The 243,793-nt window shown below is 38.1% G+C and overlaps 2 protein-coding genes across 10 annotated transcripts; both read left to right on the forward strand.

Annotated features, from left to right (window-relative positions):
* Nucleotides 1-17,788: 17,788 nt before the first annotated feature.
* CWC22 (CWC22 spliceosome associated protein homolog) lies at nucleotides 17,789-46,882 on the forward strand. 4 transcript variants are annotated; one of them, XM_053947878.1, is made up of 20 exons: nucleotides 17,789-17,824; nucleotides 18,232-18,343; nucleotides 20,979-21,046; nucleotides 21,701-21,820; nucleotides 21,930-22,187; nucleotides 22,663-22,791; nucleotides 24,513-24,681; nucleotides 25,046-25,099; nucleotides 25,986-26,121; nucleotides 26,203-26,409; nucleotides 26,530-26,592; nucleotides 26,913-27,008; nucleotides 28,150-28,231; nucleotides 29,365-29,425; nucleotides 37,368-37,445; nucleotides 38,573-38,725; nucleotides 39,530-39,657; nucleotides 40,629-40,730; nucleotides 40,844-41,040; nucleotides 43,663-46,882. In XM_053947878.1, exons 2-20 carry the CDS (start codon nucleotides 18,317-18,319, stop codon nucleotides 44,262-44,264), a joined length of 2,730 nt encoding a protein of 909 aa, XP_053803853.1. In that variant the 5' UTR covers nucleotides 17,789-17,824; nucleotides 18,232-18,316; the 3' UTR covers nucleotides 44,265-46,882. The 4 variants fall into 4 exon arrangements, with proteins under 4 accessions (XP_053803853.1, XP_053803852.1, XP_053803855.1 ...); XM_053947877.1 differs by lacking the exon at nucleotides 17,789-17,824 and adding an exon at nucleotides 18,005-18,142; XM_053947880.1 differs by lacking the exon at nucleotides 17,789-17,824 and adding an exon at nucleotides 18,005-18,142 and having other exon boundaries at nucleotides 21,933-22,187.
* A 17,340-nt stretch (nucleotides 46,883-64,222) lies between these two features.
* Nucleotides 64,223-222,838, forward strand: ZNF385B (zinc finger protein 385B). Of its 6 annotated transcripts, none has more exons than XM_053948366.1 (9): nucleotides 64,223-64,401; nucleotides 97,152-97,454; nucleotides 169,125-169,255; nucleotides 186,492-186,602; nucleotides 199,534-199,696; nucleotides 217,070-217,303; nucleotides 218,349-218,527; nucleotides 219,630-219,731; nucleotides 221,395-222,838. In XM_053948366.1, the coding sequence occupies exons 2-9, from the start codon at nucleotides 97,154-97,156 to the stop codon at nucleotides 221,611-221,613; spliced, it is 1,440 nt and encodes a 479-aa protein (XP_053804341.1). In that variant the 5' UTR covers nucleotides 64,223-64,401; nucleotides 97,152-97,153; the 3' UTR covers nucleotides 221,614-222,838. The 6 variants fall into 6 exon arrangements, with proteins under 6 accessions (XP_053804341.1, XP_053804346.1, XP_053804343.1 ...); XM_053948367.1 differs by lacking the exons at nucleotides 64,223-64,401; nucleotides 97,152-97,454 and adding exons at nucleotides 147,643-147,729; nucleotides 149,217-149,275; XM_053948368.1 differs by lacking the exons at nucleotides 64,223-64,401; nucleotides 97,152-97,454 and adding an exon at nucleotides 100,892-100,918.
* The last annotated feature ends 20,955 nt before the right edge of the window (nucleotides 222,839-243,793 follow it).

The following is a 243,793-nucleotide window of genomic DNA, read 5'->3' on the forward strand; positions in this document are numbered from 1 at the left end:
CAGCAGGGTGGCCAAGTCTGCTCCCATTAAAGCTGTCATTGCCATGGTACCTAAAATACCAACAGTCACAGACTGAGGGAAATGTACACATGAAGGTCTTTAACATTACATATGAATGTAAAAGTAACAATTAATAATCTTGCACATCAATGTTCTGCTGCAAACGCCCACCTTCTAATTTTGTGCACATTCCAAACTTACTATTCCAGGATTTGGAGGAATTTTTATCAGTCAGGCTTGCCACTGATGCAAATACAAGGCACCTTCAAACAAATTGTCACTGTAATTATGCTGTGTGCCCACTTCTCTTGAGTCCCAAGCTTTTCCACACAGCTTGAACAGCACACTCTTGCTGATAAGGCACTCAGAGGTGACTATATGTTAGAATAAATGAAACATTTTTAATGCCAGCATTGTTTTCTTAGAATAGCAACCTTTCTGGTTGAAATTTTGCTAGGTTGTTTTTCTTTTTTTTTCTTTTGCATATTGTGTTTTGATGATAAGCATTTCAATAATTTTAAATAATTTAAATTTTAAATGTCTTTTTTTTTTATAATAGATGATACAAAACATGAACAATTACAGCACTGAAGTGTAATTACGCATAATTGTCACTCCAGCAGTTCAAGTTCTCCAATATTGTTTCATAACTTTGTCTTACATCTTTTATAAAGAAACTGTGCAGATGGAAGACACTTTAAAAGGAAGACATTGACATGACACTGATTCCTTTATGGTACTTAATTTTATGTAAAGATGCCTGTGAGGGAGGTGTCAGGTGAATACAGAGTTATTTAATAGCTTTTATCTGTTTATTCTAGTAGGTAAATATGTGTGAGTCTGCATGCTTCTACATAATGTATCTATGTAATACATGGTGTATTTTAATACCTAGGTACCAAATTACTACATCTCACAGGAGTAAAGTATAATAAATTTTGGCATTTAACCACATTAGAGTAAACTTCAAGCAAGTGAGAAAAAAATGCTGTTGGTAAGTGTGTTGTAGCTCAAGTGACCAAAACAATTAATACTGAAGTTAAATTATGTACTATGGCCATAGACATGCCAGGGGAAATATCTATAGCCATACTTTTGAACAGAAGAACCACTGTTTTTCCAATTTTTCACAGGCCACTGTGCCTCCCTATCATCAATCTTTATAAGCACAAAAGAGCTGTAAATTAATGAAGACGTAATGTGTTTAAGCAGCTCACACATAAATTTATGAAAATGCTAAAGTTTGTGTTCTTGTACTTAGAGCGCCATCTAGTGGGAAGTTGGGATTATGGAACATCTCTTCCCTGTTTAGTCAACTCCAAGTAGACTGCTTTGTAAAAAGGAAAATATACAGCAGATGAAGCTATGCAGTGACAAAGCTTTCTTCATAATTAAATTTTACATTGTATAAAAAATAAAAGGCAAACTAGAGTATTGGAGTAGAATTAAATGCTTGTAGACTTCTGAAAAATTATTATCGGATATTAATATATCAGATACAGGCGAGCTTGCATATCTCATAACAAACCTTTACACATACAGTTTTAAAGTATTTTATTCATATTATAATAGCCATAAAGTGGAAATACTTTATTGTTGAAATAATAACTCAAAAGTTAGGATGTAACAAATCTATTTTTAATATGTATGGGAAGAACATAGTTTTGCAGGAGGAAACCTTCAGAAAAATAATTTGGTAAGCATCTCCTACAAAATGATGCCTGGACACTATTTCTTCTCTGACACAGGGTCTCAGGCAGGTCAGCTTCTCCAAAGCCGGCTTTGCTTTAAACCTTAAAAGTAAATAGCTTCCTGAAAGGAATAACATTCAGTTTAAACAGTTACAATCCAGCAGAATTACAGAAATTCAGCAGCCAGTCCAGATTTCTGCTGTTTTCAGCTGTGAGGCTACTTCAGACGTCTTGAAGCAGAGTTCATTATATCATTAATTCATAAGGCATACAATACTGAATTGCTGAGTCTAAATAAAAATTTCTATGGCGTGCTACTTTGTTATTTTTTTTCATGCTGAAAAGAAAATTGGAAGCCACCTGGACCACTGACTAAACTTTGAAAGGATTAAAATACCTGCTGGAAAATTTGGAATAGATCCAAGTCTTGATGGAAGGTTTTTTTGTGTTTTTACAAACTTAACTGTTTCTTTGAGACATAATTATCACAGTGCTATTAAAAAAGGCAAACTTAGAGGAAGTTTTGACCAGATAGACATGGATTGGAGTTTGTGTGTGTGAGATACCTGACCTGAAAATATGTTTTTTCAAGTTCACATGTTGTTTGCAGATCCAAGTTCTGTGCAAACATCTTTCTTCTTTACCAAAGACCTCAAGACTTTTTAAGACTGGGGATTGACTTTTTAGTAGCAGGACCTGTAGCAATAGACAAGGGGTGATGATTTTTAGACTGAAAGAAATTAGATTTAGACAGGACATAAGGAAGAAATTTTTTTATGATGAGGGTGACAGAACACTGGAACAGGCTGTCCGGAGAGGTGGCAGATACCCCATCCCTGGAAACATTCAGGGCCAGGTTGAACAGGGCTCTAAACAACCTGATCTACTGTAAAGGTCCCTTCCAAACCAAACCATTCTACGACTCTGATTCTGTGATTTGTCACCATTTTCTTAATGGGGATAGGAGAAGGTGCAGTTAAATTTGAGGCTGGACTGAAAGATCCAGGACTGCCTGTACAGCTTGGGACTAGAAACTGATGGTTCCTCTCTCTGAAAGACCATCTTAAAGGAAAGCTGTCTTACTGTATCAGAGGTATAGAAAACCATCGGCAAGGGAAGAGGTAGCAAGAGAAACAGAAACACAAAGGAAAAGTCTGATAAATAGGAAATGTCATGAAAATTAATAGACAGTAGGAGAGGAAAAGGAGACTCTACAATGGGAGAAAACAGGGACTGAGAAAAGTTCAAAGAAAATACTAGCTTAACCTCAGTAACCCACTCATACTGTAAGGTCAGAGAATCTAATTTAACATTTCTTAGGTTTCAGAATTCATTGTACACTGAAAGAATACTTGATAAATTATTTAGACAGTTTCAACTGAGATTGGAAAAATCCCAGCCTGTCAGAAGCTAGGTTAAAAAAGGTTGATGCTGTATAAATAATTTACTTCTTTGGGGAGGAAAAAAACATACAAATGCTGTGTCTAGAGTAGAGAAGTGCTAAACCTGCTGAAGCTCAGTAGCCATACAGTGGGTTTAAGCCAGCACTACAAACGGAGTGCTCTCATTTAAAAGCAGAGGCTACGCCAAAGCTAAGTTATCAAAAGAAGGTCAACATTAAAGATTCTACAGTTCAGTTCTTTCATACATGCATACTTTTAACACCATGAGAATAGCCCAATTTAACAAAAATTATAAAAGCCTATTTTTTCAGTGATTTCTTGTGGCAACTAATTTAAGTAAAGTGAACTTATCATATCAGTGTTGGGTTTTTCTTAATTCATTAGTTTAATTTATGTAAAACAGACACCCTCCAGCTTCACCATAACAATCCACTGTTCTTAGCAGATAGCTCCTGTTCTAGTCAGACTTGCTTAACCTTTCAAGACAACCAGGTCATGGGGTTTGTTTGTTTTTAAATAAAGTAATTATTACTTAATTTTTTATTATAGTATTTTTTAAGAGAAATCACCATGGTAACAGAGGAAAGGAATTTTTACATATATATTCTATTATGGTTTTCATTTCAGTAAGCAGAGGTACAGAATTTGACAGCAACAACCTTCTATTGCAACATACCACCACAGTGTAATACTCTGAGTAAAGTCATTTCAGTAATACCAGATGTACAGTGAGCACAGAAGCTGTCCCCACTGCCAACTTAGCTTTGCTGGCTGTCACAAGTCAACAATTCCCAAAGACACCGTTCCATAAGGAACTTCTGTCCCCTGTTCCTCACTGAAGTCTACAGAATCTGAGGAGACTCAGCAGCCCAGGAGAGATAATGTCCTAAATTCTGTCCTTCTGAGCACTACAATCCCCCTCAGACAAATAAAAATCGGCCTATCACTTAATTCAGTGTATGGTCAATGCACTCCATGTATTGAATGATATCAATAAATGGAAATATTGTTCTGGCTGACATGTATCAGGGCATCTCAGATTTATGGCTAGCAAATAAAATAAATACTATAGATCTGGAAGGTGATTGATGGATTAGAGCTCTGCAGACAGGAGTTAGCTAGAACACATTACCTCAAAACTCCTTTGTGTGTGCCCATATATAAAACTGGAATTCCACTTGTCTGCCTCCTACATGGCCCTGCCAGCTCACCAGGCTCAGCCAGAATATCTGCACGTCAAAGCTGCTGTGCAGAGTCTGCCTTGATACTTGTCAGTAGAATTATTATGTGTTCCCTGTGTGAAGGAGATTAATTTAGATGTTCAAAGTATTGCCTGTGAGAGCACACCAGAGCAGCACACCCCATAATTTGGCTGACCTGTGGGGGAGGCTGGGGGAAGCAGAGTCTTTATGACTTTATTAATTCCTGAGAAACTTAAAAGCATATGGCCCCCAGCATGACAACATCTACTGCAGGCATGGCCATGACCCAGCTATGTGCACCCCATAACCAGAAATATAACACTTTCTGTCTCTCTTCAGTGGCCTCAGAATGCTTCTTTAATTAATTCATGTAATTTCCTTCTGTAATACTGATGTGAAGAAGATTTCTTTGTTTTGACCTACAAACCTCAGTCACCTTTCAGCTCTGAGAGGCTCTAACATCTTCTTATATCTGGGGCTTTAGCCAAGGAGAGTGGCAAATCCCTGCCCTCCTCAGCCTTTGCCCAGGGACCTCTTGGATGTTTCATAGACTTTGGGATGGATCAGAGGCAACCATTACTACCCTGATTCTTGTCAGCTCTGAGGTCTGTGTTCAGTAAAGATACTTAACTCTCATCACAATAGGATTTGCCTGAAATACTGGCTTTAATTTGTTATCTTTTTTCCATATTAAATCTTTTTCCTACAAGAGCTTAATGAAGAGACAATAAAAGAGTTGGAAGCCTTCTCTTCTGCATTTACAATGGATATTTTTGCATAGGTAGTGCTCAAAGCAGAGATACATGTTCCAGGTTTTCTAAAAGCACTGTGGATGAAGAAAATGACCACCCTCAGATTTAGTAGCGGAGTATTTATATATAGGTACAACAACAGCTTTTAAAGTCATATGGACTTTGCAGTAGGGAGTAAAGTGGGGAGCAAGAGTTTCCATTTTAGAGCTGTCTTTCAAAATAAAGTGCCAAAACAGCTGTCTACGATGGAATTCTCCCATTTTCAAAGACTAAGCTCAGCTAGTTCAAACTTACTGCTAAATTGAGTTAATATTTTGTATTCCTGAATATTTTTTAAAAAGCAAACTTCAGAAAAATCAAGCAATTCCTTACTATTTACGCCTTTCAAATAAGGCTTTATTCTCTGCTTGTCATAGATCAAGGGGTTTATCAAGGTTTTTATGTATTTATTTACTGTTTTCCCCAGACTTGTCAAATTGAGCATAACAAATGGGAAAAGGTAAACAGCACTAAATAATTATAATAAAACTGAACAAAAAGAAATGGAGAATTAATGTCCTTGTTAAAATTGATGTCATCCTTTGCTTCCAGAATTAGCTGCCTATTCTGTATTTATTTTCTTCACATTTATTTACATGTGCTACCAGAGAGAAAAAAAAAATCACAAGTGGGTAAATATGGCACAGGATTAAAAAAGTCTGTTGCAGTGGTTTTTTTTTTTTTTTTTTTCTTATATAGACCTCTAGTCACTATATGGGAAAATACTGACGTGGCAAAAGAAACAAAACTCTTAATCCCCTCTGCTTTTTATTAATGCTAATGAAGCTGGAGAACAGACTGCCTGGGGAAGGGGTTTCAAGAGTGCAGACCCCTACCCCCAAAACACCCCACTGTACTACTGGGGTTCCTCTGTGAGAACTGAGACTCAGCCACTGATATATGTGCCACTTCGGGTTACATTCTCTGTGAGAAAAAAAAAAATGTAATGGCACACATCAGGTGGGAAGTGTAATTTTTAAGTTGATACAATATATTAGTACACGTTCTTAATTGCTTGGTTGTTGGTGTAGGAGGTAAGACGCAAGAGGGAGATGGAAAGGGACTTCGTGTTGTGTGTTTGCAGCCTGTTCCTATAGGGTGAGTCTCACAGGGAGGGTGTCAGGAAGCATCATTTTGTCTAAAGTGATGTAGCCCATCACTAACCTGGCACAGCGCTGCCCTCCAGGCATCCCACAGGGCTCTGCTTCAGTGCCAGGGCCCGCAGATGCCAGGGACCGAAATGGAAACACGGACACCACAGCTACCACTGCGGTCATTGGGAGCATAATCGCGGGGGCCGGCCTGGGGGAGGAGTATTTAAACTGCATTTTGTTTCTGTTCTTGCATGGCCGCGTAACAATTGCCCACTTGCACGGAGCCTGTCCCCGGCTGCCCCCGGCCGTGTCGCTCCGCGGGCCGCCCCGGCCGGGCACGCCCCGCCTTTGTTCCGCGCCTGTCCCGCACGAGCGGTGCCAGCTTCCCCGCGGCCCCGCTGCCGCTGCCATGCCGGGCACCGTTCCCTCTTCCCCGCCGCTCCCATTTGCATCTCAATGCCAGAACTGGGCCGAGGAGCGGGGTTCCATCTCACTCACAGCAGAGCAATAATTGATTTCAGGCCTGAGTAAGTTTATTGAGCTCAGCCGAATTTCTCCAGGTTTACACCGAGTAACCGAGATCAGTTTGTGACCTCTCTGTAAGATGGAACATTATTACAAAGTATTTGTCCCTTTGCATTCATGAAGAGCCAAGGACACAGTGCTTTTCTCATTTCTGTTTCCATCCTACCATTACTTCTGTGACAACCTCTTCTAGAGATGCTGGCAAATGACGAAAATGGCAAGGAAATACAACGGGAAACATTTACACATTATATATACATAGCTGCATAATCACTAAGAAGAAAACAAATTTCTTGGAAGAGTGGAATTAAAGAAAGACCCACAAAGTTAAAGCCAGTTCTATGAAGTTCTGTCTTTCTGCTGCTTTCACTCACTTTCTTCCTGTATTCATTTTTAATTATTATTTTATTTTCTCATAGAGCAGTAAGGCCAAGATAGTGAGCCCAGCTGCTGGCTACTAGCTGAGATTGAGCCTTTGAGGTGGAGAGTGGGATCTGACATTACTGTATATTTTACTGAAGACTTTTTAAGGTACCAAGTTTTTTTAGCTAGTAAATAGAGATGATTAATGTTTTTCAAGAATGGATGTTTTCTACATTCCCAGAGGTTCTTTCAAGCTGACTGAAATATAATTCAGGTGGCACTTGAGAAGAATTGACTTCCTAAAATCCTCACCATCCCTGCAGAGGTGCTTAGGTCCAATTAAACAGGTATTTAGTTCCCTGTTTTTGTTCAGCTTTTAGATGCTACTCATTTTAGTGCATCTTCCTTTGCAAATCCCAGAATAAAAAGAAATGTTGCAACTGCACAAATCTGTTTGAAGAGAATGTATTGTAAAATTATCTCTGTGTTCTTTTTATACTATGAAAGTGCTGACAGCACTTTGATGTGGGAAGGATGAGATACAGTAATCTGAGGGGCTGCTATGAAAGGAACGACATGCTTTAAGCTGGGACTGTACAGAGAAACACACAGTAATGACAGCTTCACACAACACCTAATTTGATTCTTTCTTTGCACCACAGTGAATCTTTAAACCACATCCACCTGCTAATGAGCAGGGAGGCTTCTGAGCAGAGGTCACCTTTCTCCCACTTTTGTAAAATTCACTCCACCCCCCTTATAAAACCATCCATTATCACCTTCTCTTCCACAGCATTTTGTCTTTGGTGAGTTTGCTGCCACATAGAAATCAAATTAAGAAAGGGAAAAATTAGTGTCTGTTTTTGCAATTGAAATTACTTCTAATTTTTAAGTAGGAATTACTTCTATAGATAGGGAAATTAGTTACAAATATTCCTAAAAAAAGGAGACCTCTTCCCCTCTGCCCTCTGCCCCAAACTTAAGTAATTAACAAATGCGAAGCTGGAATCGTGGAGTTTCAAGCAGGAGTAACATCACATACATGCTGCAGATCATTGCTGAACCAACAGTGACTTGCTGTGTGGGATCACCTTTTGGTATTGCCAACTCAGGCTGGGAAATGTTGACTAAAACTAGTGAAAGCAAAAAGAGCAGAATTATTTTCTGTACACAGAAATGTCATACTCACTCATACACCTATTGAAGGCTCATATTTGTCTGGCTCAAAATTAAAAAGAGCAAACTTCCAGATTTAAGGCAAACATTGAATTTTGAATGCTAGAAAATAAATGCCTCAAGTTATTTTTATATTTATGAATGTTAGACAGGGAAATATTTCCTAAAGCTCAGATATTTGTCAGATTATTAACCAGAACAAAATAAATCCACTGCATTGCAAATAATGTCCTGAATGCCTAGTGAAAGGCCATGCTGATTAGACGTACTTCAACTTCCCTGTGTTTATATTAAGCACAAAACACAGGGGACTCACCCCAAAGTGTCTGCAACCATCCCAAGGCACCTAAAACCAATTTATTTAATTTTCCCAGAGGACAGTTTATCCTCCCACCCCTAAAGTACATGCTGTGGTGCTTACAGACTGGAAAAACTAGACACATTTTGTCAAAGATATGAAGATCCATAAAATGGTTATTAAGAGAGTAGATCTTTATCTACATTTATTTGAGAGGACAGTATAGCCTTTAAAATATTAGTACATGGATGCATTTGACAGATAAATTACAGCACATTTATTTTATTATTAATAATTAGTTCCTAATTAGATGTAATTCCAATATAAGGAGGAATAATTACGTTTCTAAACTCAGTGAGCTAAAGAATGGGACACACTCTGTGACCCAAAAGGAGTTTATAATTTCCATGTAAAAATATTTAATGAATATGTAATGAAGCTGTGGAAGCTGCAGGATCTGGACAGGATCTATGGAGAGAACAAAGCCTCATGTCACAGAATTAAGCTTCATTCTGCTGCTCTCCCACAACCGAGAGCACACTTTTATTCTTTGGAACTTGGGAGTACCTAGGAATGCTATGATTTATTTCTTCTGTGTGTGTTTTATAGTACTTCCCTTTTTCTCATAGTGATCTTCATTCAGGCAAATCCGTGCAACTCAGAAATAAACACATCTGACCTGACCAGCTGCCCACTTGATCTGAACATTATCTTGTTACTGCATTCCTGCTCTGGCACAGATCTTATCACAACACAAGGCTCTCTCACACATATTTACCAGTCTGAAAAGCTTTGCATATTGTAGAGTTCAAAGTGCTGACTTCCACTTCTAAATCTCTCAGGGGCCTAGGACCTGGCTGAAAAGGGTCTGTAGAAATACACCAGAGAAAATGAGATCACTCTGCTAAAGAGAGATATTAGCAGGCTTTTTTGGGGAGACCAAGCCTACTATTTAAACTTATGTTGTAGATTGAAGTCCCGAGGTGTTCCTGTGACAGATTACTGAAAGTGATTTAAAGCAAATATTTGCTCATATGTGGGGTTTTTATTTCATTTATGAGTTTCAACTCCTGGCAAACCCATGCCAAGAGATGGAGAGAAAGACTACAAACTACCCAAAATTCTGTTTATAGCAGGTGTTTTTCAGGGTCAGAAAAAGTAGTGATGGCTCTTGACACTTAAAAATGTTTAAAAAAAATTATCACTTCAGGTTATCACAAAAACATGCCTCTCTGAGTTGTAGAGGCTATTCATTATTATTTTTGCATGTATTTCATACATTTTAGCAAAATACCTAATAGGCTTGTTGTTTGTATTTTTATGACTGCTGTAACTTAAGCTGTTCCTTGTTTATTCTCTCTTTGTTCTTCTTCACTTCATGCTTTCTTCTCTGTTTATCCACACACAAACAAACAAACAGTGCTTCCTGCTGCCTCCCAGATCACTGCCAGCTGTCCTGATGTCAACTGGCAAAGGACAAAAGCAGCCCTGCCATAAAGACCTGTGCTGAGAAGTGATCTCTGCAGTCCCCTCTCTTTCTTCAGAGTGCTAGCAAAGCTCTCCAAACTGGAACCATTAGAGGAATTCAGTCATTTGGTTAACTTTCTATTATTAGAAAAAGAAGAAAACCAAAACAAACACTCTTTCGACCGTTCTTCAAACCAACACCTCTGGTCGCAATGCTGGGCAGAATTTTTATGTTCAGAGATTAATATACTGATGAATGGATGACTTAATTTTCTTAAACTGTCCCTTCCTGAAAAAAAAAAAGCTCTTGGGGGCACTGTTTCGTTACAAAAAGAAGGGAAAAAAGCTGAGAAGGTGCTTCTGTTCTCAAAATTGAATTTCTCACAATGATACACAGTGATACTATTGAGAATAGCATATAAGTGACAGAACTACTGTTGATAAATTCTGGTACTACGAAAACTCCTCAGTGTAAAAATGAATCATGGTATCAAAATAAATCATGGTAATTCATAACTGCAGCTGAGAAGCACTGTAACAATATATTAGGAAACTTACAAAAGGATTTCCAGAAGTAACAGTTCATTAAAGCTATAGATAGGATGTAGGGAAAAAGTCCATATTGTTGATAAGATCTCACAAGGTGGAAAACAACAAAAACGATCGGATTAGGTAGAGAAAAATAAGAAAACATTTTAATTCCTAGAGAATCTGTGTCTAAAGGAAGGAATTCTAAAAACAGTTAACAAAACACTATCTTTTGTAATAATTCTCATACAAGCAACTTACCTATGGTCCAATGCTTGAGAAAAACCACAACAAAATCTCAAACCCTCTAATGCTTACTAAAATATACTGGCAGGAACACACACACACACACAAAAAGAAAGCATTCATATCCAAAAAAACAGATTGCTTTCAAAGATTAACATTATATGAAATGTGATTTCTTAATTTGCTTCTATAGGGTAAAGCCAGTTTAAAGCTAAATCACCCAAGTAACAGTTAGGGAACATTTTTTTAAGTTTGCGTCACTTGGTGCTTCTTGACCTGTGCTCTTCTTTAGGACTACTGAGTCTTAACTATACTGGATCAGGTGGGTATTTATGCTTCTTTTAGCTCAGTGATTGAGGAGGCTGCCTGTCCTTGCTTTAACCTACTTTCCCTCCTAAAGTCATTTTGCCTCATAAGCCCCATGGAGATTTAAGAGGCAAAGCCAGTTTACTCCTACAGTGGTCCCACTTTGTTCAGAAATATTGCCAAAGGCTCATTTGGAAACCCTTCTCACAGGAAATAGGAACATTTGGTACTTTGCAGAAACTGTAATGACTCAACTCAAAATAGAAAGGTACAGTTAGCAACCGTAAGAGGACTGTACTGCTTCTCTTCAAATATAACATCTGAGGAGAAAGCCCATTCAAAACAATGAAAAATAATTAATATTCATCACATATTCACACATGGGGTGATTCTAAGCATTAACTATTGGCTAACTTACAGTTATTATTTATAATATAATGTATTCTATTTCTGATGTGGAGTTTACCACACATTCTGAAGCAGAGTTAAAGACAAATACTAATTTTGTGTGCATTTTTCATGTTGCATTTTATGTCTTAAAATGTAGAAGTCTTTTCACCATGATGAAAAATTATGGAACAGTCACAATTACATATTAAAAAAAAAAAACAAACCTCTATTTTTTTTAATTTGTAAAAAATCCAAGTATATGTTGCTATGCTGGGATAACTCCTGTGCAGCAACACACAGAGGTGGCAGATGGAAGGTGCCACATGTATCCAGACAGGGTTTTTATGAGCACCCTTCAAGATCACTTTGTACCTTCACAAGGGAACACTGTGATTGTTTTATGTGATCCCCCTCCCCAGTGAAGATAAAACCTTTCTGTCCAGAAGGACTCCTGAGAAGAAGACCATTTTTTGACAGTGCTCAGCTGCACTCATGGTGTCCCCAGGAGTTTTGTGAATACTTCACCACAATTAGGACAACAAAGACATATAATCATCCCAGTAAAGGGATGGCTGAATTTCCTGTGCTGGGTAGCTGAGAGGAACCGTGCCTGGCCATGGTGGTGCAGGGAGGAAACCGTGCTTGGGATTAGAATTTACCCTTAAAATAAAAAAAAAAAAAATATTTTCCTTGAGTGCAGTGAGTCTTCAGATCACCCATCATACAGTTTCTATTTAGACCATAGAGCAAATATGTTCTAGTATTTTTATGAATAGTTTGTTTCTTTCTTTATATATTACTTATTGGAGTTCATCAAAATAACAGCGCAATCAATTTGGCTTTACTCCATTAGCTGTGCCTTGGTGTTTGCAGATCTTCTGATCTGCAGACCATAATGATAACTAAATCATCAAATAACAATAATCCTGGCTCCTCAAGTTGCAGTGTCCCAGCCCTTTGGAGAAATACAGCCATATGCCATAGGAAAAACAGTGCCCATTTTTAGCACAAGCACCAGCAAGATACAAATCACATCACAGGCAGAGTTAATTAAGTCAGACACCTACTGTTTGCCTATAGTTTGAAATAGCTATTAATTTGAAGGTCTGCTGTAGTGCTGATATGAGATAATTAACAAATGCATTGTGTGACATGATGAACACATTCCTAAAGGGGCTTGTTACAGTGACATTTTGGGGATAACACAGTAAAATTTTAGATAATATACCACAGCAGTTTAAAGGGGTAAAAAATGCTTACAGATCTTTCTTAGACAAAGTGAGAAAAAGGTCAGGAGCTCTTACCACTGATTATACAGTGTGCACACAGCCGTTAAAAATACCAAATGAGCATCAACACTTTGGCACCTATTTTTGTTAGTTAGAACAAGTAATTTTAGCAATTGCTGTGAATTTTTTTTAAATAATTTGTAGGATATACATACACAGGAAGTCTGTATTTTGTTTAAAATCATATTAAATTACATACATGGTGTCACTATCACTCCAAAGGAATTTCTCTTATCTGCTTAGTGCACCTATCTTATTGACTGAAGTACCTTCTTTTCTCGACTGACCTGCTAACTCTTCCATTTCACACCACTAGAAGACTCTTCGATCCAGGAAAAAAAAAGACATTCTGAGTAGGCTAAAGAACAATTCCTGAAATTTTAGGCAGGAATTCTAACTTCAGGGTGCTGGCTATAGAATGATACCTTGGTTTGATGAAGTCTTGGAACTGTGGAAAAGAACCAACATTCTTTTGCAGTGTGTAAGGACAAAGTGAAACTAAGGACATGAAAACACCAGTTCACAGCCCAGAGTGACCTGTACCTGCAGCACTACGTCTGGCTCCACTCTATACCACTTAGTAGGAAAGGCTTCAAACAAACATTAAAATATTAACAAGCAAAAACTCATAGTAAAAAAATGTACCTTTTTTTTTTTTTTTGCCAATCTGCATTCACTGTGCTTTCCTTTTCTGAATAATTTCTTACTCTGTATATTAATTTAAGGTTAGAAGATACCTGAATGGACAAGAATTGTTTTCAGAAGCTGGTTGGAGAAGAGCATTGCCCCAAAACTGAAAGAAGGCAGATTTTAGGATACAGACTAGGAAGTGCTTTAAACAGTAGCTGGGTAGATTTTTTTTATTACACTGAGAAGCAGCTGAAAGACTGTCATTAAAAATAATAGCAAACATATGTGATGTGTTCGCACACAGACAAAATTGTGTGGAAGTTCCACATATGATCATCCCTGCCACTGAGCTCAGAGGGATAGCTTCACTTTGATGAGGTTTCAAAACACACTGCAGGAGTCTGCTGGTGTTTCCTTGGGAAAAACAAATTTTGTGATGGAATGTCATGAGTGTCACACATTCAAGGTATCAAAAAGAGATATTTCTTAGTATTGTAAACCCATGATCTTCCAGCAGTTATTAAACTGTAATGGTGAGGGGACTGTAGAGCATGGATATTAGATCCCTCTGAAACAATGGTGTTTATGTGATGTAAGAGCTTTCTTCTTTCTCTCTCTCTCCCATATGTTGCTTCTTAACACTCTGCATTGGAGATAACTCCTGCCACACAAAAGGTAGCAGTAGAGTAGGGATTGCATGTCCCTGACCCACTCCGCTACTGAACAAGTTCCGCTGTGTTGTCTCCAGCCTCTGCTGGCTCACCTCACTTATGTGACCTTAAACTGAAACCACAGAGGATGAGATTTCTCATCTCAGCTGATGTGTGCCGGCACATTGCACATTGCAACAGCTAACTGGAAACAAATTTTGAGCCTTGCACAAGATTATAATTCTACAGCATGCTAAAGGTCACACTGATTAACTTGGATGGGAATTAGCTGTGTATAAATTCCTTACTCCTAATAAAGCAGGCAGGAAACCAGTGTCCAATCCATCATTCTGAGATAAATTAATAAAGCAATACTAACTGCAAAGACACAGTTACCAGCATAAGCTATTGGAGCAGCTATCACTGTTTTTCCAGAAGCATTAGGTACTTTCAGTGAGCTTCTATGTGCAAGTCTTTATTGCTCACTTGTGGAAGCCTGGGAGTTGATGGAGCACCAGCCCAGGGAGTGCCATGTGGACGATTTTTAACTCCTATCATTTCAAGCACAATGACAAAAACTGCCATGGGAAAACAACACGACTAAAACTATGTTTCCTGTGGCTTACTAATGGACTATTCATGCAAAACATTAAGCTGATGAACATGAATTTGTTGGATGCATTATCCTTTCTCCCTTTGAACAGGTTTCAAAGATTATAATTATGTTTTGTTTAATTACTATTAGTCTCAATTGGATTGTCAGTTCTTTCAGCATTTTCAGTGTGTAAAAGTTTATATTTAAAATTTGTTTTATCAGAAGGCAAACTTCTCATGTTAGTTCAGTTTTGTATGAATTGGGTATTATTGTATTTCAAGGCCTGATCATCATGCTTACTTAATGAGAAGAATTCTTTGTTTATTATTGCTGTTCTAAATACACATAAAGCCACTCAACATGAGTTAATTCTTGTGTGGTTTTGTTTTTGGATTTTTTTTCCAGCCTCCATAATCATGCTCCATTCGAACTGTAATTTACTTCAGACTGAGACAGAGATGAGAGATCCTCACCATCTCTTATACCCACAGAGTAGCTGCATGGCTCCTGCAGGGTGATCAGGATTGCTTCAGTTGAATTACTTCACCTGAGTGCCTTCCAGGCAATTAAGAGTCCCACATGCTGAGCAAGAAGTTGCAGAAGACACACCAAGCTAGAGAATGTGCCTGCATCCCTCTTACTCTCAAGAAGTTGGAACCCACGCTCACATCTCTACTTCAGACTCTGTACATTTAGGATCTTGAGTGTAGCAGATTTCAAAAGGCTGATCAGGGGTGCTCACCCTGCACTGCATTCTACCCCCTTAAAGCACTTGGGAAGTGCAAGCTTTGTCTTTTCTCTCTCACAGAACTAAAACTTGCATCTCTTAAAGCATTTTGCCAAACCACAAGACTAGACCCACAGTAAAATTGAAGCACTCGCCCTTTAACTTGCTGAGGAATAAAATCTAAGTGTGACCCATGGCAGAAAAGGGACTGTAAGGTGAGCAGAGCAGGGAAGAAATGAGCAGAAAGGAGCTTCACTGCATAATCCAATAGTAAAAGCATTAGGAGAAAAGGGAAACTTCACCTCACTGCTGCTATTCAGCATTAAATGCCCTTCCCTTGTTCAGTGAATCCCATTGCCCCAGCCCCTTCTCTGCTTTCCACATCCAAGAAGAGAACTGAAGAACTGAAGTCACCACACATTATTCAGCCACTCTTAAATCACAGACATGTTTCTCAGAGGTTATCAGTAGTCTCCTGGTGGAGGCACTTCAAAAAAGACCTGTCCTCAGGCTCCCTCTGAGGCAAAGCTCAGCTGTCCATGCTTTCTCCCTCCCAGGGCATTTGGAGGGGCAGGCTGAGGGATGGTACGTGCGCCATCAGCCACAGGATGTCCCTCTCAGGAGATGCTGCTGCCACACTGACGCCATATGCCTTTTTATTTCATGACACCTGTTTACACAGCGTGGGGCAGGAAAAAGATTACTTTCACAGCAGAATGGGAAATCATGGAGTGTTCACAGGCAGGAAGTGCGTTCAGGGAATATCGTGTGAAAGCATTTAACAATTCACATTGTCAGAACGTGTACGACCATCCAAATGCATGCTGTTTCCAGTCTCCTGTGTGAGAGCCACATTTGCAAATCATTAAGCCAAATAAATCAAATCCTGTAGCTAAAAGTTATAAGCAGAAAAAAAAATCATTTACTTTCTCTGATTATTGTTTCTTAACATTTCCACGTAGGTTTTGAGCAAGGTGTGTTTTGCTTCCTTGACTATTCTGCTTAGTATTGCAACATAAATGAGAAAGTTGACTTTTATGAATGTGTAAATTAAAGTAACTATTCTCTCCTGAGCACAGAGTATTTGTATCTGTGATAATATACAACGTTACAATGGCATTGCTGGCCTTTGGAAAAGTTTGAGAACAGGTTTGTTCCCATTTTGTGAATGCTTCAAGTGCTGGGGAGCATGATCTGGTACATTAGTTTAAACCAAAGTGGTTCTGAGTTAAAGTGCTGCATAACAAGATCTCAGTCATGGCCTGATGCTTCTTTTCTCTTACTCTTCTGAGATCATAGTGACAGAAGAGCAAGATAGTCAGTTTAAATCATGGGGATTAAGTCTTCAACTGCTGCACCACACTGACCACATCTGTCCAATCATGAATATCGTCTCCTCACTATGCTGTGATTTTTTTTTTTTTTTTGGACAGTGAGCATTTGAGCCTGTACTAATTGTTGCAATGAAAATAGTGCTACAGGTGTATTATATGGTGTGACAAAAGGTAAGTACTCTAATGCTCAGTACAAAATAAATAAGTTGATTTAACAACCTCCAAAAAGAAATGTAGAATTTCCAGCTCTGAGAAAGTTTAATGGCCACGTTCATCCCCTCAAGGAACAGCACGTCACAGTAGGTGTGCTGGCACAGGACCTGCGCAGGGACACGGGTGGGCACAGCACCGCCACACAGCTCCATTACACATGGAGCTGAGATAATGCCTCCCTGACCCTGATCTGCTGTGTCCTGGAAGAGTTCATTTTCATTTATCTCACAAGAACATGAAAATGAACCATAAGCATATTTTATGTATCACTTTCCTTTTTTTCATCCCCTTCCTATGCATTTAATTACTTTCCAAAATCTAAACACATTTGTGCCTATAATAAGCCAGGGGCTCTCTGTTAGCCTGGATCCATGGTGCTGAATTACTTCAAACTTTCCGAGGTCAAAAAGACCCCTCTAGCACACAGGCGTTCCAACAGCATGGCAGCCTCGGCACAGTGCAGTGTCTGCTGTCTCTCCTGCACAAACCTCCAGCTCCGTTTAGCCCACGGTGTAAGACAGAAGTGCGCGCTCAGCTGCTGTTCCAGGGGCAGCAGTATTTAATCACTCAATTTTCCAGCGGCGCTTCGGGCAGATCGCCACCCCTCAGGGAGGCCGGCTGACTGCTCACTGCTGCTACACGTGCTTCTGACTGGAAACGTGTGCGCTGGTAGCAGCGGGGTATTTTTCCCCTAGGATGCTCCGCCCGAGGAGCAGACGAACATAGCCCAAGCTGTTTTTATCTTTAACACCCACGGCGAGCGCGCTCCTTTTAAACTGAGGCGGGGACGACGCAGCGCGCGGCCCCGCCCCAACATGGCGGCCGAAGGGTGGGGCCGGCCGCGCGCTCACCCCGCGCCGCCGGAAGTGACGCGTTCCGGGCCGTGCGCGGCGGCAGCGGCGGGAGGTGCGGGCTCGGGCCCGGGGCCGCGGGCCGGGGCGGGCGGGGCTCGGCGGGGCGTCCGTTCCCTTGCCGCCATCCCCGTGGGGTCCGGGGGAGCCCCCGGGTCGGGGGTTCGCGGCTTCCCCCGCCGCGAGCGGGAGGCCGCGGGCCGGGAGCCGTGCGGCGGGGTCGGTTGGCAGGGCCTCGGCAGCCCCGGCCGCGGCCTGGCCGCTCGCTCGGGGCCGGCTGTGGCGGTGAGCTCCCGGCTGCTGCTGTGCAGCCGCTGTGTGACCGCAGGAAAGCGGAATAGACCCGGGGGAGCCTTTTGGTTTCAGGACTTGTGTAAGCATAGCCTTAAAGGACAGAATAAAGGTGCGTGTTCCGGCACCTTGTGCAGTCGAAAGCTTTTGATTTTCTTCTGTGTGTTACAGGTGAAATGATTTTCATATGCTGAACTCCAGCTTGGATTGCCTCATTGCTGCACGTTGAGAACTTTGTAAAAAGCAGGAAGTCAAGATGAAGAGCAGGGTGACACAAGTAAATGTAAGTGTTCTTAAACCTAAATTGTAGGATTTGATCACTCCCATGTCACTGGTAATTAGGTTTGTAGTTGATGTTAAGTAAAACTTCCTCAGTGCAAAGCAAGTAATATCTATAACAGACAGCAGCTGTTTAAAAGATAAATGCTACTAGGAGTCAGTAAATTAAAGCTATTTCTAGTTGCTGTTGTCCTTGCAATCAAAGTTCTGAATATTATTAGTGTAAAATGTTGCAGTAATTGGTCAAAACTGACTGAATGCTGATGGCTCAACAGTAAGTGTAAGCATGTAGAGGAGCGGAGAAAGATTTTGAAAAAGTTAACAACAATTTTAAAAGATATAGAGACAATAAGTAGCATTTAATTTGGCAACTGTGTGTCATACTACAAATGTTAAAACTTTTCCTTTTAATAGCTATATGTCCCACTTCTGAGTGGATGGGGTTGATTTTTTTGGGAATGCAAGAAGTTTAGAAATGCTGTTTGCAAAGCAGGCTGGGTTTGGGACATGTTAGCAGAGCAATATTGTTATGATGCCCTACCTCAAATCTGTGGTATTACTCTGCCTGTTTGTCCAGAGTTGGAACCTGCATAGGCTTCTTCACTCTTTTAGACCAACTCTTCCAACTTGAGTGGCTTCTAGTAGGGATACTTCAGGGGTAGTTTAATACCTTCTCCTGTCTTCCCAGTCTGGTAGTGCTCCCTCATCTGTCAGAATAAGCCAGTTAGCAAAAGCACACTGTTTGGACAGTTTCACTTAATCACTTTGATGAAAATGGATAAGGAAGAGGACTAACTTGTGGCAGAAAACCTGGTCACAAAGAGCTGGGGTTGACAATTTCTTCAGCAAGCATAGCTTCTTTTGCAAGGAGATGTGATAAATGGCAAATACAGAAACAGCCATAACATTATTTTATTTCTGTGAACATTTGTCTCTTTGGTTCTGCTTGGGCAGACACAGATGATAAAGAATCCATTAGAATGGATCATTCTAAAAAGACCCAGTGCCTTCTTTCCATCTGCTAGATAGGATTTAAATACCGTAATTATTTTGTGTTATTCAAAGATTTTATTACCACTTTCTTGGAAGCTTATGATACATACTGGTGTTATATTTCTGTGCTGGGAAAAAAAAAAACAACTTAAGGACTCTTCTTACCCTTGAATGAATTAAGTGATCTGCTCTGTGATATAATGAGCATTGAAAGGGGTATAGAAAACCTTGATGAAAACCTTGTACTGTCTCTGCTGTCAGAGATAATGTGGCTCTAAAATTACACAGGTGGGCATAACTTCTATAGGGATGCATGCTGCCAGTGGACACTGCAATGCCCTTGTTTCATGTCATCATCGTGATGCAGGCAGCGGAACGCTGGGCGTAATTTTAACAATTTGAAGTGCCCCCTAGGAAGGGCAATATTCTAGGATATGTTATAGTGGCCTCAGAAAAACAGTTATTGGTTTGAATATATACACACCCTCCCAGTTAAGTGTTTGGACATAACAGTTGCTCTGCTTTTTATGGAAGAGGTGTCATTATATTCTGGTCACCCAGAGTTTTAATTGGTTCTTTGATGGGGCTAGAATTGGTGTGCCAGTTGGTGGAGAGGGTGTTGCTTCAACGAACGAGCTGAGTGTTGCTGCAGGGAGTTCCATCAAAGTGCATAAGGAAATGCTTTTGTTGAGTTTCTGCATCAAGTGAGGTGTTCCCTATTTCACAGATAATCACTCTGTGACATTGTGAGGTTGTGGTTCTGAAAAATCATAAATAATATTTTAAAGGAAGAGATGACCCTTGCAATGAAAGTACTCAGGTTACAAATGCTGCTGTTTAGAAATATGTTAATGAATATCTTTCTGTTTACTGTAGATGCTGTCACATTCTGATTTTTGTATGACTCCATACTTCTACTCCATGCTTCATGTCATGGTTCAGCCCATGGAATTTGGTTTGATCTGTTTAAGTGTGTATCAATTACACAATCCTCCTGCAAATCTGCCAAGTAGATCAGTACAACTCAGATGCTTGTAATGTATCAAACTTGGAATGACTCATGAGGAAATAAATTGTGATTAGTAAAAAGGGGGAATGTAAGGAAAAAATAATAAAGGGAATTTTTAGGAGAGAGGAAAGACACTCTTTAAACAAGAAATGATGGAATTCTGTTCATGGTATTGCGTGTAATACAACAAATGAAAATGGCATCTGAAAAGAGGAAGCAAGAAAGGCAGACCAGTGGTCCATCTTCTCTAGTCTCCAGCAGTAATTAACAGCAGATGCCTTTAAGAGTTTAGGAATGGGGCAACTATAATAGTACTTGCCCATGTACTCTCACACCACCTGTTTGCAGCTTCCTGAGCCAGATAAATTTTTATGGTAACCCTTGTGGATTTTTCTTCTTGAACCTGTGGAAGCATTTGGCATGTGCAGCATCCTGTATCAGGGTGTCCAGCTGCTTAACTGCTTGTTCCTAGAGAACCAGGAACCTCTCCTTGTCATACCAGACTGCCATCAGCTTTATTTGATGGCCCTCCTTGTAAATGAGTGGTAACTGAGACATGGTATGCTTTGATCTAAAGAGAGGCGCTCACAGTCATGTTGGGGCTTGATTTTTTTTTTTTCTTTCTCTTTTCTTAAAGCATGGTTCCAGTCATGACAGGAAGGAAAACTACAGTTCCCGACATGAAAGTTTGTCTCCGGAGGACAGGTAGAATGACTGATTTTTGTGTCCTTCAATTCTGTATATACACCTCACATAGTGAGTTAGGGAAGTTAAAAAAATCATCAGGTTATGTTTCTTTTTACATATTACCATAACTAAGTGGTAAAAAGCAGGTGTAGCAAGTATATTTAATAACTTATTTGAGTGTCACTATAACAGTAATTAAGTGGATTTGTTACTAAAACTTAGTGTTTAGTTAAATTATCATGAAACTTGAAAACGGAAATTATATGCTAGCTTTTTGCTTGAAGTCACATATTGCTGATACCACAATTATCATTTTTGGGCAACATTGCTTCATGCTGTACAGGCAAAAAAGTAAGTAGAAACAAATGAATATGTGTGTTCTGAGGAATGCAAGCTGCTGAATTTACCATTGATATTTGATGTTATTATTGTTAAACATTTAATTTCAAATTGTAAGAGCTTTCTTTTACAGTGCTTCTTTGATTTTTGATAATATTTTCTTGATGACAAATTATTGTTAAAGTAGACCCTTTTATTGGAGTGACACATATTTTGAAACTCACATTGCAGAACTGGAACACTTCTGCATAGTTACATTATACTGCAGGTAAATATTACTACCACTGATTTTCTCAGCCTTTTACTAGAAGTTTTTGTGTCTTGTGTTGCAAGTAGGGAGCGTGATAGGTCTCGGTCTCCATCTCCCAGGAAGAGGAGATACTCTGATGACAGCAGATATGATGAGGAATATTCAAGACGGGAATACTATGATGACAGAACTTCAGATGGAAGGTCTGGAGCCCTTTCTTAATCAGTAATGAAATACTTATTTTTAAAGAATAAAATGTGAAAGCTGTTCACAAACACTTGGGTGTTTAGTGGGTGTTTATTTTCCCTTTAGAAGGATGGAAAGGGGGAGAGATAGACACTATGAGAGATGGGAAGACAGAGAATATGATCGAAGGAAGCAGAGAAGGTACTCATCGCCTGACCGTAGGAGTCCAGAGAGGTCAACAGGCCAGAACTCACTTGCTCATGATGAGACTGCCTCAAAGAAGAAGAAAGAAGAAGTGGATCCAATTCTCACTCGCACAGGTGGTGCATATATTCCACCTGCCAAGCTCAGGATGATGCAAGAGCAAATCACTGATAAAAATAGGTGAGTTCAAAGTTACATAGTAGGTTTTTTTGCTGCAAGCAAAACAGTTAAGGTGTTTAGAGAACGTTGAGAAAAAATGGATCCATTAAGGGTTGTGATCATTGTTTTGGTGGTATGTTTTTATTAGAAGAGATGTAAGAGAATCAGATTAAACTACCTGCTTCTGCTGCAAAGTGGAAATGATAAAGGAAAGCAGGATACTGAATGTAGCTAGGATTTTTTTGGAACATCTTACAAAACAACATACTGGGTTATACCGTATCTACAGAGAATTACACTTTGATTTATCATGTTGGTTTAATGATTTTCTAGTGGTTGAATATATAATTGTGAACAAGTCTTCATATTTATTCAGTGAATATTTTTAATTTATTTTACTGATTAAATGAAAATGTGAATGTATGCTATATATGTATAAATTCGCTCAATGCAACTTCAAATTTATACATTATTAATTTGTGATACTCTGTAATAGCTTGGCATACCAGAGGATGAGCTGGGAAGCCTTGAAGAAGTCAATCAATGGTCTTGTCAATAAAGTGAACGTTTCTAATATAGAAAACATCATTCATGAGCTCCTTCAGGAGAATATTGTTCGCGGAAGGTAAGCCTTAGTATTTTAAAATAATTCTTTTACTCTTCTGGAACATGTACACTTCCTGTGTACACTTCTGTGTGTGCTATTAGTAGTGTATGGATGTTAGTCAGGTTTTAGTATTAACCTTAGGCCATATTGTCCTATCCAGAATAATCCCTTTCCTGGGAAGGATGTTGTATGCTTGGTGGAATAAAAGAGTGCAACAGCTGCTGTATATTTCCTTTTGTTAAGGTTTTCCCAATACATTTTACTTGAATGACTTTTAATTTACAGTTGTCACCATCTATTTATTTTTGTAGTGCTTTTTTTGTTTTTTTTTTTTTTTTTTTCTGGGACAAATAATATTTTTAGCTACTATTTAGCAAAACAAGTTTTACTGCAGTTATGTGTTGGTGTTGTTTAATGATGTAATGTAAAGACCATTATGCTGTTATAGCTTGGTAGATCCAAAAATAATTCTGTTACATTTCAAACAGATAGCAAAACTTTCTCTGTCATGGGTTTATTTGAGGAGGAATGCATTACTTTTATTGTGTATTACATAGATCTGATGGGAAGGTCAGAGTCAGGCAACTAGCATAAAAATAAGAGAATTAAGTCATTAAGTAACATCTGGACAGTGAGCAAATAGTTCCTGAATGTGATTTCTGTTAAAAGTAATAATGAAGTTTCATACTTTTGCAGGGCTGCTTTTTACTTGCCTGTATTTCATGTCCCCAAAATTTAATTTTTATACTAGCAATGTTATTTTAGTTTAAAAATTACTTTATTGACGCTATTTTTAGAATGCACTTGTCTGTGGAAGTTTCTGTGTGGTTTATAAATGTCAAAATAACATATATGGAAAATGGCACCATTTCCCTCCTTAGTTAGTTCTGTACTCTTGAATTTGCACAAAGGTGCATTTAAAAGTAATGACATGAACTTTTACCTGGCTGTCAAATCCTTTCCTGAGGTTTTAAGTAGATGATAAATAAGAACTGAAACAGACCACTTTCAGTGCAAGCAAGAAGTAACTAATTTCAAAATGTATAGGGAATAAGGTCCCTATGCACTTTGTATTTATTACTCTGTAGGAGTGGGTTTTTTTTAGGATTTCAATTTTTCAGACCACAGGGAAGGTAGATTTGGAGATTAGTGTGTCCTTTGAAGATTCACATTTAGAGGTTTGTTTTGTTTTTATCCTCACCCACATGTAGTTGAGTAATACAGCAAAAGTCAAATTCTGTCTGCTCCTAAGAATTACAAAAAGCAAAATTGAGAGGAGGGGAAGCAAGTCACAGATTCTTCTCAGACTTTCTTGATAATAAATGTAAAAGAGATAATTTGAATAATAAAAGAACTATTATGTCATGAGTCCTTTGTTTATATTCATTTAGGCTCTAAATAATATTTTATAATCAGACTTAGTTCAGATTATAAAAGGGATAATTGCAGGATACAAGGTGTTTTTTTGCATGGCTTAGCTTTTTTAAGTGTATCTCTAATATAAACAATATTTAGTGAAAGATTAGGTAACAGTTTAAGAACTTTTCAGTTCAGACAGATTTGTGCAACACACTTTGCAAAATTCCATTTGTGGCATGATAAACCATGGTTTGAAAAAGATCATCTGATTTCTTCCAGCTATTCCAACTGCACAACACTATTTCATGTGGTAAGTACTAAATAAAAACATGACATACTTTATTACCAGAAAGATCTTTAAAACTTATTTATTTTTCCAGGGGATTGCTGTCCAGATCCATTTTGCAAGCTCAGAGTGCCTCTCCGATTTTTACTCATGTTTATGCAGCTCTTGTGGCAATTATCAATTCGAAGTTTCCAAATATTGGTGAATTGATCCTCAAGAGGCTGATACTGAATTTTCGTAAAGGGTATCGCAGAAATGACAAGGTATGTAAAATGTAAATGTGCTGAAATGTGGAATTCTGCAGTGTAACTGTGTCAAGTATGTACAAAGGAGCACAGCCAAGACACGGGTCAAGACCAGTTTATGGGACGTTAAGTAGTATTAGAGTATTGTGAAAGTTTGGCAAACTGTTCTGGATTGATACTGTGATAGTTTTTGATTTAGGCAAGGGTGTTTAATTCTAATTTCTTATTTTTGAGTGTACAGTCCTAATTGAGAACAACTACCAGTGTCCTTAAATATTTTCATGACTCTAATTTGTTTGTGAGATGCATTAGTCTGTAGTATGTCTGGGTTAGGAATTTCTTCTTCCATATGTTAAAATTTCCTGGCTTATTTCTTTTGCAGCAACTCTGTCTAACATCTTCAAAATTTGTTGCACATTTGATGAATCAGAATGTGGTATGTTTCTTTGTTTCTACTCAATCCAAACCCTATATGGCTAATTTTTAGTTTAAGAAAGCAATACCCTAAGTGGAGGTTCTCTGTCTGTTCTGAAAGTTGCTGGAAGCCTGAGTGTGGTGCCTGCTTTAAGTTGTTAAGATCTCTTTTTAAAAGATACTGGTAATTGCTTATGCAGTTATCACCACTTATGATTGCACTTAAACTCCAGAGCTTCCCCAAGATTTCATGTGTGTGTTTGGGCTTGTTTTCAGGCTTGTCTCAATGCAAAGTAAGGATCATTTGAGACTCTGTCCCACAGATCTTGTTGATGTTTTCTTGCAACATGTGTCTTAGCAGAAGTGGACTCAGTTGCATCTAAATCAAATTTATATCCAGCTCTGTTCCACTTGTTTATGTGTCAGAACTCAGGATGCTCTAATTTAAATGATGTCAGGAAGCAGGAATGTGTTGGGAATGTTCAGCATTTTGGTAAAGAGGAAATTAATCTGAGATGGGCGATTTGCTTATATGTCTGATCCTGGAAGATCTTATTTAATTATAGATACAATGCACTTAAAACTGGGTTCTGTAATGCAAGTGCTGGTTTGCTTCTTGGAAATGCGTTCTGTTAATTTTTTAATGGCAAAATATTTTTCATTGCTAGCTTGTTCACTTCAATAGAATAGTCACATTCACTAGAAAATTGGTGTAAATACTGATGGTAAAACTGGATTTGAAATTTTTACTTCCTCTTAATCAGCTTTGCCCCACTACTGCTGCCTTGTGTGTGTGATTAAACTGCTGTGTTGTGGCATCCTCAAAGGCTGGACAGGTCTGTCCAGTAAATGACTGTGGTGATAGTGTAACACTGCATGCTAATTCTTTGCTGACACTCTTTCTACAGGCTCACGAGGTTTTATGTTTAGAAATGCTCACTTTGTTACTTGAAAGGCCTACAGATGACAGTATTGAAGTAGCAATTGGATTTATTAAAGAGAGTGGGCTCAAATTAACAGAAGTTTCTCCTAGAGGTATTAATGGTAAGTACAGTTAGCCAAAACCTATCTTGGCATTGGTATTAATAAATACCTTTAGTGTTTACATTTCTCTCTTTTCCAAAGCAATCTTTGATCGCCTTCGACACATTCTGCATGAATCTAAAATCGATATGCGTGTTCAGTACATGATAGAAGTCATGTTTGCTGTACGGAAGGATGGCTTCAAGGATCATCCAATCATTCCAGAGGGATTAGATCTAGTGGAAGAGGAGGATCAGTTTACTCATATGTTGCCATTGGAAGATGACTACAACCCAGAGGATGTTCTTAGTAAGTTAGAAATGAAAGATAATTCCTTAACTGCATTCCCCAAGAAAATAAATTCAAGAAGAAATATTAATAGCTTTCTTCAATTTGTGTTTTAAATAAAGATTCTCTTTTATTCTAAAGATGTTTTCAAGATGGATCCAAACTTTATGGAAAATGAAGAGAAATACAAAATGCTGAAGAAAGGTAGGGATATTTGTGTGTATACACAACCATTACCTCTGGCATTTGCTTATTCAGCTGTTCCTGGCAGCATTTATTTAACAGTGGGTGATATTTCTGTTCTATAAAACTCATTCAGTTCACAGACCTTTCCTTTGTGTTCGTGCTACTCAGTGTTGTTTCTCCATCTGTATTTCCATTCAGTTATGATATATCTGCTTTTGGCCTCTTCCACATTCTGTACCTGAGACATCCTTTCACTCTTCAGGGGTGGGATAAATGGGTTTTTTGTAACGGAAGTATTGTGGTCTATGTTCCATTAATCTGAGATACTGCTCTTTCAGAAATTCTTGATGAAGGTGACACTGAATCTGAAGGAAATCAAGAAGCTGGAAGTAGTGAAGAAGATGAAGACGACGATGAAGAGGAGGATGAAGATGGTAAGTATATGACTGGCACCTTACAAGCAGTTGATTGAATGTAGATAAACAGGAAAGAAAAGCTTAACTTTTTAGATGTTTTGCAAAACTGCGATGCTCAATTGTTAAGCAATGTTTTCCTCTTCAGTTATTCTCAGATCTAAGTGTTTACTAGCAAACAATATAAAATCTGAAAGGAAGCATTCAGCACATGCAGAAAAGGAAAAGCAACTTTGCCACATTATTCATGATAGTATCAGTTTCCTTTGAGAAAAGCCTTGCAAACCTAAGACTTGTAAAAGAGCAAAATGAAAACTCTTGCTTAAACTTTCCCATGCTCTATCATATTTTAAGTCACAAATTAGGATGGATTTTCTTACAACTGTATCTACATCCTCCATATACCTCACTTCAGCGGAGACAATACTTAATCAATTTCCAAGAATGTATTCAATTCCCAGGAAAAAACATTGATGGATAAGCATAATTGAAGATTTTGTGCAGACTGCATGAGTAATGGAAAGCCAGTCAAGTATTGTTCCTGTAGAATACCAGGAATGGATTTCCTTACTAGTCTGGTGGAGTATTTCACAGAAGAGCAGAGCTCCCAGGCTCATGAAAAGTATGAACATTCACATAATTTCTCATTTTCTATGCTTTTACCAAACTTTAAAAGACTGAAGGAATAGTGAGTATTTTACAAATCAAAGTGATTTGGTCCAGAATGGATTTTTCTATGCTTGCTCTGGGACTTTGCAGAATGCTGTAATGTAGATCCTACAATTAACAGTAGCTAAGAATTATCTGCATAAAGAGATGCTGCATAAAGCATTGTATAGCTAAATTGTGCAGAAAATGGATTGCTAATAATGTTAACAAGAAATGTTAAACCTGGAGGTTGCAGTGACTAAGAAACATAAAATGTCTTTAAAAGAATTACACTTTTAAAACTGTTTCAAAATATTTACCTTTGTTACAGATGAAGCAAATACTGATTATTTTCTTATCTATAAAAATACATAAACCTGCAACAGTTCTAAGTACTTCCAGAAAAATAGTGTGCTACAGACTCAGTAAATGGTAAATAGAGCTTTCCTAAGAAATTACTACATGTGTCTCCTTAATGTTTTGCTCTTTACAAACGCATGATTTTCTTTTCCAGGTCAGAAAGTTACTGTCCATGACAAAACAGAAATTAACCTGGTCTCCTTCCGTCGTACAATTTATCTGGCTATACAGTCAAGGTAAATATAAATTATGCACCTAGCAGTGTAGTTCTTTTGAAGTCAGTGAACTGACTCTTTCTTTTGAAATTATGTCTTAATGTGCAATTTAAAAGAAAAAAAAAAAAGTAGGGACGTGGTCTTTATGGAGCCTGACCTGACTGTAAAACAGACTGTTTTCCAAATTCTCATTCTAAGATGAATCTTGTTTGTTTAAAAATGTTTGGGTAGTGGACTGGGACTATTGCTGTAATGAGAACTTTGAGTGAACAAAAGTCAGTGATCTTCAAATTTTACAGCATCTTGACAATTTATGAAAAAAAATTGAGACACTTAGAAATTCTGTAGTTTGACTCCACTTCTGAGATGGAGTTCTTTTACCATCTGCATTGTTTGGAAAATAAAGTATGCATTTACCAACCCTGAAGTGTAGACTGCTTGTAGTCATGAACTCCACTTGCAGTTTGTGGCACAGATACTCCAAACCTGCTGGGTGTAGATTCTCTGTCACCAGGCTGAGAGGAAGGTTTGATCCCTTGCAGCCCATAATATTCTGCAGGTCTGATGCTGCATGACAAGTGCAACGATGTAGTTGTGGCGTTGATCATTAGACATATGAATTAATACTGAGGGCATCAAAGGCTCTTACATTTCTCAAAGTTACTGTTAAATACTTTCTTGCTGTACTCGAACTTGTTCATCTGATATGTGGAGGGGAGAGGATGTACCCAGTGGTAGCTAAAGGCTTTCAGAACAGGAGTGCACAGAGGAGACTGTGGTATAATATTGCTTTTGGAGCTGGTCTGAAATGCTTGCATTTCAGTGTGTTTCAAAATGTGCAAAACAAGCTTCCAATTTCCTGTTTTACTAAGTTTTGTAAGATGATGTGATAGTAATAATGACTTGGATCATCTTGTTTTCAGATTGCCTGCAAATGTAATCACTTTGGATTAATTTTCAGATAAAAACTCATGAAATACAAAATGTTTATTAAAGAGCCACAACAGCTATAAAATCTCAGCAAATCAAACAGCTGACATACTTTAACTTCAAAACTGTTGAGGTTTTAGCACCAATGACTATTCTTAATATGGTTTTGGAATATTTTTAACATAGCATATATTGCACAGATAATAAGTGTTTTTTCTATTCAGCTTAGACTTTGAAGAATGTGCTCACAAACTGCTGAAGATGGACTTCCCTGAAAGTCAGACCGTAAGCCTTAGTTCTTACTCTTCTTGTTACTCACATTATAAAGATACAGTACTATGGTAGTATCTAAAAACCTTGCTCATGTTCCACAACCTAGTTTGTATAGCAGGCAGATGAATAAGTCATTCCTTACAGCTGTTGTTCCTCAAAATTTATTTCACAACCTTTAGAGCAAATGGACTGACACACATTTCAGAAGCAATTTGTCTTATGCATGTGCTCCTTTCTGTCAAGCAACACAAATGTTTGCTCATAGCCTTTTAAAAAGATCTGTTGTTTGGACTGGCTAAGTTCTGTCCTATGACAAGAATACAGCAGCATGGCAGAGTTCTGTCTCTGAAAGGACTCTGGGTTGAAGATAATATTTGCAGGCAGCTGTAGACTTTATCAGTGGGACTTGAAATTTAGCACAGTGCTATGAGTGTGTTGTTTTGGTGCTTTCACAGTAAGTCTTTGAATAAACAGGATATTGAATTAAAGTAGTTTTGAGTGATTGCTTTGCTATAATTTTGGAGATCATGAGACTAAAGCTGTTTTGTCCTCAGACTCTGTAAGATCAATGCAATTGCTGTGTTTTCAAGTAATGGAACCTGTTGTTCATCCAGTACTTTTATTCAATACTAGTAGAATGTAAATACACATCTAATTTTCCGAGCAGCTTTTCAGACAGCTGTAAGCTGTCATCATAGGAGTTGTACTTGGGTGGGCTTTTTAAGGTCTTGTGGCTTTAATTATCAGTTTTATTTGAAACAGTGTGTGTAATAAGTAACATTAGTATAATACTAACTAGTAAGGGGAGATTTGGCTTACACTTAGGTGGTCTTTGAGAACTTGTTTACCTATAATTTTTTCAATTCTTGTACTGTTGCTTGTTTCTAAGCAATTTACATGGACGTAAACTAAGAACTGAGATTGTGATTTTTTAAAATCTGGTTCTCTAATTCTGTGCATGAAATGCAATATTAAGCATGCATAAGATTATAATTCTCAGTGAAGTCTGCATAACCTGAAGAACTCTAAAGAGAAAAAAAATCCTGTTGCCCAGCGAATCAATTCAGCTATAAAGAATAGAGCAAACAATCTAGAATATATGTACTAGACCATACAACAGAGTTATAATGCATGACATTACTTGCTTGTAGAGAACTACTTAACTCTTATGATAGAAAAATCACTTTTTATTCATTCAAGCTACTGTCTTCAGACTGAAGTCTTTATTGAATTAGTTGCCTCTGCCTTCATTAAAAACAAGCTATTATTGAGTTTGCAGATGACACCAAGTTGGGCAGGAGTGGTGATCTGCAGGAGAGCAGGAAGGCAGAGGGAATCAGGCTGGGTCAGTGGGCTGAGGCCATTGGTGTGATGTTCAGTGAGACAAAGTGCTGAGTCCTGCTCTTGAGTCACAGCAGCTACAGGCTGGAGCAGAGTGGCTGGAAAACTGCCCAGCAGCAGGAAGGGACCTGGAGGTGCTGGTTGGCAGCAGATGAATATGATCCAGCAGTGCCCAGGTGACCAAGAAGGCCAGTGGCATCCTGGCCTGGATCAGGAATAGCGTGGCCAGCAGGACAGGGGCAGTGACCATCCCTCTGTACTGGGGACTGAGGTCACGCCTGGAGTGCTGTGTGTGGCTGAGGGAGCTGGGCTTCTTCAGTCTGGAGAAGAGGTGGCTCAAAGGGGACCTTAGCACTCTGCAAGTACCCAAAAGGAGGGTGTAGCCAGTGGGGGCTGGTCTTTTTTCACAGATAACAAGTGACAGAGGGAATGGCCTCAAGTTGCACCAGGTGAGGTTTAAATTAAATACTAGGAACACTTTATTGACTGAAAGGGTGGTCAGTCGCTGAAACAGGTTTCCCAGGGAAGTGGTCGAATCAGCATCCCTGGAAGTGTTCAAAAGATCTGTGGATATGGTTTAGTGGTGAGCACAGTGGCATTGGGGTTTATGGTTGTACTTGATCTTAGAGGTGTTTTCAAACTTTATAATTCTCTACTACTGTTATTTTAGCCATAAAGCACTTCTTTTTTTTTCGGTCTGTTTTACTGAAAGCTCCAGCAATCTGTATTGCAGGATGTTGCATCTTACTTCTTCGCACTTTCTGATTCAAAGCTTTAAACAGTCTTGAGAGATTCCTGAAATGTTTGCTGAACTCTTGGGTGAACCTGCAAACTTTGTTTATGCTCATTCTCTGTTCCAACTCCTACTATGAATGGCAGTCATCATGAGAAGCAGGAACTAGACCATTTAGCTGAAATATTCCTTAAAAATCAGGTGTAACTTAAGATTTTCATTGCAAAATTTTTATTCAAATCAAGTCTGGGTTTACAGTAATGTTCTGCTTTTCTTCTGAACTGTTTTACGTAATAAAGCAATACGTATTTAATTTTGTCATAAAGATTGTTTTCCACAAGCTTTGAGTAGTAAATTGTCAATTAAATACAATCAAAAAATTAATCAGAATATCTGAAACCTAAAGACAGATGCAAACAACAAGTTTAAGACTAATACAGTCTTAATGACCGTCTTTCTGGGTAACACTTCCAGAAATCTTGATGTGTAGAAACTTTTGGTGTGATTTATCAGGGTTAAGTTCAGAAATACATTAGCAGTTTTTACCAGTTGTTGAATTATCAGATCATCATGTCACATTAACTGCTGTTGTTTGTCTGTTTAATACCAGTAATGGATCTGTCACATAGCTCTGACTCACAGAAAGAGGATTAAGGTTCAGATAGATAATCTGTGGACTGGAACAATATAATACTGCTTTTTGGCATTGCAGTTTAGGACCAGCTGCTGAGGAGGGATGTCAGCAGTCTTGTGGTTTTTTTTTTTTTTTAACATTTAAAGTGTTCTTTCATATTTAAGTAAATTTACTAGGAGTGGGGTTGCTTTTATTCATGTTATTTAGACCCAGCTGTAGCCTGCAGATCAAAAGTGAAATAGCTTTGCTGTCTGTACTTCAGTCTGTGCAAAGCTGTTTTAAACAAGACTTGCAATTGCTTCTTTGGGCATATGTTCAGTCTTGGCAGAGCTCACTGTTTCACTTTTTTTAAAAAGTGCTGTTATTATGTCTGTTATAGCTGTGTTAATCCCATGTATTACCAAAGAAGAAAATTTAAATAAGCTAAAACTGTTGTTGTGTGGTATTACCAGTTGTTCTGGCTTCTGAACTGTGGAGGAAAGCAAGCAAACAAGCCCGGCTGAAATGCAGACAACTGAAAAAAATTAAACCGACTATATATTGTTCTTGCTCTTTGAAAATGTGCCTAAAATGGATTGGCTTTTAGGCTTTTCTTCTTTATTGGTTTGTGATAAGAACTAAACTTGTATACAGAAATGTTGCTAAATTAAATTAGAGCCTCTTCTAACACTGTATATTCCAGATAAAGGTAATGCGTCACCAGATTTTTTTTTTTTTTAATGCTTGAAATGAGAAATATTCTTGCAGGCACCGCCTTCTTGAAAGAATTATGCATGCATCTGACACATCTTCATTTTTACAGGGTGGTGTCACTTGCTCAAAGCAGTCCTAGTTGGTGGTGTGGGAGTGTCAGTGTCTGGTGTTATTTATGCCTTTAGTCTTGAAGATAACACAAGTACTGCTGCTGGCTTGACTGTTTTCACTTTCAGTGAAAATAGAGTTCAGGAAATTGATGTAGAGCAGGATGGTCTAAGGCTGATAATTCCACTTTGGTCAAATTGATGATTTCTTAGACACGTTAATTTCTTCTCTAATTGGAGGGCATTGCAGCTGCCCCATGATTAGTTCACAGCCTTGCTACTGGCTGTAAAAGATAATCATCCTCAAGTAGCTTTCCTGTCTTTTGAAGCAGGAGGTTTTTGTGGGCCTGAGGTGCAGGGTCATTCTAAATTTCCATGATTTATCATTTTTTTAAAAAGTACACTGCATGCACATTCTGTGTTGTGGTATTTGTTGATGTCTACAGAGTGAAGGTACAGAATCCATACAGAATTAGGCTGCTGTGTTACTGATAGCAGGCATTAGCTAGAATTCAGCCTAGATTTTGGTCTTCCACAGATGTGTATATGCATTTAACCTAAGGAGGTGGAATTGCTCAGTGAAATTACTTAAAGTGAAGTTTTGCATGTGCAGCCTTCAGGTAGAAGGAAAGAGATACTGTGGGACTTCGGTATATTATTTCATTTTTGTGTGTGTTTGTGTGTTGCAGACTAGTAGTAGCATGATTCAAAGTCTATCTATCCTTACATCCAGTTAACGATTCCAGTGTAAAATATTGTCTGATTTACACAAGATTTTTGATAACCATATTCAGCTTTAAGCATATGTTGCTCTAAATAGAAAAGAGACTGAGCAAAAAAAGGGACAAAAGTTGAGGAAGACCATTAGCAGAGCACAGGACAGACCTGGAGACTTTGTAGTAGGTGCTAAAAGCACTGCACATAGCTTGACAAGAGGCTGCCTGCTGCTGAAACACCTTCCATGGCTTTGTCAGCTTTGGCTCTAAGTGGTAACTTGACAAATTAAGAAGAGAAAGCAGAGATGCTGGGAAGAGTAGGCTGTGTGATGGTTACACCCATTAAAATATGTAGCAGTGAGGAAAGCTTTAAGGTAGTCAGTGGGAGTAAAGTATGTATCAGTGAATTAAAAGAGAAAAAAGGAGAACTGTGGCATCTGTAAAAGCAGTGAAAATACATAAAATTCAAGGCACTCGTTTCACATAATTCCAATTTCACATTGATTTAAACAAACCTGAGGCCTGCACTAGGTTTGCTCCTGGCAAACCAATTCCTTTAGTTCCGTGAAGAAACTTCTAGAAATGAAGTGTTGACATTGAAAATGTTATATTTTAAGATTAGCTTACAGGGTTGGGATGTCTCATCATGGCTTCAGCTTGTGTATGCAATGGATGGAACAGAGCTGTGGGGCTGGCAAGGAAGGGAGGTGGAAATGGCATCACTTCCAGCCAAGCAGGGCAGAAGTGACTTCTGCATGGGGGCAGCTCTGAAACCACAGTCTTGGCTGAATGCAAATCTTACAGAAATTGCAAAAAATGGTGAGAAGGGGCAAGGGGGAAGTACTAGCTGTGAAAAAGATCCTGTGATCAGAGGGGGATAAGTTACTATAGCTCTTCTGCCTGCCATGAACACAACCTTTGTGTGAAGCTGAGAGAAGATAGATTGGGCAGGGTGTGCTTGTGTTTTAAAACTGTAAAACCGGGAGAAAAAAAAACAAAATAAGTCTGATTTTTCTGTCTTTTCCTTTAGCATCTTTAAATGTATGATGATTCTTGCCATGTTAGGTTGAGTCATGGTTCATCTAACCTGTTATTCTGTTTGGGTAAGAGCAGATAGAGACTATTTAGGGAGAACTGTGAGAGATGCAGTGAATTTAGAGGGAGCTTTCTCCTTATCTTCTGTTCTAGCAGTTTTGGGAAGTGCTGTTGTTCTCTATGATACAATAATAAATTCAAGATCTTCACAAAAGATGATACACCATCTGTATGAGATGTCAGATATTTTGAAGTGTTTTACTTCATGATTGGATAGCTATGTATACTTTCTTAACTAAGCTGAGTAGTTACTTGTTGAGCATTGTAAGAAAACAGTTAACACAATATAAAAATTGCCTGTAAAATTGGGAAACAAATTCTTTGTGGTCTTCAAAAAAAGTGATGGGCTAAATAACAGGCTTTTCATGCCATAAACATCACTGGGAGTACAGAAATTAGTTCACTAACTTTTGAAGATGCAAATTAAGCTAGAATTGCCATCTGACCTTGTTGCATCTCTCAAAAAGTAATTAAATAATCATAAAGTTTGTTAATTTTCTATCTGGAAGACAGTTACTCTAGACCTAACCTCAAATTGTTTAGATAACACCAGCAAGAATGTCTTTATGGGCAAACCTATTCTCATGCATGTGGTTATTCAAAATACCCTCCTAGAAATCATTGTAATATTTAATTAAAATGTTAAAATATTTAATTACTGTAAATCACAGGGGATACCAAGGCTATAATTGCATTTAAGATGAGGAAGAAAAGTAATTTGTTTTTTGAGTCTTCCTGACATTATTAACAGTGGCATCAGCACTTTACCCTTTTTATTGTTAAAAACTGATTAACTGCAGCATTACTGTAAAATGGGATAATATAAAAAGATGTTAATATGCATTTTAATACATCACAACACTGTGTGGCAGTGTTAAAAGAAATGCCTTTAAACACATCTGTAAGTTTATTTGATACATTACTGCCTTTTTATTTGGAGGAGTGGTTTCTTTTCTTGTTCAACATGGTTGGCTTTTTATTTGTTTTGAGCTTTTATGATGGGCAAAAATGTTTCTTCTGAATACTTGCTTGGAAGAGTGATACAAGTGGGAGAATATGAAATCCAGTATGAAATCATCCAGTAGTTTTTATAGGAATGTTACTATTAGTTTAAAGAGGAATTAAACTAATAATGAAAGATACATGACTGACAGCCAGAAACCTATTTGGGAGTGTCATAAATTGGATTACACTATGGAATTGGTCTTAGGAGAAAACAGTAATAAAAAAAGTGAATGGGCAAAAAATAGTAGGGCTATTTTAAGCATTGTGTAACTTCATGGGTCTATATGTTTTATATAAAAACATTTGCTCACTTGCCTTAATTAATGTTGCCAAGTGTACCCTAAACCAATTCACAGCTGCATTACAAGTTGTGTCTCAGGCAGAAGGTCAGGGGAATAAGTTTGGAATTAAACCTGCATGGTCTTGCCAGGACCTCTGCTCTCAGCCGATGAAGGGCTCTGGCCTGAGAGGTGAGGTACAAAGTGTTTCCTTCTGGTTCCTGGTTTGCTGGGTATGAAAGGAGAGGAAGAGGTAGCTACCAGAAGTTGATCTGATAATAATCCTGGGGTGATGGTTTTGGAAGACAAGGAGGAAGGGTGCCAGAGAGCCTGTATTCCAGAAAGACTGGACTACCTGTCCTACATAGCTGGCATTATGGAATGGGAGATCATCTTCCCTTCTTCCATCTGTGTTCACCAAGGAGACAGGAGAATGCATGGCAGGCTGTCAGTGATGGGGGTGCACAAATGTTTTGGGAGACTAATCTAGCTAGGCTTCCTCTCTTCATTCCTAGCCAAGGAGGGATGCTCTTCTATAAAGGGCGATTCAGAATTCAGCCTAAACCAGCTGCTTTAGAAAAGTTTCTCTTGCTCTCTCAGTTAGAGAGGAAGTCCAGGCATATTGGCCTCCCAAAGGTGAGTTTAGTCTTTCTAAACATATCCCTCAGGGCTGAAGCCTTTGCAGTGAAATTTAGCTTTCTGCTTGCTTATGCTAAGCAGGGCTTGTCAGGCAAATTATGGCTAAATAGTTCAAGGTATTAGTATATACCAACATGGACAGATATTTCTGAATTTGAAAATAACTGTTAAGAAATGCACATTGTGTTTCTGAATAGTTTGTCTGTAGGCCGTTTTGACACTTGGAAGTTGTAAAGAATTTTTATTTTCTGTAAATGCAAGGATTGGTACTATTTCAAACAAACAAAAAGAAGCCCTAAAAATAGTATCACAAAAAGAAGCAACTTATAAATAAAAACAAAACTACAAAAAAAAAAAAAAAAAAAAAAAAAAGCCTTCAAGACTTTCACTTTTTATCTTGTAGCTCCTTTTTTTCATTGTGGTAAAGTCAGTTCGTAAATGAGTTCTGACTTTTTTTTTGTTAGACATACATTGTGTTAACACACAAATCTTAGTTTAGGCAGAAGAGGAAATTTGAAGGGCAAAAGTTCATTATTCATGTCCCAGAGAAATCCAGAAAACTACTGGTGTTGCCAATGAAGTTTGATGTAAATACTCATTTCAAAGCTCAGATCCATGTAAGGCTTCCTTCAGTTACTTGGTATGTACTGATGGGTTTTTTTTGCTGCTACAGTGAATTTACCTAGAGAAATATTCTTTTTCTCATAACTCAGAAAGAACTCTGCAATATGATACTTGACTGCTGTGCTCAGCAAAGAACATACGAGAAATTCTTTGGGCTACTGGCAGGGGTGAGTTGTGTTTCAGATTTTATACTTTATGATAGAAAATTTCATTGTTTTGTGTGTCAAACTTAAGTTTTAATGGATAAATAAAACTAATAGTCTTTTTATCATTCTGAAAATGCTTATGTTAGTTAATTGTTTTAGTAGACTGAATTAGCACTTTGATTGTAAAAAGCATAGTAAATGCAAAATGAGAGAACTCACTTTCGCTTTATATTGTTGCTTATTTTGCCTCCCTTTTTTCTCATTATGGTAGAATAATAAATCAGTGGCAAAGAAATGGTACTAAAAAGACATAATAGCATTATGAGTTACCGGAAAATAGCCTTTTTACAGTGCTGAAGATTAATCCTGGAAACTCTTGTCATTTACCACCTTGTTCAAAGCTACTTAGTAGGTTTAATTTAGAGCACAAGGTTTGAATACTTACTGTCCTGGTCTTGGGGGTGTTTTGTTGGCTCTTTAATAAACAGCTAACTCTCTGGTTTTGTGTATCTAACTGCTAATTTATCTGCAGTTATTTGTTACTTAAGGTTTCCCTATCGATAATATTGACGTCTGAAGAGTTAAGATTAAACACTTGTCTTCTCAAGGGAGCAAGCTGTGCTGAAAGGGAACGTTTCTTCTCATTTGTATTTTTCATCCATTATTTCAGGAAATCCTTTTGCTGACAGTCAGTTACAAAGCACTAACCATATGAATCTGCATGTTCAGATGAATGGAAACGTTGATTTCTGTATTCTCTGAAATGTTTAAGTCCAAAATGTCTTACTTCTGTTTCCTGCTGCCTCTCTAAATTGAAATAGTCATTTAGTGATGTCCTGAAAAAACATGGGGTTGTATCAGGTGAAAATACTTAATGTATAGGAGTCAAGCAAAATGCTGGATAATTTGCTGTATGTAGTTCAGAATTGTTAATTACTGCTTTACAATGCAAATGAGTTTCTTGTCCTGACAAACTGCTCAAAGCTATAAAATATATCCATTTTAAGTGTTTGCTCTTCCTCCAAGGGTTATTTAAAAAAGAAGTCTTGCAGTAAATATTGACACCATTAGGTCACTTAGTTGTAGGTTATTTGCATGTTTAGTGTTTTGTTTAAAGTGGTGGTTTAAATTGTACCATGTTGTCTCAGCGTTTCTGCATGCTAAAGAAAGAATATATGGAGTCCTTTGAAGCCATTTTCAAGGAACAGTACGATACCATTCATCGCCTGGAAACGAACAAACTGAGGAATGTGGCCAAGATGTTTGCTCATCTCCTGTACACTGACTCAATTCCCTGGAGTGTAAGTTAAAACAAAAGGCCATTGTCCTTGGTCTCCAGTACTCCACAGTAACATATAGTACATTAATTCTAGTATTATTCTACAGTTTGTAATGACTTGGGGCAAACTGGATTAAGTAACTTCTCAGACACTGTTGAAGAATTCTGGTTTGTTCCATCTCCTTTTTCTCCCTCTTGTATATCATCATCCTCTCTCCCCATTTTTCAGTAGTTGATTTAAGCTATTATTTTAGGGAGTTCAGCTGGAATTGGTTAATTAAAAAGTACTTCTTTTGGAAAAGAGTTTTGAGCTTCTAAATTTTGATAAATTAGAAGTTGTATTGAATTATAAGACAATTAAAAATACTGTCATTTTATGATCTAAATACCTAATAAATAAAAGCAGTCTCATATTCTGAGATATATTATTATATAGAAAAGTAACTTCTCATATTGTTTTGTTATTGTTTCATAGCCTAGTCTGTCATTCTTCAAGCACACATAAGTTAGTCCAAATATTTTACCTCTCCTGTATTTAAGTCCCAAATCTCTTAACTTGCCAGAAGTTCATGCATCTGATTTTGTCTTGTGGAGCTTTCCTAAATAAAAAAAAAATCTTTAAAGAATTACTAACATAAATATGATCAGCAGCTTTTCTACCATGTGGTAGAAAAGAATTTTTGAGAAAGACAGTCTTGAATAGAATTTATGAACCTTGGGGAACAAAAAATATCAGTTTTTATTAGTTATTTCAGAAGGACAAACGTTTCTAAGAAAAGAATGTATGTTTAAACTTAAAGGTTAATGCTTTTCTGAATATTTTCAGGTCCTTGAATGTATAATACTGAGTGAAGAAACTACCACATCCTCCAGTAGAATTTTTGTCAAAATATTCTTTCAGGAACTCAGTGAATATATGGGACTTCCAAATTTAAATGCAAGATTAAAAGATGTGTAAGTTGAAATTTTATTTTCAAAACTGTATATTTAATTAGTTTCTTTATCTGAAAATATACGGATACAAACTGTGTGTTCAGGTTCAAGTGAGACTGCCCTTCTGTAGCTGCTGTACTACAGGAATAAGTTCATGTATAGATTTAGTCATTGCAAGGAGTCACTTTTGAAGCTGAGTGCATTGCTGTCATTTTGGGTTCAAGTACGTGCATGACTCTTTGCAAGATGTTTCTGTTCCCCCTCCACCCCCAGTGACACTCGGCTACCGTAACAATTTCCAAGTGCAAGTTTATTTTTATATATTGTCAGCTGTATAGCTGCATAATAAATGTTACCGGGGCTTCTGTTTCTGACAAAACTTAGAAAAAAACACACAACTATTAGTAACAGTTTCTCTAGGATTACTTGCTAATCCTTAAATGTAGTATACATAACATTATTTTAAATTTCTATGGGATTTCATGTGTTACATTCTGACGATGTTACTTGCAATTGCTTGAGCTATTTCCTCTAAGTTGGGATTTCTTCTGTGTATGATGAAGAATTTGGTAGATGCTTTAGTTCATGTAAACTTAAATTTGTAACTATCCTTAAGGCCCTGTATGAGGGGATTTCAGCATGGATCCCTAATCTTTGAGCTTCTTGGTCAGCACCTGTTATCCTTTGCTATCCCAGGCTCCTGCAGTTCCACAAGTCCCTTCAGGGCTTCACAAAGTTGAGGTTTCTGTCATCATTATCTGTCAGTATGTATGCAGCTCTCCTGTGTGTGAAGTTTATGTTGTCATAAGAGAACAAGTTTTTAAATAGCATTTGATTGAATGCATCATAGGTACAAACAATGAAAGTGTTGAAGAATGCATGAAGAGAAAACTTTTGCTTTCTTGTGGAGATTCATGCAGTTTCTTTTCCAGTTTCTTTATGTCAGTGGGAGTGCTGAGCTGGCATTTAATATAGATGTTTGCTTTCATCAGGACACTGCAGCCTTTCTTTGAGGGATTACTGCCTCGGGATAACCCAAGAAACACTCGCTTTGCCATCAATTTCTTCACTTCCATTGGCCTTGGAGGACTAACGTGAGGAACACTTTTCTCATTTGATATTTACTTCATCTTCCCTCTCCCCATGAACAAAAAAATAAAATTGAAGAACAAATTTTTTTTTTTTTTTTTTTTTTTTTGCTAATTAGGGATGAATTACGGGAACATCTTAAAAATGCACCAAAGTTGATCATGACACAGAAGCAAAATGTTGAGTCATCAGATTCCTCCTCATCTTCAGACACAGACTCTTCCTCAGATTCTGATTCTGACAGCAGCAGTAGTAGCTCAGAGTCATCGAGCAGCAGTGACTCCTCATCTAGCAGTGACAGCAGCAGTGACTCAGGTATTTAAAGACAGCAGTACAACTGTTTGCTTTTCTTCTATTTCTTTCTCCAGATATGTTTATTATTCTTTCTGTGTATACTTCTTTTGAGAAAAATCTGGCTATAGACAGTGGTCATTTCTCTGTTTTAAAAACTAATCAATTTTTTTAAACTTTAAGTTTTGAAATATTAAATATTTCTCAAGGAAATTTGTATTTTAGTGTGTACTCAGAAGAACTGAGTTCCATTTTTAGAGACTTAGATATCTGAGAAACATTGGTTTGTAGATTACTTTTTTTACACAATTGATATCTGTTGCACTCTACTGTGACTTCAGTCTAATGGAGGATTGAGGGATTAGAGTCAATCCCAATTATTTTCTCTGTGTTTACTGGTGAACCGTAGAGACTCATGTCTACAACTCTTTTTTTCTTGGCTTAATTGTGTGAGCTTGATACTCCTTGTATCTTTCCCTGGAAATAGTGCTTCTTCCTTCTTCTTTCCAGAAATCAGTTCTTCAATTCTAAAAATGTGTTTAAATATTGTTCTTCATCTGAGTCCCTATTTCTAATTCCTCTGCTTCAGGAAAAGATTGTGTGGCAATACATTGAAAATTTTTGTCTGTAGAGGAATTTCTAAGGAAGAATTAGCTTTTTCTTATAATTTATTTTGTATTTTTATGCATTATAATTAGCATTTAGTGTCTCATACTGTTGTGCTGATGTAGAAACTTCTATTAGACTTGAACTGTCATAAACATTGCTTAATCTTTAAAGTAGTTGCTATTATGAGTTAGTGTGTGCAGTCTCCCCCAGTAGATATAGCAGGAGCAGATGATAGCACAGCATGACTTCCTGTAGCACAGAAGTTTGCTGATTCAAAGGTATTTTGATTTATTACATGTCTTTGAAATGAAAATGATGAATAAAATAAAAGCAGCGTGAGCTGCTCCTGCTTTGGAAATGCAGTTCTGTTCTCCACTGCAATCTCCTGTCCAAGGTGGAGCTGTGTGTCATGGCTAACAGCATTAGTGACAACAGCACGAGAGGAGGGCACAGCCAAACAGGGTCAAAGGAGGCACTGGTTCAGCACAGAGCCAGATGGTCCTGCAGGGATAGCTGCAGCTCTGCTGAGCTGCTTGATAGGAACCAGAGGGGTCAATCCTTAGTGACAAACCAAGTCTGCAGTCTGGGAGTAGAAACAGGGTTTTTTTGAAGTTTAGGACCTTCTCTTTTACTACTTGCCTTTTCTCCATTGATTAACACATTCGTTAAAATTCTCATCTTGATACTTTTGCAGCCTGCTTTCACTTTTCATTTTCTTGTGTACTTTAATACAGTGGCCAAAACACTAATTGGAGATAACAGTAAGCTTTAATGGTTAACTGCATTGAGGTTCTATTACTGGTTGTAATTCTAAAGTCTTCCTGTGTTTGCAGCTTTTTAAATCTATAAAATTACTTGGAAGAATTAAGAGGCATTTTCCAGAAGAATGTGCTGCAGTATTTCAGTGTTGGTGCAGTGTATGAAAGAAAAATAGAAAACCTGCTGATCAGAAATTGAGCTAAGTTAGAGATTACTGTCATACTGCCTGTTAATGCTTGGAACTTCATGAACTTGCTCAGCTCAGCACTGCCCTGGGGAGGTAGTTCTAAAAAAAGGTCCAGCAGAGGATAAAATACATCTGCCATCAATGCAGCTAGTTCTTTTCTTTTTGCTTTCTCAGGTCTTTTCCCACATACTGGTGGATGTAAAATAGTATAGGAAAAAACTGCTTTAAAACTGTAATGGATTAAAATGTATCTGAATTGATCCATCGTTGCATTTTAACAGAATGTCAGCAAGCCTTAGTTCATACACGAGAGTAGACAATTCAGAAAATGCATGTACTAACAAATCAGTTCAGGGCCATGATCTTTTCAAAAGGTGATGAGAAGCAGCTGATGTGATTCTATAGTTCATGCACTAAGGTGAATGAATGGTTATTGTAGATGGCTGTTAGTGCCAGATACTGTCGAGTGGGATCTAAAGGTCCCTGATAAAGAGCAAACAGGAAGGGTAAGGCTTGTTCCACTGAGATGAGACTAATGTGTATTTAAAAATACAGAAGTTAGTTTTAATCTTGTTGATAAAGCTGTCACTGTTTCTCCTGAAAAATGAGCCTGAAGACCATTGTTACAGTGCTGCAATACCATTATTTCAAGCCATTTCATCCTACCTCTTTTTCCTCATGGGATAGTGTTGGGAGATTTTACCTCATCTACTGTTTTTCATCTCCATTTCCTTTTTTCCAGGAAAAGTAAATGATTTTGAAACTGGATAGTCTGGGAAAGGTCATCTTCCTAGAAAAACAGTTTATTTGTGAGAGTGCTTTGGTGTATGACTTTTACAGCCTATACCTGGTCCTTGGGTACAAGTCAGCAAGAGGGTGATGACAGGTAGGGGTTTTAAAAAGACAAGCATCATGTGCAGATAGCAAAGGGATAAAAATCAGGAGTTCATTATTTTGGACCCTTTTTCCTGATACACATGCAAAAATGTTTTCTGGCAAAAAACACTCTCTAGAACTCTTTCTGTAGTTTAATAAATTTAATATACTACATTAAAATACAACTTTAGTTCCATGATTTGTTATAATTTCAGATGTTTCTAAAGCCAAAAGGAAGAGAATGCAAAAGAAAAATAGAGAATCTGATAAAGTTTCCAGGAAAAAACAAGAAAGGAGAAAGAAATCCCTTGAAAAGAAAATTGGAAGGAGGCAGCAAGAGGAAAGAAGTGATACTGAGAGCAAATCAGAAAGAAATCACCGACATTTAAGAGAATCACACAGGAGAGATGATGTTTCAAAGTACCACCACAGAGATGAATCCAATGGCAGAGATGGTTACCACAGCGGAAAGGATAGGAACCACGAAAGAAGTAAGGATACAGAAAATAAACACAGTAATTCCAAACTGAAGAAAGCAGAAAGAAGAGCTTCTGTGTCTGATGATGAAAATTACAGACACCGGAGCAAAGACGATGGACATCGTAGTAGGAAAAGAGAGAGATCAAAATCCCGCGAGAGGGAGCGTGGCCGCTGCAGCCCGCGGGAGGAGGAGCAGGAGGAGCGCTCCAGGAACGGCTCGGAGAGGCAGCGGGACAAGCACAGCCGTTACCCCGAGCAGCACAGGGAGCCGCAGCACAGGGAGTCCCGCAGGAGCGACGACAGGCGCAGGGAGAGCTCCCCGCACCGGCGGAAATGAAGCCCGGCCGCCGTGGCGATCAAGGTGCATTTCCGAGCTGGTAGAACTGTATTTTAAAATCTAGTACTGAAGTTTCTTTGAAAAGAAGATTTTGTACAAAGTGATAGTTTGCATTTGTAAATTTTACCAAACTTTTTCAAATTTTCAGTAACACTTTTTTATAACTGTATCATTGAATCTTTCTGTTATGTTCTTTGTTTGGAAAGACAAAGCTCTTTATTTTGTGAATAAAACAGTAAGATACCAGCAAATTGGGTATTTTGTCACTTGGTTTCAAGTATTTGTAATTGGGACTTTGCAATCTAAAAAACCATTGGTTTTTAACTTCACTTGTTAATTGAAAGCCGGATGCTGAGGCTGGGGTGATAATATACGAATTTCAGACTACAGTGTGAATGTTACATGAGAAAACGATAAAATTTTCTAACAGGCATTCTCTATCTGCATGTTCTTTCAAGCTCGCAAGCATGAAAGCCTTTTGAGCAAAATCTTCAGGAAATACTCAGCTGATTTTTTTCAAGACTTAAAAATTGAAAACACAATGTTGCTGTTTTAAATGTCACATGTGAAAGTGTGTCAGCTTGTTCTGTGACTTTTCACAGTGTTTTTTAATATTGTGACATCCTGAGCTAGTTACAGCTGTGATCTTTCTGGAAAAAGGGTTGGTTTGGTTTTTATTTTTTTAGTTGTGACTTTGATTTCCAAGTCTTAGTCTTCAATTCTATCCCTAGAGCTGGAACATTTAAGGAACCTCTTTTCCAGTATATAAAAAACATGAAAGCAAAACAGGAGATGTTTCAAATCTTTTTAGACGTTTTGAAGTGCTCAAGTTTTTTGGAAGCAGAGTTCAAAACAAAACAACCCTCAGTTACTGCACCACTTTGTGATATAAAATTGTTCTATCTGGGATCATGGGGTACAACTCACTCAGTCTTGATTTCATGAGAAATGAATCATCTGGTTAAGACTAATTCTCAATAGTAAGTTACAGAAAAATTTGCAAAGTCTTCAGGTTTGAAATTGGAAACAGTGTAGGGGCATGATCAGTAGGAAAGAGGTGGTAGTTGCAGATTATGCAGTTATTGTTGCTGTATGACATTTTTTTTTTATTTGTGACACGAACACAATTGCTGGACGAAAGAGAACTTTCGCATTTCATATGTAAATCATATTTCTTGTATAAAGCATAAGAAATACATTTGAGGTGTTTTATAACAGAAAGCAGAACCATTCCTAAGGAAATAGAACAGTTTTGCGTAAATCTTGTCACAGCATTTTTCTAAGAAAAATGTCTATTTTATTTTTTTTTCTGTATTTGACAGAATTTATTTCTGCAACCTTACATGTAAAAATATGTTTTCAGTCAAAAACATTTTCTTAGAAAATAAATTTATATTGCAGGAAAAAAGATTTCTATCTTGTTAAGGCACACAGCTAAAAATACTTAGGTGGCATCATGTGTTACATGTTTAAACTGTTGGGTTTTTGCCCAACGCACATCTCATTTTCAAAATGATGTGTGCATTTTGGCACTGTGTTAAATCCACAAAAACTTAATTTAAAAGAATGTTTTCTAAAGAGAATTCTGCTAGTTCTTATGCTTCTTTGATAGCTCTGTATGCACAGTATTGAAAAGAATCTATATTCCGTAATGATTTAATTACACAAGCTTACTTAATATATCTACAGTAGTACTTCCCTTAATATGGTATGGGTTTAGTAGCCTATATTTTATTAACCCATAACGTTTGAGATATTCTGATCTAGTTTAAAAGTTTGTTAATGACACCTTTAATAAATGGAAATTAATTAAAACAATACATGTGAAAACATGTAACATTTATTCTGCGGTATCCTGTGCCAGAAGTCCAGTGTTTTACTATAGAGTATCTGTAAAAGCATGATTCTTTTATAGCCTCTGCCTGATCACTTGAATTTGCTACTTTGTGATGTGATTTCCTTGCCATCTTGTGTGTAATTTTATAGACCTAAACCTGTATATTCGCCATTTTTCTTTTCTAGAAGTTAAAATTCACCTGCAGGCTCACCTCATGCCAGTCTGCTCTATAGGCTTATCCTCCCACCCTTTATTTATTTTGCTGTATTTTTTACAAGGGAAAGAAGTCAAAATACTCTGTAGTATTCAAAATGAGGGTATTCCAGGAGATGCACAGTGCCATAGGAATTTTTGGGGTGGTCAGTTCTCAGTTGCTATAGAGCTGAGTGACACTGGATGGTCTGGGCTTGCTTTCCTCAGCAGTAGCAGCTGATTGTAGACCCTGCACACTAAAGGAGTGACTTGTGCCTCTTGTCTGTATTTAATACTGGAGCTCTAGGTTGTGATTGGAACAGCAGTTTTGACTAAAAAACTTCAAGAAGTCGAGGTCCTGTGGATTTTCTTCGCTGTTTTGTTCAATTCTTAATTCTTGATACTTAAAACCAAGGCTAAAAAGCCTTGGCTTGGGGGATGAGTGGTAGAGGAATCTTGCAGACTTGACTGTGCATCAGAGATTTGTGGGAAGGAATTTTTGATGACCTGCTCTGATATTGCATGCTTAAAATTTAGCTTTCAAATGTGGTTGTAACATCCACATCCATAGATCCAGCAAGAGAGGCTGCATCCCTTTTCTAGGAGTGCCTGGCCAAGTTTCTGAATTTCCTCACAGTGGTGGTGTGGGGTGTTAAAGAGATGAGCTGCTGATGCACCCAGCAAATTCCTGTTGGTGTAGGAATAAATCTTGACTGAAGCATTTGTGGTATTGGTAAGAACTGTAATTCTGCTCTCTAACTATACTTGGTGCAAGGTCTCCAAGTGTGGCAGTTCATATGCTCAAATCTAAAGCTTGTTTTTGGAGGGGGGGTGGGGAAGGACTACCACTGTTCAGGTCACATTGATACATAAATCATCAAAATACAACCTCACAGTATGAAAGCAGATAAATTTTGGGAAGAAAACTTTGTTTAAAATACATCTAAATTAACTTCAACAGATGATGCTTTCTAAAGCACTTTTAGTTGCTGTTTAAGCAACATTGTACTCTTCAGATAATAGATAGTTCATCTTCAGTTCTGCATAGGAATGGAGGCATGACTACAATAATGTTTTTCTGGTTGTGTTATGTTAAATGAATCTTACAATACAGTATTTTAACCTAGGAGCATGGTGTTCTCTAATTTACTTGAGGCTCTAGTAACATAACTCTTGTTAAATGGCAGGGTATACTCTAAAATAGCTTAGTACATGTCAGACTCCCAAAAAACACACGAGCTGGGGTGGGTGCTTTAATCTCCAGTAACAATTTAAATGCCTGCCTGCTGTTACATACAGTATTATGAATATAAAAGAAAACAGTAGCTTATCCTCATTCATCATTCTTAAACTACTTTGAATTGTCTTTCACTGCTGAGGAAAGCATAAGGCTAATTGTCTCAGGCAATCTAAAAGAGCAGGAATCTAGTACTATGTGAGCAGAGAATTTACTCCAGTTGCTCTAATAACATATAGAGAGTAGGGAGACCTGTCCTTCCATTTATTTTCAGTAAGATTAAGTATATTTTTTAAGATTTTTTAAATTTGTCAAAATATTTTTTTAAGAAACTGTGAAATCGAAATGCAGACTATAAAGGGGGTACTTTTATTAATACTAGGCAAAAAATGAATTATAGGTTAAAAAAGGCAGGGGCAAAATACAGCTTTATAAACTGGAAAAACTTTAGGTCAGTTCAGAAATGTTCTGCTCTTTTTAGGTTTTCCTCAAGTCTATAATTTGGCTGAGACTAGTTAGGGATTTTCTTTTCTTGTCTACTCATGAATGTCATCAATCATTTTCCTTTAACTTCAAAAAAATGGGGGAGAGGATGCAGCTTCAAACCTTGGTATTGTTGGCTCATAAATGATTTGTTAGGCCATCAAACAGACAAGTCCATAAGAAAATTAACTGCCACCTTTTGACTGTTCAAGCTGTGTCCATTTTGAGTATTTTTTCCCATTATTTTATGAAATAAAGGGGGCACCAAAATCTTTCCTGAGGGAGAAAACAAGGTGCCAGATTGCTTAAGATGGTGAAGGAAAGAGCAAGGATGTGTAAGAGGATGTAAAGCTTTGTGAGAGAATTTATTTCCAGTGTCATGGTGCCCATGACAGGTAAGAAGTGAAGTCAGAGTTGTTCTTGCCATGGCTGCTGGCACAGGTGTCTGGGTGCAATGCTAATTGGTTTTCACTTGGTGACTGGTATTGCTCCTTAATTACTTAACCAAAATCTTAACCAAATTGTTCTTAACCAAATCACTCTCTCTTGAAAACTGGCAATCCTTTTGCTTTTTTTCAATGGCTTACCTATTGCTTTTGATGCAATTTATGCTCTTTTCACAAATCTCTTGTGAAATTTCACATTCTGGGTTTTTTGTATCATAAAAAGCTGCTTAAAAATTCCTTTGTTACTACCTTACCTAGATTTTGATATAACTTGAAGATTCCTTGTATTTTCAAGACCCTATGAATAAGCTCACGGCATCCTATAAAGACTGAAACTTTTCAGCACCTTTTTTTTTCCCTGGAGTAATACTTAAGGTAATTGGAGAAATAGTCATTGATTTTTAAAGGGAGAGGAGTAAGATGTTTGATGTAATCACTTACAGATGCTGCTATTGTATTGCCTGTATTTGTTTTGCTCAGTACTCTCAGTAGGCTTTTCTTAATTTTCTCCTGCTTTACTTAGAGCTTTTTTTTACTTTTTCCCTGCTCCTTTTGAACTTTATTATCACATGCAGTGTTAGCCATTTAGAAAAGTATAATGCCATAAATACATCAAAAATATCACTTGCATAATGCATCAAAAATAATCTTTAAAGGACAGTTTGGCTGAAGAAGCAGTGTGTGTCACACCTACAGTAAAGAACAAGTGTGCAGCATGCTGCTTGCCTTCTCCTTACCTCAGAATAATGAGTTACAGGACAATTGGAAATGTTATGAGGTTAATCAGTCTTCCATTTGTTAACATTCCTTTCTGATTGCCTTCTTTTTGCACTGCCTTTGTTAGGAAGAAGCATTTGTAGAGTTTTACAGGTTTTTGAATTTAGATAAAGAGGTTTTGTGTCTGCCAATATGCCCTCAGAGGAGCCACAGTGGTATAAAGTAGCAGTAGAAAAAGTAAAGAGGGATCAACATCCAGCAGAGACTTGAATCCCATAGTCCACTGTGTGCCTGTAGGGAATGCCAAGAGTTGGTATTTTCTTTCTACGTAATCAGCCTGAGTCTTTTGACCATAAACTCTCCTGCCGCAGTTCATGGAGAGAGCTGTGCACCGCTCAGCCTGTTTATCCATCACTTCCACCTGGGCAGGGCTCTTACAAGAGAGGTGCATCCTACTGTGCCCTACCTTTCCCCAGCACTGCAAAGTGCTAAGCCGGGTGTGCTATGCTGCTGCACATTTTGCTGATTGTTGCTCTACTAATGTTTCAAGTAAGATAAGCAGTCTGGTCAGCTGCTCCTGCACACTGAGGATCTACAATGGCTGCTTGAACCCTGTGTCTCGTCTGCCATGGCTGCTTTAGGGGTCGTAAACAGAGAACCCCTCAGCGTACAGTGAACTGAAAGAGCCTTTCTTGGCTACAGAGAAATTCCAGAGGGAATAACTTCATCACACCACAGTTCACTTTTGCCAATACTTTCCTCTTTTTCTCCTTTCCTCCTTCATCCTCTTCCTGGTTTTCGGTTATAAGTGAATGTCTTTATGGGAAATTGTGAAATGTCCCAGTTTTTCACCTGATAAATTAGAAGAAACTGGAGAAAATAGTGTAGTCCAGCAGTGTTGCAGGAAGAAAGATTCCACTGACAGGTAGCTGACAGCAATCTTGTGTTTTGCTGTTTCAGTCCTAGTGAGAATGCCCTCCTCCCTTTCACACTACCACTCCTGACTGCTAGGAGCTTTAAACACACTTCTTCACAGAAATGCATGCCAACACATCTCTTTTAAACTGTCCTCCCCTTCCCATCTCCCAAGTGTCCCTCCTAAAAGAAAAGATGGTCACATCTTTCTATTCCCTTTTAAAAATGGCGTTTCATGACCCAATTCTGGTGTCTGTATATACACCTTGAGAAGGAGGCTTAAGTAACTGATAGGGTTCAAGTGGTCTTCTCATGGTCCTGTCTGTTTGTTAATCTGTGTTCACAGGTCTCAGGGGAGATTTATGGTGGAAGAAAGTTCTCTTAATTTTTGGGTTGAAATAGGCAATTGAAAAGTTGGTGTATTAGATCATATTAATCTAATACCCCCAGACTGCTGGGGGTGCAGACAGCCTCTGTGGCTTCTCATGAAGAAGGAAGACTTAAGTGATGACTACCTGGAATGGAATGCACCCTTTTAATGAATATGCTTCCTTTGTTCAGGCCCTGAGGTTGGATTTCTGTTCCATAGGCTCTGGTTCTTTGATTAGATTCACAAGGTCTGTTCTGCCATACACTTCATTATGAGTCACCAGAAATGGGACATGAAAGTGCTTAAGAAAAAATTGAAGCCAAGTGACTTACTCTATCAGTGATTGAAATGAGAAACTGAAAACACACATTTGGGAAAAATAAAGTCCCTTTGCAGCTCTGTTCCTTCCTGTCCTCTCTTGTCTGCACAGAAAAAAACCTTGTTAGCCCTCTTTGTAAAAGAGAGACAGTGCATCAGGCTGTTTTGATCACTGTACTTGTTTGAACTGGGAATTCTTTGAGATGTCATCCACAAGTGCTCTGCAGCCCATCATTTTCTGCAGATTGTGTGCATTTTGTGATTATGGCTGTGAGGAGAAACTGTGAGGATGGGCTCCTTGCTACAGCCATGGCAGGGAAGGACATGTCCTTTGAGGAAGGAACCTCAGACTAAGTTCATCATCCCCATGCATGCAGAGTTGGTTTGTTTGTTTTATTTTGCAAAGAAATTCTTTCCTCCCACTTCATTTTTAGCTCTCTATTTACAGGGTGCAGATGTGCTGGAGAAGTGTATTTCAGTTCTCCTCATATGTATAAGCACACACACTTGCAAGCAGTCTTCTATTTTCATTCTCTTATTATGCAAGGGTTTAAAATTAGTTGTATTTGTGAATTAATATAGTTCATTGGAATAAATTTCAGCTATTTTTACTCTGTAATGAGCTTTATCACCATACTATCTGAATAGCTCACAAACACTATTTTTCCTCTATAGCCTGTTAACAGTGTAAAATATTCATAATCTTGATGATGTGAAATCTGAAAAAATGGTGTGTGGTAAATTTAACTGAGGTTCTCTGCTGATACATGGTGTAATATAGTGCCACCAAAGAGGAAAAATATCTAAATTTTGATTGTACCTTGAGACAAGCACTTCAAAAGGTGGGATTAAAAAAGCCAGCATTGCTAGTGTTGTATTTTGGTGTCACATTCTGAGTTTTTATACACCTGCAATTCTACTTCCTAGGAGTAAGTGAAACTGAAGCTTCACTAGAACACTGTGCATGTTGAGATGAGGCTCTGCCTGGGGATGCCAAGAAGATGGGTGGAGTATCCTGTGGTCTGTGTGCCTCTGATTACCACTGTGCTAAAGAGCAAGGCTGGATTTAGTGCACAGGATTTCTACCCAAAACTCAAGGTCTGCCTCATTTTGGTTGCATATAGAATCAAAAACTTCCTTTGTTTCACAGTATTTATAGGAAGGCTTCATGTCCTTAATTGCAGTTTCACTGTAGTTTATAAAGAAAATACAGCATGAAGAGTCATTGTTCTTGTGATCTGTATATCATGCATTAGTCGAGGGAGAGTGAGCTTCAAGGTTAGTTGCGTGGCAGTTGTCATCAGTCTGTGAAACTCTCATTTTGAGTGACAGCTTTAATTTGCACTTTAACCCTACTGTTCACTTTCACTTAATTTTATTCCTTGTTCCTAATCAGTCCAGTCTTTTTTATGGAAGACCATTATAATCTCTTTTCATAATCATAATTTAAAGGGGGAATAGGGAAACTCATATCTCTGGAGGACCCCTCTTATTTTCTTAATAAGCTTTCTGCTCCCCCTGATTGTTCTGAATTACATGTGAAATACTTAGTTTCTTATCAATCAGTGTTTCAGAAGATGATTCTGAAAATCTTGTAGACTATTCTTGTGGAATTGTCAGAAAGAAAAAAGGCTTCAATATGTTTTAAATGTATTGTTTTCATTTTCATTGAATGTTTCTCCTCTTAAAAGAAAGAAGTGCTCATTTTCTCTTCCTTATAATATTCATTATTGCCTGTGTTCAGGGCTAAGTGCTTTTCTATTCATCTCTTCTGTAAACACTTCTTTAGCATTTCACTTCAGAAGAAAAGCCTTCACAGCCTATAATCAAATTTATTGCCTCTCCTTTCTCTCTCATGCTTTTCCCTGTGATTCTAAACTGTTCTCTGGGGCCATCAAACACAGCATTCCTGTTGATGGGACCATACCACTAATTTTCAAAATGTCATTGTATTTCCTGTTTTGTTTTGTGTTAGCTGGATTGTTTTTTGCTTTTCCTTATGCTTTGGACAGTCTGTTCCAAATAATGCTTGCTTATTGACAGCCACTGAGCTGTCCACAGTGATGCTCTGGTCTTTCTTCTATGACTTGTACCCCAAACTTGTACGAATAATTCACAAGATTTCTTCTAGTGTCTGTTACTCTGTTCTTTTCAACAAAGACTTTCAACAGTCAATGTTTTGAATCAGGTTCTTTAGTTTTCTGTTCCCTTTGTTTCAAGTAAGCTGAGTGACAGCTTGCTGCACTATACAGTGCTAGAACATGGGTTTGGGACTGTTTCAGTGTTAACCTTTTGCCACACAGAATATTGACCATGTCTGTGTAAACTGTCTAGCACCACGTCCCAAATCACTGATCTCTTACCTCATGACTGGCTGCTTTTTTAATAGCTTCTTATGCGGGGCTTATTACAGGCTTTTTGAAAGTCCAGACAAATCAAGTTATTCCAAATAGATTCCTATAATTTTAATTGCACTTAAGTTAATACTTTTACTTTTGACTGAATATCACATATCTAAAAATAAGGTCAATCATTTCCCTAAAGACCTTTGATATACAACTGACTACTCGAATTAAAGGATTAAATTGCCAAAGAAAAGATGAAAATCTTTCCAAGAGGATAATTCAAGCACTTTAGTTCAAATACATTTAAAAATGTATTTAAAGAGAGAGGAAATGAGTAAGATAAAGAGACCGGTTGTGAAAAATGTTGTGAGTCCAGGTGGTTGAGCAGCTTCATTTGAAATTACTCGAGGAACAGCTTGAGTTTAATTTGTTTCATGCCAAGGACCAAAAAAACCCCAGTGAAATAAAGTATTTTACTTATTGAAAATGATCTTAATCTCTTGAACTGCTTAGTTCAATCACGAGTAGACGTTACAGAGCTGCCGTGTCCCCGACTTGCTGCAGCAGGTGACAAAAGCAGGAGGAGGTGTGAAGACAGCATCACTCCCTGTGGATTTATCCATGCATGTGTTACCCGGGCGCCCGGCACAGGCGCAGGGAGAATGTCACACGCACAAAGGCTGGAGGGCAAGGCAGGGGACAGCCCGCCGCGGCTCCGTGGCCTGCCCCTGCCTCCCGTGGTGAGAGCTTGAGCAGCCCCTCCCTGCCCTCCGGCCCCATGGAAGCGATGCCAGGGCCGGGGACCCACCTGCCGCCGAGGGAAGCTGCTGCCGGGAAGGGCCGTGTCCCTTAAACAGCCGGAGCTGGAGCTGAGCGTCCTCCTCAGGTCCTCCTCCTCCGTATTATTGTACTTGGTGCAGTCCTGGGGAGAGCACGCAGGGACCCCCGCGGAGGCTGGCACAAGCTCAGTGCAGGCACAGGGAACAATCTCCTCCTTGGCTTCCTTACTGGAGACAGGGCTGCGTAGAACGTGCTCTCTTTGGGTTACACGCACGCTTTTCGAGCACACAGTCTGTGCCAGAGGAGCTTAGAGCTGGACAGCCAGAGTTGGCTTCGTCTCCCCGATCTGTTCTGCAGAGCCTTCGCTCCCTTCTCTGCTCAGAATTGAAAGCAGTGAGTGACAAAGCTGCAGAGTTCTCGTGAAAATTCTTTTCTTGCCCGTTTGGAGTCCCTACTAAGAAAGAATGAATGCAGGTTCTTAGGGAGAGCCCATCTCTGCTACAGTTGCTGTCTTGAAGGTTTAAACTCCAAAGGGAATTGATGGAGCATGTACGGTTTTGTAGGATGATGGCTGGCGGAGGAGACAATCTTGTCATACATCATTTCCTTTGCGGAGACACAGCAACCTGTCTCTACCATGCACATATTTTCAAAACAGGTGATTTCCTGTGTGTTTACTGGGAAAAAAAAAAAAAAAGAAAATTTTCCCCTAATTAGCTAAAAATTGTGAGAGATAGGGACTTTGTGTAGGTGGAGATCTGAGCAGCGCATCACTTAGTCTTCCTTTCCTTCTAACCCAGAATTAATTAATTTGTTTCTGTGGTTCTTTCCAGCAGGGATTTCTTGTTATAAAAAAAGTAAGACTACCCATTGTCTTGATTCTTTCCTATTTGCCCATGCTGTACATGGGCATGTATATTGTGCAAATGTAAAAAAAAAAAAAAAAAAAAAATTAAAAATCCTACTGCTTGAATATACCTGCATAGTTTAGTGTAAGGAACATTGTTTTTAATTTCTGCTGAATGCTGCTATAGCTGTGACTGCTGATGTCCTGATCAACTTAGTCTTTCATTTCACCTTTACAATGGAGTTGGAGGAAGAGGGAAAGATTGAGTGCACATGAATCATTTGGTAAAAGATCCTCTAGGTTAATAGCTCATTACCTTAACTCATTCAAATTCCACCCAATTCATTTCTCAACATAATTACAGAGCAGACCAACTTTGATAAAACCTCCCTAATATATAAAGTGCATTTGTTGTTGTGTAGATAAATGTGCATCTGCACGCTGAAGCATTCTCTTATCTGTGTGGAGTGCAGAGTATTCATTAGTGTTCCCCTTGGAGCTTCCATCAAACGGACATGGTAGGAGCTCAAGGGGAATTTCCTTCCCCCTTTTGGCACAGGCAGCAAATCTGCTACCAAAATGTGCACATCCTCCAAAACCTATACTAGACCTTGAACAGCCCCCAGAGATCCCTCTGCCTTACTGTAATCTGTGGGACTGCTGCTGTATTTCCTTTCAGCCTGCCATTGGTACTCTCAACACCCAGGAGACAAACTCGTTCTGCAGCCAACAGAGGCTTCATGAAGAAGAGACCTCCTGATGTATTTTTCACTGGTTCTGAGGAAGCACAGAGCCTGGCACTGTTATAAAGCAGTGCCTCAGGCCTGCCTGTCCTGCAGAGATTCTGCCCTCAAGGGTGGTTCAGCCCCATTTCCCACAGCCTTGGGAAAGGTTTCACAGAGCCACCTTCTCTCTGCTCCCAAGAAGCTTTTGCTCTCTGAGGAGCTTGGTATGGTAACAAACCCACTGGTGTAAGGCTAGGCGCAGATGAGGTGCAGATGTTTTTTTGCAGTTCTCTTCTGAGATCTGAGAGCTTCCTGTTCTGCTCTTTCTTTTGCCAGTGCTGAAGCTACTCTTTTTCTGTATGTGCTAAACCTCCTCAGAGAGAAAAGCAGATCTCGTGGTAGTGCACTTTTTACATTGCACATGAGGTTTGATTTGCTTCTCTGTGGTTACACCAGATGCAATTTTGTTTGCAGGATACTATTTTAGTGACTGTTCTTTTTCTGGGACTGTGTAATCATATGGAGGCAGCTTTTGATCTGTTTAGTATATAATTAAGCTCTATGTATTGCTGTGTTTTTTTGAGAGAATGGAGAGTAAACTAATGAATGAAAATGTGCTAGGGAAAAAAAACCAACTTTTTTCAGTTGAGTTACAAACCCTAAGAAAATCAGATGTAGAAATTAAGTTTTGATATGATTTCTATTATTCTTCTCCTAAAATCTTAATGTAGAGTAGACGTCTAAAAAAATCTAAGGAACGAATAAATATTTTAAAATTGTTGTGTGTCTCAGTGGCAAATATGGTTATTCTAGGGCTGTAATTTTTTAAGGCTGTGCAGTTGTATATTTAATAAGCAGCTGTTTAATTATACATTGTGCTGGGTCTTTAAAACATATAAAATATATAAACTACAGTGCTGCATATTAAAATTAATCTTTAAAATGAGTAAACAGTCAAGTTGGGGAACTTAAGTTTCCCAAAGTTACTTTACTATGATACCTGCCAACTACAATTTAGTAATCACAGTATTACTCTTTTACCAATAGAACAACTCAATCTCAACACTATGCATGAAATCCCTGTGTATTTAAAAAATGGTATAATATATCCATCCATCCTACTAGTTAAGCAGAAGTAACTTCCTGCAGCTCAAATGAATATGTGTATGCAGGCATAAAACTCCACTGAAAGTAAGAAATCAGAATGCTCTAAATCTTGGGTACTGTTTGTTTCTCTTCCTGTGCTGTTCCAGTGGCACAAGCCTGCTCTAGAAGGTGTCCAATTACTGTGCCTGTAGACTGATTCCTGTGACTCAGCCAGTGTGTCAAGAGGCATCCACCCTATTGATGCAATTTCTCACATTCTGCTGAAATTAAGCACAGCTGCAACTTGTCCTTTAAATATTCTTACAACTGGTCTCCATTCAGGTTTTGTAACTATTTCAGTTGGTTTTGCATTTTGTCCTGTATTTTTCTGAGATATCTTTTGACAGAAAAGGGGGAAAAAAGTTTCAGTATGGAAAAGGAAATGTTTCCATGTGAGAGGGAAGTTTTGATATGCTGTCTCTCTGCTGGTGGAGGGAAAAGAATCAAACTAATAAACCTGTAGTCAAACACTTATAAATTTCTATAGCTGATACTCTGGCCCACACTGTCCAATAACCCAGGTATTGCTAGTACAAGTTTTAGTGTAGAGCTGACCTGTATATATTTATCCTTTTCAATAAATGCTCTTGTGCTGCCCTCCTACACTGAAATATGCTGCAATACCAGCATAAAGCATCTAAGAGAAGTGTCTGCTTTCAGGCTGGTCTCATGGCATGCTGTACCACCTCAGTGAAACAGCTAGCTCATGTCACCTGGCTTGCCAAACTCGCTCTGGTCTTGTTTAAGACAGAGCTGCAGTTGGAGCCAAATCCTTGCTGTCACTAGGGTAATTCCCCTTGGGGATTAAGTACAAGGGCTATTATTTATTTTATAATTCTGGATGATGCATTAGAGATTTCATACTGAATAACATTAATTCAAGTACTTGCAATCAAGGACACAATGCATTTTTGTAATGCTTTGTTTGATTCTCATTGTTCAGAGAAGGTCTTGAAGCTGTCGTAAAGTGCCTTCCACCACCACCCTTTCTGACTCCACGCTAACTTTTATAAGGTAAGCTTTGGCTATGAAAAGAATAAAAGATTATAGTTATCCTTGGTACCTTTTTCCATCCACAGCCCAAGATAGAAGATGACTAGTTTCCCATGTGATCTAAACCACTAGCACTTATATTGGATTTTGTATTTCATAGTTTTCCATGAGGGGAAAAGTGCCAAAATTATGCTGCATATGCTTGGCTTCTTGTCTGTCCTTGAAGTGGCAAATCTGTGGGAGAAGAGGCTGCCCTTAGCCAAAAATAATGATCTTTTCAAATCTGACTTTCTTGGAATTGTAGTTTGTTACACCATTTTTATATAAATATAAAATTTTTCAATATGTAAGCATTCTTGCTTTTTATTTAGTGACACCAAAATAACAAATGCATTAGCTCAAATGTCTTACACTACCCTTCTCACAATTCCTCATCTCCTATGTTGTACAGGATATTTTATATATATAACACTGCTATGTAGTATTATTTTATGAAACAGATGGGAACTCAGGCGGTGTCTCTGATCTTTCACCTGTACTTTAAAGAGATACTGCATAGTTCTTATCTGGAAGCACCTGGTGATTTTTAATGGACTTAGGTTTAGGAACACTGAGGAAAGGAAATATTCTAATTGGTTTTGTTTTTCAACTGAAGAACAGTTTGTTTCTATGTTAAATGAAGTAGTGAAAACAAATAGCATGCCATCTGGCTAGCCTACATGGGTACTTTACCAGGAGGTTTTCAGATGTTCTCTCTGCCAGTTTTCAACTTCTTAAGTCCTGTGTTACTGACGTACTTTCTTTACACAGTTTTTATTCCTGTTTAGGAATTATCTTGTTCCTTGAACTGAATTAGAATTTTAAAAATTGTACACTGTTTTGCAAAGAATTCCCCTGTCTGTTGTTTGAATTATTTATCCTCTAAATTAAAAAATCTCCAGTGTTTCAAGCATTCACAGTAAATTGGTTATACAGAGAAATAGTCCTCCATGTTATCTGTGAAGCTGATATTCTCAGAGGGCAGGATAGCATTGATGTACCAGTAAGCTCTCAGTCTTGGAACAGATTGTGACTGAAAGGAAGGGTTTAGCAGCTTTTCTAGTGCTTGGAAAGATGTCATATGTTTTTCTTTAGAACAGTTTTTTTCTGTTTCGGTTTCTCAAAGCAAGAATATCCTGCAAAAAATAAAAACATTTAACATAGCTGAGAAAGAAATTAAGCACAGACAAACATAATTTCATAAAACCTAAATATTTCTTGCTGACTGCAACTTTCAATATTGTTTTTTCTTAGTATGAAACAAACATATGTTCACAAATATCTTCAAAAATAGCTGTGAGCATATAAATGACAAGAAATTTGTGGAAAAGCATTCATATGTGTTTCTCGTTCATCTATTTGTTGGTTATGATCATGGTGCACATACAACTCTAATCACAACTTAGAGATGTGATTCTCTGAGCATGACGTAGATAATAAAGAGAATTCCTTGTGCCAAACAGCTTACAATCTAAATCCAAGTAATTTTTCTCAACATGCAATCAGGAAATAGAAATACTATCATGGGAATTAACTGATCTGTCACACAGTACAAATAGCATAGTTATGTAAGATTGAATGGTTGGCAGATATTTATGTGTGTATCCTTTATGAACTAACTTATCAAATAATTTGGAATGATGCAGATAATTTGTAGGCAGCCTTCCCATCTGATACTGAGCATTCTAAATATAGCTAGTAGATGCAAGTGTAAAAAAAGGGATAAATTTGAGCCATTAAGTCAAGTGCGATGCTTAAATACACTTTAAAAACCCCAGAAAATTGGAAATATATGGACAAAAATAAAGAGCAATAGAAGTTAATAGCAAATTACAAAAGCATCTCAAGTAACTCCATCAAATATAGATGCAAGGTAAAAAAAGAATAAAAATTCAAATCATTGTCCTCCTTAAAACATAGAGTGGTTAGCAAGTAGCAGGTTGGCTCAGTAGTTGCTTTGTCTGTTTATGCAGGGAAGGCAGATGGAGATCTGCTAAATCTAGGATTGTTTCCCCAGAGGCAGAAGTGGGGAAGCTGGAAAATGTACAGGCATATAAGTTATCTGGTTATAAAATGTCAGATTTCCTTAGAGGAACCAAAACTCAAGACATGCATACAGATGTGAATTTTAAATTGAGTAGGGGAATCTACAAAGTTTCTAAAGGTGTTAAAAAAATACTTGATCCAGAAACGACTCTTTATTGTAAAAAACAAACCAAAATCCCCCAATGAACAGGTAACAAACAAGGAATTGCATACCAGTGGGAAAAACTCTAACAAAGTCTTTTGAAGAAAAGTTATGAGCAAATGCCAAAATATTAGTTTGGTAAGGGTCTGGGACTGTGGATTCAGGCACAGAAGATCTTAATTCAGTCATCATTTCTTCACAGTACTTTTTCTATGCATAAAAGTAAGATTTTTAGCTGTGTTTTATCAAAATTACACTTATTGGGCCTTAATTTCAAAGACTATGGAAATGACCAGATCTCTTCAGGAAGAAAAGAAAAAACAACACAAAACCAAACACCTCTCAAGTTCATTCTTCTCGTGTACATGGTGACAAGGCTATTACTGTCTTAGAATGGGTAGAGTGCAAAGCAAACACAGAAGGCTGCCCATATTCGCTTAAAGCCAATATGGCTTTAGAGAATCTGGGGCAACTACTCGGGGAAAGAAGATGTGTCGAGGTAATCACTTAGAAACACCTCTCATTATAAAAAGCATTGGTACTTAATGGAGGGGAAATACTGAAATTACTGTACCTGTAGTTTCTGTGTCTACATCTGGTCTCCCAATTCCTGAAGTGTCTTTTACTGAAACACTTCTCAGCAAAGCTAACATTTAATAGGTTACCACTGGAGAAGCCAGTTGAAAAGAAGTCCTGGAAACACTTGGTTTATTTCCACAGAGGGATACTTGTGTAACATGCCTTGAAAGTATTTTTTTGGTTGTTATTCCTTGCATTATTTGCCATATGGGATCATCAAAAAGGCAAATCAACATTTGGAGCATTAGGGTACTATTTTCATATTTTGCATAGACAACAAACAAACAAACAAGAAGACTGTAGTCATACCTCAAGCACCTGTGGTGCTTAGAAGCAGCTTATTTTTAAAATTTATGATAGTAAAACATTACTGAGCCTTAATTCTCAAAAAAGGTATAATAGTCAAACAAAAAGGAAGACTTCCTCAAAATAAGTAGCAGGCCTTTCAGATACATATAAAAACAGCTTAGTGTGTTGAACACAGCAGTTTCCTTGTTTGCTGGGGACAGAGAATATTTCTGGCACTCTGTCTCTTACAGGGTGATTCATGAATGTGAGGGTTGCTTGAGGCCTCCCAGTGGTGACCTCTCCTCATAAAATGGTATCAAATGTCACCCAGATGTAATATTACTGTTGCCTTTTGTAGAAAATATTTCCCAGCTCTTGGGGCATCCTGAATTGATGTTGGGTTGCAGGAATCCCTAAGAGATTGGTTTGCATGCACCATTCTGCATGCATCTACAAACAAATTTGTGTTGCATTAAACTTATGTTCAGAGACAGATGATTTAGAAAAGTCACCCAAGTTTGTTTTGGTAGAGCCAAATTTAAAGTTCTGAAAAAGCCAAAATAATAAAATGCAATTCTAATTCATACTCAGCATGTCTTCATAATCTGCATATTCTTATTTAGGGTAAGGTCCCACCCCTGTCTGTTTTTTTATGTTTTTATGCAGATTTCCAGTAGAAATGCATCCAATAGCAGCCTCTCCCTTCCAATAGATTCCTCTGAATTTACAGATCTGTTATCTCCTTATAAGATCTCCCAGGCTAAATGGTCTTCCTGTTGCTCACATCACTTTTGAAGTTGTTTTGATATTCTACAACTATTCTGTAATTTCATAACTTCTAGTGTACTTTCAGCATTTATAGAGATGAAATGTGACATGTTGATAATACAGATCACAGGGCATTTACAATTTTCCACCCTTCGCACTTACACAATCTTATAGACCGCAGGATTTGATAGGGAGCTGGAGTCAAGAATGGTGAGTTGCACAGTGGAAGACAGCTGTGAAATGCATCATGAAGACGTGTACAATTGTAGGTTAAATTTTGCTGTTTCTGATGAGAACAGGCCTTTCAAAGACAGACCTAAGACATACTTTTGCATCAAGTGTTTGAAACCATATACAATTATCACCCCTCATTACATCTCTCTATGGGAAGCTGATGGTTAGAATTCACTGAAATATCTTTTTTTTTTTTTTTTTAATCATGAGCCACTGAACAGAAATGCACTTGTTCTGAAGAATCATATAGTATTCACAGGGGTTCTTATGCATTTTCATATTTACAGCAAATACAGTGAATGGTCATTTGCAGACCACCTTTCTATTTAAGATTGAATACCATCTCTGTGGCAACTACAACAGCTGCTTACATAAATAAAATAATACTGCCTGGATGTAATATTCTTAGTTCTTTAGAATAGAACTTGAAAGTTGTATATGAAGCAAAAGTTGCTGAGTTTTTGTCCAGTCAGAATTATTTTGAGATTTTTCAATGTGTTTTGGAGACTGTTGTGCTAATTTACTGCAAGTTTGTCTTGAAAAGGGCTAAAAGATAGACAAAAGGTAATAAAATATGAAAATTTTGGATATTGCTAATGGGCAATCATACATGTATGTGCCTTTTCAAGATACTCAATTTGATCCATTTATCGGACTGATTCCAAACCCTCCCTGGGTATTTTTGTTGTTGTTGTTCTTTTTTGTTTGCTGCTGAAGCAGATGTGTACATTCAAAATTCCTCTCAGTTTCAGTAGTGGGTTTTTCCTACTGTGCCATCTATTCTGCTGCTACAAATTCAGACAAACTCAGGACTTTGGGGTTGGAAAAAAAAGTGTCCTATTTTTAGCTGCTCTTTCTCTCTGCAGGAGACCAGTAAATCTTCCAAAAACACTTAGGTATGCTTTAAAGTTCAGATTTCTTCTGAGCAAGAAGTTTGTGGTAGGTAAAGCACCAGAAGAAGGGTTATATTCATGTTTTTATGGGATGATTAATTCAAACTCTCAGAATTTCCTGTCCTGAGTGCTAAAAGAACTTATTGAACATAGAACTGTAAACAAGGCATGATGCAATTCTTAATAGTATTAAGTATCACTGCTCTTCTCCAAAAGCTGAAATTGAAGTTCAGGAAGAAGGTTTTCTCCAGTGTTAAGTTCTTGTTTTCCTTCCTGAAGAAGAATAACAAATTAAATACTGTAGGATTCTCTCTGTTTGCATCACGTTCTCCAGGAGCAGTGTTCGAACTATAAAAGCTAAGTCAAATTATAAAAATGCTGTAAATTTTCTTATACTAAAGTCTGCATTGATTTTGATATTTCTACCATTAGCATTATTTTTCTCTTAAGTACTTACAAAACCTGATGTTTTCTAGTGTAATGTTTATATTTAGGACGCACTTTTACATTTTACAGCACAGAGCTGAGGAGTAGTGGCTATTGATTTAAAGCCCTCACAGAGGACTGGGAGGCTATCAACAGGTTTGTGTGAATTTAGGGAACGAAGAGCATCCCCCTGCTACCAGAAGCTGAAGGGGTAAGGAAACCGGGAGCTGTTCCGGCTGGGTGTTCGGGGATTGTTTCTCACGGCTGTCGCCCCCGGTTCGAGGCTGTGCTGCCTGTGGCACGCCAGTCCCAGCGGCTGCGGGCACAGAGGCGACCGCGCCCGGCCGGCGCTGGGCTGGCCCGGGGCTCGCAGCCCCGCTGGGCCGGCGGAGAGCCCCTCCAGCCCCTCCAGCCCCGCTGGGCCGGCGGAGAGCCCCTCCAGCCCCGCTGGGCCGGCGGAGAGCCCCTCCAGCCCCTCCAGCCCCGCTGGCGGCCCCGGCTCCGCTCGCCGCCCGGGCCCGGCCGCCGCCACAGGTGCGGGCCCGCCCCGCCCCCGGCGCGAGCGCGCAGGCTCCGCCCGCGTGCCGACCCCGGCCCCGCCGCACCTGAGCCCGCGGGCGGGACCGGGCACGGACGGACAGACAGACAGACAGATAGACAGACAGACAAACAAACAAACAGGAGAACGAGTGCGTCGGGCGAGCCGCGGGGCTCCGGCGGAGTTGCGCCGCGCTCGCCGCGGTCCGGCAGGAGCGGGGCTGCAGCGCCCGCCCGCCCGCCGGCGCCGCGCTGCCTCCCTCCGTCCCTCCCTCCCTCCCTGCGGGCGGCTGCTGAGGTGAGCGGCGGGCGGCGCGGGGGTACCGGCGGGGACCTTGCTCAATGTCACGGCGCGGGGCGAGCAGGGGATGCGCGGCCAGAGCAGGAGCCCCGGACCAGCCCGCGCGCTCCGCGGCCGCCGCCGGGCGAAGTTTGCCGGCCGGAGCCGCAGGTAGCGGGGTCCCCGGGGTGGCCTCCTGCCCGGAGAGGGTGCGAGCTGCCGGGGGCTTATCGGCATCTCCGCTGCACCGCTTGTTTGCGGAAAGGATAAAGCGCGTCTCTAAATAGGTCAGGGGCTTCGGCAGCGCCTGGGATTTGCGTAACGATTTTTGTTACGTGGGAAAGGTGCGGGGCTCCTGCTCCCGGGCTCCGAGGCTGGACCGAGCGCTGCTTTCCTGGCACACGGAGTGACTTTTTAAATAGAAGTAGTTGCACGAGCACAGCTCGGCTTTCTTGTTTTTTATATCCCGACGACTTCGGGAAAGTTAAATTTCTTCAGCAAAGGAGGAATTAACCCGCATGAAGGAGTCATCCTTGATGAGCTAATTACGCGTGGTGAGTGCAAGTGCTTTGCATCGCAAGCCCGTGGACGATGATGGTATGCTTAAAATGTTAATGTCCTGGTGACACTGTTTCCAAATATGCAGAGGAGAGTTGGGTACAAGATTGTATTTTCTGCAGCTACAGGCAAGAAATGCCCTTGTTTCAGAGGAATTGTCAGAATATTCATGCCTGTTTGAAGGCTTAGGTTTGTTTTCTCTTGTTTTTGAGTCCTGATCAAACTTGGGAACTATTTTCATGGGTTTCAAAGGTTGTGAGCTTGGCATTATGTCTGTACTGTTAAACTTCAGTGGGAAATCGATAAATTGAAAAGTTAGAGAAGTGTGGCGATGGGAGCCACACTTGAATAAGTTTCAATAAATCTTCAAAAGACAATTTAACTGTAACTAACTACTAGTTATGGGAGGAGGGAGATGATAATTTTATTTCTGTACTCTCTGCTGCTGCTTTAGTGCTGCCTTGTACAAAGTATAAAAATGAGCTGCAAAAGAAATACTCTTGCTGTCAAGAACCTGTGTGTTCTCTTATCTGAACGGAATGTAACATGAAACAGTAGTGCAAAACCCTGAAGTCACTGGGGATGCAGCTGTGTGATTGCAGCAGGTGTGGCTGAAGCACTGCTGCTGCAGGTCCAGAACGAGACGCAATGGCAGGATACTGGTGGGATGCCCAGACTCCTGGATTCAGGGAGAACGTTCTCTTCGAAGCTTCTGCCTCTCGTGGCAGCATTGTGCTCCCCAGTGGATGCAGCCACCCTCTGCCCGGTTACTGCAGTTCTGAAAACAAGGAAAAGGTGTCTCTTTGTGTAGTCCAGAGCTGACACTAGACTGCTGTGAATGGACTATGCTGCTTCTCCTTTTCCAAAGAAGTCATCTTGCTACTCCTTTCAGGAGTAGCTAGAATCTTGCTACTCCTTTCACCAGGTTAGTAGACTGCTTAAGCAGGGAGGGACAGTGCTTTTCTTCTGCTTTGTTTCTAGGGTATTCTTCTATAGTTGCAAACTTTTTTTTTTTTCTGGTGTTTGGTTATGCCAAATGCATTTTTTGTACCTCAGACCTTTTCCAGTGGATGGGAATTTATATGCTTGTGTGAAATCTGAAGGCAGAAGATAAACCAGTAGTTATGACACTGGTCACATTAATAACTTCCTTTTTTTTTTTTTTTTTTTTTTTTTTTTTTTTTTTTTTTCCTTTCGATTGTTTAGTTTGACAATCTGCAAGGTAGTAAGAAATCAGAAAGAAAACTATCCTCTTTACAGGGTGTTTTCACTGAGTTATCAAGGTCTTACATTTTTTCCCCCCAGTGAATTATATAGCAGATGCTTGGTTAAATCTCAAAATATTAACAAAAACCAGCAGGTGTCAAGATACTGTGCTGACTTGCCTCTTCCTGTACTAATGGGAGCTGTCCATCCCTCCTGTGCTCCCTCTGCACTGCACACTCTCTCACAAGGAATCAATATACTCACACCAGCACCCATTTCTCTTAACTGACTGTTCTTCACTGCATTTTTTTTTAAATTTTTTAATCTTTTGGCTTTCCTCAGCTATCTTCCTCCTCAAGTACAGTTGCTCAGGGATAAGTATGTGTAAAAGCAGCAAAAGGCCTTGTGGAGATAATCTTTTGGGGGAGTGGAGGCTTGTTAGTTAATTAGCTCTGGAAGTCCTAAGATTTTGAACAGCAATGAGGATTACTACATAAAACATAACAGATGTTTTACAGCTCTTGCAATTTTTTTCTCTTCAGGTTATCACAAGGGATTGTGGTTTGAGAATATTTGCTCTCTGAGTTTGAGAATTTATGAAACGGGGCATTCCTGCTAGTTTCAAAATGAGCATATGGTGCAGTTGTGGTAGTCTTAAATCTCAAAGCATTCATCAGGCTGTGTTGGGATGTGTCAGAGTATGGAACTGGAGTGCAAGGTGCTCTCTAGTGTACTGAAATACCCTGCAAAGGTCAGGTCATCTGTAGTTAATGGGAAGAAAAGATGACTTTGCATCTTAGCTTGCTTTCTGAAATTCTGCTCTTACTTTGTAATATGCCTTAAGCCCTTTGGAATTCCTTGAATTACAACTTGCAGCAGATAAATATTTTGGTTCTGTAACTTTTGCATTGCATTCAGAAAATTGTAGTACTTAATATATGTTGCCCATCAAGATACAATTGGGAATATTGTATCTTATGTCTTATCTTACCTCAGTTACCTCTGATGCAGTGAAAGTAGAGGCAGATGTTAAATGCCAAAATACTCCAGTTAACAAAGGAGGAATTTCCCCAGATCCATAGAATGCACTTGAATATTTTATCCTCAGGCTGATGAATGTACAGAGTTGAAAGAATTACAGGAACTTCACTCCTATGTGACTGTAACGTCCCTCTGGCTGCATAGGTTACTAGATTTTCACCACATACTCTGCTTGCCTAACTACAGATGCAGCTCAAACGTTGATTGAAGGGCTATTTTCTATTGTTATTTTGCCTACATGTGAAAAAGGTACAGGTTCTTTTCAAATGTAAAATGTGTCTTTTTATTGCAGTTTCACAGAGCATGCATGATCTTACAATAGGAAGTTTATGGTTTTCATTATTTAACAAAAGCCAATGCTTTAAAAACAAAACATCTAAAACTTTTTAAAACTTGTGTCCTAAGGATTTTAAAAAATGGTTTTTTTTCGCAAAATTAACATGTTTTCTGGCTTTATGTACTTTACAAAGTAAGCAGGGTAATTATGGCAAAAATTGTCTCTGCACTGTGCAGTCATTTGACGTCATTCTATATTGTTGGAGAAAGTGCTGCCAAAGAGTACCTACTATTCTAACACAGTTGCATTCAGTGAGGACACTGAATATTATTAAGTAAGCATTGCTTAATTTATGTTATCAGTAGTGTGTTGGTAAAAATAATAAAATACTTGGTAATTTCTTCTGGTATAAGGTATCTTTTGGTGCTAGGATGTGAGGTCTTACTCTGTTTGTCACAAATAAAACCTTTTTTTCTGATGCCCTGCAATACATCATGTTCCATGAAATTACGCTAATATTTCCCAGAGTGATTAATCATGCCCATTAACTTACACATTTTTTATTTTTCCTTTCTAAGTGATTGCTGTCCTCAGATCATGTGCAATAATTCTTTTCAATTTCTCAAATGTGAAGCTTAGAATGTACATGCAACTGTGATTCCTCTTGTATATTAGCTAAAGCTGGCATTGCTTTCTATAAACATATTAATTGACATGTTAAAAATTCATTAGACAACCTGAGCTTCTGAGGCTTGTAAAAATAGAAGCCTTGTAAACCAATCTAACTATATCAGTGCAGCCCCAGTCTGTTGCTTATCAATACTGGTACTTTAACAATTTGCTGCTGCTGAACTACCAGACAGCTCTTGTAATGACAGGAGGTGCCAATACACAGTGAGGCATGTCCCAACCGTGCTATTTACATTATTGATGATTGTTTGGATATGAGCAAATTAACCTGGAAAACACTGTTAATGCTTCACTCCTCAGAAATTGTTGAATAAAACTCTGTTTATTGCCAACAACTTTTTTTGGTTATTAAACATTTACAATAAGGAATTTAAGAGGGAACAGTAGCTAGACATGAGTACAAGCAGCAACTTGAGACAATTGAAGTCCTTTTTACCTCACTTTATATACCTACATGTTTTTCAACTACACAGCCATATGTAACAAAAAATAAACAAAACCATAAATATTTCACAGGTTTTAAAATGTTGTGAGATTGCGTTGAACACAGAAATGGCATTAAATACGTTTCAGTTTACAAACAAGTAAAATGCACTTTCTTGGTGGCAGAATGCAGGCCCTGCATAGTTATGCACCCTGGTTCACAGTTTTCTATACCTGGTAACTTTCTGTGTGAGGGGATGATGCGTTGTGGTATTGGTGAGATGCTGTGATTCTGAAAGATACACAGTTTTTCATTACTCTCTGCTTTCTCCTGGCAAACTGTTTGGTGCAGATGTGCTGGTGCTGAAAGTATGGGGCACACCTGCAGCTCAGTCAGTCATTTTGCACGTGAGGTAGGTTAATCTTGTCTCCTAGAGCACACTGATTCACACTGAGAGATGTCTCACAGAGTCCTCCTGCAAGCAAGGCTCAAAGCCAGTCTGCTCTGTTATAGTATCCATTACTTGCACCTGTGTGGCAGGGAAAGTGATCCTTAAGACTAAGGTAAGGTTTGTGTGTAAAGGAAGACTGTGTAACTATGTACTACGGGCACTGAAGAACAGCGACTGACATGGCAGCATTCAGGTCAGGAGAGCAAAGTGAAATGAATTTAAAGTGAAGCTTGAATCACATTATGACTTCAAAAAGAAAGTTTTCTTCATTTTGTTGTTTATTTTTCTGAGCCATTGTATATTTATAGTTTATGAGGCTGTTGTAACATGGCAGTCAATCTGCTGCCATTCTACGACCAGTGTGGTCTCATACTGAGTAGTTCCTTACTGAGTTATTTACTGGGGACTGGTGTAGTGCTGCTTCCTAGCAGAGGCTGTGCTCCAATGAATCTTTAACACTTCTCAGCATTATTGAACTTGTAAGATCTAATGAGTTTATAACACAACTGATTATGATTGCTGCTCTTTCTATATGTACTTGTGCAGGTAAAGCACAGAAAGCTAGACCTATGGAAGCAGTTTGTTTAACAACACATGCTGTTGTATTTTAATTTGATACTTCTCAATACATACCATTTAGATATAGTAGACTATCAGGTGTCATTAGTCCTAATATAATTTATTACAATTTCAAAGATTAATTAGGTTAAGAGTCAGTGGTGTGGCAGGCAACATTAGTATGCTCTGCTTCAAAATGAAAATGAGGGAAAAAGTTTAATGTGATTTTTATGTCATCTAGTTTACATTTTACAGTGTCCAATTGTATCTGTCATAATTTTGACTAAAAAGAAGCTTGTTTTCCTAAGTCAGGAAAAAAAGTTTGAGTATTAAGACTCATTACTAAGGTGTATTCCAGAGAAGATTATTTTGGGTAAGATAATAAGTAAATACCCTCAAAATTCTTACTCTGCCTTGTGCAGCAAGACTTTCAAAGATGATGCAGGAACCTCCTAATGGGATTTTATAATGTAAATCCTAATAAAAGCTAGCAGAGGAGTATCTAGTCTGTTTCTTTGCATGACTGCATGTGACCAAAAAAAGTAATTGCATAATCTTTCTTCCTTTGGCCACCTGCTAATAACTGGCTGCTGAATCTTTGACTTGAAATTGCAAATGCCTGTGTGTGCCTAGGTGCACTTCATCTTTTTGCTAAAATGAGATTATTTAGTATGTTACAATTAAGAAAACCCCTTATGAATCTGCATCAAAAATTATGGAAAAGATTCAGCCTTTTCAGACTGTTTCTGCAGTCTGTTGTCTGCAATGCAGGTGCAGTGTATGCCAGACAGTTGCTTATTTGGTAGATTGTGGGGTCTCTGCATAGTCAGTACCATGTTTGATGCTTATCCTGGTCCCTTGTTAATCAGAGAATAAGAATACGAATATTTTAAACCTCAAGCAAAGAGTTGAAAACTTGCAAAGTTAAGGATGTGAAAACTAGGAAATGCAATACAACCGTAGCTGGGTCTGTTAGTGGGCATAATCAAGAGTAACTCTTGGTTTTTTCTTACCACACTTTGTGCGCAGCATGCGTAATATGTGCTTCAACAATAGTAAAAGAAATTTAAGAAATCTTTGCAACACTTCCATGACAGAAATAAAAGAGCATTCTCCTAACATAAGGGGAAACTTCAGCACAAAGAAGGGTCTTCAGCTATGTTAATACCTGGGCTGAGTCTTGGGGTCTGGTGCATCAGCCCTCAGAACGATGTAAGGTGCGCTCACAGCAGAACTGTCATCTTGAGCAGCAACTCTATCAACTCCAGCCTGCAGCTGTCCACTCAAGCTCCCAGGAAAGTTGTGTGCTAGTAGTGAGTGATTTAAGCAACTTGCCAAGCATTTCCAGCAGCTCTGTGGTGAAGCCCAGGCTGCAGATAGATTCTGCAGTGCAGCATGTAAGTGCCTCAACAGTGAGAGAATCTTTTTCTCTTGCAGTCTCCAGCTTTTTTTACAGTTTCTGCAGCAAATGACTTTTTTTTTTTTTTTTAATGAGGTAGCTGTTCTCATTACTTTGATTGTCTTGACTAATCTTCAGTCTGTGAGGGGAGGGAAAATATGATCTTGTAATTTAAAGAGTCTATTAGTTGGGTTTCTTTTAAAAAGAAAGCTATTCTGCCCTAAGGAATCATGGTAAATCTTGAATTTTTTCATCAGTGAGTGCTTTTCAAATAGTTATAACTAGAGCCTGGCTTCTGGAGCTTCTGAAATGATTGAAGAAATAAATTTTGTGCTATGTGGAGTAGCATCAGAGGCTTGACATGCTTTGTGTTTCACTGGTACTTGCTCAGGCATTGTCAGATTCCACTCTGGAGAACTTCACATTCTTTAGACAAGTGACATCACCTTATTGTCAGATTTGACAGTTAAAATGGACTAATGATGCTCCTAGTCCCATAAGTAATGTAAAAACATTAAGCACATATGGGTAGTGATACTTAGTGCTATAGTCTTATTCTATATAGTATTAAATGCTGGCAATTAATATCTATTGTCTGTAAAAATATAAAATTGATTTTAAAGATGGAAGTCATTCTTCTTTCAAAAGAGTCTGAAACTGTTGAAGCTTTAGAGAATAAATCCTCCAGGGAGTGGCTGAGTGGCTGGGGTGGAGAAAAGGAGGCTCAAGGGAAACTCCATCACTCTCTACATGGTGGGAGGTTGTAGCCAGGTGGGAGTTGGTCTCTTCTCCCAGGTAACAGGAGACACTGGATGGGAGGAAATGGCCTCAAACTGCACCTGGAGAGGTTCAGGTTGGACATCAGGAAGAATTTCTTCACTGAAAGGGTACTTAAGCACTGGAATGGGCTGCCCAGGGAGGTGGTGGAGTCACCATCCTTGGAAGTGTTCAAGAAATGAGTGGCCATGGTGTTTAGTGCTATGGTTTAATGGACACAGGGATGTTTGGTCAAAGGTTGGACTTAATGACCCTGAAGGTCTTTTCCAACCTTAATGATTCTCTGTTTCCATGACTTCTACTGATTGAGGTTTGAATAAGGCTAAGTCCACTGTACTCAGGGACCCCTTCTCCACTGCAGGCTGAAGACAGATACTCTTGAGCAAGTGATATTCCTGGAAGGCTAGACAAGAGCTGCCTATTGTCAGAAACTGACAATTCTTTCAAACAGATTTGAGAAAACATTCCAAGCAACCTCTAGTGTCTTTCCTTGGCATGTGGGGTTAGTCTCACGATGTCATGAATGTTACAAAAACAGGCTAAGAAACCAGACAATGGAACTTTACAAACTTCAACATCAGGGAAATTTGTGTTGATCATCAGTAATAACAAATTTTGATAGAAGTAATGTCAACATCTGATTATGTTGTCAGCTTCATAATTTGGTTATATTGCCAGCTATGTTAACTTGGTAGATTTGTTGAATCTCAATTGTCCCCATCATAATTACAATCTATTATGTAACTTAAATAGGTTGGGGCAGTGAGATGTTGACAGCTGTGGTGTAATTCTTGTTTTTACCACTTCCAGTGAATTTGCATTAGCCTATATTTCTGCGTGTAACTTGGTGGAGGCATGTTGTTGCAGAGTAAAAGATCTGGAAAAACTGTGCTATTGAAGGAACCCCATGGACCTCTCTTATATGTTATTTAGTTCTCAGAAGCTTTTCACCTTTTTTTTTCTAATAGTAAATTAGAATCTTGATCAAGTTTCTGTATCACAGTTTTTCAAGAAACTATCTGACTTTTTTTTTTTTCTTTTTTTTAAGTTGAACATCTAGACCTTGAGCAAGGATAGGAGAACTTCCTTCTTGTTCAGAGGGGAAGATTTACACTAACCTGATTTGGCGAATGTTTAAAAATAAAGGAAGCGCACGCTGGCGTTAAACCCCAGTCAGCACAAGGCAGCCGGGCCGCAGGGAGCTGTGGCTGCCAGGGGCCCGTGGGGTTTGTAATCTCCATGAGCAGCACCACGGCTGCTTCCTTCCTCACACAGTCATCAGAGCTCTTTTGCCAAGTGGTTCTGATAACTGTGGGAATTGTCACGGGCAGTTAGGAGCCAACATCATGTTTTGTGCTGAGCATGGGGGCTTGGCAAATTTGCCTTTGTATGCTTCTACCATATAAATGCCTTTGTAATATCAACATGATGGAGTGGCTTATGTTTTTACATTTTGTGTGACACAATCAAAGTTTTGAATGTTTCTGATTATGTATCTTTTTACTATACATATATGTTCTTGAATCTGTTCCTGTCATATATTGTTGCTACTATTGTAGGGCTTCTTCCATCTTGTGAGAACTCTCAAATTCCTTTCATGTCAATGACTTGTCGAAAAAAGCTGATTTATTTTTAAATTTCTTATGAGGTTGAAGTAGCTGGTTTTGGGCCACAGAAGTACTTTATGTTGTTTAAAAGGATAATTTCAGCTTGAATTTCCGAATGGACTAGTTTATAAAACCCAGCACTGCTGCTTTTTAAGAATTGTCAGAATCTCTCTTAAATGCTTGTTGCTAGGATTTGTATTTAATATTTTTCCATAAAGCCATAGGCAGAACTTAATTCACTTATCAAAGTACTGCCAAATGCTTTTCAGACTTAGTAGTGAATATTAAAAACTTACTTGAGATTGCTTTGGATCTTTCAGGTTGCAGGAGTGTGAGCTGTGGTTTTTATGGGCTGACTGCAAGCAGCCCTGCCTGGTCCCTGTCACTTCTGAGCATCCTCTATACCTGCCTCTTTGCTGTCCCCTCAGGCAGCTGGAATGCCTTAGTCTTTGGTCTTTCCTTCAGCAGCTATATTTCTTGGCTCTTCTAATTTCTTGACTCCTGTGCTGGCTTGTTGAACTTAGTATTTGTCCTAATTGTGTATTTGACCCATGGCCCTCCTCCTGATTGCAGCCTAATGCAGCAGATCTCAAGAGTGGCCAGCAACTCAGAGTTTCTTGGAATATCCCAGTAAAATATGAATCACCTTATGGATGGTGTCCCATTTTTAATAAAAATTATTTTTGGCTCTTTTTCCAGTCAGTGAAGTCTGAAATAAAAGTTTAGTTTAATGAATTCACACACTCTTTTTTTTTTTTTTTTTATTTAATAGAAAAAAAGAACAATGCTCTTTAAAAATAAAGCTCACTTGTCAAACTTGGATATAATTTAGAGTGCAAAAACATTTGTTCTTCCTTTTCTTAAGGTATTTTGTGGGAAACCACAGTTGGGAAAATGGAGTGTAAGACTACTATATAAGCACTTGGCTATTCCTTGCAGTTACACATTGAGACTGATATGAATATGTATATTTTTTAAAGAAATGTATATTGGCAATGATTACTCTGAGATACATTCTCTTGCATTTGATGAACTGCTTTAGTAGCTACAATTATTAGATCTCTGAAAAGAAGGTGAAGAAGGAATAGGAGTTGAACATATATCTGCATATATCTGTTCAATTACAAATCTTTTAGAGAAAAAGCTCTTGGAATTACAGGATCATCCTTGTGCTCTGTTTTCATATGGCCTCAGTGTAACAAGTTTCTCACCTACTAAAGGGTGCTCTAGGTGTCAGGGTAATACTATGCATATTTAAAAGCCCTCTTGGCTTGTGAGGTGTATATATTTCAGTTAATGTCTCTGCATCAGATTTACCTCTATCCCTTCAAAGAAGAACTTTTCTGACATAATTGCATTGACTTATAAATCTGTCATCAGGAAATTGATTTTTATTTTTTTTCCCCAAATAAGTATTTCCTTACTGGTAAAGGAATTCTGTAAATAGCCTGAAGTGTTTGCACTGAAGTTTAAGGACTAGATTTAGATATATGTGTACCTAGTGTATGTAGAGAATTCTGAGGTTGTGAATTTCTGTATTCAGAAGCATAGAAGTTGATACTAATTAGAAAAGGAGTTAAGTTTAAAGATTGTATACAAGACTGCACTATAAGGCAGAATGATCTGTTATTAAAAAGGAAAAAAAAAAAAAGGTGAGTCAGGGTTTCATGGGGCTTCCCTGCTAGGAAATTAAATATTGATGTTTTTCAGGTAGCAGTGCTCAGCTCTTAGAGAAAACAACTATCTGCTGGAAACATCTTTAATATTTTACAATATATTATACAAAGTATAGCAAATTTTGGAGCTGTCTGATATGCAACAATGCAGAATTTTATTCTTAGCTGACTCTTTAATTAGCTCTCATTCTGTCTCACATGATTTATAGCTTCATGACTCCAATGTAAAAAGGATATATGACTTAATGAAGCAGAAAGCTGCAATGGGTTCACACCTCTAGCTGTTTAATGGTTTCCTGGAGGTAGGGGAATGGTAGTGCTGCAGAAGAAGCTGTTAGCATATCCTCATTTATTATGGCAAGGACGTAACAGTCCACGTTGTTGTGACCTACAATTGTTTGCCTCCCTGTCACATCAACAGTTCATTAGAGTGAAGAGGGAATGTGACTATTCCATAAAGCATAAAAATAGCAGGTAAAGTAAGGAATGCAGATGTAATCTTTCTTGCTCAAAGTGAGTTTAGTGCAGCTGTTTGACATATTTGGAATCTTTTTCTTGATCCTAGAGAAATAGCGTTTCAGTGTGATATAATTTCAATAATGGGCTGTAAAACCCTTCGTGGCCAACTGTTTTCCTTAGCTAAGGAATCTGGGGAGGTGTTTTCCAAATGAACCATACAAATAAGTTTTTAGAAGAAAGAGGTAATTTTTGCTGTATTACTCTTACACTGTAAGTTTCTCTAGTTGTGCTTCTGTTAGTTTCACATGTTTGTCTTTACAGCATCTTTGATATAGGGGCTCTGATTTTCTTAATTCCAATACTGTAAATGCAGATCTGTTAATTCTGGATTCTTAATAGTTTAAGTGGTCTAAGCATGGCTTCTGCAATGGAAAGGGGAAAAGAAGCTGCCTTCAGCCTTCTTTGGATCTCCAGAAACAATTTGGTTTCTACTTGGGGCAGCCGCTTTCAGTAATTACTGTTGGGAACCCTCTGAAATCAGAATGAAGCCCTTTTATTTTATGGTTTTTTACTGTGCAGCTGTATGGTGTTAAAGAATTACCACCTTCTGCCAAGAGTACAGTAACATTACAGGTATGTTTCTGGTACCTGTGTCTGATGCAAACACACATTTATTTCTGAATTTGTTATCATCTGTATCCATTTCCTGCTTATTTCAGGAAGTGACCATTCCTTATTTAGCTTGTGGTCCTATAGAGATAGGACCCACAAAAGCTAGAACCATAGATAGCTATGGACTCACAAAAGCTAGAACCTTTCCTGGCTTGCATCTGAGGGCTGAGGTTTGCTCTTAGAGTTTTGTAGATACCTCTCCCTTTCCTCATTCTCTTCCTCTTTCTCTCTTTCTTTTTTTTTTCTTTTTTTTTTTTTCTCTCTTGCGAAGTTTGGACTTGCTGCTATTAGTCTGCTAGAACTGTGTGGTACCTTTTCAGTTTATAAATGAGCTACTGAGTTTGTAAGTGAAGACTATTACCTCCTCCCATGATGGGAGATATGGTTTCTGACATAAATTCTGGGGTTCTCAAAGTTTTGCTATGTTGCCAGATGTTTTTTGATTAAATAAGGATTTGTAGAATTTACAAGTACTTCCTTCAAATATCTGGTTACTTTCTTACATTCATAAAATTTCTTTCAGTGTTTCTGGACTTCACAGTCTCTTCTGGAGCCAGCACTCTTTGGGACAGCTGGTCCAGGAGTTTTTAGGTATCTGGGGAAAAAAATAACAACGCTCCCCCTCTTTCCAGTCTCCTCTAAGCACTCGCAATGGCTGTAATTGTGGAAGTGGGCTGTGCATGTCATTGTTGCATCTGGCTTTTGGACTGTCACATAGTCCTTTTAAATGTCAGTAAAAGAGAATGTGTGCTTTGCTGTTTAACAATTGCAGTTTGTGCTTACTTCATCTTTGCAGTTAAACACAAATACAGTATTCAAGGAAATATGAAACTTTGTGAGGTTCTGTGAGAGTTTGAGAAATTAGTGAAAAATAAAGATTACTGCTCTTGGAAAGCTAGATCAATCCTCTGTATTTGGTAGTTTGTTAGGTTATAATTTCAGAAGTGAATTATAGAAGCTTTCCCAGCACTTTTGAAATTGTCTCAACTTCTGGGAAATCTCAAACAAGCCGTGGTTTCTGCTGGACCTTTCAAGGAGGCCGTTTTGTAATGTATAATGGGGATCTTGCTCAAAGTACAAGGAACATTACAAGGGCCATTTTCAGAGTAGAGTATGGAGTATACACGGAATAATCCTGGAGGCTTTTTAAAGGTTTTTGTGTCAGCGTGTGACTCTGTTTTAAACCAGAATTTTGGCGGTGGTGGTGGTTCCTGATTCTCTGTGTGTGTGAGCTCACTCATCACTGCAAGGTAGGCTGAGGTCACCTACTGAGGGCAGCACTACCTGTGAATGAGGGCACCATAAGTGAAATTTTGCTTAGTTAATGACCTAAAGTAGCAAGAGTTTTAATATGAAATACAAGCACCTGTGTTGAGGTATTGAAACAGAGATTTTTAGAGTTAGGTTAACAAAATGAATTAAGCATTTATAATTTAGCTTGTAGAGTTATGTGTTGAATTTTAACCTTTTTCTTAAGAAACCTCTGCCTGCTACAAAGGGCATAGGAAAATGCAAATTTCTAGAGCTTCTTGCATAAAGAACAATACCAGAAGAGGCAAAGAACCCAGATAAAGAAGCTCCTCTGTCTCCAAGCCTATCAAGACTGACAGACCTACTCAGATAAGCACCAAAGGACCAAAAGTGCACGCACAGAGAGGAAAAGTTCAAAAGTTCAGCCATGAAGAAGACCACAACCTTCAGCCTCAGGACCACCGAGAGACCCCCGTGCGACCACCACAGCAAACCACGCGTGCCCAGAAGGGCGTGGACCTATTTAGCATGAGAGGCGAGGACAGGCGGGGCCAGGGGTTGAATATTCATGAAAAAGTTGTGCAATGTATTGCATATGGAACATCTTTGGGAATAAAGGTGTGGGTCAGACTGAGGCTCAGGGCACAAGTTTTGGAGAGCTATCTCACTTGTGCCGGGTGCTGACATACATACCCACTTCATAACTACCCCAGGTTATGGAGTCTATTTATTTATTCTGCGTATCGCTTCAGTATTTTAAGTAAACACACTCATATTTGTGTAAGTTAATGGCTACAGATGCTATTAAGATGATCTAGCATCTTAATTTTTCTTTGGCAATGTTTTAGCCAATTCTGAGTTGTCCTGGCTTAACTTTGAATATGATCGGTTCCATTTTACATAGATGTTTTGTAGGGAGTTGGCATTTTGTCAGTATGAAATACATATGTTGGTAAGTATGTGACTATAAAATGGTGACACTGATAATACCTTTATTTACAAAGCTGTTTTCATACTTGCTGTCACCATGAGGTTATTACTGAACTATTCAACTGGTTTTATTCCCAACTCTGGCATTTTTTGAGGTACAAATAGATTGATGTACTTGGCTCCAGTCATGCATCTATAGTTGCTTGTGTGGGTCCCTCCTTTTCTCGGGACACGGTCGCATGGTCACTGATACACCTGTGCAGAAGCATTTGTGAGATCAGAGCCTAAGCATATTACTGCTAAATGTAATTAGATGCTAGACTCGCCCTGGAGCACAACTGCTTCCAAGTGTCACTCAAGATTAACTGAAGAACAGGAATGATTAAGGACACTTTACCTACTGAATACTTGGAAAACCATTCTGAGGAGGCAAACTTTTAAAATTGATACCCAGGGACTGTGAGCCACTACTGAACATGTAACTCCCTACTGAAAAATGAGTTTTAAAGTGTTCTTCTTTGCTTAGTCTTCTTTTAAAAAATATTATTTTTTTCTGTGAAATAATTTGATCAAAAAGTAGTATCTATATATTGGTATATTGATTGTTTTGCTGTTGATTTTGCTGAATGGTGGTGTTTGCTAATAAATCTTTGTTCTTTGTATAAGAAATTTAAAATGAGCATCTAAAAGGCAGGGTCAGTATGATCAAGTCAAATGTTTCCCAACTTGAATGAAATATTGCATTAAAATGACAAATAATGGATGCCATACTGGCCCTGTTTACGCTCACTATGTTTTAGGAACCTTGGGATTAGTGTTTATCTGTCCCATAAAGGACACAAATCATTTAGATTAGAAGTAATCTGATTGTATTGAAGTACAAATTATAGCACAAAGGCCATTCAAGTGGGTTAAGTGACCAGGGTTGGTAAACACCATATGACTGCTGATTGGTCGATGAAAGAGTATTAACTGAAAGATAATGATGGATTTTAATCCAAATCTCTAAAGCGCAACAGCTGTAGTTCCCAAATGAGTTCACTCACTGGCAGAGTTTTAGGACACTGATTTATTTGTTCCTATTTCTTTTGTATAACAATTACTTTGAAAAATTACTTATTTTTCCTGTATAGAATATAGCTATTCCACACAGCTTTCTTAGAATAGATTTCTCTTCTACTTTCAGTGAGTTCATTATGATTTTTTTTTGCATTTTACATTGGAGAAATTACAAGTTTTTTTTTATTTCAGTGTTCTGCAATATGCTAGGGTAAATTGTTAGGGTGACTTGGTTTAGGAAATTCAGCCGATGTCCTTTTTTTCATGTCTTTTATGAACATAGTATGAAATCTAGTTAAGCATTAAAAAAAAAAAAGGCGAACTGGTATTCCATATGGACTTATTTTCAGAACGCTTACTGATGTTAATGCCTAATGCTTATCACTGATAATAAATTACATGAATTTGTGTAGTTTTATTTATTTCAGAGTGCCTATATGTAACATAAAAATGGAAAGTGCATAAAAATGACATTATGATATCCTAAGAGTGAGAAATGGCAGCTGTTTAGGACCACAATGTAACATTGTTTAGTATGTGAAATGAAAAATGTAGGTCGACTGTATTTATTAATGACTTCAGTGTTGGGACAATACTACCTTTTTTGGGTTGTTGTTGCAATAAGAACTTTGGTGGGAAAGTTTCATATTCTCTCAAGTCTTCTCCTCAAATTTGTGCTTGCCCTGAAATAAGAGTGTTCATTAAAGGAATCAGAAGAACATCTTCAAAAAGAAATTAATTTAACTTTGTGGTTTTCCTGGTCCATCTGTCTATTTGCTTTTACAAGGTCAAGAAGAGACCAGATGAAGTGGTACTTAATTATTGTTTACAGTCTAAATAGTCAAACACATGTAAAATTGTTAAAGTTCTTCAGAATGCTACTGTTTCATCTTGTCTGTCTTCGTTTCTAAAAAATGTGTGTGATAAAACCATTCCTCTATTGTTATTCAGGATTTATTTAGATAATCTAGATATGAGAGGAGCAGCCATTAGATCAGCCTGTGTACTGTCCCTACAGATTGTTTAGAGAGCAAGAATGGAGTCATTAGTACCTAAGTCATGTTTTGTCCTTTTGATGTGGACACGCCTCATGCTATAAATAGTGTAAATAGGTATGGAACTTTTCCTTTGGATTCACCGTATAAATCAAAATGCAGCTAGGAAAATGGCCTGGTAAACAAACTAAGTCCTTTATATCCATTCCTTTGTAAGGATATTTGGGTATATCTCTGAACTCTAGTTGCTTTCCTAGAGGAAATCTACTGCTATGGCAGATGAGTGTTTCTGCTGACAGTTGAACTGGGCTTTCTTCACTCATTTGTTAGCTAAGAACTGATAAATACTAAAAATAATAATGTGGCATTTAACTGACCATTTGGCCTGATGATTGCATTGGCCATTTTGCATAAGCAGAATTAATTACAATAGCTGTGGATTCTCATTTAATTGCCATACCTAATGAAGCCTAATTAAATAAAAATTTGATTTGTATATTGTTTAGAAATATTTTGTAAAATGAAATAGTGATTCCTAACCTTTCTGCTTTTCAGGAATAAGGGAGCATTAATGCTGCAGTTGCAAAACTGATGAGTGTCCATGTGGAGTTCAGGAAACTGATTTAATTAACAATCGTGATGATTTCAGACTGACATGGGTGCAGAGAAGAGTTCTGGCCAGGGAAAAGGAGATCCTGTTTTGTTATGGGGAGACTTCCTTAGTCTTGGAAAATAAAGGAATTATATTATCATAGAGTGTTTTGGATTGGAAGGGACCTTAAAGGTCATCTAGTTCCAACCCCCTGCTGTGCACAGGGACACCTTCCCCCAGATCAAGATGCTCAGAGCCCCAACCAATGTGGCCTTGAACACTTCCAGGGACAGGGTATCCACTCTGGGCAACCTGTGGCAGGGCCTCATCACTCTCACAGTGAAGTAGTTTAGGTTATAACTAATCCCTCTTATATTATAACTACCCTCTTTCAGTTTAAAGTCATTACCCCATATCCTGTCACTACATGCCCTTGTAAAAACAGGGAGGTTGTGGGAACACAGCGGAAGACAAAACACTTGTCATCTGATGGATTTATGGACTGAACAAATAGGGAAAAAGAAATTAAACCATCAGCCAGGGTTGACCCAAAATCAGTGCCTGGACTGTATGACTGAATACATGCCTGATTGTTCAGGGTTTGTCCTGGAGGAAGTACACGAGGACTAGAATTTAGGTTTGGTTTTGTTTGGGCTTTGTTTTTTTAAATCTTATGTTTCTTACAGTGATACAGCATAGCAGCAGTCCAGACCCTGATCAAGTGCATGGCTGAGAGAAGATAAATGCTCCTGCCTAAACATTGTCAGCTCTGAACATTCAAAAATCATCTCAGATCTAGAAGAAAATTGAAATTGGTTTCTCTTTAATTCCCTTCCAGTTTTTGAGCCTTTAGGGTTCATGTTTTCAGTCAGCTCTGCCAGGATTAGAAGGATATTTAAAAAGCTGAAGTTCCTGGGGATTTTTATGACTGCATGACCCAGGCTTAAGAAAAATGCCTAATACTGCAAGATATAATTCTGAGAGCTAGCTGCCCTGAATTTGTGAGTGGAGTGTCATAAGCAGAGGTGACATCAGATTGATAACTTGGGTTTTTAAGTGAACCCTTCCAAATGTTTCATATTCAAAACCTCATGCTTGAATATGAGGTTTTGATGTCAACACAGGAGGGATAGTCAACCTGCTGGGTCTTTTAAGGCAGTAAGTGTATTTAAAACTGTCTTTAACAAAAATGTATTCAGTTATCAGCTATTCAGAAGGGGACAACTTTACCACAGATCAACTTGGTAAGCCAATGTGAGAGAGAAAGATCTTCATTAACTGGAGAATTTAATAAAATAATTTTTTATTACAAGGATGTTTTGTGTTACAAAATCAACTGTCTGCACATCAAAAAAAGAATGGGTTTTTAAAAAATTCTTTATTAATAAAATGTTGAGGAAATTTAAGTCTACCAAATGTCTCCAGGGAATGTGACACCTTGGACAAGGGAGAGAGCTACTCAAATAAGGCATAAAAGTCAGCTTTACTGAAATCTTAAAGTTGCAAAGGGCTTTGAAAAATGAATGACTGGAGAGAAATTTCTCCTGAGAATAAAATGGGCTTCTGAAAGATAACTTGAGCTGAAAATGCTTAAGTAAAACTTCTTGTTGTGCACCTCAGCATTTTCTAGTGTAAAAATATATATATTCTGCTCATACTTTCATCTTCCTGGGGGTCATATTTATTCAGGGGAGATTAATGGCCAATTTTCCATGTGACTGCCATCATCAGAAGTTTATCCCTCTGTAAAATAATTTTTTTTACTTTTTAGGGGAGCAGTATGCATGAATTTCTGTGAAGACTTCAAATAGATAGTTGTAAAATGACAAGTGGAATGATGTTTATATCCCTGAGCAGGTGCCAGCCTTGTATTCTATGCAGGATGGCAGCACAAGACTAACTGTGACTTGTAAAATTTGATGACATATCTTTTTGTCTTAAATATCTGGTATTTAGTTTTAAATGCATTTATGGTTACCTGGCCATTTAATAAAGTGTTCTACAGAGAGCTGCACTGGGATCGTGGATTAGTGAACTCTGCAGTAGAGGAAGCAGTCTGGGATGATTTAAAACAGCTGACAGTTCTACAAACACTCATTTGAAAAGGGGTAAGCAAACATGCTTAAGGAGCTTGGAAAAAACTACTTTGTTGCCCCTCATTGCCTCTGGCTGCATGTCCTGTAGATTTCCAGATGGTTTGGGCTTTTTTTCCTTAGATTGTTCCTGCTTTTTCTCAGGAGCTAAGCTGTCATTTTCAGTTGATTGATGTACTCTGTTCCTCTGCCCTTCATGGGGTGAATGCTGGAGGAGGTGATGCAGTTGTGCTGGCCTGGAGGAAACTTCCTTGAGCATTTGCTCCTGGAGGATCTCTGCAGGTGCAGCCACAGGGGCCATAGTGCTGGGGACAGTGTAGGGCCCCTGCAGAGACCTTTGCAACCCCTCTCCCTCATTACTGTGCAGTACAGACCTTGGTGATCTCTCTCCTTTGTGTCCTGCCCTTCTGATGTTAATGATTTAATGACAATTTGTCCATATTTTGAAATTTTACTTCTTAAGGGTTCAGCTTAAACAATGCTTTTTTCATCCCAGTAGACAGTGATGTAAACTTTATATTTGTGCAAGGATTAATTGCCTGCCTGAGAAAGGTTTTAATGTACCTGGTGATTTAAAAAGATTAGAAAAATGCTTCTGTGGATGTATTTTTCTATTTTCTCTGCTTGCTTTAGATATTTATCGATGTATAAAAATAAATTAAATTAGATAATTTAAAAAGAATGCATAGAATTATTTTGTATATTTTGAGTTCCTAATAGTTATTGGGGAAATGGTTGTATTTTCTATTAACCGTGTATAAATGGATATGACACATGAAGTGAGTTTATGCTGGTTGTGAAGAAGGATGAAGATATCATACTAGTTCTGCTTTTTAATTGTCTTTTCTTTCTTCTATGTATATATAATATGTCAGTGCATGAGCAGGAAGATAAGAAGACTCTACAGAGAGGTTAGGAAAAAAATTGGAACTGGGCAAGAATTGATGGAGGAACCAGCAATCAAAATGATAACAGTATCATTTTGTAAATGATCACAAGAAAAGGAGGCAGAAAACATCCTGTTGGCAAGAAATAAAATTCCTAAATTTTTTTTCAGGCCAAGGAAAACTGTAAGTTCTGCAGAATTATTTCTTGGTCTAAGGTTCCCTCTGAACTTGCGGCCATATGTGCCTTTTGCCACTGATCACAGTGAGAATCCTTAGCTGCTCCCAGGTCAGTAGGTGGAAGCAGCAGAACATTGTAACTTGTTCTTAATTTACTGTGTCTTCTACAGTGCAACTTACTCTTATTTTATTAGGCAGTTAGAGAGCTATAACCTCCTGATTTGCCTGATCTAAAATAAACTTAAACTAATCTAGTACATCTCAACAAATCTTCTAAACTTGACAGCAGATGGCACATGCTTTTTATTTAGCACTGCATATACTATCTTGGTGGGTGGTAACTGCCTTAGGACAAAATCAGCATCCCACCAGTCACCATCTGGGACGGCAGATGATATGTGGGACTGTCATGAATAAGCATTCTGATGTTTGTAAATGTCTGAGGGAAGACACTGCTTGTTAACGTGGCAGTTGGTATGCAGTCACCTCCATGAGAAGCACACTTTATGCAGTAATCAGCAAAAGACCAATTGTGTGCCTTGGGTTCATCTCTGGAATATGGGTGGGTGTAAGTTGAATATTCCATCATTTGTTCATTTTGATGGCAAACATGAATGGTTCTTATCTTGCCAGACCTTTAGTCTTTGTCACTGCTTTTGTGCTAAAAATTTTACTCTTTGGTACTGTGTCAGCAATAATATTTAGATGCCTTGTACTGCATCATCATAACTGATGCTGATAATGAGCACAAATGCATGGTATGAAATGTGCCCTTGCCAAAACAGTGTATTCTGAGTTGATGGGGAAATGGAGGGGATGGTTTGGAGAAAAAGGTGTGAAATTGCTTGTAAAAACACCCCATAGTTTTGTTCCAAATGTCTCAGGGTCTGCGATGCTGGAATGACCCCAGGATTGTAAAAGTCCTTGTTTCCTAGCCTGTGCAGCCTAAGAAGGAGTTGGAATGCGTTGGATCAGCTTCTCAAGGTTGTTTATTTTTCCTTATCTATAACATTCTTTCTCTGTCTAGCAAGGAGGCCATGGCATTCTGCGTGCCCTCTTGGGCAGTGTTTACATTTTATATCAAAAGTTACGCAGAGTGTTTACAATATTGTGCCAATGCCTATCACTTATGTTAGACAGCGTGTCTCTACCTTAAACCAATAGAAAAGCCATCACACCAAGACATGGAGGACAAGAAGAAGGAGAAGAAGGCTAGGACACGCCCAAATTCCTCTATCTTGTACCCCTGAATCACATTCTAAAAACCCCAAAATTCTATTTTTTCACCCTGTGTCAATTCACGTATCACACTACTCAAACCCTTGTGGCTTGTAATTCCTCATACAGAGTTGGCAACCTTTCCCACGGGCTAAAATTGAAGCCACAGGTGTTTTTGACTTTGTGCCAAGGTCTCCGAGCCAGGGTCTTGAGACAGCCAGGGCACCCCTCCTCCTCCCAAATCCAAAAACACCCACCATGAAACATCACCCGGGATTCCTGATCAAATTACCACCCTTCAGATAATCAATACTCAAACTATCAAGGGAGAGAGAAGTCTCTCTTGTGCCACAGACTCGCCAGGAAACACAGTTGCCACCCTGTGTTTCCCTGTCACACATGGCAACCGCTCGGAAAAAAAATCTGCCAGTGTGACACTCTCCTTTCCATGTCACAGTGCTCTCACCACCGTGCATGGACAGACTGCTCATAGGGCTCATTTAAGGATGCTTTGCCATGGACCCAAAGATACAACAGTTCAGCTTCTCATCCTGGGACTACAGTCCCCCCCATTTTCCCCTGGGGCCGAGGGTCCAAAAACAGGAATCATCTTCTTCCTGAAGACAGAGGGTATCACCATTCCCTCCTCAGCTTTCTTTGGTTCTTGCCATTCCTGTGCTGTTTGAAGCTGAAACAGGTCTCCTTGGGTCACCACTGCATCCCCCTAAAATGCAGTCTCTATTGCAGGAGATTTTGGTTCAGTCCATGGCTAACAAGAAAAGTCCAGCCAAAAGCTACTTCATCATCTCCTCCCACCTAAATATTTCTTCTTCTAACATCTCAGGTCCTGGACTATCTCTCTTCCACTACAAATCAAGGAGGAGTAATATTTTACAAAGCCCTCATTTCCTGGAAAGGGTTAAAAGTTCAGACTCCCTGGACGGCTGATATCTCGGTCCGGTGTTCTGTCTCCCATGCTGGGCACTATTCCCCCCCTTCTCCTTCTCCTCTGCCAGCAAATTTCCAGGTGCCGCCAGGCTCTCTGTCGCTTTCCCTCTGTGGGGTGGGGGGGGGAACAAAGGCATCTCCGCTTCTCTCCACCCTTCCGTCCAGGAGCTGGCTGGGTTCCAGACCTTCAGCCCCTCGGCCTACCTGGACAAGGCCACGTGGCTTCCCCTCCCACACCCAGCCCATGGCTGGGCAGGGGAGAGTCTGCACTCTCTGACGACCGGAACCAAAAGAGACAGTTCTCCTGGGAGTTCTTGCTTTTAACCCCCTGTGTTCTCAGAGGCGTGTCCATACTTTCAGTGGTCACTCCAGGTGCCAATATCCAAACCTGACCACTAATTGGTTTGACCCAACTTCCTGGAAAAAATTCACTTCCATGTCAAACCACGACACTTGGGTTCTGACACAGATGTAGGAATGGGCCCTCTACTATGGGCGATAGGGAGATGGGGACGACTGAGCTGGTTCAGAAGACAATTTTATTGAGAATATGAAGAGTTTATATAGGGTATATAGGATTCTATTTTTGGTAACAGTTTCTCATTGGTTACACCTTCTTCATTACATCAGTTACCTGATAATCATTACAAAATTTCACAACATGTCTCTTGGTCACTTCTACACCAGGGAGCAGTTATCTGTGTCTCTCTCCCATGGTTTCTGCTTGATTAGGCCTGAGATATCAGGCTCCTTTATCAGTTCCATTGTACTCTCTGTCTCACTCCCCATGCTCTACTCTAATTTTACATTGTCCCCTGAGCAAGATGCACACACAGCTGTCTGAAACATGAGGATATCCACAGGCCACTTCCCTCATCTCTGTTCCTGTCTCTATGCACTAAGCCTCTTTCCTGAACAGAAGTGCTTTGAGAAATGTTATTTAGATCTGGTATTCTGGAAGGGCTGTTGTCATTTATGTGGCATGTTCTTTATGTAGAGTATTTTACACAGTAAAGCTGGCCTTGTAGGAAACTCCGAGTTGTATCAAGTACAAACATCTTTGAAAGAATCTGTGCATCTATCATGCAACTTGATTCCTACTGGAGTTAGAACATCCATTTTGGTTTGTGTTATTGTTGGTTTACTCACACTTAGCTGGTCTGTATACCAGCTGAAGTAGGTATCATAGAAGCACAGAATGGTTTGGGTTGGAAGGGACCTTAAAGATCATCCAGCTCCAACCCCCTGCCATGGTCAGGGGCACTTTCCATGAGGCGAAGTTGCTCAAGGCCCTCATCCAACCTGATCTTCAACACTGCCAGGGATGGGGCATCCACAGCTTCTCTGGGAAATCTGTTCCGGTGTCTCACCACCCTCATAGCAAAGAAATTTTCTATTATGTAATCTAGACCTACCCTCTTTTATTTTGAAGTCATTACCTTTTGTCCTGTCACTCCATATCCTTGTGAAAAGTCCCTCTCCAGCTCTGTCATAGCCTTTTCAGCTGCTGGAAGGTGCTCTAAGGTCTTCCTGGAGCCTTCTCTTCTCCAGGCCAAACAAACTCAACTCTCTCAGCCTTTCATCATAGGAGAGGTGCTTCAGTCTTCTGATCATCTTTGTGACCCTCCTGTGGACTTTCTCCAGCAGGTCCATGCCCTTCTTTTGTTGGGGTCTGCAGAGTTCTTTGAAACAACAGTTTCAGGAAGTGACATCTACTTTAGCAATTCAAATAGTTGACTCAACTATTATTTTTTTCAGTGCCTCCTGAATACTTGGTGTAGAATATATACAAGAGTGCAGGGCTTAAAATTTTTATGTAGGTACACAGTTTGTAGTAATTGGGAGTGGGGCTGTGCCTGAGCCTCATCCCTAACAGGCTAGAGCTGTGTAGGTCAGGTGAACAGTATTGAAGATAATGAGACACAGAGTGCCCAGGTGCACTGACCAACCACCAAAGGGAACAGAGGGCACACAGGTGCAATGCATGAACATGAGGGGTATAAAAGGGTGGGCTAAAGAGCAAGAAGGGCAGATGCTTGCAACTTTCTGAAGTGGAATGATGTTACTCTGTATGGGCAGATGCTTGAAGCCTTCTGGTATGTATGGTGTTACTCTGTTTGGGGGAATGCTTAAAGCCTTCTGAAACTGTGTGGTGGTACTGTGCGTGTTGTGGCCATCTCAACTACCACATGTGCCATGATAAGTTTATGCAGTTTAGTGGAATTGCCAATGGACCTTAGGTGTGAAGGTTTTATGGTAGAGCAATATATTATCTGAGTATCTTCATGTATTTTTGACTATTAAGTATGATATGTAAGCAGTATACTGATTTTATACAAATGAATAGTTAAAGGAAGAAACCCAAACAATCTGCCATGTGAATTCTTAATTCAGGTACTATGTTGAGCTTAAAATGTAAAAGTTAGGGTCCAAAAGTTTATAAAACCAGATTAAATTAAAGCAATAATATAGTTGCACTGGATGGAAAGCACAGAAATGAGGAATGTTTGCCAAATTTGTGTGAGCAAATGCCCCCCTTCTCATGGCTCTTAGTTGAGGGGAGAGCAGATTGGATTATTTACAGCATGGAAGCACGTGCATGTCCTGTTTCTGGATCAGGGTAAATGTCAGCAAAACTCACAAAAGGCTGGCTCTTCTTTTTTTATGAATGGAAGTGTGTTTTTTGGTGTGGAATACGGTATTCAGAATGGATTTTGCAAGCAACAGTCACTTAAAGCCTGAGGTGACTGGCAGCTCGAGTTTAGGAGAGATCTGTACATGGAAAGGAGGAATAAGGGAGTGGCTGTATCTTCACCAGACATCTCTCCAAGTTCAGTACTGGCACGAAATACACTTAGTTGTAGTTCCTTTAAATGGGGACAAGGGCAAGCAAAGGGTTAGGTTCAGGTCAGCGCTAACTTTAACCTAGCCTGCCTACAGGTGGCTTCAGACTAGGTGATCCAATATTCTTATGGTCTGTCACTACCAGCTGGGTATATTCTTATAACTTGATCATAAAACTTAAGTAATTAATAAGCTAAAACAGGTGTGATGTCCCTTTATACTATAAGGCAACATTAGTTTTGATATTTTTTCAGTTCCAGAAGAGAATCAGTGCTTACATAGACAATGACAAGATCTTATGAATGATGACTAATCTGGGACCATCTTTTTAGGAGCATTTGAGGATTGACATTCACTGCCACTGATCATGCTTGCAGTTTTCTGTTCTTTGTGTTCTTAGTGCTTCCAATCAAGCTGATAGATATCAATCTCACATTTTTTTTTTCTCAATGTGGTGTGTTCTTTGTTCATGCCCAGCCATTATTTTCACACAATCATCAAAGTTCTTGTGTCGAAGAGTGCTTTCACAGCATTACCAGGCTTTATCCTGAATTAATGATTTCCAGTACAACTTCTATTCAGCTCCTAGCATTGTCAGACTTAAGAACAGGACAACCATCTATTAGGCCTGACTTTCTTGTTGCTTCCTTTTATGCTGAGATGAATTCTTGATATTTTTAAGAAGGTAGGAAATTATTTTTACTTCCTGAGACCAAAGATTGATTTACTCTTCAAATGTAATTATGCTCAAGCAAGATAAAGTAACAGCCAGATACAAATACCCTGTAGGAACCTCAGATTATGTCAGCAGGTTTTGATCTTTATTTTTGCAAGTTTATGCCATGAACAGCTTTTTTTTTATAAATAAAATAGTTGCTTCACTAGAAGTACATTACATCTTGAATCAGTTGTCCAAATAGTTAAAATCCATTTGTTTTGCAGTTGGCTTTATGTTATCTTAAGCTTCTTAAATGTATAAAAATAAAGTATTCTTTAAAAAAACACTATTTTCTGTGGTTCTTTTATTGTTGAACGCAGGTTCAAACTATATCCTCTACAGGATTTTCTCTTTATAGGTTTGTACTCAGCTCTTCCAAGTTGTAAAATCTGATGGAGATACATTTAATTAATGTTGTGTTATTCATTGTTTTTCTAGGGAGAAATACAAAGAGTCCTTTGATTTAAATAGTACTTGGATCCAATACTTTGAAAGTTACAAGTAAAAATCCTAACCTAGCAACTTTGTAGAAAATTCCTAGAGGCAATATCATTAAATTTATTTGTTAAATTTGTAATTGATAAGACAGTTCCCTGGTCTCAAGAAAGCAGATTATGAAAATGGACAAAATTGAAAATATACACAAGAAAACTAATTTTGCTAATCTCTACTTGGGAAAATTTAGCTTTTTAAAATTGAAGATTTGCTGTTAAAATAACTTGTAATTTTCATGTTCAACTTATTAAAGTATCCTATTTTTTAACTTTTTTCTTTTCTTTGTTCTTTTTTCTTTTTCCCTGTCCATTTGGCATTTGGGCATGTTTTGTGTTTTAATGCTGCCCGTATCCAAGAAAGAGCTAATATGAGTCTCTCTATTTTTGTGGTTTGTTTTTTTCTTCTTCCTGGGTGTTGCTTTACGAATACTGTATATTTGGGATTTAAGTCTTTAATAGGAAACTAGAGTTCCTGGATGAAATAGGATGAAAATAGGATCAGATACAGACAATCAGTTATGGCTGGTATGAAATGGACCTTTTTTTAATTTTTTTTTTTTTTAATGAGGACACTAAAACACAGACTGGACCATGGGGTACCTGATGGGATTTGTTACAGACATCATACCAGGGATAGCACTATGGATATTGGGATTTGTTCAAAACATTTGTTATAGAGAAAGCTAAGGGAGCTGAGTAGCCATTTTCCTGGAAGGTCTACTCTCTGAAAGGTTTCTGCATGTGGCAGGGGAGGGCAAATGTCTAAAATTATATCTAAACCATGTGTTGGACACTTAGGGTATCTAAATATTCTTCTTTAATTAGCTAAGATTGCTTAGAATGCAAGTTAACTGAAGGTAAGCAGTAGTCTAATGACAGACTGCTGAGTAGAAGGCACCAACTTGTCAAATGGTTCATCAAGCAAAATCGTATTATGATAATTCTGTAGAGCTATCTGTTTGTCTTGAAGCATAATCCAGGCTAGCTGTCTGGACTCCAAACTTGGTTAGCCTGTTTGGCAGCAGTCTGAAGTGTTATGTCAGGTGAGGATGTATCTCTTTGGCAAATAAACCGATGTGTAAATAAATTCTTGTTAATGCTAAGAGTGCCAGAAATCTGTAAATATAGGTGCTGCAGAGGAAAGGATCAACCTTATAATTAGAGCTAACTGCAGATATTGGCACATGCAACAGCAGTCAGTGATAACCTAAGCTGAGAGTCATTTCATTTACTCCAGTTTAGCTGAGCTCACAGTCTAGTGCAGCAGGTCTAATTTTAGATTTCCTTAACATGGAAAATTTCAAGGCTAGTAAAGCAAAGCAAAACACTAGCTACTTGAATGCTTCCAGTTTTGTGAATTACCTTGTGCTGAACAGCTAATGTTTGTGTTGTGAAACAACCATCTGTTTCTATAGTTTGAAGAGAATCTCCTTCAAATGTTAAATGCTCTAAAATGTGTTAGTGAAGAGGCTGTCAGCCACTTGTCACCATTCAAGACTTTTCATGCTCAATGCAAGCAAGCTGAGTTTCTATTCCTCTTTGTATTGATGAACTAGTGTCAAAATTAAAGCTAAAAAATTACTTATCCCCGTTTGATCTGTGTACTGTGACCAACTGATTATTCTTTATTTGTCTTAAGAAATAAAAAATATGTTTACTTTTCTGAACCATCCAATTTTTATTGTAACTTTGAATAAAAACATACCATGTATTTTGTAAGCAGAGATGAAAGACATAACCAAGAGTTCATCAGATATGGATGGATGGGTAATAAATAGTTTGACAGGTGGAGTTGTTGCAGAATATGATGCCTCCTTGAGGAATTTCAGAACAAGATGAGGATTAAACATGGCAGTTGTGTGTTTGGGTTTGTACTGAAAGAAAGAGAAACACATCTCCTGAAACCAAACAGGTCCCTTAAACATATGGGGGATTTTTCAAGGCTGGCTTCAAGAGTCTCTAGTGCTTTTTTAAACTCTGTAGGATACTGCACACAAGGCACTATGCATATGCTGTTCACCACAGTATCCCAAAAGAACTTGTTGCCCAGATGGTGCAAACCATATGCCTCTTGATAGTTTATCTGTGTTTGGGAAATACTCTCTAAAAATATAAGAAAGGTCATAAGACTTGTGAAGAACAGCTCTATTGAATTTCTTTTAAATAATGCTCTGGAGGTATTCAAAGTTAGTTTGTGTATTTTTTGGGGTTGGGCTTTTTCTTTTGGGAGATCTGTGTAAATGTTTTATGGAGAGATGGGGAAGTAGGGAATCATAGTTGCTCAGTGCGAGACCACAGCCCTTCAAGCATGTATGCAGACTTCACTAGTTCAGTGTACAGAGTTTTTCTCCATTGGAGATGCTTAAGAAGACTACAACACAAGGCTGGGTCCTGAGTCTCTCTCTCTCCCCTCCCCTTCTTCCAGCTGTCTGAATGAACCTTTTTGAAAATGTAACAATATAGAAAGCCAGTTAATTTTGGTTTTTGTTCCCATGTCTTCAGCAACTCATTTGATTATTTCCAAAGGCTAAAGGAGAAAATTCTCTTTGCCCATATGTAAGTTTCTAAAATACATTTTCTTTTTTGCTTACCTGGCACAGATCCATGGAGGAAAGGCAGTCTAATTACATTTCCAGCACAGTGGTTCTTTGAAGTATGAACTAATTAGGAATGGGCATTGCAAAAGTTTAGACCAGCACTCAGGAAAAGAATGCATCATGTAGCCATCACTAATTCATTAGGATAACCAAAGCATATTTCCTTTGAGTAAAGATTTGCACATTCTCACCTACAGCACTATACTATATATAATACTTCTTTGTAGCTCCTCTGAAAGCACAACTCTGTTTAAAAGTAAATTAGCCGGCCAAATTGAAAGGCTAATTGCCTTAAGCTTCAAGTACAAAGGATATCCACACTTAGATTTCTTTGCCAGCTGCAAGAGGCTGAGAAGATGTGTTTTCAGAAATCCTAACAGGGTATCTCATGACACTTCAGAATTTTAATGTGGTGTCATAAATCACTAACTTATTCTTGCTCCGGTATTGTTTGCAGACTCTATTGAGATAGATCAGTTCTGTGTACTGGAGAGGAAATGTGATGGAGGGACAACCCTGTTTAGTCTGGTAACAGTTTATGTCAAATACCTGAAAAGGTCTTATACTTTACATTGCTTCCTCTTATGATCCAGAAGAAAAATGAGCATATCTGGTTTGATTCAGAACTTGTTTTGCAAGAGAAAAACTGATGGGGCATACAATCCCTTTACAGACTTAACATTTTTCTGGATCATTTCAGCTGGATTTATGGATGCTCTTCTGTATTTCCTGCTTTGTTTTTCTTGTTTTCCCATTCCCACCTTTCAATTTTTAATTGAGTCTAACCCTCACTGAGTAAATACAGTGATAACCTTTGCAATGTGTGTGTCCAGTGTGATTCACAGAATCATGTCCTTTTTGTATGGATCATTTTAATTTGTGGATATTGTTATGTGTCAGCTGCTGCTAAGACTTGGCTTACACTGTGCTGTATTACGGTTGTGATTGATCAAATGTATTTTGTCCATATGATAATTCCCAACCCTTCTGCCTTTTAATGAACTCATATTCTTGTTCTTACTCTTAATCCAACTTCTAAATACTTCACAATCCTACCTATAACAATTACTCTAAATAATTTTTTGGCTTCACAGAATGTAATGATTATGTAGCTTCTCTTTATTCTCAGCTCACTGACTGTAGTCTCAAGTAGCTGCTTCTGTTACATGATAATGGCATTGAGCTATGTGTAAGCCTGAGGAATGAAATGGCCCTGTTTCATATCTGACTCCTGGTGGGTGAGAACAAGTACCACTCAGAACTCTTCACAATCTATCTGCGGGAGTAAGCTCTTTTTGAGAGAAAAAAAGCACTTGTCAGATGTGTGCTCGCATAAATTTGAGTGACTACAAAGTTTAAAGAATAAGAACAAAGTGATTGGTTTAGGGTTTTTTTCATTTTATTTTCTAGTACAATTTAATGTGTATGTACGTGTTTCTTTCATAAAAGTTTAAAGCATTCAGATAGCTTTCTAAAGAAAGGTTAGCTTGTACAAGATAAACCTCATTCATGGTGAGATTCTGCACTGACTCAATGCAGAATTGTACCTGTGCTGAATGTTTGAGAACCAGGATATTTCAAAGGTATGTTTTTCCAACCTGAACTTTAAAGAAGAAAGGAAGGAGATGAAATGTTTAAAACAATGGAAACTTTCTTTGCGTGTAATAACCTTTTTAGTTTTTGAACAAATACATGCACCACAAGATGTACTCATTTATGGTAAAATCTGTATTACTGTGTGAAAAATGGCCATACTTTAAAATCTCAGTGCATGTTTGCCACCAACATTTTCTTTTTAAAAACTGTAGAAGAGACTAAACAAAGCTCTTCAAACACAAGTGATTTGCTTTACCAAATGTTCAGATCTCCAAATCCCAGGGGGATAAGGGCTGGGATTTCTGTAAGGAACAGGCAGACTTCTGGCATGGTCCTGTCTCTGGCTGCATGTACAGAGGACATGGTTCTCTCTCCAGGGCTGGTAGTATGATGCTACAAGCCCTCCTATGCTCAATGTAGGCATTTTCTCAGAAGTGATTTGCATCTGCTGTTTCCATCAGTTGTTGGGAGGTCAATGCTGCTTATAATCAGGCCACCTTTTAATTTAGATGCAGAGCTTAAGGCAACAAAGGTTGTTTTAAAATTTCAGCTTGTGTTTTTTAATTCTTAAATTAGTAGCAAGACATTGCTTCAATGACTTGTTTGTCCTGTGTATGCAACTTTGTAGTAGAACTGAATTTATATATATATATATTTTTTTTTTTTTTTTTGTTAAAACAAGAGTGTACCTTGGCAGTGATTTCTTTTTATTTGTTTGAAGGTTAATTTTCTTTCTATATTGGCAGCTGGGATGCCTAAGGGTGCAGGTGCAGCATGTGACACCTTGCTGTGCTCAATTGTACTTTCTGGGTGTGTCCGTATTTATAAACACTTTTGGTGATGTCAGGACTGCATTTTTGAGGCAAATGTTCTGATTTTCCCCATGTACCCTGCTTTGGCCCGTAATTGAGCAGTCTCAGACTTTAGCAAGGTTTTGTTCCTTTGGAGGAAAGGAAGCAGAAACATGCAGTCCAGGAGTGTGCGTGCCTTGTGCTGCAGTGCTATTGTGCTAATGCAGTACCAGCCTGGTGCTTTCCAAAATAACCCTCCTTGGGAAGCTTTGGTGCTCCATCAGTCTTCCTTCTGCTCCATGCAGCTTCCTAATGCAGATGTTTGCCTCTGCCAATTTTGAAGGTATCCAAACCAACTGAGCTTCATTGGGATCTTGCAGATGATTGAAATAATTGCTGAATGATATTTTGGATTATTTTCTGTCTGCAACCAAACATATGAGATTTTTGATAGGACAGGATTTTTAAACTGTAACGTATTTTATTATTCTATAATGGTTTGTATGTACAACTTGTAAAAGAATTTTTGTTTCAAAACATTTTACTTCAGAGAACAAAAGCTACAACAGTGATGTTGAAATAAAAAATAAGGAAAACAAAGGGACTAGGGGAGGTTATTTATGGTTTAAAATACATTGAAAAATACAAATACTGAAGCTCTAAGGAGATTAAATTTTCAGATGAAAATGTTATCTTAGCTCAGCTGAGTCAAGGATATTGGTTGCTGGCCTTGAAATATGATACTTACATTTAAATGATTTATTGTGACAGTCTCTAGCCTAGGTTTTCAGGATCACCAGTATTTTGTTTTTAAATTAATTAGGTATCTGTATGCTACGATTATTTTTAATAATTAGTTTTGGTTTTATTTGATGTGATTTATACCTTAATGTATCATTAATATTCTTTGTTTGATGACAGAACTGTCATCTATAAGAAACAAACACATGAAGTCTATTTAGAATACTTGATCAGTGAATTGTACTTGAGAAGGAATCTGTACCAATACTAAAATGTTAAGCATGGGTTAGAGTTAGGAATATGATGAAATACTCTATCCTACCATATAAATGACTGTTTCTGAAGCATTTTCTGTGTACACCCCTGTGCCAGAGAACAGAACAGACTTTCTCTTGGTAATAAACTTAACTGGATTATGAGAGGGGTACTCTAGTGTTACTTGTGAATGCTGCACTCTTCTGGGGAGGATTACTGCCACTTTTGGTTTTAATGTTTGCGTCTTTCAGTGTGCCTGCCTAACAGAGTGGTAAGTGTACACAAAGTTCTGTGCTGCTTTGGTTCCCAGGCTGGAAAAGGGACCTTGTGTTTGAAGTCTTTTACTTTTGAAACCTGAGCACTGGTGCACTCTTGCCTGGAAAGAGCTGCTTTTGTACACTGATCTCTCTGAGCCAGGCTTTGGCCATCCAGAGTATATGGGTGGTGGAGGATAAGAATAAGTATCAACTTGTGTAGCTAAGAAAACAGAATTATTTTCTATATGAGTTACCCTAGAACCTCCTCTCTCCTCCCACCCCACCCCTCTCCATTTCTTCTCTGCTGGTTTAGCACCATACCTTGAATAAAATACAGACGTTCCCCTTATATATGTAAAACTGTATTTTGTGCAGCTTGATGATGAGGTTTTTATTCCCTAGGGCAAGTTAATATTTCAGGCTCTTGGCTTGTTGTTCAGGGACTGTCATTTACCATGATTTTGTGTAGTTTGCAGAAGACTAATGTTTAGCTGACTTTCCTTTTGAGTTGTGAAGCTAATATAGGTAACATACAATCTTTGTATGAAGCTGAAGATTTGGATGTATGTGAAAGTGGAAAGGCTTCATTAGTCTCATTTGAACAGTCTGCTGTCTTCCAGTGTTTCCATGACATTTCTTGTTGGCATCCTTTTTGTGAAATAATTGTATTTGAAGCAGTGGGCACTGCTATAGTCATTGGAAAGTGAAAAGCTCTGGAACCAGTGTTTAGTAAGGCAGAGGAAACATATTTGAAAATAATCTTAACCTCTGCTACAGATGCAATAATAAATCTGCTTTGAAATAGAGAGCTTGGTTAACAAAATAATGAGTTGTTGCAAGTTGCTGTGCATAGACTGTGATATATTGCCATCTTACTATTTCTGAGCTCTGTGGTGTATCACAAATGCATTTATTTCTATATTAAGCAATGCCTCTGCGGTTTGGAACCTTATTTGTTAGAACTGGTTGCTGGGTCATGCATTACAGCATTTTAAAACAGAAAACACAGTTTTAATAGTAAGGATTCATTGCTCTCTAGTAACAATTTTGTCTCTTTTCTTTGTAGGCATGAAGCGTCCATTAAGTCCTGAGCACACAGTTGAAGATGGGACTATGAATCAACCAGCTGTTCTACGGGCCTTTGAAGAAAAGGGACTGAGGAATGACAGACAGGATTACCAATTAAGCAAAGAAAAAAAGAAGATACTTTTTTCCTTTTGTGAAGTGTGCAATATACAGCTGAACTCTGCAGCCCAAGCTCAAGTTCATTACAATGGGAAATCTCACTTGAAAAGAGTGAAGCAGCTAAATAATGGAAAGCTCCCTACAAGTACAGCTCCTGGCACTTTGTTTGCAAGTGCAAGCACAGGTATGTAATTAGTTTGAAGTGCTGCATCTTGGTCAAGAATCCTGAGGAAGCTTTTAAGCTCTACCTTCTCCACCTAACATAACCATTAAACTTAATATAGATTAATACTAACAGTTAATAATATTTTGCCATGTTCAGAATTATTGGTGTATTTCTTTTCCTCTGAAGCCAAGTGGTATTGAGGCAATATTCCATTATTCCAGGCAATATTCCATTATGTGTTGGACCTTGAGATATGGTCTATTTAAAAGTAACTCTTGTGGATCCAAATACTTACACATTTTGTCATCTTCTTTTGTTCTCAAAAGAAAGTTCTGGAGGGATGCTACATGTACAGGAGAAGCTTTTAAATGAAATCTAGTAGTGGAATGATGGAGGAGGAGAGCTGGAATCTACAAGCCTGGCCCTTTGCTTCTTTCTCCTTTCAGCCCTCTGCATTTTAACCACTCTTATCCATAGAATCGGTTTAGGTTGGAAAAGACCTCTAAGTAAGAAGTATTTCAAAATAAGACTTTACTTACCGGGAAAAACAAAAGTCTTGAGCAAAATGCATTTAGCATGCATAATGTAAAGATACAAAGCACATAATAGGCTTTTCTGTTTTTTGGGGTAGTTTGTTTCTTTTTACTTTAGACTCAGTTCATAAGTACTTGAGAAAAATCTAAAAGATCTCAGATCTTCATACAAGAAGTCTTCTTAATTGTAATATTTGGTTTTTTTGCTACATTAAGACACTGGCTTTGATTTCTCTTATTTCATTTTATGTAGAAGCAGTCAAGCTGCATTGAAAGGTTTTGCTTTTTCTTCTGATTTTGTTTCTTGTTAACTGAATATTACTTGTTTTGAAGTCTGTGGTACTGTTTTGTTTGATTTAGAACTAAACAGTGTGAGAGTATCACTAGAGAGAATCACACTAGGCCTGCGATTCAAAAGATGAAATTCCTACTGAAAAACATCTAGATTACTTACTTGTGAGCATTCTTAAAATAACTATCTGCGAGGCATTATGATTAAGATTCCTCTGTGTGTGGACCTACAATGCAAATATATAAAAACATTTTCTATTTTTGTTGCTTTTTGTTATCTGAACCCCTTCATCTGATACCTTTGCTGTCATTCCTGGGGATCACAGCTGATGCTCTGGCACCATTTCTCAAAGAATGCTCTGATGCTCAGAATACAATTATGTTTGCTGAAGCACATGTTTTGGGGTCACTGCATAGCTTGGGAGTTAAAATTCATGTTTCTTTGTACCTTGTTCACCGATCTCTATATTAGACTATTAGTTGTGTAGTAGTTATGCTGGTCTATCTAGTGCTGGTCTAGTTTATATTGAAATAACCACTCTTTTTTCATAGCTTGTGTTCATAGCATTTAAAAGAAAGAAATGCCTTACAATAGACAATTTATTATTACTGTGATTACAGAAACAATTTAATATACTGTTTAAGAGCCAGTGGGAGAACAAGACTTACTGGATGTAGTTCTCAAAGAACGTTTTCCAAAACTAATTAGAAATTAATTTTCTTATAAATTGACATTATCCAGGCTCAGTTTTAATCCATGTCCTCTGGAGCGTTACTACCTCTTGTAATGGAAGTCTTCCTTTCCCATTTCTTCAGCTAACATTGTAAATAGAACTAATTGTGCAGATGGTACGAGAGCAATTATATTAATCTCACCTCACCAGTGAATAGACTTTATTCCACATGCAAAGGAAGCAAATAGCCCCTCTCATACTTCACTGTTATAGCTGTACCCTTCTAACAAAGCACCTAGTGAACAGTCCAGCACACCTTAGGAAACCTCCTGCAAAAGTTCCATCCAGTGTCAGGTTGGAGGTTTTCCTCTGTATTCAATAGATAAATGTGAAATCAAAAATATTCCCACTGGGAAAGGAGGTGACTGTAAAATATATGTGACTGTAACTTTTCCTTGACAATTCAGAAACCAGGATTACAGACCTGCCAAAACTGTCTTGATTCTGTGTGATGTAATTGAAGGATCACTGACTCTAGTTCTCCCTGACACTTGGTGGACTTTGTTATAAATAGAGATGAGACATATTTTCATATTCATTCTGTTTTGTGGTCCTCTGTGACAGGTGGCCCTCAGTTGTTAGCAAATGTCCATTAACTTTTGACTTCTACTGCGCTTTACAACTGTAAGATCAAATTTGTTGCTCTTAACTTTTGCTGGTAATGATCCTTGTTGTACTACTATTGGAGTGTTTATTAAGATTTGATACCTGGGATTCCAGGTCCAGGCAAGAATACCTTTAATTTTGTAGATGAAGGGCTTTTATATATTTAAAGTCTAAATATCATTTTAGAGATGAGTTTAAAGTTACTTCTTTGTATTTAGAGTAAGGGTGCAATTGTCATATAATTTAATTTATTAAATATTTTTTCTAAGAAATTTCCTCTATTTCTAGTTTATCTTGCCTCGCCAGTTATTGATATATACAAACTCTTTTGCTATTGTACATCTACCTGCCATTTAAATTGCTTCCTAGCAAGTAAGATTTAATAGAAAATAAGATTTAAGACCCGCTTTTCTTTATATTGCCACAATCAAGAAATTAATGGGTTGCATTAGGCAACTTTGGTCATTTGATCCACTCATTGAACTCCTCCTTTTATTTACATTGGTGTTGAAAACTGGAAAAAAGAAGCATTCTACTTGGAAAATACATTGCATACGGTGCAATATGCACACACATATTGCTTACGTTAGTGCTTGTTTATTACCAGCCATGCCCACCACGTCTCTGGCTGCAGTTTCAGTGCTGCCACTCCCAGGGCCATCCCGACCCTTGTGCATACAGACAGGCTGCTGTCAGCAGCACATAAATGAACTCGCACAAAATCAGAAAGTGTGTGTTTGTCTTGCAGCTTAAGTTGGAAAATATTTCATGTATTTCCTATGAAAAGGAAAAGAAAGGGTGGTTTCCTGCAGCCTTGAGGAGATGTATTTTGGAGTGAGCCTGTTTTAAAGCTTTTCAGTGAGCGGGCCTTGCTGGAGCATGCGGCAGATCCCAGCTGTTCTGGGTACCTGAAATCCACCTGCCCCCGCTGAGAGCACGGGCTGAGCACCCGCTGCTCTCGGGGGCCGCGACCAGTCGTGAGCGCACGGCACAAGCTTGGCTCAGTGCTAATTGGAGTCTGCTCGCCGCACGTGTGCTGCCAGCGAGTGAATGGCTGTGGAGCTGCGGCCGGGCCGGGCGATGCCAGCGGCGGGAGCAGCCGGGCTGGGCTGCTCGGCTCCCACGCGATGGCGCTGCCGCCCGGCCGTGCTGAGCCGCGCGTTCGGCATCCCGGCGCTGGGGGGAAAACTGCGGGCTGCTCCTGACGCCGGCTGGGGATCCCGGCATGGCCTCCTACTCCTCCCGCTTCTTTCTCGGAGGTGACACCGGTTTTGCTCCGCGAATTCTCATTGCTTCCTCCATGGGGTGGTATCTCCTGGTGAGTCTCCTGGTTCTCTCTCCTTTCCCCATGGTGACATGGGAACAGTCGGTGTAGTTTTGAGGGAGTGTGCTAGAAATGCCTGTCGAGGTGCAGATTTTACAGATCTCTGGAAACGTGTAGGGAAGTTTCATTTTTGTTACAGAAGACGTCCAGATTTAAAAGTGGGCAAAGGAGAATCCCCTTTCCCTGAGTCCTAGGCTGTTTTAAAGAGCACATGTACTTTAGGGCACTCATTAATGCCCATGTGATCTTTCTGCAGGTCTGGGTGGAGGTGTGATTGGGATGTCAGGATGCAGTGTATCCTGCTAGCAGCTCTGCCTTCTTGTTCTTGAAACCTCTGACTTTGCGTGACAGTTTTGGAAATGCTATAGGACCCTATACCATGACTCTTTGTAAGGAATAATGCTACAAGTTGTTGTGTGAACACTGCAATACTGAGGAAATAATCACAGGTTGATTTCCTGAGGTGTCATAAACACACAGTTTTGTGATCTGGTTCACAGCAATGACAGCCAGGGATTTGTTAATACAGCAAAATAAATACGTAAATTACTAGACTTCTGTTGTGTGTGTGACTTAAACAGGTCACAAAAAGGGCCTAGTAGTGGTAGTGGAAGGGAGAAGGTAAAACAGCACTTTTGGGCATTGGCGAAGGACATGGGAGTACAGACAAGGCAGGCCTTCTTCCGCTTTTGGCAACAGAGATTAGAGCTTCTTTGTCTCTTTGTGCAGTGCCATATAAATTTGTAAGTCTAGGCAACCTACCAACTTCATGGAGGCAGGGAGGCTTACAATTAAAGAGCTCAGATTATTCTTGATAGGATCCATGGACTGTATCGCTAACTTGCATATTAGTTTCCAAAAAAATAGAGATAGAAAGTATGAACAGTGTCTTCAGCCAAAAAAATCAAAGAGACTACTGATAGACATTGAGAAATTATACTGCAAATATTCCAGATAGCCTTAGATCAGACCAGTGATGATTGGTTACAACAGAATGAATCTGCAGTGTACTGCTCTCAATTCAGTGGAGTTTTTCTTTGTTTTTTGTCAGATGACTCTAAACCTAAATGCAGGTTTTTGTATGTAGATTTTAATCTTTATATGGGCCAAGACTGGCTTTCTGACAGGTACCTTAGTTGCCGTCTGAGACTGCTTTGTGCCAACATAATGGAGTACAGAACTTTTGCTTACTTTAAGCCTATTGATCTAGGTCCTCAATTCCTTCTTAATGTTTCTTTCATTAATCTAAAAAAAGACATGGATAATCTAACTTTTATTGCAGAAGATCTTTATGAATTATTCTAGCAAGTACTCAGAGGAATGCAAAGCAGCAACTAAAAGTATCTTAAAGTTTGTGACCTGAGTCCTATTAAATGTATGCATGCATAGCTACAGAATTAGTACACAAGTCTGTAGAGAGCACTGTGAGCTTAATCTTTGTGTTGGGCCAAAACCATTTTTAGACTAGTAGAAGGTGAGCACTTCTTCTGCCTTCCACTTCTGCTGCCTACAGCCTGACTTTTTAGAGAGCAGTTTCAGGAAAGTTGCTTCTGTGGGGCCACAAAGTGGAGCAACTCCTCAGGGCTTCCCCTCTCTGTACCCTTGTGAACAGGGAGGTTGCTCCATGCTTTGCTGTCCTACTCTAGGTAAAATCCATTTTTCTATTTGAAAAAATTACGCTCTCACTAAAAAGCAAAACTGTATCCAATATAATAGAAATAATAACAGAAAGAGTTACATGTGGCTTAGTGAACTGCTGAGAAGCTCTTAGTATTTCACTTCTTGCTACAAGGTATGTTGACTTTTTTCTTATTCAGTGGTCTCTTGGACAAGATTCCATTTGGTAGATGCTACCACATTCTTTGAATCACTTGAGTCTCTGCCACCATTTACTTAAGAGACAGATAATGGTATGTAACATTTTTCTTACAGTATGAAATGTCTTTAGTATAAGCAATTGCTGTTTTTTCTTTCACAGAAGTCAGCGCAGAAACATAGAATATGCTGAATTTGAAGGGACCCATCAGGATTGTGATTAGCTGCTTTGAAATAAGCCAGATTTATTTATTGTATTCTTTTTTGGCACTTGGTACTGCTCACAAAATGCTGATGGTGAGAGTTAATATCAAGGCCCAGAACTGACATTAAAGTGACTTTAAAAAAAAAAAAAAAAAAAAAAAATTGCCAATGACTGCACACAATATCCATAATATAGTTCTTTGAAAAGTTGCACTGTGAACGTACCGGTAAAATTAATAAAAAATATTAAGTAGATTATATGTGCGCTCACTGGTAGTCTTCAGGAAAAACATGGGGAAATCATTATTTTATTGAGGTTGGTTTTTAAAAAGTAATTGATAAGTTACATCAGAAAAAAACATTCAAAAATTTCCTAATTCCCTAATGGCAAATTGAAAAACATAACACCTACTTCAAAAGAGTTGTCAGACCAATTATTAGTTTCTAGACTCCATTCTCTTGGAGGAACATGTGAATGACATTAAGCTAACAAATAACGTATGTACCTATTATGGAAAAAAATGGTTTACAGGCAGGTCCTTTGGGTGAAATGTGGAAGGATTCCAAAATAAAATTGGACAGTACATTTGGGACCCTTTGCCACTACTTTGCATAGATATATTCTTGTAGCAAAATGCCTTCCTGGACAGTTCAAACCTCTCTTCAAGGGCAGTTATGCTGTGGTAAAAAAAGCAGCATCACAAAATTGGATGTTTTAGAGTCTAGGACCAAAAATACAGCTGCTCATCAGCCATGGTTTCAAGCTGAGAATGACTGCAGGAGTGGTGGTGACCCAACTTCTGCTTCAGTTGGGAGCATATCCCTTGTCCTTTAACCACTTCAGGCATGGCCTGGAGAGTGTCTTAAATCAGCTGAGTTGATGCTGCTGCAAGAATTTCTTCACTGTCTCACTGAAGGATGTGATCCACAGTTTAGAGGTGTAGACAGCTGAGATGAAAAGGGATCTAGAAATTCAGACATTTTTATTCATGTGCATTTCTAGCCATGATTTCTGTATTAAAACTACTGGAAGAAACAAAATAATGAAGTCCGGTTTGTTTATTATTTTTACCTCGTAAAAGGAAAACTGACATTTTCTCTGTATAGTAATTTTTCTCACCTGGGATCAGATCCTGTCAAAATTTCTCTGATAGTTGTCTCATGACCCAGCAGTATATTTGGATGACTGTACAGGTAATAAAATAAAAAACTCCTGTGTTTCCATTTCTTCAAAGCCTAATTATGGTTACATATGTCTTATGCTGTGTATCTCTGGCTGTGAGTATGCAGAGCAACACATGCTCTCTTACCTTTCTGGGGAAAGAAAACCTATGAAGTACCTGAAAGGATAAAAAATATGTACGCTGCAAGAAGTCCATGTGGGAGTAGAGATAGCATGAATTTAATAAGCCATGGAGATTTTTCATAGTAAGTAATTTAAAATTACTGCGCTTTTGAAAGAATGAAGGCATTAGTCATGCAATGTCATGCTTTTAATGATATTTTTATTTTGGTAAAAATATTTAATCTGCTAGATTGTGCAGGTCTTTGTTGGGTCAACATTCGAAATGTTTTCACCCAAATATTTATTATGCTTTTTAATGGATATCCTGGTTTTTAATATGTAATAGACTTCATCTGTTATATGGTTAAAAATACTTATTTCATTTGCATAATTTTGAATTAATCTTACTTAGAAAATCTGTAAGGAATCATTAATTTTTATTGCTGGATTTTTTTCCCCCAATAATGAATCTCTTCACAATACAGGCTGCTCATTCTCCTCTGTCTCGTGTTCGTTGTAGAAAAGACAGGGCTATTTTTAACATTTACACAGTCTAGATAGATGATTCCTCATTCTGTGTGGTTTGAAGCTGAAGCTGTAGAGCCTTTCATAATCATATCCTTTTATTTTTTTATGATTTGCTTGAATTTGATCTCTGTAGCTGATTCCATGCATTGATAATGAAGGCTTGGGTTGCCTGATTCTCAGCATAAATTCAGGCAGACTTCTAGTTTGACAGTGCTCTGTGTTTCGGTACGCATGAAGATACAGAACTGAAATTGCTTTGCTTTCTTTACAAATGACTCAGAGTGTGCTTGTCCTTCCCTAAAATGTTGCCAGCGTGTGAAGGATTTTCAATGAGCAGTGCAATAAGCCGGCATCTGGGAAGGTTTGAGGCTGCTCTGGTATAGCAGTGAACTGTCACACAGATGATCAGGGCTGGAGCCAGCACTCTGTAGCACCGTAGATCATATTGGTCACATACTGGAAGTTTTGTTTATGTAACTTGGTTGCTGTTTAACCTGCTTAAATAGTATTGCCATAATGTGGAGTGGGCTTCCCAGTAGAGGTGAGTCTGTTTTTTATTACTAAACTTCACTGAATTGCTTTGTGCTACGACATTAAGAGTGGATGCTTACATGTTTGGCATTATTTCTATGTGCAGTGCATTTCTATTTTAGTTATTCCAGTGGAAAGGATAATAAAAAAGGCAAGGCATATAATGCATCTTTTTCTTCTCATTTCAGTATTAAAAGTAACTAAATATGTGGCAAGCTCCCTTTCCTTGCTTGCAGAGGGCATCTGTCCAGTAGGTGACTTCCTATGCATTTTAAATGTTTTTTGAATGTCAGTGATGCTGTGTTATTGTTATAGAAAGAAGCTTATTAGCAGTGTGAATAAATACCTCTTACCAGAGCTTGCTTTCTGGCTTGTTAAATCTCTAAGTATAGTTACGATGATGTGTGAAACACAAGAGCTGTCGGATTCTCCAGATAAACTAAAAAAAGTAAAGAATGAAATAAATTGTATACTGGATTTGACATATTACATATGTCTGTCATTGTTAATATAAAAAGTTATGATCTGTCATGCCCAGAACAGCTTCCAGTAATTCATTTACACTGACAGCTTTCTTTGAGAAGGGTATAAAATTACTGTCGCTTCTCCCTAACCAGTTAAATTTGAGATTTAGTGCACCAAGTTTTATTTAAGGGAACAGATAGTGTGCTAAAGGTAGCCTGTGAAGTTCTAGTAGCAAATCTTTAAGCTTGAAAGTATTATCGTAAACTAAACAGACTTTGTATTTGTGTGTTTAAAAAAAGGGGGTTTTATTGAGAATATCACCTCTAGCAGAACAAAAAAAATTAGTTCAGCTGAGTTACTTATTAAGCACTGCTGTTATGCAAATATTGAGTATGATTATATTTGTGTGTGCTGATAGTATTTTTTAATAAAACAAGGAAAGATATTGAAAAAATATTTGTTTTTCTTGCTTGCTATAGAAATGTCTGTGCTTACTGTGTAAAGACTGCTGTGGTTTTGTTTTTTTTTTTTCTTCTGAGGAACTAGGACAGCTCATGCTTTTTCCTGCTAAATATATTTATGAGGCAGCTGTTTTATAGCTTTCAGCTCCAAAGTTATAGATAAGTGTGTATTTGTTTGACAGAAGATTCGAGAATTTCCATTTACTGCCAGTACATGTAAAGCTTGGCTAAGCAGACTGCATCAGGAGCACACACCATTTGTATTAGCCAATCTGTCTTTGCAAGTCCCAGGGCCACTATCTTGCTAGAAGCCACTGTGTGCTTTTAAAAGCATGAAATTAGTTTTATACTGAGCACATAGTTTCTCATTTAGCAGTTCTTTTTATGGTAATGGTCAATTTATGGTTCAGTGCCAGAATTTTGGTGTTCTGTCAAAGCTGATAGCTTCTGCTAAGGTGTTCTTTGGAGATAAAGACAAACAAACAAAATCCAAAACAACACCCCCCAACAAAAATGCAGTTTGTGGTGGGTATCCTAGGGAGATGCAAATAAAAGAAAGTTCTCCCGAATGACCTAACTCTTGACATTGCTGATAGCATTTTGGAATGATTTTGTTGTAGTATTTCAGAAAACATTTGTCATTCATGACATGAAATTATTAAATTAATTGTCACCTTTTTATACTTCATAAGTTTTTTTGTTTGCTCTTTTTTTTCCTGTGATATGTAAAATTGCTATCTCTCAATGCTAATTTTCTCTATGTGCTTATTTAATGATTAAGGTCAAAATGCACTTGAAAAATGTATATGAAGCACCCTAAACATTCAGGATGATTTTTAGATAGCAGCTTTAGAATACCTTACAAGCTTTTCCCTTTCTTTAGGAGTCTATAGAAGTGAAAATAAGTTGTTATTAAAGCCTTTGTAAAACCTTCTTCACAATTCTGATTTGATCCTGAATTAAGCATTTTTAATGATACAATATTTGCTTCTTTACTCAGCTCTGTCTGCAAGGAGCAAAATTTGATGATGCTCTTTTTTTTTTTGTGCAAGATGTTGTTGGCTCTAGAGCTGGTAGTATTTCTTCTAAGTGCTGAGGAGAGATCCTGTTCCACCTACTGTTATGCCTTCCTGGGATAAGAAAAAGCTGGAGGTCATAGTTCCCAGAAGTTAAGAAGTAAATGTAAGCTGGTGTACCTGTTTGTTCTTACTCAGTCATCATGGAGGAGAAGTAGTAGAAGCTATGGAGAAGACTGCCCTTTGTCACAGGCACTTGGAAAGCACAGCAGTCTCCCACTGCAACAAAGCTCCCTTTTCAAAACCATGTTTGGATGCTTCTGTAGTCATGCAAGAGATGCATACTGGCAGCTTAAATATATATTGTTGTCATTTTAGGACCTTTGAGTAAATTTGCTTGCTACTCTTCAGTGTGTGTTTAAAGGTTACCAGGCAGAAAATATTATGAACACTTGGAAAACAATGTGGGTGACATGTTGCTAGCATGGCATATAAAATTTGTTTTATTTCTCTAAGTGCTTGAGCTAGAATGCCTTTCTTTGTTTTTTTATTTTTTTGGTAATTGTTTGTATCATTATGGATATAAGCTTGCCAAATTTCAGTCTGGTTGTTTCTTTGTTCGAAGATGGTTTTTGCAAGGTCCTTTTACCCTTAAAGATCTTGCATTTTCTCCAAGTGCCTTTATTTTATGTTTCCCCTCCTGCCATTTCATATTGGTAGTTCAAGTGAGAGGCAAGATTTGGTGTGTTGTGCTGGACAAAACTACTTCACTTCTGTTGTGGAGCTCTATTGCTTCTGTATCCATTCTCTAGCTGTTTCTGTATCAGATTGTCAGTTATCACATGGCACTGTGATTTTAATTTCTTCTCCTTTGGAAGACATCAGTGTTAAAGTATGGTGATCTGCATTTTGGGAGTTTTCAGGAGGTAGCAGCTTCTCTACTGCCAAGATTACTTTACAAGGAGATTCTGAAGAAAAGGAGACTAAGCTAAAAGGAAAAGAAATTACTGGGGAAGTGGTATGTTGTGAGCAAATCCACGTTAGTCACTTGACTCTGGGGTCCAAGTATAGCTAAGCTCTTGGTGGAAATTTTGAAATTTGCTCTTTTTTTTTTTTTGTGGAGGTCACTGATAAATCCTGCCAGAGGAGCGGAGTGCACTGAGAACTGTAGTTCACTGTAGCAGCCCTGTTGAAGCTTTACTACTGAAGCTCAAGTTTATATGTTTTTTCCTGTCTGTAGGTTAAAGAGCCAGAGATGTTCTGGAGGTCTCACCCAGAATGTTCAGCCAAGAAATTTTTTTTTTTTAATACACTTTCTGTTCTGTTGGATTTTGAGCAGTGCTCATAACATGACTCTGAAGGGAAAATGAGTAACTTCCCTCTTTCACATATGCTTTTTTGTTCCTGTGAGGATGTTTTTTTAAATTATTTTTCAGTTGGAAGTGAGGAAAGCTGAGTGTGTTTTGATCTCCAGTGGTGTAAGGAGAGAGTACTTTTGTATTGACACCAGCAGTCAGGGCAGATGAAAGGCTGAATTCCTTAGCCTTGGGTAGGTTCAAAACCTACACTGAAGTGTTTGTGACTCTGACTGAGCAGTGCCGATTTTGGGAGGAGATTACTACTCTGTGAATAGAGGAATACAGCTTCCTTAAGGCTTGAGGCTTTAAAATTCATATAGTGTGCTACAGGAGCTACTTGGGGAAAGGGAGATGACTCTGAAAGATCAGTGAACAAAATCTTCCCTTTAAGCAGCTTGTGAAACTGGCAGACTTTGGGCAAGATTTTGTGTTATGATGCATTTGGTAATACCACTTGTTAGTGTATGGGTTACTCTGGATGGTGTAGGAGATCTGTGTTCAGATCACCTGTGTTCAGGTGATGAAAGGGACTTCGGAGGTTACTGTGGTATATTCAGTTTTGAATTTTTTTCTTGGTTTTGCTAGCTGTTCACATTGCTGCTGTTTATATTTTTTCTGAAGTAGAAAAGACAGGGCAGGTCTCTGGTGTGCATTTCCCTTTTGCTCATTTCAAGCATTCTGTGATGGCAGAAGTTGAAACACAGTGCCTGGATTTGTAACTTCCACCTGGGGGTCTCCATTTACTTCAGGATATTTCATAGTAGGGGTGTAAAGATGAAGGGGAGGTAAGAAATCCATGTAGGGAGTTCTTAAAATTGTCTGTTTTTCTGCTCAAGCTGGATTCAAAATTTTCACACATGTGCGTCTCCTCTGGCTCAGCCTTGAGTGTTTCCAATGATGACATCCTGAGATATTTTTGTGACTGGGCATTTAAATATGAGCAGAAATCGAGGTGCTGTTTTATCAGGTGATCAAACTTAGGTGGAACATGGGAAAAATAAAGAGGTGAGGAAGATTCAGGGGCTTTAGAGTGGCACATCTGGATAAAGAGTCACAGAAATCACTTCATCAAGAAAAAACAGACTAGTTGTAAAGGACAGAAGACTATTGTTAGGAATTGCAGTTCATGTATTGTGGCCATGTTTGTTAGTGGTACCATTTGAGCCTGATGCATCTCTAGTAAGGTTCTGAATAGTAAAAATTGATCTATTAAGTAATCATTGTAGTGGCTTCTTTTTAAGGAAACACAAACAGCACGTAGCTCCTGTGTACTCAGTTTACTTCTGAAAATAAGATTTAAGCTTCTCAGTCACTTTGGCTGCTGAGTTAAGGATGAGACTTAGAGAAAAGCCAAAGCTGAAACATCAGGAGTGTATTGATTGGGGACTAAATCTTTATGAAAACAGCCTCAGGTTTTGGGTATTTTAAATATGGTTATAAAGAATGGAAAGTGGTATAGTTCCAGATTTGTTCTTGGTAGCTATTGGCAGAAACAAGGACAAATCTGGCAGAAACAAATAAAAATATTGTTGTCCTTTTATTTTGTCAGTTACAAACATTTACTCGTTTTAATAATTCACCCTATCTAATAAGTATTTCCCCTTCAAGGGAAAATTGTCTTTTCTTTCAATCTTCCTCCAAACAAACTACGCAACTTTGTTTCAGAAACTTTCAGACTACCTTTGCAGAAAAAAGATTTGAGTTGATATTGTTTGGCTAAGGGTATATTAGACTTCTACTCTGGTTATTAGTTATTGCATGGTATCTATGCTTAATGTGTTTATTTTTTGCTTAAATCCTTGGTAGGTGATGGAATGCCAGGCACATACTTTGCCTTAGACTAAATTCAGTTGTTTTATGGATTTTTACAGTTTTGCTTCAAAAATACTTGTTATGATTATCCAGACATGAAATCAGTAGATGAATTGGATATATAAAGCTATCTGTATTTTTAAAGTATTTCTAATTTATACTGCTTTCCTCATTTGGAACCTTGGTGTTGCTTTGATAGATGGCACACTACCCTGACTGCTTCAAGTCATCCCCTTTGCAAGGTTGATGCAATGCATCAAAGCTGTTTTAACTGCTTTAAATAACCAAGATAAGAATCCTAATCTCAGGAATTGTCATTCATTAATTGAATATCTGCAGAGCAGAGAGCAGGGCTGTGTTGTTCCTGCTGGGTGCAGATGAGCAGTCTGTGAGTCTCCTCCATCCCGTGCCCAGGGTGATCGTTCCCAGAACCGACAGCCGTGCGCTGTGCACGGGGAGCTGCTCCAGCCCCTTTCATGGAGCACCTGCCGAGCCCATTCAACACTGACCCCTCTGTGGCAAAAGCAAACTGCTGGAAGAACACTGGGAGTTTAGAAATACATGGGAGTCTGGGCAAAAAAATGGCAATTTTTATTCTGTCTTGAGTGGTCAAGTACATGTAGCTGGAAATTACATATCCTAAAAAGTGTCAAAATAGCAGCTTTTAGTAGGCAGCTGAGTGATGATAAACAGCAAGGAACTGCTGTGTTATTGTGCTACCTGGCCTGAAATTGAAATCCCTTTATTCAGTATATTATTTTCTAGGCCATCTATTCCATGAACATGCCTACTTTTAATAGAGTTCTTGGATCAGGAGAAATTGTTATGCAAAATCAAGGTTTCAGGAGTTGCATAGCTGGTAGAACAGCCAGTAACAGTGCAGACACACAGAGGAAGGAGCCTTTGAGGAACCATAATCACTTAGAATTTTTTTTCCCCCTTTCTGCTTTTCCCTTTGATGTTGTTGCTGAATGCTAGTGGAACATGATGGTACTGCTGTGGTGTGGACCAATCAGCTGCCAGTGCAAAGCAAACTCTGAAGGGACATCTACCAATTAACTGAAAATAATTATTGTTACACTAATCAAAGCTAACTTGTTACCAAGAAATTTGGAAGTCAGCACATTTGTAAGCCATATATGGTCTAGTGTGACAGTTCTGGTATAAGCAAAGTCAGAATCAGGGCATCAACTGGGGCTCACAGACTGAGGACTGAAGGAATCACCAAGCCTTATCTATTCTACAATACTGGACAAAATAATCTCTAGCATTAATTCCTTTAGGAGACGAAATTGCTTTCCCAAATATGCAAGTATTTGCTGTTAAGTCCAGTAAATCTGCAATTGAACTAGAACACATTATTTAGAGACACATTCAAGTTCGATTTAAGGACTTCAGGATGCAATGGATTTACCTGTTAGGCTGTTGAATTGTTTAAATAAACCTTTACCCTTGCAGTTAATAACTGCATCTTTCTGCCAATTGGAATTTTCTAATTATGTGTTAGGAGGTCCCTTTTCCTCTCTACTATTAAAGAACCTCCATGGTTAGATACATTCTCATAATAAAATGGCAGGGAATCTTGATTTCAAGTCCAACACTGTTTGTGTTAAGGACGCAATTACAAGCAGAGATTGTGTAACATTTGAAAAGGTTATGTGTTACTTTTTTAATAACATGATTATACATCAGTGACTTGCTGATGACTCAGAAGGACAACTTTGCCCCTGCAGTCGTGGACTGTTGGGTCCTGGTGTTTAAAGTCTGCATGACACACTTGTAACTGGAACAAATACTCTTTCAACCAGGAGTGAGTTCATAAAGCTCTCTTTCTTTGCATCAAGTTAGAAGCATGATAGGGATACTGCTCAAGATTTTCTGGGCCTCTGTTGTCTTTTCCTCTCGTTTTTTTCAGCTGGCAGGATCAAGCTTTTCTCTGTGAAAAGAGAATGAAAGGAGAGTAATTTTCCAGTTCCTTGCAAAGCAAAATTCCTTGCTTATGGTATGGGCTGCTTGTTTTGCTCCTTTTTACAGGGTTGGACTCCGTTCCCAAAACTGTATTTTAAATACTGAAAGGCAGCTATGTATCAACTCTGTGTCCACTGCTTGGTACCATCTGGGATGTGAGGGGAACTTTGTCACTCAAAGTTATTCTACCAATTCAAAAAGAAAAAATGCATACTATTTTAGCTTAATATTGATGTAGGGTTTGTACTGGCATAGCTTTATCTGATTTCCTGTACATAATGTTGCCTAATTTTCTTGGTAGTAGTTTCAAAAGCTTTCATTGATCTAAAGCATACCTTCAGTGAAGACAGAAAGTAAAGACTAGAGAATCTAATCAGCTTGTAAAGATACTGTGTATATGATTTACCTGACCGATGTTTCCTTACAGTTTTACCTAGGTTTTAGGGAAAGAATATCTGTAATCTAATAATGTAAATAATTTTGTTGAGTTTTTATCTTTTTTGCATACACTCATGCTCATTAGCCATTGTCTTTTTCTCACTTCATTGTATTGTTTAGAGACAATATCATCCAGAGTTATGTTCAGGCTATTATCCTTGGAATGTCTTTACCTCCTTTGGAGCATGTCCCCAGCAGCTACATCCATCTATCCACAAAGACTTCTTTCTGTACTTTGTGGGAAGAGTGGGAAGCATAGCATAAGCATACTGATTTATTTGGACAACCAGTTCCTTCCCATTTTACCCTTTTACTTGAGGTTAAATGCTTACAGTTGGGTTGCACAGAACTGTCTTGACAAGATGTACTGTTACCAGGCTTGCTCCTAAGCCTGTGACTATAGTACTAGTACTGATCCTTCTAATACTTTACAAGCTGGTATTGAGTATTTCTGATTCCAGGAAGTATGCTGCCAGAATATGGCTTTTTTTTTTTTTTTTTCTTGATACTAAACTTTCTCCCACAGAAGTGGGAATGAAAAGGCTCCACGAATTTGAGTATTGCTTGGAATTTATCTCTGCAGTTTGCTTGAAACTTTCATCTAAGCTCGTCTCTCTTCTGGGTCAGGGTACGTGTACCTGTATTTAAGATTTTGAGTGTGTTGTCCATGAATAAATCCAAAAATAACATGGCTTTAATTAAAGAAGAACATTATTTTGTAGCATTTTCTAAATAAATAAACTAAAACAGAAGTAGAATTCTTTTTTGCACATCACTGAATGTCTGGCAAAGTTGGTCACTACTGGACTGCCTGCTTTTTCTCCTGCTGTGTAAGCTTCCCTCTACTTTCCCCTTCTGAAGCTGAGTTACCTCAGGTTAGTTACTTTTTTTTTCTGAAACATTGTCTTGCACTAACTCTTTTAGTTAAAATTTTATGTAGTCATGTGGTAGTATTTTCTCCCCTTCTCTTAGACTTCTCTTTTAGTCTCAGGGTTTGTAATTTATTTTTCTCTACTGTGAAGTAAAAATTTGGTGTACTTTCCTGTGGCTTATATTCCTATAGCTGCAAAATTAACTGAAGTCTAACTTCGAAGGTTTGATTTTTATTTTTTTTTTCCCTCTGGTAAACAACTATTATTTTTTAATGGGCCTTTTTAATTGAGGTTGCTAGTAACTGCTGAGAAAAAAAAAGCCTTTTTTTTTTTTTTTGTAAATAAGGCATTTATAGAAAGATGAAAATATTTTCCTTGCAAGTTTTCACAAACTTAGTGAGCTTGGATTGGTTCCTCTAAAATGACAACATGTGGAAGTGTTTTTCCTCTTTCATCATCTCTCAGTGACACGTACATCTGAGGCTTCTGATCTTTGGCTTAAACTACTGTTAAATTTTCATTATAAATGTGCCACCTACTGTAGCAAAAGGCCCATCAGCAAATATTTATTAATGTTATCTTGTCCCAGACACATTTGCATAGTAATTTCTTGCTAGATTCCTGTGCTTATGGTTGTCAAATCTACACTGCTTTTTTTCAGCCTCACCATAGGGTATGAAAATGGTAATAAGAATTGGAGGGGATGTGGAGCATAAAGGTTTAATAACATGCCTTGAGAAAAAAAAAAAAAAGAATTGATATGCTGAATTATAATGAAAAATACCTGCCTGAAATGAATGTCCAGTAAGGGAATCTTAAATTCATAGGTACTCTAAGTCTTGATTTCATGATGTAAAAAAAAAAAAAATCAATTGTTCAATATTCACTTAATTATTCAATATAGCCTTGTAGCAAAAATAAAATTTAAACAAAATTTTAGATTATGCAGTAGTTTTTTGTTGTCTTTTTTATAAAAACCATCTTTGGCCTTGTCTTGGCATAGGATTAGTCATGTTCATCTTTACAAACGAGAGGCATTTTGCTTGGAGCTTGTCTTTTGTGTTACCATAATGGAATGAATGATTATTTGTATTGCATATATGTCTTAAGAGCTACAGTTCTATTGTGCTAGACTTGTACAGAATTTTGGAGAAGGCTTATTCCCAAAATTTTTAAATCTACGTTTGAAACATAAGGCATTAGGTCAATAGCACAAACTAGAAGAATAGAGAGGTCCAGGAAAAATTGATTTCCTAAATTTAAATTAGTTTCTTGATGTTTCTCATGAAAGTGGATGCTTGTTTGGCAACACTTGATTGTATCACAGTAGAAAAAATATCTAATATATTAACAAAACAAAAAGAGGAGCTTCCTTAACATTCATCTGTTTTTCTATATTAAATATTAATATTAAATTTATTTGTCCTGTAGGACAGTCTTTGACTTAAGCAGGGTTGTCTTTTTTTTAATTGGGCTAACCATGATGTAGCTGATATGTTAACGAGACAGCTATAAAATTTGGTGGTTTTCCTTACACAAGTAGCTGTTTTCTTTCCATGCCTTGTGAATACAGCTCAGCCATGAGGGCATTTGCTTTTGAAAAGGAAGAATGAGTCAAGGAACCACGCTCAGAAAATGAGTCTGCAGTCTAACAGGCTGTGAAGGAGGAGACAGGGAGCCAGGGGCTCTCTGATCTCTTCCTATCTCAAGTTGTGGTGCATGTTGCAAACACAAAGGTTTCCAGGTCCTCAGTGTTAAATGCAGAGAGTCCAAACTATACTTACTAATTCTTACGCTTCCATTATAGTTCAACAAAAAAATAACTTACTTAAATTTGGAGTTTTTAGCACAGATTTGTAGTGATCATAGTCAGTGTCCTTGCACACTGCCTGCTCCTTTTCATCTCTCTAATGCTGTTAGACATGTTTTGCTCTGGACATTCTGGGATGGTGTTACATGTTCATTTGGTCAATATGCCATTAGATAAATGAAATGCAAGTATCTGAGATAGGCTGTCAAGGATGTTGGAGTGGCTGCTGACAGGGCTCTGTGGCACACTGGATGGCACAGTAATTGGCAGGAGATAGTAGCACAATACTTTTCTTCAGGTCTTTCACCTATTTTTCTGCATTCAAGGGGAAATTGAATTTCCTGGTCATAGATATTACGTTGCCTAAATTCCCTTTTCTTTATTTGATAATTGAATGACCAATTAAATTTTTCTAGGTGAGGGAATAGGTTTTATGTGGAGTAGTCCTGCTTATGAAAAATATAAATGTCATTTTTTTCTTTGGTAAGTGATGATCAGAATGTGTTGTCTGCAGTTCTGTGCAACAGGCCAGGGTATAGGTCTGGCTTCATTCCAGGCAGTGAAGTTGGAGTGTGCTGGGGCAGTGCTTCAGGAAGCATGCTGCTTGCAGGAACAGTGCTCACATTTCCATTGGCTGGACAAGTAGGAACATCAGCTGGAGTCATTAATATTGTTGTCTTTAGGAGTGCCTGTGGCTGATCTGCCTGCTTTCCCAGAATAGGACACTGAAGCCAGTAAATAAGGCAATAAAATATTTCACACCTAATAAATTTCGTAAACCAAAAGCAAATATAATCTAAGCAGTTCTAGGAAGAACACAGTTGTTTCAAATGTTAAGAGATTGAGGTAGTAAAGAAAAGACAAGGATAAGAAAAAGCACTGCTATTTTTATAGGAAGAGGTAAAGATTGTATCTCAGGAAACTTCTGAAATGCTTTAAAATACTTCAGTAATGAAAAAACAGAAAAGAGAAGTAAATCCTAAGCAACATCTGAGAGTAAAAACATTTAAAGTACATGAATGTTACTCAACAAAATAAGTGGCTACAAGAACATATCCCAAGGAGCTATTCAAAATAAGTAGAATAAATCATTACAGAAGAGAAATGTAAAAAAAAAAAAAAAAAAAACCTCAAGTATTGCATGCATCGTATGGAACTGATTCAAAGCCTGTTTCTTCATAACTGGGCTTTTAAGAATCAAGAAGTTCCTTATCTGTTATTTACTACATTAAAAATGTTCAAAGCATGATTTGATTTTTTGTCAGAAATTAATTAATAACCGATTAATTAATTGGTTATTAGTCATTTGTCTAATATATTATATATATGTCTTTATTTTTATCATCATATATCAGGGATATATATGCTTTGACATAGTATGTGGACATGTATCATTAAAAAAGCAACTATAAATAATCCCAGAGTACAAAACTGAGGTGAACAGAGAAGTGATACGCTAGACATCTCAGGAGTGATAAATTATTTTGAGGAATTACAATTTGAGTTGTGTATATTCATAAAAACCAGCACAAATTATTTGGTTCTTATTTCAGTTTATGTCCTATTATGTCCAAGCAGAGGGAGTTTGTAATATGCAAAATTCAGGATAACTAGAGTCTGGCAGGAGTGGAAGAGACAGGCTAGTTGAAGTCACTGAGAGAGATATGCAATACCTGGTCGTCTTTCATAAAGTAGCATTTTACTTTCAGCTATTTAAAATATGACAATTTTTGTAACATTAGCATAAACTACTTAAAAAAAAAATCACTTTTTGGAGGACCATCTGGAAGTGTTTTGAAAGTCAAAGGCCCAAACTTCTGATTCCTGTAAATAATGATGCTTTTCTAGGGTAACCTCAAAATAAAGAGGTTTGCTTGCCAGTTATATGTTGTAGCCATAAATAAAACATAATTTTATTTCTCTTCCAACCAAGAAAAATTACTTGATAATTACTTTTCAGTCTTTCATATGTAAGCTAAATAAGTGCACATAAAATATTCTATCTGTGACATTATATGCTCCTTATCACTGTCATAGCAATTGCTCAGAAATATTTTGAGAATTTTTGTACTTGCAGTTCTTCTCTCCTGTATACAGGAGGGAATTGCAAGGAAGGTTTGAAGAAGGCAAGACATCAAAGTATAGGATGTATTTTAGTGTGGTAGGGGGCTTTAGGTGTAAGAAATTTCAGTGTGTCTCATGCTTGTGGCATTGTGGTGGGGCTTTGGATGTTTGGTTTTTTTCAGCCTCATTAATGGTGACCTTAATGGCCCTTGGCATGCCTTAAAATTATTTCCACTTTTGTCAGCTCATAGTGACTTGGGTATTGCCAGTATTTTGGAGGAGTTTCAGTCCCACATGCTATCAGAAAAACTCCCTCCAGACAGTACTCCTTGTGAACAAAGATGGCTTCAGCTGGGGTACTGGATATTGCTGGCCATTTTTGTGGTGCCTTTTTATGCTGCAGGATGACTAGGATGGTCCTTAGCTGCATTTGTGAAGTTGTGACAGCCTTCCTTGTTTAGTATGTTAGATAAAGGCTGTTCTGCCTTTATTCAAGTGGAACAGATTGCAAAGCTTCTCTGCACAGGTGGAATGTCCTGTGCCTAGATGAAAACCCTGGTTTTGCCATGCTGCCAAAGGAAACCTGTATATCCACTCCTGTGAGCTGAATTTTTTGTCTGGATCATTTGTTTTGAATAGGTGTTTTAATGTTGTGCATGGTTCGCAATCACAAACAGGTTTTTTTTTTTCTTCTGTCTTTTCCAAATATAGCAGTTAAGCAACACCAAATTGCTGAAAATAGAAGCTAGGTAGGCCAATTTGCAGCCATGGCAGGTGTTGCTGTCTATTTCTCAAATGTTTTCTCTGGTGGGTCATTAAGCTTAGCTCAGCAGTGGCTGTTTCAGGGTGTGCACATGATGAGCAGGCACACTGTGCTGTCATTGCTGGTACTTAGTCCCTTTATAGGCAGTACCACGGCTCTGACTTTATTAAAGGGAAGCTGCTCCTGTTTGAAGAGCTCGTGTGTATTTTCAACATTAAAAGATTTGTGATAGGGTGGCCATCAGACAGAAATTTCCTGTGTCAGGGGTGGCAGAAAGTGTGATCTGCTTGTGATAAATCAGTTGATGCTCGCTTTTAGTGGCAGAAGGATTGACAAGGGGGAGGAGGGACTGCTTTGCAAAGAGCCTTAGAAGTTCAATATCTAAACATGAGCTATGCCAAGGCTTGTCATTGTCTGGTGATGAGAGCTCTTCTGCCACTCATCCATGCAGATAGCAAGTTTTGGTGTGTTCAGAGTGCAGGCCTTCCTTCAGGCTGTGCAGTAGAGTGGTCATCATTGGCTTCAGGCCAAGAGAGTTAATTTCTGCACTTCTGTTTAATGAGTTAACATCAACCCTAATGTAGATTTTCATTCTGCCTTAGATGGTTGGTCATAATTATAATATCCAGATGCTGTCTTCCATTATTTGAGCATTATTTTCCCATTCTCCTCAGCAAGCTGTGCATTACCCAGGCTTGATGGGGGTGTTACGTACACTAAGCACAGCCTTACAGCAGTGCGGCCCCACCAGATGCAAGAAGTGGTGCAATAGTCAAAACCAGAACACTGACAGCTTGTAAAGCAAACCAGAAGTTGCACTGCAACCAGGGTAAATATTTGGCTAAAAATGAGCCAGTGTGTAAGGCTGTGCTGTGCTTATTAGCCATATCTGAAAAGAGCTCTGAAGGACAATCCTATTGATTTTGTTCTTATCTTGATGACCTTGTAGGTTGAGTTAATGGTTTCTAAACTCAATTGATGAGTTTGCATGGCAGTTCTGTTTGTCTCCACTCAAGGAGAAAGGGAAGTAGTATAGAGTTGAAAAATAAACTCCTATGATTCTGTTCACTCTCTTAACCTCCAATATGTATCTTAATTTGCATGGATGTCAAATCAATGTAGACATAGTAACTGTATAATCTAGAAAAGACTGAAATGTATTTCATCTGAATTAAATTACTTATTTCTCAAATCTTATGACTTGGAAGTCATCTGGAATTATAATAGGCATCATAACACTTGGCTGATAGATATTCTTAAAGAACCTGGAGTTTGACAAGGATGGGGAAAAAAAAGAGTCTGGTCTTACTGATGTAAAAACCAGGCTGTTTCTCACTGTGGTACTTACACCTGGTGTGGTTTGTAAGGCAGATTACGTTTTTGCCTATCTGCAGATACTTGTACCTGGAGAGGAAGACATTCTTTCGGGACAGTAGGGCTGCAGAGTCATCTCAGGGAATGATCTTTTGATCATAACCACATCATTAACTGATTTAAAAATTGTCACAGCTTCTGAAAATCCAGACATAAAAGCAAGCACGCAGAATTTCATGTAGCTGCTAAGATACATCCTGATTTTCACTTCCCATGTGGCATAGTGAACTTCACCTTCATACATAATGTTGTTAAAACTTGGATGTTTTATAGATGAAGAGGCTGTTGCTCTCTTGTAAATGTTAACTATGAGAGCAGTCTGCATAAGATCAAGAGGCACTAAGGGATAATGTAATTGGAATTTTTCAAACAACGGTATCTGTTTCAAAATGAAGATTCATGATAGAAAAAATATGACAAAATAGATCTCACAGTTTCAGCATAATTAGGATTTTTGCAATTGGTTATTATGGGAATACTTTCTTAAATATTTTACCCTTACCCCTTTGAAAGTTTTGCTGTCAGATGAGCAGGATTTTCATTCTGTGGCTACTTTATTAAGCTCTGATTCCCAAACTTCTAGCTAACAAAGAGGATCAGAGCTGTAATTAGCATTTACTTCTTTTTTTTTTTTTTCTTTCCTGTCCTGATGGAAAGATCCTCAAGTCAATCAAGATAAGGGGAAATTTTGTTAAAGTGTTTTGTTCTTACTAAAAAGTTGAGGAAAAAAAAACCCTAAAAAACTACATAATAATATATAGTTATATAAAATATATATAAAAAGTAAAATAAGGTGGGGGAATCCACTTCATTTGATATAGATTTAAATTACATAAATAAATCTGCTCTTGATAACTTGCACATTAGTATTCTCTTCAGCAAGGTGGTTAAGGCTGCTTAAGTATGACCTCTGCCCAGGCAAGGAAAAAAATAAAAAAAAAACAAATTTAGAGAAGGTATAAAGGGGAAATAGGATTTGTATTTTTACAGGTGTTGTTTTTTTTTTTTTTTTTCAGGTCAAGTAAAATTAATGATAATATGTACAAAAATTCCATCTACTGTGCCCAGTATTAAAGCTCTGTTTTAACAATATTGACAAGTAAAGCCTTGACCTCTATATGTTACTGAGAAGAAATCTTTGAAATAGTCTTAGCAACATCCACTTGATTTATTATTTGACGATGTCTGAGCAGGAAGATATGTTCATGTTTTAAGGTAGATTCTTGTATTAATGAGCTGGTCTCTCATTTCCTGAGCCAGTATTGTTTAGCACAAAATTTTTATGCTGCCTTTTTCTTTCTCATTTAAGTACCAGTACTGCTAATTCTCCACTGCACAGAAAAGGGTTTAAAGCAGCTGTAGACCTCTTGGCTGAGAATTTATTACTGTCTGTCTTTTTATCTTATCATGTAACAGAGAGGAAATGATGTTCTGTTCCTTTATGTTAACATGTAACAGAGAGGAGATGATTTAAGTAAAACAGTAGCCAATATTACAGTAATAAAGTTCACATGAAGTAAGGTAGGGAAGATGAAAGAACATGTGTCAGAGTAATGTAATATATTGAAAATTGATAATAACTTTATTCTGGTAAGCTAAATTTCTTCTGGATAGACAACACAAAAATGAGAAGTACAGCATGAATATAGGATCTGGGTTCTTAACTTCTGTTTGTAAAACTAAGGAATATATGTCATAATAAGACCATTCCCAGGTGAGTATTACTGTTTATTCTGCTACAAAAAATGCTTTCTCCGAGGAAGAGGAGCACAGAACATCTGATGTTATATGCTATCACAGCTAGTTATAATAAAAAAGCACTTTTTTGTCAATATTATATGAGAGAACCTGACAAATTGTATGGGGGGTCTTTTTGTTTCCCCTAATGTTTCAGCATCTGAAGATATGAAATTATTTCACATTCACCTTTCCAAACCCTAATATTATATAATAATTTTATTTGAATACAGAAGTGGATTTCCTATGTCACATGGAGCAATGCAGGTATTTTAAAAGCCTCTTAACTGAGTCGCTCTTGAAATTTTTGTATCTTGAATATTTCTAGTCACAGTATTTTGAGTTGTGATCATTTAGTAATAAGAACAATGGATTCTCCATCTCTCAGAATACTCTACAAAGACTGAATTCATTTCACATAGTCTACAGGGATTTTGGCGAGTGGCTGTTAGTAGTATAGATAGCCACTTTTCCTTGTAGATTGACTTAATATAGATTTAATGAGATTTCTTAATAGTATTTTTATGCTCTAGAACTGTATATATAGATCCATCTATTACTAGATAAAACTTGATCTTTAGTGGACTATGCTATGTATAGTGTCTGTGATCTGGAACTTGCTTAAGCAACAAACACTGCATAAACAGTTATGGAAATCATTTCATATGTCTATTTTGAAAAGAGGTGAACAAGAGCTAAATTCTCTGATATAATTGTGTTACATTAATTTAACATGCTTGTGACAAATTTTTTTCACTACATTTTTTTTTTTAAATGTCTTTTTGGTGTCATCAGCTTATATGTGCATACTTATAACATTTATCGCAACATATTCTTGCAAAACTGGTTAATCTTATCAGAGAACAGTCCAGGTTAGAAGGGATCTTGAAAGACCATCTGGTCCAAGCTTTCCAGGGAAGGGAAGTCATGACAAGATTATCTAGCAGCTTGTCCACATCTTGAAACCTCCAGCAATGAGGATTCCATCATGTTCCTGGGGAGGCTGCTGCAGTGAATTCATCTCACTGTAATTTTTTTCCATGTCAAGATGAAGCATCTCCCAGTGTACTTCTTGTACTTCATCTTCTCCATGTGCATCCTCATGGAGAGAGAGCCTCCATGCTCTTTGTGACTGTCCTTTAATTGACAGTACTGAAATTCTGTTATGAGTTCCCACCTAAACCTTCTCTTTTCCTGGGAGAAAATTCCAATTCCTTCAGTCTTCCCTCACAGGGCAAGTTCTCCAGATCTTTGATCACCATTAAGGGCCTTCTTTGAACCTCTCCACTCTGTCCACCTATTTCTTGGTTTGTAGGGACTAGAACTGTACACAGTACTGTGGGTGCAGCCTGACAAGCACTGAGTAGATTGAGATAATCACATCTCTATCTCTGTTTATAAAGCCCCTGTGGACTGAGGATTGAAGATTAATCTTAATTAAGATTAAAAATGTTTTTTTTCATACTGAGATTTTCAAAGTGATTGAAATGACCAGAGTTTTATGCTGTTTTCTCTGTTTATGCTGTTTTATGCAGAGTTTTCTCTGTGTTTGGATTCACAGCCAGTAATGTCAGATGTGGTTTCTATTTTGTGCTCTTTAAATGTGAGCTGTTATGGATGGATGGTGTGCACTCCTCTGTAAAGGAAAAGTGAAGATATCTGTCTTCCTCAGCAAGTGGATGTGAGGTTGCAAGATGTATTTCTGTGCTGGTCTTTGTACTCTGTTACATATATGAAAATAGATGGTTATGTGAAGGATTGTGACAAAGCTGCTTTGGCTCTTCGCTGCTTCTCAAGTTTCAGTCTTGATCCAAATCTGGCTCTGGTAAGGAACACTTGTCTCATTAGTCAGTTTTTCTCATCAGGAGCCAGCAATGCTGACTGAAACAAATTAATGGGAGCTGTTTGGGAGGGGTGGACAGAAGAGTGCTGGTGTGCCTGATGTCAGAGATGTCCAAAACCAAAATACTGAGTTACCTTTTTGCCAATTTCTTAATGTGGAGGTACTGATATTTTACAGTTCTGTTGCTGCCAATCTTATGTGTTTATTTGCAATTATGGGAGAGAATTGCTTGGCTGAAGGTTCAATTTATGACAGAAATTTTCTGTAAGGTTCCTTTTCTAGGTTCTTGTGATATGTTTGAGAATGGCTGCCCTGTGCAGATTAACCTCTAAAGACAGAATATGCTTTGGTGGTCTGTATTCTTCACACTGGTGTTGAAGGATGTAAGCTCTTGGTTTGTCAGATTTGACACTGACTTAATTATGCAGGCTTTTCCTTTCTCTCAGTTATCTTTTATGTGAAACCTATAGAGACTCCTTTCTAAAGTAGTTATTTTATCATGTATAACATATATTTAATGATTTGAAATGCCAAATTAAATACTCATTTACCTGCCACATGATGTGTGGTGTTTTTTGTAGAAGATCAGTCAGTTTTACTCTTTCTCAAGTTTCCATCTCAGGAGCAAATTTTTTAAAGAAAATTCGTAAAGATATTATTTTATATCTAAAAAAATATGAAATTGAGAAGAGAAAATCTAAGATTAAGTTACTCTAAGATCAACCATTTTCATTCATCTTTTACCAAGTCTGCTTAACCACTAATTTTTCCCCTGAAATAAATGAAATGAAGGGAGATACCTGGCATGCTTAGTAGACCAGTGGGCATGAAAACCTTTTCTGTGTGCAAAATACAGAAATAGTAATATTATATCCTGATTAAATAATTGCAGTTACATTGAAAGCAGGTGAGGTTGTTTCTCATACTGCCCCTTCACTAAGTCAAGGTGCTTGTTAAGGTACTTGTTTTAACCAGCAATATTGTAGAGCAGATAGCAAACCCAAGCTACACAGTTAGTCTGTCCAGACAATATTTACATAATAAATTTATTTACTTATATAAATTTATTATTTATCATTTGTTTCTAAAGGAGACATAGAAAAGATCTTATTGGAATTTTAAATATATTGGTAGTAACGATGACATCTTTCCCAGGTGTGTAGTATGGTTCTACAGCTGTCAAAATGAGCAGACTTCATAAACTGACTAATTTACAGAAAGTGGCTCTCTGCCCAGTTCAATTTAAACTGCCTTTCTAAACTTTCAACATTCTATTTAAGAACAAAATTATTAGGACTTCTTTTAAACTGGCAAATACTGAGTGATGTCTACCCCTTTTTTTGCTGAGTCCAGCAGGCCAGACGCACATATGCAAAGTGAGGGAATTGTTAATGGGAATAATACGGCAGTAGAGACGTGTTCATTTATCCAGAAGATTTATCAAGGAGAGAGTCCTTATATGTTTAAAAGACAAAGTAAATTATCTCAAATTTCCATTAAATTTAAGAGCTGTTAGGTGCCAAAAGGTTCTGTGGCTAAGGGAGATACTGGCTGTCCTGCAGAGTCCATCCCATTCAGCTGGTTTTAGTTCATCTGGTCCTGGATGTTTGTTCTTCATGTTTCATTGTGTGCCAGCACAAAGCTTCCCCATGAACTGGCTTGCTCAACAAAAGGTGTCTTCTAGTGTCACTTGCAAGTTGAGCACATGTAAGCCCCTTTCACTTTGACAGGTTTTTCCTGTATTTTGGGGGAGAATCCAGCCTGTCAGGGGAGCCTGAATTAGTACTGTGTAAGCAGGAGTGATTGCAACTGTGGTTCTGTACCATTCATTTAAAGAGAGTTTGCGTTGTGCTTTCTTTTAAGGATACCTCAGACTTAAACTGAGGTGAAGCTGAAGAATTGCAGAAAGACAGCTGGCCTAGTTTTCCAAGGACAGAGTATCTGCAGTTTCTTTTGGCTTCTCTGCAGTTTTATAGGATCAGTGCTTTGGGAAACTGGGTTGAATGGCAGATAATAGTGAAATAGCCCTCAGGAATAATCATCATATTAGGGAAGGTTTAGTCAAACGGCTTTACACTTTGATGTTTTTATTTAGTTAATAATAATGTTGAAATAACCTAATTTGAATAGTATTTTTAAATTAAAAACGCATATGCATGCCTGTTGTATTAAAAATAATGTGATTCTTATCTGTTTTCTGTATGACGATTAGAAGCTCAGTTACATTTTTATGGGAATAAATCTGCATCCTGTCATGCATTGCAGTACGTTGGTACTTTGCCAAAAGGGTGGCAGACTGCAGTGCTATGAATCTGTTGAATTCCAAACAAACTCGTTTCAAGAAAATCGGAGAAAATACATACCAATCCGACTGAGAGAATACAAATTACTTCAGTCTATGATTAATTAAATTAGGTTGCTTCAAAATTCATAACAAGTGCCTGGAATGACCTTTATTAATGCTGTCAGTGCTTTAAATGTCTCTGAAGAACTTGGATTAGCTGACTGAGTAGCCCCTTGCAGAAAGGATGTCCTATGTGAGCATGTTGTCCCAAAGGGATACATCTCAGATGCCCTGAAGGATATACATACCCAAATGCATGTGATGAAAGGCAGTTGAGGTATCAAGGAAGAGCCTTTGAGGTTAAAATTTCAAGATTAGTATTTTATTCAGATTGAGAAAGGGAGGATGTCATGTGTACAATGCAAATATAACGGAATATATATGGAATGCTTATAAAATACAACAGGATTCAGAGTGAATGTTTCAGGATGAAGCAGTTGCTCTATGATGTTGCTGTGGTTTTTGAACTGTAGTAACATAACCTACACAATCCCTGTGATGTTTTTAGAACTGCTAGCTTTGGAAGCTGCAGAGCAAACTGATGGAATTTTCCATTGAAATGGTCTAGGTGGAGATTTGACAGCGCAGCCACTGCTGCAGTGCTGTTCCTGGAGTTGGGGTGTGTTGTTTTTCTTCTATCCAATGCCTGGAAATTTTCAGCCAAGTTTCTGTTCATCTTGCACGTGTTCATACACAGCTTTGGGAGCATATGCTTGTGTTTATAGTAGATATATATGTATATACATACTTAAGGATTCTCAGAAATAATGACTGTGAACCTGCAAACCTTTGGGGATGGATTTTAACAGGTGTAAATCTACTTCTAGTTCTGATGTGTCTGAACACATGCTATCTCTGCAAAGCCCATGTACACAATTTGATGACTTTGTGAAAAAAAGAAGGCTGGCAGCCAAGAAAAATTAACCCTATGTCTTTGTGTCAGTTAAGCAGTTTAAATGACTTTCACACCTAAGGCTGAAATAAAAATGAGCTACTACTTGTATGCTCATGCTCTGAGAGGCTGGTCTCTTTGTTGAGTAACAGCATCCATCTGCTTCAGGAAAAATTTACTATAGCAGACTCTGTCCTACTACACGAATCCAGCTGCCTGACCAGAGAAACAATCGTCCCAGTGCAGTGCAGAGCCCTTGGTCAACATCTCACATGCATCTTTCATGTCCAAAATAGCCCTGGCATGGGTTTTGTGCTGGGTGGTTCCATTCAGTCAGCTTTCTCCCTGCCCATGGTCTGAAATGTAGTTATGCTGATGCAAGAGTGTATTTTCTTTCCAGCTGGCTTTGCAGTGGGTGCCATTGATCTGATATTTTGCAGATATATTGAAACTCAGTCTCGAGGTTGAGGTATTGTGCAATCCTGCAGGGAGGGGAAAAAAGGGGCAAAAAATACCAAAACAAAACAATGCCCCCCCCCCCCAAAAAAAAAAAAAAAACAAAAAAACCCCACATAAATGAAAAAAAAACAACTGCTAACTCAAGCATCACTAGAAAGGAAAATAATTTGGTATGCAAGAAGAGAAAACAAAGGAGGAGAAGCCAATATGATCATAGTTATGAACAGTGGAGTGTGAATTTAAGTAGAGAAAGGATAGATGGAAAGACCAAGAAAAGGAAAATTGAGAGAAAGTGACAAATAGAGGAAGGATTGAAGGGTAGGGAGTTTGTGAAATGTGTAATTCCTCCCCTGCTTGAAGAGGCTGTGTGGGAGAAGATTGGAGACAATATACAGTCCACAGAACAGACACCTCATTTCACATTTACAGAGTATGGGTAGAAATTAAGTTTCTTGGATTTGTCCATTAAGCAACTCAGCCCCTGAAGGCAGGAGACTTTCCTCAGCCTGTTTTATGACTCTGGCTGAACACAAATGCTCAGAGAGTCACACTGTGTCATACCTGCACCCAGTTGAAACACCTGGCTTAGAACTAAGCTGTACAGGCTTCTACCCCTGCACTTTATCAGAAGTGATTTCACCTTTAGAACTTCCTCTTGTGACCTGCCATTAAACAAGAATGTCCATTCGGGAGGGAGGTGGTAAGTTACAATCTGAACAGAAAGAGATATTGATGTTTTGGGTAAGTCTTCCAATAAGATCCCTTAATTAGTGAGCCTATGAGTCATGAATGGTGTTTTTTAATGTGGTTTAGTTTATTTTTTCTGTTTCTTCTTGCATCAGGATGCTATGCTTTTCGTAACAAAAAACTCAGATGGTAATTTGGAGTCAGTTTGAGCTGCCAGCTCATCTTATACCTGGATGCATTGCTTATTTCTTATACCTTCACTCTCTCAGTAAAACTGTTTGATGTTTTTTACCTATTTTCAAACTTTTTGGATATTAGTCCTTGCAAAAAAAAAGTTTGTTTGGTTTGTTGGGGGGTAAAGGTTTTGTTGGTTTGTCTGTTTTTTGGTGATTTTTTAATAATTCCTGAGGCTCTTAGTCATTCACAGGATTTGAATGTATTTTCAAGCTAAATGATGTCTCATAAGGCTGTGTTGAATTTGCCTTTTTATGTTGATGCCAATGTCTTCCTCATTTTTATTGTTAATGTAACATTTTTGTGACTGTGACTCACTCTGCTTCCATTTGATGACTTGCTAAAGGCTGGTATCCCTTACAACAGAGGATGCTGATTAAAAAAAGTTACCCACATGGAAATTTTTATAGCACCTCTCCCATGGCCTTCATTGGGTTTTCATGTTTCCAGTGCCAAAGGAGTGGATTTCAAGATAAAGAGTCTTTCAAGGTATTCACTATAGTGAATTCAAATAATTTCTGTGAAAATCAGACAGTCATTCTTACTGGTATAAACATACACCACAATATGCTCCCCTGCCCAAACTGTAGGAAGTTCTTTAAGCAACTTGAATCTGTGTACCCTGCTCCCTTTTCTCTTTTTCCTGAAAGTGCTTATGCTTTTGCTTAAGGACAAAAGCTTCCCCAGCCTGACCCTGTGCAATTCTTTGCATCAGAATTTGGGAATTTCTGGAGCATGAGTGTTGCCTCTTCCTCAGTGACAAAGTGCTTTGCAAATGGCATTGGACGGGTGAGTCTTTGAGGGTTTAGTTTATTTGGGATTTTTTTTAATGGCGTATCATCACTTTCTAAAAGAAAAATATATATGTCAGGAGAAGGGCCACTGGGATCTATCTCTTGTGACGGAATAACTGCCTTTTAGCTGCAGGAAAGATATCGGAACTAAGTAAAATGATCAGAATAGAACATGCTTACTAGAAGAAATTTGTCATAATGAAGCAGTACTGTACAGAACAGTACTTTCTTTTTGACTTTGGGAAAGTTACAGATGCTTTCATTCACTTTGCATACAAGTTGATGTACTTGTCACATGTATATCTTTTTTTATTGCTTACTTGAACTACAATTTAGGTCAAAAATTCTTTCTTAATGTGTGTATGGAGAGCTGTTGGTATTGTGCAGCTTGATGTCATTTTGACACCTCTCACCATTATTGTAATACACATCTTAAAAATAATCAAGGATCTTTTATATTATCTAGACTAGCTTGAAGCTGCTTATCTTCTGTGATTCCCTACTATTCACATTATTTAGGAACTCTGTCATTATGACAAGTATATATACTTATATAAATATGAACTTGGGAAGCAAATGCTGGAAAAAGAGATATATAAGACTGTTAAAATGTTGCCACTTCCAAATATATAGTTTTTTCAAATCTAAATTTGTATGAAGTTTGTACAGAAATGCAGTGTGGAGTTTGAGAACTGAAAGTTAAGAGTCTTTCAGAATCTGCGTGCCCATAATAAAGAGGAAGGATCAAAGGTGTCTCATACATGGCATGGGAAATTTCATCTTCTTCAGTGCTTTGGAATACAAGATCCAAAGCAGGAAATAAGTTCATCATTCTCTCTTTTCCAGTGCAGTAACGACTTACTGAATGATTCCAAAAACATTTGCTGTTATCTAGACCTTTCAGTGACAAATTCTTAGATCAAAGTAGCAAATGAGGTGGGGCAATGGTGATTAACAGCTTGAACAAAAATAGATTTTACTGTGCATTTATAACTGGAGTGTCATGCCTTGGATATTTGTTAGGACTTTGAAGGCTGTGTACCTGTAAAACCTGTTGCAGTCTTTGAGGCTGGAGAAAGATTTAAGAATTTGTCTGTGAAGATTACTGCTCAGGGGGAGAATTAAACTGACATTAAGTTCTTATGGCTGCACCATTCCCCATCATGACAAAGGTGCATGTGTTAAACAATGTGACATCTGGTTGCTATGTATGGAAATACTTCTATACTTCATAAAATAGGGAATATATTTTTCATCTCACCAGTGTCCTGGGAGGAGCTGTTGAAGTTAAAATGTCATCTTTGAGGATACTCTGTAAGGTAATTTTCTTTTTCAAAATACTATAAACTAGAACAGGAGTACTATTTTATTATTTCATCTAGCATGCAATATAATGCTAAGCTTAATGAGTGTATAGGCACTTGTGAATATGTGTGTAAGTCTGATGCATCTGTGTGAAGTAGATATTCAAACAGAATTTGCTTCATGCAAGTAAAAAAGTGCAAGATACCAGTATGAGCTGGTAGGTTTTAGTAGTCCTGTCATATGTACTGCAAGAATATGCTTGCCATGAGGCATCTGCCTAATGTGTGATCTGGGGCAGAGTTAAATACTGCTTTTGTGAATTGTCCTGGAGCCAAACGTAGTGAGGGCTGGGTGACAGGAAAAGGAAAAGCTGTAGTGCTTATATGACTGGATGTGTAGATGTCTTAGTGGAGGTTAAGATTTAAGAGTTCAGGAGAATACAATTGCTTGCCTCTGCTTTGAATCTGTGTCTGTTTGTACCACAATTCACTGTCATTAACTTGATGTGGGCAAAATACTTGGAGGAGAATAACTGAACTCCTTTGACTGAATACTTTTCTGTTCTGAGATGTTTCTGGAAAGCCCTGGTGGTTCATCATGCCTTGTGAAATTTGTCTACCGTGAAAGGGATTTAACTGTTACTCACTGGACATGTGCTTGACCATGTCTTTTGCCTCTACAGTAGGATCAGGTTGTTCTACCTCACCTCTCACTTCAATTTTCCTCCTTTGAACTGGGATGATTCTTGGGGATTGTATTAAGTGGTGTATTAAAATACTACTCAAGCGTGGCCAGCAGATTTCCCAGCGTGTTTGACAGGGCATCGGTATTCTCCTGACAAAGTTATTTCACCTCTGCTTTGAGCCCTGCTTTGAATTTTAGAAGCTAAGATTGGGTGATTTGGCATCACCCATGCTTAACAAAGATTGGATTACTGAGCCTTTATTCCAGGAAGTGGGGAGGGTAGTTGTTTTTTGTTGAATAAAGGTCCTTTCTTTTACATACTAGTCACTGGTTTAAGTCAATGTCTCTGGAGGGTGTTTCTAGTTCATTAGTGTGATATTCCAAATATTATAAATTCATTGAAATATTAATGAAATACCTTCTATCTGAGATCATAACAGTAGCATTTTTCTGCTGAAAACATGTGTGAAAATATTAGTTGAACAAAGTTGAGAATTAAGAATCATGATGGGTAGTACAATAACAATAAGATCAAACCTTAGCAACTAAGTTTTGTCTTTTTCTTAGCTTTTTTATTATTACCTGACATTGCCCATTTTTTTTTCTAGACTGCCCTTTAGTGAACATTTCCTGTAACAATTCTGTATGTGACTGGTGTACAGTGCACTGAAGAGAAAACCTTGAGAACGGGAGCAGCAAGCCTTAAGAGTTGCTTGTGCATGGAAAGCAAAGGACAAAACCTAAAGGATCCAAGCATGGCTGTGCAGAGAAGCCTTTTATGAATTTGACAGTTGGATGCTATTGCTGTTTGGCACTAAGCTTTACAGAAGTCCAAACTGCTACATATTGGACTTCTTGGAAAGATGATTTTTCTCAGTGCTTAATCTGAAAATATAGCACATCTACATAGACTGTCCATTTCTCTTGAGTCACATCCTGACAGTACAATTCTCCAAGTTTCTAATTGGCCAAAATACAAGCATGTTGTATTCCACTCTGCTAGGGAGAGTTGCCTGTATCAAAGCAAAGTGGAAGGGGGGTGGACAAGATAATCTAAGTGAAAAAAACATGTTTTAGGTAGATGGTTTTGGATTCTGGGTGATTTTGTTTGTTAGTAAAACTTTTTAGCTGAGATATCAAGTAGCCTATTGAAAGTGCTCAAAATATCACTTCTCCTGCAAAAAAAAAGAGAGAAAATACAGAGGGGAAGAATTTGAAGTATGAGCTTTGGTTTAAAAAAAAATGCCACCACCTGAGCATCTTGGCAGTTGAGCTGTTCAGTGTCAGCTTTTCTTTCTTTGACTATAGGAGCTGCTTGTGAATGACACCTGAGTGCATTTGTCCTCAGATAACCTCTTCAAGGGGCCTTTCCTTTCTCTGTGGTTCTAGTGTGCATATTTTTGTGGTCTCTCTCTCTTCCCCTTGCTTAAATGTGTGCTGTGGGTGTGACACTTGCAGTGCACATTGTACCTCTGTGTTCTGAAAGGTCAGCACATCATAGCTTTTTGGAAAGAAAAATACTTTTTTTTTTTAATTGACCATTGTTTTTTGCCTGTTTTGCTTTAATCTTAATGTTTTTGCTTTCTTTTAAACTCTCCTTCTGGTATAATAACATTTGCCCTTTCATTGCATTCTTCTTGCACGTATTGTATTGTCTTTAAACCTCCCCCCCACACCTTTCTCTTCTGTATTCCACTTTCTCCTTTTTCGCTTCTAGCCACCTATCCTCACCCTTGTGACTTCTGCATCTATAATGCAGTAGCTGCATGGCTGTCTCAGACCGCTGTTCCAAAAGGAATTGCTGTTGTCCTGCTGTCCTGCTCACTCACAGCACCTCTGTTGTGCTGCACAAGTGCATTGAATGCCCTCAATATCCAGAGTCCATCATGCTCGTAGTCTGGGAGGGGGCTTCTGTGCTGTTATGGATCTCTGAAGAGGCCTTCTCAGACCAAAAAATAGGGTATCTCCAAAATCTTGGGACAGTGGCTGCCAGTCGAGTAGATGGGCGTTAGCATTGTGTCGAGGGTGGGGGAGAGAGAATTGTAGTTGAAACTGGGATGGTTTGTGGTTGGAGGTCCCATTTTGGATATGAGCTGGGGGGGCAGGCTGACACATTAAATCTGAGATTAGTGTGTCCTAAGACCTACCTCTGAAACCAAGGTCTGGCCTTCTGTAAGACAGGGTGTTCTATGCTGCTAAGAGGGAAATAGAAAGGAGCCATGGCATGTTAAATCAGATAAATAGTTAAAACTGCACATTTTCATTATTTTAGCAAGGAACTATCAAACACTGCCAAAAAGACCTTGCAGTCACTGAGCAAGGGGAGGGAGTGAGGGAGCTATGCCTCCTCTTTGGGAGAGTTACAGTCCCTGCTGTTTTGTCTTGCTGTAATGCATAAACCTACCACGTGCTTATGGAATGTGTGAGACTCTTCTGCAGTTAACAGTGAAATTGAAACGAAAAATCCTTCCGTCATCACATAAAATGCAATTATTATTATCAGAATGAGAGAACAGAGTATTTATTGAGAATACTGGTCATCTTATGAAGTCATCAGAGTCTATATAAAACCCACATAAAACTTCACAGAGGTTTGGTGTTGCCGATTCCAAGTGTGTAATGAGAGTGAGTCACATCTTCCAAGATTTGCTTAAAAATCAGAAGTTTATTTTTAATTTTGTTTGATTTTTATTTGCCTTTTTATGTCAAAGCTGATTTTTTTTCCACTGCTCGCAATGCCCACAACCCTTTTTTTTTTTTTCTTGTTTTAAGAAGGGGATTTTTATAAATAGAGTACCAAATATTTCAGGACATGTAACAAAATTATGTGATTACTGCCAACTCATATTAACAGATAATTATCAAAGTAATCCCCCTTTAGTAGAAGCGAGGAGTAGGAGGTTATAGAATAAAATAAGATCAAGCTGAATTTTCACATGTGCTGTTTTGAGTAACCAACAGTCACATACTGGAGAAGAGTGTTGTCACTGGAACAATATATTTTATTCAGGACTGGGTACAAATTTAATCCTGTCACAGAAATTCTGTCCAGTATTTCTAGAGGCATGGAAATTTCTTCCAAGAAGTTTACTTTTTAAAGTCATCTTTTACCTCTCTTCTTACTCCTTCACTTTCATAAAAAACAAATTAGAAGATTACGTAAATCTTTATATATTCTGTAATGTTTAGTTCTCTGTGAGTAATTATCTGACGTAACTGCAAACTGGATCAGGTAAAAATCTGTTCCTAATGACGTTGGATGTCTTCTCTCTTTTTATTTTTTTAATTATTTTTAATAATACTCCTTCTATCAAGTATTCCTACTAGGATGAGCTTGAAAAAATTCTTTTGAGGGAATCAGAAGTTCTGTGCAGACTCCAGCTGAGGTGTACTGACACAGCACATCCCAAAGTGAGGGGCTGCAGATTAGAGAGGTTCTTCTTTGAAGTTTAACATTTGAGTCCCAGATTTGAGATTTTGTGCCTTTTCCCTCTATAATATGAAGAGGGATATTTTTTTCTCTTCATAGCAGAGGGTCATTTTGATTTTGGGCAAATAGTCTGTGGTCAGTTTTACTGGACAGTAGGTACTTACCATGGTAGCAGCAACATTCTGAATGTTTTTGTCGCGTGCCCCATTTGGCCTTGTAGGTGACTTTTAAGCTAAATAAAAAGTCCAAAACCAGCTTCCTGTTTGTGTTTCTTTAAAAGAAGTCTTTTGTATCAGAGCAGACAAATTCAGCTGTAATGAAATTAAACCTTATGGAAAGATGGAACATTTACTTTTGCAAAACTTGCCTACCCTGTAGATTTTCCTTGACACACTGTATTAGTTCTGTAAGGAGTTTTTCTCTTGCCGAAAGATGGGCAACTAGCTTAAAACCAATTTCAGGACAGAGATACTGAAATAGATTAACTTCTGAAATTTTTCAGAAGTGACTGCTTTCTCCTTTTTATGGTTTTATTACCTCGAATTAAGGTGGCCCCAGCTGCAGCCTGTCTGCATTGCTTGTGAATAGCCTGGAGAGATGTCATTCACCAATGGGAGTGCAGTAAAGTGCCCCAGCAGCTTTGTGGAGCAAGCCATATTTCTCAGCAGCACAAGTTCAAACCCTACTCAAGGCTTACACCAAGTCAAAAAGGAGCTTGTGAAAACATTTCTTTTGCTAGATCTATTGTGCAGAACTTTCTATTTTGCTGAACTAACTGTAGAAGAGAAACATGCTTCTGGGTAAGTAATTCCATGTGGAGGCTGAAATCTGTCTTTCAAGCAGCTGCATAATAGAGTGCTGTATGCTTGCTCCAGCTGTATGGAAGGAGAAATGTTTGCTTGATATATTTTTAATAGCAATCCATTAGTGAAAGCTGTACTAATTTGCTGCTGTTTAGGAACAGAGTAGTCAAATTTGGAAATCTTAGCACTGTGGGTGACTGTGATCTATTTTTTTAGATACTTTTTATCTTTGGGTGAACTGTGTCAAAGAAATACAAATGCCAAAATCAGCATATGAACTTTTTTTGCGCCTGTTTAGATGGCAATCGTGATATTTTTTTGAAGGAAGGCTCTAAATGAAAATTTTTGTTAAGAAGTCCATTGGAAGAATGTATTTCTTAAATATGAACATAAATGTTTCTTATTTGTGAACCTAGTGATAGTTCACTGTAAAAAAAATAATGCCTAATTATTGCATATATTTAATTCTCTTTTATCTAAAATCTGACTAATATTTATATAATAGTTTTAATAAGCACAAATATTAGCAGCATTTGAAATAGGGAATGCATTCAAGTATATATTAAAGAACAACTTGAACTTATTAAGCTTCTGAATTGTTAATGTGTTGCAGATTATATGCATTGCTTAACTGCAGTGTTAAAGTGTGCATGATGCATTCAAAAAGTTCCTCTTAGAATGCCTTGCTAGGTCAAAAACAAATGCTCTCTTCTATCCTCAGTCCTGTTTATAGTTAAACAATTAGTTTGTAGAAAACACCTTTAATTTTTTTTTTCATACAAGGCAACCTTGACTGGAGGAGTGTCATTGGTAAGTTTTTCAGCTGTTGAAATAAATAGTAATAGAATGCTTATTTTCTGTGATTTGAATGTTTAAATTACTTTCTGTTCTGTGTAAGTATGATCATCCTTGATAAGCAGTAAATTACAAACTTACAGCTTATAGGATTCCATTGCTTTTAAAACTACTATGTAATATGTTTATCTTTTTTAAACCTAAACTGATGTGTGATAATTGAACATAATTTTTTGTCACTGTCACCTTATTTAACTCTCTAAAAACAAGAAAAAAGACCTGGAGAGGTGATTTTGTGAGGCAGAATTTAAGATTAGTGCAGAATTTAGCTTAGTCTGGTTGAGTTGATGAGATTTCAGCAAATTAGGTGGCATGTTTGTATGTGCTTCGGGATTGTTAACACAGCTACTTCATAAGCATTTATCCCTCATCCTTTTTCTCTTCATATATATGTCTGTGACATTGTTTCTATGTTTTGTTTGATGATCATAATTTTATACCTTGGGTGCTGGATTCTTTGTTGTGGGGAATTGCTTTCTGGTTTTTCTAGACCTTCTCTTTTCTGTCATTTTGTATGCTCAGATACAGCCACAATAGTAATTTGCTGCATTGCACAGAAATACATGTTGCAGCAGGTTTAACAGAGAAGCCTGAGAGGAATCTGGTGATTTGGTTGTTCCTGTTCATTTACTTGATTTCAGCAATCTCTATTTAGAAATGTGTTAATTCTGTCTGAAATTGGAGCAATCCACATCTTCTATTCAGCCTCAGGATGCTTTGTTAAACATCACCAGACACAGTTTCCCTGTGCTACCACTACCATGGTAATGTCTAGATTTACATTTATCTTTGGCTTCCCAGCGTGGCTGATTTGAGAGCCCACAGAATGGGCCACTCTGCAGGGCAGTGCAGACAGCCCAAAAATCTTGCGTTGCTCCTGTCTCCTGGGAGACAAGGCATAGGCAGTGGACAGTCCATGCTGGCCAGGCATTGTCTGCCTGCAGCTTTGGCTAGCAGATGGCAAGCCCAAAAAGGGTTTGCGAGCTGAGAGAGAAAAGTGAGAGCCCAAAAAATGGTGTCAAGCCTCTGGGGACAGTGGGACTGGGATTAAAGTAAAGGAGAAAGTCCTGTCTGTTCAGAAAGTGGGGAAAAAAAAAAAAAGAAAAAACCAAAACAAACAAAAAAAAACCCAATGAACAACAAACCCCCAAACAAACCAAACTCAACTAATCAAAAAAGTTCCAGTTTAAACCCATCAAAACTGCTTTATGCAGAACATGCAGCTCTGTTACACTGAAAGAATCTATTGAGAAAGGAAACCAAATAAATCTTGGAACATGTGCACCAAATAAGATACAAATTTTGGCAAGAGCTGAGCAATACAAGTGCTGGCAAATGGAGGAAAACGTCTGACCTGTACTGGTACCAGTGACTATTTTGAGCCTGCTGTTGAGGAAGCAGGGACCAGAACTGAGTCACAGGGACAAGAGACAGCAGTGGGGGTCAGGAAGGGTCATGGAAAGGGGGGGTTTGAACAGGACTCTGAACTTGTGGGACGTGTCTGAGTAAAGAAGGATAATCCATACATACAGAAGTAGTCTGATGTCACTTTCCCAATGATACCTTCTAAAGACAGTAATTTTAAAAGGAAAGATGAAACCACATGTACAGGTAAGCAAGAATTTCAGTAATGCAGTACTGGTAGTGAACAGCATGCAAATAAAATTTGTGTCAGAGGTTTGTGTTTAGATAGATGAATATCCCAGATGCATGTGCAGATTTCTTGATTTTGCAGAGGAATATTTGGGTTTGTTCACTACTTGAAAACTTGGCCTTTGGGGAGAAGATGCTTTTATGTGCTGTAATACTGAAATGCTTTGAGCAAAGTTTAAAATTATATTCTATGCCTGTAGAGAACACTGACATATTTTGGATGACTTATTCAAATATTCTTATGGTTGATGGTGTATTTGTATTTGAATAAATTCAGGAAAGATTAATCCAAAGCTGTTTCAATCCAGCACTGCTGTAAAGAAACAGAAAAATCTAATCATTTCATCACTTAAAGCTGCTTAAACCTTCAGGAGAAAAAGGGTTACTACTTAAATTTCAGATGAAAGGAGTGTTTTGTGAATTCATCTGTGTCATGTATTCATACCTGAATTAAAATGAGCCATGATGTACTGCACTTTCTCAGGAATATTACATAAACTTCCTTGTTCTAAAACATGCACAAGTTTGAAGTGTGCAAACAGAACTGAAAGAAACTTTGCAGTAGTTTCTCCACAAGCAGGAAGCCTAATATTTGCACAACAATCAATAGAGTAAAGAACATGGAGACAAGCAGCACTCTCTCCTACAAATGTTGGTTTAACTGGTAAAAGAAGGTAGGATCTATCTGAACAACAACTCGCTTTTAAAAGCTAGACCTGTTCGGCTGGGGATGGGTTTGGCTTGAATTCTGCAGAACCTTGTTGGCCATGTTTTGGAGTTGTGCAATTAAAACAAGGGATTGTTTTTCAGTATGTTATATTTGGAACAGTTTTCTCCTGCTGTAATTTCTGGGATTTTGATCAGGTCCTTCAGTAGTGTTTTGGTGAGACTCTAATGAAGATTAGTTAAAGAAAAATCTGATCCTAATACAGCTTGCTGTGCAGAAAAAAAAAAGGAGTTTCTTTATATATGATTAACTTACATATTTCTCTTAATTCTTTGCAGTCATATTTATTTGTTTGTTCTGTGTGCCTTTAGGGAGATTTTTGTCCTCGCTGTGGGAGGGAAGGTAAAAGTGCAAGAATGCACTGACCTCAGTGCAAACCAGAAAGGGACAAGAAAGGACAGGGGAGAGTATACTTTTATTTCTTATTGTTATCTGATCTACAAGCCTAATGTTATTATCTCACAATAAAAGCTGGCAATTTTCAATTCAAGCAAAAAGTTGCTGAATCCAGGAACCTGTAAGAGGAAGCTAAACGTGTCTCTTGTTTTCGTCATCCTTCCTGCAAGAACTCAGAGAAGTACTGTCTTTTCCTAAATTCAGTGGGTAGGAACAATTGCTAGTCACATGTGCTACCTGCAGAGAATGGTTTACAGAAAAACCTGCTTGTCCTCAAACCCCTGGGAAAAAACCGTCCATTGGAATGAGAGGAGGCATTGGGATATTGGGGCTGAACTAAATTTGTTTTGGGTTTGAGAGTGGACATTTTGCTCTCTTGCCCTGGTGGTGTTTTCCTCTGCTGCAGTGGTTGGTAGGGACCAGGTATGCAAAGGTGCTGGCTATGGCATCAGCTTTAGAAGTCACATGCTCCTTTCAGAGGCTGGTCAGAGTTTCTGGGATGTTGCTGAAATCTTTCTGAGGCAAAGGTGAGGATAGGGAAAGATGATTTTTGACGCTTCAGAAGGTACATCAATAAACCAGTGATTAGGTGGATAGGCTTAGCAAATTCTTTCATGTACCAACAGTCAGTGAATATATGAGAAATGCCCTCAAAATGTTAAGAATCCATTGCAGTGGACAGCTTCAGATCATCTTAATTGGGTAATATCTCTCAATTTTAATTTGTTCAAGCTTATATGCACTCAAGTTACTTATAATAGCTGTTCTCAGAAGTGACTTGAAGCTTAAAGCAGTTAGAAATTTAAACTAGGTAAGGAAAACTTCAGGTAATAGACTGACATACGTTACCGAGAAATGTGGTCTTGCAATAAAAAGTAGTGTGCAAACCTTCTAGTTAAATGTGTTGCCTGTTGTAGTAATACAACCAGATAAATAAAATAAGTAATTTTAAAATAAGTTAAAAAAGATAAGTAAAATACAACCAGATAGTAATAGAACCAGATAGTGAAGTTCAGCTTATACTATGAAACCAAATTTGATTTTGTAGTCTTTGTGGTTGAAATATGTGTTATTAGGTAATATCATTAATAGTTTTTACCAAAGAGAAATGTACCTCAGTCTTCCATTTTTCAAAGGGTAGTGTACCCCAAAGAACTTTTAGGTACAGCCTTGAGGCATAAATCCAAACCAATGTCCAGTGTTCCCTGTTACAGCAGATTGCTCCACTTGAAGAGGTAGAGACTGGTATGACAGTGGTAAGTGCAGTTATCCACAAGCGATGAAGCATCTCACCGGATCTCACCATGATTAACACAGAGTACTGTGTTAATTGTATGTTATTTTCAAAACCCACCTGCTGGCCATCCTGGATCTTCATGACCACACGAGCTTCATTTGCATTGCTTTCTTTTTTAGCACCTTCCTTGTATGGCTGTGCTTGTGTGGTAATTGTATAAAAAGAGGGTAGCTGAGATACTACTTCTGAAGTGATTTTTCTTTTTTACTCTGCTTTTAGCAAGTATTTACACAGTAACTAAAGTGTATGCCCTTGGTGATGCTGTGATTTATGCTAAAATGAAGTTGGTAAGTACAGAATCAGCGTGTTCTTTGTAGATTCTTATGGGAAACCTGAAGAAAGAGCTTTCAGAATGGAGGAAAGAAAATTGCTTTTTGAACTCTTCCCCTTTGTGACTGTACACCAATACATGCACTACTAAATGTCAAGGCATCTGTCCAATGCAAAAGAATGCCCAAGTTTGTCCTCCTGTAACTTGCTCCTGGTTGCCTGTATTTCTGGTTCAATAAGCACTCATTCATACCTTTCACCGCATTACACAAACCCACCGCACTGCAACAGCTTGGAATGGTGTTCTAAGCCTGTAGAATAGCCTATTTTGATTGGTTTAGAAAAGGCTGATAGTAGTAAAAGCCCAAAACATAACACTGCCCCCACAAAATGCTAAACTTGTCATAGAGTTCTATAGTTGTGTTCAATTTAAAGTACTCTTTGTTCATTGTTGCAAATCAACTGATTTAGACTGCATCCTTGTATATAGTATATACATTTAAAAATAGGATTATAAGTATTGCAGACTCTGGAGTCATAAATTACTTTTATGTTGCTTAAGATTACTCAGGAATACAGCCCTGCAGGGTTATTGGGAAAGTAGTTCTTGCTACCATGTATTAGGAGGCCTTCATGAAACTAAAGGGCAGAATGTAGTAGTTACAGCAAGTGTCTGTCACATTAGTCAGGCACAGATCAGCTTCTCCTTTAAAAAGTTCTGTATATTTATGAAACAACATCCAGTGATTACTTTTTAAAAGGAATGTAGAAATATATAATTCTGTCTACTTCCTTGGCTTTTTAGGTTGTTGTTGTGGTGGTGGTTTTTTGGTTGTTTTTGTTTTCTTTAGGAGGTTTTAGGTTTACTTCAAGGTACATACCAAATTAGAAGAATTCTGAAAATGTGGCTAATTCTTAATAGAGTTTGGCAATACTTCCAGGCCTGCTATTAGGCTGATTCATGGGTTTTATTTCCAGTGCAAAAATGAACCAGTTTTTTTTATATTACCAACTGCTTTTTAGTGACTTGAGATGCCATATATTAAAGTCTGTCACCATGTTGTGGTGGCACAGCCGAAAGAAGTCGAAATGTCAATAACAGCTCTGAAAAGTCGTTCTGAAATGGTCTTTGAAAACTTAGCACCAAGTTCCTGGTAGTAGCACAGCAGAACAAGAGAGCACGTGAAAAGAGAGTAATTCAAAGTATTTAAAGCTTTTGAAAAGATTGAGGAATAAGGATAAACTCAGTTCTATGGTTTAACTGAAAAAGTGATTATATGCTTGTGTGATTTTGATGGCAATGAAAGAGTAGCTGTTCAGCCAGTAAAAGACATAGGATATACTAGGAGGTGAGGGAGTAGGGTGTCCATCTCTCTTTCCCATTCTTTTTATAGCTTATGGTATCTGCTGAGCTATAAAGCTGAATGATCAGGTTTTAGAAGGTTCCTTGTGACTGTTGTCCTTTACCTTGAAACTTTTATCTTGTAATGCTGGTTTTGTTGGAAGCTTTGCTGCCTGTTGTGGTGGGATGAGGAGCTGGCCTCTGAAGTGGTATGTTGTATTTCTGACGTGCTTTAAAACAAAAGGCTGATCGCCATCCCCACTGCTGATCAGTTGCTTAATGGGCTGCAGGTCACACTCTCACAGGGCTCAAAGTGCCAAAGTGCCATTGCTGGCTTGCTCAATGTTTATTCTTTACTCATATGATTTCTCTGAGGCTAGTGGAATTAATCTAATGGACAAGAGCATGTGTGAGAATAGAAATAGGATCAGCAATCCACAAAATCTGGTCTTTGTTCAGTTTAAATGGAAGATAAGTAAATTCATAAAAGGGAGGGAGGTATTTTCATTTTAGTTTTGTATCTTGAGTGCAAAGGAACCCATGGGGAGCGATGTACATTTCTGATTAAGTAGAACTCTAGCTGTAGAACAAAATTAATCAGTTTTTCATTGAGTATATTCAATAGTAAGGCATATACTTCAAGATGACAGGTGTTAGAGACTACATAATTTCTCTGTGGTTCTGTGCTCTTTAAATTTTAAAATTATGGTAATTATCACATTTAAAATACATTTTATAAGTTTTAATATTAAAATACAATTGAAATACAAATTAAACTGATATTGAAACATATGAAAATAGGCTGCACTCACTAATTTCATTACTTTCTGATCTTCCTTTAAAAGTCCTAAGCTATTTGATTTTCATGCCTTTCCCATGGGTCACTTTCCTTTCTCTTTATTGAATAGATTGCTTTGGATATTGGTTTTCCCAATATTAAGCTTTTGAAATGCCATTCATTTCTTCCATCTCATCATTCCTAATTATAACCACTGTGTATTAAACTAAGGGACAGTCTTTGCTTACAGTATTTGTCTCAAACATTTGTTGTCCAGCAAGGGGTTCAGATAGTAATTTCCTTTTAAATTAATCCTGGTATTAGAGGTAGGAATGATGTTGTCTGGTTGAACTGAACAGTCTTAATAACCTAATTAAAATATTTATTTTAAAATTGTTTATTTCAAGTCAGCTTACAGATACTTTTTGAACAGTGCTTTCCCCGCAGTGAAGTTAGTGACTGGTTGTGTCCTGGTCACCAGGATCATAAAGGTGACACTGGGAATTCTGCCATTTGGTGCTGCTGTTCTTTTGCATGCAGCAGCCTTGGAGCTACTTTAGTGGCATTCTCTGTGCATGTGTGGTGCTTTGAAACACGTTTCATTACATGAGAGGGCTTTAAGCCAAATGGTTAGTTCCAGCAGCTGTAAATGGTATCACTTTACTATTTTAGGAGTCTGCCTGTGGGATATTAGGAGCACTATCATTTTACTTTCTGAGTCCCTGTTCAAGTTTGGCCATTAAGAAATAGTATCAAATAATGAAAGGGATGGGATGTTATTACAGCTTAATAGTAGTGAAACAAACAAGCAAACAAAAACAAGTAACTTTCTACAGGATTCCAATCAAATTAAATGTAAAGACTTACTATATTGTGGTGTGATACTTAAGAGCTAGTGATAGTCTTAATGTTCCAAAGATACATTACCAGGATTTGAGTAGCATTTTGAGTTAACAGGAATGAGCAGCTTTTGTGAACTGGGAGGGTGAGTTGATAACAGAAAAACTAACCACAGAACACACATTCAAGCTTTCTAATACTTGGTCTAAATAGGAAAGATTCATCCAGATACATTTAACATTTTGAGTCTGCAAACCTATGGATTTATTTTGCTCCTAGTTGGAATTGTAAGATTTGGAAATCCTTCTGTTACAGCGGTCTGAGAAGTACTTTGAGATGTAGTTATGCAAGCCTAACAAAAATTAGGATCTCCACACTGTCTTTGCTTTTTAAAAATAAACAAAGGAAATGCTTCTACTTGAAAGAGAGGAATTGCTTCTTGTAAATCCAAACATCAGGGATTGAAGCCCTAGACCCTAGAAAGTGTAAGAAATATTAAGAAGCATAACGAAGTTTTGCGAAGTCAGTATTTTGTATCCAATTATGAGTCATTCAGTACTTAAAAGTTATGTAATACTGTCAATTATGAATACAAATCCAGGGGGAATTTTAAGGCCTTTCATCAGAATTTTTAAACCATGATACCCTAAGGATTAATTCCCTAAGGAAATATGAACATAAATAATGATGTATCTGCTACTGACCTCTGAGAAAATATACAAACTCCAATCAAATTGTATCTGGAATGTTTGTTCACACCAAAAGGATCAAAAAGATGAAAGATGGCCTTTCATCTGAAAGAAGAGCAGCAAGGTTTCTTAATTTGAGCTATTACAAGGCCATTGCATGGTGGCTGTGGCAGCTCTCCCATGCTCTGGGCAGGCCTCCTGCTCCAGAGCAGCACTGCAGCTTCTCTCTGCCAGACTTCTTGAGGCATCAGATCTTCCCACATAATGTGTCTTCACACCAAGGAAGTCACCTTTTCACAGACAAGGAACTTCTTAGCTAATACAGCAAGACAATGGTTAAATCTCTGCTTTTAGTGGGTATTGCTAGAAGTTCCTGGATGATCTATAGGTGTGTTTGCCAGTTTCTGCATCATTCTTTGTTTTTGTGATTTGATAAACTTTAAAACTTTGTATTTGACCTCTGTTTACTATTTGTCTTAAATGCAGTTCTCTCTCTGCACTTAGGTAGTCTGACAGCCCTACTCCTTCACCCCTGGATTATCCAGATACTGTTCTTTATTTATGGTATTTAAAAGTAGAAATATAGGAGCTGAAATACTAGGCAAACTGCTAGCACTGCAAGTCCAAGAGTTTATAATAATTTCAGTCATTTGAAGGAAAGATTCATACTTTGTCTGAAGAAGTTACATATCTGTTTTTTTCTCAGGTTTCCTTAAATAAGTTGAGCTGTGCTTCACATAGATGCTAGTGCAGTGTACCTCATAACAATTTTGTATGAATGGCTACGAAGTTTTAAATACACACCATTTCATTATGCCTCATATGTTATGAATGTATGCTAATCTTCAAATACAACTTGTCCTTGATGTTATCAGTGTCTTGCTTTGTTTCTTTTTGAATTCCATCTGGGATTTTTTTCATTGAAAATTCTTTTCCAAAAGTCTTTCCCCTATAAAATAGTCTTTCCATATAGCACTTTAAACTGAAACATTTTATTTCCTTTCCCAGCACATATTTCTTTAAATTATGTTTCAGGGAAGTTTTTTTTTGCTCCCAAGGTGAGAGCAATTCCGAACATGTTTGATAAAAATACCATTGGGACTGAATCTGAGGGTGCCATTCAACTTGTCTACTTTTCCCTTTGAGTTTTACCTCATATTATGGTGTGTGGACTTCTTTCCCTTCCATTCAGTCTTGACTGTGGGGGCACAAGGATCAGAAATGTCATTGTGGTTTATTATTCTTATTTTCATCATCATGGGAGGTGGTGGACTCACCTTCCCTGGCAGTGCTTAGGAAAAGATGGCCTGTGGCACTCAGTGCCGTGGTTTAGTTGGCAAGGTGGTGTTTGGTCATAGATTGGACTCAATGATATCAAAGATCTTTTCTGACCTAGTTAATTCTGTGACTGTTATTATCACTACTAATATTAAGATCTGTCTTTTCCCTTCCACTCTCCTTTTCAGAGAGGTGTAGAATTGGACTTGGCAATCTGTCAGCAGTGGTGTGCCAGACTGCACGTTTCTGTCTGTAGCTGGGGCTGTGAGGTGGCTCAGACCCAGAATCCAGCAGTTGCTGCTCTGTGGGTGGGGTGGCGCCCGGGTCTCAGCCTCCTGCTCCCTGACAGATGCTCTTCCAGTGGATGCATTGTGTGCTGTTGTTGGGCATCCCTGTCAGAGGAGCTGCTGCCTCTCTCCTCCATCAGAGGAGAGCACTTTCTCTTTTCAAAGCGAGCTCTTCTCTTGCTGGGCACCTGCCCAGGAGATTTGCCTAAGATGTACAATCTGTGTGATCGAGCAAGCTTAGAGCAGGACCTGCTGAGGCAAAGCTCAGATTGGATTAAGGTAACTCCTGAGTGGGGAAGGAGCTAATTTAAAATATGGTCTTGCCCTCTTTTTTATGAAATTGCTTTTATATTCCTACTCCTTCTGTTTGTTGTGATTGTTTACATCTTGTCCCTTAGCCCCGAGATGAGTGATGTCTGAGATGCCGAATTGTTTCTTCTCCCTCAACTGATAGAAAATTACTTGCTCAAAAGAACAAAAAGTAGTGATTTTTAAGGGTTTTTTTCCCATGTTAAGCACCTTTTCTGTAGATTAGAATTTTTAAAACTAGAATCAGTCTGTGTGTTTAATGCCAGTTTATCATGAAAATGTTCTCACTCAGCTGGAAACTCCCAAGCTGAAGGAACAGACCTCCACTGTTACAGCCTGCCTGCCCTTTCATATATTAACATTTAATATTTTTGCTCCTGTGTGAGCTCCAAAGTCAATTCAAGGCTTCTTAGTAAAAGCAGATTTTGTCCAATGTGAGCAAAAGCTCATGCTTGTCAGTGTGAAGTGTTCTTTCTGAAGTGTCAACAAAATGTATTTTGGCACAGAGGCCAGGTTGTTGAAAGCTGAGGGTTCAGAAGAGGCCACGGCAGAGGTGAAAGGAGCCTCAAGTGGGATGTCAGAGCTGTGGGGAGCAGAGGCAGGGGGTGAGAAAATTCAGTGACTGGGAAAGGGTGTGCAGGAATCTTTCAGAAGGGAGGCCTGGGGAGGAGGAGGAAGAATCTCTTGTATCTCAGTTTTCCTCCTTCCCTTCTGCATTATCCCCTATTTGTCTTGCTAGAGTATTCCTCCTGACTATTATCCTGCACCTTGCAGGAGCAGATAAGCTCTGGTGATAAACAGATAACAGTCTGCTCATGGGGCAGGAAATTGAGGGGCTAAAGCTGCTCCTGCTGCTGGGGGAGGATCAGGCAGCAACCCCTGGGAACAGGTTTTGTGTTCATGCTGCCACTAAGGTGTGGGGAGCAGGGCAGTGGTGTCAAGTTGAGGGTGATGTGAAGGCTCTTGGACAGGAGAATATTCTTTCAGCTGTTCCTGACAGCTGCTTGCTCTGTCTGTGGGATGGCTTTGCAGGACAAGGTTCTGATTTATTGTGTTTTGTTTGTACCAAACCAGGGATAATCTGGTATTTATAGTTATCTTTAGAAATCCTCTGACTTCTCAACAACAGGATTCAAGACAGAAAAGGTAATACTTACTCTGATCCCATGCATTCTGTTCACTCAGGAGCTGTGGAGAGATGGAAGGATTTCAAAACCTAGGACTGGAATCTGAAAGATGCCAAGTATCCCAGGGCTGAGTGCCCTCAGTTCCCATCAGTTGCAAGTTATACTGTAATATGAGTTAATGGGGCAGTGGGCGGTGGGATTCAGCTGTTAGTCTGAGCTTCTGCACATACTCTGTACAGGAAGGGTCATGCTAGAGAGAAAGCAGATCTGCGTGGCTAGAGGAAAAAATTCAAGGAGGGGAGGAATCCTTGATTTTTTTTCCTAGGTTGTGTTGTGTTTCTATGGATGAAGCAGCACTTTGCGTGAGGTGGTGAAGTGCTTTACTTGGTGAGGAAGATGAAGCATGAAGCTTCTTTATTGCTGCCCCCATTTTGAGACATGAGAAAATATATATGTCAGAAGAGAGAATAAGGTAAGGGTCTTTGTGCAGTGACTGTTTTATCCTTCAGGGTATGGGGCTGGAGTCAACATCTGCTGTGTTTATCTCGTGCCACAGTAGGGAGACAGTCTCCTTTGCCTCTTCAGTAGCAGCAGAACTACAGTGGGCAGGAGGAAACACAAGGCTCTTTTGTCTTTGCCGTTTTCTTTTTCTTTTGAGCAAGGTTCTGACTCAAAACTCACTATTGAAAATAAATTCCATTAGAACCTACTGGCAAGTAGCATCCTACTACTAAAAAATAACCATTTCTTGAGCATTAAGGTTGCTATTCAGCTGTTCTTTTGTCTCTATGGCAACTTTAAGAAGTAACAACAAAGCAGTAGGTGATGATGTCAGCCAAAAATCTGTAATGTTCAAGGGACTGTTGATAGCAACAAAACGGATGCCAGGGCAGGGTCACTTACAGCCAGTAATTGATACTGCACCTATGGCTAAAGTATAACAGCACAGGACACTTGGAAGCAGAAAATACACCAGAAAAAGTAAGGTTGATGCAATTGGCAGTTTTTATAAATTATACATGAGATCCTGCTTTAAAATTCAAAACTGTGGTTTACCTTCCCTAATGGAATGAATTGCATGGAAAGTGAAGAGCTCCTTGTATGTACAATATATGCCATCTGGAGAGCAGCTCAAGCTTTCTTCTCTGTTTCTTGATGGAACAGAGAACAAGAGCTGCTTTAGAAAAGTGGAGTCAGTTCCTAAATGTGATAAAAGTTGAAATTCTCATCTAACTTCAGTGTTGATTTAAAAAAGGAAGTATGTTTAAAAAGAAAAGGAAATGCTTTTCTTAAAAAGGGGGTTGGGGTGGGATTTTCATCAGTTTTTGATCTTAAGCTCATGGTGTCAGGGATTTGGAAGTTTCACTGACATGTAAAATTGAAAAACAATCAGGGGGAAAAAGCCATGAGAAAGTCAGACTGAACAGTGCTGAGACTATTGCTGGAAACCAACTATGAGAGAAATTTTTTTTTAAAGTATGATTGATGTTAAAGCAGGGAGAATAGGAATTATAATAGTTTTTTTATGTAGAGACATGCTAAATAAGGAAATCCATTCTTAAGAAAAAGTAGTGACAGATGTGTTAAGTTAATGAAAATAAAGCTCTATTGTTTTGAATAATTTTTGTCTGATATTTGACAAATCTATGTGAACTGCTGGTGCTGGATCTACTGTGGGAATTCTGCCTCTTAATATGTATGTATGCATGTTATCAGAGCAGTGTGTACCAAGTCACCTTTTGCAATCTCGAATTAGCTGAATTTGAGTGCCACTTTCTCCAGTTAAAGTATCATGTTAGTGCTCTGTATTTTGTGGAAGTCTCACTGCATTTATTGAATGTGGGGTTCCCTGTTACTTGAACTGTCTGTTATCAAAGAAGGCTTTTCTCCTCCATGAGAAAGATGGAGGATGGAAAGTGCAACCAGCTGTTCTCCAGAGCTTACTTGGCAGCATCAAACAAACCCTATTTTGATGCAGGCAAACAGAAAAGCTTCATTCACTGACAGCAGCACAGGATATCAGCTGATGTCTCTCAGACTTGAGAAAACTGGACAGATACTCACGTGGTCCTTGGTTACCTGCTTGTGCCCTTCCTAAACAAAGATAACATTAGTGTATTTTATTTAATTTGTTGTATTCTATTAATTTAGCCTACTTGTACTAAGAAACACAGGCAACTCTTGCTTAATGTTTGATTTCTTTATTTGTTTTCATTTATCTCAGACATGAAAGCTTTCTGAGCAGTCTTTTGGGTCTCAAAGTGTATAGATAAACCCAAAGCATGCATTTCATTCAAACAAATAATAGAGTTTCTGAAGTTCCCAGTTATTTTGACTTTTTTAACAAAAGTCTTAATGAAACAGAAATTCTAACCTACATCATCAACCTTTCAAATGTCAGTGTGTTGTGTGACAAAACTTAAGCTGAGGTCTTGCAGCATGTATTCAATTTTTTTTTTTGCTTACAGCTTCTTCTGCTGTGCCATTTGAGACCAGATCAGCTTAAAGGAGCAATGCAGCCACTGTTGTGGGTAACACTGGAACATTTCAAAGGAGCTCACTGTTACAAGCTATTTATTACTTGGTGTTAACAGCTCCCTAACGGTCTTGTGAGAAGTTCAGAAATAGTTTGAATGAACTAATGAAATTTTTATCTTGCTTATTTTCTCCTATTTTTTTTAAAGTTTATACAAATATGTATCCCTCAAAAGATGGACCAGTTAAGAAAGCTGTCTTTGTAGTCAGCACTGATGTGGCTCTTTACAAGGGATCTCTTCCAGATCAGGGCTTGAACTTTGTGTGAAGCTGCAATGATGAAAAGTGGAATAGTTTACAGGAAGGCTCTCAGGACAGCAGGCCACCGTGGGGTGGGGTGGGGACCCTCAAGGCAAGGTCTCCCACTTTGCTGTGAGAGCAAAGTGTGTGCATGGTGCTGAGGGGAGATACCAGTGACATGGGGAAGAGTGAGGCACCCTGCATATTCTACCAGTTCTGCTGTCAGCACATCACTCTGATATCAGCAACTAAGAAAACTGTTCAGGTTTTTTTTTTTTTACTTTTAACCTACTCATTCATTTTTCTCATGCATTCAACTATAAGTAAAGCAGTACAAGAGGAGAGGATGGTGGGAATCTTTTTAAGAATGAAATCAGCTTGGGTAAACGTCCTTGATGAGATTTATTGATATGGGTCACTGCCAGTGGGGGTCTGTAGTTGCCAGGGCACTTAATGAAATGAACTCTTTTTAATGAGGGACAGGACAACAGTAGCTCTTGAGACTGAGTCTTGAGTCTTGAGACTCCTTTTAGCAAAGTGGTTGTAGTGCAGGTACTAGAGGTTTTCCTGTACCTGTTTGCTCTCCTGAGAAGGGCAGTTATGTGTGTAAAGGTACCATGTAGGTCTGTCACAGGAGCTGAAGGCCACCGGGTAACTCCAGCCTGGCCTCCAGCTGAGCAGTGCCTGCTTAAGTCAGGCTCGATTCTGTGAAGTCAAATCTGCTGACTTGATCAGTGAAATTTTGTATCCCATTTTAGTCCTCTTCCCTTTGCTTGACTCCTTTGGGGAGCATTTCCCTCTTGACATATTTTACATGTTAAATCTCACCAATTCTGGAAGTTGTTCAATCTACAAGCAAAGCTATCATTGAACTAAATTCCAGCTCTATAAACGCTTCTGAAAACTGAAAGTTGCATGTCATTCTTTTTTTTTTTCTGTGATTTATCACCAGTGACAGTTTTCTTTGCAAGCCAAATAGATATTTATAGTTTTGTAACACTGGCTTTTCCAGCATAACCAAAACACGGAGCAGTGAGATTCCAGACCTTTAGGGGAAAGTGGTTGATATATCTATAATGTTCTTACATTTATTAGACAGAACAGTTCTTTCTTGCTATTGAAGGATGATCCTTGAAATGCCTAAACAGTTGTTGTAATTCCATAAATTATTCTGCACCCATTAACTGCTATCATCTTTCTAATTGTTTTCCTTTATATTTCTTTTAAGTAATTGAAGTTCCAGACTATGAGCAAGATCTTGACACTTGTCATTATTTTCTATCTACTCTGCAAATATCACATAATCTTTCCATTAACTGTGAATATATTAGGGATTTTTGTAGCTTCATGTCAATAGATCTGTTAAAAGATATGATTTTTTTTGAGATACAAGTGTATCAAAAATACACAAAATTCCATGGAGCCAGTATTTTTTTCCCACTTCTCTGCTAGATTTTCATTTACCTGTTCTTCTTTTCCCACTGTTTTGAGTGCTATTTATAGTAAAGTGATTTCCAAATAATGTGGTGTTTGACTGACATTTTAGATTTAAGGTAGAATTCTTGTTTTATTTCATGTAGATGGATTGGATGACTTGAAATTCTGTGATTCAGTGATCAGATTTTAATCAAAATGCTTTGATACATGTAGGAATAGTAGCTGAAAGTTGCTATCACTCTAGAAAGAGTAAATATAAGTTCTTGGATAGCTATCTTCCTTTGTTGCCACTTGCACAAATCCTAATGTCCCTAAATGAAAGCTCCTTCTGCTTTTTGCCGATTCAGCTCCCAGTGCTTTGCATGCAGGCTGGTTGTTACAGTAGATGTAAGAGACATGGCAACTAGCAGCTGTGCTCAGGGTGTTTTATCATGAACTTTGCTAGGAATGCATTATGAAACATTAGCATTTAAAATGAGATACAAGTGATATTTAGGAATAAAATGTGTAAATCTTGTATTTACTGTGAAGATAAGCAATGCTGCTTTTGACTATGACGCACGCTTGTCCTTAATATGAAAATAAAAGTGTTCCATGAACAAAAGCTCCCAGTTCCATTACAGCTGTGGAACTTTCCATTTCATGTGCAGTGGTAGCATGACTCTGTACAAATCACTTTGACAAAAATAGTGTTTATATGAAGTGGAAAATTCCACTTGCAGAGTGAGAGGGAATTTTAGCAACCTTCTTTTCCCAGAATTTGCAACTACTCCTGTATTGAGAACTACTAAATTGTTCAATTGTCAACAACTACTAAATTGTTCAATTGTCGACCAGATTTGACAGAAGTGTTAAAAGACTTTCTGCTTTACTTCTCCACAGGAATAGGTACATAAGTCCAGAATTAAAATGAACACTGTTAGTGTTTATATTGTCTTCTGCACTTCAAGTGGAAAAGACTGCAAGTTCCATCAGAAAATAAAAATGCAAAATTGAAACAGAAATAAGTGTTCTTGTTTCTTAAGCTAGAGCATTTTACTGCTCTATACAGAGAAATATAGAGCTATTTCTGTCTATTTCTATGTTACAATATTGAGCTTTTAACAGCTCTTGTGGAGGAAGGACCCACTTTTTTGCTGTAAAATGGACCCAATAAAATACATTGCATTGGGGTTCTCATTGATGTTAGCTGGTACCATAGGGTTGTGGTTTTATTTGCTTCTGTAAAATTTTGTTTTTTTGATCTCTTTATCAAAACTCATAATAGAACTTTCTGAAAGATATGGCATCCTTGAAATAAAGCAAGGCCTTGCTTGTACTTCATAAAACAAAAGTTTAACACTGACTATCAATACCTTATTACAAATTATCTTTAACAAGTGCAGTCATGGTTGCTGATCATCTAATCCTCTCCTTGCCAGTGTACAATTGCTTCTCTTGTACATACAGTACTGTTTTATTCAGTCTTGATACAAATGCATGTGCTGTTGAGAATCTCAAAATCTCTTAGAAGATTATTTCTGCACTTTGGTTCAGCTAAAAAAGGCTGTCACCGTGAACGTTAAATCTCTCTCAGAACAATCTTGATGTTCATGTTGTTTCTATGATGTTCAGACATGGTTTTCTCACATCTTTTTATTTCAGTACTCTCCAGAAACTTTTAGAATTCTTCACCTCAGAAGTCTTTTAAATACCTGTACCCCCTCTAGCCTCTGTATCTGTCATGTATTGTTCCAAGGGTGTCCATATTTAACTTTTTGTGTTTTCTAGACTTCCCAGAGCTTACTTTACCTCAGTCTCTTTTCAATTTGTAAATCCTTTCCCAGTTAAAAGGTACCTGCTGCTCATCACAATAAGCTTTATCAGAGATGGACTTATGAGTCCTTCCTTCATGTCAAGGACACATGGATAGTTTGAGCTTTGTCCTTCATGCTGTGACCAGGTTATTAGGCTTCTATTAGACTTTTTCCTCCTTCACCTTAAGTGCTACTCTGGCAGGTCTTTGTTTGCTACTCTCTCTTGCTCTTTCAACTCAAGTATTATTTGGAAGCACATCAAGCATTTCTTCTATTTATACCTTTTTCTTATATTTCTCACTGCCTGATCAAGGGCATTAAAATTTTTTTCATAAAAAAATGTCCAGATATTTTTATTTTCTGTATTTTTTTTTTGGTCTAAGTCTTTTAGCTCTGCACCTCTGCCTGAGAGAGTGATTTATTAATCTATACCTAGCCCAACATATGAAGACTGGGTGGTTTTAGCTTGATTTACAGATTTTCTGTGCTGTTATATTTGAACATGTGTGTACAGAAATAGAAATACTGGGCAATGCTCATCATGTTCAAATCTCTGTTATTATAGGCACCAAAGTTTGAAATCTCAAAGTCAGCTGCAGTTTTCTGATGTTTGCCACACTGGAATCCAGTTGCTCTTATGATTTCTTCTTTTTCCCATTTTAAGTTAATTTTTCCTACCTTTCATAATGGATCCCAAGAATTAAATAATTTGCTGCAGGTGAGCACTCATGTCACAGCATGACTGTTTCTCAGTTTGTGTTGGAGGCATATTTACTTTTCTTTTTTCATGTTAAATGATTGCTCTTCTGAAATCCTTTGTTGCAAACAATGCTGTTAAGTTTGAGGGGAAAAAAAAGAAAAAGGTTATGGCTGTTTTGTATTCTGGCTCTGGTGTTGTCTAAAGACAAACCGATCTTTTTTTCCTTTCTTTTCTTTCTTTTTTTTTTTTGTTCCAGTTGAGGCATTAGTCATAGTAATCAATTCATGTGTGTTCCATAATTCAATTGTGTTCCATAAAGCATTTAAAATATGTGACGTACATTTCTGCTCTTTTATAACAGAAAACATATATGAGGATTAAATTTCATTTTGCATGATTTTTTTTTGTGCAATTTTGAAAAGTTTAATAGAAGACGTTTGAATTTCATGTCCAAAAAGGTGTTGTACAAGCCTGAAACTCTGTGTTGGCAGAAAACTATAAGATTAAAAACTGTCTTTGCAAAGATGGTGAAATGGACCTTAAATAAAAAAAACAAAACAAAACAAAGAAAACAAAACCCCAAACCACCAAAACTTGATACATATTGCATCTTTGAGGTAGATTTAGAATAATTTACCTTTTTCTCATAAATCTAAGCATTTTCCTATTGGCAAATGGACTTACTCTTCTATTTCCTCTAATCTGACTATACTTTTTGAAATGCCTAAGAATCTTTTCTTTAGAACCAACTAAGGTGGTCATGCATTTTCCTGGTCAAAATGCATAAAAGCAAGTTAATCCTAAATTCAGTTATCTGATCTTCCTTCTGCTGACAGACATGTACAATAGTAATGGAGAAATTTCTCCCAGACTCAAATCGAATAGTTCCACAGAACTGTTTTAAAAATTCTGGGAAAAGGACACAGAAATTACAAGGGTGTAGGTACCACCAGTGGAGGTGGAGGGGAGAGCACTTCTGCTTCTCCTGGAGGTGACTGTTTAAAAAAATAGGGGATCCTTCTTCAGGTGATAGAACTGCAACTGCAGATTGCAGGTTCAGAGCTGCTTATCGATCACCTTAAGGAACTCCAGCTCCTGAATTAAGGACTTTGGTTAGAATCCTTAGGTTATATGGCACTGAGTGTATTCTGGGGTATGGTTTCTCTCAGAAAGGCTGTATTTACTGGGCAGATACATGGCATATTTTAAACCCATTCTGGAATGCATGAACTGTGAAACTATGTCTGGTGCATCCACAGAAACATACCAGCCTTGACCTTAACTAAGGAGCCAGTGTTTGATCCTTCCCTTGCAGATTTACCATGCTACTGTAGCAGATATTTATGTAAGGTGTTATAATTCAGACATCTGCACAGAAATGGAGGGAGAGTCCAATAGAAGTGGTAATAGGTAGAGGAGTGAGTGGGCTGTGATGCCCTCCCTGCACTCCAAGTCAGTCTGCACAACTCCCTTGCTGGGTTCCTCCTACAAGTGCTGCTCTGTGGAATGTCAGTTGTTCACCTCTTTCCAGTGAGTGCTGGCATGTTTCATGTCCTCAGTGGGCTTCTCTGTGCAGCAGTTTGAGAACTCTTAGTCAGCAAAGAGCATGTAGCAGTTTCTGTGGATGTAGATCAAACGGATGACATGAAATTGGTAACAAATACTTTGGTACCTTGTCTTGCTATTGCTTTGCACTGGGAAAGGTTCAGTGTAGTGTCTGACCTGGCAGCTGCTGCTTCTACACAGAGCTCCTCCAGCTGAAGTTATTTAGCCAAATTTCACACTTGTACTGCTGCTAATCCTGGTGATTCTTTGGACTTAAAAGGAACGATGACAGATTTGCACCAGGGTCATAGATCCATGTTTGAATTATTTGCCAGCGTTTTTTACATCACACATCATAGACCCAGATCTCCAGTTTATAAAAGCAAGCATGCTTCTCTTGGTTTTGTAAATATAAGCAAAGTTATATTATAAAGTATTTTAAAGATTTCTTTGTGTCTAAACATATACTCATCAAATGCCTTCATCTGTGACTTCAAAATCTTGCATGAGTAATTCTTTCTCCAAGAATCTGGGTAGCATTTCAGTGGTTTTGCTTTCCCTTTTTGCTGGGAGTGGCATTATAGCTACTCGAAACATCACTGGGGGTGGAAGCCATGCCTTTGCAATAGTAGTACTTTTTCTCCTTTGAGCTTTTTGCCAGTTCTTTCCACTTCACAAAACCAAAACACCCTTTCTTTAAATTATATGGTTTCAACTCTCATTGTTAAGTTTTGAATATTTTAGAAATACAAAGTCATATTTCAAACCATATGCTTTCTGTTAAATGTGCACTGCCTTTAGTCAGAAAATCCTCTCTTCAGTCTTGCCAATCACAAAGGCGAGGTTTGAGATGTGTGGTACTCTTGAGAATTATATAATAAGAATGTTTGAATGTGAATTTAAAACCCAGTGATTGGGAATTTTAGCACATTCTTAAATCAGGCATCAGAACAGGGAGAAAAAAATGAAGGCTCATTGCTTCTTTCTTACTACTCAGAATTACAGGCTCAATTATTTACCACAGTATATAACCAGGGATTTAGAAGTGAAAGGGAAATACACTACCTGTTCCAGAGGCAAGCTGGAGTTTTTCTGATGCTTAGATTTAACTTTAAACTAGCATTTAGGATACTGAATATGAAGTATTGATTATTGCTTTTAAAATTAGAGTGAAATCTTACACTTATTTTTAAGATAGGGAAAAGCATTATTTATTAGAACTGAGGGGGAGTTGCTTTTTAGTAGAAAAAAAAATGACAGAATAGCCATCTTGCCTGGTTTTTAATTATGAAGCAAAATGTTGCAACATGATAATGCATCAAAAAGCCAGTAGTGAAAGCAGTTCTGAAAAGAGGATTGAGGTTTTTTTTCTGTAAGATATCCTTATCGGTATAATTTTTTTTTATCAAGCATACTGTAAGGGTTTGAAAGTTCTTCTGAAGAAACCCTAATAAGAACGCAACTGCAAACTGTCTCATGGTAGAGGCAAGTCAGGAAATGCGGCAAGAATAATTTGGCTAAACTATACAATTCCTACAGACTCAAGCACAAGAGCTGTATGTAGGGGTAGGAAATGGAAAAGGGTTTAAATTGCTAAGAATGATGAAGAAAGAGCAACATGTATCTGTAAGAAAAAAAATAGAAAATAAAATGGGACTGAAATAAGCATCAAACCTAAAGAAATCTTTCTCTAAGTGCACTTACAATACTTACAGAATATCAAATTAAAATTTGGATTGTTATTGTGAGAGTCAGATAAAACCAAAAGTTTGGGTTGCATGGAGCCAGTTTGTAATTACTTTTTGTTAGAAAGATCAGTTATGTTCTGTTCATGTGACAGTTGCCAATATAAACAAAAAAAGCCTGCAAGAACAGGTCACAGTGTATCGATGAACCAGAATCTTCAAAGCACTGGCTCTGACAGACACACCACAAGGATACTTGCATGGATGAAAATCCACATCTGTGGTACTTGTAAAAGAGGTTCCAGAGCAGTGAGAGAACTGATGGGGTCACCGTAATTTTAAAAGAGAAGAACAAACTGAGTAACTTTAATAACTAATAGGTTATCTTCCCTTTGAAGAAAAGGAAAAATGAATTATGCCAAAGTATAGAAGGGAAATCAGGAGCTGAGTAATAACCAATGAACCACATAAGCAGGAATCCCTATTCAGGGAATGCAGGACTGGATTGCTGTGTTCGTAAGGTGAACTTGAGTTAACACTGCCATGTTGTCAGCTTAAACAGATACCATCCTGAGAGAAATAACCAGGAACACAAAGTGGCAGGCATGAAATTTGACTGAAATTACACTGCAGGGAAGATGAGGGCTAGTTCAGATGAGTCTGGATGACAATAAGATGCATCAGTGCTCAACAAAGTTTTTCTTTTCTGCTGCTACTGACTTGGTACTCTCTGTTTCCCATCCATGACTTCAGGTTGACCAGCTCACTGGTCTGATTGAAGGCAAGTTTCTCTTTTGTTGGTTTGTGTTTGTTTACAACTGGTCTGATCCCCTGTGCTGGCTCAAGGGCAGTGTTAGGAGAAGAGGAGCAGTGAGGCTGCCCAGCCTGCTCCTGGTGTCATCATGGAAAGCAGATGCAGGCTGGATGGCACATTCTCAAAAAATGCTTTCAACTTCTCTTTGTTTGTCTTTATTTTCAGCTTGGTGTTTGATTAATTATATTTAATTTATGAAATAAATAAAGTGATATTAATTTGTCTCTGGGAAGCTAGAAGAAAAAAGAAGCCTTTTTTTGGAAGGCTTATATCAGTTGAAGCACTGTTAAATCAGTTCAAATGTTTGGGTAAAAAAAATTCTTGTTTGATCCAATCTCAATTTAATTTAACAGAAACATTCTGTTACCGACTTCTTTTCTTTTTTTGGCTTTTTTTTTTCCTTCTCTCTTTCTGAAGGTAAGCTGAGGGTAGAGTTGTCAAGGTTCATGTCATGCATTCTTTGAAAACATAACAGTATCAAAAGTCTTTATGTCCCAGCCTTGACAGGGCTGGAGCATTGCTGCACCCCGAGGCAAAATAAGGTTTTTTGTCAGATACTGGTGTTTAATTAATGTTCAATAACATCACAAGTGCAGCAGTCTGGGCTAGCAGATCTGTTAATTTGAAATCTATTGTCTTCCTTCTCCCATTGTAAATAGAGGGTAGATAGCATATATTTTAGTTTTATAAATTTTCAAGTTCTCACTTATTCATCAGTGCTGCCTTTGAGACTAAGTAAAGCAGTGCACCTTAATTCAAGAAAGACAGGATTTGTGGACTTTGATCTTCTGAATGCCATGACCCTATGCTGTCTGTAACCCTGTGCTCTGAGGTCCCCTTTTTTGAACTCTTCAAAAATTCAGACACCATTTATTTTCATTTTTTTTTGTTTCTTTCTTCCCCCAGAAGTTATTTTAAATGCAGCTCTGTAGCAGACAGCTAGCTAGTAACCCTTTGAAGTTTAATTCTAAGAATAATAGCAGGGAAAAGGCCAGTGAAATTCAGTTTATCAGTCTTTTAGGTTATATTTTAATGTTGAATAGCAGGCAGCCCTCCTTTCAGGGTCAAGTTGCAAAAAACTCACATAATCACAGATTATTCTGAGTAGGAAGGGACCCACAGGGATCATCAAAGTCCAGCTCCAGCTCCTGCACAGGACAGCCCCAAGAATCAGGGGGCACATTTCAGACACACGCTGTGTCTGTCTTCTCACAGACCATCAGAGCTAAACACACAATTACAACAGCCCAGGTTTGTTCAGGCTTGATGGTTGCTCACTATTTCACAGCACCCGAAGTCACAAAAGCACCATGTTGAAATGAAATTATTATTTACATCTGAGTCTTGAGCTGTTTGTTTATATGTATATATGTATATGTTGAAGTGCTGCAGAGGTGGTGGATTATACCCTTGGTGACTTAAGTAAGCACCATGGCACTGATTAATAGTGGGAAGCCTATCCAGGACTACATGGTCTGTATTTTATTATGCCTTTTGGTTTGATAAAATCATTCATGATTGTGTGGTCACAGCAAAAACATATAAAGCTTTTGAATATTGTAAGGCACTGGTAAATTTGTAGTACTTGCCTTCCTTTGTTGAATGACCTACAGAACTGTAGAAAGCTAGAAAAATAATGCAACTCCTGTGCTCTTTCCACAGGCAGGTTCAAGTACCTTTCCTTGTATTGTTAGGTGAGGGAAGTGCTAAGCCTGGCTCCTACTCTCATGTGTGGAGTGAGGTCTCTGCACTATTTGTTTTCCACGTGTGGTGCTACAGGATGCACTGTTAACTTGTAAAGCTTGAGCTCTGGCTTGTCCCTTGCTGAAGACGTTCAAGAGTGTGGGCTCTGAAAAGAAGTAGATGTAGTATGTCATCTGATTAGGAGGATGTTGAAATCCTCCAGGAAATCCTATTAAGATGTTCTTGTTGCTTTAGTTAAGGGCAACAGCTAGAAAAAACCTGTACATGTTTGATCTCTTTTGGACAGGTGCTTGTGTGCTGCATGGCCTATGCTGTGGCAGAACAATTAAATTCAATGTGGAACATGTGTAGACTACATGGACAATATAATGAATGTTTTTAAATCTACCTTTCTTCCCTCCATCATTGTTTTTTTTTTTTTCTAAACAGGAAGATAGTGGTTCTTTTAAAAGCATGTGCCTAGCTATGGAAATGATGGCAAGTGAGCAGAAGATTGTGACTGGCGTGATGGTTTGGATAGAAAAGGGGTGGACTGAATGTACAAACTTCTTCTAAAATTTCTGAAAATTTGAAAATTATAATTGGAAGGAAAATAGATTTCATTTAGTGGAGACCTGGGTTTCCGTTGCAAATATTTTCAGGAGACCTCTTTGAGTAACCGAAATTCATTTTTGCAGCCATCTTTAATCTGAACGATATTTACAGGGCAATATCGATAGAAAAACTTAGAAAACAAGAAGCAACTTTGGTAACTAGTATAGGAGATTGTGTATTATGCAGGAAAAGCAAATGAGGCATGAAATTCTCTGAACTATGATGACATTCAAGAGCGTTGGAAATTGTCTGATGTGGTTAAGGGATTAGACACATCTGTGAGGATCTATGTGACTAGACCCCTTTTACCTTTGTGCACTACTGAGCTGGTGGGTTGGCATATTGAAGGGAATAAGGAGCAAGAAACCAGCTGCAAAGATAAATCTGTATGTCCAACAAGCAACAAAGGATTCCCTCAGCAGCATTCCTGGTGACAGACTCACTTGGTTTTTGTGGGTAGCAGCTCAGTGCCTCCTGAAAGAAAGCCTGTGCTGAGGCTCACTGAGGGTTGAATGGCACCTCAGTGGTGCCAGAATCAGAGTTGGATTTTGAGAAAAATCAGGTTATATGAGAGTTGAAGGGATAACAGACTCTAAAAAGCTAACTGCAATTAAGTGCTTTCCTCCAAATTATGAAACTTTCAAGGTAATATATATTTGGATATTTTGCTCTTGTTCTTTTATCAGGGAAGCTTCAGTGTGTAAGAAAACTTGTGTTTTCTGAACCAGAAGGGAAGGGAGTGCAGTGCTTAATCCTGGGACAATAACAGGCTTGATGCCCAGCACCAAAGAACATGAACTGAGGTAAAAAATGGAGACTTATACAAGTTGCACCACGCTGTAGACAAGAGTGTGGCTTCAGTTGGTGTTACCTGATGTGTTTTCAATTAGGGGTGGCAGCAGCAAAGCAAACACCTTTCACTGCATTTGGGTTGGGACAGTACAAAAGGCAAGGGTGGGGGCCAGTTTAAATAAATCAAGTAAAAGGATCATAAGGATTTCAGAAAGATCTCCATTAGTCCAGATGGCAGGAGAACAGAGAGCTGAAAAAGATGCAGCTGCTTTTTCTTTTGTACTTGGAAAACTTCAAAGTGAAAACAAGTCCAAAGCAATGTTTCCTAGAAGCAGATAAGAAGAGAAGAGGGGGTGATGCTGCTCACTCAGTCTGTGGAGACCAGAGAGAAAAGTTTGACCCATCCAGAGGATTCTGAGAAAAAGAAATAGGGAATGATTGCAAAACTTCCACTGACCTTAATAAAATGGCCAGAGCATTGCATTTATTAATAGCTGTTACTGTTTTATTAGCAAAAACCCAGCTTACTGAGCTTGATCATGTTAAGCCTTGACATGGCACTCTATTTTTCGTCAAACAAACAGTCTGGGTTGCTTTAGAAGTCTAGAGAATTATCTCTTTTAAGAAACTAATGGCAAATATTTCCATAGTATCTACAGATAATAGCAAATTGCAAGTGCACTCCAGCCAGCATGTTTCTTCTAAATATAGAAAAGGATGTTTTGTAATTTATTTAATTGCTTAGACTTGACAAGGAGCCAGTGCTAACAAACTTGCCTTGATAGCAGTATAGTACTTGTGGCATTCACTTGGCTTGGGAATGTAAATACTGAGAAAAAATGTGTGAAATGAATGGTGGAGCACAACTGCTGTAAACTCTGCTGCTCACCGTGCAGGTGTGTGGGTCCTGGGACACGGAGGGACAGCTGCATGAGGGAAGGGACAGGAGCATGAGTCACCCATCCTGCAAGTACAGGGCTCTTCCTGATGTTATGATCAGGCAATTATAACGTGGTTATTTAGGGAAAATGCAAGATAATCTGTTCCACTTCTAATTATTGGACTTCTCTTCCCATTCCATCTGTTCTGGTATCTTCAATAAAAAACCTAGGGGGATTCCAATTGTTATTGAAAACTATTAGAAAGGCTGCAAGAAGAATAAGATTTTTCAGCTTTCAACTGCAAGAAGAATAAGATTTTTAAAAATTAATTTTCTAACATATTTGTCTCTAAAAAACTGAAATTCCAGTTTCCTATTGTTTTGTCTCAATCTTCTCCCTCTGCAGCCCCCTTCTCCACAATATATATCATTATTTGTCCATATATGTGATTTTGATATACTAAATTTAGAGATTATATACTATATTTAGAGATTATATACTAAATTTAGAGATTATATGTGATTTTGATATACTACATTTGATATACTAAATTTAGAGATTAAGGCAAGAAGTATCAACACAGTTTTTTTCCATACGCATATTATCATAAGAGAAATTTTCAAGATAATTTTTTTCATTATCTTCCTATAAAGTATGTGCATAATATTTATGATCTATAATCTTTTTTTTTAGTGGCCATCCTTCTATCATAAGACTTTGGAGATGGAAAATAATTAGCTAGGCAAAGGAATATTAGCAATTAATCAAAGTCAAAGTCATTCCAAATAACCAACTAATATTTCAATGAGGAAGGATCTGATCCAATGAAGATATGCTTACTTGTAAAGTTTCTTTCTATTTTTAGAATTCTTACTTGAAATTACATGCAATATATAGCTATAGATACGCAACTTTTCTAGATGATTTATATATATTTATCAGTATTAGGTAAGTGATGGTTGACTTTTTGGATTGACTAAAAGCCATTCATTTCAGCAGAACCAGATTTCAATTTGTTTTTGGTGTTGACCTAGTTGGTGGAAGCCTATGTGCATTTGAAGGATAGAAATACCCCATTTCCAGGTATCCCATATTCCAAGGAGAATATGGAATTCTGATAATATACCTTCATAGACCATTTCTATGTGGATAATAATGGAAATACTTCATGCTCAGACATACTGGAAACAATGTTTTAATTTTTAGGGAGAGAATTATTTTTATAATCTGACATGTTTTAAGTAAGTAATTTTTGAGCATGAAGAGCTTACACTGTACAATATTTAGATAATTTATATGTTGCAGTGAAGTTGCATCAAAAGCCTCTGGGTTTCCTGAAACATCTACTGAAAAAATAAACTCCAAATGGAGTGTGCAGAATATTTGGCATAACATTTTTTTATCCATATGTTGCTATGGAAAGCTGGACCTGGACCAATGCTTTCTTAACACTTGCCTTATGAGTGTTCCATGCAGGGGTTCTTTAGTTGAGTAGCCATGATTTCTACACCAATTCTTGCTGCATTTCCTTGTGGCTCCTGAGAAAATAAAACAGCACATCTTTTGAGGATTTACCTGATTTTATTTGCCAGGCACAGATAGGTGTGTAGTTTGGTTTTTAAATTCATCAGTAATCCAAGGACTATTCCATTGATATCTGAATAAAGTTTAGGAGATATGAATACAGTGCACTGTCCAGGTTTTAAAATATGTGTATCACTAGCTCTGATGCTAATCACGTCAATTCTCAAAGAAGCTGCATCCTCATTCATTTTAGTTGGTGTGGTGCCCAGGGGGACAGAAAACTTGTTAGCATTTTTCCTGTTGTCAGCTAGGGGCTGTGCCATGTCACATATATTCTGGGCTTCTGCTTCAAGTTACTTGTAAAAATAAGTTGCCAGAGTAGTGAGTTATCTCTTAACATCACATTAGTTTGGGAAAATGTGTTGAAGTAATGGTCTTATCTCTCACGACTTCTTTTGACAGACTGGAATCCATATGGGTGTCATTTCTCATAATACTATATTATAAGGAAGAAATATTTGACCTGCTGAGTGAAATGTGAAAACAATTAATTCTGTATTTACTAACTTTTTTTTTTTTTTGTGTGTGTAAGGGGAGTGCATGTGTTAATATTCACCTTCAGGAGTATTATTAATGAGCTACTTCTAGAATATATTTTTCCTTAAGTGTTTTGATACCAACACCTGCTGTTCAGAAACTCAGAATTATGTTACTTGCACTTAACTTGTTTTTATGAGTTTATCTTGGGCATAAACAGATGACATCCTCTAATACCCTTGTATACCTGTAAGTAAACAAACAAAATTAGAAAGTTTCTAAATCCTCTAAACTGATCATACTGGAATGGAAAAATTACTGATATTAAGGATTGTAAAAAATCTCAAGGGCTAGTGTCATAAATGTTCAAACAACAAAATGTAGTGACTTGCAAGTGATTGATTTTTACCTGTCAGGTAGGGGGAAAAAAACTGTGCGGGAAGCAGAACTGAGGCATGATGCAATGGGGGTATCAGATAAAAGGGAAGAAAACTGTGAATCTTTCATCTGGAAGTTAGGTAGAGGGATTGTTATAAACATAATTTTTTCTGCATATTGTTCCAAACAGTTGCATATAAGCAAGTGCAGGGAAGTCGTGTGTAAGTTGGGCTGTTTTAGAAGGGGTTTTTTGGGCTTTTTTTGTGAGTCATAGGCAATAGAGCTGGAGAGATTTTTATTCCATATGAAAGCCCTGGGTACTACCTCTGGCTGTAATGTGTTTATAAAACTGGATTTCTTAGCCACATGAAGAAGTAAATATTTCTGAAAATGTTGAAAACTTCCACTGATGAAATAATAAACTGTGCTGACACGGTAGGCAGAATTGTCTCAGAATCCTTCCAAGGAGTTGCTTCCACCTTCTGGAGCTCGGAAGAAAAGTGCTGTAACCGGAGAGGACAGTGAGAGGTCTAGAGACAAGGTGGCTGTGCATGCTCTGGCTGCAGTCCTTAATTCAGGAGTAATTTGTCATCCACCCTCAGAGGGGTACTGTTGGCTCTAGCACAGTCTCAAAAACACAGTTCTACAAAGGTGAAGGGAGGAGAAAGCCCAGAACTGATCCATCACACCAGTTACATGGCTACTGTTCTGGGGCCAGATAAGACTACTCAACACTACTGTAGAAGGTAAAGGTTCCTCACAGCTGAAAATGGTGAGGGATGAAAAAGGAAGGACAGTGTCCATAACTGAAAACTGCCAGTGTAATGCCCATAAGTAGTGGTGGGTGTGAATATCTCAATGTCCCTTTGGAATTTTCCCAAATACTGTCATTGGCACAAGTTAAAACAAAAGCAACCATGTGCAATCTGAGGTGGATGTAGATTGTCCAATACATAGAAATTTGTCACTCAAATACTTTTATTCAGTCCCGAGAGTGCTTACTCTTCCACTCTCTTGCTCTGAGTGAGGATTGCTTCCTTTGATGGGAGGATTTAAATACGGTAGTAACATCTTTAGGTAACAGGAAAACAGGAGAGACTTGAGTATGGCTTCAGATTTCTCTATAGTTGCCTTTAAAGAAGATATTGAAAGAGAATGCTTTCAAGTCTGAAACATGATTCATTTAAGTAAGCTGAAATAATTCACAAATGTGGTTTATATGAGTATGTTTTGATGGAATTGGGCTTTTTTTATATAATGGTCTAATAATGACCCAAATCTGAGGAATTAATAAGCAGGCATTACACTTTTCTTTTCCACTGAAAACCACCAAAAAAAAGCACTTGGTGAGAAAATCACAGAAGTAAAAGTGTGACAAATAGTTTTCAAGAGGTACAGAGGGTGAAGTTGTGCACTTAGATTTGACTGAACTTGGCACCGCTTTTACTTGAAGAAGAACACCGGTGACTTTTTACCATGGCCAAAGTTAACTGTGATTCCCTCTGCCAAAACTGCAGTCTTGTTAGTCTGGAATTCTGTTTTTTTCTGTGAAGCTGGAAAACTGGAGGTGTTGGTGGAGATTCTTCAAGCTCCAGTGTCGCCTGTCCCCTTGTTGGCAACAGGCTAAAGCTTGCTTCATTGGCCCTGGGGACACATCTTGCTACAGGAGTGACAGATAAAACGTTCTAATTGCTCCCCAAAAATATCACTTGCACTGCTTAATCCATTGCACCTTATTTGTTAGAGGCTGATTAAATTTGGATGAAGATTACCACGTTTCCTAACTTCTGTAGGAACATGAGTGTCCCAGTGCATTGCAGTGTATGCAAAGCCATGTGTACATGGCTGTGGAGGAGCAGCACCTGTTACACAGGGACTTGTTTGTTCAGATAAATATGTGTAGGAAGAAGAAAAACCTCTAATAAAATGAGACATTTTGGGTAATCTGAAAACCTCTTTTCCTCCTCTTCAACAAGGGTAAATGGAACCAGTGAGGATCAGTGCCTTTTACAAAGTCTGTCCACAGCTTGCATTCCCAGCACTCAGATAACTCCTGCTGTGGGAGTCAACATTGAAGTTATAAAATACTGTTTAACAAGTATGAAGCTGAAATAAGCAAATGCCTTTGGAATAAATATAACTGCTCTTTCCTGTAAAGATTTACAGATAGTTTAAAACAATCTATGTTTGACAAAGTAAGTTGTCTTTATCATTAAAATGCTAATGAAATGATAAACATCTGTTAAATTCATGAAGATAATGAAACTTGTCAGTGACAACTTTTTTGTGCCAGTATTCCTGCTTAGTTCAGGCCTGGATAAAGATTTGGTGGAGTAGTGGTGAGAATTTATTTGACCATTGGGAGCAATGCAAGGGTAAAACTGCCCTATTGCATTTAATTTGATGATTTTTTCATTAAGTGCTTCTACTTGTAATTTAGGTCACCTTGACCTGATAATTCCTTCAGAGGCTTTCAGAGGTGGGTCTGAAAGCCACACTTCAGTCCAACAGGGTTCTCAATATTTGACTGGCAATTGTTGAAGTAGTAAATTGGCAAACAAAACAAACACATTTTTTATAGTTAATGCCTTCACTAACAGTCCAGTAGGTGTATGTTTTCTTTTCTGTGTGGGCTCCAAATGTATTCTAGTCTCCTGGTTATAAATTACTCTGGCAGCAGAAAAAACATGGCCTGCAAAACTAGAGAGAGAGTTCAGATGTCTTTTTCACATGAAAGGTTCTGTGCTCAACCAAGGAGTACAAAGAAGGTTGCATTTCTTTTTCAGTAGGATGCCTTAAAGATTTTATGCCACATGCTTTCTATAAATTGAATAAGGACAGCATCAGAAAAGCAACTTTGATTTCAAATGTCAGTCACAATCTGTCTATTCTGGGTTTTTTTAATGTAAAATTGAATTAGAATATGTAACCATAGCTTCATTGAAGTATATTTATGTAAAGAGAGGATAGGTCTTCTTTAACTTCACAGATCTTTAATTGCTTATGAACTTGAAAGAGAAGCTTGCAGAAGTTGGATTGATGATGGCCCTTTAGGTAATTGAATACAACATAGTTCCTGTTTGAATACAACTCTGAAATCCAAATTATGTAAATCTACTGTTTCAGAACCAGCTAGTAGAAATAATCATAATTTTTGCAGTTGAAGATATTTTCTTTGGATAAATTCTCAGACACGCTGCTTTCCTATTGGTTCATCTTTTCCATTATGGATATGAATAAGAAACTATAGGCATGTTAGCCTTTAGCTTTTTGACGTTTGTGACTCCACTTGAATAAGCTTTGACGTACAGTTAATTAGGCACAACTGTCAATTAGTCTCATGGGCTCATGCAGGAAAAAACTTGACATTTATGAAAGTATTGGGATAGAAGAAGGGAGAAAATAGTCTGGGAAAATTTCTCAAGCATATTTTTCCTTTCAAGTTGTGCAGTTCTGTTGGGATGGTATGAAACATTCTCTTTGCATGGCTGTCATTGACCCATCTTTGTGCAATCATGATGCTTTTCCTGTAGAAGAAACAGAGAATAGATTACAGCCTGCTATTCATGTGCTAGACCATAACACAATGTTTACTATGCTGCAGCTGAGATCAAAATGACTGTCTCTCCAGCATCAACAAAATTGGAGCTCAGGGCTAGTTGTAAGTGTTTGTTCATCCAAAAAATCCATGCAGCCCCATCTGGCTTCTGAACTTAGCTTTCCTCTTGGATACCATGAGATGGGCTTGAAATTGTGACTGTGGAGAGAGGACAGTGAAAAGGAGGAAAATCTCTCCTTTGCCTTCAGTTTTGTGTGTCCTTAATAGGCAGAAAGGCAGATCCCTTAATGGAAAACTGGTGCTCATGCAGCCCATACGGATTGCCTGGCATTTTGCAAGTGGATACAAATGATTTGATTTTATGGGATAAGAGAAGGAAAATTGCTTGTGTACTTTTCTAACCCCTCCTTCTAGCTCCGTCTCAGTTCCCCTCCCCTTCCCTCCTGCCCATCCCCTTCCTGGCTGGGTTAGAAAAGCTCAGGTATCTTCTGTGGGGAAAAGCTCAGGTATTGTGTAAGCTGTGCTTGAGACAAGGGAAGCTCCTAAGAGGCCTGTAATGCTCCCAGCTGCTGGCCACTGCTGAGTGGGAGAATTAGGTAATTATGGAGAAAATGTGACAGAGGTAGGAGAAACAGAGTGACTCACCCTCCTTTAGAGGTGTGGGACACTTGTGTTCCACTGCCTGCTCCTGTTGGTGTTGAATTATTTATTCAACCCAGGAAGGAGACACTGAGAGGGTTTTTTTTTTGTTGTTTGTTTGTGGTTTTGGTTGGTTTTTGTTTGTTTGTTTGTTTTTCACTTTGTATTTCAATGAGGGGAATTTTATTTTAAATCTATTTTGTATCATTTCAGGGGAAAAAAATACTCCCACAGGCATAGCTGGGAGCTGTGTGCTAGGCACACTTCTTGTGTGAATAGGGTACATAGCTAGTTAAAAATGACTATTTGGACATCTGTGCCTGCCTATTCCTTTGGGATCTTGCTGGGCAATGATTCTTAAGTGTATAGAGAAAAAAAATTCAGCAAAGAGATTTCTAGAAAACTTCTGTTTGGAGAGATCCAATTTAGAAAATAGTTAGCATTGCTTATAAAGAATTGTGTTAATCTGTATGCTAGCTGATTTTTTTAATTGTTGGCTCTTTCCTAGTATTTGCCTTGCACCATAAAAAATGCAGATTTTTACATGTTCAATGAAATGGTGTTTTTGTAGCACCTGACAGTCAGAAGAGGGAAAAAACTAACATGCAGTTCACTATTTGGAAACAAACCTCTGGATTTCAGCATACATGTATTGTCTGTGCTGGCTGATCTAGTAGGCAACCATGAATTGCACAAGCATCTGACTTTCACGGGCACCCATCCTGGCCTTTTTGGCACAAGAAGAATTTTGCAGCTGTAGAAAGGATTTATTCTCCCTGCCAGTGTGATTTATATACCATATGTCTTCTCTTCAACATCTGAGTATCCATGGCCATAGGGAAGTGCTCTGCCTCGTCTGTACTGTGTGTAAATAGGTTCCTTTTAATGATATTAACTCCTACAGAGCCTTTTCATCATCCCCTGTATAATTTTTTCTTGGCAGTTGTGTCAGCTATACTCTGTGTGTTGCAGAAAGGAGAATACCATGAATTCCTGGTTTTGTTTGCTCTTGGCAGGCACTACTACACTTCCCACCCTTGTGCGCACACCTACCTTGATGATGCAGCCTCCCCTGGATATCAAACCCTTTATGTCCTTCCCTGTGGACAGCAGCTCTGCTGTTGGATTCTTCCCAAATTTTAACACAGTAAGTAAAGGTGTTTCCACATTTAGTTTCAGTGTATGCTTTCCAATCTGATTCTAATATCCAGTACTGAAACTGCCTTAAAACAGTGCATTGCTTACACAGTTCTAGGGAGCCCTTTTTTTCTGTGCCATGGTGGTTGCTTTTCCCCCTGTATGAAAGGCTTGGAGTGGTGTCCAGCCTTCTCACTGTTAACAGGGCTGATTGATTTTTAACTTGGTCTCTTGAGGTGGTGTTTGCACATTAAAAAAAAAAATCCCTATGCTATGCTAAACATTTGAGAAACAATAGAATTATTTGGAGCATTTGTCTGGGTATGTGTATTTATATATGCTGTAAAAAGGAAAAAAAATAAAAGCTAATAGACAGGTGTGACAGGTAAGACCTACATCCTACACTGCTGTGAATTAAGCTGAGTCTAATACAACAAGGAAAGCAACTGGAGGATATTGTTAATTCTGTATAATTTCAACATCAGAGTGTAAAACTGTACAGCCAGCCAATGTGGAAAATGTGAACCTGTTATTTTTACTTTATGGTAAAGCATTTTGGGGTTTTTTGAAACAAAAAAAAAAAATTGCCAAAATAATACTTCTGTGGTTCTTCATGTTTATCAGAGCAGCAATTAAAAAAATACTGTCTTCCGTACTTCTCACTACTTTATCAGCTCATAAAAAGGCAATGAGTGTTATCTAAAGGCTTGTTTGCCATCACATTTTAGCTTAAATGTTTAAGCTAATGGCAAGAGGAAGGAAACTTGTGAGTCATTCCTGCCCAGTCAGCAGGTACAGTGTGTTTGTAGGTGACCGTCACCTGAACTGCTGCACACTGCTCTTGTCACCGTGGTGCAGGGGGGGCGGAAAGGGGAGCAGTGTCATCACCACCACAAAGTCACAAGCTGAGCCACTGCCAAGTGTCTCCTTTCCCAAACTAACTGTCTGTCTGAAATGAGAGCAACAACAGCATTATTTTTCTTCATGTCAAACAAATCCACCTTGCTGACAGGCCTGGTGCTACAGCACGCGGGGTTGGGGGCAGTTGTGGGGTGACATGTGAACCCGCTTCTCTCACGTGTCAGCAGCCCAAGGTATGAACAGCAGCAAATGTTACTAATTGCGCCAGTGTCAAACCATGACACTAATTCATTGCAAAACATGTATGGGAAAAATGTGTGTTTATCAGGGTGATGTGGGGTGTGCATTTGCACAAAGATATAAAAGACTAGAAAAAACCAGGTACATTAAAAGAGCAGGTTCAAAACTCAATACCATGTTAAGGAGGCAGTGTGTCATTACCATATCTAGGCATGATGCAATTCATATTAATTTTCCATCTTCTTCCTAATACTCTCAGGAACTTTGTTACTGATTTGTTTGCTTTCTAGTTGCACAGGTTTTCTAGGTGAGCTTTTTCACATAACTGTTCATTATGAATCAGAGAAACTTTTCTTTAGAGATGCAGTTTTAGAGTCAACCATCCATTATTTGCTTTCTGGTGGGATTACTGAATATCAGAGTTGTAATAACTTCTAGATACAGATTAATTTGTATATTTACATAGGTTTTGCCTAGTTTATATTTATCTGGGTTTCCTTTCATTTGCCTAATTCCTGGCATGTTTATAATTGACAACTGTCATTCCTCTCCAAACTTCTGTAGATTTGATTAAAAATTAGACCTGGGGTAATTAGCAAACATTGTCAACTTGGTGTCTACTTCCTTCCTTGGAATTCTTGATAATTATATAAGATTATGCTGCAATACACCACAGACATTGCATATTTAAATTCTTTATGTTAAGAAACAGTGGTTCAGTACTTCTTTATTTCTAATTTGCAGACTTTGCCATTTATCTTGCAGGTATTGATTTTCCTTAAGAGTCTTTCACAATGGACTTCAAAGCTCATTGGAAAACTAAATCATTCATGATTATCTACTGACAGGCACAGTGAATGCCAGCTGTCATGCACTTCCTTTATTTCTAACTTAGCACAACCTTTGCAAATGCGGATTTCTAGGTTTCTGTATATGTAGTTTTTTCTTTTTCCTTATTCATTCCAAAGTGGTGGCAATAGTATGTAAAAGTGTTTAATTTTGAGTTATAGAAGCAAAATCCAGTTGATCCATAACATATGTATCATGTAAAGAACCACAATCCTTTATATTGTGCAGGAAGTGACTATTAGAAGAGCCCAAAAAAGCCGTAATTTGCTTTACGGATCAATCAGGAAATCCATGTACTTCATTCGTAGGAGGACTTGTCAAGGACTGCAGACAGGGAAACGTCCAGTGTGCTTCCCTTCATCGCCTTGCCTTCCAAGGGACTGAGGGGACCTTTCTGGGGTGCTGGTTCTGCTTGCATGTGTTCACTGAAGGTGGCAGAAAGAAATGGTCTGAGACAAATCTTCTTTGGATCCCCCTACATTTTCAATGGCTGTCAGACAGAAACATTTTTCTAAACCTTGCCAGGAGTGGTTTCTAACTTAACATCAGTGGCCTTAAAAAAAGAAAATTTTGCATGGGAGCTTAATACGGTAACTACCAAGGTAGAAAAACAAGGTAAAATGTATTAACTACAAACATCTTCAAAGAACACCCCCTACAGTTTTTTTCCCAAAAGAACTTGCCTTACTTATGGAAACATATTTAAAATCTGGGGTAAACCATTTCTTATTTAGTTAACTTTGACAGTTTTCAGTTCTGAAAGCATCTGTGATTCTCCAGATAAAACATTAGTGTTCCCATTTTGTTTGTGGAACTGTCTTGATCCCTAGCTTCTCTCCACAAGAGGTACTTTCAGCTGAAGCAGTGAGCAGACCCTGATTTTGTAAAAGCAATACCTACCCCAGTCATATCTTATTTTCTTGATGGAATTGTGTGATTTAGTTTAAGCTGTCTCCCATTTGCTTCTCTTATATCACTAATAGTTTGAAATATGCTGTGGATGTATGTACAGTAATTGCCAATTCATGCCCCAATTAAATTTGTCTTCATTCATTAGGACTTATTATACAGGAAAAATTATTTGGGGAATGATTGCACTAGCTCACTGGATACATATCTTTATTCCTCAGTAAGGGGAATAAAACGTTTCTGTTTTAACAGATCAGACGGAAGGGGGTCTTGTAAGGGCAGGATGAAGGATTCCAAGCGAAGAGGTATTGCAGAAAAGGTGCTGTCTTCCCTGGTCTTTTCATATCAGCTGCAAGTAGTTTTGTCAGAACAGCAGAGGCATGATCAGACTGTCAGAGTCTGAGCCTGAGTTGCTGCATGGAAGGACAAACCCTCTGTCAGAAATGCTGCAGCAGTGGATCCAAAGGTGACATCACGTTTGTCCTGGCATCAGGTTCCAAATGGTCTTTCTCAATATCCCTCTGTCTGAAATGCGGAGCTTGAATCATATTATCAGCTATTATTACTTAAAATGTTCTTGTTTATAAAAAATTGGGAACCATCATTATAGGATCTTCCCAAATTGGTACTTCCAGTTTGAGATGGATGTGGACCACAAGGTATTGTTAAAGCAGAGTTTTTTTCAGCATACTAAAGCGACTATAAAGAGGCCTTAACAAGTTAACAACTTGTATATTGATTACATTCAAAAATATGTAAGTCAAGTATATTGTCAGTGGAAATCACAGGTAAGTTTACTGTGAACCCTGTTGTGTGTTTATTGTAACAAAATCTTGAATTTTACGCTTGCTGGCTTCCGCCACACAGCTTTACCTTCTGTACCATTCTTTCTCTAAACATCCCTGATTCTTTATCTCCTGTCATCCATCTTGTGTACTGAATGATGAGAGGATACTTTGTGATCACGTCTTGGTACATGTGCTAAAGTGGCTGAAAGCCAGGATTTATCTTGCAAGATTGAGATCACTGATCACTTCACAATCATTGTCTCCATCTCCCGATATAAAGGTTGTGTACTCCCGAGAAAGAGAGAGATCAAAACTCTGGCATATTCTGCCTTGTCCTGAGATGGGAGCAGTCCTACATGACTCACATTTAGTTGAAGTAGTACAGCCAGGGACCTGTCAATCTGCACAAAAACATTATCAGCAGCTTCTCAGATTCTATCATCATAGAAAATAATCAGCAATTCATATGCTTCTTTCTGAGTTTGTTATGGCCTCAGGGGTAATCAAAGATTAGAGCATCTCTTGTAGCTTTCACATTAGTGAAACATTTTGCATCTAACTAGCCCATGATTGGTTTCTAAATGCTAGTTCATACCCTTCATGTTTTAGAGGACACATGGGTTAATGTGGCCTAGTTATTGCTTCAGTGTCTTACTTCTCAAGTAGCTTTATGCTGATTCTTTATATTAGAGTTCTCTCAGTCCCCTTGCAAAGTGGACCAGAGATATTTTACATCTGCCAGTGAAGGTGAGCCAGCTGGAATGTGCTACAGGAAGGGAAGAGGAGCTGACTAGTAACTCAGTCAGAAATTTCTGACTCTTCTCCAACATTAGCCCTGCCTGGACTAAGTATCTCTGGCCTACCCCCAAGACAACTATGGGGAGGAACTAATTTTCTCTTTCCTCTTCTGCATTTTCAATTATTACATTTTTTTTGCTGCCTATCTCTTTCTCATTTGAAGGGCCCAGTAATCACAAGGCAGAAGCTGAGTTCAGCAGATAAGAGCACAAGGCACCAGTATCACCGGCTTCACTCGCCCCTCTGTGCCAAGTGCCTCTTCTGCCTTTTTGGCAGGACTCTCTGGCTTGGGAGCTTTCTCTTTCCTTAGCAGGGTCTGAATTCAGCCACTTAACACCCTGCTGCAGTGCCAAGGTATGCTTTGCAGCCCAGGATTGTATATGGCAGGAACTGATTACAAATGCAGCCAACTGGGTGTTGCCAACCCGTTATCTACCATCCTTTTTATCCAAGTACCCTGTCCCTGTGCTCTGAATTCCCCTTTTCTGGAGTGCTGGAGGGAAGTGACCTTTTCTGTTCCTCTCCATCTGACTCCAGAGAGGAGGTAAAATTTTTAAAGAGCCATACTTTACATTCATTAACTGCACAGACAAGAAATTTAAGCAATTGACTTAGGAGTGGTGTTTTGCAGGGTAGCTGGATATTTTTCTTTAGGATTTTTGTTGGTTGGAGTTTCTTTAATTAAGAAATGGTAATGTTTTTCTTACAAACCTCTTATACTCTTTATAATAATGCAGGCACACAAGGACTTCAAGTTTGCCTTCCATTACTCTTTTGAAAACTTAAAACTATTCTTATTACACTTCTAGTTGTTACAGATATAAAAGTTCACGTTTTTCAAGTCTTAGCCAGAATCATCCAATTCACAACATGAGGAGTCATCCTATTGCCATTTATTAAGGGAATAAAAGAAGTAATAGGTATTTTCTGAGATACAGGTGAGGAAAGCACAAGTTCAGGGACCACATAATCAAGCCCAGATTCTGTCAGCACAGACCTCTGCTCTGTGGTTAGTCTTTGTTATCTCTTCTCCAAGTACCTAGCTACAGAGCCCCTTTACTCTCCATGTCATCGTTTTCTCAATTTTTTGTAGTCCCTTTTCTTTGTATCTTTAGGCATTTTTTACCAAGCCAGGAATCCCTCTTTGTCTTTCTATGGCTTTGAGGCAAAGCAGCAGAGAACTCTTTCAGCTGTGGTAGGAGTTTTTTGAAAAATTCTTCTCAGCCTGTGGAAGCCCTGAAAAATGTTTATTGAAGGTGGTACATTTTTCCCAAAAAAATACCTGAGTCTTTTCCTGAAACTTTCAAAAACCTCTGAGCTTGAAGAAAATACCTAGCAAGATACACTGAGTTAGGTATGGGGAAAAAAGCTGCCAAAAACAGGGGGTTGTCAGTTGAATTTGACAGATTTTTCAGTTTCTGGTATTTTAACAGAAAGATGCAGGTTCCCTAGTTCCTGTCCTGAATCTCTCAAAGAGCAGCTCTGTAAAATTGGTGAGCCTAAATAAGCACTTTTCTGTCTCTTCTTCTGGTATATCATGCATATAATTATGAGGGGGGAAACATTTTTATTAAAAGAATACAATCGGGCTTTAAGGGAGAATCTCTTCAAACATTAAATATTTTATAGATTTTCCTATTGCTTTTGTATTTTTTCAAAGAGGAATTGGATGGATGAACTTCCTTCTCAGTTTCCAGATCAGCAGCCAGATAGGGAACCCTGTCTCCAAGGAGAAAGTGCACTGACACGCACTGGTGAGGAGCAGAAGTTACCAGGTGCAGCCTTTCCCTACCCCTTTGCAGGAGTCTGGCATCCACCATGTGGATTTTGAAAAATGGTTTCTAAATTGCTGCATTGCATCCATTATTGCATGTAAAAGTAATTAAGTCATTCTAGTTCTTTAAAGAAGTACAGTTTCTGTGTACAAATCCTACAATTTGCTGAGTCCTTCATAAAATCTGGTCCTTGGCTATGTGTTTTATGTCTTTCTTAACAAAAAGCTTGGAGTTACTCTTGGTTACATTTCAGCAATATTTATTTCTTTTACTAGTCAGCACAGGAAAGCTCAGAAGCCTTTATGTGCATTGAATTGCTTCCTTCTCAAGTTAGTACTATGTTCCTGATACAAGAAAGTTTTTTAAAAGGAGAGCGTTGTTAATCGTAGATATTTTAGGCATTAGGTAACTGATGGATGTTTTGCCAATAGACTGTGATTAAAACATCTCCCTTCAAAACAAGCAGTCACAGAATTGTGGTTTAGGAAAAGTAACGTGTGTTTTACTGCTCTGTTTACAAAGTTTTTGCTAGTTCCTAATTACAAACCTAAGTTCTACAAGTTATAGGCAAAATTCTAGAGCAGTTTTAGAGAAAAGTAATTCTCTATAGCTCTGATGAAGTGGCTGCTTTTGCACCATCCTGGCTGTACATGGTGAGTTTTCCTGCCCTGCCTTAGATCTTTGTCACATTGTTCTGTGTGAAACTGAGAATTGCTGCAATAATTATTAGTTAATATATTATAAAGATGTAGCAAAAATTTAATTCTTGTCATACTCATTCCTTCGGAATGTGGGTGTACTTGTAATCTTTTAATCTCAATACAGTCAATTTCATGACAATCTGAAGGTACCATATAGCAATTTAAAGCCACACTGCGAAACCTGGCTTTCCTTTGCATGCCTGGAAACCAACACTGGCCATGTTTGGAGCACTGAGCAGCTCATTTCAAGTAAAAGAGCAAGGCTGGTTTGAGTAACTGTGCCTTTCAGACCAGTCTTCTCTATATTCTGTCCATTCTCACCATGAACTTCAGCTGCTTCCCCAGGTTACCACTAGGGAAAGAGCATCTCATTTCTTGCCTGTGTATTTGTTAGACAAGACAGGTTTCTCCCTGGCTTTGTTTCTCATTTACTTAAATTTAAAGAAAAAAACCCACCAAACATAAAGAACAAACCCAAACCAACAGACTTTGATACTACATTAAGTTTCAGAGCAGGCTTAATTAGAGGAATCCTTTAAAGATTCATATCTAAATACAGTGCTCTTTTAATCAAAGGCATTTTGAAGTTTGTTTATGTTGTGTATGGTGTTGATAAAAAACCCAAAACAAAATCAAGAGAAACAAACCTAAACCAGAAATATCATTATTAATTTTTAAGTGAAAAAGGCCTTATTTCTTATATATGTTGAAAAGCAGAAGACAGCTGTGAAAATAGTAAGGCAATTCGTGGTTCTGATTTGCTTCTCACTTATATTTAGCCATTTGATACATTCACATTCAGGTGTCTATATACACATAAATTCTATCCTCTTATTAGGGTTTTTTTTTAGTATGTGAAAAGTGATGATATTAATTAATTTCATAAGACTAGATTTCTTGTGTCTTTATTCTCTCCTGTTCACAGAATTGATCAAAAGCTTTGAATTTGTCCCTAACCTCTCAGCATAGTTCAGAACTGTAGTGGAAATTCAAGTGTTCCTAATGCAATACCATTCATCTTTGTGTTTTGGTGTTCTGGAGCAGCCTGGGAGCAGGAAAACTCATCAAAACTTAGATCAGACTTTTAAGTAGAAAAGGGTCACAGCTAAGGACTGTCTCAAAGATGAAAGGAAAAATCAGGAATCTTGTTTGCCCCATGTGTTAACTAAGCTCCTTTTCTGAGTACAAGCTCTTAGGCTTGGATCTTTTGGCAGGATTTTGCTGGAAGATATTTTTTAATATTATTTACCTATTTATATTATTTTACTGCCAGTTGGTAATAGGTATTGTAACAAGAATAGTTTTGCTCTCAGAGGATGTTATTGGTTTGCTTTTCAGCAAGTCTCAAACTACAGTATTTTTTTTTTTCTGGATCTGAAGGCAAGACAGTAATTTTTTTTGTTTAGCTGAACACAGCTGAGTGCTCTGAAAAACAGCAGCTTTAATAATAAATAGCAGTTATATAACACCTATCAGATGATTTTAACATGTTATTTAGACCCTTCAGCTTTTTTTTATGGGGTTGCAAATATTTTTATCCCCATTTTACAAATGAGTGATATAAGACTCAGATGAAATGACTCATGTACAGTTAAACCTATGAACCAGCATAGCCACAGAGGGAAAGAGACCAGGCTTATTCCTTGAGCTTAGCCATTGGATTTAGACTTTGCTCTTTTTCTCAGGTTTGGTCTGTCAGGATCCCAGCAGTTCATTTTACACATACAAACAAAGTATTGCACAATGGTAGAGTAGGAATCTGGATGGATTAAAAAAGAAGCTGCCCAATACATAAAGCTAGTTCAGTTTCATATAACAAAAAGCACTGAGCCACAGATACTTGCTTTTTTTACTTATTCTCCATTTCTTTGGTGAGGAATTCTTTTTTATCCTAAAATATTCTCAGCAGCTTTCTGTTTCTTTATTTCAGCCATAAAAATATCTCATCTCATCTTGAGCAGAAAATTTGACAATTTTTACCATAAAGGTTAAAACTATTTTTGGTGTTCTCATAACAAACTCAGTCCTTTAATGTATTTCTATCCTTGCTTGAGAATAAGCCTTAGAAGAAGCAGAGACCAGATTTAGATTTTTTTTTTTGTTGTGGCTCAACGATTTTTTATTCTTTGGGTCAAGTACTTCTATAGGAATCAAATACTACATTTTCATAATCTTTTACACAAAGATTTCTAAAAGAGCAAACAGCAGTGGTATTTAACTTTCTGAAAATTTAAGACTAATATTCACAGCACTGAAAAAAATAGTTTAGAAGTGTTTTCTCAGTTACCTTTTGACCTCTGTGCTTAACCATATCACATTACATGGAAAGAAGAGAGAGGTAGGAAGAGTTGAAAGTTTATTTATCTTTGATTTTGATTTTTAATATCAGTTACTTGATTTAGGCTAGAGCAGTGCAAAGACAGAGGAGGCCAGAAAAGCAACAGGTTAGAAAATCCTTGGGTTTGTTTCAGTTGTTCCTTTGTCTTATGTTGGTCTAACCCATGATTTCAGAACTGGGTTAGGAGAAAGAACATTCTGCTGAGGAGACTGGGATTCATCAGTAGCCTCTGGATCTTGTTCTGACAATGGTTTGCAAATTCCTATGTGCAAACCTTACTGAAAGCAGTCACTGCTTCAACGTAAGATTCCCAGTGTGGTGCTGGTTTAGGCCTCTACAAGGCTGGGTCAGAAAACATCCCAAGAGAGAGAAGGATGTGTGATGGTGAAATTGCTTGTGCTAGCACACTGGAGGGATAAATGTGCATGTCAGTAAAGATTGTAAAGCTCTGCTTCCCAAGTCGATGCTGGGGAACGATGATGAATGCATTTCTTGTTAAAACAGAAAGGATGTAATTAGGTAGCTAAAGAGAAAGTATATTTGAGCATGTCTTCTGACTTTCAGTACCTGGACTTCAATGGTGTATTGAAAATCTGAAAAGGAGTTGGAGAAAAGCTAGCAAATGATCAAAGTTTTTATTGTGAGCAGCTTAAGGAGTTTGGTTTATCAAAGAGAAGGTTAAGAGCTGGCATGATGGCCAGTGTATGAGTGCCTGCACGATTCAGAAGGTGTTTGAGGTTTGAGTGACCTTTAACAGAGCAGCACAACTAGATTGAGGGGCTTATAATAACTCAGCAAGTATTGCTTCCACAGTCATGTAAATTAACTGGTTTGGAAACTTTTAAACCAAGCTGTTGAGATGGGGTTTTTTCCCTAAAATTTAGGCTCTGGTTGACCACAAATTATTGGACTTTGTAATAGGAAGGACTGAACCTTTTCAGTGAATGAAATTGTCGTAAATTTTTCAGGAAATCAGATGTAATGGCTCCCTCTGGCCTAACCCAAATCTGTAAATCACTTCAGAAATCACTTTCAGTATTCTGTGTGATTGTGAATGCAGGCACACAAAGAGAATCAGCCTCTTTTTCATTTTTCCATGCAAACTTTACTTTCAAGGGGGAACATGCAAGAGGGTAGCACACCCAGAGGCTCTGCATTATACCACAGGACTGGATATAAAAATGTAGGGAGGCAAATTTAACAGCTAGAAGCTGGAGATGGAAAATCAATCTCTGAAGTCCAGGGATATAGCCCTGCAACTCTGTTCACAGAAATAATGTGGAATTTACAAAAGCAAAATCAGCTGAGTGTTAATCTAAAAGGAGAATGAGGAAGCTGAATTTATTAGTATTTCTAATATTTCTTTTAAGATAGAAAAGTTGTTTCCAGCTCTGGGTGTCCTTTTAGTTTGTCTTGTACTAATAATTTAGTAGAAGTGTAAACACCAAAGGTGTCTCTTTCCTTGTTTATTTTCAGTAGTCACTCTTATTTCAGCAACTCTTCATGGATAGCTGTCGTATCTGACGTTAACAAGTGAATTATATCAAAATTTTTGGAGTTTTTTAAGATGCTTCCTGGCTGATTACACTGAGTAGTAGTAGTGTGTGGATGTCACAGCTATCACAGCCACTGTTTTCCTCAGGGACATTGGAGCTTGCTGCCAAATTGAGGGGACAGATAAACATAGTGAGAAGTTGCATTCAGAGAGAATTGCCTTCAGAGTACAATGTTGTTGTTGTATTTTAGGAGTCATGTGTAGGGAAGGGAGATGCTAGTCCCTGTGGTTTGCATTCTTTCTTAGTGGATGCTTGTTTTATTGCACTTGGGGAGACATCTACTCAGCATTTTAAAAAGAAAAAGTAAAATCATGGACTTTCTGTAACCTGAGTATGGTTGAGTTTGATTCCCTGAGATCCAGATTTCATGCTCTGTGCAAATGTGCTATGTGTAAGTACATTGAGAGCCTCCTTAAAAAAAAAAAAGTGATTCAAGCAACCCTCAGCTAGACCACAGGACCGCAGTAAAAAAAAAACTGTATAATGTTTTAAATTAATTATTCTTTTTGTTCAATTAAGTATTTGCACAAGTCTGCAAATCAGCTGCTGAGAATCTGAGTCACCCCTGGCTTGGTTATTGGCTATTTACATCTGCCTGTTTTTTAAGAACCCCCAAAATGTTCTGAAGACCACAGGGACAGAGGTGTAGGGAGGTAATGTTTAGAGAGCTGCAGGTTCACACTACAGAAATACATCTCTGGAGACACTGTGCTACTCAAGGAGAGCTGATGCACAGGGAATATTGATGGCTTTCCTGCAAGAAAAGAAAGTTGTTCACATCACAGAGTGATTTATGTTGGAAAAGACCCTGAAGATCATTGTGTTCAGCCATTAAGGCAGCACTGCCAAATTCACAAGTGAACCATATCCCTCAGTGCCACATGTACTCGTCTTTTAAATACCTCCAGGGATGGAGACTCCTCCATTTCCCTGGGCAATGTTGCAATGCTTGATAACCCTTTCAGAAATACATTTCTCCTTATATCCAGTCTACGCCTCCCTTTGTACAACTAGAGGATATTTCCTTTTGTCCTGTCACTTGTTACCTGGGAAAAGATAGTGACACTCACCTTGCTACAACCTTTCAGGTAGAGCTTTATCAATAGAGCTGGCACAAGTGTTCCTGATGCAAAATAAGCAATAAAATGTATAACAAGATTGCAGTGACTTGAACACTAAATTATGCCTAGAATTAGTCAAATGAGAAATATGTTCCCTGTTGGAACAAAAGCAGCACAAACATGGAGAGAACAGATTTTTGCTTTTGGTTTGTGTTGGCCAAGCATTACATCACAATGTTAATGTTTCTGATTTTATGCTGGGCATTTTAAGTATGTGCTTTTGAATACACAGTATGTGTATTCACTTCTGTCACTCTTTCAGTCATTGTAATATGTACAGTTATGGTAGGGGGCTGTGTATACCTGGCAGAATTTATGATAAGCTTCTGTGTATGATCATTCTCCATAGTGGCAGTGTGCTTGGCTTTCATAACAACTGGAGCTCAGACACACAGGGAGTTTCAGAACTTAATTTAGATGTTGCACTGGTAATTTATATATGCCAGTTTAAAACTTCTCTTTATCAGAGTAAACCAACATAGTACACTGAAGGCCAGTCTCTGTGTTTTTCAGAAACTTATTATGCCTACTGGTTAAGTGATACTGAGTTACATCTCTTGTCCCCACTGTCAATATTATGTTTACAAAAGCTTGTCTAACAGTTAACTCTATATTTGACCCAAGAGTTACATCATGGTAAGAGGTAACAGGACATTCATTGCCAGTCATAATTTTAAACCTTCCTTAGGTTTAAGGTAATGCTTCTGTTACTTGCCTCTCCTCAGGATCATTGCAGTTTATTTCAGAGGCTCACAAACTGGTGTTTGTACAGTCTGCTGTATATAAAGAGATCTTTCAAAATAACCAGAACTTCAGTTTCACCTAGTGACTTCTCCCAATGCTTTTTTTTTTTTTTTTTTTAATCTTCTTCCTGTGCCTACTTTCATGTCTCTTTGTAGTCTGGTTCCTTTCCCAGGATGCACCAGAAGAATCTGTGGTACCATGCTACATAGCAGGGCAGGGAGAGTTTCTGGTAGCAAGAATGGTAAGAGAATTCAAGGACTAAATTCTTGAATTGCTGATGATAAGGTGTAACAGCTCATCTAAAACTGGCTTTGTACCTGAGGACTAAAAGGGGGAAAATATGATGCAAGTTCTTAAAACCCATTCCATGGAGAGTGAAAGGGGTTTTTTACCAGGCAAATTAATAGATGCCTCAATAAGAACAGTATAGTAGAATACCTTGTCCTGTAAACTGCCTGTAAAGTGTCAACAAAATTCCTTTGTAAAGATAAATCCATCTTTACAAGCCTGTTTATAGGGGTCAACAAACATGTGAATAAGGATGTTTAAATCTATATAGTCTGAATTACCAGCAAGGTTTTTCACAAAACCCCTTGGCAAAGATTTTTAAAGAAAACTAAATTGGCATAAGAAGACTCTTGCATGACAAAAAGATGCTTGGGAGGCAAGTGAGCTGAGGAAATTTGCTATTGGCAAAGTTCTCCAAGGTAGTGAGGAATAAGAAGGACCACAAAAATTGTGAAAAAACTTGATGAGACTGACAAGCCAGACAATAGTGCTTGGTAAAGTTACATCTAGATATTTCTAAAGTGAGGCACATGGAAGCAAAAATTCACAAAACTTGACATAGAAAGTAGTGAGCTAGGAATTGGCCATCAAGACTTGGGAGTGAGAGCTCAGGTTTATAATAGTGGTTCCTTGAAAACATCAGCTCAGAGTTCAATACTGATTACCCAGAGTATTTTATATGATTCCTGTCCATATCTTCAATATATTTAATTGAATTTGTTAATTTTTTGATACACTAGAGACGGGCAACAAGCATGTAGAAAGGAATGGAATGATTTCCATACACAATGAGTAGCACAAAGATAACTCGGGATGTGGTACAGGTCTTATAAAATTGAATTTTATGAAAGTACATTTAAACAAAAATAATTTCTTGGCACTGAGGATTGTAGGTATTGGAAGTGGTTGCAGAGAGTGCAAACTGGTTTACATCAGTTTCAGGGGTAACTATACAAGAGACAGTCACTGGAATGTATCAAATACACAGAAAACACCTGAGTCTGGAAAATTTTTGTGGGAAAATATGAAAAAAGCAGGAAATACAATGTCTGTGCTTCCCCTGTTCTGTCCTGTCTGTTGCTACACTTGTATTTTCTAGGTGCCTTTAAAGTTCTTGTTGCAAATCTCAGTAGGTGTAGAGTATTTGTCTTAATCCTTGCTCTCTTCAATAGTTTGGGTGGTTTTTATGAGACTCATTGCAAAAAAAGATGGTATCTTCAACTCTCTTGGAAAGACATTTTTTAATTTAATTTTTAATTAAACCAATTGAAACAGAAGAACAATACTAACAGGTTGTTAAACCTAGCTATGGCTGCCAGAGCACTATGAATTGCTTTGTTAAATCCTCCTGTAGCATAAACAGTGTAGTGCCGATTTTTATTTGCATATGTGGTAGCTGTTAGCTTGTGTTATTATTTTGTTTTATAGATCTGGTTCTTAAATACTGGTGCTCCCCACTGGGCAAACTGTGCTGTGTCATTTCCTAATAAATACCTGAACAAATAATTCTCTGCCTCTTTCCTACTCCATCCCTCCCTGCACTGAAGAGGATAATTTTGTGTAGGGATCTAAGATCAGTTTACCCTGCAGCATTAATCTTCTAACAGAGAGATACTATTATATTTTTCCAGCGTGCTGTAATCCACCCCAGTTTCTGACATATTTAAAGTGTATTAATTGTTAATGTTGCACTTCTTGAATTCTAATCATGACCAGCTTGCATTCAGGGCTCCAGTTTGGGCAGGATCATTACCCACTCCCCTGGGGATCACAAGTGGTACTTTCTGGAGGCAGCATGAGTTGTTTTATTTTTGTGGATTTTTGTTCTTGTGCTGCTGCATGTGTTTGAAGCTGGGACTTTGTGCACAGTCTGCATTGTGTGGTTGTGAAGTGCCTGCCTCGCGCTAGCGCTGTGGATCGTTATTTGGAGTGCACAGAGCAGTCATTGATCACTGCTTCTTCCCTTTATATTTTGTTTTAAACGGGACTGCAGATACTTGTGGGAATTTCTTCTATTTCTTTTCACCGGTCTCAGACACTCCAAATGGTTGAGGTACTTTTGAACATTACTCTTTTCTTCTAGATTAATTGATTAACACGTAGTCTTTAAGTTGAAATGTAAAACATATCTTCCATTTGAGAAAAAACCCAGCCAACTCTTCCTTAATAATACAGCAATATTTTAACATGTATAATAAATGTAATAATATATATTTATTGTCATATCTATTATAAAGTGGATGCTCAAAAAACTTTAAATCTGCATGTATAAGTTTGATATACTATGTCGGGCAATGCCATAAATGGTACAAGTCAGAAAAAGGGGGTTTTTTTTGTTGTGTTTCATGCTTTTAGACTTTGAACTCTCACTGTTTCCTAGAAATAGGAGAAACAGGTAACAAGGGCATTTATTTCAGGTTTTTTTTGATTTTGTCACAATTCATTGTAACAACAATGCATCAGTAAATAATTTACTAGATGATTCCAGATGAAGTGGTTTTACTTTTGTATTGTCACGTGGTAACCCTGTGACAATGAAACACAGTATTTAGTAGCAGAAGATAAATATTAAATTACCTCTCTGGAAAATTTATTACTAATGCCATTTACAGAATCATGCATTTGGTTTAAAATGAATGCAGCAAAAAACATATGTAACCATTGTCCAAAAAAAAAAAAGTGTTTAATGTTAGGTAATATATTTGGGGAATATCTTCTCAGGCAGATACAATGCAGTAAGTTCTTCTTGAATTTGTTGTTTGTGTGTGTACATATATGTGCAGAAAGTCCTCAGTAGTGCAGGCTTCTCTGGAAGCTTAAAATTTGTACTAAGGGAAAATTAAAGTCCTTATCTTCATGTTTAGAAAGTCTAGAAGCAGGTAATTTCCTGTTCTAATTCTTCGGTGGATCAGTTACTTCAGCTGTTCTCTTGTCCTTTTGCAAGTCAGCTTAGTACCAAGTGTGTCTTGTGTATCACCTGGGATTAAACAGCAGGTTTGGTTTCTTCTAAGAGTGTTGTAAAGGGAAGAAAAAATCACTGTGGTTGCAAAGCAAGCTTCGGAAAAATCTAACTTTATAAAAAATCAAATTATTTTCTTCTGAACTGGCTTAAAAACAAAATGGGGAAATAAGCACTTATTTTTTGTTGTAAACTTCCATTTTTTTTCCTCTGCTCCAGAATCCATTCTTTATCTTAGATAAGGATGAGGGATCACACATACACAGATGCTTATAGGAACATTTGGCTTGAAAGGGGGTCTCAGATATCATCTGGTTCAACATCATGCTGAGAGCAAAATCAGTTGTGAGACCAGACCAGATATTTTGCTTTTTCTTTAATTAGAGTATTTTTGGATGAGGAAATGAATTTTAATCTGTATTCGCATCACATTCGGAAGAATGACATGTTAGGACTGAAGCCTCAGCACAGCAGCAGTTCTAAATTCTGTTTGCTGAACACCCTGTGTCATTGCCCAGAGGGGTCTGTGATCCTGAGCATGTTCGTGACCAACAGGAGTCCTGATATTTAGCAAAGATGTAATCAGTTCTGAGTTCCTGAAAAGTTTCAGTCAAACTTAGGAGTAATATATTCATATTTTTCCCTTATCTCACATTTCTCACAATGTTAAAATGTTCTTTGAAGCATGCTAACTTCCTTGGTGCAAACATTCCCTTCATGTTCCTCCGAACTTCAGCCTTCCCATGGGCTCTGTCACTCATCAGTTCTGCGTGGAAATGCTTGGGGATTGTAACCTCTTTTCCTAGCAAGTGGTATTTGTAGCAGAGCCTGCAAAGGACCTCCTTTCACAAAGAGATCTCCAGGAGAGAATATTTTTCAAATAATTGCAAATATTTATCACTCAAAGGAAAGCACGTAGAAATAAATGACAGTGACTTGTCAGGGTGCCAAAGTGGCTTCTGTAATATGTCTGTCGGGACAGTGGGTGATAGGGGAGGGCTTTCATTTGCAATTCAGGTGTGGTCGGGGGGCCCTGCAGCCCAGAAGATGTGCAGGGTTGGGGAAAGAACTATTTAATAACCTGGGGATGACAGCTACAATGAAGCTGCCTTTTTTCTTCATTAGCTTTGGCATGCTACCAATTCCCTAACCTGTGTTAAATCTAATTATGATGAGGGCTAGAATCTTATTTCTCCTGTTTATGTCAAAAAAAGAAAAGAAAAGAGCTTTCTGCTGGAAGTGTCATTTTTTTAAAAATTTTTCTTCTGTACTCTTTATTGCCCTGAAAAGTTGTAAATTGGTTATTCTTTGTTCTCCAGATGGATCCTGTGCAAAAAGCAGTCATAAACCATACATTTGGAGTGTCCATTCCCCCAAAGAAGAAGCAAGTCATTTCCTGTAATGTCTGCCAGCTTCGTTTTAACTCTGATGTAAGTATTGCCAATTTTCTTCCTTATTTTTTTTTTAATTTGGTGCATTAGGTATAATTAATCTAAATCTCTTTTTCCCAAATAACTCATTCCAGTTCTACCTGCATTCTGCTCAGTCTGGTGGGTTTTTTTGTCCACTCAGAGGTAGAAGTCCATAGAGCATGAACTCTTAATTTTCTTACATAGCTCTGGCATGATACCAGTGCCACATCCATAGGTGAGATCCCATGTGATGGTACAATAACCTTCAACAGGTATTGCAAAAAGAAATGTTTGCCTGTTTTTTTTTTTTTCTTAAAATAAAGGAAGTGAAGCAGAAAAGCTTCCCAGCTAGTTCTCCAGGTCATATTTGCTTTTCTTCCAGAAGAAATAGCTTTTTCTTGTTGTTTAGATGTCCTTGCTGATATCTCTTTCCATTTTTAAATAAAGTCACTCTTCCAAAAACTTTCATTTATAATAAATATAAACACTTAGTTCTACCTGTCATTTTGAGTATGAGAAATTCAAAGAAACTGTTTCCTGGAGGTTAATTTTAAAAAAATCATTACAAAAGAGTAATGGTGTTTAAAAATGGTGAAAAAAGAGGTGTTTTTAAAATATATAACCATTTAATGTTTCTTCCTAAGTAGCTTGAAAATTAAAGAAATTCAAGGAAACTGTATCTAAGAAAATTATAACTTCTGCCAGTTAAGGAGTATGTATTTGTTCTTGAAGACTGTTACTAATGTCATTGTGTTAATAAAAATAAACTCAAATTCCTAGATGTTATTTTAATCTTGAGGGTAAGACTAAATCCTGAAGTGATGTGTTAATATTATATATTTTTCTGTCATAATTTTGGCCTCAGAACCAGTCTTCCAAAGCCTTTGAGTATTTTGTGCTCCTAGAGGTTTGCAGTAAAGCACCCATACCCATGACCCTGGTTTTCTCTGCCTCTAACACTGCACTTTGAAAAGTGTCTTGTGAAGTGTTTTTCCCAGTTTGCTTTTCTTGTCTAGGCTGGTAAGGATTTTGAAGCAGTGCTATCTCAGCTTCAAATTGATTTCTAAATCTGTCATCATTTGACAAGCTTATTAAACTTCCTTTGAAGTGGCAATATCTGCTTAGTTAACTCATCTCAGAAGTCATTATTTTAAATTTAGTTTGCTTGTCTTCTTTAAGGTTAAGATTTAAGGGGAAAAAAAATCTTTTCTGCTCTGATACTTAGTTCAGGTATCTCCTTTTACTGATTAAATCAAGGAACCAATAATATTTTTAAAATTTTCTTTGGCTTCATGGATCTTGCTTCTGAGGTGGATCCATCACCAGTGAGATGGCTCAGGCTGTCCTCACTCTTCCCTCTCCTCTTGAGGTCAGGGTCCCCCTGATGATAGGATGTGTCCCCAGAGGGGTCACTCACTTTGTGCTGACATTCAGGTGAAAAAACCGCAGTTCAGGCAGATAAATTGAACCACAACTGAGTGGCTTGAAACAGAACAAAACAAAAAAAAAAAAAAAAAAAAAAAAAGGCAAAAAAAGAGCTGATATGTTTTATCATTTTTTACTTCTGTCAACCAAGCAATTTTTCCTGCTTATACTTACAAAGTAGAACGAAAAGTGCATGTCATATTCTGCTTTAAATAGTGGCATCACAAAAGCATGGCAAGTTATAGCTACACTTCTTCTTCTGGGCCAGGTGTATTCAATAGGGTGGAGTGATCATCCTTTGTTTGCTGACTGGAGAAGAGGGGAGTCATATAGGTGTGAACCTTGTAACTGCTGAATCTTTCAGGAAATCAGTTCCACCATATGACATGCTTTTGAGTAGCATCAAACTCTGTTAATCTGCATTAAAACTTCAGTGTAGCACATTGCAGAATGAGATTAGTAGTACCATCACTCCACACTTGCAGTTTCTTCTAGCTCTACAAGGCTGACATACTTTTTGTTGATAGGCACTCCATTCCTTTGAACTTTCTCTGACCTAAATCATGCAATTCAATTAAATAAAAATGTCAAAACTAAACTATGAAGAGTATTTTTTTGTTTTGTTTGTTTTTTTAATTTTTATTCTCCTAAATTAATTTCATTTGCATGGTGTTTGAAGATGCTGGTTTCATTCTGGTGGTGTTTTATCAATTGCACAAGAAACACAGTCAGTGGTTATTCATGTGTGAGAAGAAAATTGGTTTCCTTGCCTGCAATCTTTTCCTTGTGCTGTGGACACTCACTGGTCTGAATCAATAGACCAAAACAAAAAAACAAAACAAAAAAAAACAACAAAAAAAAAATCAAACTAGTCAATTTGTAGTGGTCAAACCTCCCACTAAATTAATACAGCGAATTGCAAAGGTTTTGGGTTTCTTTTGCTTATGTGTCTGCACATAGCTTTGGTGAGAGTGTTCTGGCATCAGATTCAGAGGCAGGGATCTGCAGCTACCTGCAGGAAAAGAAAGATCAGAGATGTGAGGAAATTTTAAAATTTAAATATTTAAAAATACATTGTCTTGAATGTGGAATTGTGCATGTTGAAGTGATGGCTTCTTTATTTTCAAAAATAAAGTTTGTAGAATGATTTTTCTTCTGCCATATAATTTGAATAGTATTTTCTAACTGAACTCTTCAGGATCTCCCAGTCTTCAATTTCTAAAAGTACAACATGAAGAAAACCTCTGTGTACAAATTCTTAATTTTATCTAGTCTTAACTTGATATGTCTGTCCTCTTCCAAAAAAAGAAATTATAGTATTTGACTCATACTTACAGACATTCACCATCATACTCTGCCTGTCCTTTTTTAATATTTTCAGCTGCATTTTGGTCAAATTTGAAGTTGTCTATTTCGGCTAATAAATTCTGCTACAAGAAGTTTGGACACCACTTCCAATCTCTGTCAACTCCAGGAGAAACTGTAGTATGGAAGAGATGATCCAAAGTCTCCTGAAACAGAAAAAGTATAATATCATCTCTGAAATAACAGCAAACTGAAGTTGTCTTAATAGCCTGAACTTTGAAGTCCTTCAGGAGAATTATATCTGTAAAAGTAGTATCAATATTACAGCAATGATAGCTGAGGTTGCCTTCAACATTTTTTTTCACTATCTGTTTAAGATACCCCAGCTGGAGCTCAGAGTGGGATTAGGTGCTTAAATTGAAGTGTCTTGCTGTTGGAGTATCGGAGGTGCCTGGGACATCCACAGCAGGCTGACAAAGGATACCTGAGGACATGCCAAATTATATGGGATGCCTGCCTCTAGAACTGAACCCTCACCCATTCAGTTTGCCTTCTGGTTTACTCTTTGTTCTTCTTCTTTTAATTTTCTTTCTTTTTCTTTTATTTTGAAGAGGAGAGAGAGAGAGAAGCAGGATGCAGTGAAGAGAAAAAGCATAGAAGTATAGGAATAGAGGAAGTGAAATGGGCAAAAAAATGTGAGGAGGGAATAGAGAAAAGGTCTCTTTCCTAAACTTGTTTGTAATGGTGGTAGATACCAGGAGTCAAGTATAGTTGAAATAGTTTAGAAATCTCATTTTAGGAAGGATAGTGTTATGAGGATTGATATTAATGATGTTGATTAAACAGTATTGTCAATGAGATATTTATTCTAGTCTGCATAAACTTCATTCTTTTATACACAGGAACATACTCTTTTCGAAAATAGTTAAAATAAAAAAAAAGGAAAAAAGCAATATTATTCATCAACAGTTGCAATTGGATATGCTTCAGTGTTTCGGAATATACACAGGTATTTCCATCTTTGCATCAAATTATCTGTAAACACCATGTTACTTTTTAATTTCTTCATGGTGATGACACTGCATGTGCTTCAGTGCAGCAATGACTAATGTGTCAATGAAGTTCAAGCTATGGTCTTACGTTAATAATCCATGAGAGGCCAGGCAGTAGAAGAGGAAGAATCCTCTCCATGGAACAGATTGTGATTGTGAGTCAGATTTTACAGTATGTGTATTCCACCAAGAGGAAGCAAGACATGCTGTGAAAGATCTATCTTAACCTTTGAAGAAATACTTTGGTTTTATCCTTTTAAGAATTTGGGATTAATTACATAGGTTTGTATGGTGATAATAATTATATATACTACAGACATTGTAGCAAAACCAAAAATCATCTTGAGTGAGTATTCTGGTTCTGCCCTGGACAGGGCTAATTTTTTGCAGTAGCTAGGAGAGGCATGGCCAGGGGCCTGGAGACTCTTCTACACCACCTCCCATCCTTGCTAAGAGTTGTCTTTAAGAAGGGGTTCCCACCACTCATGGAAATATGGCAGATGGAGCAGTCTTATTATTTATTATTGGGAGATTTTATTTATTGAGAGCAATTATTTATTGTTGGGAGCTTCTTTTTCTTATACCTTTTGTTATTAATATTGTTGCTTTTACTGCTCATCTTCTTATCTCATTGCTGTTTCCATTAAATTGTTCTTGTATCAACCCAAGACCTTTTCCTTTTGTGCCTCCATTTGGAGGGAGGAAGGGAAGTGACACCTGATTTTAGCTGCAGTGCTAAACTGGGGAATACCATTCCTAAACCACGACAGTGAGTTTACTGAATCCATATGGTGCCCGTAGTAGGGTCCAGTAGCAAGAGGGCAAGGAGAAAATGGCTCCTTTTTATCCCATACCGAGTCCTTCTCTGCCTACCCCTGGCTCATTCTTTCTCATTCCTTTTGGCCAGCAGAAGAATCTGCAGCATTTTCCTCAACTGGTGTGTGGCAATAAGTCTCCAGCAGCTGTGGAGCTTTGGCCCCAAGATGACTATTCTGCTATGGCATCTGACAGTGTAGCTTGCAGCCATAAGGGAAAAGGGAGTTGTAGTTGGAAGGACATTTGTTTGGTTCCTGCAGAACTGCTCTTTTCTCCTTAGCTGAATTGTTACCTTATGTTCAAGTAGTTTCTCTTCTCCCTGGAAGAGAAAGCCTGAAGAAAAGGAAGCTCAGAGGTTACCTTATCACTTTCTATGCCTACCTGAAAGAAGGTTGTAACAAGGTGGGTGTCAGTCTCTTCTCCGGGAAACAAGTGATAGGATGAGAAAAAACTGCTTCAAGTTGGTCCAGGGAAGGCTTAGATGGGCTGTTAGGAGAAATTTCTTCACCAAAATGAAGTTGTCAAACATTGGAATAGACTGTCCAGGGAAGTGGTGCAGTCACCATCCCATGGAGGTATTTAAAGGATGTGTAGGACATGTTTTAGTGGTGAACATGGCAGTGCTGAGTTAACATTTGAGCTTGCTCTCAAAGGCCCTTTCCAACCCAAAGGATTCTGTGATAGTCCACTGAGTTTTAGGAGCTTAGGCACTATACAGTAATGTCAGTACTAATCTAATCCGTTTTTCCAGCAGCCATGCTTCTCTATATCCAAACTTGCATGGTGCCTGGAGTCCATGTGCTATTTTTCTGATTTTTGTTTGGTGGAGTCCTTTTGGTAAACAGATTTTGTCATCTGTTGATAGTGCCTAAAATCAGTGAAAATGTCTGCTTCCCTCTGCACGCTTTGTTTCTTATAGAAGTATCTTTAGCCGTGGTACAGCCTGGTAGGCACTGTCTTGTTCATAGGGTATAATTGGATTGAAAATAAACTTGTGTCTGCACAGTGTGTTGCTGTATGGGTAATGACTGCTAGTCAGCCCTGATTTTTGGTGTCACCTCAAAAATCAAGAGGAGACTCAAAAATCAGGAGGAGATTCAAAAATCAGGAGGAAACACCTTGAGGCAAATCAGAAAAGCAGATGTAACAATTTGGCATTAAGAGACAATGAAGGTCATCTTATTGTTGAATGCATTTAAAGCTAAAAAGATGATGTGATGATAGTGTTCATCTTTTTAAAAAGTCAGAAGGCAATTTTTTTAAGTTTAGGCAAGTATTAGCAAAAGTTGACTTTGCAGATTTAAATAAATCATGCTGTCAAAAGGATAATAAACAAAATAATCAATAGCATCACATAAAAATGTACAGAACTGTCATTGTCTTCTGTCAAACATTTTACACTTTTCTTATTTATAAGACTATATTGATTCTTTGGGTATGGAGGGTAGTGAAGCAGATAGGAGGTAATTAAAAGCATAAATCTCAGGAACTTGTGAAGGTAATTTTGTGTTTTGTAGACAGAACTGACAAAATGATGAAAGTTGTTAGCTCCAACATGACAGAAATACCGCATGATTATAGGGTACAGGGTTATAACATGATGGAAGTTCTGTTCAAATAACAGCAATTTAATGGAGCTTTTAACTAAGCTTGGTAAGGTGTTTTAAATATGACTTCTTATGACATGGTTGATATTCTCACAGCTTCTTGGTTTTTCTATGTTCTTTTCAATAATAATCTACCTGACTATTTTGAGAAATTAGGTTTTAGAAACCTGTAAGGATGGAATTGAAAAACTAATGCATAGCTTTGGTCTAAAAAATATATGAAAATGCCAGGTTTGCAGATTTCCTCAATTACATCTATTATTAATAACAAATGAGATAAAAATCTATTTTTCAACACTGCTTCCTAATTTATCATGTAATTCTTATTAGAGTTATGATTCTAGTCTAAATTCTTCATAATTTATATACTCAAATAAACGTTCATATTCTTACAGAATGGTTCTAACAGATAAACTAAGTGATAAAACATTTTGTAGACATCTTACTATTAAAAGAGCTTTCTAGTTTAGGATCTGCTGTGAATTGAAATAATATGTTACAAACATAAATACCCCTCTGCTCCTATCTTGCACAGTTAGTTTCCTTCTCTACCAGGACCACTGCCATTGTAACCAACTTGAATAAAAGTGAGCAGGAACACAGGTGTTGAGAGGTTCTTTCTACAATATAAATTATGGCTATATTTAGGATATATTTGGTTTTTTTAGCTTAAATTTATGTAAAATTTTATTGTGATATGCAGGAAAAAAATTCGTCTTTATAAGTACTCCATAATAGAATGGAAGTTTTCAGGATTATTATATATCTGTTCAGTCTTTCAGTTGTTCCATTTTCCAGGGTTGAACAGTTACTGGCAGAGGCTTTTGTGGTATTTTCAACAAAATATTTTTCATTAGAGATTACCAATTGTATCAACACCAAATGAACACAGGATTTGAGATAGAATCATTGAAGGTGGAAAAGACCTCAGTTAATCAAGTCCAGCCACCACCATGTTCACCACTAAACCATATCCCCAAGTGCCACACCCCAGGAGGTTTTTGAACAGTTTCCGGGATAGTGACTGCACCACTTCACTGGGCAGCCTGTTAGAGTTAGAATTGGTGTGGAGGATATTTCCCATCCAGGGTGGAATTCCCGCTTTAAGAAGGTGCAGTAGCAAACAAGAAGAAATAGGAGCTGTGAGCCACCTTTTTCAGTTCCATTTAGTTATGGCACTCACCTAATATTGTGCAGCTCAAGGCATGAACCAGCATTCCCACGTGGATGCTTCAGTCTCTCCCTTTTTTCTGCATTTCTCCTTCTTTCTGTCCATGCAGATCTATATATATTTAATTGTATATGTTAATTGCCAGACTGGATGATGTGGTAGCAGATTCAAGCATTCAGCTAAAGAGTTGATGGTGCAATTGTCTTATTTCCATGAAGACCTAATGAAAGGCTACTTAAGCTGCTCTTGAGTAAACCTGTAAAATTCTTGATCTCACATGCACACACTGAACCTTTAGACTTACTCAGGCCTTTCATCAGGTTAATGTTGCTTTGTGTAGCAATAAATTCAGCTAATTAGTCATTCACATTGCAAGTAGATTCTAAAACTCAGTCACCTGTGAAGTGTCAAAATGAGTCATGTGGATTTCAAACACACTGTCAGTCATTGTTCCTGATGGGGAATATTCTGTTATCTTTTGTACTGCAGTCTTGCCTGTAGTTCAGAGTTTTCTTAAAGGTAATACTGCTATCAATGAATCCATACGACCTGCCTGTTTCCTGGTCATCTAGATCTTTTCAATATATGCAGATTTACAAACATTTTTAACTTTCTACAAAGTAAAGCTACTGAAGTTGTTTTATGCACTACAATAGGTTAATGTCATTCACGTTTATTTCCAAAAGCCTGTTTACATGTAGAAGATAATTTAAATTGTTGATGTTTTATTAAATGCAGTCTAGTATATAAGGCTATTTTATATGTATTCTATGTAGTCATGCAGTTTAACATCCTGCTTGGATTTCAACCTTAATAATTTGTAGTTGCAAGTAGCAATTGTAAATAAAATATTGCATTTGTATCATTTTTAATGAAAAAGCTATCCTTTCTTACAGCCAAGTCATTAATCCTTATGGCACAGAGGCTTTCTCAAAAATTAAAACATTCATAAGGTTTGATTGGTTAGGGGTTTTTAATTAGTACTAAAGACTGTGGACAGAAATAAGGTGTATAAATTTTAAGGTGTATATATTAGAAAAATTATGGGGGAAAATTACGTGATTATTTGTCTGTTGATTGTATTCTTAATTATTTGCAACTTAATTTAAAATACAGCTATTCACTAAGCCATGGTCTTACAAATATGTAGACATATTTTTTTAGTGTCATAAAATATGCATCCTATTGATCAAAAAGTAATGCCAGACAAATGCATAAACACGCTTTTGAAATCTGGCCTGGCAGTACAAAGGCATTTTTTACATTCTGATTCATAATGTCACATTTATGGCAGCTTAAAGCTTTTCTTGTTCATTAAACCTTACTAACCAGTACTTGATGACTTTCTGTGCTGTCTAATAAGTAGGCGGGTCCTTTTTTAAAGTGTTGCAATGTGTATGTATCAAGCTAGTAGATCCTAGTCGGTATTAGATTCAATTCAAAATTAAACATTCCTTTCAGCTAAGGAGTTCTTTCATAGAAATATTTTCTTATTCCACTTTATCAAAAAGTGTCCTCCTAACCTATTATGCATTTAATTTCAAAATTGTAATAATGATAATTCAATGGTAAGGTTTAATACCAACTATGTAAGCAACAGATGTAACATAATATTTTTGAAATTAAAAATAAATATTTAAATAATGTTGAATTGTGGCACAGATAAATTATTTTACTGTAGAATGCATTAATCCCTACAGTAAATGCAGGTGTTTACACTGGAATAAAGTATTTTGCAATTAAAATCATTATACTATATGAGTATAGAAAGATATTCTGAGGTAACAGATTTTCATTTTAGTTTTTCCTAATTTTTTTATTTTCTTAAATATTGTTTTGCTGACACACAATTTGCATGAATTAGTTGTACTTAATGATGATCAAAATGTTCCTTCAGTATCCATTTAAAATATTGTATCCCAAAGATATTTACCCTTAAGTTAACTTTGTATTTTAGTGGGGGTTTATATTAAAATTGGTAAAGTACCTTTCTTTTATGCACATGAATTTTGAACCCTATGTGTGCACTTCCTGTGGATTACCTGAGCAAATGAAAATAAATTTTCAGCTTCTTGCCTTAACTAAAAATGATAATTGTATAAGTCATGGCTTATTTCAAAGATAAATCTAGTATTTCATTAATATACAAAGCTCATAGCCTCTGCTCTAATGCTGTATTTGTCTCATAATCAAGTTTTAAGTGAGACTAGGAACAAATGCATTTGCCTTGAATATGGTGCTTTTGCAAATATTTTATAAAATTAGTTATTAATGATCAGGAAATTAATAATCACAATAATTGGTATCAGTACTAATCAGAACTTGAGTTCCAATTTCAGATTGCTTCAGCTGCCCTTTTTTCTTTTGCTTGCTATGACTCCAGAAAACTCCAAAGGTTTACATAACATGGTAGTACAGCATTTCAGTTACCAAAAGGCAGGTGAATCAAATTATTTATACCACAGTGCATAAAAAGCAAACTCTGAATTTCAAGTATCAGAAAGGACTAGAAAATAGTGCTTATGTGGTTAGGAAAGATTGCTTCAATACTTTAAGGAATGCTCCTCTAACTTCATGCTTGGAAAGAGTGTCTGTGTTTCTATTCACAGAACAGAGATGAGTAGAGAAAGTATAAAAACTAAAGGTTTAACAAGGTGTAGCCCCTGGAACTGAAACTTGACAAAGTCAATGTAGAAACAAATAGTATCTACTTAACTAACAAAGTGAGACACTGAAACAATTTTTAAAGGTAGATTTTTGCATCCCCTAACTACTTCAAAATCCAACCTGGAGAATCCCACCCACCCCCAAAGCAATATGGTCTAGTTTGAACAGCATTGAAGAAGGATGACATTTCCAAACCCCTGCTTAGACTGATCACAGCCATACCTTTTGGCCTTATAACATGCAGCTATGAATTTGATAGATTATGATAATTAGAAAGCTTAAACATGGTCCATTCACCATGTTTCCATGATGTTATTATGGAAATCTTAATTTTAATCCCGCCTGGGCTTGTTTGTTCTCAACAGGTCTCATGTACACTGTATGAGGATTGAATGAAGGGAATCAAAAACTGTAGTAGGTTATTACTGATATTGCAGGCATCATTATTGCAAATATCAGCAGAAAGGCTTATTATCAAGCAATTGACTTACTAAGTCTTTCTCTTGAGTGCATTTATGTCTCTTATGTCATAGCTTTGGCCTCAGGCAGCATATGATCCTATCAACAGCACGCATATGCGCGGAGCATAGACTTCAAATATTTAAAGGGACATCATCAACTTGAGGATGCTTGAGTGGACAATCTTGTACTTGCTATTATTAAAAGTTAAAAGTATTGGAATGGAAAGGGTATGTATTCACCCCAATTTTTAGCTCCACTTTTTGTACACTGCAATGTGTGAATAGTTTATTGAATTTTATTGGTGGAAAACACTCTTCCAGTGCTTCATGTTGCAACTGCAAAGCTTAAGAGAAATGGAAAAAACCCAGCAAAGGTGGAGAGAGACAGGATGGGACTCCTGTGCCTCATAAGGCACATTGGCATAGCAGGGCAAAAACAGGACTGTGCTCCTCTGCCCACATTCAGAACTGGACAGATCCAACCCAGAAGTTGACAAGTGTCCCTTTAAGTAGTGCACATAGTATAGTGGTATAGCTGGTTAGTTGTTCTTTATAACCCTTAAATTGTGTTTGTATGCGTGTTAATATTTCAAAGGTTTTAAATCAAGAAATATTTTACTAGCAATTGATGAGTAAACTCTTTGCTGTTTTTATAATAAAGTTTTTAAAAGACATCTCACTTCCAGAGGAATTAAAAATAAAACTAATCTAGCAGCCTTTCTTACTGAATGCTTGCTTACTTAAATCTCCTATGAAAGGAAATATGCACCCACAACAACATACACTGTCCTTCTGAGATGGAAAGCACTGTTTCATAGGCTGTAAAATCACTTAAGTTCTGGTGTGTAAGAACTTCTGTCCTCAATTTTAGCAACAATTCTCCATCAGTTTAATGGTGTCAGTTACTTGTGTGAGGACTCCAATATGCTGTCTGTTCTCTTGCCCACTTCAGGTGTTTCTATTCTTCACTTCTACTCTACCATATGATAACACTGTTATTACATGCTGTCCCAAGGTGACTGTATTGTAATGCCCATTTCTGCTGATTTTAAAACAATTTTCCTCATTATGGCAGAACTCTTTATGGAGTTCTAGCATCTTACATATTATAGTTGCTCTTTATAAAAAGCATGTGACTTGTTTCATGGCTCGCTTCATTTAACACAGCAAACTAAATAAAGTAGTTGATAATTGATTGATGAGAGAGAATGAATGTGGTTTTGCATGAACACAGTGAAAGTTTACTTGCACTGATGTTCTTGTATGGCAGGTGCCAAGATGTGCTTAGAAGAAGCATGCTTTCTATGAGTGTTTTAATTTGAAGTAAACAGCAATATTAATTTTGGTTAATATGTAACCTTCAATAGAGGCACCTAGTGGTATGCCTGAAATGATGCTTTAAAATTGTGTTTGGAAATATTAATAATGCAAAGCTATTGCTGAATAGTACAATGTCATGAAAACAGACTAGTTTGGATAAGATTTTTTTTCTTGTCCATTATTTAGTAAATTAATTTATTAAGAAGTCAAGCTTCTAACAAAGTGATCTGATTTGTCAAGGCATCTGATTTAGAGTCAGGAGCAATGAAGGGGACTCAATATCATTAAAAAAATGGGCAGATATTTATGTCTAGCTTTAGCTGTGCAAATTCAAAAACACTGACCTAGTTTCTGAAGATAGTTTTAAGGCAAAGGTAAAGTAAACATCTCAGTACATATTTATACTATTCTGTTTGGGCAGATTAAGACAAAATAATAATTTTTAAAAGCTCCTCTTCTCCCTGTCCTTCAGGTCCCAATTTTCTTAGTATTTAAAAATAATATTCAAGACAATTTATAAAGCAATCAAGAGTGGCAAGTATTTAGTTTTCTTGTTGTACTTGAAGTTTACAGGTATGGTGTTTCCTCATTTTAACCCTTATTTTTTGATCTAATAGTAAAGTAATATTTTTCAATTGTCTCAGTTGCTGTTAGTATGAAAGTGAAAGTATTTTATGACATCTGTATTAGATCAAACAGAAGGAAAAATGGATTATTTAATCATGTTTCAGCACAGTACGTCTTTCTAACTGCAAGTAATAAAGACTGGGGAACACCACATGAAAATTGAGTATCATCTTTCTCAATTGAGTGTGTTTACATTTGTATAGTCCTTTAAATCTTTAAGCACCATAGAAGTAAGCAATTACATTAGGAGTGACAGAGCTTTATGTAATCTTGAAGCTTCTTTTTCCAAGTTACTGAAAACATGCCATATTCATTAAAATCCTGTCATTTGAATATATAAAAACTTACATCCATGAAAAATGTTAGTATAAAACTATTAAAATTTTTAGGTGGAATAATATGGTGCCTACTATTGAAAGTGTCACTTTTCTGCCTTGTCACCCATTGTATTATATACAAGTGCAAAAAAAAGTGAGCCTGATTTGTTCTCCTTTGTAGAGCCAGGCCGAGGCCCACTACAAAGGAAGTAAACATGCCAAGAAGGTCAAAGCACTTGAGGCAACGAAAAACAAACCCAAAGCTGGTTCTTCCAAGGACAGCGCAAAGGTTAACACGAGCTGCTCCACCACGCCAGTCACAGCCAACATCTCTGACAAATCAGGTCAATGAAAACGTTTTGTTCTATACATCCTTTACTTTCTCCTTTTTTTTTTTTTTTTTGTTTGTTTGTTTGTATGAGAGAATTCGGTTGCATGATAGTGATCCATAACTTGTCTTTTCTAAACTATTTACTATGCTTTCTTGTACAGAGTAGATTTGTTGTGATACTCTCAAATTGCTATTTCACGTCTCTGAAACAACTGGTGCCTCTGAATGCTACAGTGTATTGTTTTTTTAAACCTGTGAAATTTGCTATTAAGAAGTATGGATGTTCTTATGGCAATAGTGGATGGATTTGGGTGGAGGGTGAATTCTGAGTTTATGTTTTTAGCTGAAGCACAAGAAACCTTTGTAAGAAATGTTTCCTTTCTGAATAAGACAATCTTGTTCTAATAGGAAAACACATCTACAGAAATGTGCAGCCTGGTGGCCTGGGTATTTCCTGACTTTCACAGCTTGTTAGTGCTTCAACATCACTACTTTTCTTTTTTTTTTTTTTTACCCTCCAGATGAGTAATCTGAGGAAGGTCAGCAACACTAATAGCAGTAGAATTGCTTGAGTTTCTGCTCTGTCAGTGTTGTATTACTGAATGAAACAGGAGACTTTCATGAACTCGCTGCCACTGTTATTCAAGAGAAGGCCACTATTGTGGATTACCCAACTGTCAGTCCAGTAGACTACTGCTGATAAATTTGCTTCTACCTAGGGAGTAATTTATTATCCTCTTCACCAGAGCTGATCTTGACTGGAGTGCCACGAGGTGAATAACAGTTTTTTGACGTGCATTAAAAATAACAAAAAAAAAAAAAAAAAAATCTAACTCAAAAAAAATATCGGTGACTATTTATCATCCTGCTGTTTTTACAGCAGTTTCAAAACTCTCTGTGGGTCCTTAACAATGACAGTGGGTACCAAATTTTGTGTTGATTTACCTAGCAAATCACATTTTAGTTTTGAGAGAAATGAGCTAAGTCCAAGTAACATCATCAGGTAAACAAGACACGCTGCTATAAAAAGGTATCAATTTGTCATTGATAGGTAGGCTATTGAACAGAAAGAGATTTGAAATATTTGGTAAATATTTTATTCTCTGAAATATTGAAAATAGCTTTGTTTAAGATAGGTTACTACTCCAGGTGTACATGGTGACAACTCAGACAACTGCCAAAGTAAAATATCAATTAAGACTTTAGAGGATTTAACATGTTAAGAATTCGTCTGTGGTAACATAATTTTATAATGCCCTCCATCTCCAATGCCAAACATTGAGGTCCAGATAGCAAAAGTTTCATTTTTTTCAAACTCCATCTTTTTCTTACAGAAACCATCTGGAGCTGTTTCCTGTTTCCTTTGCCAGACTATGAGGTCTGAATTGAATTAATTCTTTTATTTCCTCTGCAATGTATCTAAAATCTACATTCAGTTTTTGATAACATAATACAACCACTCAAAAGGGAAACCTGCTCTTGATATTTTTTTTATTGCCCTGTTTTGACAGTGTGTTGTTATGCTATTAATTACTCTATAGAAATTAGACAGATTACCATCTGTGTCTGTTGGATTGCACCACTGCAACTGTTTCTACATTAAAAATAAGTCCTGGTGGCAATTTAGTTGAACACTTTCTTCCCATCAGGAGAAGAGTGGGATTGTCTGTGGAGAGTAGGCTCCTCAGAGCCTCTTACTGCTGTACAAGAGACTGAGGCTGCGATGTTTGGGAGGAAAAAACCCGAACTTGAGGCAAATTTTCAGTATTTGTATGGAAAGCTCATCACAGAGATGGGTTACAACTTGAAGATCAGGGGTTTTATCAGACTTGGAACAAACCATAGTTTTGTTCAACTATAGTTTCCCTTACAGATATTATTGCCCATCTATTCTTTGTCATGTGTTTATCTCCTTAATGTAATGTAATGTTTAAAAAACTAAACTAAAGCAGTTGTTAAGCTGCCTTTGGGTAGTGTTTAGAGCTTTTTTTTTTTTGGGGGGGGGGGGTTGGGTTGGTGGGGTTTGGTTTGTTTTGTGGGGTTGTTTTGGGGTTTTTTTGGGGTTTTTTGTTTGGTTGGTTCTTTTGCTTTGGAGCAAAAAATTTACTTATGCCATTTTTTCTGAATCTTTTAACACAGCTTTCATTCTCTGAGAAATCCGCTAGTACTAAATATTAACATTTTAGGAATATTTTCATTTTCCTTAGTATCTCTAATAGAAAGAATTTCAGTTCATGTGTTTGTGTTCTTTTTTTCTCCTGATTTCCAGAGGAAATCAGACTTCTGGTCATATAATCTATTCCTATATTTGTTCTTTTCTGGCTGTGTCTTCACAATTTTGACTGTATTGCTTAGTGTGCAAAAACAGAAAAAAAAATATGTAGAGATTTTAATCCTATAAATCCTATCAGTTTTACGAGAATTGGCCCCTAGGTAGAAGTCCTAACTTATGGTCTATCCTGAAAGATGCTACCACATATTGACCTCCTGACTGATCAGGGATTCAGCCTTCAGGATGAGACAGTTGCAAGTGTCTATGTGTGCTGTAGGTCTGAAAAAATTGCTTTAGAATTGAAATGAAATCAAGGAAGATAATTCAATTCCACCACTTGGGAAGCTGTTGTTTAGTCATTGTACTTTGGAGAGTTCCTGAGAAATGTTCATCAAGTAGTAAATAATTTCTGGTGTCCTTTTCTAGTATATGGCAGAGTAGAAAGAAAAACTAAACAGAGAAGAGAGTTCTACGTTCTTGTCATCTTTTTTTATCTGCTGAACTTCCATGGGTATTAGTGCAGAAAGGGTAGGGAGCATTACAGTAAACTGATAATCTGCGATTATTCTCTTACGTAGATCTGCTAATAAAGGGACACAAGAGGCATGCGTAGCACCCCTTCTGATGTGTTGTCATTTTGAATGAGATAATGATGAATGATTTGGAGCTCTCCAGACAGAACAGTTGTTAAATATTGAACTAAAATGTCAGGTTAAGTTTGCTACAGAGCCATGTGTTCTTTGAGTCAGACATAGCATGAAGTCCAAAACATTTACTTGTCAGACATCACCACTATAGTACTAATAGGAAAAATAATTTCACTGTTAGCTCAGCTAGTGATGAATCTATCAAAGGCAAAACACAAATTCATCCAGTCCTTATTTTTCAAAATGTATGATAGAGTGGTCTCTCTACAGCTTTTCCTTTCATCTTGAGAAATGTGGCTGCTGATAGAGATTAAAAAAAGTTAAATTAATCCTTAAGGTTTTTTGGGATATTTCCAGACGAATGTGGGCTCCTGTAGGCAAAAGTGGCCTCAGCCAAATGGAAAGGCATGACTGTGGTCTGAGCATGACAATGCCCACATTGTGAGAGTTCTTCCCTGCTATTGTTAATAGTAGTGTGACTTGGAAATGGCATTTGTAAATTGATCATCAGCAAACATTTAATGATACAGCCATAGAGCAGGAATGGTGCAGGTGACTGCACCCTAAGTGGGTATCAGTGGGTTTAACTGAACAAGTTTGCACTCTAACTTTGTTATGTAATCTCATTGTCTAAGCTCCCAACTCCTTGCTGTTCATAAAATACTTATTTATTGGTGCTTGTAAATACCACCACTCTCCCCCATTCACTCTGCAGACAGGAAAAAAACACCACAGATTGTGTGACAAAGTTGTTGCTCTCCTACTATAGCTGGGCCGTCTCTGCTCGTCCTGACTGGTATTTGGTGGTGGCTATAGGGGATGTATCCATAACCTGTCTCCCACACAGTTTCTCAAACCACACAGGAAAAGTCCAATAATGGCTATATAACAGTTTTATATGCTAGAAAATTACTACTGTGACCCTGCAAGCTTTTTTGTAGCTACTTTGACATGTGGTTACAGAACAGCTGTGTTAATAGCACTGGGAGCTGCTCATGCTGTGGTGGGCTGATCCTGACTGGATGCTAGGTGCCCACCAAAACCACTCTACCACTCCCACGCTCAGCTGAGCAGGGGAGAGAAAATATAGCAAAGAGCTTGTGAGTCAAATTCTGTCAAACATAAGGGAAACTTCTGACAGCTTCTCACAGAAGCCACCTCTGTAGCCCTCCCACGACCAACGCCTAGCCATGCAAACTCAGAATAGTGGCAAAGATTCCCTTCCCTCCCAGAGGAAGCCCAGGGTTTCCAAGATGGCTACACAGAAGGATGCATGTATGGCATTGCTTTGGGAAAGGGCAAGGGCAATAACCAGTACACAACATAGTGTAGAATATTTGAAGTGTGGTTTAAATATAGCTCCAAGAATGCAATAGAAGATGATGTCTGTGACCCCAGGTCAGCAAAGTCTAGATGCTTACAGTGATGAATCTTTCAGGAATGCATATGATAATTACTAGATTGAAATGTCACTGTTTACTTATCAAGCAAAGAGGAATTCTTTGATCCTACTTCTAAATCAAAATAAATAGCTCAAAGTGAAGCATACAAATTATGTGGTATCAACTTCTTTGCATTTTGCTTTGATATGAAAATTGGAAAGTAAATGCAACTATTTTAAACTACTCAAGAGTCAAAATCATATTTTAGATTATAAAAGATAATAATTTTTGGCCTTTGATCATTCTCTGTATGCTCTATTGGCCTCATGCCCATTTGTGAAATGATAGGTATGGGAATTTCAGGTTCAGTCTTCACTGCAGAAGAGCAGAAGACTCTGTTACTTGGGAATTAGTAGGTAGAGATAAACCCTTTGGATGCTCTATGAAACCCCATTTTTTTCAGGTGGTAGGAACAGAGAACATTACACACCTAATTAGGCTAAATATTAGAACCTGTTTCAAATCCTGACCCTTTGTACTACAGCTTTGCTCTGGGGCACTGTGTCAGGGCAGCTCAACAGGCAGCGCACAGGGTCATAGTGATGACAATCCAGCATTTGAGCAGTCTTGGGCTGATCTGCTGTGTATGGCAAGAATGGTGGGAAAAGGCTGCCACTGCAAAGTTTTTTTGCCAGCTTCTTCATCCTAAGTGTGTCCTGTAAAGAGTTATTCCAGTGGTTACAGCTGCATAACTCAAAATAGCAGGAGGTTATTCTGAGGAATATTGTCAAGCCATGTCTGGCACAGTATCTGAGTGAACTAGATCATGTTTGGAAAATAATCTGGACCTGCTGATGGACCTCGTAAATGACTTGATGTTGTGTAGACATACAGTAATTAGTTGTCCAGGATTGACAAATCCAAGCTTTATCAGTCTTAGAAAAGTTGACCTTGTGGTCTTGTCTGTGGGTTTTAGTTTATCAAAGGCTATTTGTGGATGCTTTCACAACAAAACTGACTGGTTTTTTTTCCTTTTTTTTTCCAAAATTACCATGCAACATGTTGAATCACATTTACTCAGGAAGCTTATGATCTCTCCAGTGTCCCCATTGCCAGTGCTGTGTATTCATCAGATATCAATGAGGTGAAATGTCCCAGTGGAGGGCTCAGTTTGTATTTCATGAGTCCACCATCAGGACACTCCCTTACTTATCTTGCTTTCATTGCTTATTTTAAAAATCTTTCTGCAAGTGCTTAAATTCTAAACTTTTACATATGCAGCTCTTTACTTGGACTGACACAAAAAATTATACCAGATTTCATAGCAAAATCCCTTTTCACTTTAACATTTGTTTCTATTTATCATCTTGTGTTCCACACATTTTAAATGGAATAGCTCAAATAAAATGTTTCTTATATAATCCTTCAGAAGTAGCTAGGAGCCAGAGACATACAACCTCCCCAGCTGAACTGTGGTGCATCTGTCCTGGGAAATTTGAGGTTATTTGTCAAACAGATACCATTATAAGATCCTCAAAGCCACAGTGTTTCTAATTATTCTTATAATTTTGTATAATGTACCAAAGTCCTCTAGACCTCGAAACAGGTTGTGACAAAGTTGAATTTGAGGGTGAGGCAGGGATAGGGAGAGGCTCTAAGAGAGGAACAGGACAATGATGTGTGGCTTGGTGTCTTCCACTGTGTCACTGTGCCCTATTTAGAGGTTCTGCCTTATGCCCTTCAAAGATGCTGGTGCTTCTGTGTGACCTCCCTCAAAAGCCACTGATGAGCCTCATCAGTTCTTCACATTTATGCTGACATAAAGAGTTCAGCTGAAGCTATACTCCATAAAATAACCATGCATTTGTGTTTATGTGGATTCAGATAGTGCCTGCTAAGCACAGGCATATTCCTGTTAGATAAAGGTATTAGTTTACGGTCAACTAAGTAGTAAATTCAATCTGCTTCAGCCACCAAGGAGAGTCATTTCAAGGGCATTTTTCCATTGCATTGTCTGAAGTAAGCTTTGTTCCTTTTTGATTCAGTGTTTCACAGCCATATGAAGATCCTTCTATATTGCCATCTGTTGAAACTCTACCCCCAAAACAGAGGTAATAGCACAGTATAGAATTTTCTGCTTGACCACAGTGCTTTTACAATTGATAATATAAAATACTATTAATAAATGCTCATAAATTCATCACAGTTACACTGTTGCAAGCACCATATGTGTACTTACATCCATGGCACATGCAATGCCTGCATTTCATTTAACAGTAAATAGCTTCTGGGCATTTTCTGGCAGGTAATTTCAGCAGCTCTTTCAGGAAGTTGCTGTTTGGTTTATGCTCTTAGGATGAAAGGTGAGCCAAAAGAAAAATTAGCAAGTCAAAGTCTGTTAACAGGAAATCATTATAATAGGTTGGTCTTCCCTGCCAGCCTTACTGTTCATACTTTTCAAAAGTAGATATTCAAACCTCATCTTTCTATGTGTGTCTAAATCTGAATGGAAAACCAGTCATATGGTGTATTTTGCTGTTGATAAGCTCCTGGGAGCTCCTGGGAAATCTTTGGTCTGTCTGTAATGCTAGCTACATTTCAAATTCTGCACCTCAACTGAAAACTGCTTATAGGTGCCATTAACTGAAAAACAAGCTCTGCAGCTGACAGACATACATTGACGAGCTGTTGCAATTCTTGTTCAAACTGGAAACGGTCAAAATTTTCTCTCTTTAGTTATTGTAGCAATCAGAAATATATGCAACCAGGATTTTCCTTGGAAGGAATGATAAGGTTTTGCTTTTCCTGCAGTAAAATAAGAATAAGCTTTGGATCAAAATATATTGTAAGATGAAATAAGACTCTTTTGGATGTTCTGCTCTGTGCCTGAGCACTCATGGTCCTGTATCATTAACAGTAAATACCTCTAAGCAATTCTACTTGGTCATGTTCTAAAAACATGAATTTCAAAGCTTTTTTTTTCTTTTTTTTTTTTTTTTTTTTACCAGCATTCTTAAAATGATACAAAGCTTTTCTTTCTTTGAGAAGTAGAGATAGGCATATGGCCAAGCAAAATTGACTCTACTAGTGTTGCTGGACAGGGATGCTATCAGCTACTGAGATTTTTTTTTAGCTAGATGTATGTGGTCTTTTAAAGAATCCTTTCATATACATTGAATCTTTCAGCACCTTATTTATACTGTGAAATCGGGCATCTGTTTTTCTTGGTTGTTCTGTTAATGATTAAATATAGAATTGCCTATTGAATATCCCAAGAGAATGTTTTTATTAGGGTGATGGTGATAATGGAATGATAGTAAGGTGAGTATGAAATAACAATATAACTTGCTAAAAAGACACCTGCTGGTTCTGTTGGGTTTTTTAACAACCCTGGGAGAAATAATTTTAACTGTTTTTCATACTTTCACAATACTTATTAAAGCAACATATTTTAAAGAAATGAGGCAGTTCTTCTGATACCAAATATGATTTTTTCACTGGTGCCAGAGAATAAATAACACGATTCTGGTGATTATTCATACAACTGGTAGTTGAATAAAGTTTTCTCTGTGTTCAGTTGTGTGAAATTAAAGGCTGTGTTAAAGCTGCAAAATTTAAGTTTTCTCCTTTTCTCTGAGCCCTTGAATGAATTTAGTGTCCAAATATAAAAGAATGGGTCAGGACCAATTCTGCTTCAGTGAAGGGGGAAATATACTTAATTCCCTATAGTAGAAAAATTATTTATGCAAACATCAGGCTACTCATTATTTCCTTATTGCTTGTTTTCAAGGAGAATGAAAATATTTTAGTGTTGGTTAGACAAGTTATATCTAAAATGCAATTTATTTGTCAAATCTTGAGGGCATGACTGAATGCTCACAGTCCTCAGGCAAACCTGCTACAGAAGTGGGTGAGAATGCACAATTACAGATGTCATTTAACTGAAATGAAGACGAGTGTTTCATAGCTGGCTTTAACTGCAGTTCTGCCTGGGCAAGTACCCAGTGAGTAGTTCAGACATAGGCCCACAAGAATTTACTCGTAGAGTGTGTCAGTTCTCCTTGATTCTTTTATTTAGATGCCCATGAATTTCATATTAAGTTCTAAAGCACTTCAGCAGCTAAACAAAGAGTTTTCAGATTTTTGTTTTGCACAAACAACAAATGAAATATGTTTCTAGTAATATATTTCAGATTCATAAATGCTGGAGCCAATGTTATTTTTGCAGCTGAGATGATGAACTGAGACTAAGCAGAAGTGAAGGATCTCTGGGTAAAATACTGTATGTTTTTTATAATCTTTGAAAGTTATATTTCTAAGCATTCCTACATTATTAAAAAGTATAAAGACAGTGCAATACTGTAAGTTTGAATCCCAGGATGTCAGAAATAGATGTAGCAGAATTTGGAATGGGAGTGTAAAATATTTTCAAAATAATAGATGTCTGGTGTCAGAAAAAGATATGTTTATAGCTAGAAAAACATTTGCTTTCACCAGTATATTTTGTAATAGCAAATCTTAAAACAGACACTAGCCAGCCAACATAAACCAATTCCCTAAGAATCTCCAAATGTGTGAGTAATTGATTAAAAATCATAGGCAATACAGCAGGATCACCTCTGACAACCCAGTAATTAAAGCAGCAGGAACTTTCAGGTCAGGAAGGTGTACAAATAGGTACAGGAATAGATTTTGCAGGGCAAGGTTTTACATTTTCAGAGCTACATGTACTTCTGAATATTTTCTAATTCTCATGAGTCCACCTTCATAAAAATTAAACCCAACCAAAATTGCAGCAGCAAACCTTTTTTAACATTACATCTTAATTTGGATCAGCAGAAATACTTTCATACTCTGAAGAAAATGCAGGTTCTGTTGTAAGAGCCTTTGGTATGCCAAATCAGAAATAAAGTATCTAAGAAATTGTCAGCATCACTGCTGTAAGATAGCCATGCAAGTGATACTTCTGAAGTGAAAAAAGATATTTGGGTTCAGCCTGTTGGAGAGTACTGATGCAATTAATCAAATAATCATTTGAGCTACCAAGTTCACCTAATGTTGCACAGCCATCCAGATATTTCCTGATGTAGCTTCAGTATCTTGAGAAAATATGTTGCAGCTTATTTGAGGGCACATTTGTATTTGAGAGGAAAAGCTTTATATTTATAACTTCCATTTTTTCGTTATCTTTGTATAGAGACAAAATTTGTTCTCTTCAGCATGTGTCAAACTGATTTATTTCATTATGTAAAACGTAGCTTTTTTTCATACATGCCTGAAGTACAAGAAAACGCATTTTACAAAAACGAAAAGTAACCAAAGGGTTAATAGATACACTGTGCTGTCTGATTTGCATGTAGGTTTTGCAGTGGAATTTTTCTAGAACAGAGCCCTACGGGTTTTTCAGCCTAATTTCTCAGTAGACTGCACAACTGGTGAGAAAGTAGGTATTTTGTCTCACAGCCATTAGAGTCTCATTATTCAGCAAATGTGCAGATAGAACAAAAAATATTTTGAAATACCTTATCCAAGTTTTCTGACTCCATCTTAATGAGTGTGAAGAAATAATCCAATGCTCTTTTGTTGTTTGTTTTGTTAGGGGGTTTTGTGAGTGGTGCTGAGATGCAGGAACAAAGTACTTAAAAATCTGTAAAGGTTGTGACCACTATTAACTTAATTGCTGTCCTGCTATTGTCTTTATGGCATATATTACTCAAAGTGTTCATCTTTTCTATCATAAGAAAAACAACTCGTTGTGTGTATGTGTGTACTTTATTCCTTTATAGTGCTGTGAACCAGAAGAAAATGCTTTCTGTGAAGAACAGTGTTTTGAAACCTGCTTTTCTTACTGGAGCTATTGTCTGACTTTCTATTCAATAACTTTTCTGCTAATACACTGAAAGAGGCCCTTCTTTTCATCCTGGTAATTCAGTCACTGATGATCTCCTCCCTTCAAATCTTATTTCAGGCCAAGGAGATGTACAGCAGCTCTTGTTTCTAATATAATTATTTGTGGGTATTCTTGTTCTATCCCCAGGACTGTCTTCCAGGGTAGATCCTAATGTTTGGGTAGGCAGTCCTACAAGTAGAGCGTGACTCAATAAATTTTCCCCGCCTTGATTTTATTTTCTTGTAGTTTCTTAACATCTCCCTTAATTTCATTCAGCCAGGCTTGTTATCTCTTTGACTGTGATCTCTCTACTTTAATGGTTTTGGGTTTAAATGCTGCAAATTTTGTTACAATATTTCTGTTGTATTGATTTTTCTCTCTCCAGATTTATGTCCTTCACTTTTAAAGCTCTCCATATCTTTGTATGTCTTTCGTAACACACTTTCAAATGTTGTCTTGCACCTACCACACAAAGCCATTTGAAACCAGCTTCTGATACAGCTTCCTGCTTTGCCTGGAACTATTTGTGAAGAGTTCCCTGCAATCAGCTACTAAACTTACTTCTTTCATTCTCATCTTCAAAGATTTCTCTTGCTGTGATGGACTGAAAAATAGGAAAACTCTTGTGAGAAGTTTGACTGCCACAATGGTGCCTGTGTCAGTGACTGGTTGCCGTGTCTCTCTGTGGTTTCATACCTGTCTGCAGTGGTCATATCTGCTCCTAAACGGATCATTTTGTCTGGGGATCAACTTCTTCTGTGTGCAGAAAGCTTAGAACAGAAAGGTCAACTGGTGACTGTTGAGTAGCTATTCGAGTCACTCACCTCTCTTTAGCATGGTCAGTGGGCATACCTTGTGAAGTGTGGGAAAAAAAATGTAATTAAATTTGTCACTTTTTAGATTTATTACATGTGTGCCAAGCATTTAACATGTCAAATTTAAACTGAAAATTTTGTTTTTCAACAGACAAATTCTTACTTTTTGTTTATGGATGCTAATTTAGCTTTACTGATAAGCTTTTCAGCAAAATTTCCTGGATTGTCTACTAGTGTAATTAATGCAACCGATTTTACCTCTTCTATTCAGTTGTTTGGGGCAAGAATGTTTAATATTCTGACAATCTCATGGATTTCCTTTTCCTGTTCTGTAATCACTGTATGCTTCAAAAGTTGTTAAATGCAGCCCAATATTCACAGGCATATATCGAGCTGTTGAAATTACAAGGAGAACCTGATAATCTGTTTCGCTCAGTACAGCTTTACCAGTATGGGAGACATGTTTGCTTTCCCTCAAACTCTCTCTTAGTCTCCAAAATCAACACTTCAAACTAATAGCAGCTCCCTGTAGCACAACTTATGTGAACTTGAGATTATCACAAGCCAATCTTCACACCACGCTTTCAGTATCCCAAAAATAAAATATTAACATTTACTTTCATAAAGTACTTTTGATTTATGTTAAGTGATTCATAAATCACTTTTCATTTTAGTTACCATAGGAAGTGACATAGTTAGAAGTCAATTGAAAATGTACAGGATCACCAAGTAGTCCTTTTTTTAAAAGGCTGTTCTTTCAGCAGTGATATGGTATTGTAAGGCATCACCATGAACAAGGCTGATTGAACCAAAGGCTTTGCTCCTAACTGTGAGCATCAATCGTGCTCACTGGCTGTATGGCCCTGATAACCATGCAGTGACTGAGTTACACAGGAAAAGAATTATGTGACTGATTTAGACTGGAAATTGCACTGGATATTGTGTGGCTCTTTCCTTCATCTTTTTCAAGAAGAAAAGAAGCATATTTTTTTACTATTTTCTTACCTTTACAATGGATAATAACAAACATTTTACTGCCAAAAGTAATTTTTCCATTATGATCTCTTCTAACTTGGCAATGTGCGCTATTTTGGAAGCAGATGAAAGAAATATAAAATCAGACTTCTATACCTAAGATGGCAAATGAGTGAATCTCACAAAAGAGCTTCAGTGCAGGGTTGCAGAGCAGCAGTGGCCACTTTGCAGTGTCTGTGCTGCCCTTTTGCTGTCAGTACTTTGTGCCCAGCTGCTGTTCAGTGCCTGGAGCTAGGAGATGAGTGAAGGGCGTGGCACAAGGGAAGGTGTGAAGCTGAAGCTGGGCAGTGGGTGGCTGTAAGCACGGTGTGGTCTCTTCCCAGGGGAGAGCCAGCTGCATCACAGTGCTGGGCAGCTCTTCTCAGTCCCAGGATCCTTCCCTCTCTGTGTGCCCAGCCTTCAGCACAGGCTGTGTGCAATAGTCCCAGTTTCTGGTGGAGAAGAGAAGCAGGCAAGTGTAAAGTTATATTTTTTTATTACATGCAGACACACACAAAATATGTATTTTCAGTAATTGAAACATAGTTCTGTTACTGTCACAGCAAGAGCACATTTGTTTATTACATACAGCAGAAAATTTGACAGTTTGAAAACGTGACAGTTTTGTAAGGGTTATTAGGATTGTAGCAGAACTTCCTATCTGAAAGCTTTTAGCATATGTATTGGAAAGGGTTCTTGCAAGTGTATCACATATCATCAGTACCTTGGATATTATAATTCTAACTGCTATTTGAACAATCTGTTGTGGAACAGAACTTTATTGTAAAGATGTTTTATGTATCATCAGTGATAAAAATTGGGCAGGTAGGCATGTTGAGGGGTGGAAGTAGCAATGAATGTTTTTGATATTGAAAAACTTTATCAGATTTCTAAATATATACATGAGTTTTAAATTCACATTGCTTTTATTTTTATCAAGAATGTAAGTTTGGAATTAAGGATGTGAATATTAAGTTACTCGGTTTTTTTTTTTTTTGTTGTTGAAAATAGCATGTATGATTTCATCATGAAGTCCAAATAAAACTTCTTTCAAATGTGCACCAAAGCATCCCTCTGACTCAAAAAGAAATGAATGCCATTAATGGGTTGGACCTATTCTCTATGCCACAGCAACTGCACTGAGAGTGGCATGACCTACCAGGGTCAGTGAGTCACTTCAGCTGTAGAAGTGAAGCAGTAGAACCTGTAGGTTTGAACCTGTGAGGTGTTGCCTTGCAGTGTCCTGACTTTGGTACTCAAAATGAGGCAGTACCGATCAGATAAATAAGTCTTGAATTTTAACATGGGGCTGACACAAGCATGAGTCAAACAAGCAGAAATATGCGAAAACAACTTCAAAGCAGAATTAAAACAATGTAATGGGTGAGAAAAGCATTGATATTACTTAGCCCAAAGCAATACTTAATTAGTTTGCTTTAGTTATTTTTCCCTGGTCTCTATTTCAGAATAAATCCAGGCTTTAGTAAGAACATGAATCATCAATTTACTTTTCTGGAATTCAAGAGAAGAGTTTAAGTCACATGAAATATGGCTTTTCTGCATGGAAAAGGAACATAGGGAAACAGTACAAATTAGATTTTAAATTGATTTCTTGCACTTGAGTTTTGGTGTGAGCGTTGCAACCTGACTCTGATGCAGATTGAATCACAGCTACTGCCTTCTGGTCTCATGCTTGCAGCTGTGTTCTGCTGAGCTGTGCAGCAGAAGCTGGTGTGCCCATGATCTGGGCAGGATGGACTCACTCCTGCACTCGTTTGTGCTCTGCCTGGCTCTATTGGTCTTGAGCCAAGTAGGATTTAAAGCAAATCTGAGCCTATTTTCAATAATACCTTCAGAAATAGCAAGAGGACCGTAATACTACAGCTGCATCTCACAAGTCACATCTATTTTCTAAGGTGGTGATAGCTGGGAAGTATGGGTATGCATGCAGCCATTAAGTGTTAAATTTTTTGAGTTCTGCATACAGATATTGTTAGCTCTGTGCTATAAGTACTAATAAAAGAGTAATGGTCTTTGTGCTTTGTATATACATGCAGTTTGCATTTCCTGTGCTTTGCACTATTGAATAGTTGGCATTTCTGTCTCAAACATAAAACTGTAAGTAATGGTGTTTTGAATTATGTAGATTGAAACAATAAGCTGTTATCAAAAGCCCATTTGGAGAAGTGCAATTTTCTGATTTTAGAAACCAGGAAAATGCAGTTCTGGGCCCACTGCAGTGACAAATACGCACTTAGCTCCGTGTACTTTCTGTGGGAGTTCAACTGTATAATAACCTTACAATGATGATCTTTGAAGATGTTCTGCATTAAACATTTAGAATGATGGAAGGAAACATTAATTCATAGAGGGGTGTATGTCTCTCCTTATACATCCCCATCGATGAAGAGCTTATTTGTGTCAGGAAGCTTTCCAAATGATGGAATTATTATGTGAACTGAGGTTCTTTCCAAAAGCTGCAATACTGGCAGAATTGAGCCCAGCTGCATGCTGGTAACTTCTCTCTGATTTTGTAGAAGTTTTTTTGTTAGTGTGTATACTCTAGAATTTTTGGAATATGAATAGTGAAAACACTATAAATCTGGGGAGCATTATAAAAATCAACATACTACATCAGCTGCTGGCCAGCTAAGTGAAAAGTGGGAAATGAAATCTGTAATTTTTTCAATCATCTGTTAAATTCAGCATTGGAAAACCATCACTCTGTGGAGGTAAATGGATCTTCTTCCATATATTCCATATATATATGGATCTTACTCCACAGAAAAAAATTTGATGGCAAAACGAATGAAGTTTGCTCCCTCTTGTTGTGGTCAGTGAGATCAGTGCAGGTGGGGGCTGTGGGCAGAAGGGTAGGTACTGTGGTCATTGCACAGGGGTAATGATTTCTATCTCGAGGAGGTGTTTCAAAAACACCAAATTTTTATACTTCATTAAAAAAAATACATGGGGAACAAAATCCCATGTATTTATATATCAAAAAATCCCAAAGCCAAACTAGAAGTGTAGTTGGTATATGTTAACATACAGCCTGCAGTTATGTAGGTGTATCTTTCCTTTGAGGCCTGAAATGCAAAATACTGTGGAACCTTCCTTTATTCCATTTTGGTTCACATATATCCTAATGTTATGCCTTTTGCAGTTTGGCATAATATTGCATATTCAGGCTACAGTGTTGTAGCCTGAATTGCTGCTAATAAAGTCCAGGGTAAGGAAGCAAAAAGGGCCTTTGCATGGTATCCACAGATGTTTAATTCAGCTGTGTGGTGAGATGTTCAGGGTCCAAGGCACACTTGTGTGTGTCACTTATCCAAGGGAGTCCAGGTTTCTCTCTCCCCAGAGGTAGGGGCTGAGCATCTGGGCAGTACCAAAATCATGGCCAGTGAGGGGATAGGGAGGGAGTGGCTCAGGGACAGAGGAACAAGGGGAGGAGCCAATGGGGTCTCAACAGGTTTTTGTGGGAAGCTTCTTGTGTCTCCCTAACCTAGGGGATGCCCCCTAGGGTCTCCACAGAACATGAACAACAACAACAACAACAATTCTGTTTTTCAGTAATGTAAATTTGCAAATGACAGCTACTCAGTGTGTTTCATGTAGATGTTAGCACCTTTGAGAATTTTCCATATTGAAAACTCTTTAATTTAGAATGTTAGCAAATGCTATTTATTGAAAGCCTATTTTATGAATACTCATAAGTCATATAAAGTATTCTAGATTTTTAAGATGTGACTTATTACTATGGAGACTTTAAAATTGAATAGCCTATGAAGTACAATTTAACATCACTTTCTTTTGTCATACTTTGTCAATCAAAATACCTTCAGAATCTGGTTTTAACATTAATTTGGTCATAATAGTAATCTTTGTACTTGACTATTTTCAACGTTTAATACAGTTCATATTGTGTAATTTCCAAGTATTTTTATTGTTATTAAAAAGTAATCGTTCTTTTATTAGCATTTTCTTTCTCCTGGTTTATAACAATCTAAAATTGATGTACTGCAATGCACTTCTGGGAAATATGCCAGCAGCTGTGGGGGTTAGTTTCAGGATGGCTATTCATAGTTCACACACACTTTCAAGTGTTTGCTTGAGTGGGTACAATCCTGTTTTCAGAGTTCTTGGTAGCGCAGTCTTGGCCTGATACACAAAGGCATGTTAAGACTGAGTCTGGTAGCTGTAAACATTAAAAGTGCAAACATAAAAAACATAAAAGTGCAGACATAAAAGTGTAAACATAAAACTGCAAGGGTCCATGTTAAAAAATAAATGCTCAAAATAGAGCCTAGTTTTTCAAGTCAGTTCAACTCTATTTCAAATTAATCCATGGGTTTCAAATGGGGAGGTTGCTCTTATGTAGATGTTGTACTTGCTTAGATAATGAAATTTATTCCAGCTGTTCAGAGTGACACTTATTCCTGTCTGTTTTGTTGGGGTTGCTCATACCAGCGCCCCTGCACTGTCCCCCTCCCATCCTGTGTTTGTTTTGGACACAGTTTGTTTTACTGCTGGCAGTTAACATGGCTTGTGGTCACAAGCCCTCCAGTTGAACAGCTTCAAAGGCAATGAGCCCTTGAGGGGCAACATATCAGCAGGGAGCATTTAAATACTGGCTCTGGCACAAAGTTCCTCTGTAGGCACAGCTGGGACATTTTATCTCCCGCTTTTTGATCGCCATGTGCAAAATTAAGTAATACCTGCCTCGTAGGAGTACAGATGATTGACTCATGCTTGTGAAGTGATAAAGGAATGCACTGAATGCACACAGAAGCCACCTGATCCACAAATATATAGGGAGTCATTCACGGAAAAACCTAACAATATTAGCAACTGTGTTCATGTGTAGTACCATAACTCCTGGAAGTGAAACAAGGGATGTACGTCAAGATGGCGCTGGAGCCTTTCAGTGTCCTCCCAGTGACTTTGAGAAACTTGAGCCCTTCCAAAGGCAAATGTATTGCTTTTGAGAAATATTTTTTAATCCCTGATGCAAAGCCTTGCTTGTTTCTCAGTGCTGTCCAGTCCTTAAGCCTGGCTTCCTTTGGTATTGCTTGGGCTCCTTTCAACTGGCCATGCCTGCAACACAACAGGAACAGCTGGCATGAATTTGGTGAACTCGTTGGTATTCACTGATAACTTTAAAAACAGGAAAATCACCCCCTTTGTCAAATTACACACATTTCATGGCAGGACATTTAACAAGATTTCAAGGATGCTGCTCTCTTTTATAAAATGAGGTAAATTAGCCCCCTGTTGTGTTATATTTACTAAACCCACAGGACTATTACTTATGCTTTTTGTATGTGTGGCATAAAACAACAATATGTGTATTTTGTTTCTTTTAGAAGATAAAGGGAAAGAAAATCCCAACAGTGCAAATCAGCAGTCCACAGAAGTGGATTCTTTTCTTCCCAAACCTGGAGTGGTGCCTGCAGCACCTGCCTCATCTTCCAAGAGCACCAATGGAGCTGCTAACACAGTTACTGAGTCAGAAGAGGAAAAAGCCAAAAAACTACTTTACTGTTCATTATGCAAAGTGGCTGTGAATTCCCTTTCACAACTAGAAGCCCACAATACAGGTGACTATCCATACAGTACAAGTCAGCTGTGTGTTAACATTTTTAAAATTCAATGTTATGAGGTAGTAGCCACACTACACTGAAGCATCTTTTAGTTAAAACTTAAAATAGCAAGTTAAAACACTGGTCCTGTTTCCTGTGTGTTTTTTGATACTCTATTAAAGCACTCTCTATTTTTTTTAACTGTCCTTCATGTACTCTCTAAATTTTTAGTTGACAAAGTCCCTACAGTTCATGTTAATTAATCAGATCCCTTCACACCTTCACACGGAGGATCACAGTAAGATCATAGTGGTTTCTACAACACTTAAGATTTCTAAAATGCTAGTGTTCTCTCCCTTTCATATATTTTATCTCATTGTCATTAGTATCTGTTATTTTTCTGGTAAAACTTACAGTAATTTATTTGTTATTTGATTTTTTCTATAATTTTAGGGTGGGCTCATTAGGTTTCCTAGATGTCATAGAATCTTCTGATTATTGAAGATTAGTTATGCGTCTTTTTTTGGGCCACAAGCAGCAATCTCTAGTGTGCTCTGTCTGTGTATGGTGTGCTGGTTATGTAAAGCTTGTTAACAAGCCATTGAAGGTGGTTTTACAGCTGTAATCCATTCTTGAAATGGATAAAGCAGCCGTTTCTTCCAAATCAGAGGATATTTATTGAAGTATTACAGTTCCTAGGCAGATTTTGAGGGATTGCTGTGGTTGCTGTCCCAGTGTTGGCTGATGCCCTTTTCTGCTATTTACTGGCTCTATGGAATTTGGCAAAAGAATAAGCAGCAAATACTTTGGCCATCCAGGCACATACTGCCCCCAAACAGTGTGGTCCAGCATGCCTGCTGTTCCCTTTTCTGCACAAAGCCTTCTGGCTTGCCTTTAGATCAAGAACGCAGGAACTACACTGACTGAAACAAGAGTGATCATTAGTCCCAGTCTGTGGTGACTTTAACCATTCTGTCTTGGAAATAAATGTTACAAAGTCCCAAGGCTGAGGGAATATTTGTGCTGCTGATCATGAACTCACATGCATCTCCTTGCCCATTAGGCTCCAAGCACAAGACCATGGTCGAAGCTCGGAACGGTGCTGGTCCCATCAAGTCTTACCCTAGGCCTGGATCCCGAATGAAGGTGCAGAATGGCAGCAAAGGCTCAGGACTGCAGAACAAGACGTTCCATTGTGAAATCTGTGATGTCCATGTTAATTCAGAAATTCAGCTTAAACAGGTAACTTGCATGTATCTGGAGCTCTTTGTTGGTTAAAGTTACATTGCAGTGTTGTAGGGGCAGTGTAGGGCTATGTGAAGATGTGTTGGTGAGTATTGAATGAACTTACTATTTCTTTTCTGTCTTCCCACAACTATTTATAAATATTTCATGATAGGTCAAGTTCATCTTATTATTTTAGCTGGAGAAAATGGGCTTCATAGTTGTAAAAGCAGAGGTGTCAGTATCAATGAATGGTATAGCAGATCTCATTTAAAAGTTTTCTGTGGTTCAAGATAGGGATGTGAACCTTGTTCTCCTAACCGTAAGAAATTCTGGGTTGAAGTTCCCTGAATTCATCTTTCAGTGCTGTTTTCAGTCTGCTATAATAATGTTTAATGCTATGTGAGAAGGAAAACATGACTCAAATCTGTTGGTTTGGGACAATCACCAGTAGGGTAGTACTGTAGATCTGTCTGAATTATGTAGAACAACATTATCATTAACAGTGTGGCTGTTGTGTGCCTGTGGAGCTGTTCTCTGTCTGAGCCAATTAGCCCTGGGTTCAGAGCTGTGCCCATAGAAATGCAGTGATTCTGATACCCACATGGGAATCTCTGACTGGATGGTGCTGTGCTGTGTGAATGTGTCCTCTTATTCCCTGTTTTTTAGTTGGCTCTAAGATAATTTTAAATGCATGTGTAGACATATCCCTGGGTATTGGTTCTTCCTTCTGCTAATATTGAATTGTTTACACAACTGAACAGTATCAGCAAGATGGAAATTTACCTCTTACTTCTGAATATCCCTATAACCTAGTGATTACAGCTCTGCCTGGTTAAAGCTCCTCAAGTGGAAAAAGGAAATACTAACCAAAATATCAATAATTTGCAGAGCCTGCGTTGAATCACAAAATACGCTGTACTTGATTAGTTTCTGATTCTCTATTTGATATGCTCCAAATTGTTATGTTTAATTTAGCAAAACTGATCCTTGCTCTCTATAAAGAACTGACTTTATCTTACAAACAGGGGCTTAGGCATATCCTGCTGATAAATCAGTTTCAAACTCAAAATTGAGAAATGTTTAAAGAGCTAATTAAATGTGAGGATATTTATTTCAGCACATTTCCAGCCGAAGGCATAAGGACAGAGTTGCAGGAAAGCCTATGAAACCTAAATATAGTCCTTACAACAAACTGCAGCGCAACCCAAGTATTTTAGCAGTAAGTATTTTTATTTCTTATCACTGTCTGTGTGAATTTGTGACCTTGGGGACTCCCACTGCAGAGAGACAGGAACATGACAGACCTGACGCTTCTGCAGCCTCTCTCCCTGCAGGCTGAGTCTGCACAGGAATCAGATGTGAAGATAGTTATCTGTTCTGTCTGCCCAGTCCAAGGCATGCAGACAGCACTGCAAGTGTTATTTACTGCTAGAAAGGGAATAATCAGTGGAATGGGGAATGAACCATGTGCCCCATGGGAAGGTATGGGCTCTGCTGGGCAAGGGCTTTTCTCTTTGAAAGCAGCAATGGGTATACGCTGTCTTTTTGCACACCTGAGATAAGTTATAATGGATGTTATAACTTAATCATAAGTTATGATGGATGCAGTCAGGCAAAAGGACATAGGATTAAGATATAAAGATATTTTTAAGATATAAAAATACTAGTGCTCATTCTCTGCATACAGCAAACAAGAATGCTGTGTGGATGTATGAGTTAGTGCAAAAGAGGCATTGGGTGTTTAGGAGAATTGACTGCCTGTATGTTCAGGCCATGTCTGTCACTGGATATCAAACACCTTGCCTGTCTCTGTGCCTCTAGCCAATCCCTGTCACACCCCCCTGCATTTCCAGGAATCCCCCAAGCTGGTCCTGCTGATCATCTGCAGCCAGAGTTCAGGCTGGCTTTAGCATGGCACAGTTTGTATGTTTATTTGCTCATGACACACCCATTTCATTAGAGAAAAGTACTTGCCACCTCTGGCACAAAAAACAGTTTACAGGTTGAAAAGAGACAGATGCAAATGTGTATAGGTAAGAGAAAGCATGTGAAAAGCCTGTAAATGCTAAAATATTGATATGTCTTTGTATTTGTTTAGAGGCAAATGAAAATGCTGTAGGCGTCTTCTAAGTCTCCCCACTTGATAAGTTTTGCCCATGCTAATTTTCTTCATTTGTATAATACCTCATTTTATCATCTATTGCATAAGGAGAGACCACCAATTATAAAGGAAGGACATGAGTATTTTTGCTTCCACGACTGAATGATTGTAGTGCAAACCATTTTCAGTGAGAGATATAGATATGACTGCATATATTTCTGATTAGCTGTTTCACCACAAGCACCAGCAATGATTGTAGATCCTACGTAGACTCACACATATATTTCAGAAAAATATTCTTTAGGCATCAATCTTAAATAATATTTTTACTTTGAAAAGAGCGGGTCTGCACTGGAAGGCACAAAGCCAACTGGCCTGATACCACCTTTCCATCTTGTCTGCTCTACTTTTCTACAATCCATTTTTGCAAGTGGAAAATTTGACTTTTGATACTGAAGTCTTAATCTTGGGGGTATTTTTAATATTTCATGCACACAGTTATAGTTTATATAAAGTTACTCACAAATTATGCTTCTTTCTAAACATCAGTGAGATGGTCTCTAGACTCAAGAGATTTATTTATCTTTAGATTTAGGATGTGGTTGCTTTAATTGCCTTGGGAGTAAGAGGACAGTGCAGGTAACATTTCTAAGCAGCTGGTAAGAAGTTTCTGTGAGAAGCCACAGTGCTCCCTGTGCCAGGGTTCACTTTTTCCCTTGTGCAGAAGTGGGCACTGGGAGAACCGTATTTACGTTGCTTTTGCATGTGTGTTTTATTCCAGGCAAAACTTGCATTCCAGAAGGACATGATTAAGCCGCTGGCACCTGCTTTCCTCTCATCTCCTCTTGCTGCAGCTGCAGCTGTATCGTCAGCTCTGTCCCTCCCTCCCCGGCCCTCGGCATCCCTGTTCCAGGCACCAGCAATTCCACCAGCTCTCCTCAGGCCAGCTCACGGGCCCATCCGAGCAACGCCTGCCTCCATACTCTTTGCACCATACTAATTTATTGATGTGAAAAAGCGATAACTATGGCCAGTAAAAAGGGCAAAGGAAAGCAGGAAAGGGGCTGAGGTTTTAAAATGCTTCTCTTTTGCAATACCATCCAGCATGACACCTCATCCAACCACATCATAAAATCCATCATTGATGGCACTGCATTTTGGAGTCTAGACAACTCTGTCTTCTCTCTGTCTCTATTTTTTTTATCAAAATAGTGTGATTTGCTTAAAAATTAAATTGCTCATAAAATTTATACCATTAAAGATTTATGCATCTATTCATTTTTTTTTCAATTTGTATGATGCACCTTGGAATCAAGGAACATAAAATATTTTCCTGACAGACTTGAAAACTAGGGTCTTCCTCACTCACTTCTGTGTAAATACTTGTCTGAAAAGCAACGGGGTATAATCTAATGTGGAAAAGAGGAAAAGGCAGATGAACCAAATGCTTGATTGCAGATAACATCTCAAAAAAGAATAGCATCCATTATTTTCGTGTGCTCTTGTTGACAGGGATTGTGTGCTGTCCTAGACCCCAGTACTGGTGTATGTTGTGTAGTACTACAGATGTACCATGTCTGATTTTAATATTTTTTGTTTCTGTGCAAATGTTTGAAAGCAATGCAATGCTGAAGCTTTTAATTATTTCTTTTGTGTCATACTTTTATTTAGAGAAATCAAGAATAGAAAGCCATATAACATAGAGTTAAGATTACTGCTTGTTTGCTACTTTCATTTAACTTATTTTTGTTGTTTCTTCACTGGTGTTGCTAAGCAATGTTTAAAAAGAAAAAAAAGCTTTTCAATTGCACATTGCCACAGCTCACATGTGTTGTTCAAGAAGACAATGGATCCATGTGTTTGTACGTAAATATCCTGTTTTCTTAATTTCTAACTAGTTTCCTTTGTAATGATGCTGCATAACATTGTGGCTCCCTAATGCAATAATGTACAGAACATAAAATATTTATAATTGACCATATTCTCTGTTTACTGAATATACTGCAGTAATGTCCCACCTATCTTCTTACCTCCCCAACCCTTTTATAAAGGTGAATCAATATGCAGTGCTCAGATTGGAGTCATTATTGATAATGGAGACTACAGGTGGAAGAAAGGAAAAAAAGAGAATTAACTTTTAGAGCATCTTTATCAGCAAACCATAATAGTAAGATGTCTGTGTATTTTTTTAAATGTACCTTTTCAATAAAATAATAAGAAAATTATACATGCTTACTGTGTTTTAATTGGTACAGGAAAAAAAAAATGCCAGAAACAAATTTAGCTAAAGGAGTCTTCCAGGAGCAGACAAAGCATCAGAGTTGCAATAAAGCATAATTACTGAACCTGTGTTTGTTTCCCTCATGTTTTAATGTCTTTTCCTCACTGCAGCCTGTAACAGCCTTTACTGGGTTTTTTTTGCAGCAAGACTGTAAACATTCACTACATCAGAGTTTTGGAGGAAGATGCAGCAGAGACAGGTGTGTGATTATGTGAGTGTTTTACTATACCACCAAAATGCTACACCATGGTTGTGCCATTGCTAATGGAGAGTAAGGATTAACTTTAAAACCAGCCTGGGCAGACTTGAGACTGGGAGCAGGTCACTTGAGATCCAGGACTTGCTCTGAAGTAAGGGTGAAGTATGCAGTTGCTTGACCCAGCAGCAAGCTTTTGAAGGGAGATGTGTGGGGAAGCCTTGAACTTACCTTTTTTTACTGCTGAAAAGCTTAGTCTATTCTTTAAAAGCTTGCTCTTTGTTAATAAAAAGGAGTACAAGAGTAAAAAGATTCAACTGTAAGGCTGTTAAGGTTAATACAAAGCCAACAGGGGCCATTACAAATCCACAAAGGCCAAGGGAAAAAAACTTCAGAAACTTTATAGTAGAGATTTTACAGACCAAGATATACCTCATAGTAGCAACATTATTAGAGATCATTTTCTGCAAGTGTAATTCTCCCCAGTTACCCTGTTCTGTAGAGCTGTTAGTTGTGTTGTGAGAGGATAACTCACTGGAAAATCACCTACCAAAAAGGTAGGTAAGGGAATTCAAGCTTTTAGCAACCTCTGGGAGAGCAGTTGACTTTGTATTAATCTTGTGGACTCTGAGACTCACAGGGTTACAGGTAGACACCCTGCCATGTGCATCTGTCTGTGCCTGGTTTTGCAGGGAGTCAGATTTAAGTGCTCAGCTCCCTTCAGAGGAGTTAATCCTATCAGGAGCCTGTTGCTGTCCAGCATGAGCTAGGTCTACAGAACTCTGTATTTTAACTAGTTCCTTAGGAAACAAGAGTTGTCTGTGTATTAAACCACTATTTTTTTTTTTATATTCTACTGTTGATAATAAGAAATTTAAAGTAATTACAGGTTTCTGCAATTGAAAATGTTCTTACATGAAATACAAAAAAGCATGAGACTGGCTTAAGCATGTGTAGATTTCTTGGACAGCTGATTATTTCAAAGAGCATCTTAAAATCAAGAAATATTTGGGTCATGAAGGGTGAAGGAATGTGTTATGTCATTCAGCAATGAAAGGAATTAATCTGTGAAATATAAGGAGCTAAAAATGTGATTGTGAACCAAGGAAGATTCTTAATCAAAACTCTGTGTTAACTTTTTGTATTTTGTGTATTGAAACTTTGCTTGCCACCAAAGTTTTGTCTACAACATGCAGGACCAAGCATTTGAGATGATAATTACAGGAAAATGGTAAATCCTCCCATTATGCCTGCTGGGATCTCTCCTTTTAAAAAATGAGCTTTACAAGAGAAAGAAAAGTTGTATCATTGACAAACGCAATCAGCAGCTTTTTTGTAATGTTAGGATACCTTCTCCTGAAGTGTTGCATCATGACACGTGGCTGGCTATGAAATTCATGCATTTGTTGTAACAGATAACAAGTTTGGAAATGTAATATTGGCAGTGCAGTTAGAATTTTGAGTAAGATACCAAATGTGGAAACCTCTAAGGTAGTAAGGTTACAGTAATGGGATCATATCCTCTGGTACACCTATTATTCTAGATTTGGTGACTGCACTCTGAGCTGCAAGTTGTTCCTGTACAAAATGTTATAAGGGCACTCTGTGGGTCAGGGATTATCACCTGGCACTGCCATCTTTCTGTAGCAGAAAAAGAAGGATCCAGACCAGATACAGACATATCAGCAGGAACTTTCTGCTGGGATGTGTGACTGGATCATGGTCCCTGTATCACAAAGGGTTATCAAACAGAGATGTGGTCCACTAGTCTGTACAGACTGGAGATTTATATACACTGCTTTTTGAAAAAAAGAAAAATAATGGTGATAGGAAATTCTAGTGTAGTGACCACTGCAGGTCACTAGTGTGTGTGTCTCTCATTTCTTCAGGTCAAAATGTTATAAAATCTTCCCTTCCAGTTCTGGTCAGATAGCAAGAGCAGACAGGAGCTAGCATGGACATTGCCCAGTCGATACCACCACTTGGACTCTGATGGTAATGTTACACTGGGCCCATCTACTGATAAACTAAAAGGCAGTTCCTTTAAGAAAGAGACTTTTCCATTAAAAATAAGTTGGCTTGTTTTACTACCTTACAATCTGATCTTGAGCTATGAATTTTATGGTGAGAAAGTTTTACAGAAGATTTTGTCACATTTTTCTGGGGAAAAAAAGCATGGTGGTTTTAAACTCTGCAGGAAGTGTTCCACTCTCTTTATGGATCTGGCAGTAACCCAGTAAAGACAGCTTTACTGTATATCTTTTGAAAATGTCACCTTGAATAAGTGAGTTACTTCAGTATTTTTTCATGCCTGGTTGGACATTTAATCTCCACAGCCATCATCTGCTCACAGTGGTCACAATAATTTTCTTACTGTGGCTTCTATATTTTTTAAACCATTTTTTGCTTGTTTCAAGTGACAGCTGAAACATCCTCAAGTATTTCTTGGAATGACCAGCATTTCAGGTAAAACTAATTTTTTTTTGAGTGCCTATTGAATTCTTGAATGATATTGAATACTTCTATATTACAATGTTTTATTATTAAACTAACATTGTTTTAGAAATTTTTATATTTGGTTTTGTGTCACTTTCATATTTATTTGTATTGATAGAGTGCTGTTCTGGATGCCAAGTGCTGAGTACCTGAAGTGGAGGAGGCCAATCTGAGACTGGTGCCTTTGAAAGGCTGCAGCTGAGGGAGGTCTCCTGGGACTGTGAAAAGGACAACTTTATGCCTGTCTTCGAACATCAGGAGTGAGGATCTGGGCATGTGAAAGAAAGTAGGTGGTTGGGATTTGCCAGCATGGGTTTACAAAACACAAAACCACATCCAAAAGGCCTGAGTGCTGCCTGGCTGCCATGGGGGGGCTCATCTGCACAACCAAGGGGAGCCAGGTGCTCTGAGGCTGGCTTTGGTGAGGCTTCCAACACTGGCTCTCCCAGAATCCCAACAGGCAAATGTGGGCACCAAAGGCAGGGGGAATGGCTACAATAAGCTGTAGGACAGCCTGGGCCACCAAGCTCCAGGAGTTGGACAGCTGCTGGCAGCCCATGACAGCCACTCCGCTCTGTCCCTCAGGCCAGTAACACCAAACACACTCTGCAGCGACCTGGGCAGGACAGAGAGCCCCTGGGAACCAGTGCAGTGGGGTGGGGAGTCCTTGGGAAGGACACGTATGTGAGTGCCAGAGCAGGAGCCTGCTTTTCCTGCTTTTCCAGTGGTGTGCTGGAGAGTAAGGCTGCCCTCCTGAGGGACCTAGGCAAGCTGGAGACGACCTGGTTTGATGGGAACTTGGGGGACACAGAGAGATGCTGGGGAAAGGAGCTGGGGAAGGAGCCTGCCATGCAGTATGGCTGACTGGCCAGCACCAGCAGGAGCCTGTGGGAAAGGGCCTGGGCCAGCAGGGGACACCCAGATGTGTGGTGGACAAAGGCAGCTCAAGTCTGCAGTGCGCCCTGGAGGCAGCAGAACCAGGCTGCATACGGTGTGGTGGTACCGGAGCCACAGGCAGCAGCTTAAGGCATGTGAGAGCCCCTCTGCATAGCTGCACCCAGAAGAATGTGTCCAGCACGGGGCCTCTGGTGTGAGAGAGACCAACAAATGGGAACAAGTCTGGGAGAAGGTCAAAAAGTGGTCAAAAAATGAGCGTATCGTGTTTAGGAAAGTGAAGTGGGTGTGTTGAGCCCAGAGAAGGCTGCAGCAGTTCTGGCCACTGTCCTCAAGTGCCTGACCTGGGGCCACAGGGAAGAGAGATTGATGTTTCTCAGAGAAGCACCATGAGAGGATGAGAGAGGGCAGCCAGAAGCTGCAGGGGAAAATATTCTGAATGTACATATGAAAATAAGGTTTTGAAGTAATAGTGGGTAATGCCTGGAGCAGGTTGCACAGGAAGGTTATTGCAATATCCACCCTTGAGTCGTAGGCTGGAGTAGGTGACCTCCAGAAGACCTGTCATCTTAAATGAATCAATAATTCTAAAAGATAATAAGGTCTGCTGAAAAATCAAAAGTAATCATTGTATTACAGGGCAATTAACAGCTGATGGAAACTTTACAGCAGTAAATACTGACTGATGATTCACAACACAGTAGGCTCCTGCTATGCCTGAAAAAATGAAGACAAACATCTTGCCTGCAACAGGCTGAAGAAGGAGAACTGGAAGGAGGATGTACCTGGACAGGTAAGGCAGTCAAAGTGGCAGCAAGGGGAAATTATTTGTACTGCAGTATTGTTACTGGATTTTGGAAGGGCTGAGGCTGTATTTTTCAGACCAGAAAAAGGACCTTGCTGTAATTGCAATGTGATGTGTTTCAGGCCTTTGTGAGTTTTGCTAAAACAAATACATCCATCTTACATGAAAGTATTTGACTGTAGTAATGCTGGAAAGCATATTTGTTAGAAGATGTTAGCTACTGTGAACTATTTTGCTAGGCTAGAAGCAGCCACAGCACTAAGACTTCTTTTTCAAAAACTGCAGTTTGCACTTTAGATATACAATGCAATTTCAGCAGATTTACATGCCCAACATGTTCAGCAGCCAGTTGATGCTGTCAGAGTTACAGCTAAGCTGAGCTGTAAATCTGAGCTACAGCTTTCAGGATACTTCAGGCAATGAGCACCCTCTCTAGGGCTCCAGATCCAGACACAGCTCTTGTCCAGCAAGGGAAGTTTCCATTTTGTTTCCCCAGGATTTTTTACTTTCTTCAGGAGGTATCTTGCTCATAAAATATGTAATTTTTGGTTAAGGTTTCTCCCCATAGCCATCCAACCAAGTTACTTCTCCATTAAGACATTTTTCTTTCCTCCAGGTGTGAGAGGTAGAACATATTCCCACTGTTCAAGGATTGATTTCTGCCATCCAATCTCTTGTCATCCCATGTCTGAACCTATTGCTATATTGTCCTGGCTCACTCTCTGATTATATCTGCTGACTCTCTCTAGCTCTTTCCTTGACCACATCAAACCATGCCTTTGTTTTTCCAGCCCTCTATCAGGCTCCTAGGTATGAGTTCTCATAGCTTGTCAAGATGTCAGTTCCCTTCTCGATCCCCTGAGTGAACTCTGTTTTCATTTTCCAGTAGGTGCTGGTAAGATTTTTCCATTCTGGCCTTCAATTTAAAAGTTCAACTCCCTAAACTATAAAGTCACCAAAAGTCCACCTTCAAATTATTTCCTAAAGCTAAGTTATGGCAGCAGAAATCCAAATCCACCCCCTACCCCTCCCCTAAAATGAACCACCACCACTGCAGGGAGAGTAAAACTGTAATGAGACTTTGTGATGTCAGATTTTAGCAAATAAGAAAGCCTAAGAATAGGGGACAGCATAACAGTGAGTCTTCTTATTTTATCTGTCTAAACTCTGTCAACCTTAACTATACCAAGCACATTTCCTGGCAGATATGATGCTTGCCTTAGAGGGTCAGTGATGCCTGCAAACTCTTGCTTTTCAGGACATATTATTTCCTCAGGAAGCGGGGTGGTAGCTTGATTCAAAACTAATTTTCACGTTGAACTGTGCCAAATCAGGTTTTTGTATGCAATTTGAATTTTAAAATGTTCTCTAACGTTTTCTGCAAAGGCTGAATGAAAAATGGATCTTCATTGCTTGACTTCACTGGAGCTGCTCAGGGGCTCTCACAGTCGAATAGCGTGAGTCTATCCCTTGCCCAACAGGGCAAAGGAAATAGTGGAGGTTTGTTTTATGCGAGAACAAATGCACTGGCTCCACCCCTGCTCTTTCTTGCTGGTGTAACTCCACTGGGGGTTATGCTCCTGTTTGGAACACAGTCCAGCCACCCTGGAGAACAGCACTGTTTGCAGCATAGCCACGCTATGGAAAAGTTAATTCTCCAGAGTGTCTCAAGTCTATCCCTCCCTCCTTTCCAGAGGTTTTTCCTGCATCTTGGCTTCCTGCCTGATTGCAGAGGCAATCAGAGTTCATGTAGAAAACTCCATCCAGTATGAAGTTTACCTGTGACTTTCCCAGGTGCATGTTTGCTGCTGAATTATTCATTCCCCAAGGAAAGGGAGATGGGAACAGGAACATAATGCCTGATACCAGGCTGAACTTCATTAGCAAATAAAGTTTTTACCTGTGACAGAAAAAAACATAAATCCCAGACTCCAGTTCCTTGCTGATGCTAAATAGACTTCAGTTATGTTCTCCCCTTCTCCCCTACCCACCCTTGACAAATACATGTATTGAAATGTGCTACCACATACATGAGGGCAGGAGACCATGCAAACACAGATACTTTCTACCACGTGTGCCCTTTGTGGTGCCAGACAAGGCACCTGGCTCGTAAATCAGCTTCAGGGGCTGCTTTCTGTAAATTGTTTAGTGTGGGAGATCCTGATTAGTGGTAGCAAAGGCACCAGAATTGTTCAAAAGTAGAGGGTGGTAAGAATTACATCCACATTTTCAAATGAAAAAGTCAGTTTTAAAATAATGACTTGCTCTTCCCTCCCTGGGACTGAATGCTGGGAATGTTCTGGTGCCTTCTAAATCATCAGAGCTGGCCTGCTCTGCAGTCTTCTGTCATGGGAAAAAAAGCATTAAATAGTTTTATGCTCCTTCTGAAAATACTCACCTCCTTATATATGTTGCCTGCCATTGCTCTTATCTATTTTTCAAAGGAATTCAAGGGAAATTTGAGACACTTTAAATCTGCCTTGTAACTGCTTACCATATGCTAGGATGATGCTCCAGCAGATCAGGGAGGAGGCAGCAAGATGAGAGTGGGCAATATAGGCTGCAAGAGAAGAGGGAGCTCTCCCGGCACTGCGGTGATGTGTGAGCTACTGAGAGGTACAGTGCATTCACAGGCTTAAGGAGGAGAACACACTTACAAACACGACCGTCAGTTTTTGTTTTAATTGTGAATGAGCAAGAATTAAGTTGTGATTTGAAATGCACTTAAGTTGCTGCTTAAAGACAACTTTTAAAGGAAGACTTAAACTAAAGAGCAGTTTTACAGAAGCTTGATAGATCCTATGAAGTGGACCATTCCTGAAACTTCACTACTTCAACCCATTCTATTGGCATTTCTTTTTCTGTGTCTTACAAAATACATTTGCATGCTAAAACACTCAATTTCTTTTCTCATTTTCTTTTGCTAGGGCTACAATTCTAACTGCCAAATCTTATCCTGTGACTTGAAAAAGCTCTGATGTGCAGTAAGCTCAGAAACCCTATTCATTTTCCACAAGGCACATTTACATTTACTCTCAACATCTCCAGAGCTGGCAAATGCTCAAAGCCAAGGAATTACCAGAAAGCAATGAAGAAATTGGGATAGTGATGGTTATTTCTTTCTATTCACATGCATGTGTTTATTCTAAAGTAGGCATTCAACTCTCTAGTTCTGTAACATAGAACATTGATATTGAAGATAGAACTTTAATAGAACTTGATCTTTGTATTGACATGGCCAGACATCCTTCAAACATGCCATGTGGAAAATTTATTCCAAGTTCAACCACATATTAAATTATCTGATTCTTCTAAAATATACTTGGATGTTTCCAGAGAGTAAGGTCAATAGAAATGGACTCCAGATAGCAAATAAAGTTTCTTTTAAGAAGGTAGGAACAAAAAAATTACAATCGTCCTCTTTCATTTTAGGAATATATTTCACCACATTGTCAAAGGAATTATCATGACAGATAGAGAACATGAAAATCATCAAATTTTTTTGGTTGGTATTTGGAAGGTTGATAGTGGTGATTGTTGCCACCTTCTCTCAACTCTTGGCTGCATGCTTTCAACAAGCAGTTCACACAATGATGTGTTCCAACACATCAGCTGCTTGCTTTCTAGTTTGATTTAAAATAAGAAAATTTTGATTCTGTGAGTGTCTCTTTCACATGCAGTGGAGACAAAGGGAGTTTTTTATATTGTGTGCTCATGAAAAGAAACACCAGGACCTTAAAACCAGCTAGTGATTTTTGGAAAAAAGGAAGGCATGGGCAGTTCTAGCAGGACCGAATCAAAGCATTCTGTGAAACAGACTGCCAGGGCCCTGTGCTGATGGGAAGTCAGTCTCTTGTCCATTATCTGTTATTAAAGGGAATAGCTGAGAAAGTAAATTGGAGATCACATCCCAGTTCTTTTCTTTGTCTTATAACAGGAAAGATGAACAGTGATGCCATTCTCCTCAAACAGCTGAGTGTCCTGGCCACAGCTTTTGGAAATCTTGAATGCTTGGCTTCTCTCATCTTTGGCACTCATCCTGCAGCTCATGACTCTGATGCAGTCAGCCCACAGGCAGGGCTGCCTTGGTGTGGTACACAACCTGGAGCCATACATTAGCTGATCTCTGTGAAGTATGGACAGGTATTATAAAGAGAAAAAAAAATCAAATTTAACAGTAAAGCAGTTTGATTTTCTTATTTCTGTGTACTGTTAAGAAGGCATGATGCTTGATCTGCATATACTGCTGATAGAGGGATTTTTCCCCTATTTCCTGGGACTGATCTTCTTATTCCTAGCAGCATTGAAACAAGCTAAACAAACAAAATGTTTCTGCTGTGTTGAAACTCAATTTTCAAAGTTAAACCTTGGAATAACAAGACTGACTAGAGTCCCTTTAGAGTATAAAGAAGCCAAAAAATTAACACCACTGTTTCCCAGGAGAAATGCATTTCTTCTTGGCACTGACTGAAAGTATACAGGGTGAACGCGAAGCTCCAAAGAAATCTCTGTGTAGGCATTGTAAGGAATTGAGAGCTGTTGCCAAGCATTTCTGCAGCTCCCACAGAGACTTCATACCAGGAGGACAACAACAGACCAAAGATAAGCTCAGTAGAGCTTGTCACACCTGGAACAGCTGAATGTAGGTTTACAATAGAAATCTTCAGTCTGCTAAGAAACTTTCAGATTGATTAAAAGAAAAAAAAATGAACAAAAGGAAGGTAAAATATGATTTACTGTTGCATGCAAACTTCACACAGAGTGCCCTTCTCTGGTCTCCTTTTTTAGATGTATTTTTACGTACTGAAAATAATTTTTAATATTCTCAATATATGGCTAAGTTAGAATAACTCTTTGAGGTTTTTAATTAGGTAAATCTGAATTTGTAATTAACTGTATTTTCAAAGAGTCCTCCCATGCTGTCATTGATCTGCCCAATGCCTTCTCCTGGAGATGCAGCCTTGGCTGTGACAAGAAGCCTTGAGACCAAAGTACACAGCCCAGCCCCATGTTCTGACATGGCCTTTGCTTGATCTCCTGATGAAGGAAAAATACAGTGGACAAAAATGTCATAGAACTTCTGCATAAAGGAATTTCAGCTAAGGAATTTCCTTTCCTTCACTAACCCAGGAATGAAGGAAACAGGAAAAAGGAGGACTGAAAAGAATTGCACCCCTAAAATCTGTAGGTCTCTGGTGAGCAGAATCCTTGCAACCTCACTGCAGCTGTCTCACCAGCTGCGTTCTCCCATAGTCATGCCTGTTGAAAAGAAAATCAAGAATCTGTATATTAGAAATTCTAACTTGATGTGCAGATAAAGACTAACAATCTGTGACTCCTTCTAAAGTTCCATGCTATCTTGAAATGCAAAACTAGGAATAAAAGTGTAACTCTGTTGAGTTGCACTAGGGATATTTGATTTATTCTGCATCTCAGAGTAAAGGAAGTAATGCAGATAGATGGATTTTCTTTGGCCAGCTGCTGTTATTTTAAGATGAGTGCAGTTAAACTTGCATATAGCTTTTTTCCCCTTTAGCACTACAGCTTTAAGTTGCAGAAGTTCTGCATGTTTGTAAAACTGAGTCTACTAAGGCTATGTTTTAAATATACTGCATGTGCAAGAATTAATGAGGAGATCGAACATTGCTTCCCTAAAAACAGACTAATGAGAAATATGTCATTAAAAGAAAAAGATACTTTTCTAAAGCACTTTGCTGATTACTATCCTAAAGCAATTAATTACTTCAGAGCTTATTGTTGTAAGTCAATAAAATTGTTTTCCACAGAACCTAACAAGATATTTAAAAATACAGTATATGATAAAATCTTACTTGTGAAAAGACACATTAAAAACTTAACTTGGACTGATATTTATCATGATGTAACAAAAATACTAGTGATTCTTTTTTTGTAGGCAAATACTTTTTTACTTAATTACAGCCCAAAAGCTAAATTGAAAAGAAAAAAACCAAAAGCAAAATGCAAAGCCTTAAATCTGGAATTATTTACTTAATCTAGAACCAAGTTACACTGATCTAAGATCTGTGAACAGTGTAGATGAATATACCATGATGCAGTTAGAAAATATTTATGCTTCATAGTACTACAAAATTCTGTTGACAATGTTCTGCTGAATGAAATTATTGCAGTTTGAAAAAATAGGTGGAAACCCAAGCACCTTAAGCTGGAAAACCAATTAGGTGTAAGATCCAAGAACTTCTCAAACTGGATTATGACTGATTTTCTACAGAAATTCCAAACATACCTTAGAGCTGACAATGGAAGAAGACTAAAGTGTAAAGCAAGTTGAACACATTGGATTTTACCTTGGACTGGGACTAGGACTTCCCTAGAGCCCTAGAAAGGTGCAGAATGGTGGAAATGGTACCATATGGATTGCAAGGGACAGTCACCCACAGCAGATCATGTCTGGCACAGTAGTTCCTGCATATCAGCAGAAATACCCTTGGGAAGCCACCTGTGATCCCCCTGCCAGGTCCTGGCCTGCTCATGCAGGAAGCAAGTTGGTACTTGTCTGCCTCAGCTGTGGCCTTTTGAACCATCCAAAGCCCCTGGTGGCAATTCCTGCCCCTTGTCTTCTTGTCCAACTAATAAGTGAGTCAAAGAGGGTGTAAATGGATATATACCTCTCAATATGCTGTGTGCCAGTTTAGGCTCGTTAGCCAGTATGTAATTATGCCTGATTTCACATCACTCCTGAACTCGATCCATTAAGAAACTTTTATTCTCTGAGACAGCAATAACTTGACCTTAAATGAACTGAATGTGAAATTGCCTAGTGATTGATTTTTCAATTCAATTATTTTCCCTTCAGAAGTTAAATTTAAATGTGGCACTTTACAGTCGACAGAAACTAGGTCAAATAGATGGGATATTAATAATAACCCATCCTGTGTGAAATCTAGGGGTTATACTTAGCAGTAAATTCAGTTTATGGAATTCTCTGAAGACTGCATTTTATGTAAGCAGCAATCTCATGCAAGACAAAAGCACAGGCCAGACTTTCCCAGACTTTTCAGTACTGACCTGGGACCCCTTCCTGCCTGGTGTGCTTCCAATACTGGGCATCAAGGGTATGGGAAGTACAGAGTTTATAGCTTGAGACTCTTTTTTGCCTTGTTTAATCAGTTTTCTTTCTATCCTCTTAGAGATTGACTGAAGAAGACATTGCTATTCTCCATGCATAAGAATAATTGCAAATGAAGATATAGGGTTGCTCCCCTCAAATCCCAGAGGGAAGCAGGATCATGTGCTGGCCCAGCCAAAAGCCAACTGAGTTAAAAGGTGTTGGACAGCATCCAGTCCAGCTAAAGCACCTCAAACGGGAAAAATCCAAAAACTAGACCTATCAGGAATGAAAAATCAATTAAAATGTTGTATGACCTGAAACAAAATACCAAAAATTTGGAAATATGTAATTTATTTGTGCATTAGAGCTGATTTGCTTGTCTGAAAGATACTAAAGACTTTAGTGGTGCTGGTCTTTCCTTCCTGCAATGTTCTTTCTGTAAATTGCCAGGAGATGATATCTAAGAAAGCAGTGGCTGTGCCACCTTGGCACCCTGCTGGTTGGGCTTGCTTTGCCCCCATGCAGATAGCAAGGGGGATAGCAAGATCCCACAGTGCCTGGCTGCCTGGGAGAAGTGAGGGCAAGCTTATTCCTTTGTATCAGGTGTCTAATTAACAGCCCTGGGGAACACTAATTCATCCAAGCTTCTGGTTCAGATGAAAATAAGGAAATACCCTATGCAGTAAATTAATATAGAAATGGAGAACTGGCCGAGTGATGGCTACAGAAATGGGCAGGTCGACTGTGACAGGCAGAAACAGCATTGAATAATTTGAAAATTTGAAGAGGGGGAGACAGAGAACAAAGATGAAGAGCTACATTTGCTTGGGAAAAAAATTACTTCACAATCTACCAGGAAGAGAGGAAGGAAGTAAGCACTTATAGAAACCCTGGAATGAATGAGTGTGTCCTATCTGATGCCTTTCCAATTTGTTTTTTATCCTGTAGATCTCCTGGGAGTTCCAGTGGCTGGTTGAAAAGCCTTTAAGGCCAGACACAAGAAGAATGACTTCTTCCAGGCTTGCTACTGAGGACTGTAAATCCAGGCAGACTTTGGAATAACTCCTAGCGAAACCAAAGGTAGACTGGTATCACCCACCACGGTGCAAACATCTGGAGTGTGTGGTTTGCATTCTGTTGCTGTAATGCAAAGTCTAGATAAACAAAGAAAGCCATGAGGAAATGAGAAGTGTGGCCCCCTTACTACTGTGTCAGTTTATTGTCAACTAATGACACCGCCCATGCACTTCCTCACGCACACCCCCGAGTTCCCAAATCGCTCGGGAAGAGCGAGCCACGGTGCTGGTGAGCCTTCTGATGACACCTGGTGGCAAAACTGGAATAACACACCAGAAATGGAATCATATATGGGTGATAGCCATGTTACTGAAACTAAAGGGAAATTAAATCCATGGGGAACTAATGTGAACTAGAGGCTGGTAGTTAAAAGTGGAAAATAATATGCTAGGAATGAAATGGAGAAGCTTAATAACATTACTTTAAGAGGCAAACCCAGCTCTGATAAATGTATTACATATCTGTATAAAGAGTCCTTAAGGAGGAGCCATAACCGGCTCTGCGGGATCAGTCACTGCCTGCTTAAAAAGAGCTGTAAACAGCAAGAGAGGATTAATTAGTTTAGTTCAGTGAAGTTGTCTCCTTGGATACCATTCAAGTGACTTCCACCATTGTTCATGTGAAGTGACCAGGTACACGAGCATCAGGGTAATAAAAACCTGTGTTCCAGATAAGCATTTTTCATGTGAATTTGATGTGGAATAATCTCTTTTCATTTTGGGTTTGCCTCTAAACACCTTGTAGCAGGCAGGAGAAGGGGGTAAAGAGGGGGCCTGCACAGGGCAGCCTTCCCCAGCATTGTCTGGTACCTGCCAAAGTGGCCAGGGAAAAAGGCACAGGCACCTTCCATGAGCTGTGGGAAGGCTGTTTGAGGATGTTACATTTATGTCTTTTATTGCCAAGCTGGATCTGTGAGGCTATTAAAGTGAAACAGCAGGTACAAGCCTTGAGAAAGCCGTTTCACTGATGAAAGGGTTTAGTGCTTTTGCTTTTGTTTCATTTCTCAGACATGCTCCTTCTGTACCTTGCTGATGATTTGCTGAGAGGAGACTGTCATTGCTGTCACAGTTCTTCAAAATACTCCAGATGTCTACCCTGTCCCATACAACTATTCAATTCACCCTAAAGGTTTCCATAACATGGCTTTTAGTTGTTCTGCATTGTGTATTTATGTGCTATCTTCCCATGGCTTTATGGAAACAGCCCTGAAATCACCAGAGGAGCTTCAGTTTAGCTTCTAGTTGCCACATGATGTCTGCTGATCTATGGTGTGGACTGGGAGATGTGTGCATAGCACAGGAGGCTGTAACAAGCCTGCTGTTCATATTCTCCTGCTCCTCTCCTGCTGTTTGACACGCAGTGAAAGCACTGGGGCTGCATTCAGCCTGCCACAGTTACTGCTGAGGGCACAACCAAATTACCAGTTTGGGATTGCTCAGTCAATTGAACATTAATTTAAAAACTGTAGTAACTTACACTTCACAGAGAAGCAGTGGAATTAAATAGTTGGGTTTTTCTTTGTTTTAACTCTCTGAAAATTTCCTGGCTAGTTAATTATCTGAGGGCACCAGCCTTAATGATTTGTACATGATGACACACATAGCTCCATTTTCCTATCCGAATGTCCTCATTTTCACTCTGTAATATCACAGTTAAAGGTCAGCAACTATTTCAGTATCAGGACTATAAGCTAGAAAAGAAAGCAAGCAGGGAACTTCCAAAACTTCCTTCCTCCCAAAACCTCTCAGTAATTTCTTTACTGTTGGGACAATATCCTAAACTTTAAAATCTTGGTTTGGGACTTTTTATCTCATTTTAATATTTTCGCAAGGTTGAATAACATATCAGTCCTGTTTGTATGGAGTTTTTAATAATTATATTATTTAAATAGGTCAAACAGAAAAATTGTGAAGAAGAAATAAAATATTAATATCTTCACAATATGCAAGTGAAGTCTGTGTCCAAGTTCTAGCTATAGGCAAGAGTTAGTTATTTTTGCTAACAAGTAAGGAGAGGTAAATGAGAGAGCCCTTGTCTTGGCTTAGATAGCAGAGATGAATATGCAGAGATCTGTTTGCCCTTAGGGCTGAACTGGATCTTTACACCCCCTGAGATGCTGCAGCCCCCCATTCAACCCTGCTGCTGCTGGGACAGGAGCTGCAAGAGCAGTGATTTGCACTCATCAGCCCTCATGCAACATCTGCTGTATGCCAAGTCTCCAGCAGAAAGGCTCCAGCATAATAAAACAACCTGTTCTTTGTGCTAACTGAGGTTAGCACAGGAGGCAGTGAGTTTAAATTCCAGGAAGATTTAAATGAGATGTTAGGAAAAAAAATCTCATGGTTTGGGTGACTAAGCATTGGCATAGATTGTCAAGGCTTTGTTCTTAAAACCTACAACAGAGGAGATTTCACAATCCATCAGCAAACTTTTGCCAAAAAATGACTCACTGCAGCAGAATGTGTTGACTGATACCTTGAGATCCCTCACCACTCTCGATTTTAGTAATCTATATAAGCACAGTTCGTTGATTTGCTGCCTTGTTCAATCATTTGACATCTAAGCCCCAGTAATTACATCAAACATCCTGTATCAGCTGCTTGATGGTTGCATAGCGCAGTACTCGGATGCATTTTTACTAATTGGCTGCTTCTCTTTTATTATTTAATGTGTATTAAGTTTTAGCCTGACTCATAGAGAACACTTCAAGTATAAGAGCCAAGGAATAATTAAAGCTGTTAAAAATACATTATAGCAAAAAGTAGAAACCAAGAATGATGAGTGGCATATTTGCTGTTTTTTTCCCCAGAAGCCCTCAATGTGAAAGATTATATGGTACAACAGCTCAAGTAACAATGGGGGCTTGTGACCTGTTAAATAAATGAATTTCCATCAGAATTCACTTTTTTTTTCAGGAAAATACCAGTAATTCAAGAGTTAATAGTAACTGTGAAGAGCTTTCCCCAGACTAGCAGACTAGCAGGACCACCAACTTCTTAGAGCCTTTCTGCTCCTTTTACTGCCAGATACCTGGTAGCACAGAAATGATGTCTACAGGCAGTGACCATTGAGGACAGCTCTTGACTTAGAGGGACAGCTTCTTAACTGAAAATTTATATAAAACTGAAGTTGCACTGATATGAAGAGTCATCTTTATTTTGTCTACAGGAAAGATGAAAACAGTTGTCTGGCTCATGTTGTGAAATGTGTCACAAAATCTGCTGAGGCACAATTTTAAGAAACTCAGTCTCACTTTCCTACTACCTCTAAATTAATAAAGACCCCAAGATGTCCGCATTGCTCATTTTGCAGCTGCTGGAAGGGTTTATCACAAATACATTTTTCAGCATCAGTCCCAGGTCTGTCTGATGGATAGGAAAAGATAATTTGGGAAATAAATATTTATGATGCATAGTCACTTGGATTTTTTTATTTATACATTGCTCAGTACAGATGCCCATTAAACAGTAAAACCAAAACTGTGCTAGGTTTCAGCATTTATGATTCATCCACCATGGAAGACTTAAATCATCAGCCCATTAAATGGAATGGTTCTGAACTAAATCATGAAGTCTTTTTAAGTGTCAGTCATTCAAAGAAAAGAAGTTTGTTACAGTTTTTGCATTGACCAAAAAGGTTGTCTTGAACACAGGACTTACTAACTATCCTTCAAATACCAACAGCAAAGCTTAGAAAAAAATTAAGTTAATGGAGAGTTTTGAGGGATGCTTTACCCTGAACTGGTTTTACCTGTAAACAAATTTGAAAGCAAAGTGCAGGAAGTATGTGGGGTTTATTGGCAAAAGAGTGTTTCAGTGGAAAACATGAAATGAAATACTATTTTTTCATTTTGATGCATTTAATTCCACAGAAAACTATTAATAAGTTGTAGATGCCAGCAGTTTTGCTAAAATGTAACATAAGAAATAATGTAATAATTAAGTACAGAAATCAATTTTGGTCTCTGATATTTTATACTTAAGACTCCCCTGGCACTGGAAGGTGATATATATAATATGGCCTCCTGATGAAACACTACTCACTTATAAAGAAAACTGCAGGGCTACATTTTCAAATTACCTTAAACATAATTACCTCCTGCTGAGAATCTGAGTGATAATTCATAGCATCATTACTTTCAGTAAAGACTGTAATTTCTTTCAAAATATGATTAATTCCTTCCTAAATTATAAAAGTCAAGCCAAAAATGTATGTTAGATTGGCAAACATATAGACAAATTTTATTATGTTTGCTCCATGCCAGAACATACATGAAATCTTCACCTTTTAAAGTTAATCAAAGAAAACTTTAAGTCCTGTCTGAGCTGCTAGGGAGCTGTGAAGAAGAGGGATCCAGTCAAGCGAGAAGGGGATGACGTGTTTGTCCGTATGAGCAATTTTAACATTTGTCCGTATGAGCATCCTTTCTGAATTCATTGGCCAGCAGAGGTGTCTGTGCTTCCTTCTGCAGCAGCCAAGTTTCCAATCCTCCAGAAAGCCCATGAATGTTTGTGGTTATTCTTTTCCAATAGAGGGAGTAGAATTTCACTCCTTGTAAATTAGTCCTGTTGAGGTTGCTTTCTCTTCTCAGTGACAGGGATGGTACTTACTTCCAAAAGCTTTTGGCCAACATACCATTCTTTATTTTGTTCTGTCTTTCTGCTCCTAATATGAAACAGAGAAGAGGATATAGTCATCAGATTCTAGATAACACATCTTCAAATCTAAGTTAGACTGAGCTTTGATTTTAAATAGTAGAAGTTGATTTAACGATGTTCAACAGTTGGTGGTGCATGCAGCAAAGACAGTCCTATGTATTTAGGCACACTGAATGTTAATATGGTATTTGCTTTCTTTTTATTCAACTCAATTTGCTTCTAATTTTTATCTTCCTTTACATAATTTCTTTTTTTGATCCTCACTGGTTGCTAAGTAACTGTAGCAGTATTGCTGCAGATGTGCAATAGGCATATCTGATTACTGTGGGGGTCTTTCTTTTTAGGGAAAAAAAGTCTTTCAGTAAAATAAGAACAGTAATTAAAGTAATGATGGCCTGATAAAAGAGAAAAGTTTTTTCTTATCCCAGATTTTTGCAGCTATTCATACATTGTGTCAGCCAATGGTAGAAAGTATTTGGGAGGAGTGCATTATTCTCAAATGGATCAATCACCACAGGACTACTCTCCTAGAGATTTATACCACATTGAATAAGACATAAGGCAGTCTTGTCACAGGCTACACCTGTTGTGGGACTTCACAGCACACTCAAGCTAAGACAGAGTAGGCCAGAAGCTGCAAGATCATAGACCCTCATTTTTGTCAGCTTCTGTAAATATTTCTGTGTAGATGATGAGTCTTATCACTGACCAAGTTCTAATACTTCTGCCCATGCAGGCTGGCAGTTTCTCTTTGCTTTTGCCAGTACTGCACTCCAGAGCTCTAGCCAAAGTTTCATGGGGATTTAATACAGGTGGTTCTTGGGGCAAAATGACATCTCTAGCTCATTTTCATGGCTCTTCACAGTTACTGTGAATGTTATTCAAGTGTCACAGGCATCCTTTCTGAATTCATTTCCCTGAGCACTGCAGCCCCCTCTCCAGGAATCTCCACAGCAAGCAAGCCCTTGCCTGTTCCATGTCACCCTTTGGCAGACAGGGTGCCATGCTGTTGTTTACTATCTCTGTCATCAGTTGCTCCTCTGTGTAAGAGAACAGTGTGTGAAGCGCAAGAGTTAAAATCCTAATTGAACATTAGCTTGGGAGGAAAATAGCAGAATGCCTATGTGACAGTGAATGATCACTCTACTGATAGATTTCATTTTAACATTTACTAATTTGGGTGTGTTTGACATTGTATCTTCAGCAGGATGTTAGTGTAGATTTTTAGCAGCAATTATATATAGATATAGTGTCCTCTTATTGTAGGAAGAAGAGAAGAATTGTAATTGTTGACATTATTCAAAACTAATAAATGGCATTTCAAAGATGTTGATATTGTATTAATTCTTAACTTTTTGTAGCTAGGTTAGGATGGTTCCATTTCTTTTGTCTTCTTGCATTCAGTTTAATCAGATGTGTCCATTAAGTGTAGGATGTGGCATTTGAATTCTTTTAGGGAATGCTTGCAGGAGATTGATTTTTGCCTTTGTTTGCAGAGAGTGAAGGAGTTTGCCAGTGTAATCTCCAAAAAGGTCAAATCTTGACTTAATAAATGTATGATTCAGGAACATAAACCTCATTCTTTAGGCCATCACATTAATATTTATTGGGGTCTGAATACTACAAAGACCTGCTAATTAGCTACAGAATCTTTTGTGTGTTGGTTAAACTGGCTCAAGAGGGATTAAAATTGCTTCCATTATGATAAACCTGCTAAGCAGTGGACTCATATTCCCATTAATTCCTATGGTTCAGACTAGTGTGTAAGTACATCTTTCTGCCACGACTAATAGTGGTTATGACATTTTTAATAAATTCAGTGAAGAATATTTCTAAGAGGAATCATTTGCTATTGCTGATGGTAGAGTAAAAACCAGGCAGCAGCCAGGAAGCCCAGCAGGAGCTACCCAGCTGCATCTGGAAGAGACACTGACTGTCCCAATCCATGCAGAGAAGGAAAGGAGTAAAGACCAGAAACCTGGGATAGGACTTGCTTAAGGAAAATGACCAAGATATGCCAACAGAACACTAACAAACAGTCCGAGTTTTAAAAGTACGGAAAAATAAAGATGGCCACTGTATTGAGAGTGAGACAAAAGCAACTCTGAAAGGGAAGCAGGCAGAGGAGGGTACTGTCCAAGGAAAGGGCTGCTGTGCACAGCTATAGTTGCAGTACTGCCTAGGTGAGGGAGAATATGTCAGTATATCGGGGAAGACAATATGGTACAAACATCACCAGGCTGAGCTGAGCCTGTAAATCCACAAGACTTGGTCTGGATCTGGCCCAGAATAAGTAGAGCTATATTTGCATAGTGCCAGCCCTAATCAAATATGTCTTGCTTCTGGTCTCTGTTCAGCTGTTTTTCAAATACCTGTGATTACAAAGTTGTGGGTTGGAAAAGATAAGATTAGATAAAGCAACTAGTGATTTCAGTATTTTTCTAAAGTGGGAAAGAGAATGTATGCAGTGCAACAGTTGAAAAAATCTTGCTGCTCTGCTAAAAAATTCCTGGAATGAGTGGGCTTAAGAAAGAAACACTTGCAACTAAAGGCTCATGCCTTATGTTAAGGGAAGCAGCCACAGAGTCAAAACTGAACTGAAAAAATAAGTGGGCAGGAAGACCTAAAAAAGAATCATATGGCTCAGAGGACACTAAGCAGAATCACAAAAATCACTTTTTTCCCCCTAAGAAATGTGGCAACTGCTCTTCACAGGCATCCAGAGTCATGTGGGGTAAGAGTATGTTCTGTCAGCCCAGGACCCTATGGCTGAAACTACATCGTAACATTACAAGTGGTGATGCAAACCAAGGTGGGAGGATACTGATGAGGCAGGCTTATGTCTCATGGGGAGGCTGAAGTGGAGAAAGGGAAGTAAGCACTATATATGTTTGAGGACACTTAAGAGAATGCACTCAAATCTACCTGTGGTTGACCAGTTTAAACCTTGGAGGCACTTTCTGGATGAGTCAGTAAGAGAGAAATATTGATAGAACTTGTCTGACCTTGACTCAACAAAAACTTTGTTTTCACAGAGCACATGGCATCTGATAACAGAGTGATTCAGCTAAAGAACTTTGCATCTCTGCACAGCATCATCAACATTGCTTTGAATCTGGAGGGATAATGACATTTTAAAAAAATACTTGGATACAGTTGTGGGAATTTTAACTCCTGTAATATTTTTGTTTGTTTTTTTCTTCTGACAGGTTTTATTCTAAAGCAGAAAAAATATAATTTCATAAAACTTCGTTTAAGTCCCATGCTCCAAACCTTCATGACTTTCATTTTTCACAGAAAGGGAGAATAATGGGAAGGGAGCTAGCCCATCTGCATAAACTATTTACCCAGAACTCCTGATGGGGTAAAACCACAGAGAAGTGCTCTCCGCTCTTTTTTATTGGCACACAGAGAAAGTCAGCCCTCAGAAAGCTTCAACTGCATCAACTTTCAGCTCAGCACTTCCCTACTGATGCTTTTGAGCCATCATAACAGGAACAACCAGAAGGACTCCAAACAAAGTGAAGGTTCTTCCAGAAGCTGAAGAGCATGAGAGAAATTTTGGATTAGCTCCAAGAGAGCCTCTTTTGTCACAGAAATAAACAGAGCTGAAATAGTCATCGTTGGCTGAACTGAAGGACAGGGTTGGGCAGTGTTCCCAAGAGGCTGAAGCCTCTCTGCAA

Source organism: Vidua chalybeata, chromosome 7, assembly GCF_026979565.1.
Source record: "Vidua chalybeata isolate OUT-0048 chromosome 7, bVidCha1 merged haplotype, whole genome shotgun sequence".
In the NCBI taxonomy this organism is placed as follows: domain Eukaryota; kingdom Metazoa; phylum Chordata; class Aves; order Passeriformes; family Viduidae; genus Vidua; species Vidua chalybeata.

Coding starts and splice junctions, on each gene's coding strand:
- CWC22 (XM_053947878.1), top strand. CDS start 18,317: ATGAAGAGCAGGGTGACACAAGTAAAT. Junction 21,821..21,929: donor GACAGAACTTCAGATGGAAG/GTCTGGAGCCCT, acceptor TTTTCCCTTTAG/AAGGATGGAAAGGGGGAGAG. Junction 26,593..26,912: donor ATACAAAATGCTGAAGAAAG/GTAGGGATATTT, acceptor CTGCTCTTTCAG/AAATTCTTGATGAAGGTGAC.
- ZNF385B (XM_053948366.1), top strand. CDS start 97,154: ATGAAGCGTCCATTAAGTCCTGAGCACACAGTTGAAGATGGGACTATG. Junction 217,304..218,348: donor ACTAGAAGCCCACAATACAG/GTGACTATCCAT, acceptor CTTGCCCATTAG/GCTCCAAGCACAAGACCATG. Junction 219,732..221,394: donor GCAACCCAAGTATTTTAGCA/GTAAGTATTTTT, acceptor GTTTTATTCCAG/GCAAAACTTGCATTCCAGAA.